At 34.2% G+C, this 258,091-nt stretch overlaps 8 protein-coding genes across 20 annotated transcripts; 6 read left to right on the forward strand and 2 right to left on the reverse strand.

Moving 5' to 3' along the window:
• Nucleotides 1–2,319: 2,319 nt before the first annotated feature.
• LOC111425096 (heterogeneous nuclear ribonucleoprotein rumpelstiltskin) lies at nucleotides 2,320–11,307 on the forward strand. Its single transcript, XM_023058872.2, has 5 exons — nucleotides 2,320–2,441; nucleotides 4,472–5,115; nucleotides 9,696–10,634; nucleotides 10,710–10,845; nucleotides 10,975–11,307. The coding sequence occupies exons 2-5, from the start codon at nucleotides 4,489–4,491 to the stop codon at nucleotides 11,031–11,033; spliced, it is 1,761 nt and encodes a 586-aa protein (XP_022914640.1). The 5' UTR covers nucleotides 2,320–2,441; nucleotides 4,472–4,488; the 3' UTR covers nucleotides 11,034–11,307.
• An 8,991-nt stretch (nucleotides 11,308–20,298) lies between these two features.
• LOC111425095 (protein fem-1 homolog CG6966) lies at nucleotides 20,299–60,746 on the reverse strand. Of its 2 annotated transcripts, none has more exons than XM_023058870.2 (5): nucleotides 60,446–60,746; nucleotides 35,288–35,450; nucleotides 34,918–35,118; nucleotides 34,647–34,865; nucleotides 20,299–22,304 (listed from the first exon to the last, which is right to left on the reverse strand). In XM_023058870.2, exons 1-5 carry the CDS (start codon nucleotides 60,503–60,505, stop codon nucleotides 21,046–21,048), a joined length of 1,902 nt encoding a protein of 633 aa, XP_022914638.1. In that variant the 5' UTR covers nucleotides 60,506–60,746; the 3' UTR covers nucleotides 20,299–21,045. The 2 variants fall into 2 exon arrangements, with proteins under 2 accessions (XP_022914638.1, XP_022914639.1); XM_023058871.2 differs by lacking the exon at nucleotides 60,446–60,746 and adding an exon at nucleotides 41,127–41,231.
• Nucleotides 60,747–61,367: 621 nt separating this feature from the next.
• LOC111425093 (TLE family member transcriptional corepressor groucho) lies at nucleotides 61,368–153,445 on the forward strand. 6 transcript variants are annotated; one of them, XM_023058859.2, is made up of 15 exons: nucleotides 61,368–61,820; nucleotides 97,979–98,023; nucleotides 115,947–116,044; nucleotides 131,430–131,493; nucleotides 131,756–131,800; nucleotides 131,859–131,996; nucleotides 132,257–132,289; nucleotides 132,521–132,766; nucleotides 132,831–132,926; nucleotides 144,230–144,283; nucleotides 144,379–144,537; nucleotides 144,696–144,958; nucleotides 145,015–145,264; nucleotides 152,201–152,824; nucleotides 152,884–153,445. In XM_023058859.2, the coding sequence occupies exons 1-15, from the start codon at nucleotides 61,785–61,787 to the stop codon at nucleotides 152,989–152,991; spliced, it is 2,259 nt and encodes a 752-aa protein (XP_022914627.1). In that variant the 5' UTR covers nucleotides 61,368–61,784; the 3' UTR covers nucleotides 152,992–153,445. The 6 variants fall into 6 exon arrangements, with proteins under 6 accessions (XP_022914627.1, XP_022914630.1, XP_022914626.1 ...); XM_023058858.2 differs by having other exon boundaries at nucleotides 61,369–61,820; nucleotides 132,515–132,766; XM_023058862.2 differs by lacking the exon at nucleotides 132,257–132,289.
• Nucleotides 88,128–92,166, forward strand: LOC111425092 (cilia- and flagella-associated protein 61-like). The gene has a single exon (XM_023058856.2). The coding sequence runs from the start codon at nucleotides 88,165–88,167 to the stop codon at nucleotides 92,032–92,034; it is 3,870 nt and encodes a 1,289-aa protein (XP_022914624.2). The 5' UTR covers nucleotides 88,128–88,164; the 3' UTR covers nucleotides 92,035–92,166.
• An 8,723-nt stretch (nucleotides 153,446–162,168) lies between the features above and the next one.
• Nucleotides 162,169–214,526, forward strand: LOC111425090 (unconventional myosin-IXa-like). 7 transcript variants are annotated; one of them, XR_002707688.2, is made up of 10 exons: nucleotides 162,170–162,504; nucleotides 165,879–167,795; nucleotides 174,548–174,952; nucleotides 181,931–182,203; nucleotides 182,877–183,696; nucleotides 183,751–183,884; nucleotides 183,950–184,063; nucleotides 195,898–198,628; nucleotides 198,702–198,859; nucleotides 212,676–214,526. XR_002707688.2 is itself a non-coding variant. In XM_071195314.1 (10 exons), exons 3-10 carry the CDS (start codon nucleotides 166,027–166,029, stop codon nucleotides 198,780–198,782), a joined length of 6,327 nt encoding a protein of 2,108 aa, XP_071051415.1. In that variant the 5' UTR covers nucleotides 162,170–162,504; nucleotides 162,633–162,658; nucleotides 165,879–166,026; the 3' UTR covers nucleotides 198,783–214,526. The 7 variants fall into 7 exon arrangements, 6 of the variants coding, with proteins under 6 accessions (XP_071051416.1, XP_071051415.1, XP_071051414.1 ...); XM_071195314.1 differs by adding an exon at nucleotides 162,633–162,658 and having other exon boundaries at nucleotides 198,702–214,526; XM_071195315.1 differs by lacking the exon at nucleotides 181,931–182,203 and adding an exon at nucleotides 175,266–175,313 and having other exon boundaries at nucleotides 162,169–162,504; nucleotides 198,702–214,526.
• An 8,044-nt stretch (nucleotides 214,527–222,570) lies between these two features.
• Nucleotides 222,571–223,119, forward strand: LOC139429320 (uncharacterized). The gene has a single exon (XM_071194992.1). The coding sequence runs from the start codon at nucleotides 222,571–222,573 to the stop codon at nucleotides 223,117–223,119; it is 549 nt and encodes a 182-aa protein (XP_071051093.1).
• A 15,447-nt stretch (nucleotides 223,120–238,566) lies between these two features.
• LOC139429548 (myb-like protein X) lies at nucleotides 238,567–242,500 on the reverse strand. The gene is made up of 2 exons (XM_071195356.1): nucleotides 238,978–242,500; nucleotides 238,567–238,912 (listed from the first exon to the last, which is right to left on the reverse strand). The coding sequence occupies exons 1-2, from the start codon at nucleotides 242,456–242,458 to the stop codon at nucleotides 238,578–238,580; spliced, it is 3,816 nt and encodes a 1,271-aa protein (XP_071051457.1). The 5' UTR covers nucleotides 242,459–242,500; the 3' UTR covers nucleotides 238,567–238,577.
• Nucleotides 242,501–242,706: 206 nt separating this feature from the next.
• Nucleotides 242,707–243,208, forward strand: LOC111415236 (uncharacterized). The gene is made up of 2 exons (XM_023046802.2): nucleotides 242,707–242,795; nucleotides 242,845–243,208. The coding sequence occupies exons 1-2, from the start codon at nucleotides 242,739–242,741 to the stop codon at nucleotides 243,109–243,111; spliced, it is 324 nt and encodes a 107-aa protein (XP_022902570.2). The 5' UTR covers nucleotides 242,707–242,738; the 3' UTR covers nucleotides 243,112–243,208.
• The last annotated feature ends 14,883 nt before the right edge of the window (nucleotides 243,209–258,091 follow it).

Genomic DNA, 258,091 nt, shown 5'->3' on the forward strand with positions numbered 1-258,091 from the left:
TTTGAATGATCGTTAGCTGAGATATGGGCTTTTAAAGACCATGGTAAAATTTGTCAAAAAACACTTAAAATCAAATAACTCGAAAACAAAAAACGCCAGGTACCAACAACTTTTATCAAAGTCAACATATTTTTTTACGTATAATTGAAAGGTATAATAAAAACTATAGCATTCCATTTAAAATAACGAAGTTGTGGTCTACTTCCGGTAGACCGGAAGGGGTGGCCATCTTGAAAATATTTTAGATCGAAAGTTTAGAATGAACAACCCATGCTCCAAAATTTCAAACCACTACGAATAGTGGAACCTTAAAAAGTTCTAACGAACCAGTTACGTGAGACACCCTGTATACCCGGGGTATTTACCCAAGATGGATATTTAGAGGTATTTATAAAATTTTATTCAAATTGAGTTGATGGCAGTTTTGCAACCACTTCAAGAATGTAGAGTCGATTATCGATACACCAAACATATTTATAGCATTTACAAGAATGCTACAATGACGGTAAAATTGCATAAAAGTACCATTGGTCGTGGGGTAAGATAAGGTGATACAATGTTGAACCCAATTTGTTCATCACAATCCTGGAGACAGCATTTAAACAACTGAATTGGACCCGAAAAGCATAAACATTGATGGCAAATACCTAAGTAATTCCTCGTCTTCAATGTCTATTTCATCATCTTGCTCTCGTTTTTTTCCGAATCTGTTATATTTTTACTTGTATCATTTTTATACATAGGTACTGTTTGGGTATTTATCCTGGGCTGGGGTAAATACCCGGATAAATACCCATTTTATAAATACCTACCCGCCGAGTATTTACAAACGCCCATTACTGATCATGACTGAAAAACCTGAAAAATAGGCCCGGAATTACAATGTTGCCTAGGGCCCGCTCAGACACATGGCTAAACCCGAGTATTTCTAGTTCTAGGTCTAATGTTAGTTCTAGTGACAGTGTTAAGTAGCATTGGTTAGCATATTTTTATTGAACTAAAAATAGAACTACCACTAGACTGTCTTTTGAGACATCTGGCTAAATCCGAATGATTCTAGTTCTAGATCGAGTGTTAGTTCTAGTGACCGTGTTATGTAGCGCTATTAAACACTCGGTAGCGCTAGATTGTATATTGTTATTGAACTTTGAAGACGCACGGCTATACTCGTAACTTTCTTGTTCTAGGTCTAGTGTTAGTTCTAGTTTTAATTGTTATTCAGCAGTGATGTAACGAACGGGCCTTCGACCTTTGCATCTATTCCCGGAATGTATCAGTCCTCTCAGATTCTACCATCCTTGATTGTTTAAAGCCATGTAAATTGAACGCAACGATGTAAATAATTATCCAAATTTGTGTGTATTAAATTCGGGCTAAACCGGAATGTTTGTAGTTTTAGGTTTAGTGTTAGTTCTATTGCTAGTGGTAGTAGTGGTAGACCTAGAACTAGAAACATTCAGGTTTAGCAGTACGTCTTTTAAGACGGCTTAACCCGAAGGTTTCTAGTTCTAAGTCTAGTGTTAGTTCTAATTTTAATTGTTATTCGGTGTTAAATTATTGTATATTCTTATACAACTAAAAGTAGAACTAATACTAGACCTAGAACTAGACACATTTAGGTTTAGCCGTCTTAAGAGACGCAAGGCTAAACCCAAATGATTCTAGTTCTATGTCTAATGTTAGTTCTAGTTATAGTGTTAAGTTAATTCTAGTTTTAGTCGTTTCAGCACCAAGTTATTGTGTATTTAGAGCACTTGGAACTTATTTCTGAAGAAGGTTATAGTGCTAGTTGAATTTGCTGCATTTTAGTTCAATATATTACATTAATAATAATAAAAGTAGTAAATCCGCTCCTATCTTGTTTATGATGCAAATGGGTTAAGTTATATGGATTTAATACAAAAAAATAAATTTTAAATTTAATAACTTCTAACTAGCGCCATCTTTTGCTCGGCGTTCGTTCCTATTCACAATAACTGCACAGAATAACAGTTATTCTTATTATAATTACAAAAGCTAAAATCTGGTTGATACTTTCACGTATAAACAATAATTACTTCTAATAAATTAATAATTTTAAAATAAATTTTTATTAAAAAGGGTTACATTTCATCAAATTTATCTTATACTTTTTAATTAATAATAATGTTAAAAAAAATAAGTTGACCTTTAATTTTATTTTATTAAGACTCAATATAAAAAGATTATTTATAAATATTACAATAACATTTATAAATAAAACAACTAAATTTAAGTAAAAATTAGGTTGGTATTCAAAAAGTTACTAAAAATCCAACTTCAAACCAAACCAAAATAGACGCTATCCGCCATTAATTCCGCCATTTCATTCGCGTTACGCTTGGTGAAGACGTCGAAGTAGGAATAAAGTTACAAAAAGCCGTTTTTTCAACTTTAAAGCGCGAATTGAACGGATACCTGTGGTAAGTAATCAATTTTAAGCATATCTTATATAATAACATTTCGAGTAAGCATCCAATTTACCGGGAAAAATCCGATTGGTTTTTTGTTCTATTTCACCGCACGGTTTTAGAGGATTGAATAGAAGAAGATTTCGTTACAAAATAACTTATTCTCGATTAGTATACTTTGAAGTATAAAATCCGTTAAAATTTTAAGGTTGAAAATTAACCTAAAACATTTTTTCGAACAAAATATTCACGGAGGCTTTTCATCAACAAGATGGAGTACAAATTGAAATGCTTTTGTTATCTTGATTTTTCCAGCACTTTGAGCCAGAAATTGGAAAGAATCTGTCTCGGGTCAAAATCGAGAGTTAAATTTAATACTTAAATATATTTGTGTGTATATTGGAACATAAAACAAGAATGGAATTCAATTCATATAAACAAATATTAAAAATGGTTTAAACCATCATCTAATTTTAAGCGTTTTCCATCAATATTTATTGTTTTGGAAAGGTGTCCTCTACTTCGAAATGTTCCACGTTGATAATTCCACTCAAAATCACTTATACATTAATTGCGTATAAAATGCAAATCAAAATTATTCTGCTTTTTCGAGAGGATTATTATATTTTTAATTTAAAAAAAAGGGAACAATTCAAGAATCATCATGTGGCTTAAAAATCGCTGTTTTTTTTAATTAATGTGAAATGACCCAAAAAACACGTTAAAAATAAAAAGAAAGTCTGAAAAAGTGTAGAACATACCGAAAAATCACATTAAAGTTTTGATGTAACATCACAAGCAATGTTAACCATGCATTTTCCTATTAAACCGGTCAACACCTAACCTACAAATTGTTTATTTTATAACCACACAAAATCAATCTGATAAACTTTATAGTAAAGTTATTTTCAGTAAACTAGGTGAGATTACAACCTATATTTATGGATGAACAGAAGAATAGTTTTAGTAAATAGTGTTCAACCAGTAGTATTTTAATCTCCAAGCACATAGTAGTGTTTTGGCAGCGTTAAATAGTCTTTGCCAACAATATTTAGCATTCTGAAAGTAGTTAATAGTCTTTTGGAAACAATATCTTGTCTTTCCAGGCAGATAATAGTTTCTCCCAGCAATATTTAGTCTTCTCCAAGCAGGTCCTAATCTTTTCTATTAGTATATGGCGCTCTGAAAGCAGTAAGTAGTCTTATGGAACCAGTACCTCGTCTTTCCAATCAGTTTGTAGTTGTTTTTAGCACTATCTAGTCTTCTCCAAACAGATTGTAATCTTTTCCACCAGTATCTAGCCTTTTGGAAGCAGTAGGTACCTTTTTTGGAGAGCATATCTCTTTTTCCAAGTAGTTATTAATCTTTTCCAGCAGTATCTAACATTCTGGAATCAGTTTCCACTCTTTTCCAAACAATTATTAAAGTCTTTGAAAGCAATAACTAGTCTTGGAAGCAGTATTTCGCCTGTCCAAGTAAGTCAAAACCTTTAACAACAGTGTTCAGCGTTCTGGAAGCAATAGGTATTATTTTAAAAACAGTATCGAGTCTTTTCTAAGTAAGTTGTGGTCTTTTTCTTCAGTATCTAGCATTTTAGAAGCAGTAGGTAACTTTTTAAAATAGTATTTCCTCTATCCAAGCAGTTTTTAGTCTTTTCCTAGCAGTATTTAATCTTCTAATAGCAATAATTAGTATTTTGCCAAAAGTATCTAGCATTCAGGAACCAATAAGTTAAAGACATTTTAGTCGTTGTGCGTCGAAAACCTAAGAAACAACCGTATTTCACCCGAAAATATGCGTTTTAACCAAAAATGCTGCGAAAATATATGGTCGATGACGTCACAAAAAACTTTAAAGTGATTTTCCGGTAAGTTTTACACTTCTCCGCTTTTTTTTATTTGTAACTCTTTACTTGAGTGATTTCCCGTCGATTAAAAAAAATTGTCGATTTTTAAGCGACATGATGATTCTTGAATTATACCAAAAAAAAAAGATCAAAACATTTATTTAGTTTTCTTCCTTCGTTTTGTTTTTTTCAAAAGACTAGGAAAAAGTAATTATGGTCGACATGGAAGATAAGGATAGAAGCAGTAGGGATCGTTCTCGTCGTGAAAGACCATCGCGTTTCTCCGAAGGCAGTCGTGACCGAAGTGCGGATCGCGGAAAAGATCGTGGTGGAATGAAATCGTCGAATTGTCGCGTTTACGTCTCGAACATCCCATACGAATATCGCTGGCAAGATTTGAAAGATCTCTTCAGAAGTCAGGTAGGCGATGTTGCTTTCGTCGAACTCTTCGTCGATGAAAATGATAAACCGCGGGGTTGCGGTATCGTCGAATTTTCCGAGTCCGGTTCGGTGAAGAAGTGTTTGGAGGTGATGCATCGGTTCGAATTGAAGGGGCGCAAGATTGTTATTAAGGAAGATTTCGGAAATGCAAGGGATAAGTTTGGGAATTTAATTGGTACAAAACGAAATAGGGATCGAGATAATGATAGGGGGGACAGGTTTAGGGAAGAACGAAGGGGTGGTGGTGGAGGAGGAGGAGGTGGCGGCGGCGGCGGTGGCGGCTTCGATGGTGGACGTCAAGATGATAATAAATGGGGAAATACGTATGGGTTAAGTCCACAATTTTTGGATGGTTTGGGTATTCATTCCCCATTGACTAATCGAATTTTTGTTGCTAATGTAAGTACACTTTGTTTAAAATTATATTTGGGGTAGTTCTTTTTTTTTGTGATCGTATTGTCCTAAATGTTTAAAATGGGATTTTATAATCAAAAAGTTTTTTTTCATTGTATGTAACATTACAATTTCTTCAACAATTAATTCAGGAAATTAGCGGCTTTCTTCAAATTTGTATAGAAAGAAAATGAAATTTTTTTAAGAGGTTGGATTAGTCTGCTCCTTATTTTTAATAACTAATTCGATTTGATTTTTTGAAACATGAAGTTTATACCGGGAATTTCATATAACTCGCAATATATGAATGCAGTAACTTGCACTGTCTCACATAAAATGCAACATAGCTTAAGGGAGTAATCTCTTTTTTTCTATAAAATAAAGTGATATCTTTCGGAATTTTTCGCTGCCAAATTTATGTGCTCTTCCAATTTAATCTTTTGCCTAAGTTTATAACATATATTGAAAAATTGCATATGGTGATTTACCGTTAGCAACACAATTAGCAGCGAAAAGGTTTGGAGTCGGTATAAGCTCCGCCCATCTCTATGACGTCAAGGCTTAGGTTGTCTATTAGTGTTAAAATAAACTAATTATAAGTGACATTTCAAATGACTTTTTTTTTTTGCGGTTTAAGCTCCGCCCATTTCTGTGACGTCAGACTTATGCAGTCTATTGCATATGGGGATTTTTCATTAGCAACTAAGATGTTTGGAGTCGATATAAGCTGCGCCCATCCCTGTGACGTCAAGGCTTAGGTTATCTATTCCATAATGACGCCATAATTTGGTTGTCGCTACGTCAAATCTTTTTAAATAAAAGTTTCAATATCTCGTAAACTATGCAGTTTAAACCATTAAAACCTTATGGCATTTTGCAACACCTTGTCAAAAGGAATCCAAAAACCTTAAAATATACAGGGTGTTCCATTTAAAAAACACACTCACCATGTCGTAACTCAGACTGCCGTCATCATTTTTATTTTATTTCTACGCCAAGATATGCGGAAAATAGTTTCAAGTAACTTTTATTTAAAACTTTTTTTAATATAAGTTTAAGTTTAGGCTGTAGAACTACTATTCGATACTTTTTGTACACCCTGTATATCTAACTATATTTTAAACGGCTTTTAAAGTTAATGAATGTCGCCATCGTTTTTAGGAACTTTCGTCGCGTTGCAGTACCAATCTGTGATATTGGTTGCATACTTTGTAGGGTACGATAATTAATTAACACACTGAATATACATGTGATTATCGTCTGAACTAGAATTAAGCAAATTATTGACAACATTGCTCTTAAAATCGGTAAGTTTATTACAAAAACTAAAACATATGTATATAATGTATCAGTTTCTCTGTAGGTCAAACAATAGAACGATGCTTTCCGAACGTACATATAAAATTTCAGGTCAATCGATTGAGTAGTTATTTAGTCATTAAAATCTTCTTTTTCCTGTTCATTCATTCTTTGTTAGGTGCAAGCTTCTTTTGTCGCTTGAAGGCTGCGTCGAACCGATTGCTCCAAACGCTTTTCATCCCGATTGGCATAAATTTTAGTCTGCTCACCAATTTGAATTCCCATTGTTTTCATAACTTTTAAAATAACAAGAACAGCCTTCATTCAAAAATGCTGGCTGCTATATAAGTGGATATTTCAACTGTTTTTAAGCCAAAGTGTAGATGTTTGGGGGCTAATCGCCAAACAGTAGAATTGGAACTTGCATTATTATTTTTAGTTTCACCACCCAAACATCTTTCTAACAATTCTTTTGATGACAAATCTTCATATATTGGCTTTATAGCGATTGCACCATCTAGATGAAGTGTCGGTTCGTGGTCGAATTCATCCAGTTTTCTCTTGGCTTCAGCTTTACGCCATTTACACCAACTCTCTGGTCCGATTGGGCTGTACACATGTTGTATATTTTCCCCATACAGCATTATACATATCTTCAACAGAATTTGAATGTCTCCTTTTGAATGTCTGTCAACTTATTCTTTCCACCAAGTTTTTTTTTATGTTTTTTCACGTTTATCAGTGATTTTTTTTGTAATGTAAAGTTATTGCAATAAAGATTCATAGCTAACAAGGCTTTAAAAGTTGCTGTGTCGCCATCGCCAATGTAATTTGTATACCTCACTTCATACCACTCATCTTTGAAACATCTCTTTTATAGCATGCACCGCCATCTCCGGCCGTTCTTTCATGATTGGCCGAACAATTCTCTTTATGTTCATCCATCCAAGTATTGTATTCCTCAGTCCCAGATCTTGATTTCCATAGTTGACCAGCCTGACAGTACGACGATTTTGCTATAAGATCGATCACTTTTCCACTATACTTTCCGATAAGAGTCGCCATTCCAAATAATGAATTAAAGCCCCTCTTCTTCCACGTTTCATCGCCGGACACAGTAATTTCTTGAAACGAAAATAGCATATTTAATAAAAGCAAGTTTTGAAGTAAAATTTTCGTTTAAATTATTCTGTACTTGTAACATGGATCTCCTGGAATGACAGTAATTTCTGTTTCCGAATTGCCGTTTTCAGTATTTTTGATTTTCTCATCCTCTACTGCCTTTTTTTTCAATACATCAAATACTGCTTTTGATCCTATGTGTATATTTCCTTCTAAAGCAGCAAAGTATAATGTCAAACTAAATCCATGAGACCATAAAATAAATGTAACCTCTCTCTGTCAACACCTAATAATCTCATGATTAACACTAACCTTCTATAATATTTACGTCGTACGATTTGGAATCATAGGAGAAGAAAGTATATATTGAACACCACATTGACATTCCATCGATATTTTAAATCCTAATCCACGAACACTGGTTGCACCATATCTGATTTCTTTTTTACATATTTTACAGATTACTAATTCCGAAATTGAGGTAAACATACAGTTAAAAATACAATAATTCTGGAACCATGACTTAGGTTCACTATAGTAGTTTCCGTCTCCTGCGTATATCTGTTCCCGACAAATTTTCTTTTTTTTTGTCTATCCGCGTGTTTAGAACTTCCCTTTGAATGTTTTCTATCCATTCTTTTCTTCGCAAACACGTCGAAATAATACAGATAAGTTCAATCTTGTTCTTAGAGCAGCCTTTAATAATCAAACCGAACCTCGAATTGTGACAGTTGCGACAGTGTACCACAATTTCAAACAACATCGGTTTTTATGACAGTCATAAATAAAAGCCGGTCAGGCAAGGACAGGGTCGAATTTAAATTTGTTTAGACTAAAATTATTTTAAACCTACCGCCAAACTAGCTAGTTCTAGTTTTAGTGCAATAACAAAATGCAACATAGTGATATTTTATGCTAACTAGCGATACCTGCCAAAACCTACCCTAAATGGAATGTTTCTAGGTTTAATGTTAGTTCTAGTGCTAGTGTTAGTCTAGTTTTACTTACACTGCGTAATGTCAAATTATATTGACATGTTGCATTTTATGTGGGACAAAGTAAATAGATACGCCCTGGTTTCTATAGAATATATTTTTGTATATTACATCTTAAGTGAAATTCACTGTATAGAGTTTCCCTTTAATAATTTTTACTTCTTTTACTTATAAAAATAATTGCTCTGTATACTTAGGTAAAGTAAATAATTCTGTATTTCTTAGATAATAAAAGTCTTATTTTAGAGCTGATATCATAGCTCATAATTGCAAAATCCTTTTGAGTTAAGCTTTGTACTCATAATGTATCAACTCCAGGGCTTCGCCGACAAGCGACCTCGGCAATGTAAGAAGTATCGTTCTTTTTGTTGCGCTGGATATGCAATTATATCAACATAAAGCTGATGTTAACTATCAGTTCTAGTAAAATTGTACAAAGCCCTCTGTAAGAACTCTAAAGAAATTTCATGTTTTCAAAAAAGAGAAATTTCTTTGGAATTGTCGTTGTTACAATATGCTACAATTAATTATAGAAGAAGTTTATCTAGGAGCATCATCCAACCTTCTAAAATATTTAGTTAAACCACATCACTATTAAAGTTACCTCTTTATTCTTCCTCTCTTATTGTTAATTTACTCTTCATTTCCTAAAACACGTAATGGAATCTACCAAATCTGCGTATTACTGTTACTTTCTTTCTGGTTACTGAATAATACAATTTGGAAATATGGGGTTTTAAGAGATTGGATTAGCTCCTTTTATACTTCTTAACTTACTGTTGAGGTTGTGTTCGTAACGATAAAATGTTTAGGTTTAAGAATATATTTTGAAAGAAAGTCGAGGATTAAAGAAGATTCTTCACAAACTCTAAATTAATCCAACCTCCTAAAATGTCCGCCGTGAAAAAGAAATCTTTTCATTTTTAAATTTGTTTCTCAGGCTCCTATATTTGTTGTGTATATTCTCAAACCAGTATCTAAGTAAAACGTTTGGACTTTAGAAGGTGGAGTTTGTTCAAAATTTTAACTAATTCATTTTTAGCGAGACGAAACAAATTCAACCTCCTAAAACCTTTAATAATAATTAAACCTTTATGTTACATAAAAAAGATTGAGTAGGTAGGGGTAGGTTACCTTCACTTTTCTCTTATTTTTATCTACTCCTTACAGTTGGACTACACGGTTGAAAAGAAGAAATTAAAAGAAGTTTTCCGTTTGGCGGGTAAGGTCCTATGGGTGGACATGCCCTTAGATAAAGATGGTCGTTGTCGTGGCTTCGCTGTTATTGAATATGACCACCCAGTTGAATCGGTTCAAGCGATTTCAATGTTCCACAATCACGAATTGTTTGGTCGTCCATTGACGGTCCGAATGGATCGCATTCCGGACAAAGAAAAACTTCCCGAAGGTCTTAAATCGATCGGTATGGGTTTGGGTGTGAACGGTCAAGCTTTGAAAGATGTTGCTCATAATTTGCCCTCTTCAAATTCGTCGAATAATAATCAATTGTCGAATTCTGGGCCTGGTATACTCGGTGCAGTTCCGAATTTGATGGGTATTAACGCCGGGGCTCCTCTAAATAATTTAAATAGCGTCGCTTCGGCTTTGGGGAATTTGGGGACAACGTCTGCGGCGGTTCTTCAAGCGGCCAATTTGGCTAATTTACCAAATAATCTCCTCGGAGGTGGTGATTTAAGCGGTATTGCGGCTAATTTGGTTTCTAACCCTTTAGTACAGAGCCAGTCGTTAAGTAACTTGAACGCTTCTAATTTGAGTCAAGCGGGAGGCTTTAACAGAAACGATTCGTTCACGTCCCAGTCCTTGGGGGGTTTTCAAGGCAGCGGAGGAGGTGGTGGCAATAATCAAATGAGCACATTTAATTCCGGAGGAGGTGGTGGAGGCGGCGGCGGAAATAGAAACTTCCAAAATTTTGATGGGTCGAAAAATTCCGGTTTTGGAGGAGGAGGAGGAGGCGGTGGTGGTGGAGGTTTTAATCGGGGGAATGACCGCGAAAATAGTGGCGGAGGAAGTGGAGGGTTTAACGCGGGGATGCGTAGTCAAAATCAACAGAGCAAAACTGGGTATTCAAATAAAATTCTTATCAGCAACGTAAGTTACATATTTTTAATAAGTTGGTCTTCGTTATAAAATCGTCAACGTTTTGGGTTCGTTTTCAATTTCCAGCTTCCGCACACCGCTGGGTATCAAATGTTAAGAGACAAATGTTGTGAGTTTGGCGAGGTCCAAAGGGTTGAGGATAAAGGAAACGGAAACGTTTTGGTCGGCTTTGCAAATGAGTGGGATGCAGAAAGAGCTATAAGTATCCTTAAGTAGATGTGGAGTAGTTTTTACTGATTTAAAATTTTGGGCTTTCATCGATTTCTTATTGTTGCAAAAAAGTTAATTTTGTTTTTCAGGTTATTTTTTTTCCTTAACGTTTTTTTAACAGAAAATATGGACAAGGCGAGAATTGATGGGAGAACTATCGACGTCCGCTTCTACTTTTAATCAACGCCGAAATTCCAACAAAAAAATTGTTTATTATGAGAAATAAATTAATCTTAGTTTTTAGTTTGTGACCGGATCCGTCGGTAAGAGACATTCTTAGTTCATCCACGATTAGTAAGCGTTTTTCAACAAACGACAAAGAGTTTCTTTAAATGTTTTGTGTCATAGTGTGTTCGTTTTGATGTTTATAATTTGTCTTTTCATATAAGTTTTAGTTTTATACTAAAATATTGCAAATAAATGGTACTTCTAATAAAAATGCAAGTTTAAGATATTGTTTAGTTTTTATTTCTTCTTCATAAATACATGTTGAAGCTAAAACTATGAAAAATGTGGATAAGTTTGGATTTGTATTAGGGAAAATAAAAGGATATAAATTTTACAATTAAAGTTATATTTTTGTGTAAATAAATTATGAAATCTAAAATAGCATAACATCGAATAGATTTTTATTCAATTTTTTTTGTTCTATCCTTGATCGATTTTAAAACATTTATTCCTGTAGAAAATCACCTTGGACTACGTAAAGAGAATTTAAAAATCGAGAAATGGGTTTGGTTACATGGGAGAAAAGTTTTGCAGCATGTTTCCTTAAAGTTCCTCTTTTTTCACACTATCCGTACTTAACCCCCCACTTCTTATTAGATTCTTCTATTTTGTCCATCGGCTTATTAATAGCAACTCTACCTGCAAGGCACTTTCAACTTTTCAGTTGAAAAAGATATGATGAGCTGTAACTAGCCAAATCTAATTCCTAAGTATTTTTCCAACATGTTAAACCCTTGGTGTTAGGTTGGATTGTTATTGATGGGATTCATATAATTTTGCGTTTTGGTTGCAAGACTTTAAAATCGGTATGACCTCCACGAAAGGATTAGCGCTACTATGGTACAACAAAGGTGAGTGTTCGGCTCATGTATTACCCAGTTTTTTTTTTTGGTAGGTGTACATAAGGACAAGTTGTTAGAAAGTACAAATTTTCATACCTGAATTATTACAGGGGTTGGATACCTTAATTGCGAGTGCTTCACTATGTCTAATGTAATAAATTTTATTACATAAGTTTTATATCTAAAGGATCTGAGGACAAACGTGGTGTTTTACACCACCATAGCTGATGGCATGTTAAATAAGCATCCTTCTTATTATCATCCTTAGCTTATAATCCAAATTCCATCCTTTTGATTATATCTAATTAATTGGCTGTAAATATCCTCAGTGATATATTGTTTTCTGCTATTAATCATGCTAATGGCGCTTTTGAAACGAGCAGAACCATTATGATGCATCGTATCTACAGCGGCCGTATTTCATAATTATTCCAGCCATCTTGCAACATCTAGACGATTGTTTGGTATTAACGCTGTTTTGAAAAATGTGGTTTGTTCCTGTTTTAGTTCAACCAAATCAAGTGTTTAAATTGCTTGGAAGCCCACATTCTGGTACCAACACGTTCCTCCATTATGCACAGCGCAGACTCTTCATCCACTGCTAATTCCTATCTATTTTTTTTCCACTGTCCACTACCATTGACAGCTTTCTTTAAGTGCACTTAATCAACTTAGATCTAGCATTATGTTCATGTCACAGCGGAAGTCACTGCCGTACAACTGCATTCCTACTTTATTCAATTTGGTAGTAACTTATTCAGAACATGTTTGATATACAAGTTAATGTGGTTGTAAAAGTATAAACAAGAATGAAGGTTTTTTCAACATTGCACAGCGACTGTGGGTATCCATTATGTACGTAATATAATTCACAATTGAGATGGATATAACAAATCCAACAAGAACAAAGCGGCGAATGCGAAATTTTTTTATTTATTTACAAATAAATTCGTATATCCGGGTGTCAATGTATGTTACTATTCGAATAACTATTTAACGTTGTTTTTGTTATGGATGAACGGCTTAAGTGTAGTAATTTGAAGAAAAATAGGTTAGATGACGAAGAAACACTCTCAACAAGCAATGACGGAAATGTTAATGTAAATTCTCAACTACATTGTTGTAGACTTGAATTCAACTTAGATTGTTATTAGTTTCGACTTGCCGTTGTGAATACATAAAAAGTAAACTTAATACGGATACAAATGTCGAAAATTTAACTTGATTTTGACGAAGTTGTTTTGAAAGCGTCATCGGAAAACCTTCAAATTTGAGATACATGAGCCTCATTAAGATTACACGAAATGTTATTAAAGAAATAATTTTCTTTTTGTCTGATTATGTTTCATTTTTTGTTTGAATGCTATAAAAACAGCTTGATGTGCTTACATAGAGCAGTGTTTCTCAACGTTTTTTGTGCCAGGCCCCCCACATACAGGATGTTTCTGTAAGTCGTGGCATAATTTTAATCACAATTACTAGAGTCAAAATGATGACGATTCGTGTAGAAATTTTTAGTCTAAACTCATATTATAGTTATGAAATAAAGTTAAGAAATTTTTAAACATTTTCTTAAATATTTTCAATATGGTTTGTCTTAGAAAGACTAAATTTGGCAAACAGTACAATTTTATCATGATAAATTCTATAAGATCACTTTTGAAAATACAGTGTGTCCATAAAGTAACGGATATAGGCGATAAAATCATAATAAACGGTTTATGGAAAAATTGCTGAAACGGGTCTAAAGATTTAAATTTTTTTGGTGTAGATTTTAAATTTTTGGCGTCATCGATATTTTTTTTAAATGGCAATCCCCATTTTTATTTCGGAATATGAAAGAGGATTTTTTCTGAATACAGTCAATATTAATATTGGTTAGATAAGAAAATTTTCAAATTTGTATAATGATGAAAATAGCAGTAGCCATGAGTAACTATGGTAACCAATTCTAAACAATTCCCTGAGTGTCAAAAACTGATTTAGTAAAGCTTCTTGAAGTGTGGTGGCGCGCCATCTTGTTGGAATTGAGTTGTGTGAACATTATCGGGATGGAAGGAATGACATCGCTTTGAAAAAATTTAAACATCTCTTTCCACTTAAGGTTTCCTCAAATCTTTTGCGGATATTGGGTGTGCAACTTTCATGGCTAATTTGGATTTTGGGTAGCGCAATACCGACAACTTTGTCTATTTGCTTGTCCACTCAATGTAAATGTCCCTTCGTCGAAAAAATTATGTTTTTGACAAAGTCTTCGTCATCGTTATAAAAACTACGATTCATTGCTCGTGAATCAGGTTTACTTTATAGGAATGATATTTTGAGGGTTTTAAAATTTTATGAACCGTTGATTTACTAATGTCGAAATTAGACCCAATACTCCTTACAGTAACATGAGGGTTTTCTTGCCCAGCCAAAACCACGATTTGTTGAACTTCCCTTGCAACATATAGTAGGCCAGACTTCGAGAGATTGCCATGCTGTTTAAATTTAGTCACAGCTAGGCTCACCATATTTTGACTAATGAGTTGGTGATCAGGATATGTTGTATTAAAGAGGTCAACTACTTACTAAATCAGTTTTTGACACTTAGGAAATTGTTTAAAATAATTGGTTACCATAGTTAGTCATGGCTACTGCTATTTTCGTAGTTAAACTTTAAAGTAATTTTTCTCGAAAATTTTCTTATGCAAGCAATATTAATATTGACTGTATTAGATTCAGAAAAAAATCTTCTTTCATATTCCCTACTAAACATGGGGGATTGCCATTTGAAAAAATTCTGATGACGTCATAACTCGCTTAAAAATGGCGGAAGAAATTTAAAATCTGCACCAAACAATTGCAAAAAAATTAAATCTTTAGACCTATTTCAGGGATTTTTCCATAAACCGTTTATAATGATTTTATCGCCTATATCCGTTACTTCACAGACACACTGTATGTAACCACGGGTTCAATTTTATACAGCCTGTTTACAAAGGTTATTTGGTTATTTCCTTAAAACTTTATTGTTATGTCATAAACCCTTAAATTTTACAACTGAATCTTAAAGCCTATTTCATTTAAAATTATTTTCACTCTTAGAAATTTTTGTTTAGAGGCATCGTTTTCGGGTTATTCGCAAAAAGATACAATTTCGATTATGAAATGTTTTCATTAATCGTAGGTGTGTAATCGTGGCTTGTCTTAGAACCATACTGAAAATATTTAAGAAAATTTTTCAAATTTTTTTAACTTTAAAGGTCCATATCTTAAGCATTTATGGATTTCGACCAAAAATTTTTACACGTCATCATTTTAACTCTAGTATTTGTGATTCAAATTATGCCACTATTTACAGAAACATCCTGTATACATAATTTTTAATATTCAAAAATTGAATTTTTTTACTAAAGAAACTTAATGAGTTTTATGAAAATATCACAAGAAAATTTTCAAAACATAATTGAGAACTGAAATTAAAGTACAAAATAATTTTAATGATAGGTTTTTATATTCCTTTTTCAGATTTAGCGAAATCCTTGCGTTTGATGTTTACTGCAAAGACATTTTATGTCGGTTCCAATTTAATTTATTTCAGTCTCAACTCGCCTCGTTTTGTTATATCCAACGTTTTAGCAACAGATCGTTTTTGGCACTAAATCCGCATTCAACTAAATATGAAGATGGAAACGGCAACAATAGTTCTCTTGCGCATTTAATTGCATTTGGATATTTAATTTCGGTTTCGTCACAAAGCCATATCGCTCCTTTTATATCAAACAAAGGTTTATTAGACTCATCATTTCTGCGAGTTCTTCTTAATGCTGCATATTTGAAATGTCAGACAAATCTACCAACATTGGTTGCATCATCCAGATTTGAAAATGAATTGATTTTAAATCCGTCGATAAAATATTCAGATGATCGACAATAACATGTATGCGGTATCAGTCGCTTCGCATTTTTTGAGCAAATGAAAATTTTCAAAATTTTTGTTGTAAATTTGTGTCTGATATAATTCAACAAATGTAATGAAACCAAATATCTTGGCCTTTGCGTCGTCAAGAGTTTTATTTGTTGTTTGGAGTTGCTTATTTAAAACATTTCATGTTTCAAAGATATAGGCTAGGTAACTAACAAATGCCTTAGCATCGAACCTTACCAACCGTTAACAGATTTTTCATTGCAGGTTTGTCGCTTAAAAATTCACTAAGGGTATCAAACGATTCCATAAATCTCTTCAAGCAAATTATAAGTCTCATATAGTCTTCATTTTGTTCTGCACAAAATAACTTGAAGAGATCTTCACGTTTAGTAACGATTTTATAACTGAATTTAATATTCCATTTTTTTTAAATGGAAATGCTTTTAGCTACCAACTTTGCTCTATTAATAACACAATGAACAAAAAGCTTTTCTGGATTTCCATCAATTTTAGACAACCACTTTTCTTCCCCATCTAATGGGTTACAGTAGCATCAGTTGGCTACTTTGAAGTGGTTAAACATGCAGAGAAGAAGATCGCTACACACCTTCTATACTATAAAATAACGACCTTACAAAAACCTCCGTATCTGTCAAAAAAGTATGTTTTCATGCGGACATGCACTCGGCCAATGTTAGATTTAGGGGTAAATTATTCCCACCAATATTTTATACCATAAGTTTTAAAAGATGTTTTTCACACCAGTTATGCAAAGTAATAAATGAACTTCCTCCTTGTTGTGCGTTAGCTGAGTGTGCGTCTTTAGCCATTTTCAGAAGCTGATTATTTGGGCAGCACTTTTTTTTTCTTTGGAGAACCCTTTCGAACACTTTTATTGGAGCTTCCGAAGAACTGTACTTGTAAGATTCGTGGAGCTTCTTTTGATCTGATCTTTTTTACCGCGTTAGTAATTAGCTTCTGTTTTTCACTTTTGTTCTATGGTGAGGTGGAAGATCAGTACATATTGAACCTCATCATAAGTTTGATCATCATAGTTATTTATTTTAGGTATTTGGTTGTTACATTTGTAATTTTTTTTTATATACCTGGTGATCAATAAACCATCATTATTATCAAAGAAATTGTATATATAGTAGACTCCACGAACGCTGGCAGTAAATCATCGTTTTCCGCTCTTACAAATGCCATACGTAGTTCACAAACCGCTAGAGAGTAATGTGTGTTAGAAAGAGATAGCATTAGTTTAATATGTCTGCTGTACAATTCAAATGGCCACGTCGAAAAAGTACGTCTGTTCTTCTAAGGCTCGTTACTACCATCTTCTGGGTAAGCTATCTAAGGGATTATTACTACGGTTACGGCTATAATTGTTTATCTATAAGATAAATTTAACTAAATGATGGTAGTAATGGACCTTAGGGATGTAACTCTATAATTATAACCTCAAATCGAAACGTTTTGTCAGCGTTGTCATGAATCTGTTAGTGTTTTCACAAGCCGAAAATGTTTTAATAATATGTTTGACATATAACCTCCATTACTAACATAACTTACATTTAAATGTATATGGTGAAATAATCTAAATCGTACGTCCATATCTTGATTCATACCATTTTTAAGCGATCTGTCACTGCCAGCTCTCGTGGTTTCTACTATACCATATACAATATGGTATATACAATATATTGTTCTACCATTGGTATAGAAGCAGTTGTAAACACTAAAAATTTAAGGCACTCAACACGCGGTTTGTTTACTAAAGGTGCATACACATCAAGCGAACTCCAAACAACGAACGTTTGTTGTTCGTTTGTTCAACATTTGGAAGTTTGTACACACTAAGCACACGAATAACAAATCCGGCCACACCAAAAACCGATTTTCTTTGATGTACCGCTCTCGGAGCGAACGTATGCGAAGGCGAACCAAACGTTTGATTCGCCTGTGTATTAACGAACACATTGGTGGAATTCGCTTTTGGTGTTCGGTGTTCGTTCGGTTGATGTGTATACACCTTTACAACCTTTGTCGAAACCAGTTGAAGCAATAAATGTGCACAGATCGGACCAGCGGCCGATTATCGCCGAACATTCCCGAATATTATTACCCCTAGAATAAAGCTAAGGCTACACTAAAATAAACAAACCTATTTGCGAATCAATAAATGATTCGTTTTTCTTCATTTTTATTTATTTATATGTTTTTTCCCGATTTAGCGATGAGTAATGAAATTTGATAACTATAGCCTCAAGGGTACGATGCACAACAATGAGATCTTTTATGAAGAAAAGAAAAAAATAGCATTTAGTAACACTTTTTATTAAACTGTCTAATAAAAATGTGGTTAATTATTAAACCCTTAACAATCGAATTGCCCCCCTGTGGGGCGTGGACCCCACGTTGGGAAACACTGCTCTAGAGTGTTTAGTACACAAATTTATTAAAAAAATTTAATGATCAAAGCTAAATTTGATGAGGAGAGGAATAACTAATGTTATATTGGTTGCATAAATTCTGGTTATCTAATTTAGCCGTATTGAGAGTTCTAGTGGTGGCGTTAGTTAGAGTCTTAGTTGTTAATCAGCGTTAGGTTGTTGTATATTTTTCTTGAACTAAAAGTAGAACCAACACTAGAACTAGAATCATTCAGGTTTAGCCGTACCTCTTAAGACGGCTAAACCCGAGTATTTCTAGGTCTAATGTTAGTTATAGTGATAGTGTTAAGTAGAATTGGTTAGCACTAGATAACATCGTCGGCATACAAGAAAGTAATATATCTCAAAAATTGATATTTTGTAGGAGAACGGTTTGAAAGTTTATTGCTCACGTGTATGTAAAAAAAAACCAAAATGTATGCGAATTTTTCCAAGTATCTTTGTTTGTAACGATTTCATAATAATATAAGGGGCTACGAAAAAAATTATTATCTAGACAGAGTTTATAAAGCTGCCCTTAATATTGAACCCTTATTTGAATTGTGAGACTGTTCTGTGTATTCGATGTATTTGGATTTTAATCATTAAAGAGACTGTTCTTGTAAAATGTGGTTGAAGTTAAAAGACAAAATTATAGCATAAATCAAATAAAAACTATTATCTTCTTAAATTACAAATTTTTGAAATAATTAAAGTAATACTGCGGAATAACAGATTTGTTCTGAGAAAACAAACTTAATATACTTTTTTTGTTTTTTCACTTAATCCAGGTTTGGTGTTATACAATCTCTTCAATTCTACAACAGTGTCACTAACGGTATTTTCTGATCTTCTGTTACTTGAGTTTCTTGGTTGCTTTAAATGAATGATATGAAATTGCTCTTTACCATAAGACGTTTTGTAGAATAGTTTATCTGGTTGTTCTTCTTCAGCGTTAATGATTTTAATGTTAGATACCTTAACTGACTCATTGTACTGATTTTAAAGCACGTTTTATTTGACACTCAATAACAGAGTGAACGCTATCACCCTCGTTCTGCGTAAGCCCTTTTATTAAAAAATTGTGCGCTATGGAATTTATATGATCGTAAAGATACATTGCAAACAAAAACTGATTTTTCTGCTGACCAGAACACTTATCCGAATAAAATATCACTTCCAACTTCTTGGTATTAGCTCTATCTTTTAGAGATTCCAAATAATTCAAAACACATGTTCCGATTTCCTGGGTGACCCATTTTGAGAGGCCACAACCAGCAGGAGGACGCCTCTGTTTTAATGGACAACACATATCGTAAAAATACATGAACATTTCTGAAAACTCACGATACAGATCGTCAACATCGGGGTCACTGGATGACAATACTGAGTTCCAGTCTATCATATTAATTTTAGATCTAAGTAAAGCCAAGCGAGGAACACCAATCGCTTGGATAGCCGTGCGTAGAACACACTATACCTAATTTGTTTTAATTGTTATTTAGTGCTACATTGTTGCATATTTTTATTGAAAAATAGTATTAGTTCTACATAGTAATAGTGCTAGTGTAAAACTAGAACTAACACTAGATCTAGAAGTAGAAAGCTGCGGGTTTAAACCCGAAACTTTCTAGTTCTAGGTCTAGTGTTAATTCTAGTCTTAATTCTTATTTAGTGCTTGATATATATTTTTATCGAACTAAAAGTAGAACTAACACTATTCCTAAAACTAGAGACATTTAGGTTTAGCCGTCTTATGAGACGAACGGCTAAACCAGAATGTTTATAGTTCTAGTGACAGTGTTAAGTAGTGTTGGTTAGCACTAGATATCACTATGTTGCATATTTTTATTGAACTAATACTAAAACTAGAAAGTTTCGGATTTAGCAGTGCGTCTTCAGACTTGAATTTTTCCCGCAAGAAAATTATAATTGATTTGGCAAATTAAATGATAATCACACAACTTTTTAATAATTTATATTGTTATCTAATGTTGCTAAATAATGATTAGGTTAAAAAGAAAAGACGATTTTAGTCGATACTTTCAGGTTTTTATTTATTCTTCTTCAGTACTTCTTAAAACAAAAACGACGAAGAAAAAATTGGGTAATATACGGACTATCTTTTTTTTTTATTATCTAACACAATGTGGCTAATATCAATGGTTTATTTTTAATTTTATAATAATTATTTTTTTAATTTTAAATCGGTATCACAATCATTTTTCGTTCGATTCTTCGCTTCGTTTCGGCTCTTGTTCTTCGATTGTCCCTCGAAAAAGAAAAAAAAACATTCCACTCCTTTCGCAACATTTCTTTTAAAGACGCTACTCTATTCTTTACATATTATAATATATTCTTTAGATAAAAATCTAATTTTTGATAAAACTCTATAGGTTGTTTTCTGTGGAAATCTAGGTTCTTTTCTTTCTAAATAGAAAGGAGCATGCATTTTTTTAAATTTATAATCTTCGAACACGACCGAAAAGAATGAAAAGAAAGACACTAATAGTAAAAAGAAAACCTTAGGGTTATTACACACTTTCGACCGGATCATGGGCGAGAAGTCGATAGTGCGTAGTACCCCTTAAAGAAGACACGAAGTAAACAAACGTTTTTTTTTCTTCTTGAATTTAATTTAAAACCTCACTCACAACTCTGTTATTATTATTTTTTTTTGTAATCTATCTCCCTCTTATTCCGCCACACAATCACGCATAATTCGAAGACACAACAAAAAACTTGTTAAAAAAAAATTAAATAAATACAAATAAAACTCAGTGGTTGGCGATGAACGCCTCAAGTTGTTGGGGTACAAGTCCCCGATAAGGTATACGAAATTGTTTAACGATACGCGCAGCAGCACACGTCAGTCTCGTGTATTTAGCAGTATTAGCCAGTTCGTGCACTTCCTGTCCTTTTAATAAACTGGCAAATGTCTCACCATTATTATTCACTAAATCCATATGAGCGCCACCGTCTAAAAGCGTTTTAGCAAGTCCTAACGGACATGGTCTCGCCATTGCTGCTAGATGTAAAGGTGTGTTGCCTTCTTCGTCTTTAGCATTTGGATCAGCGCCGACTTTTAAAAGGACTTCCGCTAAGTGTGGTGACGGAAATTGGCAGGCTGGATAACGACCGACGAGGGCTGCGTCTCGGCAACAAGCTAAATGTAAAGTTGTTCGACCTAATTTTCCCTTAATTTTTAATTTAACCAAATCGTATATGGCTCGATGAATTTTTTCAGAAATCATTATTTTATCACTTTCAATTTTTTGATTTTGTAACAAACGTGTGAGTAAACAAGCTAGATAAAGTGTGATAACTAAAACTCTGGTTAAATAGGTCGTATCACGAAGGACATTCGGCATCTTTTCTAACATCTTGCTACCTTGTTCGACTTCCATAATGGCTTTATAAAACACTCTTAAGATTTCATTATAATCAACTGGAGGGACTATTCTTCCCCGCGATGTTGATTTACCTTCTTCGCCCATCATAAACGAAAACAATTCGGTGAAACTAAATAAACTGCTTTGCGTCATTGGATTTAAACTTTCTAACATCGCTTGTTGCATATCTAAAGCGTAATTCCACAATTCTATACAACGGTTAAATTTTCCCGCATCAGCGTAAACCGCTCCTCTGTATCTGATGAAATAACTTGTATCCGGATGAGCTGGACCGAGAATTCTCTCACGGATCACCAACGCCTGCATTCTCATTTCATCCGGGTCGGCCATTAATTCATCTAAACCTTCGATGTCCGCTATTTCTTGACAATAATCGTAAGCGGGCACTTTTTCAGCTAATTTTTTTAAGATTACGGGGCCATCACCGAAATATCTTTCATGCATCGCTTGTTTCCAATATTCCAATGCTGTAATCATGTCGCGTTTTTTATCTACGTAGGTTGCACCGAGAAGTTCTAAGGCGTCTATTTTTTCTTTTCGGGATACTAAGTGTGGTAATTTTATAAGGTACTCTACTATGTGGTTGTGGCCGGTTACACCCGCTGCTAACAATGGAGTCATACCTGTAAAGAAAAATAAATTAAATTAAATGTTTATAAAAACCAATCAGATTTTTAACAATTTTTTTTTGTTATTAATTAATTCTATTTAATTTTGTAGAGTTGAAGAATAATGGGTGTTCAAGAGATCCAAGAGAAATGATTTTATACTTCATTGGCAAAGAGGATGGATTTTTTTGGAGTGAGGATTTTATGTTGTTTCCTGTTGATGTAACCATGGATGTTTAGCTGTTTGAAGCTGAAGAAGGATTAAAGAAAATCCAAAGAAATTAACGGATTAATAATAACAAAGGTAAGAATATTAAATAATCTTCAAATTCGTTCATCAAACTATTTCGTTTCTGTTGGATTATATTAATTGTTCATCTCATTTTAATATGGTTTATATTGTTAATTAGGTTAATAGTCGGGTTTATATGTCAACAGTTGTATTTAGGTTTATTTTTGCGCCTTTTCTTACACAATGATTGCAATTTCAGGTTTAGCCAGTTATGTTAGGATAATTTCCAGATCTGAGGTTTGTGCAAAACAAATAGATATATTATAGCAATTCGACGTTATAACTCTAAATAAAATTTCGCTGCAAATTGACGTTTGTAATTTTCACAATTTCATATTCCTTAAATTTCTCCACTCAAGGCACTCCTTATTTATTTCCTTATTGTTGGGCAACTAATCTTCTTTAGAGTTATCACAACCTCATTAATTTTTAGTAATTTTGATTCCATCAACTTAGACTTTCTTTTCCTTGCCTCACTCCGCATCCAACATTTTAGGGATAACACCTTTTTTTTTTTAAAGCTTGTTTAAAAATTATACCATCTTAAATAAGGTAATAAAGATACTACCTCTGCCAAAATTTAATGGTAAGTACATTTTTTTTAATTTTCATTTTATTACTGGAATCTATCGCATACAACAACAATAAGCAGTATGTTTAACAATACAAAAAAATAGTAATAACACAGTAGGAACCCGCTCAATAGACTGCTTAAGTCTGACGTCACAGAGATGGGCGGAGCTTATACTAACTCCAAACAATTTTGTTGCTAACGATAAATCACCAAAAAATGTCATTTGAAATGTCATCACTTAGTTTATTTTATTTTAACACTAATGAAAAATTGTATATGGTGATTTACCGTTAGCAACACAGTTAGCAACGAAAATGTTTGGAGTCGGTATAAGCTCCGCCCATCTCTATGACGTCAAGGCTTAGGTTGTCTATAGTAGGTCCAAAAGAAAACCATATTAATGCATGGTTATGACAAACCATAACATTTTTGTATAGTTAGTACTTCCTCCGTCCAGAAATAAGTGTCCGATTCGATTTTTTTTCAAAAATTAAGAAAAGGCTGCCTTGCTTTTAAACGTCAATTGTCATTTCTGAAAACACTTATTAAGGGGGCGGTTCAAAGCGTCCATTTTTATATACGCCGGGAGAGGTTACGTAGATGTACATTCACGACTTAATGCTACATATTTATAAAAAAGTAAATACGTAGGCTTGAAGTACATATATTACTCTACGGAATGACATATTTAGTATTCTAAAATAATCATGACGCTGACAGAAATAAATTACGAAAGTTAGTCATAATAAGGGCTTAATACAAATCGTTCTCTAGAAGAGATTAGGGACTTAAACGAGGTGGCAAATATGTCATCTAATGCTTATGTATCTTAGGAACAGATTCCGTATTCGTAAAAGTGCAATAGCTATGTGATTATTTCATGAATGTGTTTTTTCTGAAGATATGCGATTTTGTCACAATTTTTAGTCATTACGAAAAGGTGTAAAATGGGTTGCCTAAAATCGACAAAATAGTACTAACAAGGGAAGTGTCACAACTGTGTCTCACCGATTTCGATGCAATTTGGTACAGTCATAGAATGGGCCAAAATAAGGTTCGCACATTTTTTTATACGTGCGGTAAAAGCCCCTGGGGCGAGTTATAGGGGTTGAAAGTTTGGAGAAAAAGTACGTTTTCACTTATATTTTGAAAACGAAAAGTGCTATCAAAATTTGGTAAATTGTAACTGATATTCATTTTAAAAGAGCTTTCTTTTGATGTGTCACACATATAGCAGAGGGTTAAAAAGGGCGAACTACCCCTATTTTTTTGGAATTATTTAAAAACCACCCTATCGATTTTGGCGGCATTAAGTATACTTCTAGTGCGTTCAAAAATATTAGTTAAGGGTTTTTTCCCATTCGCCCTAGATCAACCCCAGCGAAGTTACGGGGGTTAACATGTAAGCACTTTTCGTAAGAATGATGTGATAAAATTGTCAGGTATTTTGAAAATACTTTAAACAAAACCGTAAATTAGTCGCACAATAAAATGTTTAGTGTAAAATAAGGCATAATACACCATATAGGGGTTGTTGGGGTTATCCACCCCCTTAAAAATTAATTCTATCCCGGGCGTTATTTGTCGATTACGGCGAAATTTGGTACTGTGTTTGTTTTATATTTGAAGTAAAAATTTTTGAAAATGGTTATAAGGGTTACAAATTAGGGGTAGTTTTTTGTTTATACCTCGAAGATGAAAACTGCCATCGTAACTGTGGTATTGTTTTTTAAAAATCTATCTATCGATGTTCCACGAGGTAAACTACCCTCATTTTCTTTAAATAATAAATATAAAACTACTAGATAAATAAGATATTTTATTTATTTATGAGTTAAAAAGCAACTGACAAAAAAAATAGTTCAATATACCAAAGAAGTTTATTCTACATTACTAATTGACGTTTTTTATGTATTATATTAATTTTCAATATTAAATTTATTTTTATTCTACGTAGTGTTGGCAAAAATGAAAGTCGTGGAAAAAATGTTTTAAACATAAGGATTTTTTACACCATGCACATGTTATGACCGCTATATCCCCACAGATATCACACGTTGGCTTCTCACTCGAAAAGCAAACTTCCACGGGATTTTCAAAATGGTCTGGTCTCTCCTCTATATAGCCACTTGCAAACCATGCGTATTTAAAAACATTTATAAACCGAGGGGAAGCCAACTGGTTATGCGTCAACGATTGCAATTTTAATATGTTATCCCTCTGATGTAAATTGACATCATACTGGTAAAGAATAATCTGATCAGAGAATCTTCTAATAAAATTTTTCCATATTCTGAAACCAAATACATCTAGGGGCTGTATTTGACCTGTTGTCCCTGCAGGTATAGATAAATGTTTAAAATTAGTACCTGATGGAGTTATTTCACTAATAACTTCAGGACAATGGCCACTCCAAGAATCTAATAATAATAATGATTTAGAACCAGTATTTGGAAAATATACATTTTGGAGCCAATTTTTCATGTGTTCTGAAGTTAACTTTCCAGATTTTGATGCCAAAACGTATATATTGTCTGCTTTAAACATTGTATTTGCTACCCTCGGTCCAAAGCTGCCAGAGGGTTCTTTTAAAACAATAAAAAGTGGAGAAAGAAGTTTCCCATCAGCAGATATTACGGGTTGAATTGTGTAACTGTGCGTTGTAGATGACACCGACTGGACCACACTTTCTACGGTTTTAACTCCTAAATCGCTTAATGTTCTTCCCGAATGGAATTCCAAGTTAAAACCGCTCTGATCCGAATTGTAGGTGTTTTCAGGTCCATATATTTGGATTTGTAGCTTTGCCTCTTTAACGAAATCTTTTGCTAAAGTTTTTACTCGATCAACATTTCCAATTTGTTTTTGGGATAGAAATTTTGTTATTTTTCGGCTTACTAACCGATTTGCTTTCTTAAAACGTTGCACCCAGCTATGAGATGCTTTGAACAGTTGAGGAGATAAATTCTTTTCATTTCTAGCTTGTATAGCCCATCTGCGTATATCAATATCATGTAGTGGCAATTTATTATCTACGGCGGCTCTCGCTTGATTAATTACAAATTCGGTAATTTCTGCTAATTTTTCTTTGTATGTCCCTCTTTCTTCAATATATTTAGACCACCTGTGCAATTGGGTCTTTGACGTTACTTTTCGGTATTTGTTTTTTACGGTTTCTAGTTTCAAATAACCTTTCTTCCCACTTGTCCAGTAATTTACCGCCTCTAATTTGTACTCGTAGTCGATGTCATCCTTCAATGGACAATGAGCATCAGTATCTTCTACAAACCTGTCAGTTGTATCCTGGTCTTCAATAATTTGCTGACCGTCATTGATGCCATTGGATGAATCGAAAATTAATACAGTTTCGTCTTCAATTTGCATATTGTAGTCTTCCATACTTTCCATTAAAATACGCTGTATATTTTCTTTAAAACTAACTTCTGCTTCATTTACAGGAGTCTGGGGAATATTCATATAGATTTTAATAGATTTTTAAAAAACAATACCACAGTTACGATGGCAGTTTTCATCTTCGAGGTATAAACAAAAAACTACCCCTAATTTGTAACCCTTATAACCATTTTCAAAAATTTTTACTTCAAATATAAAACAAACACAGTACCAAATTTCGCCGTAATCAACAAGTAATGCCCGGGATAGAATTAATTTTTAAGGGGGTGGTTAACCCCAACCACCCCTAAATGGTGTATTATGCCTTATTTTACATTAAACATTTTATTGTGCGACTAATTTACGGTTTTGTTAAAGTATTTTCAAAATACCTGACAATTTTATCACATCATTCTTACGAAAAGTGGTTACATGTTAACCCCCGTAACTTCGCTGGGGATGATCTAGAGCGAATGGGAAAAAACCCTTAACTAATATTTTTGAACGTGCTGGAAGTATACTTAATGCCGCCAAAATCGATAGGGTGGTTTTTAAATAATTCCAAAAAAATAGGGGTAGTTCGCCCTTCTTAACCCTCTGGTATATGTGTGATACATCAAAAGAAAGCTCTTTTAAAATGAATATCAGTTACAATTTACCAAATTTTGATAGCACTTTTCATTTTTAAAATATAAGTGAAAACGTACTTTTTCTCCAAACTTTCAACCCCTATAACTCGCCCCAGGGGCTTTTACCGCACGTATAAAAAAATGTACGAACCTTATTTTGGCCCATTCTATGACTGTACCAAATTGCATCGAAATCGGTGAGACACAGTTGTGACACTTCCCTTGTAAGTAAACCTTTGGCAATTACTTTGTAGATGGCTTTAGGTACTAATTAAAAATTTAAAAAAAAAATAAATATAAAAAATAATTAATTGCCAATAAAATGTTATAAAACGTATTATAAATTGATTACTAATCTTGAGTTGGTAATAACATTTGTTCATGGACAATTTCTCTTTTAACTACTGAGTAAATAAATATATATAACAGATAGAAGATTTGTAGGCAATTATGAATGAGTTGCTGATCACAGTCCTTCCGCCCTAATTTTTAGTGATTATATTAACAGTGAGAAAGTAAGAAATAACACAGCAAATTGTTATCAAGATATAAGAACATAAATAATCTAAAGTAAAGTAATAATAATTTGTAATAGACATAGATAACAATAATACTATTTATTCACAAAAAAAAAACGGTTCTACATTATAAAAAATAATAAAAATCACTAACAACTTTAATTTTATTTTACAATAAAAAAACCATCTTAGAATAACAATTTTTACAAAACTATTTCACAATAAAAAACCATCATATACAGGCTGTTTCGGTACCTCGGGGAACAAATGTAACCACATATACTAGAGTGAAAATGATGACGATTCATGTAAAAAAAATTAGTAAAAGTCTTCAAATTGCAAAGATACAGGCCATCAAAGTTATGAAATTTTAACACATTTTTCTAAATATCTTAAACACTATTTATGGTAAAGCGTTGAAATTTGGTACAGCGTAAACTAACATCACGTAAAATCATTAGGCAATTTTTGAGTTGGATCGGTACGCGGGAACAATGCTATACAGGCTGTTCATAAAGTTTGTTTGCTCAGAACTTTTTTATCCTATCATTACCCTACATTTATTTTTGCATTTTCTAATAGTAAATTTAGTTTAGAAACTTTGATCACTCTTAGAGAATATTGATAAAAACCACCGTTTCCGTATTAAATGCAAAAATGTTAGGCTCCGAATTCAATAACACTAAAAAAAATAAATAAATAAATAATTTGAATTAGCAATGACAAGTGAAAATCGAGCTGAGCTGTCATAACTATTATGTATGCAACATGTCCAAGTGTAGATTTAGCTAAATCACATTTTTAATTTGTTTTAGTTGGTTTAATAAAAGAACTCAAAAACAATAAATTAAAAATCAACACTAACAGGAATAATAAAAAAAGTACATAAAATAACAAGACAAGTAATAAAAAATACTAAAGGATGTTCAAAAACTTAGATTTCTTTTTTTTAGTAATAGCACTATTGAAATCGGAACCCAACATTTTTGGATTTAACACGAAAACGGTGATTTTTATGAACATTATCTAAGAGTAATAAAAGTTTCTAAACTAAATTTACTATTAGAAACTGCAAAAATAAATGCAGGGTTATGAAAGAATAAAAAAGTTCTGTGCAAACAAACTTTAGGAACAGCCGGTAAGCATTGTTCCCGCGGACCGATCCAACTCATAAATTGCCTAACAATTTTACACGACATTGATTTATACTGTACCAAATTTCAGCGCTTTACTGTAAATAGTGTTTAAGATATTTGGAAAAATGTGTTAAAATTTCCTAACTTTGATGGCCTGTATCTTTGAAGTTTGAAGACTTTTACTATTTTTTTTTACATAAATCGTCATCATTTTCACTCTAGTATATGTGGTTAAATTTATTCACCGAGTTACCGAAACACCCTGTATATAATATAATCAAGTGACGAATTCAGTAATGTTGTAAAATTAAATGCATGAATATTGTTGAAATATTAATCATTGACTGACGAAATTAAACCGATTTTTTTTATCAACTTTGACAGCTCATAGCTCGAAAACAAAAGAGTTGGGACCCGATGTTTATATAAAAAACTTGTGTTATTTTGGCAAGTACTACATCCTAGTAAAGCTTCCCGATTAAAAACTGATCCACCCTGTATATGGCCAAAAATCTGATTCCTGTGGAATTGGGTCGAAAATGTTTAATATTGTTGTAATACATTGTTAATGTTGAGTTAGGATCTAATACTGGTAAAAAAAATTTGTGTTAACCAAAATTTAGGTAATAGAAATATTTGAATAAATAATTGAAAATAAAAATTAATTGTTTAAAAGTAAAAATGTTAAGTTATGAAAATAACACCAAATAATATCGAGAATAGGCATCGCGTAAGGCTAAACCAGAATATATTCCTCAATGAATAAAATATTTCAACGGTAGGATGACTAATTGTAAGCTGATATAAAAAAGCGTCGCTATGAATAACTGAATTGAACTCTCGGCGACCTCTTTTAACCAACAGCGGAACTTTACAAATTTTTTTTGCACTTTTGCGAACATCACGTGATTGAACCGCGACCTTAAAGGTTAAGCTTTTCACTGCCCTTAAAAAGTTTTGTCATTTTTTCCACAATATAAGTTTTTAATCAAAAAAACGCGACTTTTCAAGACCTCACATAAAGTTCCGGTTTAAGAAAATAATGGGAGAGAAGGAAAACATTTTGACAAGTTGGTTGTAAAAGTCCAAACTCAAGGCAAGCTGTTTATCATGCTTTACTGGAATCGAGTAAGAATAGCAAACTGAAACAAGGCTCAATTAAGCTGACAGCGAACAAATTTAACATTTCCGTAAAAACTGTAAGCCGAATTTGGGATCAAGTATGAAAATCGTTAGCCGATGGTGCTAAAGTAGCAACCGAGAAATATTGAGACTTCTAGTTACTAGAGAGGAGTATAAGAACATGATTATTGGAAAATTGTTGCCCGAAATTTAAGCAAAATATCCAAGATCCGGTCGTCGCCAAACAATTTGGATCCAGCAAGACAACGCTAAATCACACGTTCTTCCTGGTGACAATGAGTTTAATGAAGCTTCAAATAATCCCGATACAAACGTCTTAGATTTAAGCTTTTTTAAGGCTTGCATTAATTCTTGCTGTTGAAAAAGCCTTTTCCGAATTGAGTGGCACCAACAGTGTATGGTAGAAACCATGAAGGCAATAATTACAAAGCGCGACATATGAGTAGAGATCATTTACAAAGAATAGGTAGGCTTCCAGTTTCTATAAATTTTGATTTTAGGCTTTATCAACATGCGAAAGACATCATCAATTCAGTTTAAATACTTAAATGTCCGTCAAAAATTTTCTTAGAAACGATATTTATTTTATAGTTATTAAGCTTCAATAAATTAATTTTTAAGTAAATCGGACACTTATTTTTGGACAATAAAATCGATATCGGACACTTATTTCTGGATGGAGGGAGTATAATAAATGAAAGATAGGTACATTCTTTATTCCGACATGGATAGTTCTGGTAGACCCTTTCGCTTTAATCTCTTAATAGTTGCCCGGCGCAACAGATTTTTTGCAAGTCGGTTTGGATGAATTAGCAGCTTTTGCAGGTACTTAGAACTTTGCTGGGCGATTATTTCTTTTACAGTAAACATAATGAGGTCTTAATGTAAGATGTAATTAAGTACCAACCAAGATGCGTTACATATTTGTCGAAGGACTTTAGACTGATATCGCTGCAGCTGTAAAATGTTTGATTCGCTAGCGGTGCCCCGTAATTGAATACTGTATTTCCATACAGGTTTCAGTATGGCAGTATACAGGATGGTTCAGTTTTTAATCGGGAAACTTTACTAGGACGTAGTACTTGCCAACTCTTTTGTTTTCGAGGTATGAGCTATCAAAGTTGAGCCAAATATTTACATGTTGTTTTATATTTCGGCTGTAAGTAAACCGTAGAATTTGAAACTTTGTTCGTATTTGCTACTGATTAAGACCTTATTTTCAAGCATACTTTAAACTTCCCTAGCACCCTCCAAGGGGATGAAATTCACCACTCCCTTGATTTTCTTTATAAGAACATTTTAACGCTATGAAATATTAACATAAAAAAATATGGGTTGTAAAGCTCATTCTTTAGTGGCACTTTTTTAGAAAATAAGGTATTATTTTGGCAAGTACTACGTCCTAGTAAAGTTTCCTTGTTAAAAACTGAACCATCCTGTATATAAGCAACTTATTGTCCAGGCTGAGTTGTGGGTTTCTATTCATAAACCAGTGAATTTTCCTGTATAACAGTACTAGTTGAAGCCGTTTGGTCCAAATATGTTTTTTTCCAGGTTAGGTGATGATCCAGGTAAATTCCCAGGTATTTGACTTCATTTTGAATAGGTAAATGGACCATTATTTAATGTAACAGTAGGACAGATTCTCTTTTTTAGAGTGAATGTGATATGAATGGACTTAATCGGATTTATTTTTACTCGCCACTGTTCAAGCCATTTTTCCAGCATCAATAAGTGATATTGTAGGTTTTGGGATGCCATTTCAGGAGATGTATGAGTAGCCATAACTACGAGTGTTGTGTGTCGTAGGCATGTCGGCTGTGTATAGAAGATATAGGCTAGGCCCCAAAATACTATCTTGAGGAACTCTAGCATGTATCGGTAGCAGCGGCGAATATGCGTCAATTTGTTTAATGAAAAAGTATCTCTCTGTGAGATATGATTCCAATAGTGTACATACTAGATAAGGTAGATAGGTTTTAAGTTTGGATATAAGAGCGTTATGCCATGCTCTGTCGAAAGCGTGTGACACGCCTAAAAAAGCTGGTGTACAATATTTTTTGGCCTCTAGGACATCTTTAGCTGATCTCACTACTCTGTGCACTTGTTCTATAGTACCATGCTGTTTTCTAAACCCAAACTGATACTTAGGAATTACCTTTTTGTTTACTATGATGCTCTGAGGTTTTTGAACACTTTTGAAAGCAATGGAAGTAAACTTATTGGGCGGTAGGAAGTCACACGTCTCGTGATTTTATTCGGTTTCAGCACCATTGTTATCTGAAACACCTTTCATTGTATCGGGAATGATCCTAGTCTTGAGTAGCTCATGCGCAAGAATATGTTTAAGAACCAATCCGATTATAAGATCGTAACCGTGCGATTTCTTAACTTTTAGGGAGTTTTAAGCTCAGATAATTTAAATTTTTTCATTTATTTATTATTTTTCATTTTTATCGGTGGACCCGTTACAAAATAGGCGCCCAGTGAAGTTTCATTTAGTTCTCTATGCTGGGGTAATTCTGGGTGAGGTTACGCAGGTGATCCGCAAAGGTATTTGCTTTCTCTACGTTACTTCTTGCCCAGTATCCATCACTTTTTCTAATGGGCGTATTAACAATTTGTTGGCATTTAAGTATATTTGTTAGCTTCCATATTGAGGTAATTCCTTTTCTTATCAGAGAGATTACTAAGAAAATGAATGTTTTCATTTTTGAAACATTTTAGAGCTTCTTTCAACAGACGAGTAGCCTATTCAGTTTTGTTTTAGTATCAGGCAATCGAGTTGGCTGCCAGGCGAGGGTAATGAATTATTTTATTATGATGCTTTGGTTGAGAAGTCGATATCCATACAGCTTTTTGAATACATTTTGTGAAATCATTCATCCGCTTTTTCGATGTCCGTTTCATTTTTGAGACGAATATTCTAGTTTACTGTTTTAACAATCGTATCCTGGAAGGTACTCCAATTAGTCATTTTATTTGTTAAGTTAATTGACTTGGATACGCGGTGTATCTTAATGTCTACGTCGACAATGAATGGTGAATGAGCGGTCGGATGAAAGGTCAAAACACGGGTATATTCTCAAGTAATTTGTAGAAATCCTCTTAGGCCCACTTTTACCACCTCTTGATAAATTTATCCGATTGATAAATTGACGCTCTTAGCCAATGAGAGCGCTTAAAACCGCTGTAAAATTTTATAATATAACAGTTAAGCCCTCGCGTTAACTTTATTAATATTCTATACCGAGCGTTTCATACACAGCGTTCAACAATAATTGTAAGGCGTTTGAATTTGGCGCGCTTGCTTAGTAACTTTTGACAAACAACGTTGGTACCGGCTGGTGTTTTCAACGTATTGCATCGTATTTTTAACAATCAGTGGCGTGTTTTAATTGCTTTCGAGTTAACAAGTTTCAACATTTATTATGACAAAATGTGAACACATTTTTAAATTTTATTAATAAACTTACACATTGACAAATTTTTAACACAAATTTCTTAACCCCATAAAGTTTTTAATACCTTCGGAATTTTTCCTATGATACGCCTATGCTTATTAGTTTTCCCATACCAACCTTAAAAATTAAATGAAAAAGCGGGAAATTCAAATACCTTACAATCACGATTAAACCCGAATGATTCTAGTTCTAGGTTTATTGTCAGTTCTAGTTTTACACTATCACTGTTACTATGTACAACTAACACTATACTTAGAACTAGAAACATTCGGGTTTAGCCCAACGTCTCTAAAGACGGCTAAACCCGAATGATTCTAGTTCTAGGTATAGTGTTAGTTTTACACTTGCGCTGTCACTAGACCTAGAACTAGAAACATTCGGATTTAGTCCGTACGTCTCATAAGACGGCTAAAGCCGAATGATTCTAGATCTTGATCTAGCGCTGTATAACAATTGAAACTAGAACTAACACTAGACCTAGAACTAGAAACATTCGGGTTTAGCCGTCTTTAGAGACGTGCGGCTAAACCCAAATGATTCTAGTTCTAGGTATAGTGTCTGTTCTACATAGTAACACAGTGCAAGTGTAAAACTAGAACTAACACTAGACCTAGATCTGGAAACATTTTTGCCGTGCGTCTGAAGACTTTCTAAGAACTTTCTTTAGGACCCGAAACTTTCTAGTTCTAGTGTTAGTTCTAGTTTTAGTTCAATAAAAATATGCAACCTAGTGATATTTTATACTAAGTAGCGCTACCTACCATCTACCAGGCGTCGTAAGAGAGGTACAGCTAAACGAAATGTTTCTAGTTCTAGGTCTAGTGTTAGTTCTAGTTTTATTTGTTATTCAGCGCTAGATTGTTGTACATTTTTATTGAGCTATAACGGACAGTGCGTTTCCCGTATTGATCCGTTATATCGAGGTTTTAGTGTAATGTCAAATTATATTGATATGTTGCATTTTATGTGGAACAAAATAAGTTAGTACGCCCTGGTTTCTATGGAAATATATTTTTGTATATTGCATGTTAAGTGAAGTTCACGGTATTTCTAAACGACGTGGTATTAAGCTAACAAACCATCTAAACAGGTATCTTAGAGCTTATTTATTGTTTTAATCATACAAAAATGGCAATTTCCTGAAGATGGAGTTGCTTCGAAATCAGTATGTATAACTTATTAGAGTCGGAAAATAATTTTTTACTCACCATAAGAGTCTACGTCCATCGTTGCGCCATGCTCAATCAACAATTTCAAAATTTCTAAACTACCCGATTCGGCGCAATCGTGCAAAGCTGTATTTCCTTTTACACTCTTCCTATTTACACTGGCGCTAAATGATAAAAGATATTTAGCGATGCGAATGTGACCTTTATAACACGCTATCATCAAACAGGTATGTCCATGTCTATTAGCCAATTCGATATCTGCAAAAATGGAAAATAAAGTACTTAATTAATTAATTTTATTTGAATTTACCTGCTCCATGCGTCACTAAGTACTTGACGATTTCTAGGTGTCCGTCAAAACAGGCTGCTCTAAGCGGTGTAGAATTGGTTCTTGTTGTACTATTAACTTTCGCCCCGTGGGACAATAATAACTGGACGATGTCCAAATGTCCCGCGGCTGCCGCGCACCATAAAGGTGGAGCTCCTTCGATAGTTTCCCCATCAAAAATCACTTTAAAAATAACATAATTAATTACATCAAAATGAATCTTTAAAAAACGATTAGGTAACTAACATAAATGTCAAGGTTTTGGTCAAAGTTCCAAACAAAGAAACGTTTTTGAAAAAACTTTTGTTTTCAAGGTTATTTTTTACCCAAAAATAAAATGATTTTTAATTACCTGATCCTGGTTGTTCGATATCAGCGTGACATTTTTCTATGAGGTATTCGACTACATCGTAATGCCCATTTTTGGATGCTATTACAAGAGGTGTGGTTCCGGAAGTTCTAGCAGCGACCAACATAGAAATTTCGTCTTTACATAGAATCCCGTGCAAATATATCTGTAATAAAGCAATAATAAACTTTAATTTATTTTCATAGAAATTAAATTGGTTTCAATGGAAATGAAAACACACGTTTTGTCTATAAACGTTAGAGAAAAGGTATAAAATGGTTAAATCTAGAAAATGAAAATAAACAATTAAGATTTATTTCCAATAACATAGGAATAATAAATGATAAAATCAACGAACTTTAAAATGAAATATCTTAATAACATTTTAATAACACTTTCGAGAAGAACCGGTAAACAATTTAGGTTTTGAAGACCTTGACTGGTATTCAACAGGGTCGTTATTAGAAAGTTTTTTAGGTCCAGTTTTGTATGATAATCACGTATCAAAACTTAATTATTGAAACAACAAAAAATAAATAAAATAAATGGATAATAATTAATCAAATATCGTTTATTTTTTTTTATAAGCAGGATGTCTTTAGCGTTATTGAAATAAAAAAACTAGTAAACAACTGACCTTATTTGATGATATATCAATTGAAAATGATAACCGACTTTCCTGACAAACCGTTTTATACAGTATTTCCACATTTTTTTTTGAATTAATGAGCTCTAAATCTAAATTTACTCGAAACAATAGCGGTTGTTGCATTTGCATTCGAATACAAAAGCAATTTTACCTACTTTTTATACCGAGTTCTAAAACGGTTATAAAAAGTATAGTTTTTACGATATATAACAAAATTGGAAGAAAAAATAAATATTGTTAAAAAAAAATTATTTTTAAATAAACACACTCGAGTAATAATCAAAATGTTTATTTTTGAAAGTAATGCTTTTGCTTTTAAACGTAAAATTAGAACAATTTTGGTAGCCAACTGGTTTCATATCTGTAAATTAGTTTTATTTAATCGTTATTCACTTCATAAGAGAGGCCATGAGCCAACCAGATGTTTGCACACTTTGTATAGTATACGGCGCGCCAGATCTTAAGGCAACTATTTATATAATAATAATGTCTTAATAGGGATGATGAAAGAAATTAATCTGGAAAACTAACACCTGTCCAAAAACATATGGAAAAATTTATTTTAGACATCCAAGATACTGAGGAGTTAACAATCCAAATATGTTTGGATTTTCTTTTTCTACCTGGAATTTCCAGATGGAATAAAGATATCTCGAAGATATCATTTCCAGATAATACCGGGTTTTCTAAAGTTTTGCAATGATATCCAAGAATATCCAATTTTGTCCAGAGACATTAAGAGGATTTCCAGAATGATAAAAGTTTTTAGAGGTATCCCAAGACTTTTCGAAGCTCCTCTAAAAATTTTCAAGAATATACCGGGTTTTCTAAGGTTTGACAATTTCGTTGTTAGACATCGAAACAATTTTCTAAGGATATAGAGAATTTTCAAAGTTGTCAAAGTATTCTCAGATGATTTCTGCAGCTTTTATAAGGATTTCCTACGACATTAAAAATTTCTAAAGATTACCTAAGAGTTCCAGAAAATTTCCAGAATGATAAAAGTTTTTAGAGGTATCCCAAGACTTTTCAGAGCTTCTCTAAAAATTTTCAAGAATACGCGGTTTCTTCTAAGATTTGGCAATGATATCTAAGAATATCCAATTTTGTTCTAAGACATCCAGACGATTTTGTAAGCTTTTAGAAGATTTTCAAAGTTGTCAAAGGATTCTCAGACGATATCCGCAGCTTTTATAAGGATTTGTAACGACATCAAACATTTCTAAAGATTACCAGAGGATTTCCAAAATGATGAAAGTTTTTAGAAGTTTCCCAAGTCTTTTCAGAACTCCTCTAAAAATTTTCAAGAATATACTGGGTTTTCTATAGTTTGGCAATGGTAGCCAAGAATATCCAATTTTGTCCAGAGAAATCAAGACGATTTTCTAAGCTTTTGGAGGATTTTCAAAGTTGTTCAAAGTTCCCCAAGGATTCTCAGACGATTTTTGCAGCTTTTATAAGGATTTCCAAGAACATCAAAAATTTCACAAAGATTACCTGAGTGTTCCAGAGGATTTCCAAAATGATAAAAGTTTTTTTGTAATTCGCGACGGTAATGAAAGCACTAACAGTACTCAAACGGGTGCTGTAATGAGAGCTTAGTAACATTTTATGGAGCCAGTTCAAGTTGGTGACATTGCGTCATTAATTTTTCTAGTTGTCAATGTGACAATTTTTGTCTATGGATGTTTAAACACGCTCTTAGCATCGAATACAAGGTGAGGACATTGAACACTGAGCAATTTCTCTTATTTCGGGAGGTGTACAGGGTGTCCAAATTTCGATGGGTTTGCAGGGTATCTCAGTTATTATGAAAGATAGAAAGTTGCGGCTTTCGCGAACCTGAGCTACTTTTTTGTGAAACTTACAATGATGCAAACCAAATTTTCATAGCCCTCTTCGTTTTTGATATACATATATATGAGTTATAAAGAGTTAAGTATTTAGTATTTGAGTTGTGTTTATAACTCAAAAACCGTGATGACTAGAAAAATTCTACGTGCACCATTGGATTCCACGTGAAAAAATCTATTAGAACCGGTTTTTACTTTTTTACTAAGTTTCCGGATAGCCGAGATACAGGAGGTGTCTGAAAATCGTAAATTTCAAACACTCCCTGTATATCAAAAATGAAAAGGGCTATGAAAATTTGGTTTGCGCCATTGTAAGTTTCACAAAAAAGTAGCTCAGGTTCGCGAAAGCCGCAACATTCTATCTTTCATAATAACTGAGATACCCTGCAAACCCATCGAAATTTGGACATGAAACATTTTTTCAGGTGAATACATTTTGTGTTTTGACAGCTTCTAATTGTCAATTCAAATTTCTATTTTCAAGTATTACGGTGTTACCAACTGCTGCATACCTATTTCCCTACATTGTCAAAATTTATTTTATTTTTGTTTAAAAAAAAGGATAAAAACGCGAATTACAAAAAATAGCATAAAAAACACGTTTCGTAAGACTAAAGCACTCATTCATTAAAAAACTCGTGGCTTCGCCACTCGTTTTTCAACTTGAATTCGTGCATTTCAAGCGTGTCTTTCGAAACTTGTTTTTTAATATACTATTAGAGGTTTCTCAAGACTTTTTACAGCTTCTCTAAAAATTTTCAAGAATATACCGGGTTTTCTAAGGTTTGGCAATGATATTCAAAAATATCGAATTTTGAGCTGAAACATCAAGACGATTTTCTAAGCTTTTGGAGGAGTTTCAAAGTGCTCCAAGGATTCTCAGATAATTTCTGCAGCTTTTATAAGGATTTCCAACAACATCAAAAATTTCATAAAGATTACCTGAGAGTTCCAGGGGATTTCCAGAATGATAAAAGTTTTTAGAGGTTTGGAAATGATAGCCAAGAATATCAAATTTCATCCTGTCCAAGGATTCTCAGACGGTTTTTGCAGCTTTTATAAGGATTTCTAACGACATCAAAAATGTCTAAAGATTACCTGAGAGTTCCAGAGGATTTTCAGAATGATAAAAGTTTGTAGATGTTACCCAAGACTTTTTAGAACTCCTCTAAACATTTTCAAGAATTATACCGGCTTTTCTAAGGTTTGGCAATGATATCCAAGAATATCCAATTTTGTCCAGAGACATCAAGACGATTTTCTAAGCTTTTAAAGGATTTCCAAAATTGGCCAAAGATTCTCAGAAGGTCAAGCGATTCTTGCTGACAACGGGTTTTTACTCCTCTTCGGAATTCTGGACCGCGACCTCTCAGAGGAAGATTTTGATTTTGTCAGACATGGTAGTATCAGCTGTAATGAATTGTAGTGTATCGCTACCAACAAATTTGTAATTGCACGAATAAATTCTATTCTATTGAGATGATTTCCGCAGCTTTTATAAGGATTTCCAAAGACATCAAAAAATTCTAAAGATTACCTGAGAATTCCAGAGGATTTCCAGAAGGATAAAAGTTTCCCAAAGCTTATCAGAGCTTCTTTAAAAATTTTCAAGAATATACTTAGCTTTCTAAGGTTTGGCAATGATATCCAAGAATACCTAATTTTGTCCAGAGACATCAAGTCGACTTTCTAAGCTTTTAGATCATTTTCAAAGTTGTCCAAGGATTTTCAGACGATTTCTGCAGCTTTTATAAGGATTTGTAATGACATCAAAAATGTCTAAAGATTACCTGAGAATTCCAGAGGATTTCCAGAATTATAAAAGTTTTTAGAGGTTTTCTCAAAACTTTTCAGAGCTCCTCTAAAAATTTTTATGAATATTTCTCAGGTTTGGCAAGAATATCCAATTTTGTCCTGAGACTTGCATAGACATTAAAAGATTCTCTGAAGATTTCTGTAGGTTTTCAATGATACAGAATTTCTAAAGATGTCTTTGGAAGTCCACCATAAGTATCGAAGTCGGCCGCCACAGAGTAGAATTATTGCTTTAATCTTAACCCGAAGAGACACCTTTAAGAATTATTATAAAATGCCACTTTATAATCTTACAATAGATAACACTTAATTATTAGTATCTCTGCTAACATAATCAAGCTACAGATTTTTGAAAATAAAGTTCAAAAGCAGAAACTATATAAATATGTTGAAACATTTACTGATAATCATTAAAGTTACCCAAGTTATTTTTTTGTTATGCAATTTAAAGTTTATTGCAAATTCCAAATTGGAAACGATTACGTTGGGTTGGCATTAATTTTCGTTTTTGCAGTGATTAAGCAAATACAAATAATTTTTAAATTCAAAAACGATAAATTTTCAAGGTTGATACAAAATTGAATCAGTAGGGTATTCCCGCAGAGTGTCCATCACAATTTCCGCTATCACAATTAACCTTGAATTTAAAATATACAGTGAACTTTTTAAATTGGAATGTAGTGATGAATTGAAGGTATTTAAGCAAATATTTTAAAAATAAAAAAGTTAATTACTCTAAAGTGTCACTTTTTGTACATAAAATATCGTTTTATTGAGAAAATAAAAAAGTAACCAGAACAAAGACATAAATTTATAAAAAAACACATCAACAATAACAGAAGAATTAATGAAAATAGAATTAGATGCTATTATTAAATTAACCCGTTATTATCGTTAATCAATTAAGATTATTAATAGAAAATGCAACGGAGATTTTAATTATACAGAATGTAAATTAGCTTATAATACAAATATGCATATAAATAGACATTAGTGAAACAATCAAATACGTTAAGAAATCTTTTAAGTCAATCTGATTGGTTTTTTTGTAACGTTGTGATTTACAATCAGGAACTACTATGAACAAAGGTCGTACCATATTGGAATTTAAAGGTAAATAAATACCACCATGAACTTTCTACGTGTACGTTATTGAAATGACTAAAATAACAAATTAAAAACGTATACAAATACGGCTCGAACATACAAGGTAATAAATCTATACTGTCATTTAAATTTATTGAACGCAAATTTTGTTCGCGTCTTTATTTATTTAAAACGAAACTAAACAAAGAAAGGTGCGTGCATTCTACGCAAAGGTATGTGCTCGTTACACACCAACTGAATGCAAATTAGAGTCGTTTTAACGAAAACTAGTAAAACTAGTTAGTTCTAAAAAATTAACTTTAACTTGCAGAAATTTTTCCCAAGAAATTTTAACCTAATTAGTTTTTAAATCTTCAAAGAAGAAAATTTGTAATGAATAGATGTGATGCGTAAAATTCGGAGAAAAGGATGTACTTACACAAAGAGGTCCAAACTACCTGAAGTAGAGGTCTATGGCCACATGAAGCACTATGGTAGAAGTGTGGAACACTGAACAGGGAACTGGTTTCGAAGAATGGGCTGTATTTTCTCTATATTTGGACCGCGCAAGGTCCTGTAAGGACGACGGATGCATAATTGATATTCGCGAAAGCGCCGCTTTAACGAGAACGAAAGAAAAAAAGAACGGCCCCTGAGTCACACTTCCTCGTTTTTGCTACAAAGAAACCTCTTCCTTATTTCTTCAATAAAAAAGATTATCTTCATTGAAATCGATGAAGCAATAAGAATCAATATTGCACGATTTTAATATGCTAATTTCCTTGTCGAACTCTATTTAGTTCTATTCAATTAAGTACAAAATATACTGTAGTAACAATTACCTCGCCAGAGGCGAGTTCTTTAACACTAACTCAATTAGAAAAAACAATAACACCGAGTAATTTACTAAGAATTAAGTTCCTTGTATTACGGCGATGACTAATCTATTAAATACGAATTGTGCTGTGATGGTTCCTTGTTCTAAATTAACTTGAATCATCGTAAGAATCTTTTTAAAACGTCTTGAAGTAATTTTAATTATTGTAACTCTCTCTAAATGTGTTATCGCAACATTTCCGAGTATTCATTAAATGAAATTATATAACGTAACAAACCACAAATCTAATATTCTGATAAACAGCGAAATCAACACGATAAAGAAACTTTTAAAACTAAGTAACAAATACACAAACTAATCTAATTGAACATTTCGCAATTCTATGTTGGGGTATTATACTTTGATAATAACCCAAAAATATTCCTGCATTCTTTATGCATAAGATGGAAGAAGAGAAGGAAGTGTTGAAGAGATCATTCGTCTTTAGCCGTCTTATGAGACGCAAGCCTAAACCCGAATATTTCTAGTTCTAGATCTAATGTTATTTCTAGTGATAGTGCAAGTGTAAAGCTAGAACTAACACTATACCTAGAGCCGTCTTTAGAGACGTGCGGCTAAACCCAAATGATTCTAGTTCATGTGGCTGAAGTTAGATTCATATTCGAATCTGTACCAGATTCAGATTCATAAAATTACAGTTGACCAGACAAGTATTGAACATATCAATTGAAAAATCGTTTTCTGAAACTACAGAAGTTGTAGCAATCTGCGACTACCCTGGATAATTCGAATAGACCCTCTAGTATGTTCCCTGTCTACCCTCACCCTCAGATTTGCCGTAGGGGCCGAGGGGTTCCTCGTTTTCAATAGCATACTTAGATATTATTTTCTCAATAACTAGAGACTGCAGCACCCTGATACTAGTCTAGATTATTGCATTAGGTCCTCTGGTATCTTTCTAGCCCACCAGCACCCCCAGATTTGCCGTAATGGCCGAGGGGTGAATTTTTTAATATTACTCGTTTTCAATATCAAATGTAAACATTATTTTCTCAATAATTAGAGACTGCAGCACCCTGATACTAGTCTAGATTATTGCATTAGGTCCTCTGGTATCTTTCTAGCATACCAGCACCCCCAGATTTGCCGTAGGGGCCGAGGGGTGAATTTTTTAATATTACTCGTTTTCAATATCAAATTTAAACTTTATTTTCTCAATAACTAGAGACTGCAGCACCCTGGGACTAGTTTAGATTATTGCATTAGGTCCTCTGGTATCCTTCTAGCCCATCAGCACCCCCAGATTTGCCGTAGGAGCCGAAGGGTGAATTTTTCAATATTCCTCGTTTTTAATATCAAATGTAAAAATTATTTTCTCAATAACTAGAAACTGCAGCACCCTGGGACTAGTCTAGATTATTGCATTAGGTCCTCTGGTATCCTTGTAGCCCATCAGCACCCCCAGATTTGCCGTAGGGGCTGAAGGGTGAATTTTTCAATATTCCTCGTTTTCAATAGCAAAGTTAAAAATTATTTTCTCAATTACTAGAGACTGCAGCACCCTGGGACTAGTCTAGATAATTGTATTAGGTCCTCTGGTATCTTTCTAGCCCATCAGCACCCCCAGATTTGCCGTAGGAGCCGAAGGGTGAATTTTTCAATATTCCTCGTTTTCAATATCAAATGTAAACATTATTTTCTCAATAATTAGAGACTGCAGCACCCTGATACTAGTCTAGATTATTGCATTAGGTCCTCTGGTATCTTTCTAGCATACCAGCACCCCCAGATTTGCCGTAGGGGCCGAGGGGTGAATTTTTTAATATTACTCGTTTTCAATATCAAATTTAAACTTTATTTTCTCAATAACTAGAGACTGCAGCTCCCTGGGACTAGTTTAGATTATTGCATTAGGTCCTCTGGTATCCTTCTAGCCCATCAGCACCCCCAGATTTGCCGTAGGAGCCGAAGGGTGAATTTTTCTATATTCCTCGTTTTCAATAGCAAAGTTAAAAATTATTTTCTCAATAACTAGAAACTGCAGCACCCTGGGACTAGTCTAGATTATTGCATTAGGTCCTCTGGTATCCTTGTAGCCCATCAGCACCCCCAAATTTGCCGTAGGGGCCGAAGGGTGAATTTTTCAATATTTCTCGTTTTCAGTATCAAATGTAAAAATTATTTTCTCAATAACTAGAAACTGCAGCACCCTGGGACTAGTCTATATTATTGCATTATGTCCTCTAGTATCCTTCTAGTCCACTCGCACCCCCAGATTTGCCGTAGGAGCCGAAGGGTGAATTTTTTAAAATTCCTCGTTTTCAATAGCAAAATTAAAAATTATTTTCTAGACTAGACTAAAAGAACTAAAGACTACAGCGCCCTGGGACTGGTCTAGATTATTATATTCAAAACTTATTCAATATTTAGTTTGATTTGAAAGTATAATTTTCATATGGCTTTTACTTCTTTATTAATGAAACTTGAACGACACTTTTCAAAATTTTTAGACACATTAAAGCATTTAAATTAATTTTTTATATTGTTTTTTGTATTTGTTTTTTATATTATATGTTTTTTATATTGACACGGCTCTACCTGTAACGTCGGTAGCTGTGCCTTACTTATAAAGGTTTCATTATCAGTAGAGGGTTCTGATAAATGTTCTTCATCTAATCTATCATGAATATTACTAAATAATGAAACGTTAGAAACAAGTAGCTGCGATATAGTTGGCGACGAACGTTTTAGAATGGGGCTGTTACTATTTAGTATTATAGTTTCATTTGCATTAGTAGATCTTTCTTTTATGTCAATGTTATTATATAGAAGTAAAAGCAATACGAAATTATAATATCAAACTAAATATTACATCAATTTTAAATATAATAATGTAGACTAGTATCAGGGTGCTGCAGTCTCTAATTATTGAGAAAATAATGTTTACATTTGATATTGAAAACGAGTAATATTAAAAAATTCACCCCTCGGCCCCTACGGCAAATCGGGGGGTGCTGGTGGGCTAGAAAGATACCAGAGGACCTAATGCAATAATCTAGACTAGTATCAGGGTGCTGCAGTCTCTAATTATTGAGAAAATAATGTTTACATTTGATATTGAAAACGAGTAATATTAAAAAATTCACCCCTCGGCCCCTACGGCAAATCTGGGGGTGCTGGTGGGCTAGAAAGATACCAGAGAACCTAATGCAATAATCTAGACTAGTATCAGGGTGCTGCAGTCTCTAATTATTGAGAAAATAATTTTTACATTTGATATTGAAAACGAGGAATATTGAAAAATTCACCCTTCGGCTCCTACGGCAAATCTGGGGGTGCTGATGGGCTAGAAGGATACCAGAGGACCTAATGCAATAATCTAGACTAGTTCCAGGGTGCTGCAGTCTCTAGTAATTGAGAAAATTATGTTTAAATTTGCTATTGAAAACAAGGAATATTAAAAAATTCACCCCTCGGCCCCTACGGCAAATCTGGGATTGCTGGTGTGCTAGAAGGATACCAGAGGAACTAATGCAATAATCTAGACTATTCCCAGGGTGCTGCAGTCTCTAGTTATTGAGAAAATAATGTTTACATTTGATATTGAAAACGAGGAATATTGAAAAATTCACCCTTCGGCCCCTACGGCAAATCTGGGGATGCTGATGGGCTAGAAGGATACCAGAGGACCTAATGCAATAATCTAGACTAGTATCAGGGTGCTGCAGTCTCTAATTATTGAGAAAATAATGTTTACATTTGATATTGAAAACGAGTAATATTAAAAAATTCACCCCTCGGCCCCTACGGCAAATCTGGGGGTGCTGGTGGGCTAGAAAGATACCAGAGGACCTAATGCAATAATCTAGACTAGTATCAGGGTGCTGCAGTCTCTAATTATTGAGAAAATAATGTTTACATTTGATATTGAAAACGAGTAATATTAAAAAATTCACCCCTCGGCCCCTACGGCAAATCTGGGGGAGCTGGTGAGCTAGAAAGATATCAGAGGACCTAATGCAATAATCTAGACTAGTATCAGGGTGCTGCAGTCTCTAATTATTGAGAAAATAATGTTTACATTTGATATTGAAAACGAGTAATATTAAAAAATTCACCCCTCGGCCCCTACGGCAAATCTGGGGCTGCTGGTGGGCTAGAAAGATACCAGAGGACCTAATGCAATAATCTAGACTAGTATCAGGGTGCTGCAGTCTCTAATTATTGAGAAAATAATGTTTACATTTGATATTGAAAACGAGTAATATTAAAAAATTCACCCCTCGGCCCCTACGGCAAATCTGGGGGAGCTGGTGAGCTAGAAAGATACCAGAGGACCTAATGCAATAATCTAGACTAGTATCAGGGTGCTGCAGTCTCTAATTATTGAGAAAATAATGTTTACATTTGATATTGAAAACGAGTAATATTAAAAAATTCACCCCTCGGCCCCTACGGCAAATCTGGGGGTGCTGGTATGCTAGAAAGATACCAGAGGACCTAATGCAATAATCTAGACTAGTATCAGGGTGCTGCAGTCTCTAATTATTGAGAAAATAATGTTTACATTTGATATTGAAAACGAATAATATAAAAAAATTCACCCCTTGGCCCCTACGGCAAATCTGGGGGTGCTGGTGGGCTAGAAAGATACCAGAGGACCTAATGCAATAATCTGAACTAGTCCCAGGGTGCTGCAGTCTCTAGTTATTGAGAAAATAATATCTAAGTATGCTATTGAAAACGGTGAACCGCTCGGCCCCTACGGCAAATCTGAGGGTGAGGATAGACAGGGAACATACTAGAGGGTCTATTCGAATTATCCAGGGTAGTCGCAGATTGCTACAACTTCTGTAATTTCAGAAAACTATTTTTCAATTGATATGTTCAATACTTGTCTGGTCAACTGTAATTTTATGAATCTGAATCTGGTACAGATTCGAATATGAATCTAACTTCAGCCACATTTCTAGTTCTAGGTATAGTGTTAGTTCTAGTTTTAATTGTTATGTAGTAGCGGTAGATTGTTGTATGTTTTTATTAAAGTAAAAGTAGAATTAACACTAGACCAAGAACTAGAATCATTCGGCTTTAGCCGTCTTATGAGACTCACGGCTAAACCCGAATGTTTCTAGTTCTAGGTCTAATGTTATGTTTTTTCTCTCTAAATGCGTTATCGCAATATTTCCGAGTATTCATTAAATGAAATTAAATAACGTAAAAAACCACAAATCTAATATTCTGATAAACAGCGAAATCAACACGATAAAGAAACTTTGTAAACTAAGTAACAAATACACAAACTAATCTAATTGGATATTTCGCAATTCTATGTTGGGGTATACTTTGATAATAACCCAAAAATATTCGTGCATTCTTTATGCATAAGATGCAAAAAGAGAGGAAATCATAAAGAGATGGGAAAGATATTTCTCGGAACTGCGGAATGTTGAGAATGCTAGAGGTAGTAATACAGAAAGAATGACAATACAAAAGTGCTGAACCAAACATGGAACTGCCATCTTTTGACGAGATGAAACTTGTCAAGATGGCATATACGGTGAATTTCACTTAAGATACAATATACAAAAATATATTTGTCTAGTGTTAGTTCTGGTTTTAATTGTTATGCAGCGCTATAGACCAAGAACTAGAATCATTGGGCTTTAGCCGTCTTATGAAACGCAAGGCTAAACCCGAATATTTATAGTTCTAGATCTAATGTTATATCTAGTGACAGTGAAAGTGTAAAACTAGATCTAACACTATACCTAGAACTAGAATCATTAGGGTTTAGCCGTCTTTAGAGACGTGCGGCTAAACCCAAATGATTCTAGTTCTAGGTATAGTGTTAGTTCTACATAGAAACAGTGTTAGTGTGAAACTAGAACTAACACTAGATCTAGAACTAGAAACATTTCTAGTTCTAGGTCTAATGTTATTTCTAGTAACACTTTGCTGACCGGTGACAAGTTAACTCGTCATTGCACTTCCATTATCTATTTCAATTTATGACACCCAGGGCGATATAGAATATTGCAAAACTTTGGCGTATCGTTTTCAGTCGTGTCCACTTTATAACAAAAAAGTTACTTTTCTTGGCATTTCGATTTTTATCACAAGTTTAGCATAATTGCAAAAATTTCATGAATTATACGCGAATAGTTTATCTGGTTGTCCGAGTGATTTTGAAATAAATTGTACCTAATGATTCCGAAAGTGATGAATCTGACATTATACCACGAAAACGGCAAAAAAAGAAATGTTATAAAATCCGATAGCGAAAGTGATTTTGAAGATTGGAATGAAAATGACATTACACCTTCTTTGGACGATTATTCAAACATTTCGGGTGTAACTGTAGAATTAAGTGATTTAACCATCAATAAAGTAACGGATTTATTTTTCGATAACGACTTTTTTCATTTAGTTGTTTCTCAAATCAATTTGTACCACTTCCAAATGAAAAAATTGCATAATTCTGCTAAAACTTTACCATAACCCTTGGGTTATTGATATTGTTGGGACAAACTAAAAATGCTTGTTGGAGAGATTACTGGTCAACGGACCCTTTGGTTGAAGCACCAATATTCCCTAAAACTATGAGCAGGATGAGGTTCGAGCAAATCCTTACATTTTTCCATCTCAGTGATAATGTACAAAATGCACCTAGTAGAGGCAGACTTTGTAAAATTAGACCTTTATTGGATTACCTTATTCCAAAAATTCAATCTATGGATGTACTGAAACAGCAATTATCATTTGTTGAAGCAATGATACCATGGAGAAGACGTCTCAGCTTCAAAACATATAATCCGGCAAAGATTACAAAATACGGTATTTTACTGAGAATGATTCGTGAAAGTTAGTCTGGGTACATTTGCAACTATTAGATTTATTCGGGTGGAGGACCAAAACTACAAGAAACTATATTATCAGTCTTGCAACCGTATTTTGGTTATTGGCGTGATGTATATCAAGATAATGACTACAACGTTTTTACAGCTGGTATATTATTATACTTGCCAAATGTACTAATAGAAAAGTCCAAGAATCTTCATAGAGGGCAAATGACTTTGTTACGAAAAGGACTCAATCTTCTTCCAACAGGGAAATATAAACGGTTGGTGCGCATAATATCAACTATTCATGATATGTCTATGATATTAACTGAAAAGCGGAATAAACATTACACAAATGATAAAGCGGCACCTTCGTGCATATACAATGCAATAAAGACATGAAAGGAGTCGACCACTGCAGATCAGTATTTGGCGAGCAGCAGTATCTATCAAAAAAGTATAAAGTGGTTCTCTTTAATCACAAAATAAACTAAGATACAAAAAACTTCTACTATAAGTAGCTAAGAAATGGATTTCTGTAGATTCAGATGAATGCAGCACACTACTTGGCAGCTCTTCTCGTACTTCTAACAGGACTTTCTACAAAGGTCCACCTTCCAGGCTTTCAGGAAAACTAAGTTAAATAGTCACTATTGTAAAAACACCCTGTATAAGATACTCTGATACAACAAATGACAATCTATTTGATATCATCTGAAGAATAATCGTGCCAAGTTAGAGGTTTCTTGAATGAATATTGGCTGAGATATGGGATTTTAAATAGCATGGTGAAATATGCCAAAAAAAAACTTAAAATCAAAATAACTCAAAAGCGACAAGTGCTAGGTACCACTACCTTTTATCAAAGTCAACATATTTTTTCGCATATAATTAAAAGGTGCAATAAAAACTATAGCATTCCATTTAAAATAACGAAGTTGTGGTCTACTTCCGGTGGACCGGAAGTAACGTAAAAAACGTAGATGTAATGGAATAGAAAAAAAAAACGGGTGTTGCTAACTTTTGGACGGACAGTGTATAAAAAATATATTCAAAGATTAATTTCATTTCATTCAGTATAAATAAAATTTATTAGAGTTTATTTAAAACTTAGATAGCTGGTGACATGACATAGTTTTTGTGTAAAATTGCCGGTCAGCAAAGTGTTAAGACTGCTGGTAGATAGTAGCTAGGGCTAGTTAGCATAAAATATCACTATGTTGCATATTATTCGGGTTTAGCCGTCTTTAGAGACGTGCGGCTAAACCCAAATTGTTCTGGTTCTAGGTCTAGTGTTAGTTCTAGTTTTAATTGTTATGCAGCGTTAGATTGTTGTATATTATTATTGAACTAAAAGAACTAACACTAAAGGTGGCTACACACGTAACTGTAAACTTAACAAGTATGCATGATCAATCTTTTTGTACAAATATGCTTTAGCGTTTGTAGGATAATTTTGCACAAACATTTTGCTTGTGCAATCCGCTTGATGATGGATTGAATTTTAATCATGCAAGCTTGCGCAAGCGAAACCGCACGTGTGCACCAAGCACACTGCTTGACGTGTGGCCAGATGTAGAGATTTCTCCCTAAAAAAATTTTTCAGCCTAAAAATGGCTTAGAGAGGTTTTCTTTAATTTATGAAATATGTAGGGATATTTGCCAATAATAGTAGGGGTCGCAATCCGAGACCCCGCACTGAGGGTCATTATTTTTGACTTTCAAGAAAAATTTATTCTTGAATGTATTTCTTAAAATATTTTTTTTTTAAGAATAGAAGTATTATAGAATAATGTATATCATATTCTTAACATCGAAGAAGGTTAGGTTAGGTTTTTCTTTTCAATAACCACTCTTTACACCATATATTACGTTTCTTCTTCCGCGTTTTCCTCTTATGGGCAAGGCAAAAAGCAGCCAGTACGAGCGTATAGTCGTCCGAGCTCGACATAGTCCAAGCGCAAACCGCCGCTTGTTCAGGCATACTTGTATCGTGTGGTGTCGAAGGGAAATTTTACATGCTTCTACAAGAAGATTGATCATGTATACTTGTCAAGTTTGCAGTTATGTGTGTAGCCACCTTAAGCCACAAATTAGAATCATTCGGCTTTAGCCGTCTTATGAGATGTAAGGCTACATCCAAATGTTTCTAGTTCTAGGTCTAATGTTATTTCTAGTGACAGTGCAAATGTAAAATTAGAACTAACACTATACCTAGAACTAGAATCATTTGAGTTTAGCCGCACGTCTCTAAAGACGGCACTAACACTATGTATAGTGTTAGTTCTACATAGTAAAAAAGCTAGTATAAAACTAGTACTAACGCTGTACCTAGAACTAGAATCGTCTATAGAGATGTGCGGCTAAACCCAAATGATTCTAGTTCTAGATATAGTATTAGTTCTGGATATAGTGTTAGTTCTAGATAGTAACAGTGTTAGTGTAAAACTAGGACTAACACTAGACCTAGAACCAGACAGAATATTCATAAACAATTCAAATTAGAGTTAATTCAACTGAATCAAATTTTTTTAATAATATTTTAAACGAATCTTTTTAATAGAATAAAAACAAGTTTAACAACAAAATTACAGTGTTGAAGAATTTGTTAACCATCTACAGAAGTCCATCAATTGGACCGCATTCTACTGAGAGAAACCAAACCTTGTTTTTCCTTTCTGTAAAATCTCGGCCAATTAGAAAATGGTTGAAATAATTCATTAATAATAAATAAGAGAGCAAAAAATAATAATATAAAAAATAATTTGGATGAAGTATATTATATTATACAAAATAAAAAGTTATTACTTAATTATAATTCTAAATACAAAGAGAGGACTGACCTACGCCTGATTGAAATTTGTTGGGCAACCACCATAGGAGGCTTTTTTCTTTTTTCGAAAGGAGCCGCAAAGAGTGAAAGCTTTCGATTACATAAGAATCCCCCATCGAACGTTTAATATATTCGGTCTCTAAAGACTTAAGACACTTGCTTAAGATAAGTTTCGTAATCGATTCGGGACGTAAATTTGAAACGTAATGTGAGTAGATAAAAGCGATAAAAGTTATATGAGGAAATGTTTAAGTTATAAAGAGATAATAAGAAAAAAATGGGGAATTACAAAATTTGAAGAACGTAATGCATTTATAAGAAACTAATTAAATGAACGGAGAAAATAAGAAAACTACAAAAAGTGAATAAATCCTCGAACAATTAGCACGCTTTGCAGGTATACATAAAAGTGAGTGCTGATTCTAATTAGTTGCTCTACGTTTGCTGCTGTTGTTCAAAGAAATAGCACGCTGCACTTTGGACCCGTGGTCTGATCGATTTTATACGGGTTTGTGTCTCACGATTATAAGATTAAATGTGTAAAAAAAAATAACAAACCCACTTTTTATATACAAAAAGAAAAACATCTTATCAACACAATATAAAAGTATATAAGACTTCTTATTCTTTTATTTTTTTTTTTTCTAAAAATATATAGATATAAATTTAGCTATTTAGATTTATTTTTGCTAAAATATTGAGAAAATTATTATTGTAAAAACTCGATTATAACGGATTAATACCGGGAAGGAAGTGTCCGTTACATAAATAATTTAAATGCACACAAATTCGGATGCGTTGCGTTCAGTCTACATGGCTTTATTTTTATACCAAGGATGGTAGAATCTAAGAGGACTGATACATCCCGGGAATAAGTAGAAAGCTCGAAGGCCCGCTCGTGACGTCAGCTGAATAACAATAAAACTAGAACTAACACTATTCATAGAACTAGAACCACCTTTAGAGACATTAGAGACGTGCGGCTCTAAAGTATAGTGTTAGTTCTAGCTTTACACTAGTATTATTATTATGTTGAACTAACACTATACCTGGAACTATAATCATTTGGGTTTAGCCGCACGTCTCTCAAGACGGCTAAACCCGAATGTTTCTAGTTCTAGGTATAGTGTTAGTTGTAGATTGACTAGTGTAAAACTAGAACTAACACTAGACCTAGATCTAGAACTTTAATCATTCTAGAAAAAAAACTAAAACTAGAACTAACACTAGACCTAGATCTAGAACTAGAATCATTCGGTTTTAGCCGTCTTTAGAGACGTGTGGCTAAACCCAAATGATTCTAGTTCTAGGTATAGTGTTAGTCGTAGATAGTAACAGTGTTAGTGTAAAACTAGAACTAACACTAGACCTAAAACTAGAAAATTTCGGGTTTAGCCGTGCGTTACAGAGTAGTTTTACACTAGACTATTACTATGTAGAACTGACACTATACATAACTCTATACAATAGTGCTGCTTTAAAACTAGAACTAACACTAGACCTAGAACTAGAATCATTTGGATTTAGCCGCACGTCTCTCAAGACGGCTAAACCCAAATGATTCTAGTTCTAGGTCTAGCGTTAGTTCTAGGTCTAGCGTTAGTTCTAGGTCTAGTGTTAGTTCTAGTTTTAATTGCTATTCAGTGCTATATTGTTGTATATTATTGTTGAACTAAAAGTAGAACTAACACTATTCATAGAACTAGAAACAATCGGGTTTAGCTGTCTTATGGTTAAATCCGAATATTTTGAGTCTTCACACGCACGATAATGTAAACAAAGAAAAGTTAATTTAATATCTTAACCTAAAAAAAAAGTCAAAAATTGAAATGACAAAATTAAAACGCAAATTGAATTTTTAAGAAAAATTACTTAAAATTATTTGAGGCATCAATCAAATTTCAATAAAATGAAATAATTATAAAGTTTATTGAAAAGAAATGCTTATTTACATCGTAAAATTTTTAAACAGAAAAAAGTTTTGACATATTTTAAGGTGTTATTACTAAATTATTTGAAGGTTATGAATTATTACCATATTAATTTAATTATTGACTTATAATTCATACATAAATCTTACATAACATGATTTTTAAAATATGTGACTCAGTTCCTCCAATTGCTGAGGTTAATTAATTTTTTTGTACCCATGTGAAATTGGTTGTAACAGTTTTTAATTTGATCTCTATAGAATCGGTTTCTTCATCTCTTTTTGCAGCAATAATAATTTATTAATTCAATAGAGTTAGAAAGAGATCAAATTCTAATTCTGTCTGTCTATGCTTTCAGGTTTAAATAAATTTCGGTGGCGACCTTATCAAATAAAGTCAAGGTCACTCACCGAGGCTCAATGATTTATTTTATGAACCTAAAACTGGTCATCATATTATAACGTCTCGATTAACTAAGCCGAGGCAGTACAATTAACATCATATATATTCAAAACTGTTGAAAACATTATTACTAACAACACATTGTAACGCCTCGGGAGCGATTAATTCTGGCTATATCAGATGAAATTGAAGATATTTTAACTACTTAAACATAATATCCTATGTGAAGTACACGAATACTATTGTTAGGCGAAAAAATAAGCTCCGTAGGTACCACCCACCGTTTGCGGATTTGACTTTCACCGGACAAGATAGATTTGCCAAGCTGTACAAAGGTTCATGTGCCAAGATATTTTTCTATATTTTATTAGTTTTGTTGGCTTGATGACTTCTTTTTTTTTTTGGACAAATTTTTACCATGTTACATATTTTTTGTGTATTAGCTTCTGCTTGAAGTATTAAAATTGTGGCCAATTAATTTTATATAAATTGTTTTGTACATATTTTATGGAACAAATACATAAAAATATTAGTTATCAAAAAAACAAATAGTTCCAAACCCACATATTCATAAACATGATACTTTGTGCAAGGTCATCCGATAAATCACAGTTAATTACTTAGCTGTATGAGTATCCCGAGAAATTAACGGAAGTGTTGTCTAACAATCAATTACATTGGTAGGTAACTATATTTACTGTTTTAACATAATTATAGCAGCTAAAATAAGCACTTTTTTAAAGGGCACTGTTTGGTTCCATCAGGTTATTTATATTCCGAACTAGACGGAAGTCTAGAAAAGCTAATATCAACATTAACATCACATTTATTTATTTTTTTACATTTTTAGACTCCAAATCTAATCTTTTTTTAATACATTAATTCTTATCACTTCAAAATTAGAACGCTGTTTTCAAGCAACTTCTTGATTAAAATAACAGCTTTGTAACATTTTGATAACTGAATTAACAAATTTTAAAGTGAAATTTCGATTTCAAAATATATATTATCTTGTCTATTTAGTGGTCTATTAATAAAAGTAGCAAAGTTTCTCGTTAAATAAAACGGGGTCGTTTGAGAGAATGTTTGAAATCGCGTTCGAATGAAATATGACCTAAATCGTTCTGGGGCTTGCGACGACATCTACTCTCCTCGTCTCTAAACTACTTTAGTTATTGGGCGAAAATATTTGACCCACGCCTATGTAGGAGAGAAAAGACGCGTGTGGCTTCTATACGCGTCTAAAACGTACGTAACTATTTAGTTTCACTTAATGTGAGAGTTCGTATTAAAACCGTTTTTAAACTTTCTGACAAGTCTAATATAGTACAATCTCGATAAAACGGAAAAAATATTTTTTATTTATAGTTTTAATTGTTATTTAGCGTTAGATTATTGTATGTTTTTATTGAATTAAAACTAGAACTAACACTATTCCTAGAAACTAAGAACTAGAAACATTCAGGTTTAAGTCTTATAAGATGTATGGTTAAACTCGAATGTTTCTAAATGTAGTGTTAAGCTAGGTGCACTTGCGAGAGTATTTTTTCTGGTGGACATGAAAATTCAGCTCTTTGGAATACCAAATCTAAAGAACATAGAAATCGGGAGGCGGGGGATGCAATTTTAACAAGTATTGGATAGAAATTTATACGGAATTTGTACCATTGGTAATATCTAGTCTTCTGACAACATAGTTTGGTCTTCTGACAGTAAAATTAAGTCTTCTGCTAACAGTATTTGGTTTTTAGTAGTAGTGTGTAGTCATCTGTAAGAAGGATGTGCTTCATTTGCAATATCTAGTCTTTCACTAGCAATATTTAGTCTTCTGCCAGCAATATCTATTGATAAAGTGCGAGGAATGTGGTGACAGTTACGTGGGGTCGACGGGAAGGAACCTTATGATCAGACTCAAAGAACATAAAACTAAAAAAAACATCAAATGTATTCAAACATCTTCAACAACATAAACACTCCATCAGCACTAATAATAAAAATAAAAGTTTTGGCAATATTTTTCGATATATTTTGATATTTTTTAAGATTTTTTGGCTTAAACTTTACGGTTTTGAGGTTATGAAAAAACGTGGACGACACATGGTAATTTGCATTTATCAATTTAAATTTTGAACATTGAACATTGAATCCATTTCAATTAAATAAACATTTTAGGTTAAGTGAGTTATTGAGGCTGATTGGAGTGTTACTTTTGTTTTTTGGAACAGGAACAAATAACAAACGAAATATATTACACGAACGTATTTACAATATACATTTTAAACAATTTTAATAACGTTTTACAACATAACTTGATTAAGAATATGTCGAGAACAACACAAGGTCCCCCGAACATGTCATAAGCCGTTTGACGGTAAATATTGTAACATTTTATTAATTTTAATTATAAGATAAGAAATTTATAATAAAAATCTCTACTATATATATATTTTGTATCGTAGTCGTACCCGTAGATGCCTTCAGGAAGGGCGAAACACGTGTCGCACTGATATTTAGTAAAAATCATCGTTTAGGCCTAACTAGCCTTTTATTTTGAATATAGCAATATCTAGTCTTCTACCAACAGTATTTCGTCTTCTGGTAGTAGTGCGAAGTCTTCTGTAAGAAGAATCTGCTTCATTTGCAACATCTAGTCTTTCATTAGTAATACTTAGTCTTCTGCCAGTAATATCTAGTCAGAGTTAACTTTTTTGTGAATCCAGCATGCCAAATAACTAATAATTTGATAACAAATGTTGATATTTGTTGACACCCAAGCTCTAATCTACGCCCAATCCATGGTTTCACCCAACAGCTTCTTTTTATTTTTTACTCTTCTTTTTTTAAAGTTTGTACAACACTATTGCACTTGAAATTTTTTTTACATCCGAGTTTACACACACCAAACACTGAAAGAAAATAAATTTTACTTTCCATAGCACGGACACATTTCACTAGTGGACACGGTCCTCAGAGAACTGTCTGAGAGAAAGCTCTCGGAGAGCTAAAACAGTCTCAAGCGGACACACAATTGAGAGTAGATATCGAGAGTTACTCTCAGAACTTTCTCTCAAGTGGACACCTAGCTTTAGTTTTGGTTTTAACTGACTTTTCATTGTTTACATTTTCGTGCGTGTGAAGACTAGTAGTCTAGTATTAGCTCTAGTTCAATAAAAATATACAACATAGTGATATCTAGTGCTAACCAACGCTACTTAACACTGTCACTGGAACTACATTAGACCTAGAACTAGAAATACACGGGTTTAGCCGTACATTTCTTAAGATGGCTAAACCCGAATGTTTCTAGTTCCATGAATAGTGTTAGTTGTAGTTTTGCTTCACTAAAAATATTGGGCATAGTGATATCTAGTGCCAACTAGCGCTACCTAGCACTGTCACTAGAACTAACACTAGACCTGGAACTAGAAACATTCGGGTTTAGCCGCACGTCGCTAAAGACGGCTAAACCCGAATGATTCTAGTTCTAGGTATAATGTTAGTTCTAATTTTATATTTGCACTGTCATTAGAACTAACATTAGACCTAGAACTAGAAATATTTGGGTTTAGCCTCACGTCTCTTAAGACGGCTAAAGCCGAATGATTCTAATTCTTGATCTAGCGCTGCATAACAATTAAAACTAGAACTAACACTAGACCTAGAACTAGAATCATTTGGGTTTAGCCGTCTTTAGAAACGTGCGGCTAAATCCAAATGTTTCTAGTTCTAGGTCTAGTGTTAGCTCTAGTTTTGCTTCACTAAAAATATGTGATATAGTGATAACTAGTGCTACTTAACACTGTCACTAGAACTAGAATTGTAATGATGATGAACAATCACCCGGAAAAAGTTTTGAAAGTATTCTTTTGAAAGTAGCACGTCCTTCTGAAACTACTATTACTAATCGAGTCAAACGACGAATAAATACATCGGAAATTATTACTAAAGAGGAATACATTAATAATTTAATATACGAAAAAAAAAAATGTTGATGCACTAAGGCAATAAGCAATAAGAAATCTAAGGCTAAGAAAATAATAGAAAATTACCAAGATGATGAAAGTGATATACAGGGTGTTCCGGTGACTCGGGGAATAAAATTAACCTCATATACTAGAGCAAAAATGATGACGATTGGTGATAAAAATTTATTATAAAAGTCTTCAAATGGCCAAGATATGGGCCATCAAAGTTCAAAAATTTTAACACATTTTTCTAAATATTTTCAATACCATTTATGGTAGAGCGTTGAAATTTGGTACAGGGTAAACAAATATCAAGCAAAATCATTGAACCAATTTTGACTTTGATCGGGCGGCGGCAACCATGCTATACAGGGAGTCCCTAAAATTTGTTGAACTTTTTTGTTCGATCGTAACCCTACATTTATTTTTGCAGTTTCTAATAGAAAATTTATTTTAGAAGCTTTTATCACTCTTAGAAAATATTGATAAAAATCACCGTTTTCGTGTTAAATGCAAAAATGGTAGGCTCTCATTTCAATAACACTAAAAAAAAAGTCTAAATCTGCCATGACAATTAACAAACGAATTCATTGACAGTTGTAAACACGCTTAGTCGTTTAAACAAATACTAAAAACCTTGTAGTGTTCGAAATGGAAAATTACACGTTTGGAGAACAAACCGATATGCTTTTAACATTGGGTGAATGTCTTGCAAATTCCGTAGCAGTCGCTAACCGTTATCGGCAAAAATTCCCGAATCGTAGAACCCCCAACAGAAAAATGTTTTCTCGAATTGAAGCCCGATTAAGAGAAAATGGATCACTAAAACATATCTTTCTGAACAACGGCAGCCCTAGATCTGTTCGAACTCCTCAATTGGAAGAGTTAATTTTAGAACATGCAGAAGAAAATAGTACTTTGGACATGGCTAGGCGATTTGGGACGTCAAAAACGACTGTGTGGCGTATTCTTCCAGAGCAGCAGCTTTACCCATTTCACTGCTGTAAGGTTCAGGAAGTACAGCTTGCCGATTATCCAATTAGATTGGAATATTGCCAGAAAATGCAACAGAAAATACAAATTGATGATCAGTTTTTAGAAAAAATACTTTTCACCGATGAATTTACTTTTTCCAAAGATGGAATAATTAATTTAAGGAATTTACATAGTTGGGCTGAAGAAAATCCAAAATTTTTCAAAACTTGGAAATCTCAATGGAGATTTTCTCTCAATGTTTGGGCTGGGATTGTGGGGGAAGTCATTGTTGGTCCCGTTTTCTTGCCGTCAAGACTTGATGGCCTACATACTCAACATTTGGAAGGATTGGACGAGTTCTTAGTGACGTTCCGTTAAATACCAGAAGGGACATGTGGTCTTTTTGAACATTTCCTATAGTATTTTTTATTACTTGTCTTGTTATTTTATGTATTTGTTTTATTTTTCCTGTTAGCGTTGTCGTTAAAATTAAATTTATTGTTTTGTATTATCTTTTATTAAATCAACTAAAACAAATTAAAAAGGGATTTACCTGATCTACACTTGGAAATGTTACATACATAATATTTATGACTGTACCAAATTTCAGCACATTACCATAAATAGTGTTTAAGATATTTAGAAAAATGTGTTAAAATTTCATAACTTTGATGGCCTGTATCTTCGAAATTTGAGGACTTTTACTAATTTTTTTTACATGAATCGTCATCATTTTCACTCTAGTATATGTGGTTAAATTTGTTCCCCGAGTCACCGAAACACCCTGTAGAATCAGAAGAAAAAGAAATAATGGTAGAGTCTGCAGATAGTGAAATTGAAGAACTAAAGGAAGACTTTATTAAAATGGAGAAACCGAATGATGTAAGCATCCAAACAGGGACATATTTGCTTGTAAAATTCAAAGGTGGCAAAAGAAAGTCAATAAATTATAGATATGTTTGTTGCCTGCAATAGATACATTCGGGCCATGCATCTCATAAGACGGCTAAACCCGAATGTTTCTAGTTCTAGGTCTAGTGTTAGTTCTAGTTTGGTTTACTAAAAATATGCGATATAGTGATATATAGCGCTAACTAGTGTTACTTAGCACTGTCACTAGAGCTGGAAACGTTTAGTAATGTTTCTGATAAATCGAATTTGCGTAGGTTGGTAACCCCTAAAAACTTCCATTTTTAATTATGTCATTTCAATTTTTGACGTTTTTATTTTAGGTTAAGATATTAAAAATTAACTTTTCTTTCATTTCTTTGTTTACATTTTCTACTCGCCTTTATTTTGAAATAAAAAAATAAATCGATTTTATAAATAAACCGTTATTAAAACGTTTCGCCTAAAAAAAATTTCCATTGTTGTTAGTGTTAATAACTTTTTATATTGCAATGTGATAAAAGAGATAAGGTCGGGATTAAAAACGATAAAACAATAAAAAAAAATAAAATGGGAAAAAAGATAATAAACTCGACACGCTGACCTAATCATTTTCTAAACCGTTGTGACGTTTTTAGAGTTTGTAAGGTCATCAGATTTAAGTATTTTTTCAAAGAATTTTAAAAATAAATCGGTACAAGTACGTACGATTTTATCTTAACGATAGATATTTTTAAATCGGGAAAATATCCACGAAACGCGTAAAACTCGAAAGAAATCTCATTATTTTAAAACACATCAATACAACTTTGACAGTTCAATATAAAGAAATGACAACAAAGCCTAACCTCACATTTTTTTTAAATACATAAATCAATCTTAAAATAAACGGATTTTTAAAAAATTTCATTTTTTAAACAGAAAAAAATTCCAAAAAATCCTCTCATACACGCATACACACACACGTCTCCCCCGTTTTGGTTGCCAACCTAAAAATTTCAACGGAGCGCCGGACTTGTTTATCGGTTTATTTATAGAGAACCGCGGCAGCGGCCGTTTTGTAGCGGGGTCTAAACGAACTCACCTTTAATCTGTTGAGGTTCCCATCTCGAGCGGCGTTATAAACGATACTCTTGTAATCCATCTTCTTCTTATTTTATTTCAAAGGGCCCCACAACACTACTCGATTATTCGCACTTTTATTTTCTATTTTATTTTGAGAGAAAACTCGCGTTATAGCAGCGCTTTTAGCTTCACCATAGCCGCTTCGAACGCGCGAGCCTACCTATTTTCTTTTTTAAACACAACCGACTGCCACCGAAATAGCACACGCACACACCGCTTGAACCCCCTTTTTGACGTCTACTCAGTATTTCTACAGCTGTTCGATGATTTTATAGTCTCTTTATGTTGGTAATGTAGAACACTATAATTATCATTGTCATTAACTTAATTTTCTCGTAAATAGATTGAGTTGGTTTATTTAAACACTTGATTCTTTTTAAATTATTATTTAATTTTATTATTATTAAAATAAACGATTGAAATTAAAAATTAATTAGGATTATTATGATTTAGTCGGTAAAAATGTTTCCTACAATATTTATTTTATTTAAATTAATATTTGTACTATTCTTTATTCATTTTGAATTCTAATACAATTTTTGTAATTAAATCATTTAAATATAACCTTATTTTTAATAAAAATTGTAGTGCCGATAAAACAGTTTTCAAATATCCAACATAATTAATCACTCCTAAAATCAACGATTTTGTTTTTGTTTAATGGTAATTAATTAATGATTTAATATCGATTTTTAATTATAAACCAATTCATTTATGAATTTCTTATTTGTAATAATAAATAAATCTATATTTCAAGTATAAAACTAACACCAAAGTCGGTAAAACAGTTTTCTAAAGATTCAAGATGGCTGTTTTAAAGTGTCAGTTTTGACGTGTGTCAAAAGATGTGAGTAGTTATTATTAACGGTTAAGTCCACGTTGACCCAACAAGCGAGTGTCATCAGTAGTTTGGGAGGGTTTACAGTGGTCGGAGACACGTTATTGGCCTGGTTTTTAGTGACGTTACGGGCAAACAACCACGTGGGTACGGGATCTCCCGCCACACGGTCAACACCGGCGTCCCGGCAGATGAGTTGCCGCCGTTCGGAGCGCGTCCGACGCCGCAGCCGTCGCTTTCAAACAGTTTCTTGATCGTCTTGGTGGTCGTCGTCACCGTTGTATAACTCGAGTAACGTTTGTATACTTTCATTCTTTCATAAAGTATCGTAGGATGTGGTGGTAGGATAAGAAAAACGCGGAGTGTTGTTCTCTATTTGGATGTAAAGGTGGCCCCCAGGTGGTGGTGGTGGTGGCCCCCGTGACAGTGTATTGTTCCGTTTTAGAGAAGTGTGGCAACGATGTATCCCACCCCTACGAGACACCCATCAACAGCCGTAAGTTTAACCAAAAATTTATTTATATGATTTTAGTTGTATCAATTTTTTTCATAAAGGTATTATTGTTGTTTAGAAATGCCTTCTTTTTTACTTCGTAAGGTTTAGGAAATCGGGGAGAATCGGGAACGATCGCAACGACACGTGCGATCCACCGAATCGGCCGATCGAAGCGAAGTTGGTCGCATTCGGTTTTGCGGATGATTTTTTTTATGTATGAAATCCTTTCTTTTCTTTTTCACTACCTAGTCGACGCTGTAAACGGTTTTATAGTTGTTAACGGTGAACGAAGCGTTGGTTTTATTTATAACTTGCGCTTTTAAGAGATGCCGCCACCACCGCCGCAGCCTTAGGCGCCCCCCTTAACGGCTACAGTGGCGTCCGCGACTCGATTGTTGTGCAATTTCAATTCGCCTTTTAATTGGACCAAGCGTTATTAACTTAGGTTATGTTTCCACCAATCTAAAAGGTGTAATCAATCTTTTATTATTCCATCTCCGTTATGGATATTATAAATAGATGTTTAAGGACTTTATTCTTAAATCTGATGACATTCTAAAACTTAATTTTCAGTTAAGTCTTGATTAAATTGTTTAAATTTTCTTAAAGTACTTAAAAAGTCCTTCAAATTCGATTCATTTTGTTAATTTTATGCGAATGTTTATGAAAAAGGCTTTTTATTTAACCTTTGTTATCTAATTTATGAATGGCGCGAAACTATGTGGCTCATTTGAATTGTAACTATTCTATTGTAACTAAATCGATATGTTTTATCGCTTTAGTTAATAGTAAATATACATATTAAACGTTGCTCCAATACTTTTTGATTATTGTAACATTGTTTCTAAGTTTTTTGTAGATATATTTTGAATATCTTGAAGCAGTCCAATAAATTTTTAAATTTGTTGAAACCATAATTTTCGTTGAATGGAAAATGATAGAAAGAATAGGAGATGAAGAGTACTTTAGACTTAAGAAATATGCACAGTCATACAGCACTGCATTGTTAACAGTCTTTGCAAGCTGATTTATAAACTCGCGCCATCTAGTGATGAGTAGAACCTCAACTTTAGTAGATACCCTTATAAGTTTTGTTTTCTTAGTTTTGATAAATCTTTGGTTATGTTGTTATATAAACCCCAAAAGATAGAGGGAGTTAAGTAAATCAAATACACTGTGGCTTAAAATTATGCAAACACTAACAAACATTAATAGAAAGGAAGTAAGTAACAACAAAAATGAAGGGAACCACACCAACACTGCAATGAAGATCTATAAAACCATGTGCAGACCGGTATTAGATAAGATCAAGGATATTATTGAAATAACAGAAAGGAGATGTATAAGAATAATAAGCAAAATCCGACATCCTAAAAATTCCCTGCACAATATAAGCAATGATCACCTCTACGCTAGAATAAATATAAAACCAATACGACAAAGACACGAAGAATTGAATAAGAAATTTATTACTAATAAGTACAACAGGCTGATGTTAGACAAAATGTGTTTAAAAAGAACAGAAAGAGATACCGACAGTAAACACTGGACAATTTACGATGCACTTATGATGGAAATGAAAGAAGATGAGTGAAGTTATAAAGGGTGATTCTCAACCTATACGTATAAACTTGGGGATTTATTCCTCATGACAAATAATAATAGTAATAATGTTTATTAATCGGATAAGATACATGTACAATTAGAAAAAATAACAATAAATTTTAACAAGGCAGTTTAAAATTAACAAACTTAAAATACACAATAAGAAGTATACTTACATATAACAAGCATACACATATATATATATATATATATATCTCAATCTCTGCCAGCCCCCAATCCTCCCCCCGGCTATAAAACCATTTCAAAATAAACAAGGAAGAAGAGTGCTCAGTCAACTTACCGCTCACTTAAATAAGTCCTAACCCTTGCCTTAAAGGAAATCAGAGAAAGACTCCTGAAGGAATCAGGTAGCCAATTGTATAAATTAGGCATACAATACGTAAAGCTGCGCTTGAAAATGTCTAAGCGGTGGTAAGGTATCGATAGCGTATGATATTTTGCAAAATCTAATTTTATCATAAAGGTTAGGCGAATTTTTGTATAAGATAATTTTGTGGTAGAGACACAAGCACTGAAGAGTCCTTCGGCGCGCCATGCTCAGCCAACCAGCCCATGCCAGCGTATGTGATATGCGCTCCCTTCTACGGGTACCATATATAAATCGCAGATAAGAGTTATAACTTTTGAATTTTAGCAGTGTGAACGCTGTCAAGGCAGGAGTGATATATTACGTCACCGTAATTGAAGATGGACAACACCAAGGCATCACATAGATGCGTTCTAAGGTTGTTGTAAAGCAACCTTAACAGTAAGCTCTCCGTAGAAAGCACCGAACAAAGCGAAGTCGTTTATCGAAACAGATACACAAAATTTTTACATTTTCCCCAAAGCTAAAACGACTTCCACCCATCACTAATTGCAAGTTAGTTTTTACAAACTCAGTCGAAGCTCTATCCCCAAAAACCATAACCAATGACTTACTAGCATTAATCCATAGACAAAGCTTGAGAGCAAGTTCTTTGACCTTAACTAAGTCATGATTAATTTTGCTTTCAGCGTCTTCCATATCGCATAGTTTAAAAGAGTAGAGCAGTTGAGTATCATCAGCATTAAAGTATGGCATACAGTGATCCAAAACATTAGTGAACCCAATTGTAGATATCAGATATAACAGAGGACCCAAAATAGAGCCCTGTGGGACACCCGCTATAACATCTGCAGTATTGGATGTACCACCATTAAGTTTAACAAACTACTATCGTCCAGACAAATAACTTTGTACTAAATGAATCGAACCTGAAGATAAACCTATATAATGAAGCGCAGCCACTAGAGTATCATGATGTATTCTATCACAAGCCTTAGAAAAATCCAAAAGTGTTAAGATAGTAACCCGTTTATTGTCAATTGGTTTGAAGATTTCATCTGTCACACCAAGAAGCGCAGTAGCGCTACTAAATCCCGGACGAAAACCAGACTGGCAACACATTATAGTCATCAAGATGGCACCGTCTTGTCCCTCTCACAAAGCTTGGATAATATAGGCAATATACTAATTGGTCTCAAGTCCCCAATTCATGAGGATTGGGGTTTTTGGAATTGGAGTCACCGCGATCTTAAAAATATCAGGGCACACAGAACATTCAATGGAATAGTTAACTATATGGCACAAGAAGGACAACACAATGAAAGTATTTTAACACTTTTGCCATCCATGCCAACAGAGTTTGATTTGATTCCACATAGATTATTGAATATTTGAGTTTCATTTGTAAGAGATTTTTTTTTATTTTTCTGTGACTTGTGGAAGTATGTTATTCCAATAAAAGTCAATCAACTTAAATAACGACTAATTAGTGAAAAAAAGTGTAACAAAAGTTTGTTAGTTTTCTAGATATACTTGAAATTACCTTTCGAATTAAGAATACATAGAAATTACTTGTAACTACGCTTGTGTCATTGTGACATTTAAATTGTGTAATAAGTAATAACATTTAAAGCTTATAAAAGTTATGGTGCATAATTTCTCTAACGAAAAACTTATGGACATGGTACTGGCACACGGGGAATTACGCCAAAATTCTGTGCTTGCGGCTCGTCTCTGTGCAGAAAGATTTCCAGAGAGATGGTGGTGCAACGTGGTAGGGAAAATGGCAATATTCATCCGAGGCTTGGGCAAAATGGAGGAGCAGTTAAATCTTTACAAATTGTTAATGTCGAGGAGGAGATTTTGAATGTTATTGAAGAGCAGCCTGGCCTAAGTACTAGGATACTTGCAGAGCAAGTGTTCTAGTTTTACACTAGCACTGTTACTATGTAGAACTAACACTATACCTAGAACTAGAATCAATTGGGTTTAGCCGCTCGTCTTTAAAGACGGCAAAAAACTAGAACTAACACTATACCTAAAACTAGAATCATCCGGGTTTAGCCGTCTTTAGAGACGTGCGGCTAAACCCAAATGATTCTAGTTCTAGGTATAGTGTTAGTTCTAGTTTTATACTTGCACTGTCACTAGAAATAACATTTAGACCTAGAACTAGAAACATTTGGGTTTAGCCCTACGTCTCATAAGACGGCTAAAGCCAAATGATTCTAGTTCTTGGTCTAGTATTAGTTCTACTTTTAGTTCAATAAAAATATACAACAATCTAGCGCTGCACAAGCAAGTTGTATATATCATGTATAAATCAAGGACAGTAGAACCAAGACTAGACCTAGAACTAGAATTATTCGGGTTTAGCCGTCTTTAGAGACGTGCGGCTAAACCCAAATGATTTGGTTCTACTGTCCTTGATTTATACATGATATAAACAACTCGTGGAATCTTGAGCTAGATTATCTATGAACATGGAATAGAGCAAATTGGGGCAGAACCCGATTTGGATTCTATTTATAAGCTATAATAGATAATATTAATAGTATAACTTAAAAATATGTTGTTTGTTATATCCGAAGTCCGTTATGTAGAAGTTTTACTGAACACGTAAAACAATTACTTCATTTTCCAGTACCGTACGCACGACTTTACATAATGAAATTTAATGTTTCATGCCGTAAAATGTTAGCTGGACGCTAATAAAAAAAATATATCGAAAGAATCGAAATGGTTCGATTTAATGATCCGAGTCGGTTTGCGGAATTGAAAACTACCGATTTTGATTGGTTTAATACGCGCGTTTTATAACGAATTTTTGCCGTGTAACAGTCTCGAATTAGAAAAATTATTGCCATTCCCAAGATTATTTAATGTTACAAAAACAGGCGTGATTCAAATTGATTAAATTTACATTTTATTATTATCTAATGATTCTAGTGCAATAATTCAAAATATTACGTTTTTACATTCTATAATACCCAGTGGAATTTTATTTTATAATTATCACCGGGTTTTTTACGACTTAATTGACCGAATGATAAACTCGTGTGATTTATTAACGTACTCGAATAATTTAAGTTATTTGTCACAAGGGTAAGACATATACTTAAAGAATAAAAAAATGTTCAATAACATGAAGTTAGATTAATAATTATTGTGTTGATAGTTATCTTAAATAAATAAACTTCACTTCGTGGGATTAATCCCATTTTAATTTATACAACTTTGGTGAAATTTATTCAAATATTCCGAATGGATTTTCATTTTAACAGAAATCTAACCTCAATTTGAGGTAATGCCATTAATTTTTCTGGGTTAAACCGGCTTTTATGGGGATTTTTATGGTTTAACTTTAAGAGTTAATTAAGAAACAATTTATGTTGCCTTAAAATAATGTTTTAATAAGTTTAGCAAATTCAATTTGAATTTGTTGGTACTGAAGAGTCGTTAAAGCGTGCGAGAATAATATACTAATATGGGTACAGCATTTCCTAGTTTTAATGCATGAATAAGTTTAAAGCAATCAATTTTATTGTGGATGATGAAAATAAACATGGAAATTAAAGTACATATCGGCAAAAAGATTTTGTTTATATAAAAACAATAAGAAAGTCAGCAGGTTTGCGACAAATTAGTACTTTGGTCTATGTTAATTGGTAGATAACTGAGAAATGAGTAATTCTTAAGGTCTTAGGTAAACAATTAGCAATCATTAAGACTCATAATGGTTCAACTATAAAGTAACTATCGAGAAAAATGTGTATTTGAGAGAGAGAGAGAGAAATAATCCTGTGTTGGCTACCGACCCGACCGTAGGCTCATTAGGCCCTGGTCTTTTCGCCTTTAAAAGTTTTTATACATAACATTCATGTATATAACATAAATAATTAATAATAATTATAATTTATTGTGTATACATAGTTGTAATTAATACATATAGGTAATTCTCAACCTACAGTGTGTCCCAGGATGGATGTTGCAAGAGGTATAATGATTTAAACATTTTTGAATTTTATTTTAAGGGCGAGGAATTAAGCAATGCTTGGTGTGAAGAGAATTTTAAGAATATTTTCATATTTTGAAAATCAACTCGGTGTTGATAGTGAAGCGAAAACTATTTTTAGTTCAAGTAAAGTAAGCTTTTTGTTCATGATACGGCAAAATAACATTAAGAAAAGTTCGAATTCCTCAGCCTTAAAATAAATTCAAAAATTTTGATGTCATTATACCTCTTGTAACATCCATCCTGGGACACACCGTATATGCATAAACTTGGAGATTTATTCCTCATGACAAATAATGACTAATAGATGAAAATTAAAGCTAAACCCAAATAGTTGTAGTTCTAGGTATAGTGTTAGTTCTACATAGTAGCAGTGTTAGTTCTAGTTTTAATTAAAGTCCCTAAATTTACAAAGTACCGCGATTCATGAAGCCTGTTTTCGAGCCAAAATGGCGGTTTGGCAGCTTGTCACTGCATCTCACCACTTATTTACAAAAATATTGCCTTTGGAGTTGCAAAAATGGCAGTAAGAAGGACTTTCGACTCTTCAGAGTAACACGAGAAAAAAAGAAAGCTAATTTGGCGTAATGTTACCAATAGAAACCGCGAATAGTCAAACCGCGGTACTTTGTAAATCTAGGGACTTTAGTTTTAATTGTTATGCAGCGCTAGATTGTTGTATATTTTTGTTGAACTAAAAGTAGAACTAATACTAGACCAAGAACTAGAATCATTCGGCCTTAGCCGTCTTTAGAGACATGCGGCTATATCCAAATGATTCTAGTTCTAGGTATAGTGTCAGTTCTACATAGTAACACAGTGCAAGTGTGAAACTAGAACTAACACTAGACCTAGAAAGTTTCAGGTTTAGCCGTCTTAAGAGACGTACGGCTAAACCCAAATGTGTCTAGTTCTAGGTCTAATGTTAGTTCTAGTGACACTGCAAGTGTAAAACTAGAAGTAACACTATACCTAGAACGAGAATCATTTGGGTTTAGCCGCACGTCTCTAAAGATGGCTAAACCCGAATGATTCTATAGTCTGTTTTTATCTAGGAGGAGTGAATCCGAAAGTCAGATTTACTCTAGGAAATATCACTAGATATTTTAGCGGTAAATTTAAATTAATAATTATTATTTATTTTATTACTTGTTAGTGTATTTATTTTCGTTTGTTATCGTCAACACTAAACATACAAATTAACATTGAAGTTATGAGTGTATTTATTTTAAAATATAATTTTACAAAAGTAAATTGACAATAATGACACGAAACTGTCGAATGATCAATAATCTAACTGTCAAATTCAAAATTGCCAGCGTGTGAACCTTCCTCGCATTCAACCAATCACTTTCAAGGACAATTTGGTGAGAAATTTAAAATGCTCCTCTTAGTTTTAAAACAGGCTATAGTTCTGGGTATCGTATTAGTTCTGGTTTTACACTTGCACTGTTACTAGAATTAACATTAGACCTAGAATTAGACACATTTGGCTTTAGCCGCACGTCTCTAAAGACGGCTAAACCCGAATGATTCGGTCTAGTGTTAGTTCTAGTTTTATACTAGCACTGTTACCATGTAGAACTGACACTATACCTACAACTAGAATCATTTGGGTTTAGCCGCACGTTTCTAAAGACGGCTAAACCGAATGTTTCTAGTTCTAGTGTTAGTTCTAGTTTTATACTAGCACTGTTACTATGTAGAACTAACACCATACCTACAACTACTAGAAACATTCGGGTTTAGCCGTCTTTAGAGACGTGCGGCTAAACCCGAAGTTCTACATAGTAACAGTGCTAGTATAAAACTAGAACTAATACTAGACCAAGAACTAGAATCATTCGGCCTTAGCCGTCTTATGAGACGTACGGCTAAACTCAAATGTGTCTAGTTCTAGGTCTAATGTTAGTTCTAGTGACACTGCAAGTGTAAAACTAGAAGTAACACTATACCTAGAACTAGAATCATTCGGCCGTGCGGCTAAACCCAAATGATTCTCGTTCTAGGTATAGTGTCAGTTCTACATAGTAACAGTGCAAGTATAAAACTAGAACTAACACTAGACCTAGAACTAGAAACATTCGGGTTTAGCCATCTTTAGAAACGTGCGGCTAAACCCAAATGATTCTAGTTCTAGGTATAGTGTCAATTCTACATAGTAACACAGTGCAAGTGTAAAACTAGAACTAACACTAGACCTAGAACTAGAAACATTCGGGTTTAGCCGTCTTAAGAGACGTACGGCTAAACCCAAATGTGTCTAGTTCTAGATCTAACGTTAGTTCTAGTGACAGTGCAAGTGTAAACTAGAACTAACACTATACCTAGAACTAGAATCATTCGGGTTTAGCCGTCTTTAGAGACGTGCGGCTAAACCCGAATCATTCTCGTTCTAGGTATAGTGTCAGTTCTACATAGCAACAGTGCAAGTATAAAACTAGAACTAACACTAGACCTAGAACTAGAAACATTCGGGTTTAGCCGTCTTTAGAGACGTGCGGCTAAACCCAAATGATTCTAGGTCTAATGTTAGTTCTAGTGACACTGCAAGTGTAAAAGTAGAAGTAAAACTATACCTAGAACTAGAATCATTCGGGTTTAGCCGTCTTTAGAGACGTGCGGCTAAACCCAAATGATTCTCGTTTTAGGTATAGTGTCTGTGCTACATAGCAACACAGTGCAAGTGTAAAACTAGAACTAACACTAGACCTAGAACTAGAAAGTTTTGGGTTTAGCCGTGCGTCCTCAGACTAACTAGCTCTAGAACTAGTGTTAGTTCTAGTTTTAATTGTTGTTCAGCGCTAAATTGTTACATATTTTTATTGAACTTATTGTTAGAGTAGAACTAACACTACGAGCCGTACGTCTCTCAAGATGGCTAAACTCGAATGTTTCTAGTGCTAGGTTTAGTGTTAGTTCTAGTATTAGTTCTAGTTTTAGTTATTATGCAGTGCTAAATTGTTTCTACTTTCCATTATTACTGATATTACGCGTTATATCAAATTAGTACTGAACACATTTTTTTCGTTACTCTTTTTCAATTTCTTTCATTTTTAGTATTTTTCGTTTAACGTTGTTTATTTTTAGGAACGTGGTATAACGAACTTTTAAAACATCGAATTGGTTACGCAGAGACAAAAATACGATTGTTAACAATTTCGCGGTTACGAAAAATGCGCGGTAACAACAAAAGTAACAATGGGATATTTCAGGTACCGCCACCGTCAGCGTCCGTCCGTTCGGCCTCTTTCGTTGTTGTATTTCCCCATGGGAATAGAGGAAATCGCGGAAACCAACCTTTTTAATTGGCGTCCGAGTGAAATTAACAGTTAGTCGCAATTACCGCGTCATTACGCGCTTTTCGTACCGAGCAATTACCATTGTTCTACTATGTGAAGAACCGTTTTCATTTTGATCCTTCTTTAACGATAACTCACAACATCATTTCAACATTTCCATCGTTTTCTAATAGAACTAAAAATAGTCGTTTTAAATATCCCCATTAAAAATCCTCTTCTTCTCTAACGAGTTTATGAACGTGCCCTATGGGTTCGGGTTAATCTCGGACAATTACGGCGATTAAAACAGAACGTAAAACCATCGACTGCATCGTGTCGGCCGATGACGACGCCTCCTGGGGCTTTGAATGAGAAAGAAAGAAAGAAACTAGAACGAGATGGAAATTGAAGGCGCCGTCTCGAGAGAGAGGTCCGAACAAAGGTGCCGAGACCGTCGTACAAGTATTAAAGCGATTGATTTGGTGGTGAAGCGGTGAATTTACAAAGAACCCGACCGTAGAGTGGGGGCGGCGAGGGCGGAGATTGCCGAAGGCCGCTTCGGCGTTCTATATACACCCACGTTACTAAAACCTTTACGAAATTACAAGGTTCAATCAAAAAGTAATACGATCTTCATTTCATATCAACAGTTTATAAATAAATTAAAAAATTCAGACAACCAAAATTTCAACCTCAAACCTAAATCTTACTACATGCACCATGACCTATATTTAAACATAATTAGTATAAAGATAGTCTGGCAACGAATATTGGAATTTTCCGGTTGAAATGGCGTGCGAAAAGACGTTTTTGAGAAGAGGAAAATGGACGTGCGCGTGTTAGAAAAGAAGTTGACCACCCGCGTCGAAAAATATATGGTCTGTTGGTCGCTTTACTGTTGCAAGATAAAGCATTTACTCAGTGGGGACCTAATATAGCATTGGCCGGCGACGTTTGGGTTAAAATGTTTGTTTGGAAATAATATGAAATGAAGGGAGGGTAAGAACCGCAAAAGTATCAACATACATAAAAATAAAAGAAATATATAGGGGAAGATTATAATAGAATATGCGAGACTACAGTGCAAGAAAGAAAAGTAAAAATGAAATGATTTTTTTTGTAACACCGATCAAATAAAGAAAATAAAACGGAAGCCGGATTACTTTATTTATTTTTTCGAAGAACCAGCTGCTACGTTTTGCTTATTTGCATTTTGAGTTGATATCTAAACAGTTTCGACAATTTACGGTTTACATCAGCACGTAACCTGAAAACACAACGATTCCGGGAAAAAATTGATGTTAACAGTCAGGTGTCGAGTGCAATGTCCCCGCCGATTCCTACTACTTATTAAAGGATTATGAAATAATGCTTGTTTAGATAATGATACTTAAATATTTGTTGTAAATAATTACCCAACAACATTCCTTTGTAATTAAGTGTCATTATATTTTATGCGAAATTAAATACACGTGCCCTGTATAATAAGGGTACGTTTAATCGTAGATCAAGAAATCTTCATTGCGCATATTAATTACATAAATTACACGGGTCAACATAAAATTTGACTTTGACTTAAAAACATTAAATTTCAATTCTTTCGCTCGCAGTTAGACGAAAAAAAAATATAGAGCATGAAAAAGTTTGCTTTTTTATTTAGGAAACCACTTGAACGATATTTTTCAAAATCTGTGGTTCTAATTTTTAATCAAAAAAGAAACCATTTAAATAAACATTTTCATCATTTTTATTAGGTTTTACTATCAAAATGACTTATAAAAAAGTAGAAAATAATTTAAAAGTGCACACTTTTACTTTTTCTTTTATGCTCATAGATACTATCTCTCAATAAACCCCAAGTATAGTTTCCCATCATGTTTTCATTGTATTGGCATTGATAACTTAAATTTACCGTTAAAATATCTAGTGATATTGTCTGGTGATATTTCCTAGTGTAAATCTGACTTTCGGATTCACTCCTCCTAGTTTAAAAACAGACTATAGAATCATTCGGTTTTAGCCGTCTTTAGAGACGTGCGGATAAACCCAAATGATTCTTGTTCTAGATATAGTGTCAGTTCTACATAGTAACACAGTGCAAGTGTAAAACTAGAACTAACACTAGACCTAGAACTAGAATCATTCGGGTTTAGCCGTCTTTAGAGACGTGCGGCTAAACCCAAATGATTCTCGTTCTAGGTATAGTGTCAATTCTACATAGTAACACAGTGAAAGTGTAAAACTAGAACTAACACAAGACCTAGAACTAGAAACATTCGGGTTTAGCCGTCTTTAGAGACGTGTGGCTATACCCAAATGATTCTAGTTCTAGGTATAGTGTCGATTCTACATAGTAACACAGTGCAACTGTAAAACTAGAACTAACACTAGACCTAGAACTAGAATCATTCGGGTTTAGCTGTCTTTAGAGACGTGCGGCTAAACTCAAATGATTCTCGTTCTAGGTATAGTGTCAATTCTACATAGTAACACAGTGCAAGTGTAAGTAAGGTATAGCCACACGTCTCTAAAGACGGCTAAACCCCAATGTTTCTAGTTCTAGGTCTAATGTCAATTCAACATAGTAACACAGTGCAACTGTAAAACTAGAACTAACACTAGACCTAGAACTAGAATCATTCGGGTTTAGCCGTCTTTAGAGACGTGCGGCTAAACCCAAATGATTCTCGTTCTAGGTATAGTGTCAGTTCTACATAGTAACAGTGCAAGTATAAAACTAGAACTAACACTAGACCTAGAACTAGAAACTTTCGGGTTTAGCCGTCTTTAGAGACGTGCGGCTATACCCAAATGATTCCAGTTCTAGATATAGTGTCAGTTCTACATAGTAACACAGTGCAAGTGTAAAACTAGAACGACCACTAGACCGAGAACTAGAATCATTCGGGTTTAGCCGTCTTTAAAGACGTGCGGCTAAACCCAAATGATTCTCGTTCTAGGTATAGTGTCAATTCTACATAGTAACACAGTGAAAGTGAACTAGTGAACTAACACAAGACCTAGAACTAGAAACATTCGGGTTTAGCCGTCTTTAGAGACTTGTGGCTATACCCAAATGATTCTAGTTCTAGGTATAGTGTCGATTCTACATAGTAACACAGTGCAACTGTAAAACTAGAACTAACACTAGAACTAGAATCATTCGGGTTTAGCCGTCTTTAGAGACGTGCGGCTAAACTCAAATGATTTTCGTTCTAGGTATAGTGTCAATTCTACATAGTAACACAGTGCAAGTGTAAAACTAGAACTAACACTAGACCTAGAACTAGAAACATTCGGGTTTAGCCGTTTTTAGAGACGTGTGGCTATACCCAAATGATTCTAGTTCTAGGTATAGTGTCAATTCTACATAGTAACACAGTGCAAGTGTAAAACTAGAACTAACACTAGACCTAGAACTAGAATCATTCGGGTTTAGTCGTACATAAATTACACGGGTCAACACAAAATTTGACTTTGACTTTAAAGCATTAAATTTCAATTCTTTAGCTCGTAGTTAGACGAAAAAAAAATATATGGCATGAAAAAGTTTGCTTTTTTATTTAGGAAACCGCTTGAACGATATTTTTCAAAATCTGTGGTTCTAATTTTTAATTAAAAACACAGTACAACATTTTTCAGGTGATTGATTCGGGACTCAATTCTGATAATTGTTTATGAAAGTAGCCCCAAAAAGAAGAACTTCTGCATCATTCGTGTGGTCATGGTACATCAAATAATAATTTAAAAATTAATTTGAAGTTAGTAAGTATCGTATAGGGGAATTTGTCACGTTTTAGGCTCTTTTGTTTGTCATAACTGGAGAACCACTAGTCCGAATAAGCTGAAACAAATTTAAAAAAATTAAGAATTACAATTCCTTTAATCTGTTCATACAACGTTTCGCTACATAAGCAAGAGTTTCGCAGTTATAAATAAATGTATGAAGAAAAAAACTATTTTTTGCCTAAAAAATTTAAATTTTTTATTTTTAATTCATAAAAAATCCAAATGATTATGAAATGTATGAAGATTTTTATAGGTTATCTATGCATGGAAACAAAATTTAGAACATTTTCAATTAGTGTCACTATCCATCCTCGTTGAAGTTGACGCTTGTGGTTCTGATGACCTTATTTTCTTAGTAGGTTGTTCATATTCATGTTCTGAGTCTGCATCATCATCCGAGTTACACATAATATTCAAGGGCATGTTTTGTTCAGTGTGTCCACAAATTTCAGTGTCATCTTCATCTTCGGTGCGTTCATCTTCAAACTGCACAATTTTAGAACTCCACCAACAAACCTCCGCAAGCAATGCATCCAATTTTTTGCCTTTGAATCGCTTTTCCATTGGCATGGTCACCTGGTGGAACCTCTCTCCTTGTTCGTCCAATTCCTGAGGTAATTGTGCCAAAAAGGTATCAAGGTGGAAATGCAGGAAATGTAATTTTAACGTCATGGATGCATTGCTTGCGGAGGTTTGTTGGTGGAGTTCTAAAATTGTGCAGTTTGAAGATGAACGCACCGAAGATGAAGATGACACTGAAATTTGTGGACACACTGAACAAAATATGCCCTTGAATATTATGTGTAACTCGGATGATGATGCAGACTCAGAACATGAATATGAACAACCTACTAAGTAAATAAGGTCATCAGAACCACAAGCGTCAACTTCAACGAGGATGGATAGTGACACTAATTGAAAATGTTCTAAATTTTGTTTCCATGCATAGATAACATATAAAAATCTTCATACATTTATTTATAACTGCGAAACTGTTCCTTTTTACCGTTTTGGATTTTTTATGAATTAAAAATAAAAAATTTAAATTTTTTAGGCAAAAAATAGTTTTTTTCTTCATACATTTATTTATAACTGCGAAACTGTTGCTTATGTAGCGAAACGTTGTATGAACAGATTAAAGGAATTGTAATTCTTAATTTTTTTAAATTTGTTTCAGCTTATTCGGACTAGTGGTTCTCCAGTTATGACAAACAAAAGACCCTAAAACGTGACAAATTCCCCTATACGATACTTACTAACTTCAAATTAATTTTTAAATTATTATTTGATGTACCATGACCATACGAATGATGCAGAAGTTCTTCTTTTTGGGGCTACTTTCATAAACAATTATCAGAATTGAGTCCCGAAATCATGTGTTGTACTGTGAAATGAAACCATTTAAATAAACATTTTCATTATTTTTATTAAGTTTTACTATCTATTACTATTTTATAAATGACTTACAAAAAAGTAGAAAATAATTTAAAAGTGCACACTTTTACTTTTTTTTTATGTTCATAGATACTATCTCTCAATAAACCCCAAATATAGTCTCCCATCATGTTTTCATTGTATTCGCCTTGATAACGTTGTTCGAAGCTCATAATGTCCTGGTGAAAACGTTCTCCTTGCTCTTCTGAATACGCTCCCATATTGTTTTTGAATTTATCTAAATGAGCATGCAGCCCATGTACTTTTAATGACATCCTGCAGCCCATGGTCTCAATATTTTTTAGCATATTTTCAACTAGTTTTTTGTAATTTTCAGCTTTGTTATTTCCTAAAAATCCAGAAACAACTGCTTTAAAACTGCTCCAACTTGCTTTTTGAGTACATTTCAACAACGTTGGAAATTTTTCATCGGCGAAAATCTGTGTGATTTGCGGACCAACAAAAACCCCAGCTTTAACCTTTGCTTCTGATAACTTTGGAAAAAATTTTCTTAAGTGTTCAAAAGCTTCTGAGGTTTGATCCAGTTTTGTAACAAATTATTTCATCATTTCTTAATGTGCAGAGGCGGCATTAACACTTTTTCCGCTTCAACAATTGGCTCAAATTTTACGTTTTCTCTGCGCCTTATTTCTTTATGTAGGTAAGATAAAGGCGCGACGTACTGTCTGGAACGCACCATCTTTCCCGATTGGACGGAACCCTCCTCTCCCCGCATAGCTTATTTCTGTTTCTCTTTAATTTGTAATTACATTAAATCGCTCTTAAAAAATTAGGGAGCCCTAATTTTGAAAAAGTGATAACGGAATCCGACGTTGAAATCCGCCAGGTCTTTTTCAAAATAATCGCATGCTACTAAACCGCGATTTTCCATGAAACTATATGGAATATCGAAAAAGTGCAATATGCACATAAGTACATTAAGAACACATCGGTTTACCACCAGTTCAAATTTGAAATTTTTTCGTCAAATAGTTTTGGAGAAAAAAATTCGCAAAGTAAACAAAGTTGTTGGCACTCCCAAAAATCGGGTACTTTTTTTACTTAACTCGCGATAAAAGAAAAACCACGGACCCGAAAATTTCCAAATTAACATGTGATACGCAGAAATGTTTACTGATTACAATAAACTTTACCGCAATTTTTTCCATCGAGCCTTGACTTTTTGCATCATTGATAGTAGATTAATGTTATTTGTAAAATTTTCTTAATAAACAATTTTTACATTTTTTTCAAAAATTTTGTGGTATAAGGGCACTAAAATTTTACGTCATCGTAACGAGAAAGAAAATCTCTATCAAATGAGCCTAACAAAAGGGTATATTGCCATTTAAAAAACTTTAAGTGTTATTCGGTGCTCATTTGTTTTCTGAAATAAAAACAATTGAATGCTGTCTTATTATGGCAAATAAAATATTAAACAACATTTGTATAAAATGTTTTTTTATGTATACTATATTCTATACATAATGGGCACCTGTATATTGTTAGAAATACAGTAATTATTTCATAGAATTATTAGCAATATACATGAATTATACATGTTACTCTTGGCCGAACGTAGGTTAAGGTCTACCAAGTATTTAAGACTCAAAGTGCTCAAGGATAAACATTTACTCTCCAGTCTATTCGTCAAGTACTCTTTATGTCATATACTAGTATCAAACACATCTACTCAGCAATAGATGGCGTTATGTAACATTATTTAATTACACTGGTGTAAGTTATTATATTTTGGGGCGTAATGATAACAAAGATTCGTTTGCAAAATTATGCATAGTTTAAACTGTATTGACAATTAGAATTGGAACTCAAACATCTGGAGCAGATGGCAGTTAATAATTATCTTGGGTTACAAGAAAAATTCGTGGATAGGTTTTTTCTTAATGGTCATGTGATGGATTTTTCTCCTTTTATCTCCTCAATACAATTAGTGACATATTGCCATACTGAATCTTTCCGACATTCGGAAACATCACTCATTTTTACAGGATTTAGCATATTCTCTTTTTTTGTTTTTTTTCTAATTTATTCAAAATGGATTTAAAATTTGAAATAGTCAACTTCTTTAACTTTAAGTAAACAAGTTGTATATGCAATATACAAAAATATACAGGGTTTTCCAATAAGAGGTGTTATTTTGATATTCAAAGAAAAATGCCATTTTTTAGTATAAATGATCGGATGTTTATTTCATTATAAAGAAGAAGGTATGCCGTTAATAGTGGAAAATAACATTAGGCAAATGACCACCACGACCACGCTTACAGGACAATATCCTTTCCATGAAATTTTCCATAACCAAATTGCAAAGTGGCTGCCCTAGGTCCTCAATAGCCTTACGAATTCCATCTTTGAGGTCTTGAATCGACGCTGGGCTGTTGGCGTACACCTTCTCTTTCACGTGGCCCCAAAGGAAGAAGTCGCAAGGTGTTAAATCACAAGATCTCGGTGGCCAATTGTGATCACCTCTTCGAGAGATAACACGGTCCGGAAACTTTTCCCGTAAAAGATCAATGGTTTCGTTGCTTGTGTGGCACGTAGCACCGTCTTGTTGAAAGTAAACGTTGTCCACATCAATACCATCCAATTCCGGCCATAAAAAATCATTAATCATCTCTCGATACCGCAATCCATTCACCGTAACTGTTGCTCCAGCCTCATTTTCGAAAAAGTAAGGTCCAATGACTCCGCCGGACCATAAACCGCACCAAACAGTCACACGTTGAGGATAGAGAGGCTTTTCAACAATAACTCTTGGGTTTTCCGAAAACCCTTTATTTCCATAGAAACCAGGGACAAAGTAAGTAGGTAATTACTTTGTCCCACATAAACTGCAACATGTCTGAATGTTTCTAGTTGTAGGTCTAATGTTAGTTCTAGTGACAGTGGTAGGTAGCGCTAGTTAACATAAAATATCACTATGTTGCATATTTTTATTGAACTAACACTAGACCTAGAACTAGAAAGTTTTGTGTTTAGCAGTGCGTCTTCTAGACGTCTTTTAGCCGTCGTTAGAGACGTGCGGCTAAACCCTAATGATTCTAGTTCTAGGTCTAATGTTAGTTCTAGTGACAGTGCAAGTGTAAAATTAGAACTAACACTATACCTAGAAGTAGAATCATTCGGGTTTAGCCGTCTTTAGAGACGTGTGGCTAAACCCTAATGATTCTAGTTCTAGGTCTAATGTTAGTTCTACTGACAGAGCAAGTGTAAAACTAGAACTAACACTATACCTAGAACTATGGACAAGCTGAGGATCAAACTTGTCGACTATGCAACGACGAGTCAGAAACTGCTGAACAGGAGGCCAGAGGAACAGAGGCCGTCTAAGGCACAACGTCTTCGGTAAAACTCCCCTGTTACCTACCGACATAAAGGTTCAAGACCTCAGGACAATACTAAGGTTCATTAAGGACCTACATTTGCCCTAAACCTTTGGAGGGCTAAAGTTACAATAGATCTTATAGGTCGCGGTAACGAGAGGGGCCGCTCTCCTCAGCCCGGCAGCAATAATAATAATAATAATAATACCTAGAACTAGAATCATTCGGGTTTAGCCGTCTTTACAGACGTGTGGCTAAACCCTAATGATTCTAGTTCTAGGTCTAATGTTAGTTCTGGTGACAGTGCAAGTGTAAAACTAGAACTAACACTATACCTAGAACTACAATCATTCGGGTTTAGTCGTCTTTAGAGACGTGTGGCTAAACCCTCATGATTCTAGTTCTAGGTCTAATGTTAGTTCTAGTGACAGTGCACGTGTAAAACTAGAACTAACACTATACCTTGAACTAGAATCATTCGGGATTAGCCGTCTTTAGAGTCGTGTGGCTAAACCCTAATGTTTCAAGTTCTAGGTCTAATGTTAGTTCTAGTGACAGTGCAAGTGTAAAACTAGAACTAACACTATACCTAGAACTAGAATCATTCGGGTTTAGCCGTCTTTAGAGTCGTGTGGCTAAACCCTAAAGTTTCTAGTTCTAGGTATAGTGTTAGTTCTAGTGACAGTGCAAGTGTAAAACTAGAACTAACACTATACCTAGAACTAGAATCATTCGGGTTTAGCCGTCTTTAGAGACGTGTGGCTAAACCCTAATGTTTCTAGTTCTAGGTATAGTGTTAGTTTTACATAGTAATAGTGCTAATGTAAAACTAGAACTAACACTAGACCTAGAACTAGAAACTAGAAATATTCGGGTTTAGCCGTGAGTTTCTTAAGACGGAAACTCACAGTTATCATAATCACATGTCACCTTTTCCAAGCAAAATTTTCCTTTGCAAAACTACCCAATGCCTGTACTATTAAGCTATGTTACATTTTATGTGGGGCAGTGGAAGTGTATAGTAGTTTCGTAACTATGGTTACTGCATTCATATATTGCGAGTTATATGAAATTCCCGGTATACTTTTAATATTTAATGAAATACACAATATAAATGAAATAAATTGTCGACTATACTAAAACTGTTGATAGTTTACATCAACAAGAATCGTGAAAACGCTACATAACTGTTCCGGGAAAATCTTAATGTCAACATTCAGGTGTCGAGTGTGTTATATCCAAGCGGATTCCCTCTTATCGAAGGTCGTATCTACGATTTAACGTTTGTGTAGATCGCCGTTGTAAATTATCAGGAGATTTATCGCGCGTGTTATCGCTCTAGATCAGAGAAAAAAAAATGAATTTCGACGGTTATAAACATTTTAAAACCAACTCTTCTTAAAACAAATTGGCGGAAATCATTCGAAATTTAGCTGAGTTCAAATGGTTTGACCTCGGCAATTAAATAAGGCTTTATATCAGCCCAGTTCACTCGGTCACAGTCGACTTGATAATGCTGTTCCAATGACTAATTAGTGGTCGCACCTACCGATTCCCCCCTCTTTCCCCTCTCCCTCTCGCAACTACATTCCCCGCGATCCACACGTATGCATTATGTACAATGTGACACAAAACTGTTGCCGTCTCTCTTCCTTCTATCTTTGATTTGATCAAAACCGACGGGTTTGTCTCGTCGATACTAATACGCATGGCACAGGAGGGGAGAGCAAACAAAAAAGGGAAATAAAAAAAAATTGAAAAACGGAAAACAAGCGAGAGCGTCGCCGCCGCCGCCGCGACGTGCATATTTCCCGGCTGGGGGCGACGTGTCGTGATGCTTCTTTTTGTGCCGTTGTTGCGCCCGAAAATAAATTCATTCTATCATCCGCACGGGGCTGACAAGTCCGCGGATTTGGGGGATGCAGGGGGTGGACCGAAACCCCTCCCGCTGTCGGATACAAAAATGACGAATGTCGCACTTTACTTGGGCAAACAATGCCCGGGCGCCCGGACGCCGATTTCGACGCCATTTCGCCAAGGAAAAACGAACAAATCGACGAAAAATCGCGCTGCTTCAAATCGATATTTGCTCTCAGGTACCATTTCGTGTTAGGCAACCGAAATAACATCGCACATTTGTGCTAGAATTTCTCAAAACTTCAATTACTTTAAATTAATCATTAACAAGGTTCGATTAATTTAAATGAAAATTAACCATTAACATTAAAAACGAGTACCGATGAGTTTAATTGAGAGTAACGAGATGGTGTTCGTTTTTAAATGATACATACATACTAATATCGTGAAATTACGATTTCTCGGTTTTAAAATGATTAATTAACCTTTTACGGTACGTAATTCGCCTTGATATAACTTAAAATCGATTTGAAGCGTCGAAAATGGCAGCTAATGGCCCGATAACGGAACCGATGCGTTTTTACGGTGTAAACCTGGAAACGCGGAAGGAGGTCGTCGGTAAATTGGGCCCTGCTATGTCTTAGCGGTGTCTCGATTGAAATCGTGACCCGCGGTGACCCCAACGACAAGGCTCAGAAGCGAGGGGTTAGGTCAAAATTGAACCCAAGTTTCTTTCTCTCCCATGCTCACAATGAAAAGAAAACGAATAAAATAATCTGAAACTCACGTCTTTTATATAAAGACTTTATACTTATTAGCAGCAGAAGTCTGCGTACAAAGAACTTGGAATGCCTGAAAAATAAATAATCATAATTTAATGCGATAAATTTCAAATCGTATTATTCTGTATGTTAACAATATATCCTATAACCTATGCAAAAATTTGCGTACAGAGCAAAGTGACTAGTGTAAACAATACATAATTTAATAGGTTATGTACGTTTTCCGGTTTTAATAACAAAACAGTCGATTTCAATTGCATTAGTAGAGAATTGAAGTTGGAGAAAAAAAGATTATTGTAAAGCTATGGAAACAGGGAAAAACTCTTCGAGAAATAGGAGCAACTGCAGGCAGATCACATTTCTCCATTCAGAGAGTCATTAATAACTACAAAGACACTGGAGAGTTCTGAAGACTGACAGCAACAAAAATAGCAGAAAATGTACAAGAGGAGTTTCATAAGACTATCAGCGCAAAGATACGGCGAGAATAATATTATCAAAGATTTTTACAGATGAGAGTAAATTTTGCATCCTCGGCATTAAAGGCAAACAACTTGTGTGGAGAAAACCCGGTACTGCCCTTGATCCTCAAAACTTAAAAGTTACCGTAAAACATGGAGGTGGTGGAGTGATGGTCGTTTCTTACGCATTTTTTAAGATTAAATGTAAAGAAATAAAGTTAGGGCGACAGAAACTTGTTTATCATACCAACCTAACCTTCAGGATTATATATATAGCTATCCTAAAACATTGAAAATACTCAGAGCTCGATGATGCTCTGATTCTGCAAAAATTGATTCTAAGGACTTATAAGGTCTCAAGATGTCTGAGTTTTTCACAAATACCCTTGCAATTATCTTTGACTATTTTATCAAATTGAAACTTGTCCAACAAATCATTGAATTTTTTAATAGAGCTGCAAAAAGGTTTCTGGTAACAAAGAAAAGAAAAAACATAGACAGCAAGACAGAAGAGATACTGGAAACGACTATAAATGTAAGAAAAGAACTAGACGCAGAAGAGGAAGACTAAAAAGAGAATGGTAATGGAAGAACGAGATTGCACAGAGACTGAAAAGAGAAAAAAAATACTGGGTGGGAGACTAGAATGGAACTTCAGTGCCTGAAAGGAACTTAGGAGAGAACAGGAAAACTAGAATGAGACTGATAATAGAAGAAAGAGATTGATCAAAAACTAGAAAGTTATACTCTTTCTAGTTTTGATCAGATACCTTAAGATGGGCTTTACTTGGACACGTTTTTTGTGCATTTTTCAAGATTAAAAGTGAAGAAATAAAGTTAGGGCAACAAAAACTTGTTTATCAACCCAACCTAACCTTCAGGATTATACAGCTATCATAAAACACTGAAAATACCTTATACAAACAACAAAAAATATATAAAAAAGTGATGTCCGAATAGTCCCGTTGTTGGGGCTTCTTGGACACTAAACTTTGTTTTAGGAATAAACTCTTATTATGCATGTCAGATGGTCAAGTTCCCTTGAAAATGTAACTGAACCATTAAGGAATGTATTTTATGTAAAAGACACTTCTTTTTAAAAAAATCGATGAAGACCATCTTGAAGACCATCTTGAAGACCTTGACCTGTTTTTTTTGTTTATCCAGTTATTTTTTCGCCACATCTCGAATGTCGGCCTTTGTCAAGGGGAACCGCCAATTCGCAACAACAGCCAAAGTTTCAGAAATCAACAGCTTCTCAGACTTGCTTAAAACAGTCGAATGTCCAACGGGTCTTGAATTCCTTCCAAGCATGTTCCGTAGCAATGTTGTCCGAGGCACTTTGAAAGTTTCTGCGGTCTTTTTCCTTGACATCCTCTTCCAAACTGTATTTATAGCGTTTTCCAAGTCTTCCACTTTGTAATTCATGTAGGGTTTTTACCCTGGAGATTTTTGATACGTGTGCACCATTTTTAATCAGTGACTTCCTTTGATAACAAGAAAAAAAACACAACAAACAAAAACATAACATAACCTCTCTTTCGTGACACAGGACTGAACACGTATGCGTCGTGTCCATGTAGCCTCGGGGTGGCCAAGTAACCCCATCTTACGGTATGTGCGCCAAAGAAGCAGGAAAATTGGCATTTATAACATCCACAATGGACCATATACTATATACAGAGTGTCCCACGCGACAAAGTACATGAATGCCATTAAGGAGCCGAAATACGCAGTTCTTCCTTAGACAAAAGTTGTAGGAAATTTATCACACTATAAGCGGAAAATATTTTTATACTTACAGGTGTTCCATAACGACGTACCGAAATAAACATACGTTATTTTAAATGGAATGATATAGTTTTGATTGCGTATTCTGATTCTACACACAAAACTAAGTTGAGTTTGATAAGATATGTTGATACCTAGCTGATTATTGGTTAGTGCTTGATTATGAATTACACAAAAGACGAATTTGTGACCATGGTTTTTATTTTGGAACAATGTCAACAAAATACTCGTCTTGCCCAAAGAGTATATCGTGAAAGATACCCAAATGCCCGACTTCCGAGCAGGCGATATTTCGATAATGAATTGATATTGGAGATTGGAGATATTGGTAGTGTCGATAGTTCGAGAAGAGATGTTTTATTAAGTTTGTAAGAGTGTGAGTACACGACATATCGCTAGAGCAACAGATATGAGTAAAAGCTCACTAAACTGAATTATAATGCTTCACAACTACCACCAAGAATTTCATGGGGATGATTTTGCTAACAGACTAGCTTTCTGTACGACAACTTTAGATGAAATAAATGAAAATCCTCTTTTCGTATCATCAATACTACTGATATTTCAACACGACGGGGCACCTGCACATTATTGTAGGGACGTTTTTCAAAACTTTTTAAATATTGGATATGGAATACATTGGATTGGTCGTGAAAGTCCAATATCGTGGCCAGCAAGATCACCTCATCTAACACCCCGCGACTTCTTCCTTTGGGGATATGTCAAAACCCAAGTGATATGCTAATATTCCAACGACGAAAGAAGATATGAAGAATAGAATAAGGGAAAACTTTATAAATATCTCTGCTGAAACACTAGATAATGTGCAAGTCGAATTCGTAAATCTGCTTTATCTATGCATAAAGCACAGATGGCAGATATGTGAACACTTATAAATAAAGTTTGGTTGAGAATTATTTATGGTCTTATTTCATGACCTACTAATGAAAAATGAACTGTCATTCTTTGCATGATATTGATTAATTCCACAATATCTCAAAAACTACAACTGCTAGGTAACATGCTAGGGACATGTACTGAAGATTTGTAGAGAATTAAATTCTCTATCTGATTAACTAGTCAAATATGGGGTGTTACATTTAAAATTTTCGACTTTTTTACAATTGAGTATGGTAAAACAGTAGTTACATTATTATAGTTTAGTTACATATGTTTATTTCAGTACGTCGTTATGGAGCACCCTGTATGTATAAAAATATTTTCCGTTTATAGTGTGCTAAATTTCCTACAACTTTTGTCTAAAGGTGTGTCCAGACATTGCGCGGCATTCGCTCGCGGCAGTAGCGCGATGTCTGGACGACGACGCGCGCGGCATATCGTGTTCCAGCTGTTGCTAACGAACATTTGCAGTAAACATTCGTGGGTAATCGTGTGTGGACGTGTTGCCGTATACAAAAAGATGGATAACGAAACATCGATTCGTTTAATTGAGGTATGCATATTGATGGTTGAAGATGTGGGATCCACAAGAGAGAGATTACTACAATAAAATTAAACGTGAAGACGTATGACACGAAATATGAATGAATGAATTAATTTTGTTCACATCGTCGTGTCTCACATATATTATGCCGCGTAGCACTGCCGCGCACACGTTCTTTGGTACGTCCAAACTGGCGCGCGGCAGAATTGTGACCGACGAACGCCACGTGTTGCTGCCGCGCACTTGCCGCGCAATGTTTGGACAAACCTTAAGGAAGAACTTTTTATTTTGTTGGTTACGTGGGACACCTATATTTATAGACATTTTAAAGGAAAATTTAAAGCCAAGCACCGACAACTTGGGTCTGGGGTCCGTTCCAACAAGACAACGACCCTAAACATTGTACCCACAATACCAAACTTTGGCTGCTATACAACACCATAAAACAATTGCTGTCGTGCGTGATAATGTAACCGAAAACCCCAGAAGATCGATTCGCCGACGAGCCCAACAACTGAATTTAGTTATCAAGTTCACTGCATGTAATCCTTTCAAAAAATCTGAAAATGCATGCGTACAAGATTCAACTTACACAAGAGTTGAAGCCTACAGATCATGGAAAGAGACATCGCTTTGCTCAGTGGGTCTTGGCTCGACAAGCAGAGAACAATAACTTCACGAAATGAATAATTTTCTCAGATGAGGCGCACTTCCACCTCAGTGGATTCGACGGATTTTTTGAAAATCATAAAGGAGCTGCCGTCACTGTGAACGGCGACCTATTCTTATTCCTGGTAGACTAAATGCCATGGATTATGGACCATGTGGTGTCTGCTGCATATGGCATCGGTCAAAATTTCATCCTAATGCAGGACAATGCAAAGCCACATACTGCCGGCATCACCAAAAACTTTTTGCAAGAACGTGGAATTCAGGTCATGGAACGTGTTCGCAAGCGCCCTAATCCACTACTAACCATACAGGAACTGACATAAGCTCTGATTGAGGAATGGGAAAATATAACCCAAGAATATCTTCGCAGATTAGTGCGAAGCTGCCACGCAGGTGTGAGGAAGTGATTCGTGCTGGTGGAGGGCATACACGGTATTAATCCTCACCAATACACAGAAAACCCGACTGTCATCGATAGTATGAGAGTCGTTTCCACTTTGTTTTGCGTTATTAATTTACATTTTTAAGTGTAACTTAAAAGTAACTAAGAGTTCTAACATTGTTTTTGTAATTCTCTTTAGTTAAATTTTTCATTATACAGAGTGTCCCGAAACTCAATGTCAAGCGGGCACCGGGTGAGAGGCCAACTCTTACCTGTTGTGGTAAAAAAATGTATTAGTTTGATTGAGTTAAGGTTGAAAGAATGTATGTCTATTTAGTTTGACACACGATTTCTAAACAAAGGAGTAGTACAACACCCTTGGCAAGTTATTTTAAAAGATGCCCTGTTTAGTCAAGATTCCAAAATGGTATAACACTTGCCATTTTTCTTTTCCTAAAAAATATTATTGCTTGTTTTTCTGCAAAAAACGCGTTATTTAAAAAAATTCATACTTTCGTATGTTATTTGTATTTCCTCCAAAATAATTTAACAAGTTTGTGAGAAGATGTGCCACTCAATATCTGCAGAGAAATGTGGTTTCAGCAAGATGGTCGCCCAGCTAATTATGCTTGTCCTGTACTGTATTGCAAAAGTGTTCCCCTAATTTTTTTGAGCTGTGTAAATTCCCGGTATATAAAAACCTTGGTAACCGTATATATTTGGGGGATAACTCTTATCGGCACCGCTGAATACCCGATAAGTTATCCTGCCGATAATCTCACCGACAAAAATATGTATACATTGTAATAGAGTACAAACTAACTTATCGGGCAGATAACGCTGTCGGGAAGTTTATTATACAACGGTATATTTTGTTAATAAATTTATATATTGTTAACATACAGAACAAATATGAATAAATTGAAGTTTATCGCATGAGATTATCACTATTTTCTCCCGATTAAAGAATTCTAAGTTCGTTGTACGCAGACTTCTGCTGCTGAGTGTACATTTTTTTAGATAAAATAAAAATTCTTATTAAAATCACTAAAATTATTAAGGGTGTAAATCCCATCTGTCGGTTATAGTTGAAAGGCAGATGATTTTTTTGACATTATTAATATTAATTTTGTGTGTGACATTTGAGTTTAAAGTTTTCATGATGTATTCTTCTGGTGTAACTATTTCTAGTTGGGATTGTGCAACAGGGGAATTTCGTAAAAATGTTTTACCTAAATTACATACGCGTCCATTGGTACCAAAGGATAAAGAAAAAGTTGAAAGCATGGTGACTGAAATAACTAAACGATTTTTTGGCCCTGTTGATGTTTTAACGCTTCTTCATTTATCTTATATGAGTATTGGATTAGAAAATAATGAAGATGAACTTGTTGCGGCTATGATTTTGAATAATTACCCCAATATTGCAAGTGTTCCTCCATGGGATTGGATGTCGTGGATTTATAATCTTTACGGTATTGATTATATGCATTCAACAAATACATTATGGGTGCATTTTACCGATTATGTGTTTGAGTTTCAAAAATATTTCCTCGATCCGTTGTTGTCGGGAGTTTTTAATAGATACCCAAATCTGCAATTTATCAATTTCATTGCTCCACCATTAATAAAATTTACAGAATGGTTACTTATCAAATCCACCGAAATGAAACCAAATAATGATCCCGAACAATTATCAACGTGGCCTCAAAGATTATTCGTTTTCACTCGAGAAAAATTTACTGATTATTACAGGATGCGAGCGGCTGTTGTTGAAGACAACGATGACTTGGTAAGATTACTTCAAACGCACAGTAAACGGTTAAAAGATATTTATGGAGACTTTTATATCGCCGAGATGTTGAAGATCGATCCAACGAGAAATATTATTGTTGCGGAATGTGAACAGGATACTGTTGCTGTGATGTGTTTGAATTCTATTGTTAATATTGAATTACTTAACGAAGAATTCGAATTAGAAGCTTTTAACGCGTTACAAAAACCAAGCTCCATCGACAAATTTCGAAGTTTAATGCCCCAAGGCGATATTGAAAAAAAGGAAAGCTCACTTATTTTAGTGTCGGATCGCAACTCAAAGAAAACGAATGTCGATGGCGAATCGGACTCTACGTCTTTCACCTACGATTTAAATACTGCAGTAGCAACTATGAGTTTAACAGATCTGCAAACTCCATCATCTTCAGATGATGATATTGTTAGTGAAGGGGGAGGATTATTTGGTCCTAATGGTATAACTTACATCGGGATGGCGGATCTTAACTTTAGCAGTAGCCAATTGGAGTATAACCACGATATTCAAGCGGTTTGGACACGATTTAGAAAATTGAGAGGATCTGAACTCCCTTCGCAAGTTTCACAAAATGACGATTCGGATGAAGACTTTACTTCTTCTTATGGAGGTGATAGTAATTGTTTTACTTTGGAATTGGCGGCGGCTCATCCAAAACATGAATTGTCTTTGAGGATGTTGCTTAAAGCTAGTTTTGAATTGTATCCTAATAAAGATTACTGCGTTATGTCCGTTCCTAGTACGGCCCCACCTTTCGACTTACAAACGGGTATATTTGTACGAGTACCTCCTCGACCTAAATCTACATTTTCGAGCGAGTTATATGTTGTACATAGAAACGCTTTATACGGGCGCATAAGGGTTCGAGAAGCTTTTCATGGTGACATACCATCTGTGGAAAGATTACTACAAACTTGTTATACTGGTGATGAGGTGCTTGATTGTTTTTTGAAAGTTTTGAAGAATGTACCAGATGGATTACAACGAGCTTTTGTAGTTTTTTCTGATACAAGTATTATCGGTGTAGCGGTTATAAAAGATTTATATGGAGTAGAATACATGAAATCGCATTATAATATTTCGCAATACACAGATTTATCGAAGCACAAACCTGGATGTTTAGGAGAATTAGAATTTTTGTGTATGTCGCCGATATTTGTGAAACATACTCGTATCGTTTTGGTAGAATTACACAGATTAACGGATTACTCGTTTTTCTGTTACAAAACAGTCGAACCTAGACCGGGACATAAAGTTGCATATCCAACAGCATTAAATTACCTGCTACCGGTTATACCAATAAAAATTCCTCAATATAACATCGAAAAACAATCAGATTGTTTATGGAAATTAGATGAAAGCTTAACGAGAATTGAACTTCCTTACGCTTGCTACATCTGCACTCCTGTATATTGCGGTATCGAAAGAATCGAAGTAAACGATAAAGTGGTTATTGTAGGAGGTAGTAGCATAGCATTATCTTTTCTCGTTGAAATGATATTCCAACAAGAATCAAAATCTTTAGTAACTTTTAATAATATGACTTTAGTATCGACACATGGATTAGATCATTGTAAAGATAACTCGTTAAGAGACGTTATGCTACCTTTAACCGGCGAAATAGATTCTAAATATCTCTCTTTAATTTCATTACAAACTTATGTGAATGTAATCACGGGAGTTATGGAAGGTATAGATAGGAAAAAGAAATGCATAACAGTTAACGCGTCCGATGTGCCATATAGTATCCTTATTTTAACATGTGGGAAACAATACTCCATGCCCAGAAGAGAGAAATTAGAAAGAGACATTTACGAACATCCCAACAATGTTTTTATAATAAATACTGGCGAAGATGTCGATATAGCAGTTAATAAATTGACCCGTTATGTGGCCAGGGGAGGTAAAGGATCGATTATAGTTTACGGCCACACAATAGAGTCGTATTGTACCATACAAGGTCTATTGAAGATGGGAATCTTACCAGAAGATATCGTTTTGGTGTTGCCTGCCGAGAAAACTCGCGCGAATGAGTTTGACTCGACTTTTAACGATCTAGATATTGAAAGAACTATTATCGATCAGGTCAAATACATCGGTGTTACAGTTTATGAAGATTATTCGTTTGAAACGTGGAAATTCGATTCAAAACACTACAACGTAACGGCGATTAGTTTTCAATCAATGTATCGATCCACACAAATTCCCTGTTTAGCGGCGTTTTTGTATGTAAAAAAAGACGTTTCTACTAGAACTTTTAAAGCTATTCATAAAGCTGGGTTGGTTTACGATGGAGCTTTGGTTATTAAGCCAGATTTTACCACAAATGATTCGAATATTTACGCAGCTGGTACTTTTACGAAATATCCAAGAAGATATTACGCAGATCACATGTTACACGCTTATTATAATCAAACCGAAATTGGACAGAAATTAGCCAAGACAATTTTGACAAGATTGCTTTCATCAAGAGTCGAATTAAGAGCTAGATCAGAAGATATTTTTGATAAATGCCAAAATCCAAAGCAACTCCTTGTCCCCAGATTTAAAAATGCTGTTAAGATAACCGCTACTTTACCCGGAAATCTAACATATTTTCATATTAGAAAACCTGGATTAATCGAACCTCATGCGGTCTCACTTTTAAGAGATGATTACGGCACAATTATAACAACCGGCGATTTACAAAATCTCAATCGTCGCGGATACTTTCAATTACATCTAAACAAATCTGATTTCGTTGAAACGATAACATGTTTAAGCAAGTTTAACGTTCAAACAGTTAATTTAAGTTACGTTTGGGGTAAACACGAACAACTTTTAAACAATTTAAAACTCCGTTACAAAAATGGTGAAATTAAAGATCTTTATAAGTTTTTCGCCGCGCCTGCAATGATGGCGATTTATTGTAGTCATTTTGAAGAACTCGAGAAAGAAATTATGGATATCTTGATGAGTTTTGCTTTACATAATGGCGAATCTGTCATAGAAGACGTTATTAGTATGTTGAACCAAAATAATTGGAAATCGTTAACTGAGAAGCACCACCAAAATATGTTAGATAAATTTTTTGGATCTAATTATGAAAAGGTTGTCGAAGAAAAAGTTATGGAATTTTTAAAAGAAAATAAAACTATTTTACCTATGTATGGTGATGCTAACATGTATAATATGGTTATTGGGGAGTCTGACACTAGTCCATTATTTCGGCAATTATAGGAACACATCAGAAATATATCATGGAAACTACTTCCTTTTTTTTTAGTGTACGTTAGAATTATGTTTTACAATGATTTTATATTTATAGATATATTTTGTATATTTACTCAACAAGGAAAAAGAAATTATGTATTTTTGTTGGTTTTATTTAAATGTGTTGCATTAAGATTTTACAAAGGTATTTAGGGATTTCTTACAAATAGCACAAATTTGTGAATATTTCCAGAAATTTAGGAAGGATTTTCATGATTTCATCAGATAGTTTTTGAATTTACGAGAATGTCTAGGTATTTCCAAAGGTTTTTACGAGTTTATATGAATAATTTCACAATAATTCCAACAGAGCTAACACCACCACTAGAGCTAACACTAGACATAGATAAATGAAAAATATACAAAAATGTAGCGCTGAGTAACAACTAGAACTAACACTGGACCTAGAACTAGAAACATTCTAGATCAACAAAGTACAGACTAATGATGGCTTACATCCGCATCAAACAATAACTTTTTGTGGATGCAGTTTTGTTCCGAAGCCCATCCAGCAACAAGTGCAAGCCTAAGTCTTAACGCAAAATTAGTTTCTAACGAAGTTTTATCATAAAATGTGCTGTTTAATCGTGTAACTTGCCATGGTGGTTTGGTATCAGTGACTCAATTATACTACAGATTTGACAGGCGCCACCAAAACAATATGGCCACCATAGACTCAATACTGACATAGTACAATGTGTGTTATCCAATTTATATTGATATAATATCAAGTGCATTATCTCGGCAGCAAGTGGTCTTAGTTAACTTAATGACAAAGAAAAAATCACCTAATCTTCTCTTTAATAAACGAGACGCCTTGTGATCGAGGCGCCATAATAAATACATACCACCAGTGATGTGAATTTGTAAATTACCAAACAAATTTTTCATAAATTACCGCTAGGAGCTAGGATGTATTTGCGCATGCGCTTTCGGTGTTTTGATAATGCGGTAAAATCCCTATAAGAAACTATAACATGTAGTCTAGACAAAAATATTAAACGTAACATTTTAAGCGATATATTCAAGGAGAAACTTTGATACATAATATAAAATTTTAAATCCCATTTCAGTAATTTTAAAAAATGTACAAACTTCCCAACCTTGCATTTCTCATGTTGTTGACTATTTTCAAAATTTGAATGATAATGACAAAGTGAATGCCCAGTTTTAAAAGTAAAAACAATTCTATCACTTTTAAAAGCACGAAGTGATACGGCTGTAACACCTTTACACTTAGCAGCAAATTTACTAGATCTAAAAATTATGGGAAAACTTCTCAGTAACGACGAGTACATTGCAGCATTGACATATGTATATCAATAAATTATCGGCGCTTCTGGTTAATGGATCTAATGTAGCAAACGTTATGACTGAAATTGAATACTATAAATCAAAAGAACAATTATTTTCTAACGGTTTCATATGGAAAGCTTTGGATACGAGTAAACTGCATTCTGTTATATGGTGGAAGTCTCTTTGTTGTACTACATCTTTAAGCAAAGTAGCAACAAAAATCTTAAATTGCTCACCAACAACGTGCGCAACAGAAACAAGCTTTTCTGAATTATTTGTTTGAATTACATAGAATTCATATTTTGTTTCATTCGGAGTTTTTGTTACATAGTATATTTTAAATAGTTTGTATAAAGTTTTTATTAAATCAAAAACAAGTTAGATTCTACTATCCTTGAATCAAAATAATAAAAAGGTTACCGTCGTAATTTATCAAAAAAATTATTAAATTACGCGAGAATAAATTTGAGAAAAAAAAAACGTAATTTACAACAGTAATTTACACAAATTATAAATTACCGTAATTTTACATCTCTGCATACCACGTCACTACAAAGTTAGACAACACACATTGTACTGCCTCGATTTATATGATATGGTTTTGTTAAGATGAGGTTACTTAAAATCTACTCGCTTCAATTAATACTATATCCCCGTTAAATTAGTTGTTATATTAAAGCGCCGAGGTCGCTTGCGGGCGAGGCGCTACAATTTGCAACATTTTATACCACCTCAGCCGAGATAGAGCTCGGCTAAATCTAAAACAATGATTATATGATACTGTTTTATTAATGTGATGTTGCTTGTAACCTAGGAGCTTCAATTAATATCATATCTCCACAAAATTAGTTGATATATTAAAGCGCCGAGGTCGCTTGTGGGCGAGGCGCTACAATTTATAACGTATTACATCATCTCAACCGAAATGAACCTCGGCTAAATGTAAAACGATTTTTATGATATGGTTTTATTAAGATGAAGTTACTTAAAATCTATTCGCTTCAATTAATATCATATCTTCGTAAAATTGGTTGATATTAGTGATGGGAATACCGCTCATAACCGTGTCGCGCTCCAGGAGCGGTCGCTACACAAAAATACCGTTCCAAAGTACCGTGACCTTGAGCAAAAACATAGCTGGTTTCGTAGCGAGTTAGACAAAATAATATATTCCCTACCCCAGAATCGGGTAGTTTAAAAATCGCGCAGGAATGGTATGTTCCATTAGAATAATGCTCCAAAATATTGTTTCTCAAATACCGAACCATCACTACAAATATATAAGTATATTAGTAGCGTTCTGTAACGGCTATTTTAAAATCGCGTAGAAGCGGTACGCTCCTCAAAAATACCGCTCCAAAATACCGTTCCTCAAATACCGTCCCATCACTAGTTGATATTTGCGGGCGAGGTGCTACAATTTGCAACATTTTATACGTATATGATATTGTTATATTAATGTGAGGTTGCTTGTGACCTAGGAGCTTCAATTAATATCATATATCCATAAAATTAGTTGATATATTAAAGCGCCGAGGTCGCTTGTGGGCGAGGCGCTACAATTTATAACGTATTACATCATCTCAGCCGAAATGAACCTCCGTTAAATGTAAAACGATTTATGTGATATTGTTTTGTTAAGATGAAGTTACTTAAAATCTACTCGCTTCAATTAATACTATATCTCCGTTAAATTAGTTGCTATATTAAAGCGCCGAGGTTGCTTGCGGGCGAGGCGCTACAATTTGCAACATTTTATACCACCTCAGCCGAGATAGACCTCGGTTAAATCTAAAACAATGATTATATGATATTGTTTTGTTAATGTGAGGTTGCTTGTAACCTAGGAGCTTCAATTAATATCATATCTCCACAAAATTAGTTGATATATTAAAGCGCCGAGGTCGCTTGTGGGCGAGGCGCTACAATTTATAACGTATTACATCATCTCAGCTGAAATGAACCTCGGTTAAATGTAAAACTGTTTATATGATATTGTTTTGTTAAGATGAGGTTACTTAAAATCTACTCGCTTCAATTAGTACTATACCGCCGTTAAATTAGTTGCTATATTAAAGCGCCGAGGTCGTTTGCGGGCGAGGCGCTACAATTTGCAACATTTTATACCACCTCAGTCGAGATAAAGCTCGGCTAAACCTAAAACGATGATTATATCTGATTTTAATTTGTTTTTTAGAGGTATTCTTCTATATTGATGACGAGGTAGAAGGCCGTACTCTCGATGTAACCGTTGAGGCGTAGGTTTTTGACTTATATCGGTTTACCGAGTTATAATTAGTTTTTATTAAGTTTTAAATTGTGATGTATAAAAATATTACTATTGACGATTAAAGTTTTGGGTAAGTTATCACGTTATGATAGTCGAATATTTTTTGAGTGTCGGATTAAGGTTGAAATATAAATTTTAATTGCGGAGTCTAACCAAAATCATTGTTGCAGATCAAAGTTAATAATTGTAAGAATTGTATTTGAAAATGGAATAAATTTCCGAAACGTCATACAAAAAAATGTTACGTTGAAATATTATATTTCAAAAAAATTAGAGGTTAAATAAATGGTTGTCAAATGTCCTTTTTATTGAGAAAAACACATTAAAAAATTAATAATTGATGATTATATGATATTGTTTTATTAATGTGAAGTTGCTTGTAACATAGGAACTTCAATTAATATCATATCTCCACAAAATTAGTTGATATATTAAAGCGCCGAGGTTGCTTGGGACCGAGGCGGTACAACTTATCTCTATAACAATAATCTACTATAACGTTGATTGTATGATATTGTTTTATTTCTCTGAGGTTGCATAAATCCTAGACACTGTTAGTTCAATAAAAATATACAACAATCAAGCACTAAATAACAATTAAAACTAGAACTAACACTCTTTTAGGTTTAGTCTTCAGCAAAAGAAGCAAGAAAGCAACAACATGTTGCATCCAAAGTTTGATAGAACTATTTCAAGAAAACTAAATCTGTCATTATGCGACATTAAAAGTATTCATTCGATCCAAAATATTTTCGTCACATTTTTAATTGACAATTTAGAAGACGATTTGTCGAAGAAAATGAAATGAAAGTTAAAAAGGGGGTGTTGTTTAAAAAGAAACAAAACATTTTTGACTTTGAGCTACCCCAACCCATAATAAAACCAAATCACACCTAATTGCCAAACGATGAACCGTCCACGGGCCCTCCGCGCCCCACAGAAGGGGTACGAACACATGTTTGTCAACGCTCGCCGTTTATGTGCGAGGGGAAATTGAGAGAGCGAGAGAGAATAAGAGAAAGAGGGGGACGAAACGGGATATAATCGGGAATCGGGGGTAGTTTACTCGCCGACGCCACTCAGTTCGCGTCCGGACGCCAAACGTGCTTGTTCTCGACATGTTATAGACTCGTTAAATACCGTTTTTGATTAATAAAATAATCTGATGTCACCAAAGTGAATTCATGTACTATAATAAAATTAAAGCGAAGTGAATACATTCTCTATTAAATAAAAAAAAAGAGGATATGTTTGTGTGTCTACGTTTTGTGAAACTTTCAAGGATATAATAATTATAAAAATTAAGGATGCGACAAGCTTTTCCTAAAACGGTGAGAAAAAAAAAAGTTATTAACTCTTTCTTTTGACGAACAAAAAATGTTAGAGCCCGCATCATATCTACTCGTAACGAATTGAAACGGATCGACGGTAGCGTTCGTTTCCACTTTACCCACCCCCTCCACTCTTAGAAGTGAGTTATAAAGTGTCGACTTTGGTGGTGAGACGAAAAGAGGGTCGTTCCCAAGTTCTGTTTTAATTACTCACTACTGTTGATGTGTCTCCTCTCCGCGTAGTATTACCCCCGCTTTTCCCGCAATCTCTTTTCAACGCGATTTTTTTCTTCTCGTTCACCGTCTTCCCCCCCCCTCTTTTATTCCATTTTCTTTGGTCGCGGCCTTTTAATTATCGCTCGGGGCCCCTTTAATTACTGCTATTATTATTGGAAGTCGTCTCTGCTCTCTTCTTCTCCATCTTTGGCGCGACTCATTTTGGGTGTAATTCGTTCGGACGACCCCTTAAAGTGGGTTAAAAATCGGTCGAGGGTCGTGTCCGACCCTCACGTGAAGGGTGCGGTGTATACAAAGGCGCCCCTACGGTACCCCCTCTTCATCTGTATCCCTTGAAACGAAAATATCGCAATAAAACGTTTTACGAGAGAGCGGTAGCCCTCTCTCCTACCTGTGCGCGTTCTCGACGCCTCTTTGTGTGCACCCCCCGTATGGGATGTGGTGCTAGATCACCTGGATTTTCGGGAAATATCCGGAAAACATTCGTCTAGTTAAGAAAAGAGTCTAACGATCCAGGTAGAAGTAAAAGAAACCTGTGAAATCTAACTATTATGGTTATTGTTAAATGGGACTATTGTATTAGTTTTCTTGGAAATGTTACCTGTTTTAAAAAAGCCTTAAAGAATTTCGAAAAGCTTAGTATGATAATTAATAAGTAGGTTGTCTCTTTTTTTTGTAGTCATTCTAACGTTCGAAATCATTAATTGGAATGAATGGAATTTAGGGTTTGGATTTGATTTGTTTCTTTTTATTACAGGTGAGTCCATCACATCCTTCTTCGAGACTCTTTAAGGCGGCTCAGGTAGCTATGTTTTATTACTACTTATCTAGATTTAAAAGAATCTTAAACTTCACGTTAACATTAAATATTTTTGTGGATAGAGTATAGAAACTCTATTTTTTAATTCGAAGGAGTGAAATGATAAGTCAATGTAATGTTTCAAAGCTATTTTTTTGGCGGGACTTTTAGAATCAGAGAGGATTTTAAGTAAACTGCCGTTACGAATTTAATTACTTATTTGTTTAAACATAATAAAAACCAGAGCGTACCTACTTACTTTGTCTTACATAAAATGCAACATGCCAATATGACATTACACTAAAACCTCGATATAACGGGTTAATGCGGGGAAGACAGTGTCTGTTATAGCTCAATAAAAATATGCAATAATCTAGCGCTGAATAACAAATAAAACTAGACTAATACTAGCACTAGAACTAATACTAGACCTCGAACTAGAAACATTCCGTTTCTGTACCTTTCTTAAGACGGCTAACAGGTCCTCAGACGCATGTTTCTAGTTCTAGATCTAGTGTTAGTTCTAGTTTTACACTAGCAATAGAATTAACACACGACCTACAACTAGAATCATTCGGGTTTAGCCGTCTTGAGAGACGTGCGGCTAAACCCGAATGATTCTAATTCTAGGTCTTGTGTTAGTTCTAGTGGCAGTGGTAGGTAGCGCTAGTTAGCATAAGATATTACTACGTTGTATACAGAGGCGAGCAAACTAATTGAAAAAAGTAGTGGAGTATAACTACTAACTACTTTCACCAAAAACTACTTTTAAAATATGGTACTTAAATTACCCTTAGATAGGTACTGAGAAACCCAATGTAATAAATAAATAAATGTAAAATAAAATAAACATCTTTTTATTATACAGGATGTTACAAAAATGTTGGGCTGGCTATACATAGACGGTTTCTACAACTAAAAATAAGCAAAAACGTGTATACAGGGTAATTCAAATTCGACCCCCACCATTGGGATCTCAGAAACCATAAGAGATACAGAAATGGTTAAATGGGGGTAAAGTCTGTATCTTAGAGCTCATCATTTTTCAACTAAGTTTTTAGATCTAGCCGTTTTAATTTTTAAAATATGGCCGAAAAACAAAAAAATGACTTCTTCTTTTTTTAAATGGTAGAAATCAACGAAATCGTACTTTACGGTGATATAAATTTATTCACTCAACCGGTTTCGATATTTATAATATCATCATCAGGAGTTCCTATTGAAAAACAGTGAACAAAATCAAAATTACAATCATAAAAACTCAAATCAGAAAATATAAAAATATAAAACAAATTGATGTCAATTGCCTATAACTTCTTAATTTTTTGTTTTTTCGTGAATCTGAAAAAACATTCTTAAGGCGACTTTTTATGAAAAATGTCATGACACAACTAGAAATTTTCTCCGACGTTTCGTTTTCGTGAAACTATCATCCTGTTCGAAACGTCAACGTCATTTTCGACATATTTGTCATCTTCATTAAAAAAACCTTTAAAATGAGTCCAAAGATGACCCACTTATCTCAACAAACAAAAAAGTTAGAATAAAAAACGTTAAACTCTAAGTTAGCAACAATGAAGATAGCAATTTAATTTTTAAATATTAATACCAACCTTATTTTTTTTATTATATTTGTGTTTTTGTGACAAATATTAGCCGCACGTCTCTCAAGACGGCTAAACTCGAATGATTCTAGTTCTAGATCTTGTGTTAGTTCTAGTTTTGCACTATCACTAGAACTAACACAAGATCTAGAACTAGAAACATTCGGGTTTAGCCGCACGTCTCTCAAGACGGCTAAACCCGAATGATTCTAGTTCTAGGTCTCGTGTTAGTTCTGATGATAGTGCTAGTGTAAAACTGAATGATCCTAGTTCTAGGTCTTGTGTTAGTTCTAGTAGCAGTGGTAGGTAGCGCTAGTTAGCATAAGATATTACTATGTTCTATATTTTTATTGGACTAAAACTAGAACTAACACTAGACCTAGAACTAGAATCATTCGGCTTTAGCCGTTTTGAGAGATGTGCGGCTAAATCGAATATTTCTAGTTCTCGATCTAGTGTTAGTTCTAGTTTTACACTAGCACTATCACTAGAACTAACACAAGACCTACAACTAGAATCATTCGGGTTTAGCCGTCTTGAGAGACGTGCGGCTAAACCCGAATGTTTCTAGTTTTCGATCTAGTGTTACTTCTAGTATTATACTAGCACTATCAGTAGAACTAACACACAACCTACAACTAGAATCTAGAATCATTCGGGTTTAGCCGTCTTGAGAGACGTGCGGCTAAACCCGAATGTTTCTAGTTCTCGATCTAGTGTTACTTCTAGTTTTATACTAGCACTATCAGTAGAACTAACACACAACCTACAACTAGAATCTAGAATCATTCGGGTTTAGCCGTCTTGAGAGACGTGCGGCTAAACCCGAATGATTCTAGTTCTAGGTCTTGTGTTAGTTCTAGTTTTACACTGTTATGAAAACTAACACAAGACTTAAAATTAGAATTATTCAGGTTTAGCCGTCTTAAAAAACGTGCGGCAAAACCCAAATATTTCTAGTTCTTGATCTAGTATTAGTTCTACGGCCGGCAAAATCTAAAATTTTCCTAGTATAATTTTTGCTTAAAACTAATCAATAGCAACCTATCTTTTTGGCGCTTCAGTTTGAAAATACTCCTCCGAATTAAGAAAATAGAATATAGTTGAAATTAATTAAGTTCAATTACTTTTATTGTGTAAAGCGCAGGTTTTATCGGTAGCGTAAAGGGGGAGTAAGCAATTAAGGTAGGAATGTAGACACTTCAATGTTGTCTCGGAGAAGGGGGTCATAAAATAATCCGGTAGTAGTAGTCTCGACCCCGGATCGCGAGCCGCCTCTGGATGCGGTCCGTGCGCGCTCATTTACAAGTCTAACCGAGCGGCCACTTCAATTGTCGTCGTAGCAGTTAATTTTCCACTCCGTCCCGCGACAATTATTGCTACCGGCGGCACAAAGAAAGGTTATGTAGCGACGATGTGAGGTTATGTCGTCACCCGACCGCTGTGAACTCAGCTGACAACCGACACGTCAAGTATACATACATTTTATTTCTTCTTGCTTATTAAGTAACATAACCTCATTAATATACAAAAATAAATTATTTTTTTGATGATCTAATAGAACCTGCTTAACTCTCTTCATAATTTAGTCGAAACCCAAATTGGCATTATGTTATCTTATCCTGTACACCCTCTCCCCTAGTTTGGCTCGTTCAATTCATTTAGTACACTCGGAAGGGTAGCAGGCGAGTAAAACGCGCTAACCATCCCCCTCTCACTCTCTTCTCTTCTTTCCACACTAAAGTATTATCCAAATTGCATTTTTGGCACCCCTGAGACGCCGGAGGGGTTGTAAAGGGGCGACCACCCCTAGTAAAAACCTACCCCCTAAACAGTGCGTAACAAGCGGCAACGCTTTAAGCTTATAGGGGGAGCGAAACTATGGGACGTACGTTATTAAGAGATAGGCAACCAAATGTATATGTATTTTTAACGCCTCGAGAAGTAAGTTTAATTAAGCCCTAAGGGTGGCGAAAAATCTACGAGTTTTAAATAAAATTTAATTTGCAGCCCTATTAAGGCGGGGTTAAGAGACTTCCGGTGGGATTGAAGTTTTATTATTAAGTTTGATTGGAGTTTGACTTCGATCGGAGGGTTGATTTTTTGTGCCGGGTTTAAAGGGTGGATTTTTTTTGTTGTTGACAATGGAAAACTGCCAACATATAAATATCGAGTGCGTTGTAATAACAATGTTTCTTGTATCGAAACGTGTAACATAAAATAATTGAGTTACAAATATAAGTCTAATTTTTATGGTATGGGCCTGATGATGACATTAATAATTTCTCGAAACCAGTAAATAGCATAAAAATATATGAGAATTGGCACTGTTATTGACTTAAAGTGTTAATTTTTTTTTGATTATTTATCTTTGGCTAACGCTGCTATACAGTGAATTTCACTTAACATGAAATTCTAGGTCTAATGTTAGTTCTAGTGACAGCAAAAGTGTAAAAGTAGAACTAACTCTATACCTAGAACTAGAATCATTTGGATTTAGCCGCACGTCTCTAAAGACGGCTAAACCCGAATGATTCTAGTTCTAGGTCTAGTGTTAGTTCTAGTTTTACACTAGCACTATTTCTATGTACAACTAACACTATACCAAAGATTAAAGAGTAAACAAGATGCGACGCTTCGTGTCGGCACCTTTGATGTAGGGTTACCATTTTTTATGACCTTGACGGTTGGTTTGTTACAGTCAGGACATTTAAATTGTAATGTCTTGTATCTCTTTTCAAAACTAGAGTTTCTCACTCTAGCGTCGTAGCTTTTATAGGTTAGAATATACCAACTGTCACATTTGTAGGTTAGGTTTGTTATTGTCAGGACATTTAAATTGGAATGTCTTCTATCTCTTTTCAAAACTACAGTTTCTCACTCTAGCGTCGCATCTTGTTTACTCTTTAATCTTTGACTATACCTAGAACTAGAATCATTTGGGTTTAGCCGCACGTCTCTAAAGACGGCTAAACCCGAATGATTCTAGTTCTAGGTATAATGTAAGTTGTAGTTTTACACTTGCACTGCCACTAGAACTAACACTATACCTACAACTAAAATCATTCGGGTTTAACCGTCTTTAGAGACGTGCGGCTAAACCCAAATGATTCTAGTTCTAACTATAGTGTTAGTTGTGCATAGAAATAGTAATAGTATAAAACTAGAACTAACACTCAACCTAGAACTACAAACATTCAGGTTTAGCCGTGCATCTTCAACGCACGATAAGTAAGGGGAAAATGTTTCTAGTTCTAGGTATAGTATTAGTTGAAGTGGCAGTGCAAGTGTAAAACTAGAACTAACACTATATCTAGAACTAGAATCATTCGGGTTTAGCCGCTTTTAGAGACTCACAGCTAAACCCGAATGTGTCTAGTTCTAGTTTTAATTGTTATTCAGCGCTAGATTGTTGTATATTTTTATTGAAGTAGTTAGCAGGTTAAATGTACGTATTAGAAATGTACGTATATTAGAATATACAGGTGTGTCAAATGTCTGAAATATAGCCAATAACTTCGCCATTTGTGGTTTTAAAGAAAATGTTTCAAATACAAGTTTCTTTATTAATAGTGGCGCTTGTTTAGGCGATATTTGCTTATTTGTGTTGTTTTTTGTTTCGTTGCTATGGCAACCAACATTGATATTTTAAATGGGATGCATATGCAATCGCTGAGACACCCTGTATAGTTTCGGTGTTAAAGAATTTTTTAATATTTTGGATACTGTGGATTGTGTAATTCGTGTATCCGGATAAATATTATTGAACAGTGTATAAACTTCACTTTGGCTGCGTTTTCTGTTCACATAATTGCGCCATATTTGTTTAAACTGTCAATTTTTTGACATTTAAAGCTGTCAACGGTGTTATTTCAGCGCCTATTTTGATTGTAATTTTTGAATTAATTTTTTTCTCGATGTTTTTTCTTATACAACCATATGATTTGATATGTTCATCGCGTAGAGGGATTTATCGTCTATCAAAATATGCAAAAAAAATCATATGCATCCCATTTAAAATAACAATGTTGGTTGCCATAACAACGAAACAAAAACAATATAAACAAGTAAACACAACAAACAAGTTACTGTATTCGTATATTGCGAGTTATATGAAATTCCCGGTATAGTCTGCGATTAATGAATAGTAAGAAAGCTGCGAAATTCTGGTGGAATTGAAGCTGTTTTTTTAGGTGGTCCTTGATTTGTACTTGAAAAGCAATTAATCCAAGATAGCTAGTTCTTGCTGATTCATTCCTAAGCAAACTTATGAATTACAAGATGATATGGTAGTCATATTGTTCGTGGAACTACTAACATTGGACATTAAGAACAAACTTTTTGTTCTATAATAACGTTCATTGTAATTCTCACTTGGAATCATGATCGCTGAGGTCTAAGGTCTATTTTGTTGGTGTTATTCCAGTTTCAAAACTTTTGCACTCTAAAGTCTACATATCTCGTACGCTGATTGAAAAGCTTCAAACCGTTAGAGATCACTTAAAACAAAAGATGATTGTGCGTAAAAGAACTGCTCCAGTACGGAAATGTGAACTATGTGAGCTTATGGTGTAACCCATAAGTATGATTAAAGTAATAAAGTGCATAATAATGTTATACAGGGTGATTTGTTAGCTCATAATCAAACTTTGACATATAATAGCTAATCCAATTACAAAAAAAATGTTAATAAACAATCATATTTCAATTATTTACGGAATTATAACACTTTAAAGTTTTCTGTAGCGAATTTATTAATAGTCAGTAAAATCAAACATTCAACAAAAACAAAGTTGTCAAAAATGTACGCTTATAGCACTGAAGAGTATGCTGATATAATTTTCGTGTATGGTTTTTGCAATGGAAATGATCCAGAATATCAAGAAAGATTTCCACAGCGTCATTTGCTGCTAGCTATTCGGCCGCATGTAGTTAATGTAGAGGACGAAGAGGCTGTAATTAATGCTGTCATTGATAATCCTTTCATAATCTATCAGCATTCGAAGGATAGCACACAACATACATGTAAGTCAAAATTTTGCATGGCGCGTATTGAACCGCGAAGTGCTTCATCCGTATCGTAAATAGAATGTACAAGCTCTACAGCCAGGAGATAATCAGCAACAGTTAGCGTTTTTGTGAATGGTTATTGCAGCAACATGCCCAAAATAATGACTTCATTTCAAATGTTCTCTGGACAGATGAATCATGTTTTACAAGAGATGGTATAAATAATTACCATAATTAACATATCTGGGCATTACAAAACGTTTCAGCATCAACGTTTGGGGTGGAATATTTAACAACAATTTACTAATATTTATGTATTTAAAAAAAAATGTAGCAGTTAATTATGATATAAAAATTAAAACTTTAAAGTGTTATAATTTTGTAAATAATTGAAATAGGACATGTTCATTAACATTTTTTTTTGGTAATTGGATTAGCTATCATATGTCAAAGTTTGATGGTGAGCTAATAAATCACCCTGTATAAGGTATTACATACAGGGTGTGTCAAATGTCTGGAATATAGCCAATAACTCCGCCATTTGTGGTTTTAAAGAGAAATGTTTCAAATAAAAAATTCTTTATTAATTGTGGCGCAATTTTTGACTATACTTGTTTGTTTACATTGTTCTTTGTTTCGTTGCTATGGCAACCAACATTGTTATTTTAAGTGGGATGCATATATTTTTTTGCATACTTTTATAGAGGATAAGTCCCTCTATGTGATGAACATATCAAATCATATGGTTGTATAAGAAAAAAAATCGAGAAAAAATGCGTTTTTTGAAAGTCTTAAATCAGCTAATAACAATCAAAGTAGGGGCCGTTGACAGCTTTAAATGACAAAAAAATTACGGTTGCAACAATTATCAATAATTAATAATGTATGGTCATTGGTAACTGTCTTCGGTAATCAACTTTTTGAAAGGTTTTTAACACTTCCGGTGTTAAAATTTTTTTTTGAATATTTTATATACTGTGGATTGTGTAATTTGTGTATGCGGGTAAATATTATTGAACAGTGCGAACACAACTTCACTTTTAGTGCATTTTCTATTACCTACACCGTACCCATACATTATTAATATTTGGATTCTTTGTCGTTCGCTTAATTGCGCCATATTTGTTTAAACTGTCAGTTTTTTGACATTTAAAGCTGTCAACTGCTTTTTTCTTATACAACCATATGATTTGATATGTTCAACGCATCCTCTATCAAAATATGCAAAAAAAATATATGCATCCCAAGGACAGTAGAATCTAACAGGACTGCTACATCCATTGTTGTGACAACCTGCCCGCAAACTACGTCACACCATTTTCCACGCCCAGCTGTTGTTATGGTCTATGCGTTTGCTGTGTATTTTTAGAGGTTATATCCTAGACGTATTCATATTATTTTTGAAGTTTTATGTTTTTAGACGTATTAATGTCTATCATATAACCTCTAAAAACGCAGACAGTTACCAGGCGTGGCAAATAGTGTGACGTAGACTGCGGGCAACCAATCCCTAGTGGACTACAAAAATACAATGGATGTAGCAGTCCTGTTAGATTCTACAGTCCTTGTATGCATCCCATTTAAAATAACAATGTTGGTTGCCATAGTAACGAAACAAAAAACAATACAAACAAGCAAATATCGCAAAAAAATGCACCATGATTAATAAAGAAACTTGTATTTGAAACATTTTTCTTTAAAACCACAAATGGTGAAGTTATTAGCTATATTCCAGACATTTAACACACCCTGTATATAAGGCATTCCACATTACAATATCTATAAGATGAAAAAACACTTTTCTTTACTATCTTATGGTTTTCCCCTTTGATTATATATAATTTGGATTGAGCCAACGAGAGAGATAGCTTGCGCAAGGTGATCGAACCGAGATAGACATAGAAGCGTACTGATATATAATGGGCGTGCGTTAATTTATAAGATAAAAAACTATCAATTAGAAGTAACATTTATAATACTTACAGGTGATGTGAAACTGTATTATCGCGAACTTTGCACACGAAACAATACATTTTTAAACATAACGGTGTGACTGGCTGTGACACAACAAAACGATAAACGTCAAATGGAAGAGGTTTGACACTTTTGTGCGCATGCGCCCGTCTGTTTAGTACCGTTTTATGTCTATCTTTGTTACACTTTCACATTATCGTTTTCCATCTGCGTCTATTCACCTTGAGCCACATTTTTGTTAGTAGATATATTCAGTTAGCTCAATCCATATTATATATAATCAAAGGGTTTTCTTTAGCGATGAGTAGTAATCTTTGGTCTGATCTTTCTGAACACATTCTGGTTGTATTACTCGTTTTCCTTTTCTATTCGTTGCTTCTACCATTCGGTATCATATGTCAAAGTTTGATGGTGAGCTAATAAATCACCCTGTATATTGTGTTATCAACTTGTGTAATAAAATTTATAAATAAAGATATGTGGAAGATGCCAAGGACAATGAAATAGAAGACTGTGATCATGATAAAGACACCGAGCAAGATATGTATGTGAGAAAGCATGTTAAAGAAACCCGTTTACAAACACTTGAAAAAAATCGAGAATCCGTTTCTTCATCAGAAATTTGCTGGTGAGTTTCATGACGTCATTCGTTGGTGGAATAAAGTAGGGGGTTTGGTGGACAAATTTCATAGTGATTAAAATGACGCCTCGATGAAATTCAGTGGCTCCATCTAGCAACTATTTTTGGAATTATTTGTTTTCCATGTTTTTGTTTGCGAAAAGGAGATTATTGTTATTGTTAAAATTGAGGACGCGATAGTCTTCTTTGCTTACAGCAATATTATATAATTTATCATCATTTGCATCGAACAGCTGTAGTATTAAGGAAGACGATGTCGATGAATTGTTTAACTAACTTAAATGTAAGAAAATCAAATAAATTAAACACCTAAGTAAAACTGAATGATATAATAAAGGTTATGTTTAGCCGCCGTCAAACAATAACTAATGTCATCTGTTTACCCCTTCTTCAATCCATTAGACCCACCGAGAATCAAAGTTGGTGAATCCACCAACACCAAACCGATTGCCACCAACTGATGCCACCAAGATTAAAATAACCCTGTTGATGCCATCAGTTCCCATCACTGATATCCACTCTGGAAAAGTGTGCGAACTTGTTGAAGCTATCAGATATCGTATGGGAGTTGAGTCAAAACCTCACAAGGAAAGAAAGAGTTTTTTTGCAAGTGTTGTGAATGCTCCAAAAATGCTGCAAAAATGTTTTATAAGCAAATGAGAGCATTTGTAACAAATTAATCCTATATTTGGATTATGTAGACAATGTTTCTTTTTAATTCAAAAACTGGATCAAAAAAAGCTTCATAATAAGCTTGCAAATGAATAATCGCTGGAACGTTGATTAAAATAAAAAATTATATTACATTGATTATACACAAAATCCATGGATAACTAACTAGAGTGTAAATCACGTGAAATGGTGAAATCATAGAATACATAATTTTCGCTACTTCGATCAAGTTAACTGCTTTTAATAGTATTGGAACATTTCCAAAGTTACTAATTTCGAAACATGAAATTTACTAAGTGGATTGTGACCACTTATACATCATCCATGAATGAGTTCCGTGGGAATTGAAATTATTTCGTAGAATTTAACGTAAACGAAATGCAATGCCTAAAAGTACGGTGGAAAATGAGAACTGTATTAAAATATGTTGTAAAATTTAGCGGAGATGTTAAATGAAATTTTCAAAAACATTCTTTTACGGCAATGCCGTGAGTAAACAGATCCCTCGAAAATAAGGGATTAACCCGCCTATAATCGGATCGATAGCGGCCGAAAATAAATAAAATCCCGCTGTTTGCCTGACGGCGGTTTATGCGGTCCGTAATCGTGATATTAATCCCTTATTTTCAACGATTACAACCGACTTCCAATCGCTCGTTTATATTTGTCTTAAAAAATAAATCTAACTCCTTCCACTTCCTTCCCCATCCCCCTATCTCTTGTTCAATTTACAAGCGGTGATGAAGTGCGAATAAAAACGATCTGCGGACTACGGAGGTGGGCGCTCAATTAAACCTAAAACCCCAATCAAGGCGCGAGATCGTCTACTGGTAAGGACGGGGTGGGTAAGGGAGTAAAGAGAAGTTGAGAAGGGGGTTGACGTCGGGCGTCGCGACGCCGCTGCCTGAGACGCACAATCGAAGGGACGAAACAATTGATGCGGCCCGAAACACGACGAGATAAGGATCGCGGGCGGCGGTGGTGGCTCCTTTAGCGCGTCCGCTCTGTAAATCAATAGCGCGCCCTCTACTGGGGGGTTAAACTGCAACACGGTTACGGACGCCCGCACAAACACGAAGAGACGCCAACGTCTTTAACGTCGTGCTTACGTCTTTCGTAACCTGCGGTTTAAACTTCTTCGATCCTCTCTCGCCGCGCCGTAAAATATTTAAAATTTTTAATTTGGTTAATTTATTGTGTTGATGAATCGTTTCAGTCTTAAGATAACAATAAGAGAAAACGTTTTCAATTACACATAAAACGAAACGAGTAAAATCCATTGCCTACACCATAACAGTACAATTAGCACTCAAATTAATAACCCCAAAAGACCACTTCAATGTCGCCACCCCAAACACAACCAAACCAAACCCCTTCTCTTCTCACCCTCAGTTTCATTTTCGACCCTTTTTGCCTCCTCATCTCGTCCACCCTTACCGTAATAACAAAACGTAAGCCGTTTTGTAAAGAAAAGCCGGTATCGGTAGATGGAGCCCCAAACTTAGATAGTATCTCGATCTGCCGCCAGGCGGGTGTCATCGTGCCCTCGCCGCCTTCCCCGTAGGCTGAAGAAGAGTGCCGCGGGGAAAGCGGAGAAACGGTGCGCGACCAATTATTGCGCCAGATAGAGGATAAACACGGCGACAAAGGGCAGAATGGTGGTGGAGGAGTGAGGAGGTAGTTGCGGCCCCCTTGGGGGCGCGCGGTCGCTCGGGGGCAGGGCGGGACGCCGCGACACGGGAATCAATAAAAACTGACACTTTTTGCCGCCTCTACCGCCGCCCCCCGCACGCGTGTCCGAGGAGGGGCGCGGCGGTGCATCATATGAGCAATGCGCAATGTCTAGCTGTCACTTACAGTTTTGTGCGACGCCTCTCCCTTTTCCCCTGTTCGCTACCACCACCAAAGCGGGATGTTGGAGGCGGCAGGTTTTTTTTTCTGAAAATAGAAAGAGTGGGGATGGAAAAATGTTTTTTAAATTGGCTGTATTTTCAGGGGGTGTTAAAGTGGAATAAGAACCAATTAGTTTCTTTTAAAATTCTCTTAAATTTCTTTTTTATGTAGGTACACAGATTATGTTGCATTAAATTTTCTCTGTTTCGTAACATTTCGGTTTTTGAGCTTCGAACGAATCCAATTGCGTACCAACATCGAATATTAACCAATATCGAGTTCGAATGGCGGCAATTATAGAATTAGCGGAAACAAAATTTCGCAACGTCAACGTTTCGGGGGCGTCGTTTGAATATTTAACACGGTACCGTCCGAAACGGCCCGAATCGATTGGCTATATTTGTCAAAATAAACACGCGGCCCGGGGCCGAGGGGGAAATTAATGATTTATATTGTCGTCTCACCCTATTCCAACCCCATTTCGCCCGCTTAAAGAGGGTCGGCCGCTGTCAGCGGCGAGAAACCATATTCGGGAAATATCGTCAGACCCAAAACCCACCTACCCGTCACGAAACACCAATCCTTTTACTGAAAATTATAGAACTAACGATATTTATTATTAATTTTTATAAACTAGATGATAGGTCTAGAGTTAGTTCTACTTTTCGTACAATATAAATATACCACAATCTAACGCTCAATAATAATTAAAACTAGAACACTATACCTAGAACTAGAAACATTTGGGTTTAGCCGTACGTCTCTTAAGACGGCTAAACCCAAATGATTCTAGTTCTTGTTCTAGCGCTGTATAACAATTAAAACTAAACCCCAAAGTTTCTAGTTGTAGGTCTAGTGTTAGTTCTAGTTTTACACTAGCACTAGAATTAACACAAGACTTAGAACTAGAATCATTCGGGTTTAGCCCTCTTGAGAGACGTGCGGCTAAACCCGAATGTTTCTAGGTCTAGGGTTACTTCTAGTGATAGTGTTAATGCAATACTATAACTAACACAAGACCTACAACTAGAATCATTCGGGTTTAGCCGTCTTGGAAGACGTGCGGCTAATCCCGAATATTTCTAGTTCTAGGTCTAATGTTAGTTCTAAGGACAGTGATAAGTAGCGGAAGTTAGCAAAAGATATCACTATGTTGCAAATTTTTATTGCACTAAAACTAGAACTAATACTAGAACTAAATCTAGGAAGTATCTAGTATAAGTTCTAGGTCTAGTGTTAGTTCTAGTTTTACACTAGCACTAGAATTAACACAAGACCTAGAACTAGAATCATTCGGGTTTAGCCGTCTTGAGAGACGTGCGGCTAAACCCGAATGTTTCTAGTTCTACGTCTAGGGTTAGTTCTAGTGATAGTGCTAATGCAATACTAAAACTAACACAAGACCTACAACTAGAATCATTCGGGTTTAGCCGTCTTGAAAGACGTGCGGCTAAACCCGAATATTTCTAGTTCTAGGTCAAATGTTAGTTCTAAGGACAGTAATAAGTAGCGGAAGTTAGCATAAGATATCACTATGTTGCAAATTTTTATTGCACTAAAACTAGAACTAATACTAGACCTAGATCTAGGAAGTATCTAGTATAAGTTCTAGGTCTAGTGTTAGTTCTAGTTTTACACTAGCACTAGAATTAACACAAGACCTAAAACTAAAATCATTCGGATTTAGCCGTCTTGAGAGACGTGCGGCTAAACCCGAATGTTTCTAGTTCTAGGTCTAGGATTAGTTCTAGTGATAGTGTTAATGAAATACTAAAACTAACACAAGACTTACAACTAGAATCATTCGGGTTTAGCCGTCTTGAAAGACGTGCGGCTAAACCCGAATATTTCTAGTTCTAGGTCTAATGTTAGTTCTAAGGACAGTGATAAGTAGCTGAAGTTATCATAAGATATCACTATGTTGCATATTTTTATTGCACTAAAACTAGAACTAATACTAGACCTAGATCTAGGAAATATCTAGTATAAGTTCTAGGTCTAGTGTTAGTTCTAGTTTTACACTAGCACTAGAATTAACAGAAAACCTAAAACTAGAATCATACGGGTTTAGCCATCTTGAGAGACGTGCGGCTAAATCCGAATGTTTCTAGTTCTAGGTCTAGTGTTTTTTCTAGTATTGCATTAGCACTATCACTAGAACTAGAATCATTCGGGTTTAGCCTCATGTCTCTTAAGACGGCTAAACCCGAATGATTCTAGTTTTTGGTCTAGCGCTGTATAACAATTAAAACTAGAACTATAACACTAGGTGTAGAACTAGAAAGTTTCGGGAACGTTTCTAATTCTAGGTCTAGTGTTAGTTCTAGTTTTACACTTGCACTGTCACTAGAACTAACATTAGACCTAGAACTCAACACATTCGAGTTTAGTAATATGAGACTCCAGGTTCATTGTGTGATAATAATAATAATAATATCATAATTGTGAGATTATCAAAGTAAAAAATATCTCAATGATATATACAGGGGCGCTGATATGTATGGAAACGGTCAGTTATCTCCTAAAGTAAGATAGCTATAGTAGAAACAACGAGAGATAGCAGTGAATCATCGTTTTCGCTCTTACAAATGCCATACGTACTCAATTAAAATTCACAAACCGCTAGAGAGTAATATGTGTTAGAAAGGGATAGCATTAGTTTAATATGTCTGCTGTACAATTCAAATAGCCACGTCGAAAAAGTACGTCTGTTCTTCTAACTAATGTACCTGCCGTAATATTAACCTCAAATCTAAACGTCTTATGAGCGTTGAACCACTGTTTAAATAAAACTTACATAAACCCTTGCGACCTGTAAATAAATTAATAATTGCATCAACTTTTTTATAAATTAATATTAACGCTTTTTCACTGATTAACCTCTCCTATCTTTGACAATGTTTGACATATAACCTCCATTACTAACATAACCTACATTTAAATGTATGTGGTGAAATAATCTAAGTCGTACGTCCATATCTTGATTCATACCATTTTTGAGCGATGACTCACTGCCAGCTCTCGTGGTTTCTACTATATCGAAAAATATTGAGATACAAAAGTTTAAAAATTAAGTGTACAGTGTCAGTCAACAAGTTATGACGAAACAAAATTACGTTTTCTTTACACTCTCTATATTATTCCATATTTCAGTTCATCTCGAAATTCTAAACAAAATTCATGTAACACATCATAGACCTTAACTTAACCGATTTCCAGATATCGAGCTTTTAAAAATTTAAGAATTTATCTAATTAGTGACATAATTTATCTTTGGGTGAAAATTATTTAAACAATTTTTGTATTTTTGACATGTGTTATGTCACTACGTTGCTATGTAGATGAGAAACTTTCAAAGGTACCTTGATGAATTAAAAACATAATCGGTGAAAATATTTTTGTGTAATTTATAAAAGTGATTTTCAAAGTAATATGCCGAAAACGGTTAAGTTTGGGTTTACGATGTGCTACATGAATTTTGTTTAGAATTTCGAGATAAAGAATAACATACAGGGTGTTCCATTAAAGAATGTTGGATTCGTTATAACTTTTTGATTGACCCTGTATACTTAATTTGTCGTTAGTGTAATAGATTTTAAAAAACACTAAAACTTTTGTATCTTAAGATTACTAGCTATCTTACTTAGGAGATAACCGAATGTTTCCATACATATCAGCGACCCTGTATTTATTTGCGATTATGTACTACAATTGTTTCGCTTTTTTAGAACATCCTTCAGGTACAACTATAATAAATTTAAATTGAATTTATTGTTGTTAAAAGTTTATAAAGTTTCTTACCCTTAAGTTAACGAGAAATGATCATCAGGAGATTATGAAAAGTGTACATAACAATGAAAAAATTGAAAAACCATAACGATTGAAACTTCGTGCGTTGACAAAAATAATGATAATTCGTAATTTTCGTGATTCAAAATAGTGTGCGCACTTATTCGAATATTTTTTAACACCAGTCTGAAATTAACTTAACGTTAGACAGAGAGAGATGTAACGATGACTAGCATGAAGTTTGCAACGAACCAGCAAAGGCGACAAATTTGAAATAAATTTAAATTTTCAAGAATAATCTGTTATTATAAAATTCTGTGATTTCATTGAGGACAAGGTTAGGAGTTTTTTTTATTGTATAGGTTAATAAGATCATTTTTTTTTTTGATTTTTTGTTATTTTAACAGTTTTATGTCGGAAATGTTAGAGTTATGATTATTCTCTTTTAAATGTTTATTGAAAGTCGAAGATGTTTCAGTTATGTGTTCCCTGTACCTAGTCTTTATACTGCGCCCCGTTCGGCCAATATAGAAACTATATTGTTTATAAATTTAGTTTATAAATAAAATGTATGTATATTATTAGTTAAAATCTGTCCCAGTTCATATCCAGCAGTAAATACCGGAGATAGATTCTTCAATTTTTCAGAGAGACTCCTGCAAGTAAGGCTGATAAGGTGAAGAAATATAAAAAGGTTGTTTAGAAAATTTAGGATAAATGAGATTATTAATATGGTTCTGATGAATGCGGTAAAAAATCTCTTTAATAGAATATCCATTATTACATTCTAGTTTCTTAAGACGGCTAAACCCGAATAATTCTAGTTCTTAGTCTAGCGCTGCATAACAATTAAAACTAGAACTAACATTATTATTATGTTAAACTAACACTATACCTACAACTAGAATCGTTTGGGTTTAGCCGCACGTCTCTAAAGACGGCTAAACCCAAATGATTCTAGTTCTAGGTATAGTGTTAATTCTAGTATTACACTTACACTGTCACTAGAACTAACATTAGACCTAGAACTAGAAATATTTGGATTTAGCCGCACGTCTCTAAAGACGGCTAAACCGATATGATTCTAGTTCTAGGCATAGTGTTAGTTCTAGTTTTACAGTTGCATTGTCACTAGAACTAACATTAGACCTTGAACTAGAAATATTTGGGTTTAGCATATATCTCTTAAGACGGCTAAACCCGAATGACTCTAGTTCTTGATCTAGCGATGCATAACAATTAAAACTAGAACTAACACTATTATTATGTTAAACTAACACTATACCTAGAACTAGAATCATTTAGGTTTAGCCGCACGTCTCTAAAGGCGGCTAAACCCGAATGATTCTAGTTTTAGATATAGCGTTAGTTCTAATTTTACACTTGCATTGTCACTAGAACTAACATTAAACCTAGAATTAGACACATTTGGGTTTAGCCGTCTTAAGAGACGTACGGCTAAACCCAAATGATTCTAGTTCTTGGTCTAACGCTGCATAACAGTTAAAACTAGAACTAACACTAGACCTAGAACTAGAAACATTTGGGTTTAGCAGTGCGTCTTCAGACGCACGGCTAAACTCGAAACTTTCTAGTTCTAGGTCTAATGTTAGTTCTAGTTTTAGTTCAATAAAAATATGCAACATGTCATATTTTATGCTAACTAGTATGTTAACTTTATGCTTTAGTGCTAGTGTTAGTCTAGTTTTATATTTTATTCAGCACTAGATTATTGAATATTTTTATTGAGCTATAACGGACACTGCCTTCCCCGTATTAATCCGTTATATCGAGGTTTTACTGTAATATCAAATTATATTGACATATTAAATTTTATCTGGTTTTTATAAAAATATATTTTTGTATATTGCATCTTATGTGAAATTCACTGTATATTAATACAACCCCAAAATCGAGTATAATAGGAAATTGTTGATAGGGGTGGCACTAACGGGAGGGAAAACTCGACCATCCCTCCCTCCACTCCAACCCTCCCGCAACAAACCGCCGAGTAATCCAGCTATATCGTTCCAAGATTTTCACTGCATTAGGGGGGCGCGCTCGCGGAATGGGGAACCGCTTCAGGGACGAGGGTGGGGCCGGACTCATTACACGGATTAGTTAAGAGCTTCATTGAATAGCCGGAAAAGTTATTACGAAGCGTCCCCCAGAGCGGATTTTCCTCGAAGCCTTCGGTCGTCCCCGATCCGAACCCGGACCGTTACCAATTAATTTTTCGACGTCCTCCTCGTCATCCCCTTCTTCCTCCCCGCTGGTTTTGGGACGTTGGGGTTCGTTTAACGTTTTCCTTTTTGACGTTTTCTTTTTTCTTTTTCGATTTCAGGGTCCACCGCAGGGCGGGGGGCAGATCAAGTTTACGATTGCCGACACCTTGGAGCGGATTAAGGAGGAGTTTAATTTTCTTCAAGCGCAATATCATACGTAAGTTAAACAACTACTTTTTTAATTATTTTGGCTTTGTTCCTACATATTTTACGTACTTTATTTTTTTGCTGCATTCTCTAGGTTAATTAGATTTTGTTAATTTTTTTCCAACCCCCTACCCCTGAGACTCTATTCATACGCTGCCAGGGTAAATCCACCGCTAAAACAATCTACTTCCCGGTTATCGCGATCCAACCACTTCCACTGAATTTTCCCACCCCTACAATTTAACCCCTTCCTAGAAACTGGGGGAGAAAGCACGAAAGCGCCGTATCCTTCCGTCTCCGTCCTTCACCCCCTTCCATTTCTGCTCTCGGTTCCCGGCGAGAAAGATGGGTAAGATTGATTACACACATTCCAAAGACTACTTCCCACCCTCGTGCGTTTAACCTGACCGTCTTGTTATCGAACACGGCGTGGTTGGATGGGGGGTTGAGAAGGGGGGTGGAGGTTGTGGAATTGTGTGGGTTGGTGGAGCGGTGAGGGAGGGAGGGGGTTGGTCGTAGTTTTCTTGATGGATTCGCTATTACCCCATCGACCGTGGTCGTTTTATTTCGCGCCCCGAGAACGGCGAGTTTTCGGGGTTGGTTTTTGGAGGGGGGTTGAGTGGTAGTGGTGGTTATAGGGTTATGACGTTTATTAAGTCGGTGGTGGAGTTTTGGAAATATTCAGCGGGCGGATAGATTAGCGGGGGTGTGGAGGTAAAAAAAAATCGGATAATCCGGGGATTTACGGGTTACGTCCCGAAAAAATCCGGCCGGGGCTATTACGGGACGACAATTACACGTAAAAATCGGTGATTTGTAGTACCAATATATAAAAATCCCCGGACTCCCGTCGGTCGCTTGTACCGCCCCGGTTTTATTGCATATTGGTCCTGTTCATTTCCCAGGAACACGTGAGTTATGGAACGGGTTTCGTTTGGAGATAAAAGTTTTTTAATATAGTCTCTCTCACTATGGCATAAAAAAAATTGTAAACGGAAAATCGCTCGAAAGCTTCATATGTGTAGGTAGTGTGGGTTCGGTTTAAATGCGAATAGGAAATGTGCACAGTTCAAATATTTACTGTTAATTTCGGCCTCGTTTTCCCAAAACAAATTAAACCTGAAATCGCGAATGTCGCTTAAACGGGGGTGGTTTGTATGATATTAGTACATATTTAGACCATTAACTTTATTAATTTTGTTTTTGAATATATTAGTAATTCGAAATAGATTTGATTTTGACTTTTCTAAGTACAGGTGTTTCAAAAATATCTCATTAATATTTCCTTTAAAACTTGAAATTTTGACCTAATTTGATTACCCAAGCCGAGCTAAATGATTACGATCTGAAAACTGCTTGGATCCAGACTCAACAGATCAACATTTAAGAATCCTTACATGATGCCCATCAAATTTTCATCTTACTGATATCAATAAGACAATAAATCAACGAATCAAGATTGGTCCTAAAAAAATTGGCTTGCCAGAAAATCTTGAATACCCAAACAAACGAACGTTCTGCAATGTTATGGACTTGGATAACATATATCAGCTGCCACATTAAATTAGGACTAATAAAACAGTTTGTGAAAGCTTTAAGCAAAAACGAATTCCAACTTTAATTCACAAATGACAGAAATGAGGGGGAGGTTGAGTATCATCCCAGCAAGGTGTTACCAGGTTCTTAGATAGCAAAGAAAATCTTATTTATTTACCATATATTGCCACAAATAATAAAAAAAAAATAATAAGAACAAAAATATATATGTTACGGTTACTGTGATTAATTGAAAACTATTAATAAGTACCGTTGATTCACAGAGAAACAGTGATTCTGCGGCATGAGATATCTTAGTCAATTTTGGTTCATTTTGGTCCACTGAATATAAAAATAGTAATTTATTTGTTGAATTGACTCTAGTTTTTGAGATAAAGTATTAATTTATACAGAAAATTAAATTTTGAGAAAAGAGAATATTGTTGAAATCTATATTTTAAAATTATTTATCCATTCGACTTAAAACAAAAAATAAAACAAAATTAACTATAATAAACAAAAACATATCGATAACTTTCAAGAAAATCGTTTTCTGTGTGATTTTCTATTGTGTTTTTGATTAAGGCAATCTCTCTGTAAATTCCAGCAATAATCCGCCATCATATGGTGGTCCCACCGCCCTTTATATCTCTCTTCCATAATCTTGATATCTTGGTGAAACCGCTCCCCTTGTTCTTCGCTGTAGTCACCCAAATTATCTGGAAATTTGTCTAAATGGCTGTGCAAGTAATGCAGTTTCACGCTCATGTTAACTCCCAGTTTTTGGAATTTTTTAAGCATGTTGTCTACCAATTCATAATGTGTTTCAGCTTTGTGGTTTCCTAAAAAATTTTCGACAACCAATACGAAGCTTGACCATGCTTCCGATTCAACTTGATTCATATGGTTTTTAATAAGGGAGCGAATTTTGGGACCGTCAAAAATGCCTGCTTTTAACTTCTCGATACTGAGACCAGGAAATGATTCACAAATATATTTGAAGCAGTCGCCGTTCTTATCTAAAGCTTTCACGAATTGTTTCATAAGTCCAAGTTTTATATGGAGGGGAGGCAGGATAACTTTTTCGCGACTTATTAATGGTTCTTCGATGATGTTTGCTTTTCCTACATCCATGTTAAGTCTCGATGGCCAGACTTTCCTGGTCCAGTGTTCATTTTTCGCTCGACTATCCCACAGACATAGAAAGCAAGGATATTTTGTGTATCCATTCTGCTGCCCCAATAAAAATTTACCATTTTTAAATCTACACACACTTGCCATTGATGTTGATCGTATGAAATTTTTTCTAAAACAAGCTTGATGTTTTTATATTCTTCCTTAAGTATAGTGGAATGACCTATTGGGATTGATGCTAACACGTTTCTGTTATGCAGTAACACACATTTCAAACTTCTTTTAGAACTATATATGAATAGTCGCCAGTCTTGTGGTTGATATTCTGGAGGGCCCATTAAAGTTAAAAGCCCAGAAATGTTATTACAATATACGATATTCAAATTTGTAAAATAAGGAAGAATATCGCGCTCTCTAGTTCGATAACTTGTTATTGACACGCCAGGATGAAGGCAATGTTTTTCTTTCAGTCTTGACGCAAGAAGCTCAGCTGATTTCTTCGATAAATTTAAATCTCGAATCAAGTCGTTTAAGCTCACTCTGAGAAAACCCTTTTCGTGTAGGACTACTTTCTTCGAATTCACTTTCACTGCTGTGTTCACTGCTACTGCTAACGTCTAACATTTCAACATCATCATAACAATCGCCGGGTAAAGAAGTAAATTCCGGTGTTGGTAAATCTTTACTATGCAACGTTGGTGGCTTAGCTGATCGTTGTACATCTGGGTAAATCCATGAACGCTTTTTATACCGATTCATACCCTTTACATTTACAGCGCAAAAATAGCAGTCATCAAAGTGGTTTCTTGGCTCTCTCCAAGTCATCGGTATGCCAAATGGCAGCCCTTTTCGACCTCCTTGTGTCCAGTATCTGAGTGACTCCACACAAGTTTTACAAACTTTATGCGGAACCCAACATTTATCTTGCTGTCCAACGTGTTTTCCAAAATATGCCTGATAGGCTTGTTTCACGAAATCGTTTATATTCCTTCGTTGCTTTTCCTGACAATATTTACCACATATATAGCAGAAATGGTCGGGATTATTAACACAGGACTTGCGTGATGATCCACTCATACTTTTTTATTTTCAACAACTACGTCAAGATGACAATAAAAAAAATGACACAAGAATGAGTAAACTACACCGAATAATGATCAAAAAAGACAATGTTAAAATTTTAAGGCTATTTGATATTTCGAGGGTTTTGTTATTTTAATAAAAATACCAGTTCCACAATTTATACAATGAAAACAAGTTGACGAGGAAAAGAGCAATAAATAAAAAACGCGTATGCGATCGCAGATGTGTAACACTCTGCTATACCACCAATATTGCTTAGTAAAGATTTAGCAATATAGGTGTTTACTTGTAATTTTATGAAATGTTAGATAGTATTAAAAATGAAAAAATAGTGAAAGTGAATGTGAAGGCTGTAGTCCTATACGTCAATGGCCATCTTAGGGTGAGCTTGATATTATATTTTTCCCAATCAGACAACTAATTGTCGATTTATGGTAAATTATCTAAAGCTGTCTTTTCATTTTATATAGATCGGTTTATCACGAAAACTAGCGTCAATTCAAACAATCTAATTTATAGCATAAGAACTTCATAATGATGTGCATTTAAATTGGCTCCATAAAATTAGGCCGCAGAAAAAAAAAATTGTTTTGTTCCCCTGTGATTAGTTAGTATTAATAATTATTAATAACTAACATGCAGGGTTAAAGTAACAAATTTATCACATTGACCGGTTATTATTAATAATTTACACATAACTGCTGTAAATTTTAAAAGAGTTAATCGTAAACACGCAGTGACTTGTCCAAAAAAAAAGGGGTTAGTTGTTAAAAGTTCATTAAAAGCAACAAATTTAATTCGAGATGCCAAATTGACCTCATCGACATGCAATCTCAAGCAAATGGCGAGTTTAAGTTCATTATGGTATATCAAGACCACCTGACAAAATTTTTACAGCTTAGAGCACTAAAAACCAAGCGCGCCGAAGAAGTTGCTTACCACTTGTTAGATGTGTTCACAATATTTGGAGCTCCTTGTATATTACATACTGATAATGGGCGAGAATTTGCAAATAAGGTAATTGAAGAGTTGTGTCACATGTGGAATGAATCAAAAATTGTGCACGGAAAGCCGCGGCACAGTCAATCACAAGGTTCTATTCTAAAAGAGCTAACCAGGATATTGAGAAGATGTTATCTACATGGTTGGAGATAAACAAAACTACAAAATGGTCGGAAGGATTAAAATTTATACAGTTCATGAAGAACAGAGCCCACCACTCCGGAATAAACGAAAGTCCTTATGAAGCTATGTTTGGTTGTAAAGCTAAAGTGGGTTTGAAAACATTCTTGCCAGCTTTTGAAACATTGTCAAAAATAACACGTGAAGAAGATCTTGAGTCAATTTTAAAACAGCAATATGATAATCATCCTGAACATCAAAGTGAAGATGTTGCTACTGACTCAGAGCAATGTAGCAATGAAAGTACTGACCGTATATTCAGAGATTTGCAGGTCTCAGAATCTGCTGAAATTGAATCTGTAGCTTTAAATAAACAAAATTCTCTCATTGTAAGCCAAAGTAAAGACCCACAATTTGTTGGTAATACGACAACCAATACAGTTTCACAAAAAATTTCGCTAAACAGTCCTTAGAGAAGCAAGCTGACAAAATGTTGAAACGTTCTAATGCAAAATTTCCAGTTGCCGAAATAGGCCAAAGCGTTAGAATTAAGGTACCAGAAATTGTTCGAGCCAAAGCAGATAGCCGAAATATAATAGCTGTTATTAGTTCTGTTGAAAAGGACAGTTTTTATAAGCTAGGTACAAAATACGGTACTTTAAATCAACTGTATTCAAGGAATGAATTTACTATCTGTAAAGAAAAATGTATTTCGATTAACGAAGTACCAGAAACTGACATTACTCTTAGAGAGTGTGCTCGTAAGGGTTCAAATTTGGGTGGACAAGGTTTCCAACATTGCAATTGCACTGCTGAATGCAATTCGAATCGATGCAAATGCAAAAAATTACATAATCTTTGTAATTCAAAATGTCATAAAACTCGATCGTGCAATAATAAATAATTATAAATTATATGAGAATTAACTTATCTTTAAAGACTTGGTTTAACTTTATAAAGTACTTCAGCATTGAGTTTTTTAATAAGAATTTATTCTTTAATAAGTTTTTTTTTAATAAAAACATGTTTGATATACAAAACTATAGTGTTTTATTACTTTAACTAACCACGTTGAGAAAATATTAATAATATCCGGTAAAACTGATTAATATATGGAGATTTATCACATTGACTAATTGTTGTACTTATTAATACTAACCGGTAATTATTAATACTAACTGCATTTATTACTCTAACCGTAACATATACATAAAATCCCATTGTCGATTGTTAGTCAACCAATGGATAAACTTAAACAGTAAAGCAGTATGAGCAGTATCAGCAAATGGATCATTTTATCGCATAAGCGATCTCTGCGAAATGACCCAACAGAACAAACAAAAATAACTGCATATGACAACAAAAACGGAAAGGCAAAGAATCAGGAAACAGCTCTTTAAAACATGTCTAAAATTAGCAATATTAGTAATATTATGAATTTTAGAAGGCAGTCCATTCCATAGCGCAATCGATTGTACTCTAAATGATCTGTGATAAATTTCAGTGCTATGAACAGGAAATATAAGACTAGTATCAGAACGTGAACGAGTAGCAAGCTCATGAGTTAATAATTGCTGGAACCTATCTGATAAGTACTTTGGGGTGCAGTTATGAAGGGTTTTAAATAAAATGGTTAATAAATGAAAGGATCTACGTCCCTCACAGGTTCATATATGAATGTAATTGCGATACGGCGTTACATACTCAAATCTATTTAGGTCAAATATGAACGGGATGCAGTTATTTTGTAGCCGCTGCAATTTACTCAGAAGAGTCACTGAGAGATCGGGATAAACTGCGTCCGCATAGTCGAAGTGAGGAAATATAAGTGAGTAGCAAAGATTACGATGGACCACCGGAGGAAGAGAGCAGCGAAGTCTTTTTAAAGAGTGGAAGCAAGCATAAACTCCAAGACAGTGCAGAATCTATAAGGACTCCAAGATTTTTAACTGTGTCAGAAAACCGTATGACATTTCTATCCTGCATCAGATCACTGCAGGTAGATGGATTAATCTTACCAAGTAATTGACGAGTTCCAAACACAATAGCTTGCGTTTTAACTGAGTTCAACTTAAGTCCGTATCTCCGAGACCAGTTCAAGACTTTAGATAGATCGTTATTAAGTCGCACAATAGCTTCCGGAAATTCGGCAACAGTTGTAGTAGTATATATCTGGGGGTCGTCAGCATACAAATTTGATTGCACAAGCAGAAGAAATTGCAGAGTTAGCGCGTACGCACAAGAAGCGATGGGAAAGGTAAGATTGAAACCAAGAAACACAGGAGGGAGTGAATCTATAGGCAGAAAGAAACGCCAAAAAAAGGCTGTGGTCAATCAAAAACCTTGAAATCGAGCAGTACTAGCATAGTAACACATCTGTTGTCGCAGGCATATCTAATATAATCAGTAACTTTAATGAGGACAATAGTTGTACTATGCCCACTGCGAAAACCCGATTGCAACTCATTTATATATCAACAGGTGCTAATATACTGGAGAAATTTTAATAGTTAGGATGAAAAAGTAAATAAGAATGGCTTGTTTCATCAAGAAGTGATTTAGCTACTTCGCATTATTTTCTTGGGGAGGAGGAATACGGTAGGTTTGATTATAATCAGTTTGGGATTATTCTTGTACGTCAAAACTTTCGTACCTATTCCATCCTTACTAATTTTCCCAGAATATTTGGGAAAATTTTGTTTCATGATGTCTCATCACATATTGTACCTCGTATCTCAGATTTACAGATGGAAGAGAAGGATATTCTCGAAAATATTTTCCGAGGTAATTTTCTCATCGTGCATGGCGGCTCCCTCTGTCGGCTCTAACAAAACTCGGACGGTTCGGGAAATTGTTTTCTTAAATTTCAGTTTCAGATGACGATGAAATTGTTGTGGATGGATATATCAGAATAAGAAGTTAACAGACCCTCATCGATTTCCACACTCGATGGTTTTATTGATGTTTCATCAAAAGTTGAATAAGACAGGTACTCTATTTGCCATTGTTGAAAATAATCAGTGGCAATTTTTTTTCAAACATTTGAGACCATCTTTCAAAATGCGTAAACGTTATTTATTATCAAATAAATTACTGGACTCCGAGTATGAAAAAGTTGATGCAGACATTAAAATGAAAATTTGAGAAGCGAATGTTCTTAGCTTACAGTGTAATGGTTGGAGCAACCAAAGAAACGAATCCATACTTAATTTTATTATTACTACACCAAACCCTGTGTTTTATAAAACTTTGGCATCAAATATTTGTTGAATATATTGAAAAAATCAATGAAATTTTGAGAGAAATTGGTACTGTAAAATTATTTGCTGTAATAACCGACAATACCAGTGCAATGATTAAAGAAAGAAATACAGGGTGATTTATTAGCTCACCATCAAACTTTGACATATGATACCTAATCCAAGTACCAAAAAAAAATGTTAATGAACGCTTATTGCACTGAAGAGTATGCTGATATAATTATCGTGTATGGTTTTTACAATGGAAATGATACTCGACAATCAGTATGAAAATATCAAGAAAGATTTCCACAGCGTCATTTGTTATATTATTCAGTTTTTAGCGATTCTTTCAGAAGACTTCCAGAAACAAGTAATCCTGCTCCAGCAAAAGCTATTGGACCGTATGTAGTTAATGTAGAGGACGAAGAAGCATTAATGCTGTCATTGATAATCCTTCTATCAGCACTCGAAGAATAGCAGACAACATACATGTAAGTCAAAATTTGGCATGGCGCGTATTGAACCGCGAAATCCTTCATCCGTATCGTAAACAGAATGTTCAAGCTCTATAGCCAGAAGATAATCAGCAACGGTTAGCATTTTGTGAATGGTTATTGCAGCAACATGCCCAAAATAAGATATCAACCAGACATTTTAATTCGGCTGAAGAACTCTTTAATTCGTCATTGTGAAGCATGTATTCTAGCAGAAGGAGGCTATTTTGAACAATATTTGTAATACTTATGTGTTTTAAAAAAAATTATGTTGTAGTTAATTATGATATACAAATTAAAACTTTAAAGTGTTATAATTTCGTAAATAATTAAAATAGGACATTTATAGTTCATTAACATATCATATGTCAAAGTTTGATGGTGAGCTAATAAATCACCCTGTATATTTCATGAAAAGTACAAACACATTTCTGTTTATGGATGCCTTGCTCGTACGCCAAATTTGTTAATTGGAAACATTTCAAAAATGAAAACCAAGTCTACTATTATGGAAGATTTTAAGTCTGTCATCAAAAAAATTAATAATTCTCACATTTTATTGGCTACTATCAAAAAAATACAAACTGAAAGAAGTAGCCATTTCCTTAAAATTACTTGTGCAAAAACACGATAGTTGTTTAGTTATAGTATTTTATAGTTTTAAAAGTCTTCTTGATACACAATATACAATTAAAACATTAGCAGTTTGTGAAACAGTTAAAGATATACTCAGTAAACGAGTTGAAAATTTGATATTGGATGAGGATATTTTCTTGGGTAAAAATTTCAAACTTTTATCACCTAATGAACCCTCTTGTTAAATACATAACCCAACTGGTAGGAGATAAACCAAGCTTAAGCCAAGTATCTGAATGCTTTTATGAGTTGGAAAGTCATTCTGAAACATCTCTTTCTCCAAGTCCTTTGAAATAGATAACTAAGAGGAAAAGGAAGTAAAAAACTTTTTAGTTAAGAGAAAGCAAATTGCATTTCATCTTAATACAGAAGAATAAATACAAGGAACAGAGTTTATAGACAATATGGCTACTGTAACAAGCTTAGATGAGTCTGTAGAGGTAATGGCAGAATTGGCCCTTTATCGATCTAAAGAAGGGTTATTTGGAAAACTATATGTTTTAAGATCCGTTTAAAAACTACATCTTGTTGTATAGTGGAAAGAGACTTGTTGTGACCCGACATTAAGTAAAGTAGCTGTCAAGATACTAAGTATGCCTGCGTCGAGTGCAGCAACAGAAAGAAACACTGCGAAAAGAAAGATTAGATTCTGCTACCAATGTGGAGATTAATGAAGCCAATGAAGTCCTTTCTGATATTAAGTGATTAATTGCAATGATTTGGAAACTTTTCCAGAGCTGTTTGAAAATACTCGTTTTTGTTACTTTTTTATTATTTGTTTCAAAGAATAAATAATTTTTTTACGCCAAATATATTCTAAACATCATAAATAAGTCCTCCATAGTAATTAAACCCATAAATATGAACCATCCCACGTTACAGCCGTCAGACTGAATTTGCCGAGCTGTATTTGTATTTAAAAGCTTGTTCTCAGAAAATTCTCAAAATCGAGAATATTCTCCTATTTTTTTTCTCGAAAATTTTCCATCTCTAGTCAGATTGCGCAATCACTGTAAACGGAAGTGTTGAAAACATTTACATCTGTCCTTATACAGGGTGCGGCAAAACTCCTTCCCTAGTTTAGTTTACGTGTAGAAAAGTGAGTATTAATTCTAAGAGGGGGGGAAATTTAAGTTTTATTATCACTGTCGGTGACGCCATATTGTTGCGAGGAAGCAAGGTATTGCTGCTATTGGTGGTAAATTAAGTTGTCAACCGCCCGTACTTTTTTGAAGAGGGAATAGTGACAGTGACCGTTAACTCGGATCGATACATTCAAATGCTTCAAACTTTTAGGCACGACGACTCAATGCGCTGTAGATTCAACAGGATGTGTGGTTTCAGCAGGACGGGGCCAATGCTCACACAAGAAGGTGATATTTTCAAGAACTACTGTCCACTGGCTAGCACGACCTCCAGACATTACTCCCTGTTCTTGAGATTTCTTAAGGCTGAAATTTACAAACATCGTCCGAAGACTCTGCCCACCCTACGACAAGCGATTCAAGAAGAGATTGCTATTCCTCAAGATATGTTGGGTAGAGTAATGGCGAACTTCCGAACTTGCATTCGGCAATGCATTGATGACGAAGGAAAACACTTGAGCGATATACTGTTCAAAAAAAGAAACTTGTAAAACATAATAACGTAACTTCCCATTCTGTAGATCCTATTCATGTTAATACAGTTTCGTTAATATGTACCATCTGTTTTTTATTCAACATTCAAATTAGGGAGAGAGTTTTGTCGCACCCTGTATAATCACTCTGTTCTTCTTGGTGAGATGTCATCGTGTGGCTTCCACAGAAGCTTCATCAATTGGGGAATCGTACTGTTTAAGTTATCACAATGGTTTTAGTTCTATGGCTTTTCTTTACCGGTTTACAATCATTCCTTCATAACTTTGAAGGATCTGAAAAACTTTTCAAGTGTCTGTACGATTAATATTCAAGATTTTAGGTACAAATTAAATGTTCTTCTACGTCTTATTCTATTTGTGCCATCTCCGCTATCGAAGGTTAGCGATCACGTCCGAAAAGGTCTCTCGATCCGCCGTGGCGCTGATAAAGTCCTTAAAGTTTAAACCTGTCCAATTCCTAATATTCTGCATCTCAAACCCTGTCTCTGAATTATAAGTTGCAACAATTGGTGTTTTTCATTTCTTAAGACATGTCCATTAGAAAGACTAATGGTACATCAACATTAAGAGCACGTTGCAATGCAACACTCGATTTGCTCAATATGGTGTAGTGTTGTTCTACAACATCAAGCAGTAGGCGCCTGTCTCATATGTAACAAAAAGCAACGAATTGTTAAAAGTATTCGCGAATCATTAGTATACAGTCGTTGTTATTTTAATACCGAACATAAATAAATTAATGTTTAAACTTGTCTAAACTTGGCCAAACTTGAAAAAAATAGTCTAAATTGGTTATATCTAAAATTGTCAAAATTTTATAAAATATTTTAAAATGATCAAAATGTTATTGAAATTATGCATACTACTTTAAAATTACTTAAAAGCGCAAAATTTGTTTAAAATTGTTTAAGCTTGTCTAAACCTGTCCTGTTCTGTTGTCTAAAATTGCATAAAATGATGAAATTGTATTTAAAATTATTTAAACTTAGGTAAACATGCACAAAAATATCTGAAATTGTCTATATTCGGAAAAACTTTACAAAATTGTCTAAAATTACCTAAACTTGCCCAAAATTGTTTAATTTGTCTATAGTTATTTCAACTTGTCTAAGCATGTGCAATATTATCTAAAATTCTAAAAAATTTCAACATTTTCTGAACTTGTTTAAAATTATTCAAAGTTAGCCAAAAAAAGTGTTACAAAAATCATGCACGAAATCGCTTAAGAACCCTATTCCAATAACTCGACTTCAAGAAATTGGAACTTAAAAAAATGTTAATCTATAGATGACACTATTAGTAGACTAACTGATATTAACAAAACTAGTTAGTTTTATTACAAACTTGTGGGTTTATTTTATTCATTTAAATCAAAGAATATCAATCAGTACGCTGTGCAATGTCAATTAATATTTTTGATAATTTTTAGACACTTTTGTACCAGTTTTGCATTTTTTCGCGAATGATTTTAAACCATTCGTTGCTTTTGAATGAGCACTACACGATTCACACTTCTATTGACAGATGAAAGAAATATAGTAACAGCGAATCAATTAATATGATTCGACATGTGAGCCATTCGGTGTCTCGGAGTCGATAATACAGTAACTTAAGAAGAGCACCACATGATTCACAATAAATAATTACTATTGACGAATGGAGGCAACACTCAAGCAACGAATCAGATTCACTATGTGAGCCATTCGCTGCAGGTCTCTGGTGCCTATCCTTCTTCAACCTTCTCAGCTTCAACCTTCCTGGTTGTTCGTGTGTGACATCCATGGGATATTTAATCCATGGAATCTTTACTTCTTCCACATGGTTTCACAAAAATGGCAGTTAATGTCCAATTAATCCGGTATTATTCGGTTGGTTATAAACTTAACCCTTTGTGTCCCGACGGTACTTTAAAGTACTCTTAGTTTTAAACACTCATTCTGCACTGTAGGGTTTTTAGGTATATTTAAACTTATTCATCCAGATGTGAGGTTAGAAGTTTAGTGAAAAATGGTGTTGTTGAATTTTGTTGTTCAAAAAGGTATCTCTTTGGTAAATGGTTATTAGGTGTGATTTGTAAGCAACTTCGTGTATTGTTTACGTATTGCAATTACAATTTTCAAATATTTCTTATTTTTATCCCGAAGAAGGTTACATCTTGTGTTTGGTACGTAAAAGTACCGCCAGGATAATAACATGTACAATACTGAGATTGAGAAATAGAAGATGAATGTTGTTATTACTAATGCTAGTGAAGTACCTATGCTGGAAGATGAAGAAGTAGAATAAGCAGTGTTGTTAAATACCCGGGGGTATTTACCCAAGATGGGTATTTAGAGGTATTTATAAAATTTTATTCAAATTGAGTTGATGGCAGTTTTGCAACCACTTCAAGAATGCAGAGTCGGTTATCGATACACCAAACATATTTATAGCATTTACAAGAATGCTACAATGACGGTAAAATTGCATAAAAGTACCATTGGTCATGGGGTAAGATAAGGTGATACAATGTTGAACCCAAATTGTTCATCACGATCCTGAAGCATTTAAACAACTGAATTAGACCCAAAAAGCATAAACATTGATGGCAAATACCTAAGTAATTTGCGCTACGCGGATGATATGGTCCTTATTTCCGATAGCCTTGGAGAGATGAAACTGATGCTGAACGAAACAACAAACGCTAAATATTATATTAAGTTTTAATCATAATAACTTGATAATCTAAATTACGACAGATTCGTTTGATGCTAATACGTCTTCGATCGACAATTCCTCGTCTTCAATGTCTATTTCATCAGCTTGCTCTCGTTTTTTCCGAATCTGTTATATTTTTACTTGTATCATTTTTATACGTAGTCACTATTTGAGTGTTTATCCTGGGCTGGGGTAAATATCCGGATAAATACCTACCCGCCGAGTATTTACCCAACGCCCATCATTGACAATAAGTAACTAATGGAAATGAGGAAAGTGACGCTGAAGTAGTAGAAATATGTGGCAAAGGGCCCAACAAGAAGAACAAGGCAGAAATTGATAGAAAATGGAGAAGACGGGAAGAACAGACTGAAATTCCAGGATACCATTATCCAGAGAGAATAATTGGTGATACTTTATTAATCCTACAGATTATTTTCTAACACTGATAGGCAACTGTGTGAACCAAACGAATAAAATGCTAAACTTAAAAGAAGATATTGGCATAAATTTCTTAATGAGTTATCACAGTTTGCCAAGCTATAAACTCTTCTGGAGTAATGCCGAAGACTTGGATGTACCACTTGTCATACGAACAATGACCCGTATCAGGTTTTATTTTTAAATTAGCATCTTTTTTGACACTTTTAGGTTATACGAAAATGTAAGTTTTGTTTCAACATTTTTTTTCGTAATATTTTTCCAATCCAACCCAACAATTATTATACATCATTTTAAAGAGAAAGTTTTGAGCTTTAATTTAGAACAAGTTTCATGCCTTAATTTCAATAAATACAGCTTCCAAGAATTTTTAAATTAGCATCTTTTTTGACACTTTTAGGTTATACGAAAATGTAAGTTTTGTTTCAACATATTTTTTCTCAATATTTTTCCAATCCAACCTAACAATTATTATACATCATCTTAAAGACAAAGCTTTGAGCTTTAATTTAGAATAAGTTTCATTCCTTAAATTCAATAAATACGGCTTCCATGAATTTTTAAATTAGTATCTTTTTTGACACTTTTGGGTTATACAAAAATATAAGTTTTGTTTCAACATTTCTTTTCTTAATATTTTTCCAATCCAACCCAACAATTATTATACATCATTTTAAAGAGAAAGCTTTGAGCTTTAATTTAGAACAAGTTTCATTCCTTAATTTCAATAAAGGCGGCTTCCAGGAATTTTTAAATTAGCATCTTTTTGACATTTTTAGGTTATACGAAAATGTAAGTTTTGTTTCAACATTTTTTCTCTCCATATTTTTGTGATCCAACCCAACAATTATTATACATCATTTTAAAGAGAAAGCTTTGAGCTTTAATTTAGAATAAGTCTCATTCCTTAATTTCAATAAATACGGCTTCCAGGAATTTTTAAATTAGCATCTTTTTTGACACTTTTAGGTTATACAAAAATGTAAGTTTTCTTTCAACATTTTTTTTCTTAATATTTTTCCAATCCAACCCAACAATTATTACACATCATTTTAAAGAGAAAGCTTTGAGGTTTAATTTAGAATAAGCATCCTTTTTGATACGTAGATTATGCGAAAATGTTAATTTTTTCTCAATATTCTATCAGATTTTCGTCGTTCTGTAGATACACGTCTGATAAATAAATATTCAAATTGATTCCAAAGGCCTTTACTGATTGTATTTTGATAGCGAAAATTTTTGACTTCTTGGGACACAAAGGGTTAAAGTCAATTTAGCAAAAATATTTAGCTAAAAACTTCCTATGAAAAATTCAATACAAAATGAATCCATTAAATTTTGTTTTATTTAAATTAAATTTTTATTTTTCAGGTTAAAACTCGAATGTGAGAAATTAGCTAGCGAAAAGACTGAAATGCAACGACACTACGTCATGGTGAGTGGATTGAAAAAAAAGTTTCATTTTTAATATTGTTTGTATTACTTTCATATTTCCATCTACTATTTTTTGTTTTATATCAAAAGGGTTTTTTTTTTCATAGCGCATTGTAAATATTAAACATTTTTTATACGCTGGATGTCATTTTAACACAAAAAGTTTACGTCGTTTTTTTATACGAAATAAAACGCCGAGAGTAATACACTCGAAATGTTTATAATCCAAAAAAAATGTATTTATTTTATTATTTTTTTTTTAGTATTATGAAATGTCCTATGGCCTTAACGTAGAAATGCACAAACAGGTAATTAATTTATATATATTTTAATTATTTTTTGTAATTATATATATTTTTTTTTTAGACTGAAATAGCAAAACGTCTAAGTGGGATAATAGCACAAGTATTGCCTTTCCTTGCGCAAGAGCATCAACAACAGGTCGCAACGGCAGTCGAAAGGGCTAAACAGGTCACAATGACGGAACTCAACCAAATAATCGGGGTAAGATCGTTAAAACTCTTCGCCGAGTTTTCGTTTATTAAATTGTTGCGAGTAGATTATTATTTTTTTTTTATTAAAAATTATAATTTTTATTTCCCCTTTTTTATTTCTTTATTTTCTATTAGTTAAAAAGTAGCTAAGATTATTAAAATGAGTAAAAATTGTTTAAAATGAAAAGAATCTTTTTTAAAAAACATTTTAATTATCGGTGTCGGAAAACTCGACGAGTCGTATTAAAAGAATTCCGTTGTTGTTTACAGCAACAACAACAGCAAGGTCTACAGCAATTACTAGTAAGTAGTGTGTAGTAACTGCTCCATCTTTTCCTCTTTATTATTAAATAAAAAAGTTAAATAAAAAAAATTCCCCTCTGCTTCTTGTACACTGCATGTTTTCACCCTGCTCTGCACGTTTCCGCCTTATTTTTATTCTAAGTAGATATAGAAAGCACTATTAAACCATTTTTTTTCTCTTCAATTATTTAAGAATCTTTTTTTTTAACTTAATTTTCGTCGTAGCAACAGATACACGCGCAACAGCTACCTCATGGACCTCACGCGGGTGTTCCAATGGGACCCCATCCTGGACTTCCGGGTTTGGGTCCCACGGGACTTTTGGGTTTCGGTGCCGGTCTTCCCGGAGCACCAGGCGGACCTCATGCTGCAGTAGCTGGTGCTGCCCATGCCTTGTTAAAACCCGCGGACTTACATAGTAGAGAAAGTGCCGAAATGAAATCCGGTCCTGGATCTGCTAATGCCGAGGAAAGACTGGTAAGAAACTTTTAATAAACAATCATAAATCGCTATAAAGATGTCTTTTTCGTATAATTATTAGAACCCCATATCCCCAGTGCCTGAAAAATATAGGACGAGATCGCCCGCTGATGTGGACCAAGATGTTAAACGACGAAAAGAAGATAAATTGGGTCACGTATGTACAAAATAATTAAAATATAACAATAAAAAAATTAAATTCAAAAAGCTTTTGTTTAGTACTACACAAATCTTTTTCGTCAAATAACTAAAAAGACTTAACAAAAAAAAATTGTGTACGGTATCGGATAATTGGTAAAAAGTTACAAAAGACAACGAGAGGAAATAATTCTTGTACGTGTGGTTTAAAAAACTTTGTGCGGGACTGTACGCGAATGTGTTGTGTTTGAAATAGAAAAAGGGACACTATTTTTGCAAAAGGCGCATGGACAGGGCACAAACATAGGCGGCGGTAACGGGTAGAGTCGAGTCGATTGATAATGGAGTTATTTGAGAGCCCATTCGCTCTTCGGACCTACTCAAAAAAAAAGTCGTAAAAAAACAAGCGAAAAAAAGAACCCTTTCGAAAAAGAGGCATGCAAAAAACGAGTTTGCACGAAAAATCAATGCATCGACGCTTGCATTGCCCTCTTCCGTTACAAAGTTTCGAGGACTTGGAATATTTAGGTAAAACAATAGATATTTGTTTTTCACAATGACATTAAAATAATTTGTTTTTGGGCACGACAATTAAATAATGATGCGAATAAAGCATTAAAAGTGTGATCCACGAAAAGCAAAACAATTAGATGCAATTAAATAATCATAGGTGCATCCTAAGACAACATTAGACAATTCAACGATACATTAGGAGCTATTGACAAGAACCGGTATCTTCTTTCGTCAAGTCCTAAGTTTGAACTGCCAGTAGGTATCAGAATGAGGATTACGAATGTTATTAACTTTATTACATACAGTGAATTCCACTTAATATGCAATATACAAAAATATATTTCCATAGAAACCAGAGTGTACCTACTTACTTTGTCCCACATAAAATGCAACATGTCTTAACGTTTCTAGTTCTAAGTCTAATGACGCACGGAACTTTATAGTTCTAGTGTTGGTTCTAGTTTTAGTTCAATAAAAATATGCGATATCTAGTGCTAACCAACGCTACTTAACATTGTCACTAGAACTAACATTAACCAAGAACTAGAAATACTTAGGTTTAGCCGCGCGCCTCTTAACACTTTACTGATCGGTGATGAGTAAACTCGTCTTTTCATGCCCAAACCACAGAATAACCAGAAATGACAGTGACGTGGATTTGTTTGATGTTGGCGGCACCTCGTTTTGTGACCTCGATTTAAAATCTACCATCTTATCGCGAGTTACCAAAAACACAGAATCAAGGTCCGTTGAGTAAACATACTGTATGACGTTCATAACAACATCGTGTTATGTCCGTCTCTAGAAACATGCGATTAAACCCAAATGTTTCTAGTTCTAGGTCTAATATTAGTTCTAGTGACAATCCAAGTGTAAAACTAGAACTAACACTATACTTAGAACTAGAATCATTCGGGTTTAGCCGTCTTTAGAGACGTGCGGCTAAACCCAAATGATTCTTGTTCTAAGTATTGTGTTAGTTCTACATAGTAACAGTGCTAGTGTAAAACTAGAACTAACACTAAACCTAGAACAAGAATCATTCGGGTTTAGCCGTCTTTAGAGACGTGCGACTAAACCCAAATGATTCTTGTTCTAAGTATAGTGTTAGTTTTACATAGTAACAGTGCTAGTATAAAACTAGAACTAACACTATACCTAGAACTAGAATCATTCGGTACTCATTCACTAGCACAGTTACTATGTAGAACTAACAGTATACCTAGAACTAAAATTATTCGGGTTTAGCCGTCTTTAGAGACGTGCGGCTAAACCCAAATGATTCTAGTTCTAGGTATATTGTTAGTTCTACATAGGCCCGGTTGTACAATATACCGATAAATCTACCTGATATCTATCCGCCCGATAAACTTATCAGGAGGATAAAGATATTCGCTGTTGTACAAACTGTTTTTGTCGGTAGGATTGCTATCGGCGGAATAAGAGTCGGTTGGTAGTAGTTTTTCCCCATATCTAGTGATTTATGCCGTAGAATGGTAACGCCAACGTCTTTCTTTGAAGTTTGAATTATGATTTTGACAATATAAATTGTTAAAAAAAATTTTCACTGACACATCGTACATATAAGGTTAACGTTTAATGTTAGAGGTTAACCTATGCAGTAATCATACAAACTTTTTATATAAAAACCTTGGTAACCATAAATATCTGGCGGATAAGTGTCTTATCGGCACCGCTGAGTACCCGATAAGTTATCCTGCCGATAATCTCACCGACAAAAATATCCGTACATTGTAATACAGTACAAACTAACTTATCTGCCAGATAACGCTGTCGGGAAGTTTATCGGTATATTGTACAACCGGCCCCATAGTAACAGTACTAGTGTAAAACTAGAACTAACAGTATACCTAGAACTACAATCATTCGGGTTTAGCCGTCTTTAGAGACGTGCGGCTAAACCCAAATGATTCTTGTTCTAAGTATAGTGTTAGTTTTACATAGTAACAGTGCTAGTATAAAACTAGAACTAACACTATACTTAGAACTAGAATCATTCGGGTTTAGCCGTCTTTAGAGACGTGCGGCTAAACCCAAATGATTCTAGTTCTAGGTATACTGTTAGTTCTACATAGTAACAGTGCTAGTGCAAAACTAGAACTAACACTAGAACTAGAAACATTTGGGTTTAGCCGTGCGTCCTCAGATGCACGGCTAAACCGGAAACTTTCTAGTTCTAGGTCTAGTGTTAGTTCTAGTTTTAATTGTCATTAAGCGCTAAATTGTTGTATATTTTTATTGAAGTAGTTGAAAGGTTAAATGTACGTATTAGAAAAGTACGTATATTAGATTATACAGTCTGTCCGTAAAGTAACGGATATAGGCGATAAAAACATTATAAGCAGCTTATGGAAAAATCCCTGAAACGGGTCTAAAGATTTAAATTTGTTCCAATTTTTTGGTGTATATTTCAATTTTTTCCGCCATTTTTGAACGAGATATGACGTCATCGATATTTTTTTCAAATAGCAATCCTCCATTTTTATTACGGAATATGAAAGAATATTTTTTTCTGAATCTAGTACACTCAATATTAATATTGGTTACATAAGAAAATTTTCGAAAAAAATTACTTTGTAGATTAACTTCTTCAAATTTGCTTAACATAATAAAAGTAGCAGTAGCCATGAGTAACTATGGTAACCAATTATTTTAAACAATTTCCTAAGTGTCAAAAAGTGATTTTGGTAAAGCTTGTTTAAGTGTAGTGGTGCGCCACCTTGTTGGAATAATTACCATTAGAATTCAGGTGGGACAACATTATGATATCGTTTTGAAAAAGCCTGAACATCTCCCTCCAGCTAAGGTTTCCTCACAAAATAAGAACTCAGGATAGTATCCCATGCTATTTTGCTCCACACATTGATCTTTTGCGGATATTGGGTGTACGACTTCTCGGCCAAAGTGGATTTTGGGTAGCCCAATACCGACAATTTTATCTATTTACTTAGCCACTCAATGTGAATGTTCCCTCGTCGGAAAAAAAATGTTTTTAACAAAGTCTTAGTCATCGTAGCAAAATTTTTGTTGGAAAAACTACTCACGAGTCATTGATCGTGAATGAGGTTTACTTTGTAGAAATAATATTTTGCAGTATTTAAAATTTTATGAACCGTTGATTTACTAATGTCCAAATTCGACCGAACACCTCTGACAGTAACATAAGAGATTCCTCGACCAGCCAAAACCACCTTTTGTTGAACCTCCTTTGAAACATTTGGTCGGGCAGACTTTGAGAAATATCGAAGATATTCATGCTTTTTAAGTTAAGTCACAGCTAGGCTTACCAACTATTGAGCTGAACAGTTTTCGATCAGGAAATGTTGCATTAAGGAGGTCAACTACTTACTAAATCATTTTTTGACACTTAGAAAATTGTTTAAAATAGTTAGTTACCATAGTTACTCATAGCTAATGCTATTTTTATCATGTCATCAAATTTAAAGTAGTTAAACTTTAAAGTCATTTTTCTCGAAAATTTTCTTATGTAACCAATATTAATATTGACTGTACTAGATTCAAAAAAATGTCGTCTTTCATATTCCGTAATAAAAATGGGGGATTGCCATTTGAAAAAAATTTAAATCTTTAGACCCGTTTCAAGGATTTTTCCACAAACCGTTTATAATGATTTTATTGCCTATATCTGCTACTTTACGGACAGACTGTATAGTAGAACTAGAATCATTTGGGTTTAGCCGTCTTAAGAGACGTGCGGCTAAATTCGAATGTTTCTAATTTCATAATATAATAAGTTCCATATAACCAATACTCAACGGACCTTGGCACAGAATAACCAGAAGTGAAGTGACACTAGCGGTATTTCGCCAAATCTTTACTACCAATAGCGGCATACCTTGGTAACTCGCTATAATATGGCGTCGGATTTGGCGGGATATTGCCACTGTCACTTCTGGTTATTCTGTGCCCAACGTTGTTGACTGGTGACGAGTTAACTCGTCATTGCACTTGTATTATACATTTCAATTTATGACATCCAGGGCGATATAATATATTGCAAAAACTTGGCGTAACGTGTTTAGTCATGAACAACGGAACAACGTTTAGTCATGTCCGCTTTATAACAAAAAAATTACTTTTCTTGGTATTTAATTTTTTATCACAATTTTAGTATAATTCCATAAATTTCAACCATGACGTATCGGCGAAAAACTTTTCAATGAATTACACGCGGACAATTTATCTGATTGTCCAAGTGATTTCGAAATAAATTGTAGTGATTCCGAAAGTGATGAATCTGACGTTATACCACCAAAACGGCAAAAAAGAAATATTACAGAATCCGATAGTGAAAGTGATTTTAAAGATTGGAATGAATATGACATTATACCTTGTTTGGAGGATTATTCAAACATGTCGGGTGTAACTGTAGAATTAAGTAATCACTGAAGTAACGGAGTTATTTTTTGATAACGACTTTTTTCATTTAGTTATTTCTCAAACCAATTTACACCACTTCCAAATGAAAAAATTGCATAAGAATTTTGCTAAAACTTTACCATGGACGGAAGTTACAACAAACGATATGAAGAAGTTTCTTGGGTTCTTGATGGGACAAACTAAAAAACTTGTTGGAAAGATTATTGGTCAACGGACTCTTTGGTTGAAGCACCAATATTCCCTAAAACTATGAGCAGGATGAGGTTCGAGCACATCCTTACATTTTTCCATCTCAGTGATTATGTACAAAAGGCACCTAGTAGAGACAGAGTTTGTAAAATTAGACCTCTATTGCATTACCTTATTCCAAAAATTCTATCTATGTACAGGGTCCGGCAAAATGATCTACCACATTTTGCAACGCTACTGTGCCCGAATCACTGAAGAGAGGGGGAGCTTAGCGTATTTGATAGCTCACGCCTTGCTATTTTAAAAAATGCAAATTTATTCGGGTGGAGGACAAAAACTACAAGAAACTATATTATCAGTCTAGCAGCCGTATTTTGATTATTGGCATCATGTATAATCAATGTATTAAATGTATCATCAAGATAATTACTGCATTAATGTTTCTACAGCTGGTATTTTATTAGAAAAGAAAATATTTGTATGTGGTACCATACGAGAGAACCCTGGCTTGCCAAAGGTACTAATAGAAAAGTCCAAGAATCTTCATAGAGGGCAAATGACTTTTGTACGGAAAGGACCCGTTCTTCTTCCCACGTGGAAAGACAAAAAGTTGGCGTGCATGATATCAACTATTCATGATACGTCTATGATATCAACTGAACAGCGGAATAAAAATTATACAAATGATAAAGTGAAACCTTCGTGCATAATACAATGCAATAAACACATGAAAGGTGTCGACCGTGCAGATCAGTATTTGACGTAACACTATCTATAGAAAAAGTATAAAGTAGTTTTAATCAATTGTATTTTGTTTAATGCATTCAAACTTTACTGCAAAAAGACACAAAATAAACAAAGATACAAATAATTTTTACTAGAAGTAACTAGGAAATGGATTTCTGTAGATTGAAATGAATACAGCACACCACCTGGTAGTTCTTGTCGTACTTCTAAAAAGGCTCCATACAAAGTACACCACATTTGTCTCTATGCAGATGACACATCTGTTATCAACCAAGGAAATGATTTTCATCAACTTAAAAATAAAACGCAAACATCATTAGCCGATGCAAAAAAATGGTTTGACATGAACAAAATGAAACTAAATGCAGATAAAACCAAAATACTAACTTTTTCTACAAAAAGAGACAAAGACACTGAAATTCAAAAGATAAATTTTCTAGGCATTATGCTGTCCGAAACTTTAACGTGGTCGGACCATGTAACAAACTTAAAAAGAAAATTATCAAATTCAATATACTGCATAAAGGTTATATCTAAAAATTTACCTACAAATGAAACAAAAAGCGTCTACTTCGCTTACTTTCACAGCAGTATGGCATATCTATCTGGGGGGGGGGTCAAACAGATCTTGTCTGGGCTTGACTATATTGGAAGCTGCCGAACATTTTTTAAAACCTTAAAAATACTAACTATCTCAAGTTGTTTCATACTTACCTGCCTGGTTAATGTTCATACGAAGAAAGACACATTGCCAAAGAGCGAAGATCTACATATCTACAACACGCGTCATGGAAGTAGTCTGTTAATACCATATCACAGAATCAAAAAATCCCAGAATACTATCAACTATATATCGGTCAAATTGTACAATGCATTGCCATCAAAAATAAAAGAGTTGAATAACAAAAGGTTCAAACAGAAAGTTAAACGAATATTATTGGAAAAAGAGTATTATTCAATTGAGGAATACCTTGCGGACACGAACTTTCCAAACACATAAAAAAAAATTAATAATTGTTTGCAATATTGAGTCTTACGAACTGTATATTATTGACGAGAATAATATATAATCATACTTATTCAATAAAATTTTTATTATTAAAAGATCCACCTTCCAGGCTTTTCGGAAAACTAAGCGACCACGTTTTAGAACAAATAGTCACTGTCGTAAAAACACCTGTATACAACAAATGACAATCTATTTGATATCATCTGAAGAATAATCGTGCAAAGTTAGAGCTTTCTCGAATGAATATTGGCTGAGATATTAGGTTTTAAATAGTATAGTGAAATATGCAAAAAAAAACTTAAAGTCAAAATAACTCGAAAACGAAAAATGCTAGGTACCAGTAACTTTTATCAAAGTCAACATATTTTTGCACATATAATTAGAAGGTGTAATAAAAACTATAGCATTTCATTTCAAATAACGAAGTTGCGGTTTACTTCCGGCAGACCGGAAGTGGCCAGTATCTTGAAACTACTTTAGATCGAAAGATCGGTATAAACCTCAAATATAAACTAAATTTGAGAAACGTAGATGTATGTTCCAAGTTTAATTTCATTTCATTCAGTATAAATAAAATTTATTGGAGTTTATTTAAAACGTTTTACTTTCACACTCAATTAGAAAAAAATAGCCATAGTTTCTGTGTAAAATCGCCGGTCAGCAAAGTGTTAAGAGGGCTACACCCGAATGTGTCTAGTTTTACGTCTAGTGTTAGTTCTACTTTTCGTTCAATAAAAATATTCAACAATATAGCACTCAATAACAACTAGAACTAACACCAGACCAAGAACTAGAAACATTCGGATTTAGCCGCACGTCTCTCAAGACGGCTAAACCCGAATGATTCCAGTTCTAGATCTTGTGTTAATTCTAGTGCTAGTGTAAAACTACAACTAACACTAGACCTAGAAACATTAGCCGTGCGTCCTCAGACCCGATACTTTCTAGTTCTATAGTTCGTTTTTTTTTTATAATACTTGTCAATGTAAATTATTTAGAGTTTCTGTTGGTATTATCCAGGACCCTTATAAAATTTATGTTGTTTTCATGATTTTTAGTAACATTTTCAGTAACTAATTAGTTGAGGTTAAAATACTAATAAATTTTTAGATAAATACGATTTTGACGAAGTACATATTTGTTGTAAAAACGTGCTACAAAGTAATTAAATAGAATAAAATACCTTTTCTAGATAAGTAAATGGCAAATAAACACCCCACAACACTTTTTATGCACCTTTTCTTTTTGAATAACGAAAGCTCAAACGTCAATGTGACATATTTACTTCAAAACATGATAAAACAAAACTCCCTGTTAATTTTGCCAACTTTACAACAATTTGACAGGTATTATAGAAAAAAAATGAACTATAGGTCTAGTGTTAGTTCTAGTATTGCATTAGCACAATCACTAGAACTAATACAAGACCTAAAACTAGAATCATTCGCGTTTAGCCGTCTTGAAAGACGTGCGGCTAAACCCGAATGTTTCTAGTTCTAGATCAAGTGTTAGTTCTAGTTTTACACTAGCACTATCACTAGAACTAACGCAAGACCTAGAATTAGAATCATTCGGGTTTAGCCGTCTTGAGAGATGTGCGGCTAAACCCGAATGTTTCTAATTCCAGGTCTAGTGTTAGTTCTAGTTTTACGCTAGTACTGGTGCTATGTAGAACTAACACTACACCTAGAACTAGAATCATTTGGGTTTAACCGCACGTCCCTAAAGACGACTAAATCCAAATAATTCTAGTTCTACTATATAATTTATACGTACATTTAACCTTACAATTACTTTAATAAAAATATACAACAATCTAGCGCTTAATAACAATTAAAACTAGAACTAACACTAGACCTAGAACCAGAAAGTTTCCGGTTTAGCCGTGCTTCTTCAGACGCACGGCTAAACCCGAATGTTTCTAGTTCTAGGTCTAGTGTTAGTTCTAGTTTTACACTAGCACTGTTACTATGTAGAACGAACAGTATACCTAGAACTAGAATGATTTGAGTTTAGCTGCACGTCTCTAAAGACAGCTAAATCCGAATGATTCTAGTTCTAGGTCTAGTGTTAGTTCTAGTTTTACACTAGCACTGTTATTATGTAGAACTAACAGTATACCTAGAACTAGAATCATTTGGGTTTAGCCGCACGTCTCTAAAGACGGCTAAACCCGAATGATTCTAGTTCTAAGTATAGTGTTAGTTTTACATAGTAATAGTGTTAGTATAAAACTAGAACTCCGTCTCTAACGAACAGTATACCTAGAACTAGAATCATTTGAGTTTAGCTGCACGTCTCTAAAGACGGCTAAACCCGAATGATTCTAGTTCTAAGTATAGTGTTAGTTTTACATAGTAACAGTGTTAGTATAAAACTAGAACTCCGTCTCTAACAAACAGTATACCTAGAACTAGAATCATTTGAGTTTAGCTGCACGTCTCTAAAGACGGCTAAATCCGAATGATTCTAGTTCTAAGTATAGTGTTAGTTTTACATAGTAACAGTGTTAGTATAAAACTAGAACTCCGTCTCTAACGAACAGTATACCTAGAACTAGAATCATTTGAGTTTAGCTGCACGTCTCTAAAGACGGCTAAATCCGAATGATTCTAGTTCTAGGTCTAGTGTTAGTTCTAGTTTTACATTAGCACTGTTACTATGTAGAACGAACAGTATGCCTAGAACTAGAATCATTTAAGTTTAGCCGCACGTCTCTAAAGACGGCTAAATCCGAATGATTCTAGTTCTAGGTCTAGTGTTAGTTCTAGTTTTACACTAGCACTGTTACTATGTAAAGCTAACACTATACTTAGAACTAGAATCATTTGGGTTTAGCCGCACGTCTCTAAAGACGGCTAACCCGAATGTTTCTAGTTTTAGGTCTTGTGTTAGTTCTAATTTTACACTACCACTGTCGCAAGAACTAAGACAAGACCTAGAACTAGAATCATTAGGGTTTAGCCGTCTTGAGAGACGTGCGACTAAACCCAAATGCTTCTAGTTCCAGGTCTTGTGTTAATTCTAATTTTAATTGAGTTTTTAATTAAACTCTGGGTTATCATAAGGACCTTTTTACAAGCAAAACTTTTCCTTTGCAAAACTATCCAATGCCTGTACTATTAAGCTATGTTGCATTTTATGTGGGACAGCATACTACATTCATGTATTGCAAGTTATATGAAATTGCCGGTATATGAATAAGTTTTAGGGTAAATATAATTTCATTTCTGAAACCATTTACAAGATCTTGAAATACACAGTGACTGCTTTACGGAGATCGAGACACATTTCGCAAATTGACCACCAAGTTATTGTTTATAAAAAAAAGAACGTGCTAAATCCACCAGCTATACTTAGCCTCACAGTGTATTATTTTTGGCCATCCCCTAGTTGGTGCGGTATATTGATGACGTTTATAAATTCATAAAACTCATGTTTCCGATCACATTTATGATTAAAACAACATTTAACTCCCTAAATAGATTAAGTACCGCCGTATTGTCGACCATATTTCATAAAGCATCAAGACTATAATATATCTTTAAATAAGTTTAAATAATTATTGGTAAGTAAATCTCTAAAAAATCTAAACTTGGTCTTGAGTATAAACAGTCTTGATTAAACGATAAATAATTTTTTCTTTCTTACCTTAAACCATCTGGCTTCAGTCAGTACGATGCTATTTGTGACATCATCTACGAGCAGTTCCGACAGAAATCCAGCAAAATCAAAAAGTTACCTTACAAGATTCTAAGGCGCTGTGGCTGAACCTGGAAGCAAAGAGAATTTGTTATTCTAGTGTGAAACAAATAAAAAAATTAAAAATATTTGTTGATTATACAAAACAAAAAAATCTTGTGGAAACCCTTTTCTTTCCACAGTAATAAAATATTTAACGCTGGAAATTAACAGCAAAGTGAGCCGCAATCGAGTGTTATCGATTTTTTAATGGTATCGCGAGGTTAATACATAATTTTCTTCAATGTAGAAAGATACGAAATATTCAATACAAATATTGCAGAGAATCCAGTCCAGCTTCGTTTTCTGTCAATATTATCCCCCCTTCACTCTTTTTATGAGCCTTCCACGGGCGCCTTTGTGCCTTCCCCAATTATCCAAGCACATCAGGCAGAACTGGAAAAACTCCGGGCGAGATAAAGCTTCTTCCGCGCAACGCGCGGGGGCGCCTTTGATGCTCAGTCATGGCCCGCTATTATTTTTAATGACAGCCTTTGCGTTCGCGTCCGTCTCGCACGCGCTTCCGACGAAACGTCGATTTTATCACTATATCACGGTCGTAAACATTCGTTCCGTATTAGAAGTAGGCTTTGATCTTACCCGTTTGTCATTTGTTCCCCCGTCTTTTGTCTTCTTGCGGCCGTTTCTTGTTTTTTTCCTTTATTTTCGTAATGTTTTAAAATCCATTCGTGTTGTTCTAGGAAAGCGATGGCGAAAAAAGCGACCAGGATTTAGTTGTGGATGTCGCGAATGAGGTAAGCAAAATATTGTATGGCACTGTACATGGATTAATAAAAAAAATCGTATAGAGGGGTGAAAAAGTTTTTATACAAAATTTTTTTTTGTATAGGAAGCGCAGTCTCCTCATCCGAACGGTGAACACCCTTCTTTAGGGGGTGATATTAGAGAAAACGGAAGTACAAACGGTGATAAAATCAAGATTGAACGGCCACCGAGTAGAAGTGGGTCGTCGTCTTCGAGGAGTACCCCTTCACTGAAAAGTAAAGATGTAAGACTCATTTCAGATTCATTTACAATCATTTCTATTGTTATTAATACGTTTCATTTTTTGTTTCATAACTTCAAAAATCATTTTGATACAATTCATTAATTTAATTAAAAATGGTGTTATTTAATTTAAATTGATTGTGTAATTATTTTTTTAAGGAGAAACCTTTAACCCCCGGATCGAAACCGCGATCGACGACGCCTAATTTAGGTTCAGGCCCGGGACCCAGCGGACCTAAAGTGAATATGGGCGGATATCCATCGTATGGAATGGGCCCAAGGCAAGAACATTTAAACCCTTACAATAACATGGGTGCGTCACCTTACGGACGACCTCCACCTATGGTTGGTTACGATGGTCACCCCCATAGTAGAACACCTGGATTAACGAATGGATTAGGTTCAATACCAGGTGGAAAAGCGTAAGTGAATTATTAACTTAAAACAAATATTGAAATAAACCAAATTCGTTTTTTAGAGCTTATAGTTTTCATATGAACGGCGAGGGTCAACTTCAACCAGTACCATTTCCTACAGACGCCTTAATGGGACCTGGAATACCAAGACACGCGCGCCAAATAAACACTTTAAATCACGGCGAGGTCGTTTGCGCCGTAACGATATCTAATCCAACGAAATATGTTTATACGGGAGGAAAAGGTTGTGTTAAAGTTTGGGATATTAGCCAACCTAATTCTAAAACACCAGTATCGCAATTAGATTGTTTAGTAAGTATGCGAATTAATCAAAATTGAATAAAAACTATAACTTAAACACATTAAATTTTGTAATACAATTTAAATAGTCATCTTAAATGTTTATGACATACACTTAAAGATGAAAGTCTAATCTTGTAAATGGATGTGTTATTAAAACAGTTTTGAACGATATACAGGGTTTCCCAAAAGTAACGGATAAATTCGTTAAAACAATCAAAAATAGTTTATCAAAAAATCGCTGAGATGGATCTAAAGATTTAAATTTTTTGCATTGTTTGGTACAGATTTAAGGAATATGAAAGAGGACTTTTTTCTAAATCTAGGACAGTTAATATTAATATTGGTTACATAAGAAAATTTTCGAGAAAAATTATCTTACAGTTTCATGATTTCTATTCACTTGAGATGAAAAATAGCAGTAGCGATACGTAACCATGGCAACCAACAGTTTCAGATATCAAAAATTAATCATTGTCTTAATAAAATATCTAAAACAACCGGTTTCCATGGTTACTAACGCATGGCTACTACTATTTTTCTACCTCAAATGAATGGAAAATCATGAAACTTTAAGGCAATTTTTCTCGAAAATGTTACCAATTTTAATTTTGGCTGTATCAAATTCAGAAAAAAAACATCATATTCCGTAATAAAAATGGGGGATTGAACTAGAAACATTCGGATTTAGCCGCACGTCTCTCAAAACGGCTAAACCCGAATGTTTCTAGTTCTAGGTTTTGTGTTAATTCTAGTGATAGTGTAAAACTAGACCTGGAACTAGATTCGAACTACTTTCTAGTTCCAGATTTAGTGTTAGTTCTAGTTTCAGTGCAATAAAAATATGCAACATAGTGATATCTTATGCTAACTAGCACTACTTATCACTGTCACTAGAACTAACATTAGAACTAGAAACTTTCGGGTTTAGCCGCACGTCTTTTAAGACAGCTAAACCCGAATGTTTCTAGTCCTAGGTCTTGTGTTAGTTCTAGTGATAGTGTAAAACTAGAACTAACACTAGACCTAGATTCGAACTACTTTCTAGTTCCAGGTCTAGTGTTAGTTCTAGTTTCAGTGCAATAAAAATATGCAACATAGTGATATCTTATGCTAACTAGCACTATTTATCACTGTCACTAGAACTAACATTAGAACTAGAAACATTCGGGTTTAGCCGCACGTCTTTTAAGACGGCTAAACCCGAATGGTTCTAGTTCTAGGTCTTGTGTTAGTTCTAGTGATAGTGTAAAACTAGAACTAACACTAGACCTAGACCTAGATTCGAACTACTTTCTAGTTCTAGGTCTAGTGTTAGTTCTAGTTTCAGTGCAATAAAAATATGCAACATAGTGATATCTTATGCTAACTAGCACTACTTATCACTGTCACTAGAACTAACATTAGAACAAGAAACTTACGGGTTTAGCCGCACGTCTTTTAAGACGGCTAAACCCGAATGTTTCTAGTTCTAGGTCTTGTGTTAGTTCTAGTGATAGTGTAAAACTAGAACTAACACTAGATCTAGGCCTAGATTCTAACTACTTTCTAGTTCCAGGTCTAGTGTTAGTTCTAGTTTCAGTGCAATAAAAATATGCAACATAGTGATATCTTATGCTAACTAGCACTACTTATCACTGTCACTAGAACTAACATTAGAACTAGAAACATTCGGGTTTAGCCGCACGTCTCTCAAGACATACACTTAAAGATGGAAGTCTGATTTTGCAGATGAATGTGTTATTGAAAACACTTTTGAACGATATACAGGTTTCCCAAAAGTAACGGATAAATTCGTTAAAACAATCAAAAACAGTTTTTAAAAAAATTGCTGAGATGGATCTCAAGATTAAAAATTTTTGCATTGTTTGGTATAAATTTTAAATTTTTTCCGCCATATTTAAACGAGTAATGACGTCATCGACATATTTTCAAATAGCAATGCTCCATTTCTATTACGGAATATGAAAGAGGACTCTTTTCTGAATCTAGTACAGTCATTATTAACATTGATTACATAAAATAGTTTTCGAGATAAATTATCTTAAAGTTTCATGATTTTCCATTCACTTGAGATAGAAAAATAGCAGTAGCCATGCGTAACCATAGCAACAAACTGTTTCAGAATCAAAAATTAATCCACTGTCTTAATAAAATATCTAAAACAACTGTTTTCCATGGTTACACATGGCTACTGCTATTTTTCAACCTCAAATGAATGGAAAATCATGCAATTTTTCTTGATAATGTAACTAATTTCAATTTTGGCTGTACCAAATTCAGAAAGAAACCTATTTCATATTCCATAATAAAAATGGGGGATTGCTATTTGAAAAAATAGCGATGACATTTAAAAATAGCGGAATAAATTAAAAAAAAAAACGAAACTACTATGCGCTTGCACTATCTCAATGACAGTAGAATTTAACCAGGACTGCTTCATCCATTGTTGTTTTGGAGCCCACTACGGGTTGGCTGCCCGCACTCTACGTCACATTACTTGCCACGCCCAATTAACTGTCATTACGTTCTATGCGTTGTTGTGTGTTTTACAGGTTATATGATAGACGTTAAGATTTACTTTTGAAGTTAATATAAATACGTCTACTATATATGATATAACCTCTAAAAATACACAGCAAACGCATAGAACACAATAACAGCTGATTGGGCGTCGAAAATGGTGAGACGTAGAGTGCGGGCACGTTGGCACAACGATAGATGTAGCAATCCTGTTAGATTCTACTGTCCTTGGCACTGTCCCACATGAAATATTATTAGATATTGGGTAGTTTTAGTTGGGACGTCTTTATGGTAACCCTGAGTTTTTGGCCGTCTTAAGAGACGTATGAGTATGTTTCTGGTTCCATAATATAACACAAATAACACTAGAGGTAGAACTACAAAGATTCGGATTTAGCCGCACGTCTCTCTAGACGGCTAAACTCGGATGATTCTAGTTCTAGGTCTAGTGTTAGTTGTAGTGCAAAACTACAACTAACACTAGACCGAGAACTAGAAACATTCGGATTTAGCCGCACGTCTCTCAAGACGGCTAAACCCGAATGATTCTAGTTCTAGGTCTTGTATTAGTTCTAGTGATAGTGCTAGTTTAAAACGCACTGCTAAAAACGTCTGAAGACGCACGGCTAAACCCGATACTTTCTAGTTCTAAGTCTAGTGTTCTAGTTTTAGTGCAATAAAAATATGCAACATAGTGATATCTTATGCTAACTAGTGCTACTTATCACTGTCACTAGAATTAATCGCTTTTTACGGTAGTATTTTGTTTTTCTTAAAAATTCATTTCTTCCCCATCAAAAAGCACACTAACGTTTTAATCTAGTAGCGCATGAATGTTTTACACTCGATGTTATTTTTGTCTAAATATCAAGTAGCGCTAGACACAAAAGAAACAATTAAACTTTATTTTGTAATAAACATTAAACAATAAACTTATTTATTTGGACAAAAATAATATCGAGTGTAAAACATTCATGCGCTACTAGATTAAAACGTTAGTGTGCTTTTTGATGGGGAAGAAATGAATTTTTAAGAAAAACAAAATACTATCGTAAGATATCGTAAAGAATGTTTTTAGAATCTCAATAATAAAAAAAATATTGGCATTCCATTTAAAAAAAAAGTTGACAGTCGCCATTTTGAAATAATTCGTCCATTTGAAAATATGATATCACCATCGTGTAGAGAATGTCCTAAAACATATTACTGCCAAATATTTTGAAAGTACTACCCATAGTGTGACTAAAAAAAATAAGGCGCTTACTCTGAATCAGGCTGTATATTGATGATGCAATTATTTCTCAGCTTATTATTTAGAATAGAAAGGACGTGAAATTTGTACATAATTACAATATGAGAATGACTGCACTGCAGAAGAGCCATAAATTTGATTAGTAACCACTCAATAACTAATGCTGCTAATGTGAAGCAATAATATTACCAGCGCAATACACCGCAACACATACACACTTCAGGCTTCAGACTTGTGCTCGTCGATACAATAAGTGCATGCCTTGGAAATTTTATTGCATTAAGATGATTTAGTCTCGACTATATCTAGAAATACTTTGAAGTTAAAGATCAAAGGAAAATCAAATAGAAAATAAAAACAATGTTATATAAAAATATTACACAGGGTGTTCACACAAAAAACGCCCTAACCTGTAACTCTATTATTTACACTTCGATTTTCATGACCCAGATATCAAATGAAATGGTTTTATAAATACTATGATTCACGTTACAAATAAATTTTTTACAACGCCAACTTCAAGTTTGTTGTTGGGGCGTTTTTTGTGTGACACCCGGTATATGACAAACATTATGAAAAGGAATAGTTAAATAATTGTTATGGGGAAACCTGATATATGAACTAAAAACAAATCAAAACCTATTTTTGATTAATTGTATATAAAAAGAGACGGCGTCCAACCCAACTCGAGCTGATGCGAATTGCTTATCATCAATTCAGAAAAGCTACTTTAGAACTGGTTAATACAATCTAATTAAATTTAATTAAGTACAAATCGCAGAAGTAACTTGCTGCATCAAATAGCCCAATGATCTGGGAAATTAAAAGCTTTTCAATCATATAACCTCAAATTAACTTTGACAACGAACTCCATGACACATCACGTTTCTAAACAATTTTAATCCTCTTCAATCATACTTAATAAATATCATCTATATAGTTTAACAATAGAAATAAACAAGGAATTACCAAATGAATCAAGCTAAAGTATACTTTTGTTACAAATTGACGTAACTCTCCTGAAGATGCTATGTAAATGTAGCGAAACCGGTTGAAAAAAACAATAAATAAAATCCATTAAAGTGCAAAAAACGAAGTTTTAATTTAAAAACTTTTATGTTCAGTACAAAGCAAAGTAGTAGTACATATTTCTCTATGTCATTTGCCCAGAGGTCTTGAACACAACACACACAATCTCGAAGTATCATTTATAGCTTAATATCAGTAATCCACTGGCACTGACAACTACGTCACAAATGTCCTTATTCTGGCGAGATGATATAACTGTTAATAAATTCCAAATCGGAAGATCCTCTGAAGTAAATTTTGCTAGAACTTGAACAAGAAAATGACCTTGCATCAATGCAAAAATCATTTAAAACGAAAAGTATCTTCAGATATTAGGTTCAAGATGTTGAATAAGGTTCATTTTCCTATTTAACTATCTGGTAAAAGTGAGCTCCATTGCGTCGCTTCTTCTATACAGGGTGTCCGGTATCTTCCGCATCAGGGCATTGTACAGTTGTAGGATACATTATTCGGAAGCGATCTTTCTAATACATTTTTTTCGAAATGTTTATAATAACCGCACGGGAACTGTTTTTCGACGTCTAATGGCAAATCGTAAATCAGATTCAGGTAATCGGCCCAACCCTCAGCCGGACTGCCGCGCCGCTCAAAGCACGGTTCTCACGTGTACTTACCAATAGATTCGACACGGGAAGAGAAATAAACTTTTTCGGTGAATCGAAGTCGTCCACTATTGAACAATAGCGGATGACTTTAAACAGTTCCCGTGCGGTTATTATAAACATTTCGAAAAAAATTTATTAAAAAGATCGCTTCAGAATAATGTATCCTACAACCGTATAATGTTCTGATGCGGAAGATACCGGACATCCTGTATATTCATTCGTATATTCTACGTTCTATAGTAGACGCCACGAGAGCTGGCAGTAAATCATCGTTTTCCGCTCTTACAAATGCCATACGTAGTTCACAAACCGCTAGAGACTAATGTGTATTAGAAAGAGATAGCATTAATTTAATATAGAGTGTAGATCCATGTTGCAAGTGAATTATTTAAAAAATAAAACGAAAAAACTTCTTAACTTGCTATATTTAATAAATTTGAAGTCAAACTAGTTTCGGGGCTAGCCCCATCCTCGGTGACAATGTCAATAGAAGACTAATATTGTAAACTGAAGATCATCAAAAAGGCAATTGAATGCATGTATAAAGCTGAAGGCGATATAATGCGGTGTTAAACGTGTACAGTAAAATGATTAAAATGGCGACAGCAAAAAAGCACGTTATTTCAAACGCTTGTTGAAAAATAATCAGACACCATGTTGAACCTTTAAAGAGACGTGAAGAAACGAGACTCGTTTCGTTTTTGCTGTACACGTTTAACACCGCATTATATCGCCTTCAGCTTTATACATGCATTCAATTGCCTTTTCGATTATAATATTAGTCGTCTATTGACATTGTCACTGAGGATGGGGCTAGCCCCGAAACTAGTTTGACTTCAAATTTATTAAATATAGCAAGTTAAGAAGTTTTTTCGTTTTATTTTTTAATTTAATATGTCTGCTGTACAATTCAAATGGCCACGTCGAAAAAGTACGTCTGTTCTTCTAGGAATGTAACTCTATAATTATAACCTCAAATCGAAACGTCTTGTGAGCGTTGTCATGAATATGTTAGTGTTTTCACAAGCCGAAAATCATTAACGTTAACAATGTTTAACATATAACCTCCATTACTAACATAACCTACATTTAAATGTACGTGGTGAAATAATCTAAGCGATCTGTCACTGCCAGCTCTCGTGGTTTCTACTATATCTCGTTGTCGCTTGATTATGTTTCCAGAACGTCATCTTTACCTTCTTTTCTTCGCAGCCAAAATCTACTATTTTGTCTTTATTTTCATTTCAAATTTACCCATTAATTTCCACCAAAACTGTTTTATACTAATCCAGGTTTATCCTGTTTTGAATTTCTTGTGAAGAGTATCATCTCTAGTATGTTTGGAACCATTCCATCATGCCAGATTCGATTCTTCTTTCTTTTGACACATTAGACTATACTATTCAATAGACTAATTTAAAAAACATTTTTACTTGAAACATATCAACTTTATATTTATACATCACTTTTTTATTTTAGCAAAGAGACAATTACATCCGTTCAGTAAAACTTCTTCCAGATGGAAGAACATTAATAGTGGGTGGTGAAGCATCAAATCTTTCAATATGGGACCTAGCCTCACCAACACCTCGAATAAAAGCCGAATTAACCTCAAGCGCACCAGCTTGTTACGCACTGGCGATCAGTCCAGATTCAAAAGTTTGTTTCAGTTGTTGTTCCGACGGAAATATAGCCGTTTGGGATCTTCACAATCAAACGTTGGTGCGACAATTCCAAGGTCACACCGATGGCGCTTCATGTATTGATATATCCAGCGATGGTACAAAGTTGTGGACTGGTGGTTTAGATAATACGGTGCGAAGTTGGGATCTTCGCGAAGGGAAGCAATTGCAACAACACGATTTTAGTTCGCAAATTTTCTCGTTGGGGTATTGTCCGACTGGGGAATGGTTAGCAGTTGGGATGGAAAATTCTCACGTGGAAGTTTTACACGCTTCAAAACCGGATAAATATCAATTACACCTGCATGAAAGTTGTGTGTTAAGTTTGAGATTTGCTACGTGTGGGAAATGGTTTGTTTCAACAGGGAAAGATAATTTATTAAATGCTTGGAGAACGCCTTATGGTGCTAGTATTTTTCAAGTAATTATTATTATATAATTATATAAAAATATAAATTTATTAATTAAAATTTTTTTTAGTCCAAAGAATCATCTAGCGTTTTAAGCTGCGACATTTCAACGGATGATAAATACATAGTGACGGGGTCGGGTGACAAAAAAGCGACGGTTTACGAAGTGATTTATTAAATTTAAAAAATGTGGACGAAAAAATAAAACTTTCTTAAATAGAGTGTTTATTTTTATTTGGTTTTCTTTTTTGAGGGTGGTTTAAGTAGTATCAAAAAATGTGACGCTTAAATTAAAATAATTAAGTGTAGAAAGGAATTGATACATAAAATTTAAAATTATTTGAACCCTCTCAAAAAATAAAAAAAGAAAAAGTGGTAAAGTATTATCAGTATAAATAAGGATGGACTTGAGGCGGTATAAAAAGTGGATATGGTGTAATAAAAAAAATAGTGCACTAAAACCATACTAAAACTGCCGTTTTGTTGACATATGTGTGGACTTAGGTGTTTAAAAAAAATAATAAAAAAAAAACGATGACGTGATCACATCTAGCTTTTTATTACGTTCTCAATGTTATCGAAATGAAGGAGAAAGTAGGTTATTTTTCGTAAATAAAATATTATAAAAGGTGTGTTTTAATTATCTTTATTGATTACCCATCCTTTATCTTTATTATATTACGCTTTTAATTTTTCTGACTAATAGAAGTTAAATGGGTGCCATATACTTTTGAATCACTAAATATATAATATTTAAAATGAAAACAAATTGTTCATAAAAATCTTATCATTTTGACTTGATGCCTTTTAACACACACCCGCGAACTATCAGTCTGAAGACGCACAGATAAACCAGAAATTTTTCAGTTCTATGTGTAGTGTTACTTCTAGTTTTAGTGCAATAAAAATATACAAAAATCTAACACTGAATAATGAGTAAAAATAGAACCAGAACGTTCTAGTTCTAGTGTTAGTTTTACTTTTATTCAGTATTAGACTGTAGTATATTTTTTTATTCTATACTATTTGGTGAGTATTTGCAGCTTTTTATTCTCGCATTCCAACCGCCAGCGGTCTTTATCATTCCAATCATCTTCACCCAGTCCTCTCCTCTTCATCTGCACATTGATATCTTGAACCCATTTTTATCTAAGCCTACCTCTTTTGTTTCTTTCTGCTGGCACTCAGTTCCAAACGTTAAGTGGAATTCTCTCGTTACTCATTCGACGGAGATGTCCATACCATTTTAGTTGCTTTTCATTTATAGTGTCTATTATTGAGTTTTGTGCCATCATTCTTCTTATTTCCTCATCTTCAACTCGGACCAGTATGGTTATGCCACAACATCTTCACCAAAACATCATCTCTGCTGCTAACAGTCTTCGAGTTGTGTCTTTGTCTCTCACCCACACTTCTGACCCACACGTCATTAATTGACATTTTTACTTCTATATATTCGACTATTCGACAAGCCCTGCCAATTCAGATGACGCAATAAGTAATGCTGATGAATGATCACAAGTGTCATTCTCTGAAGCCCGAACCCCTGATAACCATAATGACTCTGAAATAAGTAATACAACTCCCGTGGCTAGATCAACTCGAAATTCTAAAAAACGCGCCTCGTTTACACATTCTACTTCACATACTTCCGCTGCTTCTGTATTTCAAAATTATTTAAACAAAAAGATAAAAAATAATCATGTTTCAGAAGATCCATTTACAATCTTTTTTTCTATCAATAGCTAAAACTGTTAAAACATTTCCACTAGCGGATCAAATAGAAATAAAATGAAACCTATTTCAAAACGTAACTAAAGTAGAAATGAGAATCGCGTCAGCTAATGAAACGGCTCTTCTTGATGTTACCGACGATGTCTTGCGTGGGATTGATGAGAGGAGTGTCACTGCACTTGTTTTGATCGATTTTTCTAAGGCTTTTGACACGATTCATCATTTAACACTTCTATCAGTGTACCGCTCCATTATATTGGCCCCTCTCCGATAGCTGTTGATTTCTTTAAAAATTATTTTTTACATCGCTCTCAGATTGTTAAATTTCAGGATGCTCTATCGGAGAGAGGCCTTATTACTTCTAGAGTGCCTCAAGGATCAATTTTGGTACTTATACTGTATCTCATTTACACGATTAATCTGTGTTCTAACCTAAAGCACTGTAAAACCCATATGTATGCTGACGACACACAAGTATACTTTCGCTTTAATGGGGATAACTTAAGTGAGTCGCAATCTTTAATGAATTATGACTTGAAATTACTAGTTGAAAACGTCAAACGCCATTGCTTATCTATTAATGCTTCGAAATCATCTGTCATTATTTTGGGAACCGGTGCTCCCGCGGATGCGGCTAGGCAATCCTTGAACATTCTTTTTAACGATGAACAACTAAACTTTACGCACGTTGCCCAAATTTGGGTATTGTCATGGACTCTGATTTGAGATTTAAAGGGCATGTCAGTAATCTCCTTCAGAGAGCCGAATCAACCCTTAAGCTTTTGTATTCAAGTAAAAACTTACTGCATCAACAATTAAGAATTCATTTATGCGAGTCACTTGTGTTGTCCATTTTTAATTAGGGGGATGCTCTTTACCACTCTCGCATCGATGCCGCGAATAGATATCGTATTCAGCGGGTGCAGAATTCTTGTGTCGAATTCTTTATCTATGGTATCAGCGGACGTGAGAGAATTTCTCATACGCTCGGTTGGCTAAATATGTCACGACGTAGAATATTACACTCCGCTTGTCTGTATCATAAAATCCTTACTTATAAAACCCCTCCTTATTTATACAACAAAATTTGATATCGGACAGATATTCATAATATAAATGTTAGGCACCGTTACATGTTAACAATACCGAAGCACCGCACTGTGGCCCAGACTGAACCAAAACTGTGTCAAAAATCGAAAATCATTGCAATAATAGTTTTTCATGCTGAAATCATTTAATAACTGTGGATCAAATACACATTTTCAACTTTATTACGTTTTCCGCAAAAAAATATACAGGATGATATTAAAAAACTATAAAAATTGAAATTTGATCAAAAAACAAACACAATTTTAAACAAAATAATTGCTAATACCGGATTCCTCATCATCGTCCTCACTTTGCCACCAGGTTCTTCATTTTCCGAATTTTCTTTTACGTTGTATCACGTAACTGGTTCGTTAGAACATTTTAGGTTTTACTATTCGTACAGTTTTGAAATTTTGGTAGCATAGGTTGTTCGTTCGGATCTTTCGATCTAAAATATTTTCAAGATGTCTGCCACTTCCGGTCTACCGGAAGTAGACCAAAACTTCGTTATTTTAAATGGAATGCTATAGTTTTTATTACACCTTGTAATTGTACGTAAAAAAATATATTGACTTTTATAAAAGTTATTGGTACCTAGCGTTTTTCGTTTTCGAGTTCTTCTGGCATTGTTACCGTCTTTAGAAGTACCACAATAGTTTTTGTTTCTTCGGTTTGGTTACTTCAAACCAAAGCCAACTAATAATTTTAAATTTACTAATACTCAAGAAAATTTAATTTTTTTCAAGTTTTTACGAAAATCATAAATTTTAGATATAGGGATGTACTCACAAAGTTCCCTTATTTTTCAGCGTAGGTACAATACGGTGGTGAAGGAAAAAATTGGGGTTGCCATTTAAAAAAACAAAGTTTTCAAGTTTTCGAGATAGGGAAATTCGGCACAAATTGGTGACCAGCCTGTATAATTTTTTAAAAAACTTCAATGGTTATATAAGCTATGGCCCCTCTCTGTGCAAACCTTGAGAATATTTCGCCGGACTCCAGTGTAATTTAGAAAAATTATTTTTATTGTGAAGGGTTGCATTTGTCAAAATTTTCGAAAAACTGAAATAATTCAAAAATGGTGCACTCTAGATATATGATGACGATATATGATGACTTGTATCAAATTATATTAAAATTTAGAGGGGATCCCGAAAATTTAATAAAAATTGGCACATTCTATTTAAAATAATGAAGTTGGGGTCCATTTCCGGTATAACCGAAAGTTGGAGAAAAATGAAAATATTGTAGCTGAAATGAGCACCTTGAGTAAACCCTGTATGCAAATTTTCACAAAAATAATGCCAGTAGTTTGCCATATACATATAGACCAGTGATGACCATAACACGTCGATCGCGAAGCCAAAAAAGCGGAAAAGGCGGAATAAAGGTCAATGGCGTCTGAAAGCTGATAATTTGTACTACATTTTGATATAAATGAGAGGAATTGACTCGTTGGAAAAGTTGATCAAAACTCAAGTTATATTTTAAGTTTGAAATAAAATAAAATGATAGCAATAAAATTCATCGCTTGCCAATTAATATATTTTTTTTAAGACAGTTGGTAAAAATATACTATTCAGAAGTTAAAGCAGCTTACCTAATAGTATTAGAATTCAAATAAAATGTTTAATGCTTTTGCAGTCATTTACAAATTTATTAAAAAACGCAATACCGAAATAATGCGACTGTACGCTATTACTGTGACGTTAAGAGTGAGATAAGCCCACTAAGATGTATACTTTTAGTAACTAGTACTATTACGTATCGAATTACACGACTGCGACAAATTCAAAAAAAATATTTATTTATTTGATATTTGTCACATTTTATCGTGGTATCACAGTGCACCGGCTCGAACTATTTAAGCAAGACTTTTCCTACTGTGTGCCTAATATTTATAACAATATCCCACTTACTATAAAGCTGGAGAATGTGCGTGGTTTCAGAAACAAATTAAAAATTGAACTGCGGAGACAGCAGGAGGAAGCGGGCAATCATTAGGCATATCACTAATTTTATGAAACCTTGAAAACTTTGAATTGGCATTGCACGGTGCTAGGATGGGTTTTGGATATAATTTCATTTAAGACTTTCGAGGGCCAATGAAAAACAGTTTGCGTTTACGCTAATTGACTTGGCCCTCTTTAACTCCATGAACTGTTTATTAGTATTATTATTAGTCCATATACTCTCCTTTGTTCAATTGCTTTTTTTTGTATTACCCTTCTTTTATCAATATGGGCTTAATAAATATTATTATTATTAAACATCCACAGCACGTCAATTTTAAGAAAACGAGGCTTGGAAACACTTTTGTGTTTATGATATCGTAAAGAAGTACATTTACATTAGCATAAGTATTTGATATTGAATATTTCAGTGTAGTATCCTTTCCGGCTTCGTTTATAACTACCCCAAGGCCCCAAGGTATTTGTACTGGTCTACATGTTTTATTATGCCGGTCTCTAATTGTATGTCCTTTCTCGTTCTTCCAATTACCATATATTGGCCCTTATCTTTGTTCATTTCCAAGCCCCATTTAGTGTACACCTCTTCTAGTTTATTTAACATATTCCTCATATCCTCTTCGTCCTCTGCAAACACTATTGGGTCGTCCGCGAACAGCATGGTGTGTATGTGGCTATCTCCTACCCCTATTCCCATCGGGTTGCATTTCCTTTTCCAATGTTTTAGGGTTGAATGAATATAGAGAAAAGAAGGCGAATATGAACCGCCGTCAAATATCGATCACTAACTTTTAAAGACAACTACGAGATTTAACGAAACACAGGAGTACGTCCCAGCTAGTGTTGGAGGAGTTAACTTCGTCGAATGTGTTAGTTGGCCAATCCTTTAATAGTTGGTGAGAGTGTAAATGTCAGTTTATTTTACATGGTTTTCTTATTAAATTTGTTGTACTTATCTTAAGCTAAGATAAGTATATCTTTCTAGCGTGAGTTTCGTTTTTGTAGTACAGTGCACTTACGTAATAGTAACTTTAATTTTACAATGGAATACTAATTACTTCCTAACTTAATTCTGTCTTCATGAACAAAATGTGTTTGAACCGCCGGTAGGTTAATATCGACCAAGGTGGTCGATATTATACTAATGTTATTCCCTTTCTTCAGATACCAAGTTTAAAATACAGGGTGATTCATATAAGAACCGACAAAGAGCAGGGACATACAGGGTTTCCCAAAACTCCCGGGACGGAGCTATAAGTTTTGAACGAGTGAAGAAAAAAATTTGAAAATTTGGGGATCACTAAAAAGTCATAAAAAGTACATTCTTAGATAGTTTAGAACTTCCGTGCAATGTGGAGTTTTTTAAGGGATGACCACCCCTACATTTTTAAATAGCAACCCCTATCGAGTTTTACCTTATTTTAAAGGTAATGGAAAAAGAAACACAACCCCATAAACCAAAACCCTATATCATAATTCTTTCAAGAATTATGAGGGGTTGACTACCAAATGGGAAAATAACGTGTTTTTATGTTTTTTTGCACGTTTATTACGATTTTTATAACAAATGTCCATCAGGAGCATATCTCTAGTGATATTGGTGGTTTATTGGAATGTCGATTTTATTTCTGACAGTTCTGGAAAACGAGCAATATGTACTGATATGCTTTCGTTTGATTTAAGTTATGTTTTCACAGAACCCACTAGAATTCCGGAAATAACAAGTAGATGTATTGATCAATTTTTTATTAATTCTCTCATAACGGATTATAATACTGAAACAACTCAACCTGAAACTAAGAAAAAACAATATATTACTATAATAAAGATGAATGCAGCTAATATTTACAAATTCCGACAACTCTTGGAGGATGTACAGTGGTGTGAAATGGCATTGCTGCTTCCACACCAGCAATACTCGTTTTTTCATGACCACTTTATGGAATGTTTTATCTCGGCTTTTCTTGAAAAAACAGTAATAAAATCGCATGGGGGTACTACTTTCTTACGATTATCTCCACAACTTGAAGAAATTAAGAAACGTTTGGATGTGTTATATACTATCAATAGAGTAACGAAGAACGGTCAAGTGAATGATCTTTACAATAATACTAGAAGATAATTCGGATAATTCGGCGGTCATGACTGAAAAACAAAAACATATTGTCGAAATCATCAATACTGCGACCGATAAACAAAAGGCTATATGGCAGCTGATAAACAAAGAGCTAAAAGGAAAGAAAGAAAACAACAGTAATTACTTTTGCAGTTTGGATGCTCAGAATTTCAATAATTATTTCTCCAGCATTGCAGTAAATACAGTCGAAACTATCCCTGGTCCTAATCTAAATCCCAGTGTACTTGTCTCCAGAACGTTGAACGGAAGTCGACAGTCCTTCTTCTTAAAAAATATGACTAATTGTCGCTTCGAAAAAGTTGTACGGCGTATCCTGATGGCTGGCGCTTTCTATGATGTGGATGAGTTTCTTCAACTACCACCTTCGGAGATGGAGTCGTATGTTTAGTTTTGTAAACTATATAATTTTTTTTTCTCTTTATATACATTGCTTTGTTTTGTATACAGGGTGAGTCAGAAAGAATGGGAAATCCGAATACCGGAGACACTAGACACCAAAATATGATGATTTAACGTAACATCTCTTATACAAATGTCAGTGGTTTTCGAGGCATAGGGTGTTGAAAGTTAAATTCTTATTTCGAAATTTCTTGATAATTTTGAAGGTTTTTGTACTATTAATATAAAATTTGGTAGTTTTATGTTTTCGAGCATGAGAAATACGAATTTGAAACTTGTTTTGTTATTGCTCGTAGAGGGCGCTAGATACACGTTGCTCGTTTGATAAATCAAATCATAAGTTTTTTGGCTCGACAGCTACGACCAATAAGAGTTGCAAATCAGAAAGAGCATTCAATTTTACATAAAAAAGGTACTCTTATTGAAATTGTCTAAGCCTAACGGTTTTGGAAATATTTAGGTTTAAATGTATTTTTTCTTCTAAAATATTTATTTTTTAACATAAGCAGAGTTGGTTTATTTTTCCGCTTAAGTTTCGACAATTGCCTGTTAATTGTCAACATTGATCTAATTTCCGTGTGCAATAATCATTTTTACCAACAATAAAGTTATTACCAATTTGACAATGCCACGACATAATGAGTTTTTGAATAGTGAGAAATCCAGATTTAAGTCCACTGGATTTTTGAAAATGGTCATAATATTCTATTGTTATTAATTAATTGTTATTGTTATCGATTATTATCGTTACTATTTGCTATAGTTACTGTGTGTTATTGATTTTAAATGTTAACCTTAAAATTAGTTTGAAACAATTAAAAGCAGATAACTTGGAAACCAGTAGACTTAGACAATGTAAGCAAGAGTACCTTTTTTGTGCAGAATTAAAAACTCCTTCAGATTTCTGGTTCTAATTCACCATACCTCAACTGACAAAATAGTCATGACTTGATATCTCAAACGTACATTGTGTATCTAGCGCCCTCTACGAGTAATCACAAAACAAATTCGTATTTCTCATGCTCGTAAACATCTAACTACCAAATTTTATGTTAATAGTACAAAAACCTTCAAAGTTATCAAGAAATTTCGAAATAAAAATTTAACTTTCAACACCCTGTGTATTAAAAACCACCGACATTTGTATAAGACATGTTAGGTTAAATCATCATATTTTGGTGTCTAGTGTCTCCGGTATTCGGATTTCCTATTCTTTCTGACTCACCCTGTATATTTATATTTTTTCTCTTGACGGGGCTTTATCTGTTTTATATTTTCTTTTATTACATGTAAAACATTTGTAAGCTGAATAAATGTTATTATTATTATTAAGTCCGTTATATCAAGGTTCTACGCTATTCTTATTTCGAGATCTCTTGTTAATTTTGAAACTTTTTGTATTATTAACATAAAATTTGGTAGTTTTATGTTTTCGAGCATGAGAAATACGAATTTGAAACTTTTTACATTCTTTCTGACTCACTCTGTATAAAAGGAGTCTTCAAACGTGTTGGTTGGGTTGCCTATAAACCGATCAATTTTCAAAATAATTACAAATAACAAAAACTTTTATAATTTTCACATTTTTAGCACAACAAATCTAAAAAAAGTATTATTCATTAAAGAATAAACATTTACCTGTACAAAGTAAGAATGGCATTTCACAACAATAATAATAATAACAATAGAGAAAGGAGCAACGACGACTTGTCAACACTTACAAAATTAAAACAAAAGATAAACGGGAAGTGCGCTTTGACGTCACGCTTTCAAACGTCGGTTCATCTCTTATTAAAACAAACCCCTTGGGTACCCACAACATACCAAACACCAAACAAACCCCCAATACAAATACATAAATATAGAAACGTCAGGGAATTATCGAGAAACAAACAATAACAAAACCATCACGTATTAATACAAAACAATACATAGAGATATTCGCCTTCGATTCTTCTCTCGTCAAAATCACAATACTCTCTCATCGTTCTCACAATATTATCCTTAACTGTCGTCGTCGTCATCGTACTTACCGATTGAGTCGCGACTTCACTACGTACAAGTGTGCTGTGGCCTTGATAGGCAGAGCCGCCCTACGCGAACTAAATAAAAATGGTGGCCGCCGTGGTCTCCGGAGACATTTGGACCGAGCAGGGAAACAATCCGGCCCGAGAACGAATCTAAAGAAATTCGGAAACCGTCAATCGTTCAAGTTCCAGGTGAGGAATTGTGTATCAGGGCCGTAAACATCGCTATCTGAACCTCGTTCGATCTCCGTCATCACGTTGGCCGCGGGCGCCCAAAAAACGACCGTCGTCGCCTCGATGTTATGGGTGTGCATATCTATCACATGAATTTCAACGTAAGGCGTTTGTGTGTTTTTATGTTGTGTTTTTGTTTGTGGTTTTTGGTTTTTGTTCTTAATTTTTGGGGGATTATTTTAGGTGGTGGTAGTGATTGTTTTTTTTTTCAATTTTTTTTTTTTTGAAGGTGGAGAAGATTTTTTTTTAATCAAGGTAGGTAATGAGATTTGAGTTAATTTAAAAGAGTCACTTAAATGTTAGTCATTATCCTTGTTTAAGAATGGAAGTGATAAATACTTATTACATAGTGTCTTAAATATAATTAGTTATTATTTCTCATTGAACCAAGGTGAAAAAAATTTCATTTTAATTTTTTATTTTTATTAACTTAGTTTTAAGTGCTTTGTAATGTTTAATTAATTTGGGGTCAATTCTATTTCGGTGTGGTTGAATAAGTGTAAAAAGTTTTAATTTAATTTTAATAACATAACCTCACTTCGGTGAGGTTAATAACTTCACTTCAAGTGGTACCAAGTTTAAAAAATATTTGAAATCCAAAAACTTGTGCTTTTTCTTAATTTAAATCGATTTTAATAATTGATTTGGATTCGATTCAATTTTGAATGAATTTGAATAACTTAACCTCACTTTATTTAACAAAATGTTACCTTAATTCTTATTAGTTCTCCTTTTGTAGAATTGACTCAGTTTTTGGGTAAGTTTTTTTAATACTTTTTTTAATTTTTCAGGCATAAAGTGAAAATTAATTTAAAGTTGCTATTTTACTTTCTTTTTATTTTTATATATTTAGGGTTGGTACCTCTGACTTATTAGATCTCAAAAAATCAAATTTAAAAGTTAGGTTATGTTTACCACTTACCTTCGATTTTTCTTTTCGAAATCAACAGATTCTTGTGTCGATGTAACCATTTAGTGATTCCCTTGAAAATTTAACAATAAATATTCACATTTTAATTGTTCCACTTCAACTTTTGACCGAAATTAATTAAAAACGATGTCAACTCATTTTAAGCACTAAATAACACCTTTTAAGTTTGTTTCTACTACAAAATCAAATTAGCATACAAAAAAAATGTCAATTTTATTTTTTAATTATTAATTTATTTATGTCAATTACATAGCAACAAATTACATTTTGTTGATTTTATGTTCGTTTTATGAAGTTATTATTTTTTCAATTTTGTTGTTTAAATTAAAATGAATTAATAATTATTATAACCCTAATTTGATTTTTTCATACATTCTTGATATGTACTTCAAAGTCAAATTAGCATTCAAAAAAATGTCAATTTTTATTTTTTTAATTATTAATTTGTTTATGTCAATTACATTTTTTTTTGTTGTGTTTATGATGTTCTTTTTATGGGATTATGATTTTTACAATTTTGATATTTAAATCAAATTGAATTAAAAATCATCAACCCTAATTTGATTTTTCCATACATACTTTAAAGTCAAATTAGCATTCAAACAGATGTAAATTTTTATTTTTTAATTATTAATTTATGTTAATTACATACTTTTTGTTGATTTTATGATGTTGTTTTTATGAAATTATTATTTTTTTAATTTTAACATTGAAATCAAAATGAATTAAACCCTAATTTGATGTTTTTTATACATTTTTCATACTACAAAGTCAAATTAGTATTAAAAAAAATGTCAATTTTTATTTTTTAATTATTAATTTATTTATCTCAATTACATATTTTGTTGATTTTATGATATTGTTTTTATGAAATTACTATTTTTTCAATCTTGATATTTAAATTAAAATGAATTAAAAATCATCAACCCTAATTTGACTTTTCCATACATTCTTCATACGTCAAAGTCAAATTAGCATTCAAAAAAATATCAATTTTTATTATTTAATTATTAATTTATGTTAATTACATTTTGTTTTGTTGTTTTTATGATGTTCTTTTTATGAAATTATTATTTTTCAATTTTAACATATAAATCAAAATGAATTGAAAATCATCAACCCTAATTTGATTTTTTCATACATTTTTCATCAAAGTCAAATTAGCGTTCAAATTGATTTTTTTTATCTTTTTAATATAATTTTTTGATAAAATTCGTTTTTTTTTATGTTCAATAAAATTTTTCATGAGTGTTTTACATTACTTTAATTATAAATGATATTTTAACTCATTTTAAATCCTAATTTGACTTTATCATATCATGTCAAATGTAAAAATTTGACATTTAATATGTCATTTTTAAATCATTTGACTCTTAATACTTATTTTTCAAGTTAATTTTAAGCACTAAAATAGCATCCAATCCAAGGTATTTATTTGTTGTTTTAGGCTCATTTGATTTCTCTAGCTTAAACTTTAGTTTATCATTATTTATCTTGTATATTTGAACAACGTGCCCAACTGGAAAACCCTTGTAAACTTTTTTCATTTGTGGCTTTATAATTTTACCCACGCTTTTTATCGTAACTAAAAGATATCATAAATAAATAATAATAAACTAAATTTTATCAGCTATTGTAAATAATAATTTCCTTTTCATTCAAAAGTATGATGATTAACTTTTATAATAGTAAATAGTTTATTGTAAAAGTTCATTATCTTGCATATGGTAACAATAGTCATGTTTTTGAAAGAATTCAGATTGCAATAGAATCAAGCAAACTCTGAATTACAATCGTGCCACGTTTTTAAATTTTGTAATGTCTATTTTATCGCCAGTTTGTAAAATGTAGTTGTTATCTCACTTTCTCTGAATGATTTCCTCAGCATTTCCCAATGGTTCTTATTGACACAATCATCGCATGTAGCTGCTATGAGTAGAGTCTGGATTGAGCTAATCTACTCAGTAATCTGGACGTTATCACGATCATTTCCTCAGTAGATTTCAATAACTCAAAAACACAACTTGTAAAACCATTGTTTTTAACTTGTTGTTTGGACAATTTAATAATACCATGACTCACACTGTGAATAGTCCATTTATATTTCCTTAATTATTTGTGATATTCATTTCTCATCATTGTCTTTAAAGTGTCGAACAAACAAATATATACTTGGACTTGCAAACATTTCTTCTGCTACATTTCTTTGTAGGTGATTCTTATCACGTTTTATTTCATTGTTGCAAATAGAACTTGTTTATTAAAATATTTCTTTGTTGTATTCAGAGTTATATTTAATAACTAATAAGGAGGCTTTATTAAAATAAAATATATAGTTATTTTTGGATTTTTAATATTTTTTGATACTTTACATAAACTGAAATTGAACAACAAAACCTTTTTTACAGAGCAAACTGTATACCACAATCCTATAATAAAATTATCATATCAATTTTCGCAGAGATAATCATATCTTAGATAAAAAAATTTAAACAACGATAAAGAAATTTTTCCACAAAATAAATTTTTCGTTCTAATTTCCAGGTATGCAATGATAACCCGAAACAGAACGGCTACAAATATGACACCGCCAACGTACTCATCGTTCGACACTACACGTTTGATCTCATTTGTGTTTTGAAATATACAAGTTACAACGAAAACGATCAAAAGTGAAACAAATTGAAGAAAAATGTCGAACGACCGACATATTGTTCAAGTTTACGTTGGAGCCCTTTCGGCGTACTACGAAGCCCTTTCAGTTGAAGCAAGTAAACAAACAACAGCGGATGAAATCGTCTCGTGTATCGTTGAAAGGCTATCTTTGAATGAAAATCCTCGCGGTACTTATGAACTTGCTGAAGTCATCGGGGATTCTTCTGGACAAGAATGTAAAGAACGTTGTTTATTGCCGAATGAAAGTCCGGTACAGTTAATGTTATTATGGCCGAAAATGCGCTCGGACAATTCGTGTTATCGGTTTTATTTGCGTGAAAAAGTGAACGATTACGTATGGAGGGACAGTTTTGTGATGGATCCTCAATTAATCAAAGACTATTTTCATCGATTTTTATACCAACCAAAAGATAGGGAATACCCGGATTTATGTCAACTACCCGATTTAAACGAACAAACTTTACTTGACAATTTAAGAGCTCGATTTACAGCTGGTCATATATACACGTACGTTGGTTCAATCTTAATCGCTGTTAATCCGTTTAAATTTTATCCAATTTATAATCCAAAGTATGTGAAATTGTATCAAAATCGTCGATTAGGCCCAAATTTACCACCTCATATTTTCGCAGTAGCCGATACTGCGTATCATTGTATGTTAAAAGATCGTAAGAACCAGTGTATTGTTATTAGCGGGGAAAGCGGATCCGGAAAAACAGAAAGCACTAATTTTTTATTACACCATTTAACGGCTTTATCTCAAAAAGGAACGCACGGCAGTGGAGTTGAACAAACTATTTTATCGGCCGGACCTGTTTTAGAAGCCTTTGGAAATGCGAAAACTGCTCATAATAATAATTCGAGTCGTTTCGGAAAATTTATTCAGGTTAATTATAAAGAAAACGGGATGGTTCATGGAGCCGTAGTTCAAAAATATTTATTGGAAAAATCTCGGATTTGCACTCAAGGTCGAAACGAAAGAAACTATCATGTATTTTATTACCTTCTCGAAGGAGCCACAGAACAAGAAAAACAATTATTACATTTAAAACCACCTGATCAATACAACTATTTAAATATGAGTGGTTGTTACACCCTCGATAACGTCGATGAGAGTTACGAATTTTCCCGATTAAAACAATCAATGGAAATGGTTGGGTTTACAGCGGAAAAACAACGTAGATTATTTTCAGTTCTTTCCGCCGTTCTTCTCCTCGGAAACGTTGAATTTCAACCAAGAAAATCAGCTTACCACCACGACGAAGCCGTGGCTGTAAAAAACCCGGAAGTAGTTTCGTTAATTTCCGAATTATTAAAAGTAAAACAAGAAACACTTCTTCAAGCTTTAACTTGTAAAAAAGCCAAAGCTTCCGGTGAAGTTTTAATCATTAATTATCGACTTCCTGAAGCGATTGCAAGTCGGGATGCGATGGCTAAATGTTTATACGGAGCCCTTTTCGATTGGATCGTTCTCCAAGTTAATCACGCTTTATTATCAAAAAAAGATACTTTGAGGGAACATCAGGGAAATTCAATAGGGGTTTTAGACATTTTTGGTTTTGAAGATTTCGGGTTGTGTAATAGTTTTGAACAATTGTGTATTAATTATGCTAACGAACATCTTCAATACTATTTTAATCAACACGTTTTTAAATACGAACAAGAGGAGTATCGAAAGGAGGGTATTCGTTGGACTAACATTGATTTTATGGACAATACTGGGTGTTTGCAATTGATTGAAGGAAAACCAAATGGGTTATTGTGTTTATTGGATGATCAATGCAAGTAAGTAAAAAAATCTTATATCGTTATTTATTGTAAGATTAGTTAGATTAATTCATTTATGACCACTAAAATCCGTTAAACTATATTAAATGAGATCATTTTGAAGTTTATTCTAAAAAAAATCAATTGTGTTTATTTAGAACATAATTTATTCAAACTTTGGAAAATAAGAGTACATAATTTAATAACTGATATTATACATTAATATGAAAATATTCAAAACAATCAGTGTGCAGATGTACTTTACATTTTTTGCAAAATTATATGGTATGATTTTTTTTTAATAACATTATTATATTTTCTTATAATAAGTTTATTGCCACCAAGATTTACAATAATAACAGAAAAATATACATTATTCTATAATATAAACACACAGTTGACAAATGGTCAATTTATCGCCAAAGGCGATGTTTTCAAAAAGACCCAACCGGCAATTTATGTATGGAATTAAGATAAATAATTAATATGGCAACTATGAAAAAAAAACTAAGTCTACATGTCAAGTAACAGAAAAAGAATAGGAGACAACAAGAAAGAAAGAAAATCGGATCAAGTGAAAAATGATTGGAAAAGAGCAAATAACGCTGTCAGCTGTCTGGAAAAGGGAAACGAGAGGAAGCAGATGACATCAAAAATCAGTTTCAGATAACTGTAGAGACAACAGGTGATTTCTTAACGCGTGTGAAGTTGGCCATAGATTTTCAACTGAAAGAAATGCGTGAGCGGGGTATTTAATCGGTCTAATTTCAACGGCAACGTATTCATGGTCGTCTCTTGTTTCAAATTCGAAATAAAAATTTTCCTAACCATTTCCTATAGTCCGGGAAAATCGATTTTCTTCAAACTTTCGCAAAATTCGGCCAGTTCGGGGTTTTCAATCGATCTAATTTCAACGGCATCGTATTCTTCTTAAAGGAAAAAGTGGTGGGCTTGAAATGTGAGTCTTTGATGAAGGGTTTAACAAAACACGGGCATACACACATACAAATTTTTTGGTAACATGAAATGTATTGGCTGTAAGTCGCTGGAGACTACGAAAAAGAAATAATATACTACTTTAATAAAATTCACTACAATTGCAATCAGTATAAAAATGAACAACACTTAAAGAAAAACAATTATTGTTCAAGTCAATTTGGACAGACGTTTTTACAGCATGTTCCATATATGCCGATGGAACAGTGGACAAGTTTATTAAAATCAATACAATACAACAATTTGGTTGAAAACTAGTTCAACATTGTTAAAAACAATATTCTAGATTTATTCGTAAAATCAGAAATTATGTTCTAGTGAATACAACGAAGTCAGATATAATATTAAAAAAACTGCAAAAGAATTTGAAGAATCTTGGGGAAAACGAAAAAAAGATGTGAATACGTCACATATAAAAGCGGCGTACTCAAAAAAAGTTAAAACAGACCCGCCAAAGAAATTGTCTTATATTAATCAAATTCCTAATGGAAAAAAAGAAAAAAAAAAGTGAAGTAGAAAATATTATGAACGGGTTTTTACCAAAAACAATTAGCAAATTCCAAAAATATTTTTTTCCTATATTACGTAGTAGTCATTGGGATGCTAATGGTAGCAAATGTTGACGATCAGCAAGTTTTATTTTTTGATCCAATGACTATTGAAACTAGAAAAGCACAAACTTATTATAAACAATTGATTGTTGGATTGAAGAAATGGTTAGGAAAATTTTCTTTTTGAATTTGAAGCAAGAGGCGACCAGGAATACGATGCCGTTGAAATTAGATCGATTAGGAACCCCGAACAGGCCAAAATTTGCGATTGTTTGAAGAAAAACGATTTTCCCGGAATATAAGAAATGGTTAGGAAAAAATTTTTTTTTAATCTGAAGCAAGAGGCGACTACGAATACGATGCCGTTGAAATTAGATTGATTAGAAACCCCGAACAGGCCAAAATTTGCGATTGTTTGAAGAAAAACGATTTTCCCGGTATATAAGAAATGGTTAGGAAAATTTTCTTTTTGATTCTGAAGCAAGAAGCGACCAGGAATATAATGCCGTTGAAATTAGATCGATTAAAAACCCCGAACGGGCCGAATTATGCGAAAGTTTGAAGAAAATCGTTTTTCCCGGACTATAGGAAATGGTAAATTGGAGATTGAGAGGAAAGTATCTTGTATAAGGTAGTTAATATGCGAAAGGATCTACGCCTCTCAACGGTAAGCATCTCGAGAGGATTACGATATGGTGTAACATGGTCATACTTTCTCAGGTCTAAAATAAAGCGTAGACAATTATTTTATAACTTCTCTAATTTGTTACGGAGACTAATCGAGAGATTTGGGTACACGGCATCAGCATAGTCCAAATGGGGGAGAATTCAAGAATAACGGAGATTGCGACGAACAATAAGTGGAAGGAAACAACCAAGTTTGCGTAGGGAGTAGAAACAGAAATAAACCTTCTTGCAGACAGACTGAACCTGGGGCTGCCAGGAAAATGCAGAATCCACCATCACCCCCAAGTTTTTAACTGTTTGAGGGAATTGTATGATGTTACCATCAAGTGTGAGATGTGTGAAGTTGCACTTAATTATCTTAGTAATGCAATTTATGAAGACGGAGAAGAGATGTAGACCCAAAACACTGCCCTAAGGCACACCGCAACGGCTTGTAAATACAGACGAGGAAGATGAGGAGTCACGTACACACAAGAAACGATTAGAAAGGTATGATTGAAACCAAGCGACACAGCTCGGCGACAAACCTACAGAAGATAGAATTGCCACCAACAAGCCATGATCAACAGAATCAAATGCCTTACTGAAGTCAAGCAAAAGCAATAAGGTCAGACGCCGGTCATCACAGCCACGTTTAATATCATCAGTAATTTTGATAAGCGCCGATATCGTGCTATAACCAGATTGAAAATCAGTGATAATCTTGTGCTCATCAAAATACCGCTATGCCTGCACATACACAAAGCGCTCAAGTGTTTTAGAAATTACGAAAATAATAGATATAGGAGGAAAATCACTTAGACGAGTAGGACACTTAAGTTTAGATATGGGTACAACGTAAGCTAGTTTCCAAATAGAAACGAAGGACGATGTCTCAATGGAGAAATTAAATATGTGGAGTAGTGGAGGAATGATTATATCTAAAATAGGAAGGAGCTGCTTAATGCTGACACCATTAGCACCAACACTAGTGGACCGAAAATGTCTGAGAGCGTGGGGGACTTGGAATTCGTCAAACAACTCCAAGGAAAATCTGGAACTGATATTAGCGGAGGCATTAATGACGAGAATTGTTGATACCTTAATTGAATCGTCGAGAGTGACCGGCAAAATAACTAGCCAGAGTATTACTATCAAAACTACCATAGTAAGAAGGCGATTCAACTATACCAAGAGAACACATGGTTTTCCTGAAAGTATTGGGGGTGGCATAGGATAATTTCCGATAAATATACAATTTTTTTAAAATTCTTGCAACGGTATTTGCAGCGGTTACGTAAAGCACGGTAGTTTTCCCAATTAGCATTGGAAGGATGTCTTCGAAGAAGAGTTTTTGCAGCATTGCGTCTGCGCATGAGATCTCTGACCTCATTGTTGAGCCAGGGTGCAGGCAAGTGTTTTGTTTTGCGTGGAAGTAAAGGGCATGACAGTCATACAGTTCACTAATGTGTGTATTGAAGTAGTTAACCTTTTGCCGTTTGTATCGCAAAAGCATCAGATATCAATGCATCGCTGTTGATTCTGCCAAAGATTAAAGAGTAAACAAGATGCGACGCTAGAGTGAGAAATTCTAGTTTTGAAAAGACATTCCAATTTAAATGCTCTGACAATAACAAACCATTACAATTTAAAGATCCAGGTCATAAAAATAAGGAGCCTTACATCAAAGATGCCGACACGATGCGTCACATCTTGTTTACTCTTTAATCTTTGATTCTCCTGTAATTTTGAGTGGAGACATAACGTCTAGGTATCACATGACGCCAAATCTCAAGTGCGCAATAGATCAAGTCGTGGTTGGAGAACTAAGACGCTTAAATTTGACCACCATAAAAATATGCTGTTTGGGCAGGACGTTATAGTAAGGTCTAACATCGACTAAGATGTTGGTAAATGGTATGTAGGTTGGGTTGGTAAAATAGAAAGATTGACCGAAGAGGTGGTGAATTTAAGTTTTTCACATCGTAGGTTGTTCCTTAAGAGACATGTGTTGTAGTCGCCCATGAGAAGAATAGTATCGTAATTAAGAGTGTGCCTCTCCAGTACATCCTATAACTGATCAAAGTAATGTAAGTTCGGTGGGCAGTAAAACGTGCCCAACAGCTGCTACCCACCAGATTAAGCAATAATATTGATGTTGAAATGGTCGCGAACAAACAACGCCAATCCCCCGCCTCGTGAAAACTCCCCATCATTTTTCAGTAGGCGATAATTTGGGATTGATAATAAGGACGAGGGAGGGAGTGTGATTCAAATGTGACCATCATTCTTTTCTGTTATACCGTGTAGGCTGGGCAAGAGGAAGTATTTTAAAAACTACTTCCAACTTGATTTACAATTTCATCGTCAAAAAATAAGGACATTTCCATGGGTGTTTTATTAGCGTGGAGAACATCTATGTCTTCCACTAATTGTAAGAGGTCGTTTTTTTCAGGCGCAACGGAGTAAGATGGATTTTGAATTTTCGTCCAGTTCGGTACCTAATTTTCTGTTCTCTTTTCCAGCCTTTTAACATCATCTTCTGAATCTTCATCGTCGACGTTTTTATGACGGTGCATTTCAAAACTTCCAGTAATGTCTGTTTCGATATTCCCATCTTCCATGAGATTATCGTCTACACCTTCTTCATCGGTTTACTTCGTTATATTAGCGTTTCCATCGACAATACCTTCTTCCAACAGAGAAAGCATTTCTTTGCTTGTCAGTACCGTTTTCATCTCGTACTTACTGAATTATAAGGACAAAAAATTATTACATACGTAAATTATTTATTTATTGCCATTTACTAATTATTTATTTTATCTACCACTGCTTGGATAAGTCATCATTACCACATTCATTTGAGGTGATTTACGTAATGAAGTTCATTACCGCACTGGTTTCATTACGTAACGCATTTTTAGTCCAATCAGAACAGACTTAATTTATTGAAACGAGCAACAATACAAAAGAAAAAGTGCTACCTATTTAAAGAGAAACAATACTATTTATTATAAACATTAATTGTTATGTTTTTACCTTTCGAAACACTTCGTCCAGATGAGTAAACATGTTATTGAAACTTACATTAATTCAAAATTGTCAACAATTATTTCAAAATATTTTTATAAATGTCAAAATAGACTTTTTTAAAGAAATTGATTTTTAAGTAATTTTTAGCAGTCGCAGATAAAATGTTGTATATCACACAGCATAATTACAGTACTCGTGTGATTACACTCATTCTCCACACTCGTACAGTAAATATGTTTCTAGCCCACTTGTAATATAAATAACTATTATGACACTTTATTTTTGCAGTCTTGATTGAAAATTAATTTTAAGATTCACAAAAAACTATAACTACAACTAAGAGTTCACTTTACTTGCATAAATGCGGTTATACATATAATACGTAGGGTAAGTAGCTTGATTTTTTTGTTCCTATTGATGGTACGATAAAAATGGGCGGAGTCAATAAAGTGTTTTTATGCAACTATTGCCCTCCAAAAGGTTGCAAACAATGGTATACAAAAATACTTGACGTAGTTTTAAAAGTATTTGTTTTCAGGCAAAGGTGCGCGTTTCGTTTATGATAAAATAAATAAAACACGCTTGAAATGCACAGATTCAAGTTTAAAAACGAGTGACGAAGCCACGATTTTTTTTAATGAATGGGTGCTTTAAGTGTTATGAAACGTGTTTTTTATGCCATTTTTTGTAATTCGCGTTTTTATCTCTTTTTTTTTAACAAAAATAAAACAAATTTTGACAATGTAGGGTAATAGGTATGTAGCAGTTGGTAACACCGTAACGTTTGAAAATAGAAATTTGAATTGACAATTACAAATTGTCAAAACACAAATGTATACACCTGAAAAAAATGTTTCATGTACACCTCCCGAAATAAGAGAAATTGCTCAGAGTTTTATTAAAACACTACTTCCAGAGAAGTCCCACGAAAATAACGTTGTTGTTCGTTATTTTCGTGGGACTACGCTAAATTACTAAATTCCAATTCAAATTGTCACACTGACAACTAGAAAAATTAATGACCCGATGTCACCAACTTGAACTGCTTCCATAAAATGTTACTAAAATCTCATTACAGCATCGGATGCTGTAAGGAGTCTCATTACAGCACTCGTTTGAGTACTGTAATAGCTTTCATTACCGTCGCGAATTACAAAAACAATTTTACAAGATTTTTTTGACTTACTAATAGTTATACTAATGGTTTAATGAAATAAATAGCAAAAATTTATTTTAATTTAGCTTGAAAAAAAAATAAATACGAAAAGGTGCGTCTTAATGGATTAATTGGCACAAATAGAATTAAAGATATTTTAAATTAAATTAAGTTTTAAACGTGTTTTAATATAAACACTTTATTATTATGAATGAAAACTCTTTCGGATGTAATTCCTTTTAATTCGTTTTAAATGTTATCTAGGTTTTAAAATAGAATATCCGCATTAGTTTTTGTTGATAACGCATTAAACGTTAACAAAGTTATCTTTTATATTTTTATTGTTATTTATATATTTTTTTCTTTAGTTTTCCTGGTGCAACAAACGAAACCCTCCTTCAAAAATTCAACACGGTCCATAAAGATAGCAAGTTTTACCAAAAACCTCAAAAACGCGAAGGGGCTTTCATCGTGGTTCACTACGCCGGAAAGGTTAAATACCAAGTTTCAGATATGCGCGAGAAAAACTTGGATTTAATGCGACAAGACATCGTTGGGGTGTTAAAGAACAGCTCGATGGCGTTTGTTCGCGAATTGGTTGGAGCTGATCCGGTGGCTGTGTTTCGTTGGGCCATCGTTCGAGCTTTTTTCCGGGCGTATTTTGCTTTCCATGAGGCTGGAAGAAAACATCGCCAAGGAAGAGTTGATGGGAATAAGAATAATATTCAACAAAGATATAGTAGGAATCATGTCCCCAATGAAAACATTATAAGGTAAATTACTATTATAAAAAATCAAAAATTTTCTTGATTATTTAAATTTACAAATTTTAGCACTTTTTTTAGTTCTAAAAAAGGTGCTTATTATTGTTTATGTATTAATTTTTAATTTATTCGTTGGTTTCTTTATATATAGTTTTATTTTTCTTTTTAGTATTTTTTAATGTTGAATTAAGCTTATTAAATGTTTTTTATCATTATTTGCCGCGAAAAAAACGTTTTTAAAAAGTTCTAAAAAGTTAATAAACTTTTTGAATTATTTAAAACAAAATTAAAAAAAAATACTGAAGGACTTTCTTGTTATTAGCTATCTTGTGACCGTTTCTGCGGTGAACCTAACCGTTAACAGAATTGCGTAAGTCCGATATTCCAAGATAAAAAAAGAGATTTTATAAACCCCCAACCCCTTAAAAACACAAAAAATCGTATGGTAGTTTTCGTTCAGAAAATCCACCCCCTTTATTCTTTCCAACGGCACTTTTTTAGCCCCCCTTTCTAAAATTCCGTTTTAAACAAAAACAAACAGTTTTTTGTGCATGTATGGTGTGTTTTTGTGATCTCATTCGTTGTTGTTCTTGGCTGTTAATTGTTTCTATTAATTATTACAACAACAAAAAACTACCTTCATTTCACATTTCATTTTATTTTTAACTCATTTTTTTAAATGTAGTTTTTTTAAAACCCAACCCAAATGAATAGATTTTTTTTTAAACATTTACAATCAGATCTAAATTGAGATTAGTTAATTAAGATTGTTTTGATATCTTGGAACCAGAACAACGGTACCTGGTAAAATCTATTATGACTCCCACAACATTATCAGATATGATTAACTACACAATGACATAAAATATTTTCTAATTATTAATAATCCTTAAAATATTCTACGTCATCAGATAATCTTCTGTAATGCCTCTCATAAAAACCTTGATAAAATCCATATTGTTACACCTGTTCCAACACCTGTTGACTCATAACTTCTATATTCTTGATGTAGACAATTACATAAGCTGAGTACAGCAAGCAAAAAAATAACATGGAAATCAATTTGGTCCGCAACATTCTGTATAGCGCAAGTTATAACTCTCAACCATCTCCTTTGCATTCGAAAAGCCTGGGCAGCGTGAATAGAGTGACCCCAACATAGAATGACGTAGGATATCTGCAGGTAGAAGTGTTCATAATAAGCAGGGCCCGGACAGTTTAGGAAAGTAACTCTCAAACGCCCACCACTCCAGCTCAATCAAATTGTCAAATGGTACTAGAGCTTAGAATACCTGTTTTCGGTGTTCAATCAATGTGAATCCCGGTATTAATACCGATATTGACTTCTTTATTGCTGAAACTATAAAAGAAAAATAAAAACGCAAATTTAATTTATTGTACTATCATTAAAGGATTATTTTAGTTTTATCATTAAAGAAACGACTCCATTATGGCTTCCTGCAATTTCCTTCTTAGTATGTCGCGATCACACAGAGAACTAGAGGATTCTAGTGGTGGTACAATGATTACTTCTGTGTCTGATGATAAGCAGGATGGTTCTTGCACATTTTCAAGTAGTAGTGCATACTTTAGTTATGCGTTGCAGTATCTCATTTTCTTCTTGATGACCACTTCGCAGATATTTAGCAATTGCATTTCGCAATTTCAAAGCAATTCAACTTTCTTGTTCAGACAGCGTATCTACAATGAATTTTAGTGAAGCCTTGGCAGTAAAAGACTTGAATCTCTTCGGCATAACGCATCTATTGTCACTTTTACAGGCGCCAAACTGCCAATAAGTACGAATAATAAATTCATAATGCTTTTTGAATACAATGTCGTAAGTCATAAAATTTCTCTAACATAACCAACAAACTTCTCCAGAGTGTGCGACAATCTAATTAATAATAAAAATTTGTAATTTTTTGTTCGTGAGCTTTTAAACAACTTAAACGCTACGAAATTTTGGTTAAAGTCAATCCTAGAAATAACTCTGAACTCATGCTCTATGATGACACCATCCATATACCTTCCTTCTACTTCATCATCGGATTCGTTATATTCTTGTTCAACTATATCATCGTCATCATCATTTATACTTTTGGTCTTATAGAAAACATCTGTTATGGCTAAATTTACCATGAGCCAAGCATAACTGATGTTCAGCATCTATTAGTCATATTAGTCATAAACTGTCTCTGATGTCTTGTGAGGCAATAAAGATATAAAATGACAAGCCATCTTAAGCAGTTATACGGGCCAGTACTTCTGAAAGTGTATCATTCTTCTTGTTTTTGAAATAGCTGGTAGTCAGTTTTGGTTTCTTGGAAATAATTTGACTATCAGAGTCGCTGGTAGTGGGTTCACATCTTTTCTTCACATTAAATTCGTGAATTGTATGTATGTGTACCTTTATTTCCAAGTACATTTTATTTCCCTAGAACATTTTTTACATTTAGCAATTTGTCCATTGAACTCTATTAGGAAATGATACCACACTGATGTTTCATCATCCCCTTTTCTATGATTAATAAATCGTTTTTTTATCCATAACCAGCTAATTTAAATAATAAAATATTATTTATTGGAACTTTACTTACTTTATGAGTTGTAAACTAAATTGTTGTTAATTGTGCCTTCTAGCGTCTAACAAGTCCTAACTGGAATTGTAAGACAGCGCGTCAGCGCCACGTTTAGCAAGCACTACGCACTACCACTTCCCCAGAAATCTGGATCGATAAATTAATCCCGAATATATCGGTTTTAAATACTGCACCAATTTTGTCCAAGATCCCGGTTTTCGAAATTCTGGTTTTGTAAGCTCTAAATGGTACCATATTTATCAGATTTTTAGTAACAAAAATTAACAACAGCTTGGAATTAAGTATCAGTCCTAGATATTTAACCAGCTGAGTGATATTTGGTGGAATTCCTCGTAGAGCAAATCTCGATCACTTAATCTTAGACGAATCCACTGTAAGATTATTAAATTTAAACCAAGATAGGGTAGATCCTGAGTAGATCTAGACACAACTTGATTAAGAGTGTTAAAATTAGAGCGGGTATTATCATCGTCATAAAGTACAACTTCCGAGCTGTGTAACAAGCAGCTAGGCATGTTATTAATAAATATTTAAAACAGCAACAGATCAAGTTCTTATGGGACTCCGTATTAGACTGTAATTTTATCAAAAATCTGTCTAGTTTCGCTTTTTCTGGTTAATTTTTGTAAAAATTTTTTAGTAACATCATTGTCCTATACACTTTGTTTTTGTCAAATAGTCACATTTAGTGAATTTCACTTAAAATGCAATATTCTAAAATACAGGGTGTTTCATTTAAAATGACATATGCTTATATCTCCAAAACCAAAACTCGAATCGAAAAAAGTTTCAAGTAAACTCTTTTTGGTGAAAAGGGGGGTACAGGGTATACATGAGTAGATTTTTTTTCAGGGTTGCCTAAAGGCCCTTCTGACGTCATTTTCATTTTTTCATATCGCACATATACTTTTTTCTTTCAACGTCTTGAGCAACTTGACAAACTAAGTATTTTTTGCTTAAACATTTTTTTTCTTAAATTCTGTGTTATGAAGATATCTACAAAAAGGAAAATAAAACAACATTTTTCAAAATGTAATTAAAGAAATTAATTAATAAAAAACGATTTAATTAATCGTAAAATAGTATTAAAATTCTTCTTCATTTTTGAAATCACCTTAGAACATTGATTAAAATTTATAAAGTTACCTTTATACTTCGATTAAATGCTCAAAATGATGACCTCTCTTCACATTGCCAAGCATTTCTTCAGTTATTGATTCGCAAGCTGCTCTGATACGGTTTTTCATGTCGTTTGGTGTTGTTGGAACTTGGTTGTAAACTTTCTCTTTGAGGTAACCCCAAAGAAAGAAATCGGGAGAAGTTAAGTCGGGTGATCTAGCTGGCCAATTCACCGGTCCATTACGTCCTATCCATTTTTCAGGAAACATTTCGTCTAAAACTTCTCTTGCGGCTAGAGCATAATGTGATGGACATCCATCATGCTGATACCATAGCGCAAGTCTTCGCTCCAGAGTAAGATCTTCCAACAAAACCGGTAAATCGTTCAACAAAAAATTTCGATACTTTCTGCCATTCAAATTGCCATCAATAAAAACAGGTCCAATTATTTTATTGCCAACAATGCCGCATCAGACATTAACTGACCAAGGTTTTTGATGATCAACTTGTCTTAGCCAACGAGGATTTTCATGTGACTAGTAGTGCATGTTATGACGATTTACTTGGCCGTGATTGGTGAAAGAGGATTCGTCGGAAAATAGTATATTGACCAAAAATTTTCATTTAATCTTAATTTTTCCATAGCCCAAGTACAAAATTGCACACGATTTTCGAAATCATCGCCATGTAATTGTTGGTGTAGACACGATACGGATGAAATTTATTAAGTTTCAAAATCCGATGTACATACACTCGTTAACGAAATGCCTGAATCTTTTGACAATTGACGGCAACTTACATGAGGATTAACATCTACAGCTGCTAAAACAGCTATTTGATTGTGTTTATTCGTAACCGATCTTGCACGTGTTCGTCTTTTTTTCCTCCACGTTACCATATTCCAGAAATGTTGTAACTATTTGTAACATTTTTGCTTTGATCACAATGATTTTTTCGCTTGGAATTTTTATCCCACGTGCAAGTTAGCAGACATCCAAACAAGGTTTCGAACAGGATTTACTCGACTTATAAACATTAAAAAATGTTTAATCAATTTTCTAAGACGATTTCAAAAGTTAATAAGAATTTTAATATTATTTTACGATTAATTAAATCGTTTTTTTTTTATTAATAAATTTTTTTTAATTACATTTTGAAACATGCTATTTTATTTTTGTTTTTGTTGATACCTTCACAACGGAGAGTTTAAGAAAAAAAAATTTTAAGCATAAAGTAATCAGTTTGTCAAGTTGTTTAAGACTTTAAAAGAAAAAAGTATATGTGCCATTTGAAAAAATAAAAATGACGTCAGAAGGGCCGTTAGGCAACCCTGAAAAAAATTCTGATCATGTGTATGTACAATGTGTCCCCCTTCTCAGCAAAAAATGTTTACTTGAAACTTTTTTCAATTCGAGTTTTTGAGATATAAGTATGTATATGTCATTTTAAATGAAACACCCGGTATATTTCCATAGAAACCAGAGCGCACCTACTTACTTTGTCCCCCATAAAATGCAACATCTCAAATTATATTGACATTACAGTAAAACCTCGATATAACGGATTAACACGGGAAAGACAGTGTTGTTATAGTTCAGTAACAATATACAATAATCTGGTAGTCTAGGTTTAGCCACACGTCTCTAAAGACGGCTAAACCCGAATGATTCTAGTTCTAGGTATAGTGTTAGTTCTAGTTTTACACTTGCACTGTTACTATGTACTACTAACACTATACCTAGAACTAGAATCATTCGGGTTTAGCCGTCTTTAGAGACGTGCGGCTAAACCCAAATAAGTAGTAGTACATACAAAGTAGTACATGTACATAGTAGTACATACAAAGTGTTAGTAGTACATAGTAACAGTGCAAGTGTAAAACTAGAACTAACACTATACCTAGAACTAGAATCATTTGGGTTTAGCCGCACGTCTCTAAAGACGGCTAAACCCGAATGATTCTAGTTCTAGGTATAGTGTTAGTTCTAGTTTTATACTAACACTGTCACTAGAACTAACATTATACCTAGAACTAGTCATCAATCCAATGTAAAAGGATAGGGAAGGGTACCAACCTATGGCGGTGGTGAAAAAAAAATAGGTTGGTATCGGAAAAGTAACTAGATCTGGTGACTTAAAAAAAAAAAAGTAACGCGCCACCTAGTGGTTGGTAGTGGAACTAAACCATTACCGACAAGGTAGACTGCTACTTTTTTTTTTAAAAGTCACCAGGTCTAGTTACCAACCTATTTTTCCCCCAAGCCTTTGGTTTACACCCCTCCGCCTTTTGACACCCCTTATGCTAACTAGCCCTATTTATCACTGTCCCTAGAACTAACATTAGACCTAGAACTAGAAATATTCGGGTTTAGCCGCACGTCATTCAAGACGGCTAAACCCGAATGATTCTAGTTGTAGGTCTTGTGTTAGTGCTAGTCGCAGTGCTAACTAGCGCTAGTTAGCACTAGATATCACTACTTATATATATTCTATATATAATTATTTCTATTGAACTAAAACTAGAGCTAACACTAGACCGAGAACTAGAAACATTCGGGTTTAGCCACACGTCTCTCAAGACGGCTAAACCCGAATGATTCCAGTTCTAGGTCTTGTGTTAATTCGAGTGCTAGTGTAAAACTAGAACTAACACTAGAGCTAGAACTAGAAAGTTTGGGGTTTAGCCATGCGTCTGAGGCTAGTTTTAATTATTATACGGCGCTAGAATAGGAACTACAATCATTCGGGTTTAGCCGTCTTAAGAGACGTACAGCTAAACCCAAATGTTTCTAGTTCTAGGTATAATGTTAGTTCTAGTGACAGTGCAAGTCTAAAACTAGAATGATTCTAGATCTAGCGTTAGTTCCAGTTTTAATTGTTATTCAGCGTTAGGTTATGGCATATTTTTATTGAACGAAAAGTAAAACTAACACTAGACCTAGAACTAGAAACAGTCGGGTTTACCCGTCTTGAGAGACTCAGGTTTGTTATAAAGACGTCACCTTTTTCGAAGCAAAACTTTTTCTTTACAAAACTACTCAATGCCTCTACCATTAAGCTATGTTGCATTCTATGTGGGACAAAGCAAGTGCATAGTAGTTTCGTAACTATTGTTACTACATTCATATATTGCGAATTATATAAAATTCCCGGTATAAAAGAATTTTAGAAAAACTTACAAATTGTAAAAAAATTTGGGTTGGGTTTTAAAAAAAATCTAAATCTTAAAAAAAGAAAGAAAAGAAACCGAATTTGGTATAAATAGCAAACAAGGCGTTCAGATGGGCAGTAGCAGACCAACAGGTGGCAGAAATCCAGAACCCGATTCATCTAACAACCACTACCGTTTATCATGGCCCCAATTTTATCAAAGAACTAGGACTGTATCGTCGTCGGCCGGTCCCAATGATCGAAAATCTGAGGAGGAGAAACGCCGGAAAGATTCAGCGGGAAACGCGGCGGCAAATTCAGCAGCATTAGAACGAGGGCTTTGCCCCAACGAAGCCCGCGTTATGCAACGGGCCAATCAAATTGTTATGTATGTACCACCACTCAATTTTACTTATAAAAAAAGTTTTTGAAATTACCATTTGTCCAAAAATAAATTATTAAAAAAAATATATTATGTGGTGGTGGTATATTATTCTTTGTTGTATATTTTTGTGGTTTAAAAAGGAAGTTTAATGTTTGGTGTTGGGATCTTTTTTTGTTTTATTGGGTTTGTTCGTTTGAATTTGGTGTTAAATGTGAATTTTGGCTTGATTTATTTTAAAATAAAATCATTCAAACAAATAAACTTTTATTTTACATTCATTTCATTTTTCTTTAATTATTTTTCACACCATATTCTTGTTACTGTTGTAAACTTGTGTGTGCGCCAATTTGCTTCTTGGCTATTATAAAAATGAACCTATACACAATCTTTGTATACATAATTTTTTATTTTTATCTTTATCTTTACCTGGTGGCTTGTTCTTTCTGTACGCTATTTTTAGTATTAAATCCAAAAACTTTTAGATACCCTAAAAGTATTATTATTATTATTAAAAACCTAGTTTTTTAATTTATTTGTTACAAAAACCATTTGTACATACTACGAAACCCATTTTTGTATATTTCATTTTTAAGCATGATTTTATATAAAACAAATGCATGATTGTTTCATCTTTTTTAACTAAATCTTAAAAAAAGTCTTTTTCACTTTAATTCAGGAAAAACAAATCATTCCGACCTCGAGAACGTGCAAAAAAGGGCTTAAAAAATCTCCAATCCGTAAAAACGTTAGCTGGAAGAACCGGATTAACAACCGGAAGTCAACGCACAACCAGAAAGCAATACTTAACTGTAACAGCCCAATTTCAACAATCGTTACATTCCTTAATGGATACCCTAAATCAAGCAAACCCATTTTTTATTCGTTGCATAAAATCAAACAGCAACAAAATTCCGAATGAATTCGATAATGAAACGGTACAAAGACAATTAAGATACACTGGGATGTTGGAGACGGTTCGAATTCGACGTGCAGGTTTTAACGTGCGCGTTACATACGACGAATTCATCCAACTTTATCGAATTTTATTACCCAAAGGACTATTAAGCTCCCAAATTGACGTGAGAAATTTCTTGTATACATTAAATTTAAATAGAGATAATTACCAATTGGGATGTAGCAAGATCTTTTTGCGTGAATCTGAAAAGTATAAACTCGATTGTAAATTGCATCAACAAATTATGGCCAGTATCGTTACGTTACAACGTTGGTTCCGTGCCACGTTAGAACGACGTCGATATTTAAGGATACGAAACTCTGTTATTTTGTTACAATCATATTGTCGGATGTATTTAGTTCAAAAATACGTAAGGACCATTAACGCTGCGATTAAAATACAGAAAACTTGGAGGGGGTATAAAGCGAGAAATTGGGTGCAAAAACTTAAAAAGGGTTTGATTGCGTTCCAAGCGGGTTGTCGAGGGTATTTAGCGAGGAAAAGTTTGATGGAGGCTAAGAATCGAATTTCAAAAACGCAGGTAATAATTTTATATTTAAATTAAAACTAAATTAAAAAATATTTTTCTTTTAAGAAATTTCTTCCGAAACCTAGTGATGTTGGAAGCAGTATTGGAAGTATGGATGATGCATTTTCAAGCAAAGAATCGAGTCGGGAGAGATTAGATTTCGATTTGAAGGATAGGATGAGAATTCGGGATTCGGATGAGTAAGTTTTTTTTAATAAACATTTAAATATTAAATACAAATTGTTATTAATTTAAATAATTTTAGGAGTAGTGGAATATTAGAAGATTTGGGTTCGGAATTATCACAATCAAAATTATCTTTAAGATCAACTTTATCATTACCAGCTGTTCCCTCAACTCCAAGTCCTTACTTACAAAGGTAAGTTTTGATGTTTTTAAAAAATTTATGATTATCAAAATTGCTTAAAATATGATAGCTTCATAGTTATAAGAAACAAAGTTTATTTTTGTGATCTACTGATTTGATGGAATTTATAAATGAAGATGCATCAATTCATTTAGTATTAAGTCAATTACAGAGAATTATTACAGCTCTCTTTAATATACAGGGTGATTCAAAAAACCACTGACAGACTTCTAGGGCAGGTAATACATCAAAAATTAAGATGAAAGATAAAGTCTTAATATACATGGGCAAATGCCTCCTTAACGACATATAGCGGGTCAAAGTTTCTTTAAAATTAAACATTATCTGCAATAAAAAGCCCTTTTTTAAAAATATTTTCAACTCCACTGCTAATTTTGTCAAACGGGCAGTATTTTCGTGTAAAGTGATCAATTATCTATAAATTGGTCTCTTACAAAACTTTGATTAAAGCAACAGTTTTTGATTGAATTAACAAATTTTCTACAAGTGTGTTTTTCTTAAAAACTATTGCTTTGATCAAAGTTGTGTAAGAGACCAATTGATAGATAATTGATGACTTTACACGCGTCGAGAGCAATGGCGTAGACAATATTTTAAAAAAAGTGCTTTTTATTGCAGATAACGTTTAATTTTAAAGAGACTTTGATCCGCTATATGTCGCCAACGAGGCATTTCCGACCCCATGTATATTAAGACTATTCATCTTAATTTTTCTTGTATTATCTACTCTAGAAGTCTGTCAGCGGTTTTTTGAATCACCCTGTAAGTTACTACCCTTTTTCAGTATCTAGGTTTTCTTGTTTTCATGGTCATTGTTAACTCTGTCTACAACCACAGATAGGTGGTGTTGGGTAAAGTTAGTTTTCTTTTGAAACGTTAATCATTCCTCCAAATAATGTTATGTACAGTTAGTTTTCTTTTGTAATGTGAATTATACCGTGAAAGAGTGTTATATAGGGTTAGTTTTCTTTTATGATGTCAATTATATCGTGAAGGAATATTGAATAAGGTTAGTTTTCTTTTGTGATGTCAATTATATGTATAATTTCGGTTTACAGCGTTTTCTGCCATCTAATTGCAAATCTCGTGCCTTTGCGGTCCTCCCAGTCGTCTGGTGCCAGGTTTCTTTCGGACATCGCTTTCTTCGGGATTCTTCCTGGACCAATTCTTTGAACGTAGCCGTACCATTGGAGCGCTTTTTTTAACTGTCTTCCTATCATCTCTCGTATGTCGGTATTTGGCACTCAATCTAGTTTAGTCTTGCCAGCTGCTCTTCTCCAGAAATCCATTTGAACTGCCAGTAGTCGGTTTGCTTATTTGTTTATTTAATTGCCAGGTTTCGCATCCGTCCAGCGCCACAGGGTTGAAGATAGTGGAATATAGTTGTTGTTTTCTTCTTTTTAAGATCTTTTTTGACCAAAGACGGGACTTTATGGCTTTTGTTCTGTTTTTGCCCCGTGGTTCATCTTAGTTCCAAGGTAAGTTCACTCTTCATATCCTTTAATTAAGGTGTTATCATTTACCATCAGGTGTTTTGCTTCTTCGCCCACGCAAAGATACATTCGTAACCAAACCCCACCTTTCGTATACTTCGATTAATTTTCTTGCCATATATTCAAGGTCTTCTTCGTCCTGTTCTACTACCACCTGGTCGTCAGCAAAATGCAAGCTGTACAGCGTTGTTTGTTCATCAAGTTCTACCTCGTTGTAATGTCAATTATACCGTGCAAATAGGTTACGTCAATTGTGTTTACAAATGTCTATCATCCTAAGACAGAATTTCTTCTTGGCATAATCAATCCATAAGAGTACTAAGATCGGCATGGAAAAACTCGATGCCTGCAATTATTTATGAAAGTAATGCAGCGGTAGATAAAGTACAAAAAATTGAAAGAGAGGTTGTGTTAATAGATGCATCTCATGGCTTAAACTATCTACAAAAGATTTAAAAACTTTAGAGCAAATGAATGAAACTTTTGACGGATCAAGTATGAATGAAGAGGAATCAAATATAAAATCTGACTATTTCAGCAAAAACATCTTGTCATTTGTCAGAGGTGGTGGTCGTAGTCATTTAATTAAAAACCAGCGGTGTAACTTGAACAGCTTTTATTATTGTTTTATTTATATTGAAAACAATACTATGTACTTTACTGTTTGATTGCTATAACGGCTATAACAAAACTATCAACGCTCTCTACAACTTTTTAAACTAACTCTAACGCCATCTATTATCATCCCTCTCTCAATTGAAACATTTTACATATCAACTTTATAATAAGTTTAACATTTGACCTGGTCGTAATGGCTGCATACATTAATGATCCAATTAGCTTTCTACATCTGGTCTCTAGTTCTTGACTTTCTGATGCTTTGCTTTGTTCTATGTTGAAGTTTTGATCCATAGGTGTTCCAATCGGTTTGCAATTCTCTATTTTATATTGTTCTATTTTTATTCCCAAATATGTTCCTACATTTCCCAAACCTTTCATTTTGAAATTCCCTTTTAGAATCATTTTTATCTCTTCAATTTTGTCCTTGTTGTTTCCAATTATTAGTAAATCATCCACGTAAATTACGATATATGTATATTCGAGTTTCTTTGTCTATTTTTGTATATAAACAATAATCAGACATTAATTGTTTAAAATTCTATTCAATCATCAATGTATTAAATCTTTTATTCCAATATTTTGGTGATTTTTTTAAACCATATAAAGCTTTTCTCATTTATAAAACTTTATTCTTTGTTGTTGTTATTCCTTCTGGTGGTTTCAAATATATCGTTTTTTCTATATTCCCATATAAAAACGCTCTTTTTACATCCATCCATTGAACATACCATGTTAAATTTTGTGGTATAGCTAAAAGCGTTCTAACTGTTTGAAGTTTTACTACTGAAGTATAGATATCGCTATAATCGATGTCCTGTTGCAAAAAGCTTATTTTTCATTTTCTTTTATCTTGAAAACCCATTTTGCGTCCATTACTTTTCATCCTTTGCTCTATCTACTTCCTCCCAAGTTTCATTTTCTAGATTATTATTTCAGATTTTATTGCTTTTTTCCAGTACATACATACATTCCATGGCTTTGTAACGTAATAGTTCTTCCATTTGAGTTATCAAACAGGTCTCATAATCATCGTGTTCCATCTGTTTCAGGTGTTTCATTGTTTATATAGGGTGTTTCATAATATATGCGCAGGACTTCAGGATGTGATAGCTTGTCCAAAAATTTGAAAAAAAGTTTCTATCAACTTACCCTCTAAAATGCACCATTTTCGAGATACAAGGTGTTGAAATTTAATAAAAAAAATCGTTTTTTGCGAATATCTCCGGAACCGTTTATCTATCTACAGAAAACAGCGTTTGTAATCATTTTCTGCTCATAATAAGCTAAGTCTTGTGCAAGAAAATTTTTTTAAAGTCAAAATTGGTGAAGATTATGAAGGCGTAGTGGTTATTTTTCTGCCCAACTTCTACGCCGCTGGAAAAAGTACAGCTTTGAGCCCATTTGAAACGTCAATGTTTTCTGCACAAAAAAGGTACTGAAGGTCATGAGCTCTAAAGTTGACCGTTTTCGAGAAAAATTAACTTTTATGTTGAATAACATGGTCAATTTTTTGAAATAAAAATTTTATTTTGTGATTAAACAAAATTTATGTAAACGTTAGAACAAGTAACAAAAGTAAGCGTTAACTTAGTAATTGCAAAATAAAAAAAAATGATACAAAAGTTGTCTTTTCAAAATTCTCCAAACCAAAGAGGTAACGCATTTCGCACATTTCAGCATTTGTTTTTCAGCTTTGTGCAAAAAATTGTATAATATATTTTTAACAAGTAGGCTTTAAATTTTATAACAAAATACCAATTAGTTTGTAAAATTTAAACACCCTGTATCTCGAAAATGGTGCATTTTAGAGGGTAAGTTGATAGAAACTTTTTTTCAAATTTTTGGATAAGCTATCAAATTCTGAAGTCCTGCGCATAAATTATGAAACAGCATGTACATACCTCCTCTTCGGTTATCTCATCATTATCACCCATGTCAACTTCAACGTTTTCTTCTTCTTCACCATCTTCTTCTTCTGTATCTGTTTTCTCTGTCGAATCTTCTTTCTTCTCGTGTTTTTTTCTTTCTTGATTTTCAATATTTTTATTTTAGATGTCTGGTTTGAAAATGATGTCCCTAGCAACTTCAATTCGTTTCGTTTCGTTTCTTGACAATAAACTCTGTACCCTTTCGTATCCTCTTCATATCCCATGAATAAGACCTTTTTACTCTTATATTTTCTTCTCTTTTCTTTCGGTACATGTATGTATCCTTTACTTCAAAATATTTTAAAATCTTCCAAGTCGAACTCCTTGCCGCTTCTACCAAAGCTCTCATTTCTCGTTCAGACCTACATTTTGTTGTGGTGTGTATGGTATTGTACTTTGGTGTCTAATTCCGTGTTGTCTTTGATTGGTATGCAAGTCGTTTATGCCATCCTTGTAAGGTATATACAGTTACTCCTACATTTGCTCTGTATTCAAAATTTACATGCTGAAATTTCATTCTGTACAACTTTCCATCTCTTCATGTTATCGTAACAACTAGGTTATCTTTAGTAAACTTACATTTTTTCTTTCTGATTTCTGATTGTTTTTAATTTTTAATCCTTAATTATTATAACTAGATCATTTTTAATCTCAAAATATGATTCTTATATATATTTAAAACATTTTTGTAAAAAAAATTTTTGAAAATTTTAAATTTCTTAATTAAAATTAAGTATAAAGTAATGTAAAAATTCTCGATGATTGCGAGATGGCGCGCGTAGTTTAAATACGAAGCGCGACGCTAGCTCTATCGGAGGTGTGTGTCAGTGATGGCACAACTGAACATTGATCGCTTTGGTTTGCATCTAGGCAGATCTGCTCAGTAGGTGGCGTCACGTGGTCGATCCAGTAGCCATGGACTCTCTACCGATGCCGCCCTCTGTTGCGACGCACGGTAGTCATCCAGGCTCCTTGAACGTCCGCCATTTCCAAATTTGGGGGGTCACGGATAGGTTAATTTAGAACACCTCCAATAATAGGCACTGTTGTTTCGCAGTTTGCCATTCTTTTGTTAAAAAAATTTTTTGTCCACGATTACCTTGTAATATACAGGTGTATCTGAATGACTGCAACAAACTTCAAGGGGTGATTCTTTAGAGAATTTTAAGGGTACTTTGATATATGAACCATGGCGAGTTCGGTTCGCCTAAGGAGCTACACCCCTCCAAAAATGGCGTAAAAGTTTTGGTTAACTTTTTTTTCTCAAAAACCATAAACGCTAGGAAAATGAAATTTGGGGAATATGTTTAACTCATAATAGGGCACGTTTTGACCCTATTTATACTTTCAACCTACTCTTCTAAGTTACTAAACATAACCACCCCCGTTCAATTTTTGCCTAGATTTTTTTATGCAGATGGTAAATACATTTAAAAAAAATTTACATAGGTAGATGAAAGTATCCTAAAACTTTTTTGTCTCTCTAAAATTTTTCCAAAAACGACTAATTTTTGAGAAAAAAAATAATAAAGCAAACACTGCCCGTTAAACAACGAGGTTGTTGATCAAAAGTTGGAATGAATTTTTATTGAAAAAATCTTAGTGGGCTTTGTAATCTTTGTCAGAAATATTTTTGACGTTTAAATGTCAGTGTTTGTACCCTTAAAATTCACTAAAGAATCACCCCTTGAAGTTTGTTGCATTCATTCAGATACACCCTGTATACCTTATAAATGAGTTTTCTAAAACAAAAGGTAGTCATTTTTCACGAAGTGAATAATAGCGGCATTCCCGGGTAACCACCATAGATAACTTATATAGATGTGACATTTACGTAAAATTTTTGTACACGGCACCAGCGCTCCGAACGGCTCGGCCTATTACTAATATTAAATAGCGGCTAACGTGATAAATCTTAAATATAAAATTTTCTAATTTTTTTGTGTGGAATTAAATAAAAAAATAAAAGATATTTGTGGATTTTAATAAATTTTTTTGTTAAAATTATAATCATAAACATAAAGTCTTATTTTAATATAAAAGAACAATAACTATAAACAATGTGTAATGATTAATGATACACTGTTAAAAATTTTACGAAGTAATTTAACTCTCCGGTATAAGGTGAAATATTACCGCGAAAAAGTGGTAAATTTAACTAAATTCTAATAGGTTGCAACACATTTGAGAGTCAAAATAACTTTGTTAAAAGATGTTAAAAATACGGTGTTAATCTGTTTATTCCTCACAGTGTAACTTTACAGTTTATAACACCTTATACCCCTTTCCATTTTGTAGCATTAAATGTAATGCCAATATTTTGTCATCAAGTGTATAACGCCTCCCCTGCAACCTTCTTCCTTCGTTGTCATATTGGCTCAAAAAAAAGGATTGTTTTAGTCTGTCTAAACTTGAAATTGACTGCTTAAAAAGTTGTCTCTTTGGTAATAATTTTCTTTTATTTCTTTGGGATGTTATACACTGGCGCTGGAATTTGGACAAAAAATCCAAACTGGACAATTGCCATGCTTTGGAGTTTCATCTGTTGAAATTTTATGATACAAAGTAGAACACAGATCTCTTTTTTCATGTCCTTCACGGAATCACAATTTCTGCGAATAGCCAATCCATAATATAAGGAAAGTTCATCAATTAATTTTCCTTTGCCTCCTAATCCGCGGGCGTTCTGAACGTGACCGATGCATGCTTTTTTGGTTACTATTACATTGTCATAGGACCGAGCGTACATAATACCTTTGAAGGTTTTGCTGTTTCCGTCTCCTACGTAAAAACAGTACTTCAAATTATGTTTTTCTTCGGATCGTTGAAACATCTCTACGACGGAGTCCACTTCCATTTTTCCTGAAGATCCGAGATGGTTTATATCATATATTTCTTTATGATCTTCGATCCAATCTTGAAATTCTGCAGTATCTTCTTTATCTTTCCAATAACTACACTTTTTACAAATTTTTGACTTTACTTCAAGATCGACAATTTTACCAGTACGCCATCCGATCAATGTTGTCACACCAAGTAGAGACGAAAATCCTCTCTTTTTCCATGTGCCGTCACCGGAATCTGTTATTCCCCCAATTTGATTGTTCTGAATTGTTCTTCGCTGGCTGCCTTCGACAAACATCTGTTGCGCACGGTTCTTGTTGCAAGTGCAATTTTCGCAATGACTTTATCGTAGAAGGAATGGAAAACTGGTTTCGGTAAACATATAAATGAGCAAAACTTTGTAATACTACTTACTCCAATACCAAGCAGTCTCATAACAAATACTAATCTTCGATTGATATCATAGGCATGATTGTCTATCAAAGGGGACGATAATATACAGTGTGTCCCCGGATAGGTGAAACGACTCTTATAAAAAGTAAAAATTTTTCGATATTGATTGTTATTTTTTGGGGTTTAGCCCTGCTTGGTTAAAGACTAATTTTGAACATATTAATTTTTAAAAAACAAGTGAACCTTGACAGTGAAAGAAAAACTTTTTTTGTGGTAGGTAAAGTACCTTTTCTGTTTACAGTACGTGAAAGTGTTACTAATAAATTTTGTTCAGAATGAAAAACTATGGCCATATTAGTATATTAAAAAACAAGTTTCGTAAGACACGCTTGAAATGCACGAATTCAAGTTGTGAATGAGTGCTTTAAGTCTTATGAAACGTGTTTTTTATGCTATTTTTTGTAATTCGCGTTTTTATACTTTTTTTTAACAAAAATAAAGTAAATTTTGGCAATGTAGGGAAATAGGTATGTAGCAGTTGGTAACACCGGAACACTTGAAAATAGAAACTTTGAATTGACAATTAGAAGCTGTCAAAACACAAAATATATTCACCTGAAAAAAATGTTTGATGTACACCTCTCAAAATAAGAGAAATTGCTCAGAGTCAATGTCCTCATCATTGTGGACTTTGTATTCGATGCTAAGAACGTGTTTAAACATCCATAGACAAAAATTGTCACATTGACAACTAGAAAAATTAATGACCCAATGTCACCAACTTGAACTGGTTCCATAAAATGTTACTAAAATCTCATTACAGCATCGGATGCTGTAAGGAGTCTCATTACAGCACCCGTTTGAGTACTGTTATAGCTTCCATTACCGTAGCGAATTACAAAAACAAATTTTCTGAATGATCGGCCTACTTTGATAAAACCTATTGTTTATTATTTTCGTCAATAGTACTTTATTACGATTTTTTGTTTTGAGATTCAGATTGTTCGGGAGAAATAAACTAAACGTTATTAAAATGTTCACAAACAAATTAAGTGTTTATTCGCCTACAAAAAAAAACTACTTAAAATACTACTTTAGTACTCTCTCGGTTAAAGCAACAACCGATACAATTGAGAAGTACCACTAAAAAAGGTGCTTAGCAACTTTTAGTCGAACAAAAATATTGACGTGAACTCGTCGAACGTCTGCTCACCACCTCCGCGTTTTATATGAAAAATACAACAGAAAAGGAAAGAGGAAAAGGAAAGGAAAAACGTAATAAAAAAATCACACTTAATTATTACAAATTATTAATAAAATAATAATAATAACGTTTATTCAACAAAATGAAAACATACAACAATAACCACGGTAGTCTGAAGTTATAATAAATTATAACTTCAGACTACATGTAACTCTCATCAAATCATCTCCTAAATTTGCGCATTTTTCGATACGTTTTCGGAATGCTCCAAAAGTTGCCTGTACATGCTCTCTAGGAAGTGATCGAACTGCCTGTGTTATTCTATTTTTTAGTATTTCGATATCATTCGGAATGTGTTCTTGGTAAACTATTTGTTTTACTCTTCTCCAAACAAAAAAATCCATTATTGTGAGATCTGGAGATCTGGCCGGCCAATATATCTCGCTCATTCTCCCAAACCATCTTTCGCCAAATTGAATATTTAGCCAATCACTAATCATTTTTGTTGAATGGGCAGGGCAGCCATCATGTTGAAAGAAATGAGTCTGTCGAACATCTAATGGTAGTTCGTCAACAAACCTTGTCAGAATTTGTAAATAAGTTTGTTGGTTTAATGTTCCTTCAATAAAGAACGGTCCAATTATTCCTAGTTTGTATGACACGGCACACCACACATTAACTTTTTTAAAATACTGCCTTTTTGCATTAATTACATAATGAGGATTGTCGACATCACAATTGTCGACAATACCGACAGTTTTGGGAAGAAGGAATACCATTTGTGGTAAAAGTACATTCATCAGAAAAAAATATTAGTTTATGAAAACGTCCGTTTTCTAAAATTAATTCCCCCAAAGATAAACAGAAATGCAATCGCTTTGCGTCGTCACCTTCCTCCAAAGTGTGGCAAAATTTGGCTTTGTACGGATAAATTCTGTTTGCTTTATAAATTCTTTGTAAATGTGTTTTACTTATGTTTGTATTTATGCTTCGATTTCTTAGAGACATCGTAGGAAATATATCCGTTGAATCTAAAGCAACTAAAGTACCTGTATCAGTTTCATCATATTTTTTTTCTTATTTCTTATAGTGAATACTTCCTGTTGTAACAAATCTTTTGATTAAACGCCAACAAGTATTTTTGTTAATTCCAGTATTTGGAAATTTTTCATTAAATAGAGTAATAACCATATTCATCGATTTTTCCCCGGTTCCATAACACTGAATCACATAAACTTTTTCGTCTAATGTTAACATTGTATTCAAAACACACATTAAGGGCCGGTTGTACCAACTCCCGATAAATTTATCCGATAGATAAATTGGCGCACTAAGGGCCGGTTGTACAATATAGCGATAAACTTCCCGACAGCGTTATCTGGCAGATAAGTTAGTTTGTACTGTATTACAATGTACGGATATTTTTGTCGGTGAGATTATCGGCAGGATAACTTATCGGGTACTCAGCGGTGCCGATAAGACACTTATCCGGCAGATATTTATGGTTACCAAGGTTTTTATATAAAAACTTTGTATGATTACTGCATAGGTTAACCTCTAACATTAAACGTTAACCTTATATGTACGATGTGTCAGTGAAAATTTTTTTAAACAATTTATATTGTCAAAATCATAATTCAAACTTCAAAGAAAGACGTTGGCGTTACCATTCTACGGCATAAATCACTAGATATGGGGAAAAACTACTACCAACCGACTCTTATTTCGCCGATAGCAATCCTACCGACAAAAACAGTTTGTACAACAGCGAATATCTTTATCCTCCTGATAAGTTTATCGGGCGGATAGATATCAGGTAGATTTATCGGTATATTGTACAACCGGCACTTAGCCAATGAGAGCGCTTAAAACCGCTGTATCCATGGTAATTATCCGTTAGATAGTTTATCGGGAGGTGGTACAACCGGCCCTAAGGCCCACTTTTACCACCTCTTGATAAATTTAACCGATAGATAATTACCATGGTTACAACGGTTTTAAGCGCTCTCATTGGCTAAGAGCGCCAATTTATCAATCGGATAAATTTATCAAGAGGTGGTAAAAGTGAGCCTAAGTATACTAAATTACAGTTTGACAGATTAACATATACACGAAAGCAATTTTGTTGTTCCATGGCAGTCTTTGTTAGAAATAAAATTGTTTGATATGGATTTTTATCAAAGTAGGCCGATCATTCCGAAAATTTGCATATGGCCATAGTTTTTCATTCTAAACAAAACTTAGTAACACTTTCACGTACTGTAAACAGAAAAGGTACTTTACCTACCCCAAAAAAAATTTTTCTTTCACTGTCAAGGCTCACTTGTTTTTTAAAAATTAAAAATATGTTCAAAATTAGTCTTTAACCAAGCAGGGCTAAACCCAAAAAAATGACAATCAATATCGAAAAATTTTTACCTTTTATAAGAGTCGTTTCACCTATCCGGGGACACACTGTATAACGCGGCGAACACATATCACATATAACGGACACTTTGAAACCTAAACCACGTTGAGCTGTTTCTAAAAACTTAATTTGTGTTCCACACTCTTTACAAACAACAAAGTTCGAAATTGCTGTAAAAACAAACAAAATTAATGAAACGGTAAGCTGCATCAACATTGATGTTGTAGTCTTTTTCATTTTTAATTTCTTGGCTGCACTGGTCACACTCTCTTTTTGACGTTTCAAAACATAACAATTTAAAACTTTTCTGCCACGCACTGAACGTCTCACTACACGATATGAACTACCTCGCTGTCCTTTTTTGCCAACTATATTTGCAATAATAAAAAACACACTTCGTAAACACTACTCGTTATCAAATTTCGCCGTTGAAATTTGCAGAAAGCAAAGTGATACAGATAAGTAAAAAGTGCGAAAATTTATACCAAACATTCCCACCACCCACAACCTTTTTTTAGCATATTTGGAATTACCCCTTTGTTCGATAGAAGTTGGGGAAAGTTTTCTACTAAAATGAATTTTTGTAATGCTATTGTTTATTCAGGTACCCGAACCTACTTCAATAGCGTTTTTGAAAAATGATATTTTATGGTTTTTTTTAACTTTTTTGTACAACAAGGTCAAAATACCTGCATACAATGGATAAAAAAATGAAACAAAAAAGTGGTTACAGAAATCTTAGAATTTCCGGTGAGGTGTGTTACAAAAATCAATTTTTTAGGCATTCGGCAAATGTTTTCTGTCAATGGATTTCGATTTTTTTCCTTTCAAAGGTAGCATACCCCTTTAATTATGTCATGAGCGTAGCGAACTTAACCTTCGTGAATAATAGCCCTTATTATATGCTCATATAATAATGTACTATTTTGTTGTAGATTTGAAGATAGAAAAGCAGAAAGCGTTACATTAGACACACAACGTCGTACTCAGCAAGAAGAAAAATATAAAGGCTCCTCAGACTCCTTAAGCTCTCAACGTTCGTTTGATTCATCCGATTTAATTTCGATTTTGGGAAATTATTCAGTTCCGCACCCCTTAGAAGATAACAAATCTTCGAAATATTCGAAATTTGAAAACACGGACGTTTGGAAACCAAGGATTCAAAAGCAGCCAGCTTTAACGCAAGTCGCCGCGACTTATAACGTAACTTCCGGGAGATGGGACCGAAATACGGGGGGGTTAGTTAGTTTACCCCCTGTGAGAAGACCCAGTAGAGATGCAGCAACCATCGATTTTTCCGCTGAAAGAACCCCAACGAAAGCAGAGGAGATCTTGGGGAAACCAAAAGTACCATTAAGAAGTCAACGAAAACAACCAAAAAGAAGTCACGTTAGGAGTTTAGGGGAAGAAGTTACCGATGGAAGTTTGTTAGACAAAAATGTTGCTTTAAAGACGATCGAAGAAACTACTCCACCTCAAAGCCAAAAAGAACAAGTTAACAAATTCATTCAACACGAGGAAGAATGGGGAAAACAATACGTAACTCACACTCCAAAGCGTCAAAAATCGGCGTTAAACTCCTTCGATTTGCGCCGAAGAAACAGTGATCCAGCAACAAAATCAAATTTAGTTACAGAGCATCATCCGGAAGGTGGGGGTTCTTCCCCAAAATGCCAAGACGAACCCGAATGGCAAAATCAAACCACTTTTACAATGGGGGGACACACATTTCGAAAAACTAAAACGTTTTCAAAAGATGATGCGTGTTCATTTTGTAACAATTTAATAGATGCTTTTGCAATGCAAGGGTATAAATGCGCAAATTGCAAAAAAATTTTCCACACAAAATGCATACAAAACAAAAGCGTCCTGAAAATACCTTGCGAAAACAAATTAGTCTCAGAAAACAACAAATCCGGGCGAAGAAAATACCGCAAACACTCAAAAGCTCCGTACGATTTATCAAAACCCGGTTACACAAACAAATTTAGCGTAACAAATACGTCAGAGTTCACCGATCGAGCCGATCAAATAATAAGCGACACAAAAGAATTACAAAGAATGCAAGATTTTATCACAAGCAAAATTTGTAAAATTGAAACCGACGCCGCGGGGAAACCCAGCGAAGTCGACCGAGTTTTTAAATTAGCTTTACGCGAATTTAAAGACAATTTAGTTCAAGTTTATAGCGCCGCAAATCGCAACTCCGAAGCTTACAGCATAAAATACAAAGATTTAATAATGAATTTCATCCAAGCGATGGAAACTGTTTGTCAAAGGGAAAAAACCGAAAACGATTTCCCCGTAACGATGGGAGTAAACGCTTTCCGCGGATTTATGAACGAATTTATGCAAAGTCGACCAGAAGCTGAAAAACCGGGTAAAGTAAAACGAAAAAAAGAGAAAAAACGTAAAGTCGACGATTTAATTAAATATTACGGGCACACATTTTTATTAACAATAATAAATATCCCAACAGCTTGCGAAATTTGTAATTCATTTTTTATGTGGCCATTAGAAAGAGGATTAGTTTGCCAATCGTGCAAATTAACGTGTCACAAAAAATGTTACACAAGAACGACGAATTGCGCTAAAGACGATAGCGTTAATTCCCAAGACGATGGATGGAAATTATTCGGGGTTCCATTAACAACGTTATTAAACGACGAATCGACAATTCCCGTTGTAATTGAAAGATTATTAGCAGCAATCGAAATGAGGGGGTTATACATAGAAGGGATTTATAGAAAAAGCGGTGTTAGTTCAAAAGTAAAAGAGCTTAAAAATAAAATGGAAGAAAACCCCGAAATCGTCGATTTTGATAGTTATCAAATTCACGTTTTAGCGTCAGTTTTAAAATCATTTTTTCGTGAAATGCCCGAACCTTTACTCACATTCGAATGTTACGAGAATTTTATAACAGCCGCGCATATGGCGGATCCTCAAGATCGCGTTTCAACCCTTTACGACATCTTAAAAAAATTACCGAAACCTAATTTTGATTTAATGGAACGTTTAGTTTTTCATTTAGCAAGAGTTGCGATACACGAGGATAGTAATCGAATGTCAACGGCTTCTTTAGCGATCGTTTTCGCACCTTGTATCTTAAGAACGAACAAAATTGTTCCCGCCCAAGATAGTTTACACGACATCAGCAGTCAAACGCAATGTATTGAAACGATTATTTCGGAACAATTAAGAAAGGTAAAAAATACCCTTGATGATATTGATACTTTAGATACGGCGATGCAAGCTGTAACGAAACGACTGACATCATTAAGACGTTCGAAAGTGTATTCACCTGAAGAGTTATTACCATCTGATGATCAAACGTCGCCGGGAAATGTTGAAGAGGAAGAAAATTTATTAGATCATATACAAGAGATACAAAAAGAACAAGAACATTTAACATCAACTTTACCGACGTTATCACATACATCTGACGATGATATGTTATCAACCGATGGTGATGGTAGTTTGGATGATGTTTCTAGTGTAAGTGAAAAGAAAAGTGGTCAAAGAAGCGGAGGAGGCCCCCCACCGGTTGTAAGATCAATTTCAAGTGGCGATGCCGCAAGACAATCATTAAATCAGAAATTAAAAAGGCAGTCATCGTCGGATGTGAGCGTTAAAATAGTCGATGAGGGTGAGGATGCTCCTATTATGGTGTGAATGAATGAGACGTTTGTGTTTTAGGGTAAAATGTTTTGACCAATTTTTTTTTCTTTTTCTTTTTAAGATTCGAGAGGGTTGTTTAAACACGTGTAATAAATGTAAATTTTGTTTTGTTAATTGTTGTTCTCTCTCTGGGATCGAATGAAGCGAAACGAAAAGATTTTATTTAACAAACTCTATATTCACGTTGAAAATGAAAATGTTTTGGATTGAAATTATTGGGTAAGCAATTTTAAAATAGTTTGGTAAACATTGAATTAGATTTGATTCGAATTGATTAAGATTTTGATTAAGATTTAATCGAATTTGATTGGGCGTTTTTACTATTAGTAATGACAAGAATGATAAAGCAGGGTAAAAATCTTTTTTTATTTGTTTTTAAGATTTCGTTGGATAAAAAATTTTATTAAAAATATAATTTGAATTGATTTATATGAATTGAACTTTTTTATTCAAATATAAATAATATTTACTATACGTGTAAAAAGTCAAGGCCAAAGTAGTAAAGTTTATTGTAATCAGTAGGGCACAGAACTTTTGTAACAAAACGATACGATTTTCCCCCTCCACTCGTTCTCAGCAGAAAATTTCATACAAAAGTTGTTCTAAATTAAATTCTAGAACGATTTTCTCAATAAAAAATATATAAAAAAAAAAAATTTTTTGAGATTATGTTCTTAATTATTGATCAAATCAAAAATTTTTATTAACAATATTTGTTTAGAATTACTTCAGGAACAGGGTTTGTTAATACAATTTTTTGCTAACTTGAAATTTTAATTTCCCTCTGAATAGTATGCTATCAAAATTAATTATCTCAACAATTATTGTTTTTATTAAAAAATGTTTTAAATAAAATTTGTTTCAATTTCGATTTTGAATCAATTATCTTAATAAAAAATTTTTACATCTCTATTAATTAAGCATCTAAGTATAATTATGTATAAAAACGGAAAAATTAGTATTTTGAGGTTATCTCCTTAATTATTGATTAAATCAAAAAAAATTGTTGACAAAGTTTGTTTAGAATTGTTTCAGGAACAATTTTTGTTAACACAATTTTTTTTTAACTTGAAATTTTAATTTCTCACTGAACAGTATGCTACAAAAATCAATATTTTTGTGGTTATATCCTTATTGTTGGTTTAATCAAAAAATTTTGTTAACAAAATTTGTTTAGAATTACTTCAGGAACAGTGTTTGTTAATACAATTTTTTGCTAACTTGAAATTTTAATTTCCCACTGAACAGTATGCTACAAAAATTAATATTTTTGAGGTTATATCCTTATTGTTGATTTAATCAAAAAATTTTGTTAACAAAATTTGTTTAGAATTACTTCAGGAACAGGGTTTGTTAATACAATTTTTTGCTAACTTGAAATTTTAATTTCCCACTGAACAGTATGCTATCAAAATTAATTATCTCAACAATTATTGTTTTTATTAAAAAATGTTTTAAATAAAATTTGTTTCAATTTCGATTTTGAATCAATTATCTTAATAAAAATTTTTTACATCTCTATTAATTAAGCATCTAAGTATAATTATGTATAAAAACGGAAAAATTATTATTTTGAGGTTATCTCCTTAATTATTGATTAAATCAAAAAGAAATGTTGACAAAGTTCGTTTAGAATTGTTTCAGGAACAATTTTTGTTAACACAATTTTTTTCTAACTTGAAATTTTAATTTCCCACTGAACAGTATGCTGTTCTTTTAATCAACATTTTCTGAGAACGAGTGGAGGGGGGAAATCGTATCGTTTTCTTACAAAAGTTCTGGGCCCTGGTAATCATTGAACATTTCTGCGTATCACATGTTAATTTGCGAATTTTCTTTTATCGCGAGTTAAGTGAAAAAAGTAAAAGTACAGTAGTAAAATCGAAAAAAGTTTCGCGGAAAATCGCGGTTTAGTAGAATGCAGTTATTTCAAAAACAACCTGGCGGATTTCAACGTAGTTTTTATCAAAATATGTCAAATAATGTCGGTTGTCGGATTCCGTTATCAGTTTTTCAAAATTAAGGCTCCTTAATTTTTTAAGAGCGATTTAATGGAATTTAAAATTAAAGAGAAACATAAATAAGCTATGCGGGGAAAGGAGGATTCCCTCCAATCGGAACAGATGATGTGTCCTAGACAGTACGTCGCGCCTTTATCTTACCTACATAAAGATATAAGGCGCGACGTCCTGTCTAGGACGTACCATTTGTTCCGATTGGACGGAACCCCCGTCACCCCGCAGAGCGCATCTCTGTTTCTCTTTAATTTGTAATTCCATTAAAACGCACTTAAAAAATTAGGGAGCCCTAATTTTGAAAAACGGAATCCGACAACCGACATTATTTGACATATTATATAAGTTGCCGGTACCTTAAAAAATCGGGTACTTTTTTCAATTAACTCGCGATAAAAAGAAAACCGTGGATCCGAAAATTTTCAAATTGACATACAGTGGTACAATAAAGTCTACATATACCCCAGAAAATCATAATATCTCAGCTCCTGGAATGTAATTCAATGAAATTTGTAAAAGAAGTGTATATTATTATAATATTTTACTATAAAAATGTATATCTTATTATTTATAACGATAAACACAAAACATAATCATATTTATAACTCTACTCTATTTATAAAAAGTCTAGTTTACTCTTACATTCACAATCAAAACCACTCAAAATTTACATAGTAATTAATATTTGGTAGGTCCTCCCTTGGCAGCAAGAACTGCTGCTAATTGTCGAGGCATACAATCAACTAAATTTACTGCAAATTCTGGTGAAATACTCTGCCATTCCTGTAACAGTGCAGCTTTTAAGTCGTTTTTATTTTTAATATCTACTTTCCAAATTTTGCGATCAAGAAGCTCCCATACATGCTCTATGGGGTTGAGGTCGGGTGACTGCGGTGGTGAGTGTAGTTGTTTAGGGACGTTATATAATACCCATCCCTCCACAATGTGTGCTGTGTGCTTGGGATCATGATCATGTTGGAATATCCAATCTGTTTCCAAGCCTAATTTATTGACCGATTCCTTTAAATTAGTTCGCAATATGTTCAGATATACATAGCGGTCTATAATTGTTTCAACAAATACTAAACTTCCTACACCAGCCCCCGACATACAACCCCATACCATTACATTTCCTCCGCCATGCTTTACTGCGGCTTTCAAGTTTTTCTTTTTCATTTCTTCGTTTTTCTTTCTCCATACCTTTGCTTTGCCATCATAGCCGAAAATATTGAACTTGCTTTCATCCGAAAATATAACGGTACGCCAGAAAGTAGTATTCTTTTGCTCATGTAATTTAGCAAAATGTACATTTCTTTCCCATTTATTTCGGATATAAACGGCTTTTTTCTTGGAACTCTACTGTTATAGACTTCACTTCGTGAACTGTGTCAGTTTACTGACTCTTTCTTGGTTTATTTTCGATTGACTGACGTTCCTTATAATTTCGAATTACTGTCTGGACCGAAGAGCGACTTTTACTAACTATTTTTGCGATTTCACTTAATGAACGACCATTATTATGATTGTGAATTATGATATTTCGCACTGCATAAGGTGCTTTTCGTTTAGCTTCCATTGTTAGGAGGATTACTAATTAATTAGTATTACACTAATTTATATTAGTATACTGCTATGGCAACAACGTTGGTATGAAATAAAACGCAAACTACAGCAACTATGATGTTTACAAATAAAAAATAGTGCAATAAATAATTAGTAGCTGTATGTAGACTTTTTTGAATTACAAATATAATTATGTTTTGTGTTTTTCATTATAAATAATAAGTTATACATTTTTATGTAAAATATAATAATATACACTTCTATTATCCTTCGTTTAAAAATTTTATTGAATTACATTTCAGGAGTTGAGTTATTATGATTTTCTGGGATGTATGTAGACTTTATTGTACCACTGTATGTTACGTAGAAATGTTCTGTGTTTACAACAAACTTTGTCGCAATTTTTGTTATGGAACGGTTACGAAGATATCGATCTCTAAAGTGAGGGGTCTTGACTTTTTGCATCGATAGTAGTTGTGTATTATACAAAAAACTTTATTAACCATGAATTTTTAGTACAAGTCTTGTTTTTAATTTGATGAAAGAAATGTCAATAATATGCATCTACGCGAACGCACATTATCTTGCATCAATATAATATTTGGGGTTCAAAAGGAAGAAATAGCGTTATTCGTTTAAATACGACGTTTTCTAGGTAATAATCCGCATAAACAGACTTAGGGACCAAGTAAACTTTTTTAACCCTCATTTCGTCAAAGATTAAAACCAAAACTTTACGCTCTTTGGTCAATAACAGCTTTTTTATAGGTTTTCTCTTTAATTCGGCTTCATTTAAACTTAAGTCTTTTTAAATAAATATGATATATTCCGGAAACTTAAATTTTGCGCATAGCCTAACTTGAAGGGTATTCTAATGTGACAGATAATAAATGTTTTATTATCGTGGTTTTTTTAGAAAGTACACAAAAAATATCGTTATAACCTTGTTCTTATTATCATTCAATATTTAAATTACATAATAAAACACCATTTATCAATAGATATTGAAACTAAAACAATAAAACTTAAATCTGAGCTGCAAAACAAAAAACCCGATTTTGTGGTTGACACAACTTAAGTTTAAAACAACAACCTCAATTACAATTAAATAAAAACATAAAAACGTTTTAATCATTATAATTCCTTCTTCGAAGAAATCTTGTCGAGTCGCCAGTTTTTCTTTTCTGGTAATCCTAGCTTTCTTAATAGCATTTTGTTTTGCTCAGATCGATTAATGCGTCTCTCATCTCGACCAAAACTGTAAGATGCGGTTCGACTCTCGATTGTAAGGCCACATAATATCCATGATGCATAAAATTGATGAGAAACTTTCGTAAAAAAATTGAAGTTGCAATTTCTACAGTTTTGCACACAGAATTAACTTGTTGATGTCAAATCATTATAACGTTTTATATTGCTCAGATCGATTGATGTGTTTTTCATATCGACCAGAATCGTAAAATTGAAATTGCCAAAAAAAGTGCAGAATGCATGTATTTTTAAGCAAAAGTCCAAATGACGTTTTTTTAATTAACTTGTTGATGCCAAACCATTACAGATTGGCTTTATAACTTCAATGTATCCTCTAACGGCGGCCTTTCATGATTAAAAGTACTAAGAATATTCAAATGTGAAACTTCTGTTTATAACAAATTTTAAACTCAATTATTTTTTAGATCGTAATCGTGAATTTTTCGTGCACATGTGGCAGAAAATTTATCTATTAACTCTTGAAACGAAAAAAACATATACACATACAAACTTGGCTAGATGGATAGATCGCTGGGATGACATAAAAGTATTTGCCGAAAATAAAAAGTAAAAAATAATATAACATTTATGTCCTGCGATGAAACGACACGCAACACCTTGTAGATAATGTTATAATGCATTTTTTTTGCATAAGCTTAGGAGTCTCCTCTACAATCGACGCTGCTGTTTCTTTTTTTCAAGAAAGTGGCCTTTTTGGTCAAATCTTACCACACTGGGATGAATCCCGATTCTAGCTGGACAAAATTATTTTATGGGCTTAACAAGGGCTAAAAAAATATTTGATGGAAAAAGATTAGTTCTCAGAACAGAATTTTGACTGAGTTTTGAGGTATAAAATGGAAAGATAAAATTAATGCTAATTAAGTTTCTAGTAAAAGGAGGAACTATTTTTATAAAAATTCAAAATCCGAATCATCTTCTGATTCACTCGGACAATCCTTCTCCGCTTCGCTATACTGCTCGTCAACTATACCCTCTTCCACTGAATCCGCAATCACCTCCCTTGCCTCAGGACTCAGCTCCTTCAATGGGACCTTCTGGAAAGTTCTATTGCCTGTAATAACAGGATCCGATGATATTAAAAGCATGTGAACTAAGTCTCCACACTTTATATATGAGGACTTTCTAGTGTGCTGGGTTCTGAATGGCTTCATGTCCTTATTCTTTGCCCCCTGTGCCTCCTTTGAAAGCTGCCGTATTGCAACAAGGGCATATTTGATGGCTAAAGAACCATGTAAAAGAATTTTATTTAGGCTTAGAAGCATCCTGTACCAGCCATATAGCTCCACAAATAGTTTGGCAGTATTATAGGTAAATGTGTTTTTTTTTCCTTGTCTTGTCGTAGTGAACAATTTGAGGTCTAGATATTATCAATCTAGATATTAATCGCTTATTAACTATTATACGCTTAGCAGCGGCTTCATCTGCATGCTTAAAAAATCGGTGGGACACGTTCCCGGTGTTGGACGTCCCACTTCCTTGAACTACTTTGTCCACTTTTACAGTGTGCGCTAGAAAGCTTTCTGTACCAGCCATCAATGACCTCAAAAACTCCTCGGATATCAAGATTGCGTAAATTATCCTTTTTCTTCCAATTTTAGTTCTCTATATTGTATCCGCCATTTTGATTTTTGAAAAGTTTGTAATTCTAACCCCAGATTTGTAATTAGCACTATATTAATATTTTTTTGTGGAAGTAGGTTTACTGAAACTTTGTGAAAAATTTCCTATACCTGAAAACATTTCGTCATTGATTTTTTACTTTTGTCCAGCTAGAATCAGGATTCAGCCCAAGGTGCGTTGTCGTGAACTGAGACGACGTAAGGTGTCGAGGGTAAACTGGGAGGTCTTTTTATGCCCAAGTTTTAAGTAATGTACGGCTGTGTCTCTACACAAATTTTTGATGGAAGTGGACTTCTTACCATGGATTTGACGGTAAACGAGATATTCATTTACAATTACCATGTCAATAATACGAGTTGCTAGACGCCAGCACCACTTCTTTCCTCTAACTGCAATAGAATGCTTTTCTAAAAGCTAGTCATGCTGATCCACACCTCCCATGTACTTATTGTAATTAGAAATTAGTTTTGGCTGAGACACTGGTACTTTTTCTTTTTTTTTTTCCTTTCTCCATCTATTAACAGTTGACACAGGTTCCGTCGAGTCAAAATTGGTACGAATGACAACACATTATTGTCATTCCATTTCGCAACTAAAGTTTTATTTTCCTTGTCAAAACAATAATCGAATTTACAGTTAGTGACAAAAGTCTATATACACCAAGTAAATTCACTCCATTTAAATAATACGTCATATTATTGAACATTTCGTTTTAAAAATATTTGTTACTACCTGAATGTAGACAATTTTGAAACATCATAACTATTTTATCATTGTACAATCTTAGGAATCTCCTTCTTCTCTCCGAGATCTTTCTTCTTCCCTCACTAACAGCTTTTCTTCCATCTCCGTGCATGCAATCACCTCCCTCACGTACTGTGCCACAACGTTCCATTTTTCTTCACTTTCCAATATGTTGTTTATAATATTTTCCGGCGTTAGTGTTCCTCCCAACATCGCATTCATTTCCATTCTGTTTTCCTTCCACCTTACACATTCAAACAATGTAAGCTGCTCATCATCTGAAACCTTATTGGTTTGGCTGGAATGAATTGTTTTAAAGAATGATGTCCGTACTACCTAACTATCATTTCGTCGATAAATAACTATCATACTTTCGAAAATTATGATTCATTTTTTCGATCAAAGGTCTAATTTTAATGAGGTCTATTAAAAATGCAAAAATGATTTACCTAACATGAGACATCTGTCTTCATCATTAGACGAATAGTCTCTTTCATTAGGCAAAAAAAAAAAAAACTCAAAAATTTTTATGACGTCTATGGTTAGAGACCATCCATGTTTATTTTTTTGACACTCATATCTCGTTGTTTCTTCCACTATACAGGGTAAGTTATTAGCATCCTGGCGGTCGATAGTTACTAAACCATTTGAAAAACAAAAAAAATATGTTATACAAAAGTTGTTTGACTCATCACTTTCTATTGCGTAAAATTGTTTTCGCTTATACAGGATGTTTCATTTAAGCGTAACGGAGAGTACATAAATTTATTTAAATGGAACACCTGCATATTTTATCATATTATGAATACAACTAAATTTGTTTATTCAACCGTTTCTATTTCACAGCGTCCGTAGTTCCTAAGATATTCAATTGTTCTTCCAAAATGTGTCCATTACGGGATTTTTTTAAAAGCGATGTAAAAACGACATTTTTTCCGATTTTGCCTTGAAACTACGTCAGACAATAGTCTAATCCAGTAGGTGGATGATAGTATTCAAAGATATTAGATACAATGTACAGGGTGTTTAAAAAGCTCTGTTACTTTTGATGTTTTTCAAATGGCTTTTTTTAAGTTTTTTAAATGGAACACCCTGTATGTTGTGTGCTAGTTGAATTGCTCATCATGTTCCTTTTAATTAATGATAATTAAAATGTGTAATAAAATGTCATTATTGTACTTAAAAAACTGACAGAATGTAAATATATTCTGTCCTTTTTTTGTCACTTTTTTTTCGTTTTTTTTTTGTTTGTCTGTCATTTGTAAATCAGTATTATTATCATATTAGTATCCTATTAGTATCATATTATATTACAATACAATTAAAAAAAAACTTTAATAAATAAATAATCAAAACGTGATAAAAATACAAGAAATACAATTAAATGGCAGAACATTAAATCCCTTTCTAATTACTAAATTAAACTATAAACAATTACTAAACGTTGCTCAACAAGTAGGTATTAATTTAATTAATACTTAGAAGTTGTTCAAAATTTATTTTCTCTTATATAAGCATTAATGCGCTGTATAAAAGATTTATATCATAACATATGCATCTTATTTTCTTTAAAGTCGTAAATTATATGGCAGAAGAATTGCATATTTTATTACTTACATCTTTTTAAATCTCATAAAGTACCAACTCGCATTAAAATCTGGTATATGGCAGCAAAATTATGTTACATTATAAATATTAATCAAATAATAAAGGAAGAACAAAAAGAACTGATAAAAATAGACAGAATATAATATTAAGTACAATAACCCATATTTTATTACACATTATTCTTTAAATTCTAAATATCAGGAAAACTACTAAAGTTAGATACAGTGTGTTAATTAATTATCGTACCGACGTCATCATTGCAAGTATGCAACCAATATCACAGTATAGGTATTGCAATACGCAAATCGCGTGTTATAAAATAAATACTGTGATATTGGTTGCATAGTTGCAATGATGACGTCAGGTACGATAATTAATTAACACACTGTATATGACATACTTATCATTAATTAAAGGTAACTTGATGGGCAATTCAACCAACATACAATATACAGGGTCTTCCATTTAAAAAATGTTTGAAAAAGCCATTTCAAAAACATCAAAAATACCTAAGCTTTATGAACACGCTATGTAGCGTATCTAATATCTTTGGTTACTATCATTTATCTACTGGTTTTGACTATTATTTGACATAGTTTCAAGGCAAAATTGGAAAAAATATCGTTTTTAAAAAGATCCTGCAATGGACACATTTTGGAAAAACAATTGAATATTATACGGCTGTATAAACAAATTTATTGCTATTCATAATATGATAAAATGTATAGGGTGTTCCAAATGGAACTTCCTGTATAAGTGAAAATAATTTTATGTAATAAAAAATGGTGAGTCAAACAACTTTTGCATAAAACGTTTTTTCTTTCTCAAACGGTTTAGTAATAATTCACCCTGTATATTCATGTATTTAATTGGTAAACAACTATTCAAAAATTTGAACAGACCATAGACAAATTTGATGAGATTTTCAAGGGAGTTTATCAGTTTTTTTTTCTAAATTTTCTTTACAAACATTGTCGGCAGGCGGTAGGTCTTAGGTAGGCAGTATTTTCATCCATTAGGCAGGACGTACATTTTTTTTTTTAATCTTTTCTACTTTTTTTATGGGACGACTTGGAACAAGATACGATAGAGGGAGAGAATCTTCTTCATCAATTTTTTTATCTCAATGGATGCAGGAATGTCATTTACAATGGGCAAACTTAAGTCATTATCGTCGATTTTTTCCTCATCTGTAAGTTCATTTACTTCTGGAGGTACTGCAAGTACATTAGTATCTCTTTTCTCTGACCACAAATGATTTTTTGCTTCTTGTAGTGATTTAAATGCGCAATATGGCACTTAAGTAGAAACGTCAGAAACAGTTGCCTCCAAATCCCTGCGTTCTATTTATAGGTCGCTATGATTTATAGGCATCTACGTGTGTTTAGGTTACAACGTGCATACTCATATAATTTTATAAATTATTATCTGCTTTCTATCTGCGTATCCACGTATTGTTACCACTTCTCTGAAAGGGTGGAAAAACGTCCTAAACCAATGATCTATAAATAGATCGATGGGAGGTAGTGGGTTTTAAACTTAAATCTTTTTAAATAAATGTAATATATTCTGGAAACTTAAATTATGTGCACAACGTTTTCTTATCTTGTTTTTTTATAAAGTATATAAAGAATATTATTATAACCTTGTTCTTATTATCATTCAATGTTTAAATTACGTAATAAAACACCATTTGTCGATAGATATTGAAACTAAAACAATAAAACTTAAATCTGAGCTGCAAAACAAAAACGGGTTTTGTGGTTGACACAACTTAAGTTTAAAGCAAAAACCTCAATTACAATTAAGTAAAAACAAGAAAAGTTTTAATCATTATGATTCCTTCTTCGAAGATATCTTGTCAAGTCTAAATTTTTTCTTTTCTGGTAATTCTGGCTTTCTTAACAGCGTTTTATGTTGCCCAGATCGATTGATGCGTTTTTCATTTCGACCAAAATCGTAAAATTGAAATTGCCAAAAAAGTGCAGAATGCATGCGGTTTTAAGCAAAAGTCCAAATGAGCGTTTTTTTTAAATTAACTTGTTGATGCTTATTTAGATTGGCTTTAAAACTTCAATGTATCCTCTAACGGCGGCTTCGCATGATTAAGGTCCATTACTACCATCTCTTAGTTAAATTTATCTTATAGATAAACACATCTACTAGCCAATCAGAGCGCGTGAAATAGCCGTAACCATAGTAATAATCCCTTAGATAGCTTAACCAGAAGATGGTAGTAACGAGCCTAAAGCCCACTTTTACCATCCTCCTGATAAACTATCTAGAGGATAGTTGCCATGGTTACGGCGGTTTTAAGCGCTCTCATTGGCTAAGGCTTGTTACTAACATCTTCTGCTTAAGCTATCTAAGGGATTATTACCACGGTTACGGCTATTTTACGCGCTCTGATTGGCTAGTAGATGGGTTTATCTATAAGATAAATTTAACTAAAAGATGGTAGTAATGAACCTAAAAACTGGATTTATCTATCGGATAAATTTATCAGGAGGTGGTAAAAGTGGGCCTAAAAGTACTAAGAGTAATCAAATGTGAAAAAATTCTGTTTATAACCAATTTTAAATTTAATTCTTTTTAAAACGAATAAAAAAAGTTTGTAGCTCAGATACAAAAATATCTTTTTGTACAGGGTGTCCAAATTTCGATGGGTTTGCAGGATATCTCAGTTATTATGAAAGATAGAAAGTTGCGGCTTTCGCGAACTTGAGCTACTTTTTTGTGAAACTTATAATGGCGCAAACCAAATTTTCATAGCCCTCTTCGTTTTTGATATACAGGGTGTGTTTCAAAATTTACGATTTTCAGACACCTCCTGCATCTCGGCTATCCGGAAATGTAAAAACGGGTTCTAATAGATTTTTTCACGTAGAATCCAATGCTGCACGTAGAATTTTTCTATTCATCGCGGTTTTTGAGTTATAAAGAGTTAAGTGTTTTAGAAGTTGAGTATTTAGTATTTGAGTTGTGTTTATAACTCAAAAACCGTGATGACTAGAAAAATTCTACGTGCACCATTGGATTCCACGTGAAAGAATCAATTAGAACCCGTTTTTACTTTTTTACTAAGTTTCCGGATAGCCGAGATACAGGGGTGTCTGAAAATCGTAAATTTCAAACACTCCCTGTATATCAAAAACGAAAAGGGCTATGAAAATTCGGTTTGCGCCATTGTAAGTTTCACAAAAACGTGGCTCAGGTTCGCGAAAGCCGCAACTTTCTATCTTTCATAATAACTGAGATACCCTGCAAACCCATCGAAATTTGGACACCCTGTACACTTATTCTACATATACCATAAACACAGTAACAGTAGAAATAAATTTTATACCTTGGAATTAGGGTTCGCAAAAAACCGGAATATTTCAAAAACCGGAGCAGATGCGTATTGAAAATATAAAATATAAAAAAGAAAAGATATATTTTTCTACACAAAAAAATTAAAGTATAATTTATAAACTTTTGATGTCCTATAAAATAATATTTTAAGAAAACTAACGCGTCTATTAGATCGAATTTCATTTTTGACCTTAATTTTGTACAAAAAATATCTGCAACGGAAAAAACTTTCACTTTCAAGTTGTGTAGTTTCCAAAGCTTTGTATAAATTTTCGGTTGTTGATGTCTTAATTTAATTCTTTTTTAAAGTTATTTCCAAACTCAGTCTTTTTCTGCATCTTGCCACATTTCTGATATCGTTTCTTGCATCTGCTCAAAACAAAGATGTTCCTGTAGTTCCAGGTTTTGTTACTTCTTCAATTGCATAAGCTTCCTTCAGAAAAATCACTTCTTTTAATGCTTTTTTTATGCAGTCTTTTATTTGGATGAATCTTTCCATCATTGGTATAAGTGAATTCATCTAGTTTTACAATCTAGTAATATAGATAGTGTTTTGCCTTCTTTTTCTAAAACATATCATTGCAGTATGCCGTTTTTAACTGGCGGTTTTTTGAAAAATATTACTATCTCGCTACATTCTGCAAAATTTCCTCCACATCTTTATCTTCCAAACTTATCACATCGAAATGATAACCGAAAATTCTTGTATTAGCCTTGTACTATTACATATGGAATTGCATGGTTTAGGCAAAATTGATTTTCAACGCCATTCAACTGAATATTTTTTCATAACACTGCCCTCATCTTGAGTTGAAGCCAAAATTTGAGTATTTAGCGTAATACATATCAAATTCGATTAATATTCTTTCAATTAATACCTACACTTGATGGGCATCGCAAGAACCCTTTATTGAAATGAGACCTAATTTACAACTGTCTTCCATTGTATGCAGTGTTAAATTTAAATATCTTTGTGAACTGCAATTAGACTTGTCTTTTTCTCATTCCTGAAATTCACAATTGGCATTTCATAATCTCGTTTTGTTATGAATTCCCGAATTGCAGCAGACCGTGTTAAAGCATTAATAGAAAAGCCATCATAAGCAACACACTTGGCTTATAATTCTGCCATGGGTTCTTTTTGAAGCAAATTCACCATGCCAGAAGATTCAATAGCATTCTTATTTCTTTTCTCAGGAGGTTCGTCGTCATCAATATTTTGTTTAATATCGATTTTGTGTTTTGTTTTTAAATGGTTTGCTAAAGCTGACGTGCTTCCACTCGCACATTTTAAAATTGCGTAAAATTTTGCTTCATTTTCTTTATATTTTATATTATACTCCATATTTCAGCAAAATACATTTAAATTTACATACATTACGTTTGAATATAAAACTGAAATAAGTACCCGTGTAAAATTTAAACTCTTGTTGAAGAAAGACCGAAACCGCTGAGGATAAAACATCGCTGTCTTAACATACAATAATTATTTGTGTACAAACAAGTATCTTTGTGCTAGTTGTAAATGATCGTACACGAAATGTACCAATTTATATAAATTTGTATGACTATATCTTGTTCAATTCAAATTTATGTGATTCCTGAAGATGAAAAATAAATCGAAACCGGTGAAATGAACCTGAAGATACAACAATAACCGAAATTGGTGATTATTGAGTTAAATTAAATTAAAAAAATTATATAGTAAATACAATTTAAATCAATTCAAATTATATTTTTTAATTAATAAAAAAAAATTAACTTTTTTTTTTTAAATAAATACTCATTCCGGTTTATTTCTTACAACAAAACTTTAATTTCAAAATGTAATTAATAAATTAAATATTTTCTTTAAGATATAAACCGGAAAACCCTACCATAATAAACTACTATAAACAAATTACAAAAAAAAAGAAAATTCTCAATACAAGATATTTATTCTTCTATATACACATTAATTGTTGATATATAAATAAAAAAAAATGTATATTAATATAAAGAAGTAATTGGATTGGTGCGAAATTAACTTGGAAGAAAATGGGATGGAGTTGGGCTTGAACTTAAAATGTTAAAATAAAATGTTAAGAATGATTTAAGGAAGAGCCCGAAATGTGTAATGTAAAAAAAAAGAAAGACTATAACTGTACGTTGTTTCCTATAAACATATTATAAAAATATATAAATTATTATTAAAATAAAATTTAATTAACAATAAGAGATGCGAGCGAAACGAGAGAGCAAGAAAAAAAACTTATATATTTAATAAAATACTATGTATATCTTGATACATATTTATTATTACTATATATATATTATATACATAACATATACATTAAAAAAAAATAAATTAATAAATAAATACGGAGGAAACGTTTATCATCATCAGTGTAATCTGCAATAGTAACGATTAATTAACTATACATATAAACGTTTTAGAGATTTGAATAAAAACCTTCCTCTTCCGATAAATTCCAAACTGAAAATCGTTACGTTTTTCATTCGGAAAAAAAGTAAATAAATATAAACATCTGTGATATGTACTCTGTTTTAATTATTTTCTCCTGCGTTTAATTAAAAAATCCTTTTGGGATACTTATATGGAAATGATTGTTTAAAATATTTTTTTTAAACACACGAGATCTTGAATTATTATTATTATAACAACAATTTGTTTGATTACGACGATTATTAACCTAAAAAAAACGAAAATAAGAGGATATCACAAATATGTTTTTGTGATTTTGTATTTTTTTTTGTGTAAATAATTTATTGTTATCACCTAAGTTTCTCTTTTTAATTTAATTTAATTTAATAACATTTTTTTCCATCACAATAATCAAAGAAATGCGAAAAAAATTAATCAATCTTATCTTTTATAATTAAATAATAATAATTAAAATATTTTTTCACTTGTATATTTTTTACATCTTATTTAGTTTATTTATGCCTCTATTTGTATTTAATTAATATGTCTAATTGTCTCGATTTAATTATTATTATTAATAAATGTGTATTTATTTTTTAATAACGAGCTTATTTTAACGAAATAATTTTTTTTTAATATTTGTGTAATGCAGCAAAAAAAGGAATAATTAAGACTCGAGTCTTGCCAAGAAGTATTTTTTTGCTCATTCAAACAATTTAATTTTTAAGATTATGGATTTTTTTTTTGTAACAAAAAAGACAATTTCTTAGAATAGAAACTTTTTTTTCTAAGTTTAAGCGATTGACATTCCCATAATTTGGCTCAACACAATTTTTAATTTAAACAAATTTGAGCCAAGAAAGTACTAATTTTTATATCTTTTGTATCTAACCCCTTTTTTCCGATTTATTAAAAAACACTGGGCATTTTTTCGACCATCGACTGATTCAAATAATTATTAATAACATTTAAAAAAAAACCTACAATTTATTTTTCCATTTATTTTTTTAAATAACTTTAATAATAACTAATTTAGAATTGAAAAAAGAAAACGATATAAATAGTTATAACTCGATATAAATAATAATAATAATAATTGTGAAAAAAAATAAAACTTTCCCGAACCCAATTTTTTGTTTAGACTTTTTTTTATTGTAATTATTTTAAGCTAAATTGATATCTATACCAAATGTTAAGAGTAATTACTTTGTTTATATGAATATATATAAATATATACAAATATAATTAAAAATTTTTTGTAAATAAACGTATCTTTATAAAACATTTTATTTTTATTTCAATTTTTATTATCTACAAAGAATTCTTATTTTAACACGTTCGCTACTGCGCCTCCACCGCTCTCCATGCTTTGACCAGCACTTTAAAAGAGGCAATTGCAACCAAAGAGATAACCCTATGTGCTTTCATAGACATAGAGGGTGCGTTTGATAACACCTCATATGAATCCATGGAGAAGGCTCTAAACGTAAAAGACATACATCCGTCGACAATCAAGTGGTGTATAGCCATGTTGAAAAGTCGGCAGATCACAGCCAGTCTGGGAGGCGAGTCGCCGACTATAAAGGCGCTAAGAGGATGTCCCCCCAAGGGGGAGTGCTATCACCTCTATTATGGTGCCTGGTAGTTGATGACTTGATGAACACCCTAACTAAAAATGGATTTAAGATACAAGGGTATGCTGATGACCTGGTAATCACAATCTGAGGTAAATATGATTCAATCATAACTCAGCTAATGCAGAAAGCCCTACTACTCACCAGTACTTGGTGTAGAAGCAATGGGCTCAGCATCAATCCCAATAAAATCAAATAATAATAATAATAATAATATGACTTTATTTGTCCCATTAGATGTATATATACATAAAATTATTATAAATTAAGCCAGGACAAATTAGACGGAGTTCAGGTGCAGCCGTAACAGCACCTGCTCTTCCACTCAAACCTAATAAAACTAATTCTAAATATACAAGAGAGAAAAAGAAAAGAAAAACGAAAAGAAATAAGAAAAGAAAAAGCGAAATCATAATTAATTATTAAGCGTAAACTGCCCGATCCCTGTCGCCCTACAATGCATTCTGAATTTGAGGCAAGACGTCAAAGACGTGTATTTCGTATTGCTATACGAAATACACGGATCATACAATGTATCACAATAATTAACATCCCGAACAGAATTGTCACTTATCACCTTTCTTGGCCCAAACAAAATCAGCTCTGTTTTAGCAGCATTAAGACAAAGGCAGAGACGCCTAGAAACCAGCTCCAAAGCCTCTATATCCGAAGTCAGACCTAAGCAAGCATCATCGACATCCGATGGCAGAAAAGATATGTATAACTGGGTGTCATCCGCGTAGAAATGATGATTACAACTTTTTATGTATCTGTTAAAATGCGATGTGTAAAGTGAATATAGCAGTGGACCCAAAATTGAACCCTGAGGAACACCGGACGTTGTCGAAAGAAACGATGAAACGCGACCATTCACCTTCACGCACTGCATTCTGCCCGTCAAGTAACTGTGCAAGAACCCCGATGCAAGATCATCAAACCCAATGTAGCGAAGCATGGCATACATCAAGTCATGATTGATAGCATCAAAAGCCTTTGAATAATCTAAGAGACACATCAAAGTCAATTTTCCTTGGTCTGTGCCTCGTATGATATCGTCCACAATATTCGATAGAGCTGTATTACAGCTATAATGCTTTCTAAAACCTGACTGTGTAGGCGGTAAAATGTTGTATTCCGTAACATAGTCCTTTAATTGAGATTCGACTACTCTTTCTGTAATTTTTGCCAATATCGGTAAAATGCTAATTGGACGAAGGTCTTTGAGGTGATCAACATTCGCTTTCTTTGGTAGAGGCAGAACCATGGACCTTTTCCAACAAGTGGGGAAATGACCTGCAGACAAGCACCCATTTATCAAATGTGTGATAAAAGGCAAAATATGAGGAGAACATAGTTGAATAAATTTAATGTTTAAACCATGGAGACCCGCCGAGTTATTTTTAATACTGTGTATGACGCGCATCACCTGGTCTTCATCAACCCGCCTAAACGAGAATTTATTTACGATTATCCTATGAGTCATATAAAAATTATACATTTCATTGTCGCGTGGCAGATTGGGTAACGAGTCTATGAAGAACTGATTTATGGTATCAGGGTCAGCAAGATCGTCCGCAACGCAAAACGAGCGCTTCGAAGCCAGCCCGATTCCCCTTAACAACGACCAAACCTCCTTACTATTTGCCCCACAACGACCAATCTTGTATTCAAAAAACGCACGTTTCCCTCTCCGTATCGATTCATTAGTAAGATTTCGTAGTGATTTATAATAATCCCAAGAGAAATGCAGCCCATTCTTTTTAAATGCCCTATAAGCCTTGTCGCGAAGACACTGCATTTGTCTGATTGTACTTGTCAACCAAGGCGCAGGAGGCTTAGTAAAGCGTGAAGTTACTAGGGGCATATGACAATTCATTAAACACATTAATGCATTATTTAGGAATTCTGCCATCCAATCCACATCATCTGTATCGTAAATATTAGCTAACGGTAAATTACGGAGATCAGCTAGAAAATTGTCATAGTTGAAATCATTAAGATTACGGTAAGTACGATAACTCGGGAGAGATACTTTTGTCGCAACGCTAAGTTCACAGTAAATTAAATCATGATCAGATATGATACGTGTTCGGTATTTTGATTAACTAATGAAGTCTGATTCGAAAGGAAAATGAAATCGATTAGACTGACCGACAAACCAGTCGCACGTGTAGGGGAATCCATAATTTGAACTAGACCAAAAGAAGACGTCAAATCGAGCAAAGCTGAAGTAATAAATCAAAATAAAACCAGATCTGCCGCAGGCTCCTAGGAAGGAACTAGGGTCTCAAACCACGAATGGCTCATTGGGCCTACGTAGCAATAATCAGACCCATGGTTGCCTACGTCTCATTGGTTTGGTGGCCAAAAACAAAACATAAGACAGCACAACAACAGCTGGCACAAATCCAGCATGTCTTAACATAACGGGTGCAATGAGATCTTGTCCGACGGCTGCTTTGGAAGCCCTACTCGGTCTCACACCGCTCCATTTATATATATAAAAGGAGGCAGCCTTAAGTGCCTTATCACTGAAAACAGTTTATTCACTCAAGTTGATGCAGGGTAACCTCAGTGGACACCTCGAGATCCTCAAGGACCCATGTCTAAATAATAATAATAATAATAATAATAATGCCTTTATTAACCCTTACAATTAGTGTACAAGTATAAAAAAAAACAAAATACAAAAACATAATAATAATAAGAAATAAGTATAATGTTACAAAAACAAAATTACAACAAAATTGCAAAGGCTAACAGGTGGCTGGGTCAGACAACACCACAAAGTAGTGAGGTCTGCTCTTCCCCCAGTCCCCATGAACACAACATATTGCTTCTAAGTAAGTAAGTAGTGAAAATGAATACAGCGCACAAGACAAAAAATACAAAAACAAAAATTGAATGCATGAATAAAGCAAATAACAAATAAAAATTAAAATTTTACTCTAGAAAACCTAAAGTGATTCCATCTGCCGCTCACAGAGATATCGCTTGTATTTATATTTAAAACTCGACAGGCTCAATATTTTTAATGAACGAGGAAGGGTATTCCAAAAGTTTGTCACACAATAAGTGAAAGAATTCCGAAATGACGCCGACGCGTGACGAGGAACTGTAAGTGCCAAAGAAATTGTATAACTAGAAGTAGCATTGCCTATCTCCGCCTGTATACGAGATTGAAGCCAACGGTCGAGTGTTTGTTTTGGTATTGGTCCCACTAACAGTGGCGTACATGAAGAAATGTATATTACCATTATTTCTTTTTATTGAGCATGGTTGAAATGTTTATTAAGGACTGTAAGCTTTGAGTTCTTTTATAATTAATTAATTTATAATTGTAACCGTATAAATTGTGAACAATTTATTTCTTACAAATGAATTAAAGATGATATAATTAGAATTTTACAGTACTTTCATGGTAAATATTGAAGAAAAAATATTGTATTTGCAAATAACATTGGTATTTTGTTTAAAAATTTTTATTACATATCATAAAACTTAACTCATAAATATGTTTTAAAATAACTCTCATTGATTTGAAAATAATATTTGTTTGCTTAACATATGTCAAAGCCTAGGTCTCTCTTGATTTATTAACTTGGTTTCGCTAAATAACTTTACGTTAATAAATTTTGTTATTATTAACTTTATACATTGTATTTCATGCCTTTCATCAATAACATGCATCATCATACGCTTGATCTCCAAAAAGATCATAAATGTTTTGAGGCAAACTTAATAAAATGGAATTACTTAACTTTAAAAGTATGTTCTTGTTATTGAATAATACATTTTGTCGTTTATAGTCTCTAATAATTTTTTCTCTATTTAAGTAAAGTTTGACTACAAACTCAGAAGCTTTAGTCATAAATCCCATATGTCTTTTGTATCTATAGCATTGAAATATTACTAGTTCCTTCTACTATATTTAAACAAAATTGACAAGTTTTTAGAAAATAGTAGTTAGATAGTTAAATGCATGTTGTCTAAGTTCGCAATGTCTATATTGTCCAGTGTTTCAATTTCATCATTTTTATTTTTGAGTGGTAATGAACAATTTAAAATATTAGTATAATCTCATGCCCTTTACTGCCGGTATGTACTAATAGTTTTTTGTATTCTTGTTCAAATTGTAGTGCAGTACGATTGTTACAATACCAACAACGTCGCCTAACTACACTAAAAAAATTCTTAAATAGTTTTGTGACAATTTATAGTTAAATATAATTTTTTTTTCTATCATTGAAAAAACTGTAATCATTTTGAATATATTTTTCAGAAAAATATACTACATTTTTCGGACTATAAGACGCACCTCAAATTTAGAGACGATTTATTGAAAAATATATTTTAATGGTACCTTCGGACCAGAAAACGCACCCAAAATTGAATCCATTTTTCTATGTAAAAAGGTGCGTCTTATAGTCTGAAAACTACGGAACTACTAAAATGTTAACTTCGCCAAAGCCAAAACACACATGCGCACACAAGCCTTGTTTACTTAGGAGAGAATTATTCATTTATTAGGGTTCGGTATATGGATAAACATTAATCAGGTAAATTTATTTTCAAAGAAACCATAAAAAGATTGGCCTGTTCGGAAATACTCGGTGATCGTCGGCCGGACGGTCTGATCTGATCTGAAATTTTAAAATAAACTACTCCCCTGTGAAAAATGATTCTGTTATACATATTTAGCCACCCACATTCTTTTAACTTATGTGAAATTCTGCAGTACTTTCGAATTCCATAAATTAGTCTTAAGCACCCATTTTGGAAATACTGCACCCGCCTTCGATTGTCCCCAGTTATGCAAGCACCATAGACCGAGTCACAATGATTAAAATTGGATAAAATCAAAGAATCAGTCAGTAATCTTTTACTGTTCTCATTTAATACATGCCGATATGGATAAAGGGATTTTAATACGCAATATGATTTCTGTAGTAACTTGTTTATATGTGAATTAAATTTTAAATCATCATCTATTAACAAACCCAAATTTTTCACAGTGCGTACGTGTTGTAGTTCTTGATTATTTACACAAATTTTAAGATTGTCATCAACAAATTTCCTATGGTTTCTGTTACCAAATACTATCACATTAGATTTGCTGGAGTTTACTTTTAAGCCATGCGCCTCAGAAGTGTCAACAAGTGATTGCACATCAGAATTTATTTTGACAGCAGCAACATTAGTCTCGGTGTGAGGAAATGATATTAATAACTGAGTATCATCAGCATAAGCATGATATTCACAATGTTTCAAGCCCCTGTAGAACATACTAGTATAAACGATGAATAACAAAGGACCACATATACTGCCCTGAGGAACTCCTTTAGAGACAAATCCTGGTTTAGATAATGAGCCTTTAACTTTCGTATGTTGCCTTTTGGTTCAGAAGATAATGTTTAAAAAAATCAATTGCCGTCTGACCGAGACCAATGTAGTGCATAATGCTTAACAACAAATGATGATTCATCATATCGAATGCTTTGGAATAATCTAATAATATCATTGCATGCATATTTCCCTTGTCGACACTCCGCAACACACCGTCCACAACATCCATTAGTACAGTATTGCAACTATGACCCGGTCTAAACCCTGACTGATTATCAGGTATGATGTCATAAAGCAATAGGTGTTCACGCAACTGAGAACAAACTATTTTTTCTAGTGTTTTAGAAAGAGCAGGTAAAATACTTATAGGTCTAAAATCAGTATAGCACTTAGGAGAGTTAACTTTCGGCAATGGAGTGACTATAGAAATCTTCCAACAGTCAGGGAAAACGGCTTCCAAGAGACATGTATTAATGATATGCGTAATCATATCTAATAAGAATGGACACGACATTTTTATTGTATTTATGCCAAGAAGATCGCTTCCAACGGCATTTGAGTGAATACATGATATAACTTTAGAAACTTCACTCGGTGTTACAGTATGAAAAGCAAACAATTCTTTAAAATTTCGTAACGTAGTGTTGTTATAATATTGTAATAAATCATGATCGATGTTATTATTTGAATTGTTCAGGAAATAATTATTGAATTCATCTGCATCACACAAACGTTCAGGAACAGAAGGTCTATGCTTACGCCCAATGCCCAACTTATTATATGTTTTCCATAAATCGCGAGTATATTTATTTTGAAAAATAGTATTCATGTAAACCCTCTGTGCCCTACGTACCGCGGATGTAACATAGTTCCTTAGCGACTTGTAGTATTCCCAATGTTCTTGTGCCTTAGTATTTTTGTAACGATTCAATGCTTTATCCCTTAAATGCATCATAGTCCTAACAACCGGAGTTAGCCAAGCAGCACAAGGTCGCGAGATTTTAATAATCTTCTCTGGCACATGTGTATCAAATATCTGATTGAAATCACCTGATTGAAATTAAAACGGACCTCATACCGACGGAATACAATTTCAACCAACCGTATAAGGTCATATTTAGAAGCAGGGATGATTGGGCGAAGGGAGGGCCTCAACTAAAAAGAGGAACCCTAGCGTCAGTGGACCAAATAGCCACATCAAATTGCCCCTCAGCTCGGACTTAACAATTTTCCAAGCAGAAGTTCTTGCTATAAACTTCTGCACCGCTTTGAACCTACAGAAGAGACAAAAAGGTGCATCCATAAACATTTTCACAGACAGTCGGGCCGCCTTAGAGGCAATGCAGGCCTACACGTGTGACTCCGCACTGATCAGAGAGTGTATCAACAACCTGAGAGAACTCGCTAGGGGCAATGATGTTACCCTATGGTGGATTCCAGGTCACAGCAACAATGAGAAGGCCGACAAGCTGGCCAAAGAGGCAGCAAACACGCCCTTCATTGGACCCCAACCTGGTTGTGGACTACAAAAAAGCCACCTAAAACAAATAATCAACAACTGGGAGGTTTCAAAGATAGCTTTACGTTGGAAAGAACTTCCAGGTCACAGACAAGCGAAGAGTATGATAACTCCGTCGCAAAACAAAACCAAAGAGGTTTTATGCCTCAGCATAGGGGATCTAAGAACGCCCTCAGGCTACCTGACCGGCCATGCGCCCCTAAAATACCACCTCTTCCACATTGGACAAGCTGAGGATCAAACTTGTCGACTATGCAACGACGAGTCAGAAACTGCTGAACATATACTGTGTAATTGCGTCGCCAGAGGCCGTCTAAGACACAATATCTTCGGTAAAACTCCCCTGTTACCTACCGACATAAAGGTTCAAGACCTCAGGACAATACTAAGATTCATTAAGGACCTACATTTGCCCTAAACCTTTGGAGAGCTAAAGTTACAATAGATCTTATAGGTCGCGGTAATGAGAGTTTAGGTAATGAGAAACATTCGAAGTTTCTTTGATTTCGAGATTTAGGTTGTGTTATTTCCATCTTGGTTTATTGTATATGACGTTTTTGCTAAATTTTTGTAAAAAACGACCTAGTCCAGTTTTTTGGACGTTGAATTTCTAAGTTCTGTACCAACGTCCAGTCAACTGGACACACCTAAATTTCTTCAAAGTCTCTATTTTGTTTTTCTAAATACAACGTAATGTGCTATACAAACCAAAATTAAAAAAATGGTCTGTGTTAACTGTGGTAAGGATACAAAAAATAGCTATGCTATACAGTGTTGTGAGCACCATGCCAGCTGTGTTCGATTATCCAATGCTAAAATAAATGAATATGAGAAAGAACTTAACGCGAGCTCCGATTCTACAGGACATTGTGCAAAAATTAAATTCAATGGAAGATAAATACGACAACATCTTTAATGAACAAATTGAGATTAATAAGGGGTTACAAATAAATGTTGAGAGTATGAGGAAAAAAATTGGAATGTTAAAACAAGATAAGAACGAGAAGGAACATCATAATTTATGGTATATCGATCCAGAATCCGAAAGAACGGTGGACATCGTGAACAGAATAGCTAACTCTCTTAATATTGAACTAGAGGAGATTGAGGCATTTAGATTGGGGAAAAGGGAACCAGGTGATGTTGTACCTATTAAAGTTATATTTGGGCGCAAACAGGATAAATTGAACTTTGTTAAAAAGAAAAAAGATAAGATCACAACGGAAGGACTGGTTTATGAGGGAACCAATAACAAGTTTTATTTCAATGACGAGTTAACGAAGTACAATCAGGAATTGTTTAAGATCACGAAAGAGTTTGGTCGTGGAAATGAGTATAAGTATGTTTGGGTTAAAAATGGAAAGATAATGCATTAAAAACATGCTTAATTAACCAAACTCACTGATGAATCCAAACCATTTTCATAAACTGTGCTGACTTGCCAAAAAACTAGAGAAAACTCAACAAGCTGCTACAATAAATATTAAACTACTTTACATTAACATAAGAAGTTTGCGACACAAGCTTGATGAAGTTGATGTTATTCTGACGCAGAGGTACCCTGACATTCTGGTGCTCGCGGAAACTTTATGAGGATGAATCGGTTGCTATAAATTTAGTAGCAACTAGATATAATGGGATGCATATCTGTAGAAGGGATAGAGGAGGTGGCGTGTCGATATTTTCTAAGACAAATTATGATTGTAAGGTTTTGCAGCAAAGGGACTTAGAGGGAAATAATATTTTGGCTATTGAAATTATGCCATTTAATGTTAATGTTTTTGGTGTGTACAAACAGCCTACGGGTCTATATAACTCATTTATGAGAACATTTATGGAAAGTATATTGGGGATTTTAATATACACTGTTGGAAATAATTCACGAGCACACCCTGTATAATCTGAACGCGTGTGTCTGGCGCAATAAAATTTGGTATGGAAGTAGTACTAAAGTAGTGTAACTTACTCTCACATGGAGAGCGGCACAACTCTGCTAGGAGGAGAAACATCAATAGCGAGAGTATCTCCCGTGAGCTTCGCATACCATCGCCACACGACGTGGCATGGAGTCTATAAGTCGCTGTATTGTAGCAAGAGGGATGGCCAACCATGCCACCTCAACTCGCCTTCATAGCTCCTCAACGTTAGCCGAGGAAGCCGGATAACGTAGAAATCTCCGACCAGTCATGTCCCAAACATGTTCGATTGGATTCAGATCCGGAAAACGAGCTGGCCTATGAAGCATTCGTATACGGTGCTCTTCCACAAAGGTCTGTACAATACGCCCGATGTGCGTTCGGACGTTGTCGTGCATGTATAGCAGACCTGGGCGCCGCCGAACGTAAGGAAGCACAACGGATCGTAGCACCTCATCTACGTATCGTTGACCCGTCATGGTCTGCTATACACGCAGCAGACGTGTACGTCAACCATGTGTAATAGCACCCCATACCATAATGCTCGGTTGTCGGTGGATAGGGCATTCTTGCACGCACTGCTCGAGTAGACGATCACCACGTCTCCGACGAACTAAAATTCGCGCATCACCGGTGCTCAATTCGAATCTTGATTCGTCGGAAAACAAAATGTCCCTCTACTCGGCAACCTACTGCAACCTAGCTGCTGCGGTGCCCGGCTGTTACTGGAATCCGCTGTATCCACGACGCGCGCGCAGTCCACTATCTACCAAACGCCGCCATACAGTTCGCGTAGTGAGTGCGCCCACGACGCTAAAGCGCTGAGCACAAGAGTGCGATCCTCGTGTGCTGGGGTCGCGCAGGGTCGTCCCGGCCGCGGCTGTAGGTACCTATGTCCTACCTCAGACCATTCTCGCCATGCCCGTTGCACTGCCGATAACGACCGCTCGAGACGACGCGCAATTTCACAGAACGATACACCCTCAATATGCATACCCTCAAAGATTCCTCGCTCAAACTCGCTTAAGTAACGAGATCGCCCATCCATTGCGCACAGAGTACGATAACAATGTGGTTCCTCACACCACACTAAAAACGACCAGTATTTTCCATCCACTTCGGTCTCCATAGCGACGAAATCTTCCACTTGGAAGAGCGGCTCAGTCAACAATGCCGCGACGGAACAACTCGAAACTCGACGAATAAACTCGTCTACAGTAAACCTTTGTGCTCCGCAAATAACATGGATTTATCTTCACGCGTTCAGATTATATAAGGTGTGCTAGTGAATTATGTCCAACAGTGTATGTCTATTAGAGAATAATAACAACTGTTTAGAGTACTTGGAAACATTGGAAACTAATGGGTATAAAATGTTGAACAAAGTAAGTGAATTAAATCCCACTAGAATTGATCAGCGAATTAGAATTGGATCATATTTTTACTAACTTTAAACAGCACTACAGTTGGGATGTTAATATGTTTGATCATTTCGTCTCTGACCATAAATTGATAGACATAAGACTTACAATAGATATAATGACTAAGATAACAAAGCAGTCGTATGAATCAAAAATAGTAAATTACGATGCCTTAAGCAAAATGTTGAAATTGTGTTGAACTTTAGACAGACCGAAAACATTGAAATGGATACTTTGCTTGGCGTTCTTCAAGCGAAAATTGGTAAAGTCACGAATACATCTGTAAGACGTACAACAACAAATATAAGTGAGGGATGGGTCACTACAGCAGTCAAGAATAAAATATAAGAAAGATAAAGCGTATATTAGGACGAAGCGTTTTCCTGAAAGTGAATTATACTAGTGTCATTTTGTCAAAAACGTTATTAGAAAGAACATATGGATAAAAAATTTCAGAATACTGATGGATGCCCGAGAAAGCAGTGGTGTATTATTAAGAATGCCCTGTCGATTGATATAGGAAATAAACGGATTCCTAAGATTGTAAGCAGTAAGGGAGACGTAGTGGATCCTAGGAAAATTTCTAATCTTCTGTATGATCACCTCACTTTCAGTGTAGACAGGTTGCTTGCAGGAAAGCCGGCCGCCAATGTCAGCTTGGATTATGGGATAGATTCCTCAATGTACATTAAGCCTACAACTGCAGATGAAATTGAGCGTATAATTGATAATATGAAAAACAATGCAGCACCAGGCGATGACGGTATAAACCCAAAAGCGGTGAAAGTACTGAAAGGAGTTTTGTCACCAGTTCTATCAAGTATTATCAATAGAGAAATAAAACTTGATCAATTTTCCGATATCCTAAAGATAGGAAGAATAGCTGCAGTGCATAAAAAAGGCTCAAAAACTCTTCCGGAGAACTATAGACCAATATCTACGTTGTCGGTCTTTGCCAAAACACTTGAATCAATTTTAAAAAGTAGACTACTGTCCCATTTGAATACGATTGGTTTCCAAACTTGTGACTGCTATTATATCATTGTTGGAATTTGTTTATAGAAATCTCAGTAAGCTCAGAGTTCAGGGACCATCACTGAGAGTTTTTAAAAATTATTTAAGAAATAGAAAGCAGTACACTGTTTACAATAAAGCTACTAGCAGCAGGACTCATATAAAGTATGGAGTACCCCAGGGATCTGTCCTTGACCCTCTGCTTTATGATCTTGCTGTTTTATTCTACAGCGGGTCTATGGACTCTGTCTTTTCTGATGTTCAGTGTGATCTGGACAATGTTTGCTCTTTGGGTAGATGAAAATAATATTCAATTAAACAGCGATAAATGTTGTACATACAGGGTGTTCCGGTGACTCGGGGCATAAAATTAACCTCATATACTAGAGCAAAAATGATGACGATTCGTGAAAAAAAATTATTATAAAAGTCTTCAAATGGCCAAGATATGGGCCATCAAAGTTCAGATATTTTAACACATTTTTCTAAATATTTTCAATACCATTTATGATGGAGCGTTGAAATTTGGTACAGGGTAAACAAATATCAAGCAAAATCATTAAACTAATTTTCACTTTGATTGGGCGGCGACAACCATGCTATACAGGCTGTCCCTAAAATTTGTTTGCTCAGAACTTTTTTGTTCACTCGTAACCCTACATTTATTTTTGTACTTTTTAATAGAAAACTTATTTTAGAAACTTTTATCACTCTTTGAAAATTTTGATAACATTGACCGTTTTCGAGTTATACGCAAAAATGTTAAGCTTTGATTTCAATCGTAACAAACAAAAAAAGGAAACATATTCCGTAAGATCTGAGTTGGCGATGACAATTGAAAAACGAACTGAGCTAATAACCATTATTTGCATAAATTTCTAAGTGTAGATTTAGTTAAATCCAGCGTTAATTTATTTTAGTTGAATAAAAGAATGTAATTTCCAAAACGATAAATTTAATTTTCACGGTAACAACAAATAAGAACATAACAATGTTCAAATGAATCAACAATTCGCAACCTCAGTTGATCAAGTGAAGTTATTTCAACGCAGTAAACTAGCGATTTAACGCGTTCCCATAAATAAAAATCTACAGGTGTAAGATCCAGAGATCGGGGGGCCAACTTATGGGTACACCTACTCCTCGTTCAATCCACCGTCCCGGAAAACGTTCCCTCAGAAATTCTTGGACAGCCTGTGTGATATGCGCAGGAGCACCATCATGCATATACCACATTGCTTGCCTTGTGTTTAAAAGAACATCATCTCAAAAATCATCTAATTTCTCTAAATGTCGCCTGTATTATGTCCATCCAGCCTTGATGGTAAGAAAACGGGTCCAATAATTACATCGCCCACAATGCCAGCCCAAACGTTATGAGAAAATCTCCATTGTGATTTCCAAGTTTTCTTAAATCTTGGATTTTCGTCTGCCCAACTATGTAAATTTCTCAAAGTGATGATTTCATCTTTAGAAAAAGTGTATTCATCTGTAAAAAGTACTTTTTCTAAAAACTGATCATCAATTTGGATTTTGTGCTGCATTATCTGGCAATATGCCAAATGCGCAGACTGGCCAATTGCCCACTGCGACTGCAATATGCATTGACATTGCCCTAATGTCAAAATCATGTCAGTTTGTTCACTAAATGTGTAACTCTCCATTTTGAACACTTAAAATTAATAATAACTAACTAACAGAACTATCGTTTGTGTTTAAACGACATAAGCAAGTTGACAGCAAGTTGTTTTTTTTAATTGCCATGGCCAACCTTGACTTTTTCGAAGACTTCGTTTTTTTAGTGTTACCATTGAAATCGAAGCTTAATATTTTCGCGTATAACTCGAAAACAGTCAATGTTATCAAAATTTTCAAAGAGTGATAAAAGTTTCTAAAATAAATTTTCTATTAAAAAGTACAAAAATAAATGTAAGGTTACGAGCGAACAAAAAAGTTCTGAGCAAACAAATTTTAGGGACAGCCTGTATAGCATGGTTGCCGCTGCCCGATCAAAGTCAAAATTGGTTCAATGATTTTGCTTGGTATTTGTTTACCTTCTACCAAATTTCAACGCTCTACCATAAATGGTATTGAAAATATTTAGAAAAATGTGTTAAAATTTCTGAACTTTGATGGCCTATATCTTGGCCATTTGAAGAGTTTTATAATAATTTTTTTTCACGAATCGTCATCATTTTTGCTCTACTATATGAGGTTAATTTTATGCCCCGAGTCACCGGAACACCCTGTATATGATCTTTAACAAAAAGGCCACTACGAAAAGTCATGAGTTTATAATCTCTGGTATTTGGTTGAGTAAAGTTACAAATAGTACCTATTTGGGCATTGTCTTAGATAACAGATTAACGTTTGAATACCATATAAAATTAATACAAAAGAAGTTAAACGGTATAAGCTATCATCTAAAACGTATGGTCAATATTTCAACAATGAAACGAGATTTTCTATTTATTATGCCTATGCTCACTCCTACTTAAATTATCTTTGCGCTTTCTGGGGTCACGCTCGTAAAAAAGACGTTGACAAGCTACAAGTAACACAAAATAAGTTTCTAAAGATTCTCTTTTGTAAACCACAAATACTACATCATTGTAGTATAATGAGTTAAAACTACGTAATGAAACTGGCATTCACCTTAACCTCAACTCCGGTATGCATGCATATAATACAAGAACTAACCAAAATATTCACATCTTGCCCCTTGCAAGAAATATTGGAAGAAGAAGTGTGACAAGCAGCAAGTGTGACAGCAGCAGCGGCGGAGTGGTTTAATGATTTACCACAACGGGTGAAGATCAGAATGGTCTGGACTCCTTTGCGGGAGAAGCAAGGACTTATTACCTTAATCTTAGGTTAAACTGATTTCGAAATGTACGATATGTATGTATGTAACTTTTTCTTGCGTTGTTGTTATATTTTAGTGTTTATATACCTGTTATAGACTCTTATGTTTTTTTGGGGATGAACAACAAATTAAAAAAAAAAAAAATTATACTACGGCTACCCCAAAATATTACAAAACATAATTATTGTGCACTGTGTCAGATTCTGAAACATGGATCTACGCATAAACCAGGGTTTTTTGGACATATTGAGCAGTTGTATTTGGATTTCTTGTAAACTCCACCTCTGCTGCACTGGCGACACCTCTTCATGGCGGATTTGTCTTTCTGTATGGAAGGAACTGTCTTTAGATAATGGAATTCTGATTGTTGGCCTGTGGTTGGTCTAGTATATCCTTCATTGACCTGTAGCATATCCTTTATAACTTCTTCTCTGAACCTCAGGAGGTCAATTTTGGTTGTAACTCGTTTCTTCTTATGTATGTAATAGGTATTGCAATATTTATAAGAGGACAGAACACTTTTCTGTACCATTTTATGGTTTTCCTTGGCGATAAGAAGTATCCCATCATCTGGTCTGATCTGTCTATCCCGGACATGTACTTATTGTAGGCGAGAACACACTCTGGTTTTATTATTTGTTTTCCTTTTCTATTAGTTGCTTCTACCATTCGGTGTTTATACAAAATAATTCTGTAAAAACCAGACGAAGATCTACTGCCCTCTCAGAATTGAGTAAGGAAAAAAATTCTCTTCTGTTCTCGCCTTTTACACACATTGCAAAGTATAAAATTAATAATATTTCATATATTACCTAAACGTTTTAGGTATTCTATAAATTGCCTAGGTATTGTATAGAATACCGGATTATACAGATTGCCAGTAACATATACAAATGATCTTGGTTCAAGTACAACTAATTCAGATATAATTATGTATGCCGATGACACAACACTGGTTAATTTTGGGTATTGCTACGATACTACACGATCAGTGGCGGATGCCGCTCTCTTTGAAGCCGAAACATGGTTTCACTCAAATAGGCTCAAATTAAATACCGATAAAACAACAGTAGCTGCCTTCTCGCTTGCACCCAAGACTGATACGCGGAACCCTGATAGTGTAATATTTTTGGGCGTTCATCTTGATCTCAAATTAATCTGGGACAAGCATGTCGATTATGTATGCAATAAACTATGTAGTAATATACATATATCTGCTGTGTGTATTAAGTAATAACGTGTCCAGTCAAATCCTAAAATGTGCATATTTTTCACTGTGCCAGAGCGTGATGACTTATGCGTTCCTGGTTTGGAGTGGTACGCACCATGTAGCGACAGAGTTTTTGGACTACAAAGGAGGGCAATAAGAATATTGGGTAATTTAAAATACATGGATGATTGTCGTAGCTCTTTTACAAACCATAATATATTGACCTTCCCGGCATTGTACATTTTGGAATGTGTAATACATGTAAGGCGGAATCTCGACGGCTTTGTTACTCATGACACTTTCCATAAATATCCAGCTAGAAACGGTACCCAACGTGTCATTTAGTGTCATTTTAAATTTTTTAGAGTAAAATTCTATAACAAAATACCGAACGACATTGCTCGATTGCCTCCTGAACTGTTCAAGAATAAAATTAAAACTTTTTTAATTCGGAAGGCCTAGTATTCGTACTCTGAGTATTTGTGCGACACCATAGACTTGCACGACTTTAGTGGTTAATGTTTTTGTTCTGTAAACAACTTGATGTTGTAAAGTACTGAAGTAAAGACTGCTCACGTATTTATATAAATATTAGCTTTGTTCGTTGGGACTGCACTACTTGCACTAAGCAGTTTAGTGCAGATGTTGTGTGTTCGTTGGGGATAGTGTAGTTTAGTGCAGTTGCACTCATACTGTTCGTTAGGCCATACACAGTACAATTTCGTGCAGCCGGTGCAAGTTAGTGCAGATTTTGTTGCAGTGTATGTATGTAGTTTCACGTGGGGGTGAGTTACTCACAGCACTTAGGCCCCAGCGGACCCTTTGTACGTCCCCACAGTTTACTGTTCATTCAAGGGTCAGAAAACCAGCCCAATCTTTTCATGAACGTTAATATAGAACAGAAAGGTATGTTCCTTATATCCGAAATTTGGAGCCATGGTACTCCGAAAATAGATTCCCTTAAGTACACGAGGTTTGGACAGTCACAAACAGTATGACTTACCGTCTCGTCTTCCATTTCACACCCTCTACAGAGGGGTGTATTCGCCAGCTTCATGTAAAACATATGCTTACGTAACCTGCAGTGTTCGGTCAGGAAGTGGGTGAGAAGCCTCAAGTCGTTGTTGTATACGTTTGCCTCTTCGAGTGATTGCCGACAGGACTTCACCAACGATGATGCAGTATGATGCCTGCCAACCGCCAGCATAGCCTGTCTGCTATCTGTACAGATTACAACGTTTCTGCCGACTTTTTTGGAGTCGATAATCGCATCGGCTGCTATATTTATAGCAATTAATTCGGCTTGAGCAGTCGTGCAATACGATCCTAACGAAGTGGAAAGGTGCAGCTGGAGATCGTGCGAGAAGATTCCCGCTCCGGAACCTCCAGCCTTCTTTGATCCATCAGTGTAGATGATCAGCGTTTTGCCAGAGCTTGAGTTGCTCTGGGATATCGTTGCCAAAGTGTGGCTTGCCTAAGAAAGTAGGTGTAATATAGTCTGTGCGAGCTTTAAGGAGGGGTTGTTTACTAACAGCCTCACTCTAGAGCTTGCTCCGGACTATTCCCATTTTAACAACCTGCTTTTCATTTACTGATCGCAACCGAAGCAATGCCATCACGGCCACCTCCCTGATAAAAATATCTAGGGGCAGCACGTTTAACATAGTCTCCATTGCAATCGTAGGTGTAGATCTCATAGCGCCTGTGATTAGCAGGCAGGCCAGTCGTTGCAATTGATGCAGCAATGTAGCTTTATATGCATGTTTTAGTGCTGAGCACCAGACTATGGCTCCGTGAGCTACCATGGGTCTTATCACAGAAGTGTAGATCCACATTGTAACATTCGGATTTAATCCCCAAGTATTGTTGTTGTTGCAGTGTAATTCAGTGTAACTAAAATGGCGGAATATTTTTAAACGTGTTTTGTAATAAATGAAGATGGAGATAAAATCAATTGTTATTTGATTGTTGTAGGTAAGTAGCTATAATATTATTATTAATATTAAATATTAAGAAATAAAACCTTCTAATAACTAATATTTGCTGTATTAGAGAACACAGTACATTCAATGCCAGTAGAGGCAGTAGAAAATGGACAAGAATTTTATAGTTTTGAAGATGGGCGTACAATACGATTAAGAAATAATGATGAAGAGAATAAAGAAAATGAAAAACTGGATTGTGCCAAAACAAAATTATTGCTGCATCGCTACAAAGAAAATCTTTAGTTGAAGAACGAAAAATAAAAACTTTACAGAAAATGTGGAATTTGATAATAATTATTTGAATTCAAATATTATACACTTTCGTGATAAAAACCTGTTCGTTGCGACTAAGCTTAACACACTTTTCTAACCTGCACTCAGTTGACATAACCTTGCATTTACTTACACTTAATTGCACTATGACGTTATACTAGTGCTTTGTCGTGCAGAGTAAATAAATTTGAATTTGAAGTTTCGTCAAACAACAAATGTTACATATCAAATTACAACTAAGCATTGTCTACTCAATCTCTTTCTCCAAGTTTCTGTATCCTGCGTATCCTCACTTTCAGTTGTTTCTCTCGCATTGCCTTTGCGATGCCTTCATTCCAGGATCTCGGTTTTCTACGTTTCCTCCTCCTTGGCCAGTGATGGGCGCTGGGTAAATATCCGGCGGGTAGATATTTCTAAAATGGGTATTTATCCGGATATTTACCCCGGCCCAGGGTAAATACTCAAACAGTGGGTATAAAAGTGATACCAGTAAAAATATATCAGATTCCAAAACGATGAATTCAACAATCAAAGACATATCATTGAACGAATCTGTCGTAATTTAGATTAGATCAAGTTATTATGATTATCATCAAGTAGCCGTCTGCGTCCATTGTTGGACATAGACCTCCCCTATTCTGTTCTATTTGATTCTATTCTGTGCTGTCTGAATCCAATTGTTGGTCATTCTTTTGACGTCTACTTCGTCTGTTCGCTCGCGGTCTCCACTCAAGCAATCGTTTTATCCACTGCTCATTCTTCATTCGCGCGACATGACCCGCCCAGTTTCACTTAAGCTTTGCCACAATGTTGACCAGATCATTTACGCTAGTTCTTCTTCATAGGTCTTCATTTCGTATGTAGTCCCTCAGAGTTAGACCCAGGATCGACCTAGGATCGAAATCTATCTTTGTGTTACTTGGACCCTCCTGGCAGTGGCTACCGTTGATTTTAAAGTTTTGGAGCCTTATGTCATAGCTGGAAACACGTATTGATTGAAAGCCTTTCTTGGCCTTTTCCCTTGAAGATGTCTCTAAGTTTCCCGTAGGCTGCGCATACGAGTGTGATCCTTCTGTTTAGTTCGCTTGTTTGATTATCTCTCGATACACGAACCTCATAGCCAAGATATACATAGCTGTTACCCTCTCAATCTCATTATCCCCACTGTTGATGTTAGAGCTGGGAACAAGACTTATCATAAATTTTAATTTCTCCTCATTGATCGTATCGCCTTGTTTTACTCACAATCAGTGCTACTCTCTTCAGTACTTTTATGCAATTTTACCGTCATTGTAGCATTCTTGTAGATGTTATAAATAAGTTTGGTATATCGATAATCGACTCTGAATTCTTGAAGTGCTCGCAAAACTGCCATCAACTCAATTTAAATTAAATTTTATAAATACCTCTAAATACCCATCTCGGGTAAATACCCCCGGGTATATCTCCTTATCAATGGAATTCCTGAGTCGGAGCGTGAAAATACCGATGTTCTGGTTATTGATGCCCTAAATGAACATCTGACATTAAGTAACTTTAAATTCACCTCTGACATGCTGGATCGATGTCATCGTCTTTGTCCTATCAGGAAAAAATCGAATATACCACCCAAGTCCTCCCCCAGACCAATCATTGTAAAGTTGGTCTCTTATAATATGCGGAGAATGATATGGACCAACAAGAAACAACTGAGAGGTAAAAAGATTTTCATTTCTGAATCCCTTACTGCCCGTCGTCTTCAGCTCTACCTCAAAGCTAAAGCCTTAATGGGACCTGAAAATACTTGGACCTCAGATGGACGAATATACGTTGCGTTGGCGAAGGATAAGAAGAAGGTAATACGCTGCTTTTCTGATCTGGAAGAATGTCCTCGTCCTCAGCCTCGTCGCGGTGTGACTACTAGGAGTCGTGCAGCGGTTGAGTGATACGTGGCGATGTCGTCTCGGGTCTGTTAGCTTAATAGTAAATTAGAAGTACATACATATATATTTTTCCTTTTTTTTTTTTTTGTGATTCAACTACAAGAAATTGGTATTTTTATTTTCTTTTCGTTTTTGCTCCATTATTTTATAGTAATCGCCCGGTTTTTCGTTGCACGGCTGGCACTGTAATGTTATTCGGTTGATTAAATTTAGTCATTGGTGTTAATTATTTTTATTTTCTTTTTTTTGCGTTTGAAGGTCAATTCAAGTAAAAATGGATGCTGATGCTGGTTGCTCATCTGATTCTACTTCTCATTCTTTCTATTCTTGTAACTCTTCTCTTGATTCTTCTCTTCTCTCCACTTTTGATTCTGTTCTCGATCGTACGTGTGAGGCTGATGTAAACGACTTTAGTACTTATGATGGGATACCTTCAGCTGATTTGTTTAACGGATTAACAAACTTTATCTCCGTGTGTCATATTAATGTGCAAAGTATTTCTGCCCACTTCGATGATTTCTTGACCACATTCGAATCTAATATTTTTGATATTATTATGGTCAGTGAAACATGGCTTAAACCCTCTCTCCCCTCAGCGATTGTTTCACTTCCTAATTATAGTCTTTTGCGAAACGATCGTCTGTTTTCGCGGGGTGGGGGAGTGGCTTTATTTATCAGGGATAGCCTGAGTGCTACGATTGTCGAATCCTCCGATGGGTCAATTCCGGGGGCGGAATTTATGCTTGTGGAACTGAAAAGTTCCTACAACAAGTTATTACTTGGCGTTTTTTACTGTCCTCCTCTTGTTAACTACTTTGATCAATTGGAGGAAACCCTTGAGAGGCACTCTTTTAATTATAACACTATTCTTCTGATGGGAGATTTCAATACTTGTTTGCTAAAAAATGACTTACGGAGTGACAAACTTCGCTTCATTTGTTCCTCATTAAATTTGACCATCCTGCCCTCACAACCAACTCATCATCTTCTAACTTCGCATTCGCTTCTGGATCTTACTATTACGACTCGTCCGAGCAGCATACTTATGCATGGTCAGCTCCCTGCTCCTCAATTTTCCAATCACGATTTAATTTACTGTGCAGTGCAGATACGACAACATATTTTCTCGCAACGCATTATTTCCGTTCGTGATCTGGGTCGTATTGATAACGATTTGCTGTTGTCTGATGCGCAGAAGATCGATTGGCTTCCGCTTTATCGAATGGCCGATATTGATGGCAAGGTTGACTACTTCAACTCTAAACTTATCAATCTCTATGACAAGCATGCCCCACTCAGACGACGTAGGGTGAGACATCCGCCCGCACCCTGGTTAAGTGATGAGATAAGATCACTGATGAGGGAGCGTAATCGTGCAAAGCTATTATTTAAACGTATTCCAAATACTATTAATCGTGAAAACTATAGGATCTTGCGTAACCGTTGCAATCACCAATGTAGAAATGCCAAAAAATTCTATTTCTACCGGAGACTATCCAATGCTAATCCGAGGACGTTTTGGAGGTTGATGCGTTCCTTAGGGGCGGTTGAGTCTCCCTCTGTTCGGGCTGCTTGTGATGTGGATTCATTGGCGAGGTTTTTTGCTGACCCACCTTTGCTCATTAGCGGTGGGACTAGGATGACAACTATTTCTGAAATTCTTGCCTCATCTAAATCCTCCTCTTTCTCCTTTGTCCTGGTCACAGCGTCAGAAGTCCGCGATGCCTTGAATCACTCGAGGTCTACGAGTGTGGGAGCTGATGGAGTTGGTCTCAAACTTCTTCTTCCTATATTGGATATTGTTCTTACTCCTATTACCCACATTTTTAACTTCTCCATTGAACGATCCTCATTTCCTTCAATCTGGAAGGTTGCTCATGTTGTCCCTATACCTAAATCCAAGAGTCCCTCAAGTTTAAATGATTTTCGCCCTATCTCCATTTTATCTGTTTTATCTAAAGCTCTCGAGCGCCTTGTTTATCTACAAGTTCAAGAGTATTTACAAGAATTTAACTTGCACAACGACTTTCAATCGGGTTTTCGTAAGGGTCATAGCACGACAACAGCGCTTATTAAGATTACAGATGATATTAGGTATGCTTGCGACAAACGTTGTGTTACCATCCTTGTATTACTTGATTTCAGCAAGGCGTTCGATTCGGTTGATCACGATCTTTTGTTGGCGTCACTAGCTGCCCTTGGATTTACCTCTTCATGTTTATCTTGGTTTCAATCTTACTTTTCCTGTCGTTCCTTGTGTGTGCGTGCTGATTCTGCGCTCTCGTCTACTTGTGATATTAAATGTGGTGTACCCCAGGGTAGTGTGTTGGGTCCGTTGCTCTTTCCGATTTTTATTAATGCCTTCACCCACTGCATTTCTTGTAATTATCATGTGTATGCTGATGACCTCCAAATTTACACTACGACAACTATTGATGATTTTCCGGAAGCAATTGCACGTCTTAATCATGACCTTTCCAATATTTTGGATTGGTCCAAACGTTATGGCCTTAAATTAAATACTGCTAAAACTCAAGCAATTGCGTTTGGCAGTCGACCTTTACTGGCAAAGCTGAATAATTTTTCATCCATTCACTTAATGCTTGACGGAGACATTATTCAGCTGTCAGACACGGTTGGAAACCTTGGGGTGGTTATGGATTCTACAATGTCCTGGAAACCTCAAATTCAATCCGTCTGCAGAAAGGTCTATCATTGTTTCCACTCACTGAAAAGTGTCCGTTGCTTCCTTCCTCCCATGATCCGTCGTAATTTTTGTTTTTCCCTGATTTTCCCCCATATTGATTATGCTGACACGGCATATCCTGATCTTTCGGTAACACTACGAAACAAACTGCAAAGACTTCAAAACAACTGCATACGGTATATCTTTGATCTCGAGAGATCTCAACACATAACCCCATACCGTAATTATTTGCAGATATTAAGCTGTCAGAACCGTAGATCGTTTCGTATATTAACTATGTTATATACTGTTCTTCACAATCAAACCCCAAGGTATTTGTATTGTATATTTCAACGCTTGTCGTCGCATGGTTTACCTACTAGATCTCAGTTAGATTCTGTGCTTATATTCCCGACCCATAGTACCGAGATTTACCATAAATCGTTTACTGTGCAGGCAGTAACCCTTTGGAATAGTCTGCCTACTGAGATCCGTAATATTCCTCACCTTGTAACATTTAAAAACCACCTAAAACGTCATTTATTGGCTCTTCAAGTATCTTCCTGAAAACTTTTTCTTCTCCCTGTTCTTCTCTTCTTCTACTTTTCTTCTCTTCTCTTCTTCTACTTTTCTTCTCTTCTCTTCTTCTTTTATTCCAGCAACTATCATTATGCACCGTTTTTGGTGACCATAAGTTTAGCATAGCAGCTTGCCGTTCATTTATTGTTTTTCTATATAACTTAGTATACTGCTGATTGATTGGGTTGTTTGGAAGATATCGCTTAAGCGATAAATCGACCCTTTTGCCCGTATTTATGTATTAAGTTAAATGTATACATTTTCTTTAATTTGTATTTTTTGTTTCTTATTATGGCAATAAATTTATTTATTATTATTATTATTATTATCCAGGAAATTTTCCCTTGAAAATAAATACCCGGGTATTTAACAACACTGTCCTTGGCGGAATCCATTTAAATAACTTACTTTGATTTTGTCTATCACTGTTGACGTTGTTTTCATGCGATTTCGAATTTCGTCATTAGTTGTTCGTTGCATTCTTGACACCCTGACGCTTCTTTTCAAATAATCCATGTCAACCGCCTGAAGCTATCTTTCTAGATCTGCATTTACTACCTATATCTCATTACCATAAACTAACACTACTAATGTTCTACGTAGTCTCTTTTAGTTCCTCTTCTTATGATCTTGTTCCACCATAGACTCTTAAGGCATCCAATAATTTTCCTGCTATCAGTTATTATATGTTTTGTCTTTCTTTCCTTATACCATTCTTCATACTTTTTTAAACTCAAAAAACTTCAAATTTTATTAAAACTTAACCTTAAATATTAATTTTTTGAAGCCAGTTTGGAAGCTACCCTTATAAATCCTTTGAATCAGTTTGAATATGGATTCTCTGACAAGTCTTATTTACCAGTACTAATAAATTAAATATAATAGTCAATCAAATTAAGTGTCTTAAAAAATAAAAATATGTACTTGGACAAAAAAAATCTTAATTAACGTTTTATTTATTTCTAAGCAGCTACAGTAGTTTCAGATTTTTCAGTTACATCATCACTTTTCTCAGTAACATCTTCACCTCTTTCCGACACATCCTCCCCTTTTTCAGAAGAATCCTCACCTCTTTCAGATACCTCCTCACTCTTTTCAGAAACATCCTCACTTCTTTCAGAGGCACTCTCAGTAACATCTTCCCCATCTCTTTCAGTATTACCAGAATCATCAATAGATTTTTCAGAAGTTTCAGCTGGAGTTATTCCAGTTTCATCTTCATCACCTCTTTCAGCACCTTCACCAACCTCAGTTGTTGTTACATCATCGGTACGTTCAAGATCAGGTTTGGTTGATTCTATAATTATAGAAATGTTTTATTTATTTTTTTTTGTTATTTGTTTTTTTTTTTTGATAATTTACCCGATTCTTGGTCTTCTTCTGTATCGATATTTCGTTCTTCTTGGGTTTCTTCTTTATTATCGTCGATAATATCGGTTTCTTTATTTTCTTCTGATTCGTTTTCTCCTTCTTCTTCGATGTTTCTTTCTTCACCACTTTCTTCTTCAATATTTCTTTCTTTACCACTTTCTTCCTCTATGTTTCTTTCTTCATCACCACTTTCTTCTTCATTATTTCTTTCTTCTCCACTCTCTTCTTCTTTGTCGTTTCTTTCCTCACCGCTTTCTTCTTCGTTATTTCTTTCTTCTTCTTCTTCGTTATTTCTTTCTTCTCCACTTTCTTCTTCTTCTTTGTCGTTTCTTTCCTCACCGCTTTCTTCTTCTATATTTCTTTCTTCACCACTTTCATATTCAATATTTCTTTCCTCACCACTTTCTTCTTCTATATTTCTTTCCTCACCGCTTTCTTCTTCGATCATTTCTTCCCCAGAATTTTCTTCTAATCCATAATTGTCATCATCACTACTTCCTTCATCGTTAATTTCGAATCCAGAACTTGTATTTTCTTCACCGGAATAATCTTCATCATCTTCTCGTTCTAAACCTCCAGAATATTCTTCAGCATCGTCTGATTCTTCATATCCCGATTCTTCGCTATCTCTTTCTTGTGGTGTACCAGAATAATCTTCATCTGAATCTCCAGAATAATCATCATCGTAGTCGTCATCACCGCTCTCTCTTTCTTCCCAACCAGAAGCTTCGTCGTCGTCGTAATCGGAGCCGCTTTCTTCATCATATTTATCTTCGCTACTTCGGTCGTAATAATAATTGTATTGAACTGGAGTTTCGACAGTTTTAGGAGGATTTTTGATGTACTCTTCGTAATAATAACTATCTTCGTCATAGGTAACACCATCGTCGCCGTAGTAATCATCTTCTTCATCTATTGAACGATCATAACCGCTTTCATATTCATCATCATCATTAAATAAGATGATGTAGCTATCATCATCACCACTATAATCATCATAATAATCTTCATCATCATCTTCATCTTCATCATCATCTTCATCATAATAATCTTCATCATCATCTTCATCATAATAATCTTCATCATCATCTTCTTCATCATCATCTTCTTCATAATAATCTTCTTCATCATCTTCTTCTTCATCATCATCTTCTTCGTCATCATCTTCTTCATAAAAATCTTCATCATCATCTTCATCATAGTAATCATCATCTTCATCTATTCCACGGATTTTTCTATTATCTAAATCGCCAGAGTAGATATCATCATAGTGAATGTTTTTTTCATTATATGTGTCTTTGTAAACTCCATAGATGTCGCGAGAATCTTCGTTATCAAAGTAATCTCCTTCAGATCTTTGTTTGCCGTTGTAATAATAATCTTGATCTTGATCCTCATCGTATCCGCTGTTATGGTCATCCTCTTCAGAGTCTATTTCTACTTGTGTGTAATAATCGTAATAACTTTCATCGTAATAATCTTCCTCATCAACATTTTTATCGTAAGATTCTTCATTATAAGAATCTTCATCATAAGAATCTTCAACATAAGACTCATTACCATAAGAACCTTCATCATAAGGATTAAGATAATTGTCATACAATGTGGTTTCTTCTTGTAAAGTAGTGGTTTCCGTGATAATTTCCGTAACGATATCAGAAATTTGTTTAGCTTTAAAAGCTTCATTATTCAAAAGCTCTTCTTTTTTCATTTGCAAATAAGTCACGTAATTATTGATGATATCGATCGGATTAAAACCAAGCTTTTCCTTCTCCTCGGATAAAGCTTCTAAAGCCAGTTTTAATCTCGCATCATAATAATCATAATAATAATCATGATAATCATGGTACGACTCGCTTTCCTCCCCGGAATAATCATATTCTCCTAATTCTAAATCATCTCCGTAATAATACGGTGTCGTTTCGACGTAATAATTTTCCGTTTCTGATTCGTAATCGTAAGTCGTGGAAGATTCTTCACTAATGTTTTCTGGGATGTTTTGGCATTTTGAAAATGAATTTATGAAATTATCCCAAAGTTTGGCAAATATGGCGAGGGCTTTTTCTTTATCGTTGATGGTGCTGTAAATGATTGAGTTGATGGCGAGTTGTTTTAAAAGTTTTAAATCGCTTCGAACGTTCGTCATTCCCATAAACATTGCGTACCAATCGAATGAGGCCGCTTTTGAATTGTAAATTCCTGGATCATCATTGCAAATAACAACCGGATAACCTTGCGAAATGAAATATGTTCCCGGGTGATTTCTTAAATCGGTGATTAAGCCAAAAACTTGATTAGAAATCGGACAAATTTCGATCGGAATGTGCCTTTCGCGCACGATTTCTAATAATTCCGGGTGTTTTATCAATCCGATTCCGTGACCAATTCGAAAAGTGTTCATTAAGATCGAATCTAACACATTCATATCGGGTAAAGTTCCAATCCAATTTGTTGCGCCAGCGTGGAAGAAAAATTTTAAATTTGTGTTTTGTATGGTGGTGACTGCTTGGGAGATTGGTTTCATTAATTCTTCTTTTCTCATAACGTCGTAACCCGCGATGAAATTGGGAAAGAATTTGGCGACGTTTAAAGTGTTTTCGAGACTTTCTTGCACAGTATTTTCTGACTCTAAAGTTTCTTCTGATGTGTAAATTAATTTAGCTCCAAGAAAAACTTTGTGATTACACTTAAATTCGTTAACGATTTCTTCGAGCATATTTACAACATCGAATGGTTTATATAAATTTCCTTCTAAATCGTAAACTGGGAGAAAAGGGGCTCGAAATTCAACATAAAAGATATTATCTTCGTACAATTCTTGGAGCGCGCGATAAAAATATTTATAAAGAATTGGTTTATAAGTTACTAATCCAATTAAAACTTTATGGGTACTTTCAAAAACGCTTTTTGCGTCCGATTCGTCATCAAACGGCCTTCCTTCAGTTCTTTTACTCATAAAAGCGTGCGATTTTAATTTTTTATCGAACGACTTATCGAATTTTCTTAAAACATTAACCGGGGACCAATCGCAACGATTATCAACGTGGTCGTAAAAAAAATGCAGGAGCATTTGGTCATCTTGGAAACAAGCGTACAAATCCTCACTAAAAGTTAAATTATAAATAAATTCGCCGGAAACCATCCCATAAAAATGCGTGTGCAACATAGCCCCTTTCGGCATCGTTTTTAAAAATCGATAAACCAAGGATTGTTCAACAAAATTATAAGTTTCAAAAAAATGTTTTGACGCCAAAAAAACTTTTGGATTATAATAACCCGTTTTAAACTCGTTCAATTTAATCTCCATTAAAACATCGTTAACACAATTTTCTTGAGGTGTTAATGTTATATCACTTCCCACGGTTTTATTATCTTCGTTTGAAATCACCAATTTTCTCATTTCCCAAAAATCCCGCTCTTTATCCGAAGAAACCACTTCGAAAAACATTAAAACTACAGATAACACAAACATTTTTCTTTTTGATCAATCAACACGTGAATTAACAAAATCGTTAATTGTTATCGTAAATCGAGTTTTATGGGATTTTATGTAGGAAGATTATTATTTTTCTTTCACAAAAGATTATTTTATAAAATTAAAAATGTTTTAAAAATAGAAACTTTGCTTAATTCGACCTTCCAATTACAAAGAATCGTAACAATAATTACTTAGCTGTGCTTGTGAATACTAATTTACCTATATAACATGTTAAACACGCCAAGATACAACCATTTTAAAAGAAAACTTAGAAATGATACGATATATTGTGATTTTTGTGTGCTTGGTTGGCTCAAATCGAGGAGATTTGGTAAAAAATAATTTAATTATTTAACTTTATTTTGATTAAATTTTTTTAGTGGGATGATTATTGTGAATCATGTGATGATTATGATTTATTTGGATTTTGCGACTGGTTCTGCGAAGATGATGACTCAGAGGAAACTAAACCTACAACACCTTGTCCTACTTTACCTCCAAGTACTTCTGAAAAAACAACTGAAAAACCCACAACGGCTGCAACAACTAAAGCTGATGAAGCTACAACACCAAGTGGTGGTGCTACAACACCAGCTGGTGGTGATGCAGCTACAACCCCTACCGAAGCTACAACAGTACAAGGGTGATGATTTCAGGAAACATCGAATTGGAAAATATTATTAATAAAATATGTATTTTTTGTAATTAAATTCGTTAATTTTTAATTAAAGTTGCTATTATAAAGCTCAGCTAATTCGAATACCCTCAAATCCGAATTCCCTTTTAATGCAATCAAAATTAGAAAACGTAAAATTTGCATTATGTCCCTTGCAATTCGAATTGGTAAAAGAGATCTTCTACATTACTTCCTCTGTCCGAAAGTAATTGCTACATTTGAGTTTAACTTTTGTCCGAGAATAGTTGCTACACTTTGTTTTATTTCAAAGAAATGCAAGAAATAAAGATTTAGGAAGCAAAACTATATTACTTATTTAAATTGAAAATACAAAAAAAAACAATAATTTGAACTATTTATTTGTAATAGTTAATTACTTCTATTGTTTAAATGTTCTTGAGCCATTTTAATAGCATTTTCATCGCATTTAATAGACAATAAAGTCCAATTAGAATGATTGCGTCTTAATTTCATTTTGTTTAGGTTTTTAATTTATAACTATCACACCCTTTATGTAATAATAATAATAATAATAATAATAAACTTTATTGCCCAACAGCGCACCATATTAAGGGCAAAATACAAAAAATATACAAATTATTACAAATTGTACATCAATATAATTACAAGTGAAATTAAAATGCAGATAATACATACCTAAATAATAATACAATCAAATAAAAGAGGCAAGAAAAGAGACAGAAAATGCAATGTTTATTCTAGCTTACAACTATCGTTCATGTTCGTGATCATATGTGTTATCGGCGCCCTTTTATTGACATTTGTTCTGCATAAAGGTGGATAAAAATACAAATGGGACCGAGAATTCATGCGTGGCACCACTATATTCACTCGCGACAACAACCACGCACAGTCGATCTCACCACACATCAACTTTTGCAAGAACGAGGCACTTTGGACCATTCTTCTATCCTGCAGAGAAGGAAGCTTGTGGCGATGCAGTAGATCTAAGTAGTTCACTCCTTTATATGACAAAAATTTGAGAAATCGACGCTGGACTTTCTCAACCATTAGTTGTTGTGACGTGTAAATAGGGTACCATATTACAGAGGCATACTGGAGGCGAGAGATCACCAGAGCCATAAATAGCGTTTTCAGGGTACCAAAATCAGCAAATCGACCCATGATCCTCAGTATGAAACCCAAAGTTCTCCAAGCCTGAGAGCACATCTCCTCAATATAGGGCAAGAAAGAAAGTTCTGAGTCAAACAGCACTCCCAGATCCTTCACCGTAGAGACCCTTGTTAGAGGTATGGAAGCCGCAATATAAACTGTGTCGATTTTATTTAACTTCTTTGTAAATGATATATAAGTACATTTACTGACACTTAAAGAAAGGGCATTGAAATTGCACCACTTCTGAATAATGTCCAGGTTGTTCTGCAGCATCCTAGAGTCATCCAATGATCTGACCTCCACAAAAATTTTCAAATCATCAGCATAAGCAAGCACTGGACAGGTAAGCGAGTCTAATAAATCGTTTATATATAGAACAAATAGCAGCGGTCCCAGATTGGATCCTTGAGGAACGCCAGATGTAGGCGAGTAGCCGTCGGAATAAAATCCATTGTAAAAAACACGACATACTCTATCAGCAAGGTACGATTTCATCAAATTTAATGAATTAGAAGACATACCAAAATAGCTCAATTTCTGTAGCAACATACTGTGATCGATGCGATCAAAGGCCTTCTCAAAATAATGTACACTGCCGTCCTTACTTAAATCGTCGTATCTACATTTTTCCTAATTTTCAACCTAAATGCAAATTCTTGAATATGGATGTTATTTCTACCTATTTGGCTAAGTAAGAAAGTCCTAGCTGCTTTTAAAGTTGCTAAAATATACCTAAACATATCATCCTATCTCCAGTATTAATACATTTCCTAAGTGAGAAAATCCTATCTGATATTTACTAAAGTAAATAATCCTAACTAGCTTTGTTCAGTCTTATGACTATGTACATGAGTATTCAATGTGAGGGCTTTGCTACGTTAAAATGTCCTATGTAAATTGTCCTATCTCACATTTTTGTTGTAGATAGGATGAATTTACTAAGTTTACATGGGAGAATCGGTTGCTGATTTCAATAAACCTCTCTCACATAGGCTCTAATGGGAAATAATTTACAGAACATAACCTATAAAAATCAGTATGCAAGTAGTCTGCAATCATCCATGTGTTTCCGTGTTTTGTTGCTATACAATTATTGTGAATTACTAATGTACTAATTATTACAATACTAATAAGTGGTGGTGATAAGGAATGCCTGTTGGTAGTCAAGTGCTAATGGTAAGTATAAGAAACGGACTCATTAAGATTTTATGATTATGAGTATTCCAGTTAGTGATAAAAATCACAGCTGATAATGTGTTTGCCGGCAGAGGTCCCTATTATTCAATGTTAATGATTTAGGGTTTTATTTTTGTGGTAGAAAGAATGGGAAGTATTTCCATTTCATATCATATTGTAAATTTCCCTAGATTGTAAAGACATTTTAGTTGCACATCTGATAGATTAATAAAAAACATAGGTATATTTAACATAAACCTTCATTTGATTCTACCTTGCTGTCAATTAGATTATAAGAAAATAAGTACCGATTGCTGGATGCCTTTCTCACCTGCGTCGATTTCATCTTTTTCTATCAAATATAAATAAGTAGTCTGGTCCGATTTATGTTTTACGTTTCATCATAAGTTTAATTTTTGCTTTTAGAAAAATGGAATCTCGCGATAAAAAAATTGTATCCATGGTATTAAATAAGAAGTTACAAGAACTAGAGAGCAAAAGGGAACCTAAACAGAGCAGTAACGATGATGATGATCCCGATTATCTACCGCTATATTACGATTCCAGCAGCGTCAGAAGCCATCATAGTGACGTTATTTATAACAATTTTCCGCATTCTTTATTGGTGTCCGGTTCCTCTACACTGCGTAATCAGTTGTCATTTGCGCTCTTTGGTGTATGCACGTATTTCGCTAAATTATCATATTAAATCGACGGCATACATTTAAAGGTGCTTCTGTGTATTGTACAGTGAGCAGTGAAAATGTTTGTAATGGATGTTACAGACCCAGGTATGTATAAATAGAATCAAGTACTTTTTTCAAGATTAATTCTATAGTCTTAGTTATTTTTTATTTATTCTATTTGCGCATGTTTAGTATTTATTTTTGTTTTTCTTCTATATTACGAAGAGTTTTTGTTTTATTTCCAGGCTCTTCCCGATTTTATTTTTTTTCACATTTCTTTGTTTGAAAAATTTACTCTACTATACTATAAACAACTACTGCCAGAAACTGCCAAAAAATTTAAAAAAAAATAAATTAAACTGGTAGTATTTAGGCAAGACATACTTATTTTTGGTACGCCCTTTACTATTCTAAGCTGTTCCTTGTTTTAGATTATTTTGGTTTCAATGTCATGACTCGAGAAGGCATATATAATCTTACAAAACAATGTAATGGAAGAGATTTTGCGAAGAAATTGGATATAGTGGAATGAAACATCATAAAACGGCGAACGTTCGCGGATAAGGAAAAGCAACAATTTTTGCGAACATTTTCGCGAGTTAAATCTGAGATGAAAACTAAATGGCAAGCTGCTAATTGTACAGAAAAAGCGTTCTTAGAAAAAAATCGTAATTGGTTGCAAGGGACTGTTAAAATAACACAAAAATGTATGTCAAATATAGGTGGTCGTCCGGAAAACGCTTTTGAAGATTTAAGCGATTGCAGTGAACGCCGCAAAACAACATTTTTGAGGAAGGAGAATGAAGCTGAAGCTCTCTTGTTTGCTGGTCAAATGGCTCTTCGAAAATTTGGAAATGTGAGTGGAGCACAAGTGGTAAAGGACATCATGTCATTGCCGTCACGTGGTAATAAATATAAGAAAGCTTTTAGAAAGAGTGAGACGTCTGAGCCCGAAAAGTTAACACCAACACAAGCGTTATCTGTTTGTAGAAGCTTCATTGACACGAAAACAATATGAAATTATTAGAGAAAGCTCAAGAAAACTATATCCCTCTTATTCACTTCTACAGAGAGCAAAACAAGATTGTTATCCAGACTCGAATGCTTATCGTGTTACTGAAACGTGTGCGGAAATTAAATTACAAGCATTAGCAGATCATACCGCAAAGCGATTTATTATTTACCTAGAAGAAGTTTTGATATCTCTCACACGAAAAGAATTGGCATCCTTGGAGCTGACGTATGGGGTTGTGATGGCTCTCAACAAGCACAATTCAAACAAACATTTTCAAATAGCAGCGATTTCAATTCCAACATTTTACAGTCGTCACTAGTACCTCTTCAGCTTATTTGTAAGAAAAATAAGAAAGTAATTTGGCAAAACCCAACGCCCTCCTCACCACGTTTTTGCCGACCAATGAGAATCAGATTTATCAGGGAATCGAAAGATGTGACAAATGAGGAAAAATTATCACAAAGAGCAGATAAAACATTTAAGTACAACCGAAAATAATATCGGAGACAAAGAAGTGACGGTCAACCATAAAATGTTATTTACCATGGTAGATGGTAAAGTCTGTAATGCCGCTACCAATACAGGCTCGACCATGCGATGTTACATATAAAATCTGAAAAAGCACCCATAAACTCAGAAAACTTGGAGTTTGAATTGTCGATTTTACATGCACGAATAAGATTCTTCGAAACATTACTGCATATTTCGTATAAAATTACAATAAAAAAGTGGCAAACAAGAACAGAATCAGAAAAGAATATTATAAAGAAATCGTTGACGTACCTAAAGCCAACTACGGCAACAGCAACGATGGAAATACCAGCAGAAGATTCTTCTCTAACGTAGAAACCTCGGCAAGTATAACAGGAATTGACCAAACCCTCATTGAAAGATTGGCTACAATTCTGGAAGTAATATCCAGTAGTCATAAAATTGACGTAAATACATTTTCAGAGTACTGTCGATATACGGCTAAGCTCTACATCCAGTTGTATTACTGGTACCCCATGTCACCAACCCTCCATAAAATTTTGATACATGGCCCAACAGTAATAGAAAAAGCACTGTTGCCTATAGGAGCTCTATCAGAAGAGGCGGCAGAGAGCAGAAATAAACATTTCCGTCAGTACAGGGAAAAATATTCACGTAAATTTTGCCGGGTCCAGTGCAACCTGGATGTCATGAATCGCCTTTTGTTAACATCAGATCCATTTTTAAGCTGCAGTAGATCCATTAAAAAGTCAAAACCGTTCAGGCCGGAGACAATTAAAATGTTACTTCCATGGGATGCGGATGACAAAGATGAAACTAGCGAAGGTGACGAAGAGTTAGATGAAGAAGAGCGAGATGCGACTTAATTTTCGTCTTATTAAAAAAATACAATATATTAATTACTTTTTTACTACATAAAAAATACTAATAAAATTATGAATTACCTATTAAATATTTTTGTTTCATTTTTCCATTTTTAGATAATTACCAACCCAATTTCAATAAGCTTTGCTTTTAATGACAATAATTTATCACTATAGGTTCAAATAAAAATAAAGGAAAGCGCATATAATTTTGATCGACAATTTGGGTCAAATACTCCACTGTGCGATGGAACTAAGTACGAAAATAAAGAGTACAGAATTCCTATCGAACCCGATAAATCCACGAGAATCACTATTCTATCAGATATAACATTGGGACCAATTTCAGGAAATCACATGGCACAAGGAAGAGAAAACAATCAAGAAACAATGTTTGAAGAAAATGAAATGTGGATTAAAAACCAAGTTGTTAATATGCGTGAGAATTTAGAAAAATATGTGTATACCAAGAAAGGGATCATTCGCAAGCGAAAAATGTTTGAAGCACCTCTTGTTGAAAGGAAAAAACAAAAATTACAAGAGAAGAAGAAAATGCATACTGTTAAATTACTATGTATGAAATGCATAAAAAACTGCCCGAAAAAAATAAATGTTGACAGACAAGAGGAAATCAACTCTCAGTTCTGGGAAATGAACAATACTAATCAAAGATCATTCTTATTTGGATGCATATGAAAGTGTCAAAAAGGAAGAAAAACAACAAAAGGACGTTCAAGAAGGGAAAACTCATTTAAATATTTTCTTAAAGATGTCAATGGCATAGACACATCTGTATGCAAAACGTTTCTCCTAGCTACATTAGGATTCAATTCTTCCAATGACAGTCTGTTGAAATCCGTCCGAAACACTGAATCTACAACTATTTCACCGAGGATTGATAGACACGGACGTCATCCTAATCACGCAAAAATTGATAGGACCCTAATAAAAGAGCATATTAAGTCCTTTCGTCCAGTTATATCCCATTATAGAAGGGAGCATGCTCCAAACAGACTCTATCTGCCAGCTGATATATCTGCTACCCTCATGTATAAAGACTTGAAGGAAAAGAAGCGAATCTTAAACTGTCTTACGAGCTATATAGAAAAGAAATAAGAGCAATGAATATTTCATTCGCGAGACTTGGGAATGAGGAATGTTTTGAATGTGAAAAGTTTAACTTACACTCAACAACTACTCTTCATCAAAAAAACAATTTACCCGAAGATTGCGACTCATGCATGTTATGGAAAAGGAGGTTATTTTCATTCCAAGACTGATTTCCTTTAATGAGTCCTTTGTACCAGTTGGTCAATATACAAAGTCCACGAAAACTCTGGCGGTGGTGTGGCACGAAGCAATCCGAGGAAGGAAAAAAGAAGATTTGATTTCAATATTTTATGCGTTTCTATTGAGAAATAGAGACGTGTCTAACATAACGATTTGGCTGGACAATTCTGCGGCCCAAAACAAGAATTGGGCTTTATTCTGTTTTTGTATCTACGCTGTCAATAACTGTTCAGAATTGGCCTTGAAAACTTTGGAAATAAAATACTTTCAGTCAGGACATACATTTATGTTGGCAGACGCGTTCCACCATCAGGTGGAAAAATCACTTAAGAGAATGGGGAAGGTATTAGACTTTGATGATTTTAAACGTGCAGTTAACGATGCAAACTCTTCTAAAGTTGACATTAAAGACATGAGTATCAAAGACTTTTTTGACTGGAAAGATTTTAGTTCCAAATACAAAATTCAAAGGAATAATCCTAAACCATATTTGCAAGATATGTCACATTTGGTATTTAGGGAAGGAGAATACGTAATGTGGTATAAAAACAACTTTTTTGAAGATGATTTTGTCAAACTAAATTTTGTTAAAGCCAAACAATTCAAGGAAGGAATGCCGAAGCCTACTTCCAAACATGAATGCCGAGGAATATCCGCGACGAGGAAAAATGACCTAATCTCAAAACTACGGCCAATTATTCCTGAAAACCGTCTTAAATTTTGGGAGCATGTACCCATCATATGTGCTGACGGCAATAACGATGACGAATTTATGGATGAGGTGTAATAAGTTTTTATTTTATTATTATTAAATTATTGAGGATTTGAACATTTTAGTTTCCGGCTGATAGGATACAATTGTTTTACCACTCCTATCACAGAAATTTTCATCTATGTTTATTGCTATATTTTTTGCCAAAATACGTATGTACTATGTTTGTCAATAAACTTGATAAATCATATATTATTTAGTAGCATTCCTTTTTCTTTACAGTTTTCTATATTTTAGGTGTAATTTTACTAAGACATAACATCTTATCTGCACATTTTTCTACATACTTCAGTTATAACTAATCTTATACTTTTTTAATCGTAAATAATGAAAATATCCATACGCTTTGAGATGGCATGCAAAGATTGAAAAATAAATGTTGAAAGATATGGACAGCGATTAATTTTCCCTTTAAATTGAATTATCTCAGTTTCAACATTTTGTCACTTAGGATGATTTCAGTAAGGACGGCAGTACACTCCATTGATTTTTGCAGCGAAATAAACACATTATCTAAAGGAGGATTTCAGGATTTTCTCCAGTACGATTTTTTCACTGCTTCAATTAATTCATCGATATTTCTTTATGGTAGTTGATGCTGAACAGATTGAATGGAATTGAAAAAACCTAAATCCAACACATTCAAATCGGGACTGTTAGGTGATTGCTTTTTTAATAGTTAGTGAAGAATCGTTACTGTACAAATGTGGCTTTACATTATCTTGTTGAATGTATATTGTGTTTTTCTTAGAACCAACAGGCCACTTGTCCCGTATTGCAGGAATTAAATTATGAAGAATTATTTTCCTTATTTCTTCTTTGTTAACAACTTCCACAGCTTTGGTTACGAAAGTTCCCTTTGGTCCATTCTTGCTGTTTCTCTTAGCTGGAGAAGAAGATGCAAATGGCTAAATTCCTAACTTTCCATCAAAATACGCTTTTCTATGAAAATCCCAACGTGGACGAGCAACTTCCGCCATAAACATTACCTTTGTAATAAATCTTACAAGGTCTATAAGGCTGTTATTCTTCGGGAATTATGTAAAAACTTCTTTTAGTTTTGATTATATAGAACCATTTTTCGTCAATATGTATATAATTCAGGAAAATCTTCGAAATGCCCTGCCGGTAATAAAAACTTTAAACAAAATTCAATTCGTCGCTTTTTATTTTCTTCAGTTAAGAATGGTTTAACAAAACTAGTGATTCTTTTTATTTCCTTTCCTTTCTTTAATCTGTCATGCAATGTACTTTTTGGCACCTTACATGCGTAAGCTAATGACCTTAATGTAGTTCGTTTATACAAAGGAAGAGAAGAAATGTTTGGCTGGCTATAATCTTTGACTTTCCGTCTACATCTTTTTTTAAGGGAATCAACGTTAATGATAGAATTGTTATTTTGACAACCTTTGGCTCGTTTCTACAGTTTGGAGATCGTTGAACGACTGCAAGAAAACTTGCGTGCGGCGGCATTTATCGAGCCTCGTTTAAGTTTTCCTTGACTGACATTTTGTAATAAATAATGCTTTCTTTCTTTCTACACTTTTTGCCACCTGTTTGAATGTATTCCGAAATATATTTGTCCATTTTGAATGTATAGCGGCTAAATCGCTCAAAAAGTCAAATTTGACATAAGGAAACTAATTATCACAAAACAAGTGCAATAGCTAAGTCGGTTTTGGTCATGGCACACTTTGATTGTTATATTGTCTACCTTATGTATCTAGATAAATCGCTTATGCATTTTATATTTACAATAATTTTTATATTAAACTGAAATTTAGCAACTATTATCGGACAGAGGAAGTATTATTTAATGATTTTCTTTCCATTTTATATTTAATGTAAATAAAATTCGTTTTTGCACTTTAAATGGATATTTTATTTTTATTTCTCTACCGGTTTCGCCACATAATTATAGCGTCATCAGGAGAATACCTATATTAATACAAAACATTTTATATGTTAATCTTAAAACAAGCGCATTACATTATTTGAACTATTACATTAACATTTTAAAAACAACTTACGTCAATGGTTACAAAAGCATCCTATGATAGAAGTTACTGGGCATTTCTTTATGTATTTTCACCCTTAAATTTCACTGAGAATCTTATAAAATTGCGATTAGAGAGGATTAAATTTTATGAAACGTTATTGCGTCATGCACCTTGCTGCTAAAGTTGATTTGAAGTTAGGGATCATATGTTGATTTGGGGAAATTTCGTTTTTATTGTTGAGGGGTGAGGGTGCGGTGAATCCTAGGTAGGCTTGTCCTACTTGTTTTGCCGTATTCTGGGTTCTTGTCTTATGACCTGAATCAGGACCGACACTGCAGTTTTTACTGCTCCTTCACGAGGTGCCCCTGTACCATACCAAAAGTGTCGGATCTAGACTGCCAGTCGATAAACAGGTCTCCTGCCCGGCTGTCGTCACGTGGCTTAGGGCTTGCACGGCAGAAAACGTGGTCGGTGACGACTGATATAGTCGAAACTGTTATACCATGAATGCCTATTGTTTGTGGACCTGTTCCACGGGCAGGGCATGGGGGGCTATCTTGGCTTAATTGCCTGGGTCAAGAGGAGACAACCTCATTGAAAACCCCAAAGTGAATGTGAAACAGCTTATGCAGAGCACTTTAGGCTGTCAGCTGACGGTCTAGTCATCCGGGAAGTGATGGCTGCTAATAAGCGGACTCTGGAGACCTGCCGACTTTCAGTTTCAATAGGCTTATCGGGGTATGGGAGCCTTTCTGCCCTACTTGTGGGATTAGTATGGAGACGCCCAGTAAAAATAAAACCCTAGACGAGGGGGGGATAAACCTCGATCCTGAAAAGGAAACAAAAAAGATGGAGAATAGTCCTCCATCACAATCTACACTTGTGGTAGCCGGACCGTTCGCACTTAAGTTAGGTTCTCCCTCTCTGGAAGAGGAGCAGGTTCTTCTGCACTCTGAAGGGGAGGAAGATGAGCAGGAGGGTGTTGGTGGTATCACTATCAGTGAGTAATGCTCGATACCAGATTGTATTACCTAAGCGGCAGTCCTGGATCGAAAATGAAAATTCTCTGGTTCAGGCAGACATTTGCTTGTACACAGATAGATCAAAAACGCCTGAAGGGGTTGGAGCAGGAGTATACTGCCAGACACCTCGAATTAAGCAATGTTACAGCCTGGGTACGTACTGTACTGTATTCCAGGCGGAAGTATTTGCTATTAACATGGGTGCTAAAATCCTTCTTGAAAGAGGGGTGAAGAAGATGACAGTACGAATTTTCACAGACAATCAAGCCGCTCTCTAGGCGCTGCAAGTCGTGAAAACGTTGTCGGCTCTAGTTAATGATTGTAAGAGAACATTAAACACACTGAGTTGTGATAATAGAGTTTCTCTGATCTGGGTCCCGGGTCACTCTAGGATTGCTGGCAATGAAGCGGCAGATAAGCTAGCACGAGATGGCAGCGCTGAAGCGTTTGTGGGGTCGGAACCAGCAGTTGGTGTATCATTTGCGATGGCCAAATATAGGATTGGACTGTGTGCTGAAGAGAAACTGCGCCTACTGTGAACCAGTTCTCCTGGAATGAGACCTGCTAAGGTGTTTATTAACATCGCCACTGTCAAACCCGGGAATATTTTAGGACTTGCCTGTAGTAGCATAAAGTTTTAATGGGTGTTTTTACTGGCCACTGCCGATTAAAAGCACACCTCAAATTGTTGGGTTTAGCCGACGATGTTGAATGCCGACTATGTGCGGAGGAAACAGTGACGGTTGAGCATGTTTTATGCCACTGCCCTGCCGTTAACCGTATCAGATTCTCGATTTTTGGGTCGCAGTTTATCTCCTCAAAAAATCTGAATGGCGTTTCACCGAGCAAGGTATTAATGTTCGAAAAGAGCATTGGACTGCACGGTGAAATTTGATAACGATATCTATCGGGGTACAATAGATCCTGAGGGTCGCGGTGCAAGGTTGGTTGGTCCGCCTACCCGTTATGTATTCTATGTAATGTAATGTAACATCGTGGATGTTGCTGACGTCTTATTTAAATTTGAAATAATAAAATAGTTATTAAAACTATCTTAAAAAGGGGGATTGTTTAGAAAGGTGGGGATTTATATGGTAAAGGGTAGGATGTAAAAGGATAGGTGTGATGTCCATAGGATCCAGAATATTGCGATAACAAAATGACATCTTGTTTTGAAATCCTCGTCTCTCTGGGGGTTTTTCTTTTTGGATAGAAGACTATTATAGAATCTATATAGACTGTTTGGGGTCGTTTATGGGATGAGTAGATCTGACATCTACTCATAGATCTAAAGCAAACAAATAAACAAGGCAATAGTAGTCTATTTTACTACTGGAGATTATAAACAACATCAAATTCATTAGCTAATTTCTCTTTGGCATAACATTTAAACTGCAAGTTATTTGCATTTTGGTAAATTTATTAGGTATTCCATACTTATATAAAAACTGAACCACCCTGTATACTGACTACAGATTAACAGGATTATGAGAATCCCATTAACATGGGATTCTTTTAAAACAACTTTCTACCTGCGACACCCCGGGTGGCCTAATTTACTGGATTTCATCCTACATCTTGAGTAGATCACAAACCGTTGCCATTACCAATTATCGCTCAACAGATATACTTCCGGTGTGGCTCAGGGCAGCCTTCTGGGGCCATTGTTATTTCTACTCTATATCAACGATATCCACGCCTTCTTTCGCCACTCAAAATTTCTTTTATATGCCGATGACAGCAAAATATTTGCCCCAATTTGTTCGCTTGATGACTGTATGAAGTTGCAGGATGGCTTAGACAGATTACAGGCATATTGTAGAAATAATTATCTTTATATTAACCATGACAAGTGAGTACTGCAGCTCTCATGATTTCTTAGCCCAGCTAGTATACGAATTGCCTTTTTTTTGTATTATAAAAATAGCTTCCATTTCTTTTGATGCACCCCACGCAATAATCCCATACGTCGCTATACTGTGGAAATATACAAAGTATATGCTACGCAGTGTCTCTGCTGGTAGGTTGCAACGTATAGTCTTAACACAATATAAGGCATTTGATAGTCGTCTTTTTAAGTCGGATATGTGTTGGGTCCATTTAAGTATTTCGGAGATGGCAACTCCAAGGAACTTTATGGATTTATCGGTTACCTGATCATTTTGTTTTGTGTAAAAGGTGAGTATATTTGTTTTTTCTTTATTTAGTTTTAATTTGTTTATGGAAAACCAGTGCTCTGCCTTTTCAATGTTTTGTTTTGTTTTTTCTTCAAGCTTCTTGATGTTACCACTTCATGTAACGAAAGATGTGTCATCCACATAAAGCCAAATTAACTCTGCTGGGATATTTTCTGTCAAATCATTAATATACATACAGGGTGATTCATAAGTAATGGGCCAAATTGTAAATGTACGTTCAGGAGGCCAAAATAATAATATTTTCATTAACAATAATGGGTCTTAGTCTGCTCCTTACTGAGATACAGGATGTTAAAGCGAAAAAAATAAAATAGATTTTTGTTAATAGATCAGCTACTTTTCTACATAATGACTCATAGTTGACTTATAGTTTTTGTAAGGGTAAACAATAATGTGTGAGAGGATTTGAGTTAACTCGTAGATGTCGCCACATGCGCCATATGAATTAGATGAAATCAGCTACAAATTTTTTATCGCTCATTATTTTACAACATACTTGTTTAATTTGGATAGCCCCATCATTTCTGTAGAAAAAAGCTATACTTCTTTGATCTTGAAAATATTAACGATTTTCGAGATATTTGAATTTTACTAATTCACTACACTACATTTCACGGTGGTCGACGTAGCATTAATCTGTTAAGACACAAGCATGGCATGGAATGTTGACATTTACCTAACCGTAATTGATAACAATATTAAACTGAAACCATAAAAAAATTACGTAATAAAACAATTTATTGTACGCCAGTTAATAAAACGAAATACAACATTAGAACAGACTTGAACTAAGACCACTTACGACAACTGTTATCAAAACCTACATGTTAATGTTGTGCGAAATTAAATTAAATTTAAGCTTAATTATGAGCTACTGCAAAAGGTTTTCAACATGACCACCACCAGCATTTATACACGCATTTAACCGTTTGGTTAAGGATTGTCTGACTTTAAAAAATGTAGCAGGATTATTTCGTATTGAATTGGCTGCATCTTGAATTCTATTCCATAACTCGTCTCGTGTATTTATAGTAGGTTCAGCATAGACCATTGATTTCATGTAACCCCCACATAAAAATCAAGTGGATTAAAATCGGGACTGCGAGGTGGCCACTGAAATTCACTACCACGTCCAATCCAACGGTGAGGGAATGTTTCATTCAGATGTTCGCGCACAGCACGTGAAAAATGTGGAGGAGCACCGTCTTGCATGAACCACATATTTCTTCTTAGTTGTAATGGAAGATCTCCCAAGAGGTCGACTAAGTCATTATTTAAAAAAATTAAATATGACTCTCCATTTAAATTAGGAGGTAATTCAACTGGGCCCAGTAATGTATTGCCTATTACACCGCACCACACATTTATTTTAAACTCGTGCTGGAAATGTCTATCTTTTTTTAAACGAGGGTTTTCGGTTTCCCAGGCATGACTATTTCGCCAATTAAAAACTCCGCGTCTGGTAAAGGTTGCTTCATCCGTGAAAAGAATGTTATTTAGGAATGTTGGATTATTATTCAATTTTCCTTTTAGCCACTGACAAAATTGAACTCTGATTCGATAATCTGTTGGAAGTAAATTTTGCACAGGTATAAAATGATAGGGATATAAATTTTCCTTGTGTAAAATTCTAGTCACGGATGGTTGGCTTATTCCAGTTGCTGCAGACAATCGACGAGTGCTTATTTCAGAATTTTGCGCAGTTCTTACCAAAATTTCATCTTCTTGCTGCGGAGTGATAATCTTAGGACGTCCTGTATGATATTTTGGACGAAATGAACCTGTTTCACCCAATCGATTATAAATATTTTGAAATATCTTCCGGTTTGGCTGCCTTCTGTAAGGGTACATTTCACGATATTTTCTGGATGCTGCTTGCCCAGAAAAACGTTCTTGTGCGTAAACGCATAACATGTCTCTCATTTCTTCGGTTGAAAAGTGATTATGTCTCGGCATTTTGATTTATGTTAGGACAAGAATGAATCAGTTTACTTAACAATAAAATGTTTTAAACTATTCATTAAACGTAAAAGCTCATTGACGTTTCATAATTCATATGGCGCATGTGGCGACATCTACGAGTTAACTCAAATCCTCTCACACATTATTGTTTACCCTTACAAAAACTATAAGTCAACTATGAGTCATTATGTAGAAAAGTAGCTGATCTATTAACAAAAATCTATTTTATTTTTTTCGCTTTAACATCCTGTATCTCAGTAAGGAGCAGACTAAGACCCATTATTGTTAATGAAAATATTATTATTTTGGCCTCCTGAACGTACATTTACAATTTGGCC

The sequence above is a fragment of the Onthophagus taurus genome, chromosome 3 (assembly GCF_036711975.1).
Source record: "Onthophagus taurus isolate NC chromosome 3, IU_Otau_3.0, whole genome shotgun sequence".
Taxonomy (NCBI): Eukaryota; Metazoa; Arthropoda; class Insecta; order Coleoptera; family Scarabaeidae; genus Onthophagus; species Onthophagus taurus.

Excerpts from the sequence above, each read along its gene's own strand:
- LOC139429320 (XM_071194992.1), top strand. The coding sequence starts at position 222,571 with ATGAGAAAGAACTTAACGCGAGCTCCGATTCTACAGGACATTGTGCAA.
- LOC139429548 (XM_071195356.1), bottom strand. The coding sequence starts at position 242,458 with ATGTTTGTGTTATCTGTAGTTTTAATGTTTTTCGAAGTGGTTTCTTCG. Across the intron at positions 238,913-238,977 it reads AGAAGAAGACCAAGAATCGG|AATCAACCAAACCTGATCTT; the intron begins GTAAATTATCAA and ends CTATAATTATAG.
- LOC111425093 (XM_023058858.2), top strand. The coding sequence starts at position 61,785 with ATGTATCCCACCCCTACGAGACACCCATCAACAGCC. Across the intron at positions 98,024-115,946 it reads GACTCTTTAAGGCGGCTCAG|GGTCCACCGCAGGGCGGGGG; the intron begins GTAGCTATGTTT and ends TTTCGATTTCAG. Across the intron at positions 132,767-132,830 it reads CTAATGCCGAGGAAAGACTG|AACCCCATATCCCCAGTGCC; the intron begins GTAAGAAACTTT and ends TATAATTATTAG.
- LOC111425095 (XM_023058870.2), bottom strand. The coding sequence starts at position 60,505 with ATGGATTACAAGAGTATCGTTTATAACGCCGCTCGAGATGGGAACCTC. Across the intron at positions 35,119-35,287 it reads TATCGAACAACCAGGATCAG|TGATTTTTGATGGGGAAACT; the intron begins GTAATTAAAAAT and ends TTATTTTTAAAG. Across the intron at positions 34,866-34,917 it reads CTTAGTGACGCATGGAGCAG|ATATCGAATTGGCTAATAGA; the intron begins GTAAATTCAAAT and ends CCATTTTTGCAG.
- LOC111425090 (XM_071195314.1), top strand. The coding sequence starts at position 166,027 with ATGTCGAACGACCGACATATTGTTCAAGTTTACGTTGGAGCCCTTTCG. Across the intron at positions 183,697-183,750 it reads ATCGAATTTCAAAAACGCAG|AAATTTCTTCCGAAACCTAG; the intron begins GTAATAATTTTA and ends TTTTCTTTTAAG. Across the intron at positions 183,885-183,949 it reads AGAATTCGGGATTCGGATGA|GAGTAGTGGAATATTAGAAG; the intron begins GTAAGTTTTTTT and ends AAATAATTTTAG.
- LOC111425096 (XM_023058872.2), top strand. The coding sequence starts at position 4,489 with ATGGTCGACATGGAAGATAAGGATAGAAGCAGTAGGGATCGTTCTCGT. Across the intron at positions 5,116-9,695 it reads ATCGAATTTTTGTTGCTAAT|TTGGACTACACGGTTGAAAA; the intron begins GTAAGTACACTT and ends TACTCCTTACAG. Across the intron at positions 10,846-10,974 it reads GGATGCAGAAAGAGCTATAA|AAAATATGGACAAGGCGAGA; the intron begins GTATCCTTAAGT and ends TTTTTTTAACAG.
- LOC111425092 (XM_023058856.2), top strand. The coding sequence starts at position 88,165 with ATGATGTATTCTTCTGGTGTAACTATTTCTAGTTGGGATTGTGCAACA.
- LOC111415236 (XM_023046802.2), top strand. The coding sequence starts at position 242,739 with ATGATACGATATATTGTGATTTTTGTGTGCTTGGTTGGCTCAAATCGA. Across the intron at positions 242,796-242,844 it reads GCTCAAATCGAGGAGATTTG|TGGGATGATTATTGTGAATC; the intron begins GTAAAAAATAAT and ends AAATTTTTTTAG.